Source organism: Falco rusticolus, chromosome 1 (genome assembly GCF_015220075.1).
Source record: "Falco rusticolus isolate bFalRus1 chromosome 1, bFalRus1.pri, whole genome shotgun sequence".
Classification (NCBI taxonomy): domain Eukaryota; kingdom Metazoa; phylum Chordata; class Aves; order Falconiformes; family Falconidae; genus Falco; species Falco rusticolus.
In genome coordinates this window covers 59,336,070-59,624,427 of record NC_051187.1, presented here as the reverse complement: position 1 = coordinate 59,624,427, position 288,358 = coordinate 59,336,070, and the positions used below count along the sequence as shown (strand labels likewise).

Below are 288,358 nucleotides of genomic sequence, written 5' to 3'. Positions count from 1 at the left end.
CATACATGGACAGAAGTTATACATAATGCAAAGCCATAAATGCTGACAGACTTTTGCAAGAATTTGCATTTATTTTTCATAGCCCCAAGAGATCAATCTGTAAAGACATCCCATAAGAGACTGCATTTGGCCCTGAAATATTGTCCTGAGAGACAGTGTTTCTCTCTTCCACCTGACACATTTTACAGAGGTTATCAGCATATGGATTTGCACCTCAGCTGTGTCATGAGCAAAGAATTGCTATTGTTCTAATATGCTACGCTGGGACATTTAAACATTGATATTGTCAGGTACTACTTTACAATTCCCATTAGATTTGTTGTAAAGCACACATTTATGAAATAAAATATTGCTGTATTCACCCATAAAACTCCATGTTATAACAGTACTGAGCATCTGGTTTTAATGAGAACTCGGGAAACTTACAGTTCAAGCTGGAACTCTGTTCTTCCCTAAGCTCATTGTGTTTAACTTCTGCATCTCAGATGTGAACAGGTTCTGCAGAAGTCTTATTGCCCCCATGAAAGCTAGGTACAACAGGCATACAGGTTAGCAGTTAGGTGATGTATCAGGGGCAATTCCACTTCCTGACAGAGCAACTTGAACAGTGGTAGTAAAACAGGACAAAGAAACAAGACGAAACAGTCGCTAATGGTGCTAAATGCAAAGTGGTTGAATTAAAGTTGGGCAGTTAGCTATAAATGCAACATTTAATAATTTTCAATTGATCAACTTTGCTAGCAAATAAATGGATTTTAATCTGTGGTGGTTTTATGAGTGTTCTACTATACATTTAGCATTTGCACATTCATTTCAATCTTTTTTTTTTCTTTTTATTTATTTTTCTTCTTTTTCTTCTTTTTTTCTTTTTGAGGCTTTTCTCTTCTCCTACAGCTTAGGCATGCCCTCAGCTAGAAGTCTGGTTAAAAATTAGACCCCAAAACCCTCTCCAAGAAAAAAAATGGAGTTTCAAAGTACAGGAAGAATGTTTAATGAATGCAAACACTCCTAAAATCTAAAAAAAGAAATTTGAAAGTTCTGCAAAACCAGGGGCTCCAGTGGCATTCACCAGACACTTAAAGGAAACCTCAACAGCTTCCTTTCAACTATGGTCCTGCACGTTCACATGACTCTTCTGTGAAGGTTATCCAAATCCTTGTGATCTGCAAAGCTCTACAAGAAAAAACTTTCCAGAAAGTCCTGAAGGAAAAAAAAGGAAAGCTTCAAGTCTCATACTCTGCAGGACTGGAGCTATGACTGGAAATCTTGCATGTGTTTACCTGGCCTCTCAGGTTTTGCAACACTGATTATGGATGTTCAGCAAGTGGGACATGAACCGCAAACTTGCTGTCACTTTCCTATCCAGCAGCCAAAAATACAAATCATGCACTCACAATTATATTTACCTTCTAGAGTTTTAAAGAAAAATGTATCCTACAGCTCAGATACCAGTAGATGGATGCCACTTTCATCTAACGCCTGAAATACTGAAGTAATTCACTGTTGTGTCCCTTCCACCTGGCAGTTGGAAATCGTCAAAGTTATACCTTTCTGGGAATATCTAAAGTTCCTATTTGAGAAAGCACCAATTGATATTGCTTCTTAACCATGGTGGTGAAGAAGACAGATGGTCTTCCTACATAAATCTGTGTGTTTCAATGGGGCGAGGTGGTCACTCAGCAAGATAGACAGTGTATGGTAAGCAGACCACAGTTCAGGTAGGTAACCAACAAAAAGGTGTACAGATTTGATCTACATTCTCTATTAGCTTGAGTGCATCAGTGGGCATGTGTGTAAAGCAGAGTCCAGCATGAACAGAGGCTGCAGCATGGCTGCACCATGGCCCTGCCCAGAGCTACTGACCTGCACCCAACAGTGGCTGCACAGACCGCATTCACCCACAGGCTGGGGCAAGACTGAGACACTGGACCCTTGGGAAGAGCTTAACTCCTCTGAATACTTAACTCCTCTGAAACTCCTCAGCTTTGTCATATTTCTTGGATATATGCATTGTGCGTTAATACAACAACATAATCTGTTCTATTACATCCTTAAACCAATTCACTCTGTGCTGATGTAAAGACAAAACCACATAAACAAGCATACGAAAGAACCTCAAAACATTGCACTAGAAATGGTAGTTTCACATGTGGAAATAATAGGAGAGGTCTATAAAATAGAGTTTACATTAATTTCTGTCATATGAGAGATGATCTATATTTGTCTTCAGGAAGGCCTGTTCTGATGAACCATTGCCTTTAACCACTGTTTCTTCATCCCCTCTCCCTTTTCTAGACCATTTGCAAAATAAATGAACTCCCTATTTCATTCTTATTTTTATAATGATGAGATTTGAAACCTGCCAGCCGTTGTCATGCAAGATGTTTCCTATCCTTCTGGGCATTTGTTTGGCTGTTATGTTTTTGCAGAAGCAGACTGTGGATGCTTGTTATCTATGCACAGCATGCAGGATAAATGCAAATGCTTCATAGTGTACTAAATATGACCCTTTGATTTCACAAATGGGAAGCAGAGGGATACTACCTAGGTTAAAGAGCCATCTAAACGTAGCATTGAATGACCTGTAATAGAACAATGGATGGAGAAAAAAAAGCAGCAAAAATCAAACCAGAAGAGAAAATACACATTAAACTGGAAAAAGGTGAAACGTGAAATCTATCCCTTTTCTATAAACACATGTGGAAAGAATAACACCTAGCCTTTTTATTCTTGGCTTCTTCCTGCCCCCTGCCCCCCCACCCCCCAACCCCCTTTACATTCCAAGAGAAGATCTGCCAACTTTTGGCCGTATCCGTTTCTCTTCTGTTGTTTGCCAGTATTAGTGCTCTCTAGCACACATTCTTTCCTAAGACTTCAAAACGAGTCATTTGTTAGGTCTAACTGTTTAAAGAACCCAGCCACCCTTCCCTCCTTCGCTTATAGCAAGCTGGGTGGTATACAGCACATTCTCACACCCCAGCTTACACACTACAGGATTGGTTGAAATCTTTAATTGAAAAGACTCTTGAACCAGAATTCACACTGCATGCCTTGTGTTATTGTAGATCAGAAGACCTCGCACCGGTATATTCGAATGCTTCTAAATCGCCCTTCATCCTAAAATATACACCGAGGCAAACATACCTGTGCTTTGCTTATTGAAGCCTCCTGATACAGAGATTCAGTACTTTTGTTCTGTAATGCATTTCTAAAATCTTAGATCTGGATCTGCTTATCATTACACATATAAACAAAGGGTGAATTCACCTCTACACAAAAAGTTAGCACAATTTAACTGTTTTAGGATTTAAGTTGAACTCTATGGTGAACTTAGCTCTAGACAAAGGGCTGAGTTTTACCAAAAAAGATCATTTAACATCACACAAAAATAAAATATTGAGTAAGTTAAGGTGTACAGAGCCCAGTCTTTGCATATAGTAATGTGAAAATGGGATTTGATTCAGATTTGGTGTAAAACAAGTCAATGGTAACAACTGTGCTAAAGGTGCATCCACTGCAAATGAGCCTTAATCTGTCTCTGAAGCAGCAAGAAACTTAGATCTCAATCAGCTTGATTCCAAGTCTGCCAATGTTAATGTTAGCTTTATTTATAAGGATAGCTTTTCTGTGGGAATTTCTTTCAAAGATCAAAAAACACACCACACTGAGAGCTATTAGAATATAGGTAATAATTCTTGTGTTCTCTCTCTCTCTTTCTTTCCATTCCTTTTTTTTCAAGTGGGGAGGAAGCTTGCAAGGACCTGCTGAGTTATTTGCCTGACACCACCGCACGAGCAGTGGAGCGAGGAGCAGAACCAAGAGCTCCTGGTTGCTCACTACCACTGTCTAACGTAGCAGCATCCTCAGCCACAAAGCTCTGAATTCACATTATGAGGGAATGTCATACGGGATGCAGAAGAGTAGGGAACCACTGGATGGATGAAGACTTTGGGTTTATTATTACATCCAGCCACAAGGTAGATCAGATCCAGATCCCACTGCCTTGACATTTGGCAGTAGCCATTTCTGGGGCCATGGCTCACTTGCTATTAGGAAAATGGGCTCATAGTGTGTTTTGATGTACTTGATAGCGATAATTAGGTATGAGAAAGGAGAAAAGAACTGTTACAATTACAACATATAATAAGCAGTAGGGAGTGCCTCATTAAATACCTCCTGGAGGTGGTATTTAGCAAATTCCTGCATTTAGGCAAAAAACCCCACCTCTTAGAGGTCAGAAATCATTGTATAGTGATTAAGCATAGTGACAAAGCCAAAGAATGGGCAGTTAATACCATGTTTAGGCTTTCATTCAGGAGTTTTTGCAGAGAAGAGTGTTACTTAAAACTAACTGCTCTTGACCATTGGAGAACTGAGAAAAGATACTATAATCTTATGCAATCCCAGTTTTGGTCTGTTCCCTTGACCTGGATTAACCTTTTTCCTTTTATCTGTATTTTAATTCCAAACACCTCACTTGAATGTGACTGTATCCAGGTCTCTGCTAAAACCTTTAATGAGGAACACTAAGGTCAGTGGAAATAAGTTTGAAATCTATTATTATTTCATACAAATACTGTAGGGATCCTTGAATGTCCCATAATTATTACTGATTTTGGTCTCCAGTGAGATGTTTAGCATCTGGCTGTATTTAGTTTACTGATTTCTTTTTTCTTTTTCTTTTTTCTTTTTTAAATGGTTACCTTTCAAGAGCTGTTTAAGATGTTTCTTCTTCTAAACCCACTATTTGCAGGCGCACACACTGCACAAAGGCTGCACAGAACTGAATTCGTGCAGACAAGAATTGAACAGCAAAATGGCCATTAAAATCTTAGTCTAAATATTTCTATTTCTCTCTTGGGTGAGAAAAGGATAAATTTATATATTGCACACTTTCACTACTCTTGCATTATGATGAATTACTATTAATAGACTAATGAAATATCAACTGTGCATTCTCTCAAGTTGTTACATCAAACTCAAATGTATTGTTTTGTGCAATTAGTATTAACAATCATGTCCATTAAAATGTGTACACTGTTCCGTAGACTGAATATGGCACATAAAACTTGTTGGCTTTAATCAATAAAAAGCCCAGAGCTGCACAAAAATTGCTGGATCTTGAGACTAAGAAGCTATTAAACAGGTTTTGTGGTTTTTTTTTTTTAATAATAAATCTCTTTTTTTTAATGTGGGCATGAGTAGCTAATTCTTATATAAACTATTAAGTATTCTTTTCATTTTTTGCATCATATTAACACCTAGGGGACTTATTAATGGACCAGAACTCCAGCTGCTCTGTTTCCACTAACTGCTCACATAAAAGTGAGAAATTATCCTACATGTTGTCTTTGACTTACTTTCAAAACCATTCCAAACTGGTTTGGATAAAGGCCATGCAGGTATGGCCAATACAGCTACATGGACTCAAACCTGGCTGGCAGGCAGGATCCCATAAGCTGTAATGAGTGTACAGTGAGGGTCAGACTGACGGGGCCAGATCAGGGGTAAGGTGGACAAAACTGTCCATGAACCGAAGCTCCAGGAAGGCATGTGGCATAAAGCTGGATGCTTGGATAGATAACGATGTCATGCAGCAGTGAGTGCGAGCACAAAGGTGGGTCTAGAACACCAATGTTCTTAAAATTAATTTTGGAAACATAGACTAACTTCTTACCTGGAAAAAAAGGCAGCTGCCAGGCTACAGGGTCTTGATCTATGAAGTGTAGAAATTCCTTCTAGACTTTAGTTTAGCTCCTGCTTGCGCCTAATAGAACAAAAGTGTTAGAATCATCCCCTCCAAAAACTAGGCAGGGAGAAGACCTTTTGGTTGTAACACCTGGGCTTGAGAAGGAAGACATGATAGTGGCCATGGTCCCAATGCAAAAGGGCTTCTGCATCTTTATAGCTGATTATTGCAGCAGTTGCCTCAAAACTCGAGTTCCAAAGCCTTGAAATTGCAGGATATCGAATAAGGCTGGTTAGAAGGGACTAAGGCTTTTCACTGGTCTGAACCTAGTCCACCTCAGTACTGAGGGGTGCCTGTAGATTAATCCCATGATGAATAGTCTTCACAAAGTTGGCTGTTCCTGGTCCACATCAAAACTGGCACTAAACAGCAGTCTCAATAAAAGATCAGAGGAACGTGAGCCAACTTAGGCTATCACCCTTGCAGATTGCGTTTGGGGGTGCATTCCTGGGGCTCTGGGGGAGGCTTCTAATGCCACTAACATCTTTCCTTTTCACATGCACAGAGATAAAGATGGCAAGTTATCAGGGAGTAAAGTAATAACACCAAGTGTGTCTTGAAGACTGAAGGAACAGTGTCGGCATCACCCTGAAATAACATGAGATAAAATTACTCCCAGTAAGACAAAACCACAATATATGTTAACAAGGCAGAGGTTTCTCTTAATACCATTCCGAATATTTTTTTACTTTTTCCCTAGATTTTTTAAAAAAATATTTTCATCCCGAAAGAGATTACGGCAATGGATAACTTTTTGTCTGAACAGTTAAACCTCTGCAAAGCTGCAAAGGACTGCAAAAGGGACTCAAAATGAGATGTGTCATGCATTCCTATGACACAGAACCATCACACTGCCTATGTCCATTATGAATGAGCATGAATCATTCCTCACTTGTTTATGATGAAAATATGGCTTTAGAGAATTGAAATGTCCATTTCAAGAAACTCAGGTTTTACTGAACTAAATAAACTAATTTTCTCCCTTGCTCTTTAGAATTGCCTAGTAGTTTTCTCACTTCTGATTTGTCAAGCTTTACCCCCCCTATCTTGCTAATTTCTTCTTTTACAGTTTAATATAACACATTAATTTCATTTTTAAGAGTCAGAGTATACCAGTAGGACTTGAGATCAATACTAAGTCAGCTACTTACCCAGAAAGTCTAATAATTTTAAATTTGGGGGATTTTTTTTTGCATACCTGAACAAATTTTAGCCAAAAAAAATGAGGAATATCCACAATATAACCATTTCAATTCAACTGATCTACAGACCAGTAAAGTCTGAGAATAACATCTTGGAAATCAGTCTGAAAAAATATTGTGAAGCCATGGATAATAGTTCTAGGCAAACAAATAGCAACATTCATAACAGTCATTAAAATGTGCAGAAAAAGGAGTGCATGGCTTTTACTGGTTTATGGGAAGGTAAAACTGAAAAAAATAAATAAAACTTACCATATTCAAGCTGGCGTCTACCTGTGAGCTGCAGAAGATAATCCTTATTAGTGCAGATTTTCTAGGAGTGAACAATCCCCCCATGATATCTGCATGTGCTGCACCGACACATTAGCACACTGTGGCTATATGAAACAAATGGAGCTATCAAGAAACATGACATGGGTTAACTGAAACCATATTTTTGCAATCTTTTAAAACAAAAGGAATACAAGGGATCATTTTTTATTTTATTTTACAAATCAATAGCTTTATAAACATACAAATAAACCAAATATATTATATTTGTGTTGAAACACCATTTCAAGATTTTACACTAAAGATTATTTTGTTTACAGCTGAGTTTAGGAAACATTTAAAACTCAAAACACCCTAATTACAAAAATGTATCAGCTTGATTTTCCTATCTTATTCTGTAAAGAATGCTATAAAATTTAAGATTACCTCCTTAGACTGAAGGAAAGCAAAGTAAACAAAACATAGGGTAGAATATGAAACTAATTTGTAAGGAGTCTGAAACACCTCGGTTTAGACAACATTCAAAGTTACAAATCTTTGTTTGATTGGGGAAGCTTCCAACTAAATGTTGACTGTCAGTCAACACAACACTTTTATTTTAAGCACACAAACATATTTAACTAGAGATAATCAAAGTGCAGGGATCAAAGTCATTTTACCGTCTAGCTCTCATGGAAATAAAATGCTTTATTGAATCAGGGCCTTTTTACCTGGACTTTCTTCCCATCAAAATACATCAGATCAGTAATGAACTGTGAAAGACCAAGGAATCCAAACTAAATGCTTTTAATAATGTTAATGAAATTAAACTATACTGAACTTAAAGTAAAATCTACCAAATACAGTTGGTTCAAGCCAGTGGTTGCCCTCGCCTGAATACGGTTTAGTGTGCCAACTCTCCTCAGCTATTATTCTTTCCATGGAAGTACCCATGCTATCATTCACACAAGAGAATGTGTCTTCATTGCTACTAGTTTTAACTAATCTCTGGAAATGCCCATTGTACAAGTTTATTCTCAATTCAGAACTGATGTGATTAGAAAACAGACTCCACAATTCAAAACTACCAGCAAAAATCACTTTAGAAGATAAACAAATGAGTGACAACTCTCTACACAACAAAGCATTACAATTTTTGTAATTCAGACATCTTGGGCTCAATGTTCTTACTGTTTACATCAACATAAATCAGAACTGACTCCAAAAAGTTACTCAAGTGTGTAATTGTTTTGGAAAAGGGGTAAGAGCCTTTCAATACTCTTTTCCCATCATTGGCCTACAGAGCCTGTAAGCAAATTGCAACATCCTATAACTTACTAAAAACCAAAAAGCAGGATGGTAAACAAACAACTTTTGCCACTATAATCCAGCTAATGAATTACAAGGATCACTAGTGGTGGACACTGTAGTGATATTTAAAGAAGGTGCCTGACAGTTACAGTAGCAGGCTTCAATGACACAGGACTGAGAGATCCCCTGCAAGGAAAAATTATTACTAATGTAGCTGATTTCCAGATACCTTCTGGAAGTTGTGAAAATGACCTTAGGAAGTCAAGACCACTGGTGAGAATCACTTGATATGATAAACAAGTAAGCTACCATGCTGTATATACCAGAGATAAATAAGTGAGTTAGTTCTTAGTAAATAACTGGAAGGGAACTGTAGCTGTTAGAAAGCCAGACGTGAGGAAAACCGGTGTTGTTTTCCAATTGTTCCCATGGATTTTATCAAGCAGCACAAATCAGTTATGTGGAAGTCAGTCAAAACTGAGGAGTTTTTTTGTTTCATTGTCCCACTCCTCTGTTCTTTTGGAGCAGCAACTGGCTGGACTTCTTTTCCCACATTAAGTTCTATATAACGTATAACAAACCAGGGTTTGCTGCCAGACACACTTGTGTGGGGCAAGGACAGCTCCAGCACATGCTTCCCCACAGGACTGAAAGCAGACTCAGCCCCACTACCTCAGTCCAGAAACAATTCTGTAATGCTCTGAAGGACCAGCGTAGACTGGAAAATTTAATGGAAGCATCACCTTTCCTCTCAAATGTTACTCTCACTTCATAGATGTGACCATTATTAATGCCATATGCTCACAAACAACCCTCCAGTCCACCAAACCTGAGAAATGCAAGAGCTCATTCAGTGCTTACTGACAGAAGCAGATACAAGAATAATTCTAGTGGAGTCTAAGAAGTTACACTGGCCTGACAGGAGTGCCAGGGAGAGGCTTGAAATGTCCATGAAAATATTTTAATAAAAAGATTAATTTTTAACTAACTTTCCTGCATCATCTTCCATTCCAGTTTCTCTGAAGTTGTCCTTGTGGAGCATTTTCCAGGCAGTTCCTAGACTCGGTGTATGTGTAAAGACCACTAGCAACAAACTCCATTAGAAAATAACTCTCTCTGACAAGTCACCCACTCGTCTGTTTTCCCCTCGGTGTCCTTTTAGCAGGCAATTAATGAAGTTAGCAGCAGTGACCCTTAAAGTGATACTTATAGAGTACTAATAGATTGCTCACAGTAATTCCTCCAAGCAGAGGTGACAGAGAAGGACTTCTCTGTTCTGTTTTGATTTGTGGGGGGGGGTTTCTAAAGAAGATTTTAATGGAAAAATGAGGGTTGCTTCAGTGTTTCATGAGTTCCCATTCTCTACTGACTTCCTCCTTCCTCCTTTTCCCACTCAAACCCAGGCTGCTTCTAGTCTGGCTGCATCAGCAGGCTGGCTGGGGCAAGCTCGCAGGGCTCCCTTTCCAGCAGGGGCTTGGGGCAGATGCTCCAGGGAGCCTGGGGAGGGCCCTTCGCTGCTCCCATGGGCTGATGCGATTTCTCACCAACAGGAACCTGTTGTTGACAGCCTTGTTCTTTCTCCTCTTCTGCCAAAGTCTCTGCTGCTTTGTCGTATGTTATAGGCTGTTCTTCCACTGGAGAAAACAGATATGTATTACTGATAGCCATTTGAGAAGCTTCACAGCAACTAAGCTGAATGAAAGCTAATGACAGCTATAGGAGAGCACAGAATCGAGTTTGGAAGATTACAAAAACAGTTCCCGTCAAAAGAACTAGAGAAGCAGGCAAAGTCAAGAACTTCCTTTAGATTTTAAGTAATTACTTGTCCTAGAAAAATTTAATGGTTTTCTGTTTTAATACATATGAACAAGAAAAAGCATGCCCGTGACAGGAAGACTGGGCAAAATTAAAGGCCTGGCAAAATTAAAGCCTCTGCTCCACAGTAAAAAGATCTTAGAATTATTCACTGGCATGGTACAAGATTATTTACCAATCTTGTCTAAAATGGTTGAACTACTTTTGCTAAGATTTTAAACTACAAAAACCCCAGACACCTGTCATGGGAAACTTCTGTTCCAATAGCTACATCTGTTAAAACTATAAATGAAAACAGAGCCTCCTAATGGGAAACATCAGGCTTCCTTTGCTGGACAATACAGTTGTACACATGCTCACAAAATTAGTCCAACCAAGTAAATGTGAGGCATATTTTCTACTGATGAATAAAGTGACTTCCCAACATGCATCTAAGGAAAGGATGGGCAATTTTGAAAATCTTGCAAGATGCCTGCCCATTCAAGTATCCTCAAATTATTTCTCTTTGCATATTTCTAAATGACTGATGCAAACTGGGTCCTCTAGTAACTTCTGTAGTTAGGAGCTATATATGATAAATAAGACAAATGGTTAAGGATACCAGTCTTTCTCCATCAGTTCTCACTGTCTGAGCAATTAGGAGGTTCAGTTGCCATCTATAAGGCAGCATTTCTTCAAACTTGGAGGGGTCCAGCTGGTAACCTGGGGGCCATGGAAGCCTGTTGTGTGCTTCTGTGCTGCCTGCTGCCCTTGCACCAGGAATGAGAAGCACATCTCCTTCACTCATCTCACCTTTGTTTAAGCACCAAACATGCCCCAAGCAGTCATACACCTTGTTTAACACAAAAAGCAGAACTGCAGTTGCTGCCACAAGGCAAAAGTTTTCTGGGTGCAGCGGGTTGACCTTGGCTGGATGCTAGATGCCCACCAAGCCGCTATAACACTCCTCTCTTCAGCAAAATGGCAGTGCAGGATGGGGTGGGGACCAAGATGGAAAAAAAAACCACTTGTGGGTCAAGATAAAGGCAGTTTAATGACACAATAGCAAAAGCCGCCCATGTGGAAGCAAAGGAAAACAAAAGATGTTTTTCTCAACTTCCCATCAGCAGGCAATGTTCAGCCACTTCCCAGGAAGCAGGGCTTTGGTATGTGTAGCAGTTGCTCCAGAAGACAAGCACCATAAATAATAAATGCCCCCCCCCCTTCCTCTTCCTTTCCCTTAGCTTTTACATCTGAGCAGGCATCATACGGTATGGAATGTCCCTTTGGTCAGTTTGGGTCAGCTGTCCTGGCTGTGTCCCCTCCCAAGATCTTGCCCACCCCCACCCTACTGGAGAGGCGAGGGGCATGTTGGAGAGCCAGCCTTGATGCTGCAGCGCTGCTCAGCAGTGGCCAGAGCACTGGTGTGTTATCACCACATTTCCAGCTACCAACACCAGCACAGTGCTGGGAGGGCTGCTGTGGGGCTCAGCCGGGCCCAATACACTGGGAAGACCTGGCCTCCTTACACCATTTCAGTAATCCTGCCTGAATGGATGAGGACTGTTAAAGTGTATCGTTCCATGGATATACATTCCCCATCAGTATGATGGGCATAACTTCATTTGCTATGAAACAAACCTGTGAAGTTCTACGTAAATGCAATATTATTACTATCACAAGAAGCATCTGGCTTCTGAGTGTAAAAGCACCGTTGTAGTGCAATTTCTTATGAACAATCTGCAAAGCGAAGGACTGAACCGTCTCTTCACAGCAATACAAGCATGGCTTCTGTTGTGCACAGCAGCTTTAAACAGGCCAGAAATACAATTTTGATTTCCCTGTCTCCTTTATCAGCCACTGCTCCTGCTGGTACCATGGTGAGGAGAGATCTAATAAGGAAGGAAATCCTACTCACCGTATTCTGAAGGACAGGCAGGATGAGGATCTGCTGTCTCACACTCAATTAGATCAACCACTTTAGTCTCCAGAGAACTGTTACACTCCTTAACAACCACAAACTGCAAATACATACAATATGCACAAAACATACAGAGCCCAAATTAATATAAAAATGAACTGATTTTCTGAAACCCAAGAGGCAAACTAGAAAGGCCGCAGTCCAACCACAGCAGGGGGGAAAAGGTCATCCTGGCTTCTGGGATGACCCTTCCCCTGCAGGTAATTAAACATTTGAGCTGATGACAGCCCCACCTTTCTTTGAAAAGTGTGCAGTCCCAGTCTAGTAAAAAACTGCCCGTTCTCCTGCCTTGCAGATCAGCCCTTTCCAGATGCAAGAACAAAAGTTCATGAAAATCAACCCCCTCCATAATAATGAGGGCCACTTTTAAAATGTTGAAAAGACCCACAAACAGACAGCAGGAAACCCTATCAGACACAGGGAAGGAAGCAAGCCTCCATTTTCTGGCTCTTAGCACCACTCAAGGGGTGCAGTTCCATGATGACAGTGGAAGTGACACCTTGGAAGCAGAAGATGGGACCCTCTGGGGGAACGTGCTGAAGAGACCAGGGGACAAAAGAAAAACCAGGGGTATATGAAACAGTGTTGAAATGGTGCAGAGGGAAATTCAGTCAAGGGGCGAATGTTTAAAGAGTAGAGACAGGGAAGAAAGGAAGAAGTCTGTAAATAAGATATTCCAACAGAAGGCCTGACAGATTCATTGGTCCAGGTGGATAATTGGTGGATTTATGTGGATAGATCACAGATGTAGCAGGTGTAACTATTTAGGCATCAGTTAATTTACATAAAATCTGCAGACTTACAGCTGCTAACCCACATGTGACAGACCCCCCAGGAGGAGATTCAGCTACACACAGTTCTGCAAAATATCTTTGCCTGCACAAAGCAGAACGCTTGCTGGATGAAAAGTCTCAGAACAGCATCAAAATCCAGGCATGTGCAGAAGTTTACCAAGGCTTACATATCCCTAGAACAAATCTAGCCTGGCTTATAGACCTCTTAATAAGAATGTGAAAAAATACCCAGGCATGTCCTCAGCTAAACATAGCCTCACCTGGTAGAACAGAAGGGAAAATGAATGACATTTGGACAATTTATAGATACACTTGCAGTATCATGATATCTAGCATTGATACATGTGATAGCATAAAAACTAATTGTCTTCTACATTACCTAGGTTGGCAAGAAAAGGAAAGTCTTTGCACTCCCTCTTCCCAGCCTTATAAATAAGCAGTAGCACTGCGGGCTACAAAAGGTGTGAGTTTCATGAGCTCTTTACATTTAATGCATACACATCATCCAGTCTCCATACAAAGTCCTTCATTAGTATTATTAATATTGTGTAATCAGTGGCCCCCAAAAACCTATGTCAGTATCTTAAGAGTTGAGGAGCTATAGAGCTTTCTGTCTCCATTGTAGTATAGTCTCTTTTTTTACATAAAGCTCCTCAATGACCCACTTTAAGTGAACAGTAGAGATGGACATCTTCCTCCTGCTTTTTGGCAATTCTACACCTGAATGCAGGCATGCATGAAGCCCCACTGAATTTAACCTTCAATGGCTACATCAGCACAGAGATTATCACATGCATGAAACCACAGGAATCCATTAACAGTAATTATGTGTGTATGCTGTGTAAGCAGCCATAATTAGCAAAGGGTCAGTGACTTCCTCTTCCAGCATGCAACAAGCCATTTGCAATAAATTACTTCAACTTTTTTGATGTCTCCCAGTGCAAGAATGCACGGCGAAATTTAACATGAATGTGTAATAGATGAGTAGGTTGGATTTATTTTTGTTGATTCAGTCCATTGCTTAGCTGCCTAATTACTCCTATATTCAGCAAAAATGTCATTGACCACTAGCATTAACTGTGGGGACAACAGCAGGTGGGGACAGAGCCGATGAGCTGCAGGCCTGCTAGAGCACTGCTCCCAGGCAACGAGCTGTTCTCAGTCTCAACAAATGTTTCTGATTTTCCCAGCCTCAGATATTTTGCAAGCTGTGGGTTTTGTGTCTGCTGTGAACAAATGATGGCATTGCCGTGATTCAGCACATTTGCTGTCCAGTAGCTGGAGGAACAAAGTGCTGGTAATAAAAGGTCCACAAGAGTATGCAGTTGACCAGCTAAGGAACAGTATGTCGTAACCAGGGTTAAGCGAATTCGGTACTCCCAACATATGTTTGATAGCACATTTCAGTGGCTACCCACTCACAAATCCTGCCAGATACTCAATCTAAACCATTTGTGAGGCCTTCTTCAGGCTGATTAAAAATCCTTGGATTTGCACTATAAATATTCCATGATATTCGATCCCTCAAAGAGATTCTCAAGTAGAACAAACTCATCTCTTTCTGGACTCAAAGATCTGGAGCAAAGTCAAACTTCAGGCCACTTAAAGTCAAATGCTGTTGTGACCCTGAATACTATGCAGACAGTTCTTGCACCTTTCCAGCTACAGTTGGGTGCAAAAGGCTTGAAAATTTTGCAGTAATACCTGCACCAGAGAAGTACATGTGTAGTTACATGTGTAGTATAAAGGTAGGTGCTTTGCTAGAGTTTATCACCAATGCCATACAAGTACAAACTCTTCCAGTAGTCTTTTCCACTGGCATAACTGTGCTTGTTTTGAAGCGTGTGCTGCTTAGCTCTCAGGCTTAGTCATGCCATTCTGAGAAAGGAGTCTCGGACTGTGCACAAAAGTATCCACAGATGCCATTTATGTCACTTTTGCTAACTTCAAGTTTCAATTGCAATCACCCAACAGTGTAATGTCATTTTAATGCCAGTGAGAATCAGGTCTTTAGATCAGATCCTATGGAGTCCAATTCTCTGATACAAGTCTAAAAATGACAACAGAAACAGGCTAGTACAACCAGATCATGATGGCATTTCTACCTACACCAGTGTAGAACTGGTATTACATATTCCCTCCCAAATTCTCGATAACATCCTTGTTTTTCTTTACAGGGCAGCAGCCTCTAATACAAAGACATTTAATTTCATCAAACCCCAAAATAAAGTTCAACATCTCATGTAGCACACAGAATACTTGGCTTCCAAGAAGCCTTTCTTATGGAGGGCATACTTTCCTGTGAAAATAACTCTGTGATATGCCATGTCATCACATTGCCATTTCCTTAATTTAGAACACAGTTCCCCAACTGTTGTGTTCAAAGCTAACAATAACACAGGCTAATGGTTGCAATACAGCCCGGCAGCTGTGAACTTTGAGGGATAACAATGAGGTAAGATGAACTAGGGTTCACAGCAAAGCACTTGATGACTCTAGCAGTTATTTAATATGTTTAAGATGTGAATTATTTGATGGATAATCTCAAGTGGATCCCTAACACACTTTGATCCTTCCTGTTTCTCTCCCCACTCCACGTCAATATAGTTACCTGAGATTTGTTGCTAGTAGGTGTCACGTTCTCGTCAGTGTGGCTGCTGTCATCCCTTATCGCTTCTGCATAGAGATTCTTCTTATACAAGTTCTGACTTCTGCAACAGAACAAAAGATTAAACAAATTAGTTTTCTTTGGGAGGAACAGATGCTACTTCCTTTCACACATTATTCTATAGGCATTTAGATAAGGGACGTATATTTTGTTTTCTTTCATTGGTTTGAAAGGGCGCATTGCTGTCAATTACTGCACTGTGGTTAAAACAGCTTGTCCGAAAAATTCAGTAAGGAGTGAACAAATGTTTGTTCTAATGTGTCATCTGTGAAGGGTAATTCATTAGAAAAAAACCAATAGGCCTCATAATTTTAACTACCCCCTTCCATTTCCTTATGTTATTCTATTTATAATACATTCATTCCTCTTACCAAGATTTAGGTTTCAGCCAACACTAGAAACAGTGTTTGTGGGTGAAGCTGAGAAATAAAAATCTGACCATATTTTCATACACCATTTATACTTAGAGTTATTAAAGTTGCTTCTGTATTCACCTGAATAATTCAGGAAAAACAACCGTTTCCAAAATTACTATGAAATAAACAGACTGAAAGCCTCAAAAAGCTTGGAACTAAGGTATTTCCAGGAAAAAGCATGACTAACAGAATTAGCTCAAGAGGACAAAAAAGCCAAGAGTACAACCTGGAGTTGGAAAAGAATACAAATAAATCAGCTCTAAGTGGCTAGTTCCAAAAATTCAAAATCTGTTATTTTTGCAGTTAAACAGCAACCACCAATGAGGCAGTATTAAAAGCCCATATAAGCCCCCACATAGAAAACACGGTCATAAGAAAAAGAGTTCATTGACACTGCTGGAGATACGAATTAGTACATCTTTACTGACTTTACATACATGTTTTTTCTCTTCCTAGACATCAGCTAATGAAATTAATATTACACTCTTCAAATTCTGGAATTCTCAAGTTGTAACATCCTTTTACTTGATCTATTTTAAAATGAAATTTAATAGACATGTGCCAAAGAAAACAGGAATTTTCCTTTTCTATTTACATTGCATTCATATACTAACTGGGAAAATACATCTACCATAATTATACATTGCTCCATTCATGAAAATTGGATATAAATAAAATTTGCTTTTTGCTAGAAACAAGACAGACCTGTCTCCACCATGGATTTTCTCCCCAGATTCTCTATAACATGTTCCTGTGTATTCAACCATTACAAAAATAAAAAATAATATATAAAAAAATTGTCTTCATTAGAGGATAAGACTAGGACTGCTAATACAAAATCAAATAGGTGTCAGATCTGAGGGTATATCCACAGAGCAGAATGCTGAGAAATAAGGTAAATTAGTCCATTTTGACTTTTCCTGACACTGTGGCAAGGCCGCTGTTCATGTTTTGTCACCTGGATGTGCCCATTCTGCACTGCAGCTCATAGCGCTGACAAAACTGAAGTTACTCAAAATTCAAGTTACAAACCCATTGCACAGACCCCACTCAGACGCAGGCATGGTCCTCAGCGGGACACCCTGCTCAAAAGGGTCACAAATTCTACATCTTACTTTACAGCATGCAGAGTAACAGATGCCGGATGGACTCGGTGGGCACAGGGGTCTTTGCGTGTGACTCCGCACAGGCAGACGAGGCAGTGAGACCTAGTTGACTGAGCATGGCCAAGAGGCCAAAAATTTCTCAATCCTAATCCCAGTCCTACTGCTGATTTTTGCATAGCCTTGGCCAATTGTGGTGGAGGGATTCGAGGTGTTAAAGCTGTGCTTTAGATTTTTTTGTAGGTGGGAAAGAGTTTTTTCTTTCCTCCCCAAGGAAGATAGGAAATTTGGCATACTATACAGTCGGACTACATAAACCTAACATTAATAACACAATGCTCTTCAGCAGACTACAGCCATTGAACAAACCAACACAATACTTTGGTATTCTTGGCCTACAGTTCACACATTTTTCAGATTGGCAGGTGTAGATCTCCATCTTAATTTGCTCTAATTAAAAGGATATAGGCATCTCCATTTTACAGAGAAAGGAACAGACTACTACAGACATAACTGGTACATTTCAAAATACAGCAGATTACATGAAAAAGCAGTATAGCAATTTCAACCCAAATACTGGTTTCCAAACTCCGGTTAAATAGGGATTTTAGGTCAGTGGTTTCATTTTGATCTAGTTATGCCAGTAATAGCTGTGGTACAAATTCAATCAAGCATGTAATTGAAAACTTGTTGTTGAGGTAAATAGTTCTATTGATCAAAAGCATTTGGCAAGAAAGGTAAATCAGGGAGAAATGACAGGAGAGAGAGGAAGGGAAGAGGTTGAATATCTTCACACCTTAAACCCAGCCGTATTCTGGCTATTTTTTCATGATAGCTTATGTGACATATATGGGAAATACAAGAATGTCACAATTTGTCTATTCTGTATGTATCATTCCACTGATTAGCTTCTGAATCCCAGGTCATGAGAACAAGTCAGGCTGTGCTTAGCTTTAATTCTGGACTTCTACCATTAGTTAATAGAAAATAAGAAATGTGGCTGCTTCACTACTTTTATGGACTAAATATGCTAGGAACCATTAAATAAGAATGAAAAATATTAGCTTCCATGGTTAACTTCTTCTGCAGCTTAACTTTTTATGCCTAGGAAAGTCTAATTTTAAAATTAACCTAAACCACAAACAAACCCTCTGCACACAGAGTACAGGTCAACATGCAGCAGGAGACTTTTGATTTGCTGCTGTCTGGCTTTTTGTTTGTTTGCTTTTAGATATAACTATGCATTTAGACAAGAGCCTGTGAGAACAGTTATCTGCCAAGGTCATGGCCAAAAGACTCTAACTTATTAAATGCTGAATACTTTCCAGTCCAAGAGACATCGATGACATTTAATTTCACATCAGACTGGGTTCTTAAATAGTGACTGTAGGCATTCTTTTTGCCATGAGAAGAATCCCAGACCTGCACAATCCATTACAGCCATGGAAAATGCCAGGCAGTATTTTTACAACAGATGTGCCTTAGGCTCCCATCCCTGATTTTACTCTTCCTACTGCCAGGAAAACTTCTTTCACATTCGTTGCTGGAGGTCACTGTGGAGGTTTGCTGTTGGAAGGTTAGTACGCTGCTTTTCTCTATGGTAAGGAAGCTTTCAGGTGCCATTCCACGCTGAAAGGGAAGCAAAAGCAAACTAATGGGATAGCTAGCAAAGAAGAGCCAAACCCTAACATGACAGTTTTAGACATCTAGAACTTTTAAGGAAAACCAAGGAAGAAGCAAATAGCATGCTCCTGAACTCTCTTGTCAATACAAATTATAGCTCTTCTTCAAACCTAAGAAGATCTATTCTTCCCCCCAACACATATCACTCATTAACACCGATGTGAGTACTGCCAGAACTTTCTGAATTGTTCGTAGATGCAATTACTGAAGAGCAAGAGTAGCAAGGATAATAAAGCAATTTCCACAAGGTGAGGAACAGCTCACATTCTTCGCTATAAGCCCTCTCTGAAAGTGAGCAACGCCTTGGTCCCTGTGCCATATGTTCACAGCACATGTTTGGAAGCACTACCTGTGGCAGTAGGCAGCTAGGAACCCCAGCAGAAGCAGGAGGACCAGCACTGCTACACACACGGCGATGGTGATATTCCGTATCTTCACCCGTTCGGCATGCTGCTGCTCCCACCACTCCAGATCGCTGAACTGGCACCGCTCCCCGACATATCCCGTCACACAGCTGCCAAAAGGAAGGGAGCACGCTTTGTAATTGGCGGCAGCGGAAAAAACCCAGATCATCATTTCAGCCGCCTTGCATACTGATTTACCACTGGCACCCACTACAGAAATATCTGGTTGAATTTAGATATGAAGACAAAATGACCTTAAAGGAATGGCTGTCAGAACCTGTAGAATTCAATACTAAAAGACTTTTTTTTACTGTAAAGCTACTGAGTCAGCTATAGAATTATACAGAGATGTTATAATTTCCAGCTTCCAGCAGGTAAAGAATAGAAAAAATAATTTTCTCTAAAATCCTGCTGTGTGATTAGTGTTTCCGTTAGATTTTCCATGTAACTGTTTCCAGCAGCAAGCTTTCCTTTCTTTGAAATATGCAATATAAGACTTACTTTTATTTTCAGAATGATTTGATTAAGGGAATCAAATTTTAATCTGAATCCTTAGTTTAATATAAAAGATGAATGAAAGTGTTTAAAAAAAATTGTGTGGATTAGAAAGATCTTCATAACTTAGTTTTAATACAAGCTTCTTCTGTACAGAGTTTTTGTTTATTTGTTCATTTTTACCACTGTAAAACCCAACGCAGAAATATCTTACCAGGGTATGAAACCCTCAAATCAAAATTCCTAGAAAGCAAGTAATACATCAAAGAATCTCAGCCTAGCTTTACTGTCCGAGGCAAGAGACATAAAAAAGGAAATAATAATAAATGTAAAAAATGAAAAGTCTACTCAGTTCAAAACAGTCTCTCAGCAATGTAGGCTCAAATCCTTCTCCCAATTCTTATTGGTCTAGTTTTCCTAAGTCAAAAGAAGGAGGATTTGACCTGAAGCAGCTTTTACCTAATGTCCTGAAAATGTTATATCAGCATTCACTATTAAGTCTGGCACTCTCATTCTGTCACAAATTAGAATGCATATATGTTGAAAGGCAGAAAAAGGCTAATTTTTCAGTGTAAGATCACAACAAATTCCAAACAAACTAAAAGATCTACTTCCTAGTGTAAAAGCTTTTATTAACTAAAATACAAATCACGTTTGTTAGGTGATTTTTGCTAGATAACATTTTTCCATTACTTCCTTTCGGTATTTAATATATTAGAGCCTACATGAATAAATGCTGCCATCTAGTGAGAGTTCATCAATGTGAGAAATTGGCACAAACAAACCCTGGCCCCCAAGAACATGGCTAAGCATGGTTGCTCCTTAATCTGTCAAATGGCTTCCACTTCCAGAACTGAAGAATACATACATTTGGATTCTTATTATGCACTAGCACCTAACAAATAAAAGAAAAAAAGATGCGATCCAATCTGAAAGTTCTGCAGTTGTAGGCTCTTCAGTTTCAATAGGAGAAACTCAATGAGGTGAAAAAAAAGATCGTTTTCAATGCCTCTAAAATTTACATTAAAAATTCATAACAAATACCAGAGATGACCATGAGTCCATCTCCTGTAATGGCTTTGCCCAAGGGTTTTGCTGAACTTAAGAAATCCATGGCACAGAGCATCCACTTCATTTCCATGTATGCACATAAGAGACATTCTTTTCATATTCCTGTAGGTACAGAGGTCTGTAGGCAGGGGAGAACACTCTATTTAATAATTAGAAAGCCTAGGATTTGACAGTGCTTGCAGGAATGGCCTGAATCTCGTACAGAGGTTCCTGCATGCAGTACAAGGATCTGGGGGAATGGTGGGTCAAAGGAATGCTTCAGCACAAAGCTTGCTCTCCTCACTCCAGGGTTGTACCAGGACCATCTGAGTTACTCAGACACAGAGGGAGATTTGCCCACTACAGAACAGCATCCATCCCCTGCACAGGTCCTCATGTACCAGGTGAGACCCGAGAGGAGAAGGCGGGCATTGGATTTGTCCCATGGTAAACACTTTCATGTTTGAATTTGAAGAAACATAGAACACAGATTCAAATATAAACAAGTTACACAAACTCCAGCACTGATGGTTTTGAAGAAATTATTACCCCATGGGACTAGGCTGTCACATAGACCAGGCCAAGGCTGACTTCTGGAGATATGAGATTCTGTTTGCTTTTATCGGTAACTGCATTTGGGGAATGAGGAATTAGGCTTCACAAAAATATCAACGGGAGGAAGGAGGTCTTGGTTTTGAGGTTTCATGTCTCCCTGTCTTTAGGAGGACCACAATGTTGGGACCAAGACTCTTCAAACTGTAAGGGAAGATGCTGACACCAGACTTCTACCTGGTCACCATAAGAGAAGACAAGACAGAGGTGTCCTCTTCCATCCCGGTGAGTGCTACACATGAACAGCAAGGCCAACAGGGAGGTACAAGTCAGCACGGTATGTACAGGAGAGACAGCAAGCACCTCTTTCATAAAGCCATTTAACAACTTATCTTACATTTCCAAAGCAAAGAACGTAGTGCTCAGGGAACAAACCCAATCCTATTATTATTTGCAGTTGGGGTGAATGGAGTGACCCCTTTCAGAAACATACAGAAAAGAGCTGAGTCTAATGATAATTGCGCTAACATGAGTGATGAACAGATAATGTGTGGACAAACACTTCACTGTCTGCACTCAGATGGGCCCTAAGGATACCGTTCACCAGCGCAGACAATGCAAATTTCTGCACTTACTTGCAGGCATAGTCTTGTAGATCAGAAACATAGTTGCACACTCCACCATGGAGGCAGTATGACTCATATGAAGGAGGGCACCCTACAAAACCACCTTGCACAGGGTGTGTAGAGTATTCATGGCTCACAACAGTAGAGGGGACAGTAGATTCTGAAACACAGGATTTCACAAGGACATCTTAAACTTTCGGATGCATTAGCAATGTGATCTTACAAAATACCAGAACTTCAAGACAGGAAAATAGGTTAAAATCTCTGATTTCAACCAATTACTTGTATTTTAACTATTTGCTTATGTTGCTTATCAAATTTAGGTACACAGAACTTCATATCAAAATACTAAATACACTTGATTCTAGATTTGCAATGAAAGACCCACAGAGGTAAGCTGCGTTCTATCTATTTAGATGAAAGAGTACATCGCCAAATAAAAACTGCACTGGTTGTTTAGTTACTTACATGTAAATGATTTTTGCAACTTATGCAGCTTTAGGGTATGGTAAATCTCTACCATGCATAATGTACAGGTGACGGGTAAGTGTATTTCGTGCCTTCGGATCTCAGACCGAGAAGTTTTCACATGCCACCTGTTGTTCTTACGCGGATTATTTTTACTTTTGCTGTCATCCACTTGATCGCATCTGCGTGTGACTGTTACTGTTTCAAGCTACCTCAGGTACAGATAACAGCATCACTGGGGAAGGAGGGAACTCTCTTGACCCAGTTCTTCAAAGGGTTCTGTAGTCTGCTCTGAATTGCACAGTCACCTACACAGATAGCCCAACTAGCTAGATTTAAAGGTAGCTTTAAAATCTCTGCACAGCATGACCTATAGTGCAGACATGCCCTTACAGAAAAGGGGTGCTTCCTTGCCTGCTTTGATGCTACAGCAAATGTATAGGTCAGAACCAAACATCTACATGGCAAAGAATTTCTAGCAGTATGGCTTAGCAGAAATGCACCTAATTGCTCTCACACATTTATGGAATCACTTTCATGACTCACACCAGTTTTATTGCAACATGACCTTCAATAACATTTGATTTTTAAAATTTCATTTGCAGGAGAACTGCCATGGTAAAGAGCCTGAATGGAAAGGGATGAGTGATTTTAGTGAACCCCAGGTGTGACTGCATTCTGCAAAGAAAATTTCAGCTTGCTGAAAGAGCTCGTTAGGCAAATAATTAGAACAGTGCTTTAACACCCATGAAGACATAGGATCAGACTTACAGCTAAGAGACCAGAAGGCATTACTTCCAAGTCATGCATCATTTAAAATCATCATTTCCCTGAGTGACACTTGAAACTACTGAAAGCTTAAGTAACTGAAAAGGGAGTGGGGATCCTAATAGGTGTTCTACTTAAAAAACCATCATTTCCTTCTGATTTTCTGCAGAAACAGATCTGTAACAATCACAGTGTCCCTCCATCATCGGACAGTCATTTCATCTGGAGTAAAATTCATTCTGATGAAGAGGGCTGACACAGAGTAAGATGATGAATGAAAGGTCTGGAGCACAAGTCTTATGAGGAGCAGCTGAGGGAACTGGTGTTGTTTAGTCTGGAGAGGAGACTCAAGGAGGACCTTATTGCTCCCTGCAACTCCGTGAAAGGAGGCTGTAGGCAGGTGGGAGTAGGTCTTCCTCTCCCAGATATCAAGCAACAGGACAAGAGGAAACAGCCTCAAGCTGTATCAGGGAAGGTTTAGACTGGATATTAGGAAAAAAAAAATTCACTGAAAGGGTGGTGAAGCATTGGAACAGGCTGCCCAGGGAGGTGGTGGAATCAATTCCTGGAGGTGTTTAAAAAATGTGTAGATGTGGTACTTAAAAGCATGGTTTAATGAAGGACTTGGCAGTCCTGGGTTAATGGTTAAACCTGATGATCTTAAAGGTCTTTTCCAGTCTAAATGATTATATGAGTCACCCAGTTCCACATTTTGAAAGAACACTGCTGTCTCATTGAGAAACTGAAATGAGGGTCAGATAGTCACTAGCGCTGAACCTTCAGCAGCTCCCTTCATTACATTGGTAACCAGATTTTCTAAAGAGTTGCAGAGCTCTTTTGAAAAATTAGCCACCGAATTTGAAAGACTAGCTTATTCTGAAGAATTAAATGGGAGTTAAATTATGTGCATTTCTTGTGCTAGCCTTCTGCAGAGAGAAAAAAGGCACAGGGAGTTTGCAAATTGACACAGGCTGAAACCACTTCCAAAAATGTTGCCTCCAAGGAGCATTTACTTCTGCTGCTGGTTGTAAAGGCCATTAGATAGAAGTGTCATTGCATTTAGACAGTAAAAATTAGCATTGAACTGTAACGTAGATATTCCCAAACTAAACTCGGATCTGGTCTCCTTAGCTCACCTCAAAACAGCCTTCTAAAGCAATACTGCTAAATGGATCCACAAGCTGCCTAGTATGTCACTATACAGAGTTTCCTTAATTCCCAGGTATAACAGTTTATACAAGAGCACAGTTTTTCATTAAGGGCCACTTCATTTTAATTGCTCGCTCCATTTACTCACTGCAACCGATGCCAGTTCCAGAAGCATCATCAGCACATGAGCAAGTGAAGTTTCCTTCTGTATTTGTGCAGGTTACGTTCTCTCCACAGGTGTGGGACCCCGTCTTGCACTCATCAATATCTGTCACCCAAACAGTCTGCAGTTAGAAGAACGAAATGCCTCAGAGCATCAGTTAAAAGGGCAGCAGTTGCAGCATTGCAGTCTCCTCACAATGAGGAAAAACACCAAAGAGCTTCCCTGTGCAAATATGCCTTTGTGGAAAACGTAACGGAAGAGCAACCAGCATATTTCTATGCCAAGTAATCAGAGCCTCCCCAGCCTCTCAGAGCATGCTACGCTGCTGCAGAAGACCTCCACAGGAAGAAGGAAAGAAAGGCTTCCCCAAGAAATGTAATGAGTACAGTAGAGTTGAAGAGAAGACTTATTTGTACTAGATACCTTGGCAATGCCAGTTGCACCCTGGATGAGTACTGGAGTGCTGTTAGTTGCCCTTTCTGCACTAAGACAGCAGGAGGGTTTGGGAGCAGGGAGTTGCCCACCCCCTGCACCACCCATCTGGTCCCAGAAAGAAAGGGTCTAGAAACCTACAGGTTTATCCAGTTTGTGTAAACGCTTCAGTGAAGCGAACCTCTGAATTATTACAAAGAGCCTCCCTGATGACAAGAGTCTCCAGGCTCAGAGCCGGTGTTAGGCTGGTATCTGCCTCTCGCCCCCACCCCGCTGCACACCCCCACCCTGCCTCCACACCTTCTCCCACACAGCCCACGGCAGCAGCTACTGCCGGGCTGGCATTCACCCCAGGACTGATACCCACATGGTGCTGAGTGCCTGAGCACCCCACCTCAAGGGTGGGACCTCTGAAAGAGTTCACACACCAGGGTTTGGGAGCCTCCTATTCATTTTATGAACTGTCAGCAGAATACATGTGCCAGATCTACTCAGGGGAAACAAAATCACAGATGTGCTATCCCATTTTGTGTGAAATTACTGCTTAAACCACTGGAACTTTTTCTACAGTAAAATTAGCAGGATCTGGCCTAAAAGAGTACAGAAAATTCAGAGCACTTTTAAAAGTAAAAATACAGGAACAAAACTGTTGCAACATATTCCATGAAATGTGATTTCAACAACACAACATGAACTCATCTTGTACCATCTCTGGATGTACTGACACATTTCTGGACACTGTGCATGCACGCACACATCTAAAACCGAAGTACAGAATCACTTACCAGTTTCTGGTTCTTACAGTACATTGTAAGTTATCAAACCCGAAAGAAGTTTCAATTCCATTTACATTATTACAACATTGCATCATTTATAAAATGCTGTGAACACATATCTTACCATACTCTGGACTTAAAGACTTCAGGAAGATAATGGATTGTTTTTCAGTCATAGTGATAGGTACCACAATCATTCTAGCTGAGCGACTGTACCATGGAGAGCGAGAGCCCAGGGCTGCCAGGGGCCATGCCTTGTAGGTGATACTGGGGTAGCAAGAGGAACTTGTCACTTCTGCCTGCACTTCCAAACATCCTCAAAGACGTGAGTTCTGGATCTCTGAACAATGTAGGCAGAAGGCCTTCTCGAACCTCCTGCCTCTGATACTTTCCATGCCCTACCCATAATAATGATACTGTTCTTAATTTTTCAGTCCTCCTTATCTGTGTCAAAGAATCAAATTCCAGTAAAGGCTATGTAAGATTTGAAACAAATTTAATGGGCTTTGAATTAGGCTATAAAGGAAAAAGAAAAGGACGAAGGAGAAGCCAAGCCTCTCATAAAGCTCTGAACAAACTGTGTGCTAGTCAAATACTGGGGGGGGGAAAGCTTCCTGTTCTTTCATTTTTACTGCTAAAATGGATTAAAAAATTAAAAAATGTAGGGAATGAACTAAACACTGGCATTAGAGCTGGATGGGAAAATCAGTGGGTCTGATTATTAACAAGACTCTAAATGTACTCAAGTTGTCAGTGTCAACACCTTGAACCTCATGACTATTAAACAGACCTGGAATTATTTGATGAGTATTATGACACACTCAATACCTGCTTTCGTTTATATTCATGGCAACGATTTCCAATAAAGCTCTATTGCTTCACCTCCGCTTCCCTCCTCCCCCCTTCACTCTTCCTCTGTCTCCTGCTGTAGCTACTAAAAAGAGTGCAAACATTGAGAGGAGGCATCCACTGACAGCTACAGGCTTTGCATATTGATCGCTTTCTGAGCTTGCCACACTTCAAACAGGAAGGAAAGAATCAAAAAGGAAGAAATTATAAATGTCACCAGATTTTTCAAAAAGGAGCAGAACAGCTCATCTGACAGATTCACAGCTTGATGGAAGCCTAGCCCGAATCATAAGACATGTCTCTGTTCATTCATCCTCCAGACACAGCACAGCCCTCACACACGCACCGTAGCAATGGACTCCATCTCCGGTGTAGCCCTCCAGGCACTTACAGACGTAGCCCCCTTCCGTATTGATACACCCTGACACATTTCGATTACAGCGGTCCATATTTACAGCACACTCGTCAACATCTGTGAGGCAAAACAAGGAGATGGGACACGCGGGTCATGAAAACATCAAGTAAATCAATAAAAAGAAATGTCTACATCATGAATCTCCCTCAGACTATGCTGTCACTTGTCATTTGTGCATCTGAAGCAAATGAGAAGGGCTTTGTGGTCTTTTCTTGGTATGAAATTTGATGAGGATGTTCTAAAAAGCCTAAGATAGTCAACCAGTTACTTTCAACTGGAGGTCTAGAGGTATTAAAAAAACCCTGTTTGGAGGGAATGATCCTCTTCAAAACTAGCCTTAGCTCTTAAACCCTGCCCAAAAATAAACTTTGTTTTAAGAAAAAAAACCACATAAGCTTAAAAAAAAAAAAGAAATACCACAATAAAAAGAAAAATTTACACCCATTTAATCTTCCACTTTTTTTCTTCCTTTCCATAGCATCTTAGACTTCTGTGAGTCTTCATGCTTAGCCATCAAATGGTAAATTGTTCTGTTTCTAATGCCTTCTTGTCTTGGCTTTTATGAGAGAAGAAAGTGATTCCATTTATGTTGTATGCAAGTCCAAAAACTTAAAGACCACTCTGAGTAATGTATTGTTTGAACGTTAGTGCCTCTTTCTAGTGCTAGAAAGAAACTAGAGCAGCAATTTTATATGAACATTACATCAGGAATACTAATTTTTAAGAGATTCCGTAATAAATACTTCTAAATTATACATCAACTGTCATGTATACGAACCGAGCTTTTATAATGAGACAGTTTTTACAAATAAATACATTATGCTTTTATTCCTATTATCCCTTTGATTGCTTGTTAATATTAATAGAATTAACACTCATGACTCAAGGGAAAATAAGGCATGTGTTAATTAGTCATTTCATCTCACATGTTCTCTGCTCATCATCCTTTTTGAAACAAGCACCTTTCTGTGATGGCTCATGGAGCAGAGCTGCCAATGTGAGAAAAGATAGATTTTCTTCCTTTCCCCCAATCTACAGTTTTCCAGAAGGTCGCACTAATGTCTTTTATTACCATAACACGATTTCCCCTTCCTGGTAAATCCTTTCAAACACTGGCATATAGCACCATCTTCCAGCATAACACACTCTGCATTGACATAACATTCTAGTGCAGTGCAGTCATCTTGATCTATAGCATAAACAAAAACCAAATAAAATACTAGATGCAGTTGGACAGATCAAAGGAGATACTGTATATTAAAAAAACCCACAAACCAGCCAAAAAAATAACAAGAAAATCAGAACATACAGTCAAAGTTTGAAACATAGCTCTCCAGGGTTAATGATGACAAGCCAGTACAATCATTAGGGCTATTGCCTTTGTCTAGATGGAGTTGAAGTGTCATTTAGTATCAGGATTTCTGAACATGGTATGCAAAACCTATTGTAAAATTTAATGAACTGCTGTCATCGAACATAAATATAATGCGATGGTTTTACCGCAATTTCATTCAGAGAAACTTAATATACTTATAAAATCTAAGGGAGAGACTTTCACAGGTGTTCCAAATTAGAAATGTTTAGACCTGAATAACGTTATCAAGTTTTGTTGACATAGCAAAAGAACATGGAGACAAACAAACAAAAAAGCAGTCCCACCTGGCATAATAGCATAGACCCAACTTCATGTAGGAGGGTTAAGAGCACGGATGCCACCAGTGTTGACATTGAGCGTTTCTTCCTTTAAGGCCTATGATTTCTTTCCGTTCTATAAACCTGTTCAAAGCCTCACATTAAATACAAGGAAGACAATCATCGGACTCTACCTGATACCATGATTTCAGCCATCAACAAAATGCTGCTTTTCTGCTTTTCCCCACTGTGTGTATCCTTCAACATCCCACTGCTTTGTGTGCTCTGGAGCAAGGTCTCTGGCACTGGCATCGGCACTACCTCCTCGTGCACAGAGACGCTTTCTGGAAAAGACAGGAAAAAAGTGACACAGACTATTTAGATCTACTGAACTAACTTTCTGATCTTCTATCACTTGTCTACATTCCAATAATCCTGATGGTTTCCTTTTAAAATAAACATCAGTGTCCTCCCAGATTAGCCTGTTCCCGACCTCAAATTATTCCTAAATCCACTCACTAGTAGGTTTTCTCAAAGGCAAAAGACAAGGAATGCAAGTCATTGCTCACAATATTTGCCAGCACTGCACACATCATACGCACGGCTAATACATCAAGGGGAAAATTAGAATGGTCAGACAACATGTTATTGTCCCAGGACACCACCAGTGTTTTCATTCTTCAGAGAAACCATCATTCATTACGTAAAGCAAGGTGAATATTTTCCATTGCTATCTGTCAGGATCCTCAAGGGGTTTGGGGAGGCTCTTTTTTGGAAATGAAGGACTGTACCTGCTGTTGTGTTGGAAGCATCCAGACCATGACAGGTTTTTCCATCTTGGTTTTTCCAAAATCCTGGATGACACATGCAATGGGCAACTCCAAAATTGTTTTCACAGATCTGATCACAGCCTCCATTCTCATAAAGGCAAGGATTTGCCCCTAATGCAGAAAAACAGGCAACTTAACAAGCTGCTTCTTCAGTCAACATCTCCCTTTAGCTGTGCAGAGCTGAAGCAGTTGGGAAAAGAGTAAGGACTGAAAAAAATTAGAACATCCCCCCCCCCCCCCCTTTATTTTTTAATTAAAAACAGATGCATATAGTAAAGTGTATATATTATCACCTAGCCTCTGGCGGGAAAGCAGATTCACATACTAAAAGTATGTGAATACTTTTTAGTACTTCACTACTAAAAGTATCACTTTTTTTTAAATTTCCTTTATTATTTCTTCTTTAATATTTACAGTCCTAACATTCCCTAAAAGAACATTACAAGGGCATTGGAAACCTGTGATTACCTTCTCTCAGTCCTGGTCTATTGAATTACTTTTTTCTGCTTACAAGGAGATTGTTCCCAAGAGAAAATCAAATTATTTGATCCAAAACGAATAAATCTTACAAAATCTTTCTCCATGTAATTTGTTATCATTTGTGTGTGTGTGAGGGGTGCTAATAAACTAGGATAAATAGGAATTAAGAAACTATGATAGCCTTGTGGCAATTGATCGGCATCTATTCTTGGGCACAATCATAAATATACAAAACCTGTTAGCATTCCTGGGACACGTGCCCAGATGATGCTTTCAATAAATGCCAGCCTGACTATGCAAGGCCTTTTAAAGAGCCTGTTTCCGAGAAGATAATCTGCTCCCCAAGGACATCTATTCTACCGACGTCAGTGAACAAGAGGAGGCTGGAAGGGAATAACTGCTTAATTTTTGCAGTATACCTGGTTTCGCCAAAGGATGAACTACAACCATTGATGAGGGTCTCAGCATGCTGCCTCGAAGACGTACCCTGTTTTGGCCGGTCTTCTTGTCCACCCTCATTACTGACGGCCTAGCCCAATCAGAAAACCAAAGATGATCCTCAAACACTGCTACATCGAAAGGGTGGCCTACAAAGAAATTAGATTTCTCATTTCCACTTCTGTAGAACATAGACAAGAAGCCATGTAGACAAAAGCAGTATCTGCATACAGGTCTATTCCTAACACAGGGGCATAGCTGTAGCCACTTCTTCACTTTGTTGTCTCATGGGGAGGGATAACTGTCCATGAGTGATGGACCATGGGCACATGGTACTCACGCTCTTAGCAAAGGAGACTATGACACTTGCCTGGCTCAGTACAGTCTCTGTACTGCTGGTGACCTCCAACCAGATCCAGTTCACAAGATGCTACTACCTCAGGCATCATCATTTCTTGAAGCAGCATTGGGACCAGCCTTTCAGAAGTGGAGTGCCTTTCTCCTCTGCCAGTAAGTGGCCCAGCACAGAGCTGCTGAGGTACGCAGCTCCTTGTGCAGTCTTCACATAACAGGGAGGAGAGTAGCTTAGGACATGTGTCATCCTGTCTAGGTGTACCTGCACAGGGCAGCCTGGGAGCTACAGACACTATAGCCACTGACTCATGGTAGGACCCCAAAGCCAGTGTGTGGTCTCTGCAACTGCCAAAAGTACACACAAGTGCAATATAGTGGTCCACAGGTACATACTAGTGATGTGAATGCACATTCACTAGCCAGTTCATCACACTGCAAAAGTCAGGAAGGGAATTTATTTTCCTTGCTTCAACTAAGTAGCAGCAGTAGGCTGTGACTAGTTAGTCACTGTTTGTTAGCCAGCTAACTAACAGTAACAGCTAACAGAAACCCCAGGATGCCATAGATCATCCAGGTAGCTTCCTCTCTTTTCACTGATAACAACAGGAACATAGACACCAGCTTAGACCAGGCACCTAACACTTACATGACTAACAGTACATGAGAGAAATTCCACCCCAAGTTCAGAGTACAGCAATTTTTCCTTGGTAGCACAACATCATCCACACTAGGAAAACTCAGATCCTTCATTTAACTTCCAGAGAAGGTAAGGAATTCAGAATCCAAAGGAAACTTTCATATATAAGGACATACATACTTATAAAGATCTTTGCTAAACGATCCTGACTCTTTAATATCTCTGTCATGATAGAAAATTGGCGCTTGTCCATATGAGACTATGCATTCTTTCTACACATTTAGAAATCTGCTTTCAGGATAGCCTTTGGGCAAGCTTTTTGCAGTGGAAGGTGAGAACACATACTGTTCTTCCATGGATATCCACCTGGTTTCAGAGTGGGTACTTCCTGACTGAAGCAGGTTTGCTTTCTCCTGGTCCTTACGCACAGTCTGAACATGCACCTCACTTTGTACCACTGCACTCTGAGCCCCTCTGAAACGTGTATTTTGTAGGCACATGATTTTATGATCTGTGGTTTTGTTTTTTGATGTAGACCTCAACTAGGTGATGTTCAATTTCAGTAATGAAATTGGGAACCCAAAAGTTATTAGGGTAAAAAATAAAAATTAAAAATAATAATAAAAAAAAAATCAAAGCCAAGCAAACAAGCAGACAAACAAAACAACAGATAAATTAGAACCTTGGAGAAGGAGTATGTGTTGGTATATCTTAAATACACATCACAAACTGCAAAAAAACTCTTCTTATCTAAGACAAATTCTAAGACATTGTTCAAGTGTTTTGAAGTGTTAAATTGAAGAGCATATTGTTATTCTGATAGCACTTCACTACCTCTACTGAGTCATGTTTAATTTCTGGGTGTGAGTCTTGTGGGGTTTTTTCATGCAATTTGAACAGAAAGCCCCAGATCTAGATCCTGTCCCCATCCAAACATTTACTCACAATTTTAGGCTCTATAACTTCCACCATCAACAAACAATACCACGCTTTGACCACCAATTCCTTAACCTTTTAACTCATAAACATATTAAGGATTAAAAAGAGAACCGTAGTGTCATCAATGGAGGTAGCAGGAACAGAAAAATGAATAACCACATGAATCTTTTCCACAGCAATGCAAAGCTGGCCAATTGCATAAACAAAACACAATGGTTGTGTTGTTCACTGCCTTGGGTGGGTGCTTACAGGCTGTTTTACTTACAGCTGAAAGCAGGGTTAGCAGAAGAGTGGAAATAATTTTACCTATTTTGCATGCAGCTGTACTGAATGACTTCTCAGTACAGGGGCACTAGAGGGAGCTGCCGTAATAAAAATTCCAGTTGTAGCAGAGACCTATGAAGAGAAGCCACCTTCCCGTCCTCCGGCGTACAGCTGTCCGAGAACAGAAGCCGAATGCTGGTCTCACTAACAGCATTAGCAAAACATCAGGATATCTCTGCCTCGCCTCTCTAAATTCCTAACCCTACAGGTCTGCACTTCATCTCTTTTGCTTCTTTCCATACAGGTGTCGATGTCCTTTCTCCCAGCTCTGAACAGCTATATCAATGCTCCAAGCCTGCCTCCTTTCCACTACCCTGTGTTTCTCTAGTGCTCCTAGTTCTCTGTTTTCTCCCCGTAAGACACTGTCTCATTCCTTGTGACAAACGAAGTGAAACTTTCAACAAGCTTCAAGGTTCTTCTTTGCAGCTCAGTTGCAAGCTGGAGTGTACAACAGAATATGTGCAGCAGGGGAAAAGAGAGGGGTGCTGGGAAGTCACTCTGCTCAGGGCTTTTGATGACTTATGAACTGGAGAAGACTGCTCCCTCCAAGACCTCACTCTGCTCACCTTCAAACAAGGGGGAGGGCATCTGGCTTAGGAGATGAACACAAGCCTTCCCAGAGCACAGACTAGAACAGAAACTGCTTAACTGAGTAACTGTGAAGCCTTTACCCATGGCTGTCATGGTACTGAGCCAAGAGTCCTCCCTCGTTCTGCCCATGTTTTGTATGCACACCTACAAAATGGTCCCCAGAGAGATATCATGCACAAAGGGAGTTGTCCTATCCAGAAACTAATTTGGCATGTACAAGATTCTTAAACATACGCTTTACTTTAGATGTAATACAACATCAGTTTTTCATTTCTAATACTTCTGTCCTCTTGCTTCAGAACAATAGCTACGTGTCAAACAATAGAAATTTCAGCCATAACAACTATCAATGTATTGCATAAATCATTTTTCCATTCAGTGTCTATTGTGTATTTAGAATCAACCCAGTGTTCAACACTGTGCAGATGCAGGTTCATTGCTCAAGGACCTTTACTGGCCAAGACTAATCCTCTTCCAGCTTACGTCAATATAACTCAGTGGTGGAATAAACACAGCAAAACCTGAATTACACATGGAACAAGCAAGCCACTTTTTTAACTGTGTCCTTTTTTTTAATTTTTCTGTGAAGGCAGAGAAGTTCTCTATACAGTGCAAAGTTGCTGGTAATTAAAAACAGAGATTGTTAGAAAGGTGTTCTTTTGTTAAAATGAATAAAAGTCAGCTGTAACAGAATGAAGAATGATGTCATTAACCTCAGCGTAGAGTTGTACGGACAGCCACTGGCTGGTAACTCACAAGCACATATGCAGATACACACACACATTGACAAGCAGCAGTAGGTAATTATCAACCCCAAAGCCTCACCTACATCGCTCTGTGCCAGAATTCTTCGACCAGAACCATCCAGGTTTGCACTCTCAAGCACTGACTGCTTAGCATCACACCAGTACACCTTGTCGGCTAAGTAGTCGAGAGCTATTCCGCTGGGCCACACCAGACCACTGCTGGCTATAACTTGGCGATCAATGCCTTCTAATGAAGAGCTGTCAATCCGGGGATTGACCCCCATGTCAGTCCAGAATAATCTCCTTTAGAAAATGAAATGCATACAGGCAGTCGGTAAGTAAATGTTTATCCTCCTCTCTGTGGAATTCTTTCAAAGCAGCTCAGAGCAACACAGGCCTGAGGCACATAAGAAAAAGCGCACACTTCCAGCAGGTATATTGGCTGTTGATCTTTTCACACTTGCCATAAGGCTCCAGGTGATTAGAGTGGGACTTACAAAGAATCCCCGTTCTGTTCGTTGGCACAAAACCTTGGAGAAACAACTCCCACCTATGCTAACTGCATACTCTTCATATATGTTTTTTTGCATTTTCCATGTGACTGCTGAGAGTGGTTTAGCGAGCCCAGAAAACAGAAGATAATGCATTTGCCAGCCCCTTGTCTAAACAAGGGTGTAACAACACACAACTGGAACCAAAATTACCCACTGCCCATGGAAAGCAAGCAAGAGTCCTCAGGCTATTTTGCTTTTAAAACAGTATCAAGCCAGCCTTCTTTCTTCTTTTAATAAAATTATGATTCTTGGGGTCTCCCTCTAGAGTCTTGAGTGCTACTCACTGAGTGCTTACTGCTTTTTCAATGAACAGACAGTGCTAGATGGCAGCTTAAAATGGGGATAGCCAAAACCACAAATAACTTCTGACGTTTAGACTCCAATCTTCCCAGGGATCAGCTGCCTCTGTCAGGTTTACTGAAATAATCCACAGATTCACTTTGCTTTACTTATGTGAGCACTTTTGCTGTAGCCAATGCAGGGATCTGTATTTTCAATAGCCTTAATTGTGTCTCAGATCCCTCTTTAATACTGACTTTATAATTATGGGCATTGCTATAATGCCTGTTGCTCCTCTCACCATTAACTTTCTAATAAGGAAGGTTTTTTGTGATGTTTTCTTCTCCCTTTCCCCTTGTAGCCTTTGCCCCTACCAACAATTTAATAAAAAAACTCCCTGAACCTACCTGTCCTTCAAAGCTTTCCTGCAAAATATTTCTATTGCATTCAACCTCTACTGAAAGAGTCTTATATGTTCAGAATAAAGCTAACAAAACGCCCGCCCCTCCCAACTTGGCTTCATTCCCTCATTCATCAGTACTTGATTATAGCAGGATATGAGCATTTAAAAAAAAAAATAATAAAAAATCAACAGTTTTAAAATTGTCCTACTACAGGCATATTGATTGAAATCCATGGGGCTTTGACATTGATTAAAATGGCCAGGATTTCATCAAGAGTTTACACATTCCAAACTCCTGTGGTCATCTCAGGACTAGATAAGAAGAAATAAGGTGCATTTAAGTCCATGAATCTCCACAACATTAGATCTGGTTTAGTTTCCTCAGAAACTGAAACACAGGCAAAAAAACCCCTTTGTAAGTATCACTGGTTAAAAGTATAACTACCTTCTTCACACCAATAGGTATGGAACCATCAAAGTTTGTAGTGTGGTGCTTACAGCTGTGAGGGTGACTTCAGTTCCTTGTGCCTTTCTTTAGCTTAAACTACTTATGGTATCTTTAACGCTTCTGGTATTTTAAAAATTCTATATATCATTCTATAAATTAGATTAATTTCAATTATTTATTTATTTTATATTATGTATAAATATAATTATTAAATTATATATATAATATTTTAAAATTTTATTTATGAGAAATAAACGCATCCCAACTCACAAAAGAAACCCAGCAATAAAACATCGCAGTTCACACAACTCTGCAAGGCAGTGACTACCTCAACATGAGACGAACGCACTTTTTACTGCCAAAAGGGCAAGGCTGGCATGCTCATTTTTAAAATGCCTCCCCAAGTATTATACAATTAACTGCATTTATCAGTCCTTACTTAGCAAATGGGTGAATGGCAATCCCACGGGGCTGGGAGATATCCTCCCAGATGACCATTTTTCTTTGCATTCCATTCAGATTGCTCCTTTCGATGGATGCCTTCCTGCAACACACAGGGCACTGTTAGGTCCTCCCTTCTCAGGCAGAACATACTGAGGTTTTTTGTTGCTTTAGTTCAGCACAAAACTGTAATAAATAACTTTACAATGACAGGAAATAATCCCGCTGATGTAGGATGTCTCATTGTTTTATCAACAAGAAATTCGTGTTGCAGCCTCATTATCTGGTCCAGGACATGATGATAAAATACCTGCTGCTCTGCAGGAGACGTGAAGTTCTCCTTTTTTGGGTAAATAAGGAGTTGGAAGTACAATAATAGATAAATGTTAGCTTTGAAGAGAGTCAGGAGGAAAACAAGCTCCTAACTGAATGGCATTATCAAATGTGTAAAGTATTTTTTTAAACAATACTTTTACATAGCATTTTTCATCTGGAAATCATCAAGCATTTTATATATTCTATATCTACATATACTAGAATGAAGCTAAGGTCCTTATGATGACTCATAAAATCTATGGCAGGCATGTATAGAATCTACATTGCCAGCCTCCCAATGCAATTTTTTCCAGAAAACTGTACTTATTGCTACAAACTTTGTCTTGCCAAACAAACATCAGCCTCTCACCGAAAGCAAGCCTACAGCCTTCCATGCCTACCTGAACCTGCAAAGAAAGGCCACACAAAGACGGAAGGAGAAATATATTTGAAAAATTTCTGAAATATATGGAATACAAACAGGTAAATGCCGTGAGTGAGGAGGAAGTGGCAAATTCACAGCTTCACCTTTGACTCTTGTCTTACAGAGATGAGCACAATTTCACATTTCACAAGAAACACTGGCATATTTATACAGGAGCACAATCATGTAGACGAAGTTGTACCTAATAGGAAGGAAGTGAACTAGTAGCATATTTAAAAGGGAAAAGGGAGGTGATCTGGACATTCAAAACCACTTTTTATTGACTAATAAATTATGGGTCACACTTGAAACCTCATGACTGCTCTTCAAGGAGTCTTTATTATGTGTTCTGATCTGACACTGCCTTTTCATCAAAGGACGGGTTTGTTTCTCTTTGCGTGTAAGGTTAGGTATCAACTGAAAGGTGAAATCTTATTAGCTTCCAGTAGTCACTCCTCTTTTACCAGAGATAACTGACAAAGACCTTCCATTAGCTTAAAGGGGCACGATTCTAGCTGTCAACAATGCTGACTTCTGTCCAAGGTGTACTTGGTGCAGTAATACTCATTATTTTCTTATATATATAAAAAGATATAAAGATAGACCTATATATACAGACATGAAGTGCATGTATATAAATACGAGTGTATACCTATATATTCACATGCACGTGTGCACATACATATACGTATATATGCAGTACATGCTTTAGATTCCTTGCAACTGAGTCGAAACCCTTGCTTCTTGGAAAGACGAAGATAAAAATACAATAGCAGACTCAAAGTGAACTTCCAACATTTCTGTTTTAAAGAACCTTCCAACAGTATATACTTGAGATTACAGCTACCCAATCAGAATGTGAAGCGTTACTGAATTTAGAGTGATATCTGAGCTATTTCTGTATCACCCGTTATTTATTCCAAATATTTTACGGCATGCTTCAACATAAATTCACTGTGGAGCACGTACCCTCTGTCTGTCCAATACAATTTACGGTTAATCCAGTCCACAGCAAGGCCTTCGGGTATATCTATAGCTTCCTGAATAACTTTTTCACGATTTGAGCCATCCAGATTAGCTCGTTCTATCCATTTCAAGGCAGTGTGGGCAAAATAAATCTGTGAAAAAAATAACAGATGAGGTGCTATTAGTTCCCATCTAACTTTCTGTTCTATTTGCCTTGTCTAATAGTTCCATTTCTAAAATAACTTTTTCATCTTGAAAGTTCCCTGAACTGCTTACTCACAAAAAGCTGCTCAGGTAACCTGTGATCCCTGATCAAATAACAAGGCACTTATCCTTCAACCAGGATGACTCCTACAGGCAGCTTGTGCTTAGCTGTAAATCCCGATTGCCCTATATACAGCCCTTTGAATATCCTGTTGTGTTTCAGCGAGTAGCTACCTCACATCAGGCACAGCTGAGGAAGCAAAAGTAGGAGCAGGCAAAAAGCAGCATGTTACCATTTCACTGCCTGCTCATTTTAAAGAGGGAGGAGCAGGAAGAAGACAATAGTACTCTATGTGTGCCAAAGAGCTGGGAAGGGAGAAGGAGCTATATAATTTGCTTCTATTTTTTTCTTTTTTTTAGCTCTTTCAGCCTGCACTTATCTGAATTTTTTACCAGGTGTCTATTCTGTAAGGTGCTAGCATTTCCAGAAGAGGCTTCTCAGTTTTGGGTCAAAATAAAAGTTCTCTGACTGTGGGGAAACTAGGTTTGTGTTTTCCAAGGATAAGGGGGAAAAAACCCATATTGTCTTGTATTTGATATCCAGAGGGAGCCAAAAACTCTAAAGCAGAATCATATGCAAAGCAATGCTGAGGCTTTCTTTGCAAATGGTAACAACAAAACCAATAACTTTGTTTGGCCTCATGGTTAGCATCAAAACAAAGCAGGAGGGAGGCCTCCAGCATTAAACCAGTGAATTTGGTTACTGTGGGAGCACAGAGCAATGCTGCGTTAATTTACCTTGCGCCTCAGTTCTGTGCCACCAGGACCAGGCTGCTGCAGCCTAGCCGGCGCTGCGTGCCACCTCCCCTCGCACCGTGCACCCACCCTACAAACGTGGAACAAGACTGCACACCTAGTGTCACCGGCACGTCTGATTTACACTCAGCACAGCACAGAACAACTGCTAGATCCTCAGCAGGACCCTATTTCAGGAGCAAGTGGCGATGTACCAACAGTGCCTGACGTGATCTTCCTGTAACACAGACCTGGAAACATTCTCATTTGTTCAGTGGTGTCCATCCAGGCCTTGAGAAGTTTCCAGCAACTTAACTGAGCCCCTCATCAGCTTCTACTGGACATCCAGTATCTTTTTGTAACACTTTTACAGTGTAAATAAGTCTCACTATGGGAGATCAGTGTGTGGCATCCTGTACCAGTTGTGCTCCTGGACAGGCAACAGAACAACGAGCAGCACAACGTGTAATCTGGATCACTGACAGCAGAAAGGTTAATGCACATGAAAGCCCAATCCATTTGTCCTTGCAACACTTCAAAATCCTCTCATTTTTAATGCCTTACCTTACTTTCCACTGGGTCAGAGTCCAGTGCTAAGACTATTCCCATCTGCCAGTCAAGTAAACTTGCATAATCTGTTCCATCAAAACTGATCTGGCGGATATCTTGGCCATTTGCAAATAACAAAAAAGGCTTAGGACCTGTTGATGAAAATTTGCACATACGTTGATTCCACTAAGTTCGAAGTGATCTCTAGCCTGCATTACTACCTAGCTAACATTTTAAGTAACAGTAGAAGGCAAAATGACGAACAGATGCACAAAGAAATGAAGACCCTTGTTTTACATTCCATTTGCCTCAGAAATCAAAGATAAAAGTTAATATAGGTTTTCAGCATCAGTGCCTTACCCAAGACCAGCTGCAAAATTTGTGATAAAGGCAGTCACTGGCCCTGCTGCATTTCACACTGAGTGACCTAGCCTCAAGGCATCACCATAAATGACAGAACATTCAATTTCTGCACGAGAAGCCTTTCACAGTAAATGCAAGAAAAATGCCGTCCTCCAAAAAATAAAGGTTTTCCCTTATTTTTCCACAAACTTACTTTTCCTTCTCTCTCTGAGGCTGGAGGGGAGAAATATCCTTGTAGGAAGGGTCCTTCAACAGACTGTTTCCAGCCTTCTCGTTCAGATGTGGACACCTCAACCCCAATTCTGTACCACTGGGCAGAAACTACATCCACATTTATGTGAAGGCACAGAAACCTGAATACTACACGTAGACCTCTGCAGTACAGCAGCCCAGGAGACTGAAGCATATACTGGTGCTTATTCTGGTGTATTTCCAAAATAGGACATATTTTCCAAACTAATACTTCCCTAGTTTCACAAAGTAACCTAAAACCAGTGCAAAAATGGATCCCAGTTATGCAATCCACTTTAAAGGACTCTACAAAATATTTTTGCTTTTATTGGCAGAAATATGCAGGCACAGTGATACTGACCTATAGCAGTGCAGTGTTTTCTGTCTTGCTGAAGCTTATATCCAGGAAAACAAGCACACTCCCAGGAGGATGGGCTTAAAGAAGAACATATCTGACTGCAGCCACCATTATCTGGAGATGTACATCCTTAAACAGAACATTTGAAAAATTTAACATTGCCATTATAAGAAAAAAAAATCCACAACAACATCAGAGGTATAAGCAAAAGAGCAATTCACTTTGCTTAGGATGTCTACAGTGCAAAGCATTACAGTGACTGATAGATATACTGAAAGGCCTCCTGCTGAAAGCAGAAGTCTAGTGAAGTGAAAGGAAATCAGTAGTAACTTCATCCAGAGTTTTTCCTGAAAATTCACAACACAAGATGGGAGATGGGATGGAGGGGTAGGCTGTCAGGGTTTAACCCCAGCCAGCAATTAAGTACCACAGAGCTGCTCACTCACTCCACCACACCCCCAGTGGGATAGGGAGTGGGACTGGAAAAAGGTAAAATTTGTGGGTTGAGATAAAAAATATTTAATGATTGAAATAAAGTAAAATATAATTGAAATAATAACAACAAAACAAGAATTGTAATGAAGAGAGAAAGAGAGAGAGAAGGACTAAACCCAAGGGAAAAAAAGGGAGGGAAAATCCCAACAAAACAAAACAAACAAAAAAAGCCCCAAAAAAGGCCCTCAAACCAAAACAAGTGATACACAATACAATTGCTCACTACCCACTGACAGATGTCCAGTCAGTCTCTGAGCAGCCATCGGTGGCCCCCAGCCAACTCCCCCCAGTTTACATACTGAGCATGACATTCTGTGGTATGGAATATCCCTTTGGCCAGTTTGGGTCAGCTGTCCTGGCTCTGCTCCCTCCCGGCTTCTTGTGCACCTCCTCACTGACTGAGCATATGAATCTTCAAAAGTCCTTGACTTAGGGTAAGCACTACTTAGCAACAACTAAAATATCAGTGTAATATCAACATTATTCTCATACTAGATCCAAAACACAGCACCATAACACCTACTAGGAAGAAAATTAACTCTGTCCCAGCCAAAACCAGGACAGTGGGGTATATTTCACAAAACTGTTTCTCCCATGCAAACCTCATCCCATCTACAATACACTAACAAGTTTTATCAGACTTTGAACTCCATGCAAAGAAACACCCAATTAACACCATTCTCTTTGCAGAAGTTAATTAGGCTAGGAGGATGAATTGATACTTTCTAATACAACAAACCAAGATTTCATACAAAAAGAAACTATTCTTTCTTCTTGGGGCTGTACAATGGTTACAGCCTCAATGCCAACATGAGCTTACTCAGTGGAGTGTCCCTAGTAAAACAGCACCACTAAATCTACATATACAGCACGGTCCACAATATGCAAGGGATGTAAAAGGCGAAGGGGATTTTTCAAGGTGTAAGGACGGCATTAACAGAGCTATCTTGATCCCTAAGACTGAAAAGCTGTATACAGTGCCCTGAATTTGGAAAGCTTGCTGAATAGGGAATGACAGATTAGTGTGTGTAGTAGCTTCTAATTTTCTGACTGCAAAAATTCCATTTGTGGGTAATTAGATGAAATTGCTGTAAATTAGAGCGTCTCTGAACCTGGATGCATGATGTCAATAAAGCCATCTTCAGATTTCACTCAAGCTCTAATTTTGTATGTATATTCCCTCTGAAATATAAATTTTAGATGTCTCCTGCAACAAACATCTGGGAGATGCCTTGATCTGTGCTGACAACAAAAGAATTTGACCTGCAAACATTGGATGCTGTTGCTAAGAAACATCTATTAAAACCTGAAGATGAATATTGCTCAAAGTGCCTGACCTTCCATTGCCTCCTTTCTTGTACAATCATTTACAGCTGTGCAAAATGAGTGCAAAATGCCTTCATTCACTTCTGGCTCTCAATGCCAAGAACAAACAGTTTGGCAGTCAATACAGCTAGAAAAAAATGTTACTTACCCGTGCATGCTTTGCCATCCACTGTGAGTACAGATCCTTCAGGACAAAAGCAAACAGGCCCTTCAGATGTTTGAAGGCAACCATGGCTGCATTCAGTGTTGTTACTTGTACAGGAAATTAGCTCTACAGCAATTTAAAGAGGAAAAAAAATCTTAAAGAACGATAAAAAGTTTTACTAAGCCCCCCCAGAAGAGATGATAACACTTTCTTAAATAACAAAAGAAAAAGAAAGAAAAAAGAAAAAAAGAAAAACCAAACATGTGATGCTGAGAGTACATTTCTGTGGTCTTTCTGGGGTTTGTTTCGGCTTTGTTTCATTTTTTCTTTTTTTTTTCCAAAACTCCTTTTTTTCCCCACCATCTCCTAATTATAGCAAAGGAGAAAGCCTAAACTGCTGGGTCCTAAAGCCATTATGCTGATCGGCTTTAATTTTTCCAAAATTGTATGAAGATGTGTTATCAAAATAGAAATAATTTAAAAAGCTCTCTTTTTTACATCTCATCAAAAATATATCAGGTTTTGAAAACTACAAGGAAATTATACTGAAAGAACAACTATAAAACACAAAGAGAATGAGGAAAAACTACTTTGCTACTACTCCAAGGGTAACAGAGATAGAATCAATGAAAACAGGAGACGAACCTTCCAGAAATAAAGCTATGTTCCTTAGCAGCAACTTTGAAGTTGTAAGGGCAAAACCATCTGAGGAGCTGGCAATAGCTTTCCTTTACTTTCCATTATGGTTGCTGGGGTGCCAACATTATTTTGAGTATTTCTTTAGTGCAATTTCACAGGATATGCTTCTTCCACCTTCCGTATTACACTGCTGCATCTCTTTATGCCAATTCTAGTGCCATATGGCAACACCTGCTGGAAGGTTGGAACTAATGCAAATTTCCCACAGCTGCTTCTTTGAATCAGCTGGATACACTGGCTTACATGGTGCATAGCTGTTGCAAATATTGCTTCTCCAGGGCAACTGTACTCTGGACTGGACTGTTCTAACCCCTTAAGCACAGTGAAGAGGGTCAAGAAACTGATCTCATGTTTCCTTCTGACCACAGCTTGTGGCATTGGATGAAAAGCTTCGTAAAGGACTTGGAGGACAAAGCATCAAAATGTCTGGTCAGCATGTGGGCTTCTCACCTTGCATCTCTCTCTCTTTCTCTCAAGTTGCGTAGTTGGTGACATATCTGCCTTGTGCTGCAGTAGTTAAGGAGTTATACTGTCCATGCTGTATCCCTAGCCTGTGTTAGAAAAACATTATTTTCTACCTAATTTGAGCCATGCAAAAAGCAGGCATCAAGCTAGTCATCCAGAGCAGGACTGAGTCGCACAGTGCCCGAGTGTTGTTTTGGACACAAAAGGATATCCCACCTCCTGGTAGCCTCTGGTTGCAGGTCTCCCATAGATCTTCTGTCACATCTGGCTGCCATCTGCAGCTGGCACACACACCCCGCACCCCCACGGCGGGGTCACTGTATCCTGCTCCTGGCTCTCTCTTAATAGAGAGGGAGAAGTGACTCTTGGAAGTCTAAAATAGATAGACTGACTCTCTAGTAGCGATATTAAATATACCCTAGGTCTTGAGCCTGCCATGACCCAGACTGAACTCGCTGGTGTGCACTGGCACTTCTACCTGGGGCATATGCCAATGTTTTATTTCCATGGAAACAATGTAGAAGGATCTTTGTCTATGCCTAATTTTCACTTCATTATGGAATAGAAAAGTGACTGGGAATATCCTAAGACCTCAAAACTTGGATGCATTTCACATTTTATGTTCTAGACTTACTTTAGAAAGGCTTAATTCATTTGTAGGCTGAATATACACAGTGCTGCATCAAGGGAGAAAAAAAAACCCTTCACCTCTGACTCTTACTGTGACTAAAATATGGTCTTTGAAGCTTACTGACAGACAGATCTTTGTTTTTTCCCTCCACTTCTGTGGTCTCTGCATTTAGTTTATTCACATTTATCCAGCTTCAGAGCGCTTCCTGCATTACATACCTATGTTATATGGATGCGATCTCTCAGGCATACTTCTTATATAGAATTTAATTGACAAAAGAAAAACAAATAACAAATGCCCAGGTGCAGCAGATCCCCATAATAAACAACTTTATAAGCACTTCTGTGTATCTTACATGTTGTAAACAGATGCACGTGCACTTAATTTCATTAATGTCATGCACATCAGCAACACTACCAACCTTGGCCTGAAGAGAAAAAAGATGATGCTGTAAGCTGTGCAAATTCTTATGCAGGATAGCCAGAGTAAGCCAAATTCAGAGACCACATTTAAAAAGATATAACTGCTTATCCACCTGAAATGTGTCACAGAGCCTAGTCTGAACAAAGAGGTCTCTCTGGAAACCCGACTTTTTTTTTTTTTTTTTTTTTTTCTTTTTTCTCCTGAGGAGGCTCACGCTTGATTACTCATGTGTAACTTGTGTAACTTACACTTCCTTAAACATGACATCAGGATTTCGTTCACACAGTTCTAAGCTGATCCTACATGCATAATCAGGGATTGGAAGTGAGCAATGCAACACAAACACAAAAAAAACCAACTTCCAGCAGTTCCAGTGTTAAATGAAGACTCTCTCCAATATGATACTCGATACTCGAAGTGTTTACATACTCGATACTCGAAGTGTTTACCTATTACTGCTACTTACCATGACATGTTTTCCTGTCAGGCAGCAGAACAAAACCTGTCGGGCAGGTGCAGTAATAGGAACCGGGGATGTTCACACAGCCCAAAGTACAGCCATGATTCCAGAAGCCACATTCATTGATATCTGCCAAAAGAAGCACTTGCTGTGTCAGAGTAACGCCATCAGCCAGTGTCAGGGAACAGCTTCATGAAACAAACTAACAGTCTTCAAGAAGTACTTCTTTTTCCCTTTTGTTTTACAAAAATGTGTTTGTCCTAAAAAATGATAAAAAAGCAAGTCTGCAGGTTTGCAGGCCTTATTCAAAAAAACTTTAAAAACCTTCTAGCAAAACCTGCTCAGGCTGCATGTGTCCAGCCTAGATGCCTAGAGGACTTTCAAAGTATGCCTTCCCATACAGATCCCAGTGCCCGTCAAATCCTGTGTGCACCAAAAAAAAAAAAAACAAAAAAAAAACGGCATTAGACACTTTCTTCAGACAAAAATTCTTCTAAAAAATTTGGCTCCAACATGACTTAAGTAAATTTCTCAAAGCACAGAATTGGTTTAGAAGCTGAAATTCAGATAGCAGTCCTGGTGAATTTCTGAGAGCTAGATGGCTGCTGCTCAGGCAGGTCTGTAAATCTTGTAAGCTAGAAATGTTGATGCCTTTACGTCTTTTCAAATCTGGTTGTGTAGTGAAAGAGATGCTTTTATAAGTTATTTTAAAAGACGTTTTAAAAGTTTTAAAAGATACGTTGACTATTTTTAATAGTAATGTTAGATTTTTATTAAAACAATCTAGATGAAAACATTTAGAAGCATGTATAATTTGTGTCCTTTAAAAAAGTGGGACTTAAGACAGCCATTTTGTTGCAGGATTTTTCAGTGTTTCACCTTTGGTGATATATCTGTTTTAATTTTTGTTTAAAAATTAAATAAGTACCCATAAGCATGTCTGTTTATCTGAAGCTCCTTTAACTACTCAGGCTAAGACCAAAACTTCTCATAAGAATAGCACCTGGGACATTTTCATAGATCTCCTTTTAGATTATTTCAGAACCTTGAAGGATACAAAACTGAAATGGCACAACTGGAATTTTTAAGACCTCAGAGTGTTTTTTCATACTCAAGATACGAGTAAAGTGAAAGAACAGGAGATTTTTTTTTTTCATCTGATGGATAAAAGGTTGTATTACCTTCACAAAACTGTTTATTTTGACTTAAAATAAAGCCACTAGAACATTTACACCGATAAGTCCTTGAGTCTGGCCTGCAGATTCTTCTTCTGCACTTTTCTTTGTTGAAATCACAGGTTCCTTTTTCTGGAAGAACAAATACAGTATAATGTAATGGCCTTTTTACCATATCAACCTTCAAAGAAAAACTATTTTTGAGCAAAAACGCTCAGTGATGTGTCTTCTCAACAGCTACTTGCTCAACACAGGGAACTTCTTATTAATAGAAAATAACTTCTATTAAATTATTTCCTATTAGTAAAATCAGGCCAAAAAGTCACTATAAAAATGAAAGTACTTTGAAGACTAAGAGTAGGTCTGTGCAAACGATCATTTCTAGCTCCCTGTCAGCACAAGCAGACCTAGAGAGAGCCTGCAGCAGGGGATGGTTTGGTTTGGGTGCACACCTATAGTGACTGTGTAAGGGAAAACCCTGTGGAGTAGGTGTCATACGCTGCATATTAACATACGCTGTATGTTACCAAGCTCTGTAAAACACTCAGAAGAGAGTGACAGAAAGAGCACAAGCACACACAAGCAAAAAGAGAGAGGAGAAGGATTTTTAAAAGAGAGCATAAGACTGGAAATTCTTAGCAGTGCTCATATCTCACATTACTTAACAAAAAAATAGCTGGACAGACCATGATGACCGTACATTTAATTTGGACAAAAAGTATTAGTACAGTCTAGAGAATCTTTGTATTGGAGTGGATCCTGGTTTCTGACTGAGAAATACAAGCGTTGGATACCTTGAACTCAGATTTAAAACTCAGAATGTTTCTGATGTCCAACAAGATAGGCTCAAAGTTTCTTCAAAGGAAGCAGAAAAAAATTACCTAGCAGATCCCCAGAAGCCTTCCTGCTTCTCCCACTTCACAGAAAAAGGGAAACAGGTATTCAAGTATCCCTTTTCATGGGAAGGATTTGCAGAGCTTTGTGTCTGTGCTCAGCTATTTTTTAGAGCTGGTGCTTTCACAGATATGCAATATTCATGGTTTTATTTTTGTCCCCCAAACTATTATTCTTGTTTTAATCTTCCTAATCTTCTTCTGGGGTTGCTTGCCCCTTTCCCAAGCTAAAAATATCTGAACTGCTGTTACTGAATGCGGATATGCAGCCACCCCCACACACCACTGCCTTTGCCCTGTGCTGTCTGTATAACATACAAGCCATTGTGGGCTCATATGGGCAAAGAAATTTGTATGTGAACAGTTTTTTGTGCTATTTCCAATTCACCTTCTAAATTCCAAGAGATGGAAAGCAGCACAATATTTACATTTGACATTTAGTCTTCTGCTAGCCACAACGGAGAAAATCCTGGCCATTTGGCGGAATGACAGATCATGTATATAAAATATTGAAATAATTTCCCATATATTTCAGCTTGGCTGAAACCATCAACATTACACTTGTTTGCATCAAATTGATTAATGTTTCTCTAGCAAAAGTTGTATCACTAAAGAAAAAATGATGAATGGATGACTAGATGGATGTTATCTATGTTAATAAGCATGTTATCTTTTGAGAGACTTGAATTTTACGTAGTTTTAGCTGAGCCTCTCTTTTTATAGAACTAGTTTTGAATTAGACCCTTAATTGTTGTCCCTACTGCAAATGAATCAGGAACATACAGTAGTGGGGTGTCTAATCTTCCAATACAGAACCCATTAAAATGACAAATGTGCAAGTACAAGCAATCACAAAACAAAAAACAGAAACAAGACTACACTGAGGGCTGCATCTTGTGCTTATCAGTGGTGCTGGGTTTTTACCCCTTGCTTGTATCATTACTGGTCTAATGAGACCTAAGATACCCAGGAATTACAGGAGAAATAACAGAAGCAGCAATTTTTCCATCTGGTCAGTCTTGAGAAGATAATATTTTTTAACTGAATAATTATTAAAATTTAATATTGCCAAATCAATATGTAAAAAAATAGTCACATTTCAAAACAGAGTGAATGGTGACTAAATTATGAATCACAAAAGTTTTAAGGTAATCTTTTCAGGAAGAGCAACCATTATGAACTATACTTTCTAGCTATTTTTTGGTTGTTTAGTGTGTGTGTGTGTTCCCCTCCCATCACCTCTCTTATACAGAAATGGGCATTCTCAGATAATAGCCTGGTGTTAGTATCTTGCACTGGAAAGAAACACTACATAATTACTCCCCAAAAATATCTTGAGTGTATGGAGTATCATTAATCTGTCAGAGGAGATACTTTAAAAAAATTCCAGAGGCAGTCTCTGAGATTTTAAGGTAATTAAGATTTTTATGAATCATTAATAAGTGCAAAGAACATTCCAGCAGGCATTTATAAATACACATACTGTCATCAAATCTAGGGTTAGCTGTCAAAGAGAGCTGAGGTAAATTAGTGGCCATCTTCCAGATACTGCTGTACTAAAGTTATAGCAAACCTATAGCTGAATTAATGCTCTTCTCCGTACTTATTGACCTTGACCAATCCAGGAAAGTCTTTTGAAAGAGAAAGGAAAGAGAAGACATGAGGAATTTTAGTAAAGTAAATAATCTGAATTCCAGTAAAAAAGTCAAATCAAGTCAGTTAGGCATTTCTTGTCACTTTTCATCTGAAGAAACTCACTTGCTATCAGTTTTAAAGAAGGCCTAATAATTCACAGCTGACACTACCTTGCAACATACACTTTCTTAGCTTGTACAGAGCATCCAATTAATCTAGGTATGCCTTTATCTCCAGATTTCTCTGTTGTAAGATCAGCTATAAATCTCACTTGTACTGCAGGCTCATTAGTCCTCCTTTCATCCCAGTACTGGATAAATCAAGCAACCTACATGCAAAGTCCAAAAGGTTCATCTGGATTCAGCCTGTTAAGCTTCTTTCTACTCCACCACTTCCCAGACATTTTTACAAGAAGATATTTGGAATAAAAAACAAGGCCTACTGCTGACGACGTTTACTGTCATACAAAATGTACTGAACATGTTGGAAATATAGGGGTATATACTACAAGGCATTTAAAAACACTGGTAGTTTATGTATTAGTAAAGCTGGGGAAACCCTCTTTCCAGTGAAAAGAGGAGCACTGGAAAGCAGCATGTTCTGGCGTAAGAAGTAGAGTTAATCTTCTGATAGAAGAATAAAAGTTAAGTGCCCATAGTCAATGAAATTATGCTACACACTTTTGTGGAGAGGACATACGTAACACAGCCAATAGCCCCTGAAATTCAAGAGACCACTGTTGCGAACTACCTTTCTTGGTCATCGTTTCTTCCTCTCTGTCTTCATGCGTGTGCAGACATGGTGACAGGCACCCAAGGAGGCCACACAAGACCTTCCAAATATTGTAACAGCCCTGAGATGTGTGGGCATGCCACCTCCTGCACCATGAACTTATCCTTCCCTAGCTACTCGTGTGAGAGCACCAGACGTGTCAGTGGAGAAGAGCACTTCCATTTGCCAGAATGAGTGTTTTCCTCAAAGGAAACACAGAAACAGGTATTGTCTCTGAATGGAGGCTCCCTGGGTTTACAAGTATAAGCTTGATTTCCAGGAACACTTTCTCTTCTGCACCTCTACTATTCTTTGCACTGCAAACAAAGCATTTGAAAGGGAAAGTTCCCTTGAAGATTTTGATTTCCCCACTCAGACCAGGCTTCAGGAAGGAGAGAAAGCATGGCACCGTATAAAGTTGTTTGTTGGCATTAAGAAAGACGAAGCCTATTTTGTAGTAAATATTTAGAAATGGTTCAAGAGAGATATTTACAGTTTCATTTTTACTCATACAAACAAACACTACTTTCTTCTCATGTCTTTATATCACCTATACCTCTGGGAACCCATAGCTGTCTTCCCTTGGGAGTTCTGCAACCATTGCTCAACAAACAAATGCCTGTCTGCTGTTTGCTCAGTTGGTCGTATCCAAGCGAAATTGGTGACAAAAGCTATTCCATTAAAGCAAGAATACTCTGTGTCTTCTAAGAGATCAGAGAACAAGATATCATCTCCCCTGGACACCCCTACTTCCTACTGCCTCAGCAGAAATACTCCAGAACAGTAAGCTATCCATAGCCAACTAACTTCATTTTCTGATCCACAGTGAAATGCAGTGACATGACCACCTCATACAGTGGGATGCAATATATATAAATTAAAAATACCCAAGGTTCTTATTTAATAGTTATTATGGCAACTTCAAGTCTGTCTAAAACAGGCTGACTCAATCCAGACATTTCACAGCAAAGCTGAGATATGCACAGTATCACCTGTAGGACACACATACATTTAAAATCTTTCAGTGCCGTAATAATCGGCGGTGTTTAGATGCAAATTAGAGTAAAACTTCCATAAGGGAGGAAACATTTGATGAAGACAATCTACATAGAGGATTTAAAAGCTGTATGCTTTGTGCATTTAGCAGGAAAGCATAAAAACATCTTTGTGCAAAGAAAGGGAGGAGGAGGAGAAAATCACATTTATCTGCATGCTTTAATCTGTATTCAAATTAATGAAACAAGCAGTTCATGCTCAGCACACTTCCAGCCTGACAGTCCAGCTAGAGTTACACACACCAAGTGGGACTGTGGGTCACTGAAGTTAAAGGAAACTTTTTTCTTGACTTCACTGAGGCCTGAAATTTTACTAAAGAAAATTATTACTGGGAAAAATGACATTATTGTTCTCACACATACAACCGTATCATTACAGTTCACTTACCCAAATCCTGAGAATCTGTTCTTGCACCTGGTTGTTTAAATGGATGTACCACTTTTATCTCCACTGGTGGAAAAAATGATGGTTTCAGGCTAATTGTGACTATAACTTTTCCAGTATACTTATTGGCTCTCCATATCATACCAGATTTCAACTCTGAATAGTACAGGTGCTCAGCAAAGAGAGACAGACCAAGCAATTGACGTCTACAACAAAGAGGAGAAAACACAAGGTGGCACATTACCTGATCCCTATATATTTGCTCATAAATTTTCCAAGCATCTAGTTCAGCTAAGTTCATTGTAAATAACTTCTCTTTGTATTCTGATATATCTCTTATATTATTTTATATACATAAGAATCAGATGAGGTGCCAGAGACATTCCCAAATAATTCAGCACCCAGAACCCTGTAGATTTGCAAGAAATAGATGCAAAATGGATAACCTGCATTTCTCACATGTCATATGAGCTGTTGTTCAGGACTAACACAACTGACAGAGAAAGCCAAGGTACCACTCTGCTTCTGGTGAACCCAGCAACTAAAACCAGACCCTTGCTTTGTTGAAGGATGTGGGCCAGATAAATTCCCCCGTTTCCCAACTTCCAGTTCCTGCTCTGATGCTTCTAACTGTGCCAGGAAATCAGAACAGAGGGGTAGGAACAGGGTGTTCCTAAAATCCATCTTGCTGCTTCTCCTATCACAGGAGTTTAGTTTCCATTCGCTGGTCGGTTATAGCAGCCAGCATGAACCACAAAAGGGTCCAGTTTTAAAGAAGAGGGAAAGCAGAAGAATATTGGAAAAGGGATTTTTGACCTCCACTTTCCAGTACATTCTACAGGTATTAAAAAAGAGAATCCCTATCATCCAGGCTCAAAGGGAAAGTGCTGATGCCCTGGTGAACACCAGCCAACTCAAGCAGGAAAGGGGAAAAGGATAAGGAAAAATCCAACATGACAGTTGGCAAAGTAGGGAGAAACTAGCTTTGTATTTGTCATATGCAAGTGGCGCGCTGCGTATTTAAATCAGCAGGCCAGTGAAACCATTGTTTTTCTCATTTTGCTCTTGGTAATCCCTCTATTATGCATATGCCAATCCGGCCATACTGACAGAAACTGCATTGATATAGGGTAACCTTTTCCCGAGTACTTCACCAAAAACATGCCCACCGTGGAGCATCTGTACTGCTGCAAAGCACGAGGGCCCCAAAGGCCCCAAAAGCACATGGGCGTAACAGCCCCCCCAGTCATGCTTAGCCCCCCGCACGGGGGAGCTGAGGAGGAAGAGTCTGTCATGTAGGACAGTTGTGACCACATCTGCTGATACTTGCTGGAGAGCCTGAGCACAGGCCTGAGCCTCCCTGCCCAGCAGCTAAGGAGGACAACAGGCTTAGAGGAGGATAGGAAATACCTGATCTAGCTCAGTCTCTTCAGCACAGCTCAGACACATGAGCTCACCCACTGTGACCTTGAACAAATCATTTAATCCCCACTTCGCTATCTGCAGAAAAAGGCCACTAATAAGCACTCAGAGACAATTTGCAAGGATTAAGTAGTTATCATTTGCTAAAAGTTTGTAAAATGGCAAGTACTGAGTGGCAGTATTATCCTTACAACAGTGACTTTTTTCCATTTTCCTATCAGTAGTTTTAGATTTGCAGTTACCGGCCATTTGCACTACACTTTATACTCCTTATTGGGTTAAGAACTGATAAAATAAAAGGGATAGTGAGGAAGAGAGCTTATCTACATCCCTGGGAAATGAGTGGGGTTTTTTTCTGACAAGCTCAGGAAAACTCACCGGACAGAATTTTTGAGCAAATGAACAGCTCTGCCATCATAGTCACATGATCCAATATGGGAAATCTCTTTCCCATGGTCATGTTGGATCCAGTAGAGCCTTGTGTCAACCAAATCTAGTGAGATGGCCTTTATTTTTTCTGTGGTTCTTAAAATATTTCTCACACCACTTCCACTGAGGAATACTCGGTGTATGCTGGAAACTGTACCATCAGAAGACCAAAATAATAGCCTGCAGGCAAGAGAGGCATGTTTTGAATAAGTTAATAAATAAAATAATTTTTTTAAAAAAAATTCCACATTTGCAAGATAACATCACTGTTACACACTACTTTAGTTGCTCCTGTATATGGAATTTTTCAGTCTTATCACAGTGCTTTCAGAGCCAAAACTAATAATAAAGCAAGGGACTTCCTTAATATGTACTCATTTATTTCAGGAAGGCCCCATATGCATCTCCCTTTAACATAGCTCTATTAAGAATGGAAATAATTTTTGACAACAAAGCATCGTCTATATCAGAAGACATGTTAGTGCTAAAGTTTTGTTACTGTTGTTTTCTTCTTTTAATAAATATGTTTCTATGACTGTTCAGGAAGCAATAGGATACTACAAATTTTTCTCATGCAGACCAAGCAGAATTTGGCCCAGCTTAACCACAAAGCGCCGTTGTCTGTCCCTGCTTTGTTTGACCATGCAGTCAGAGAAGGAAACTGAAATTACCTCTCAAATCTACAGAAAGCTCCTGCAAACTTGGGGAAAGCACATTTTTAAGGCAGATCCACATTGCCCTCTGCCTCTGGGCAGGGATCTGCCTCCAGAAACTCTAGCTGAATTAAGTGCTTAACTTAACAATACCATTTCTGTTGTAGTTCTCATTTCTTTCTGCTTTCTTGCAGATTGTAGCCAGATTATACTGTTATTAAATTAAGACACAGTCAAAATACAGCTCCAATACTCAAAAGACTTATGCACTGAAGCTACTTATATGTCAAGTTATTCATGGATCAGAACCCAGGTTTACTAATGTGACTAAGGTTAACAACAGTTCTCCCAAAATAGCAAGTTATTCCCTCATTCATATATATTTTATTTTGTTAATGTTTGGGTTTAGATTCTTTACTTGGATTTCTTATCATAAAAATTCCAAGAAGCATCATCATTTTACCTTGTCTTCATAAAATTGCAGAATTTATATGTACAAAACAATGTAGCATAAAGGCAGCTTTATTATGTTTATGTTAATAATTTGTTAAAGGCCCCATAACAGATTAGATCTCACTGGCAAGGGGCTGTAGTAAACCAGTAGGAAGAATCAGTCCCTGCCTCACAGCTTTTCCTGACTGTTACATGGTCAACAGTTATCACAGGTTATTAACATATAAGTGAAAACATCTTTCCAGAAGGACAGCCCAATTTTATTCTGCCATTTTAAAACACTTCATTATTATCTGTCTATATTTTTATAGCACCTGTTATTTAAGAAATGTCACTACTCTGGAATTTAGAACAAATGCTAGGGTTCACTTTTTACAAATAAGGAAACAAAGGTGTGTATAGCCTCTACGCGCAACTTTTGCAAATCAGTGTAGGGACAGGATATTATGTGAACAAACAGGAAGGCAGAAGAACAATGAAAATTAGAAACCATCTGCAGTAATTGCCAGCCTTCTCTGTGTTTGCCCTCTGTTTTTCTTCAGTTTTAATCCTTATTTTTTGGCATTTCTAGAAACAAAATTAAATCAATCTTACAGCAGTAGTTATATTATTAGTACTAAAATAATCCTATCACTGCTAATATCCAGACACATCTTTTGAGAAAATATTTTTTATTAGGGTGTCACATTGTCCTTCATTACTTAAGAGTTGCACACATTTGAAGGAAAATATTGTTAATATCAGATTTAGTTCATGTTTATGCCTATGCACATAAACATAATGGGGGGTTTAATTCACTTCCCATTAAAAATAGAGCCTTCAGAGTTTTCATACAAGCAAATTGCCACAGGGCATAAAAACGATGTTAAACTTCTTGGAGAATACTTTATTTGGCTTATTACTGCTTATTGGCCTCCCTGTAAGCATACATGTACAGCTTTTATGCATGGTGAGACACAACTACATACATACACACATGTGAGTCTTCCCGCACTTTTGTCTAAGCTCAGCAAATATTTCCCTGTAATATCATTTGTAACGTGTTTCAGTAGGATTTGACAGTGGGCATGAGGATATGTGAATATTTCTTATATTGGCAAATAGTACATTCAAAAGCAAATCAGAAAAAAAACTATTTAGGCCAATGTTCAGGCTTTAAATCCTACCCAAATGACAAGACTCCAAAGAATACTAGTAATGCTACTAGCATCAGAAGATTGGTTTATGTATAAGTGTACTAGGAAAGGACATGTAAGCCTTACTATTAAAATAGTTCCACACACTGTAGAACAACTTTACTGCCAGTCAAAAGTAGCAACAAAAACATGTTTTTGCTGGACAAAACAGAAGCATCTCAAAGGCTCCTTAAGCTTTTGGGTTTTGCAGGTTTAATGGAAGAGTTTTATGTGGAAAGAGAAATTAGCACGGAGAGACCACTGTGACAATTCATGTTGATAACTCTCAAGGCCAGATCTCTTATGTGAACAAGGTTCTTGGTGTACATGGCTTGAAGTGGGAAGAAGCATCTTTGTGAAGGCCAAATTACTAGTGACACAAGTAGCAACAGTAGATTCAGAACCAATATTCAGAGCAACTGTCAGAGAGACAAGGAAAACAGGAGCAAAACTGTAAGTTTAGACCTTTTCTTCAGAAAACATACTGATTTGTATTCTAAGTGTGCCAGGTTTGGAGCGCGAGGAATTCCCAGCATTTGCAGGCATCATTCCCCTTGATGCTCCAGTCCTGCTTTCTGTGGCTCTGAAACTTTCCTGTCTTTGAGAAAGCACCAGTAATGCCTCTTTTCCCTCAGCTCTCTTTCCTAGCAAAATTTTCCCTGATGACCGAGAGGTACAGGTTCTGCATTAGACTTCAGCAGGCTTTCTTCATATCCTTCTCTTTTGATCTCTTAGATGCTTATTCATCTTTTATCCTTTTTTCTCACAGTTCAGGGAGGTATTGGACTATAGACACTGTGCACAGACTAGCCCAGCAGCCTATAAACTGCAGTCATAGTAGTTTGTATATGTTGAGTCCATTTCAATGAAATTACTAACCTAGTTAAAATTACCTTTGCTCAGCATCAATGGTAATCCTTGTGGGATGACCAACACCTCTTAGAAGAACTCGGCGTTTTTTCCCACGCATGTCTGTTGCTTCTATGGTTGCTTTCTGTCTGTTAGCCCAGAGAATGTCCTGATTTATCCAGTCAATAGCAAATCCTGAAATGCCTTTGTCTATGTAACATAGTCTCTGTAAACAAAAAAAAGTTGATAAAAAGAAGCATCCTAATGATTACCCTAAACGCGACTTTCAATATAGGGAATAAAGTGCCAGACCGAAGCTTCCCATTTCATCCCTTCACCTGCTTCATTTTCTCTCAGACCTGTAGATATTTCTCTTTCCTAATCACTTTCATGAGGTCTTTGTACTTACACATACCTCTTCCGAACTGAGTGACCCTCTGTGAAAGGGGAAAGTGTTCTCCACAAGGAACACACTGGACTGATCTTTTAGCTACAACTTCTTGCATTTGGCACGCTATGAAGCAACCGGACCTCTACTGATAGAGATGGAAAACTTCCTAACATGCTGTTGGTAGCCTCTGATCCTTAAAAATCAGTGTAAAATGCATCAGTGAAGACTCCACATGGGTACACAAACCCTGGCAATCTCTCTCAAACAAAAGCAGGCTCTCACAGCATTGAAGTTCAGCCACAACAGCCTGTCTGCCCTTCTTAATCAGCCAGATGCAATGAACTGCACAGCTTTTTCTGAACAAAGGATGAAGTGCTAAAAGAAGCATTTATGCAACCATAGAAACCAATAAAAGGTTTGAGAAAAAATGAGTAGGAATTCAAGCACATCCTTTTCATACCATCTGTGCCAGTTTGAACTGCAGTGATCTGGAAGGCAAACTTCCATAACATCAGGGATTAATTTAAAACTGATAGAAACATTGCCTTCAAAGCTTTAATTTGTCCGAATTCTCTCTCCTTCATTTTTAACCCCCTTCACTTGATCCACAGAAAATACTAAATGTACTATGAATGCCAGAAGGCAGCCTAGACTCAGGACCATAATTATTATGACAGCAAAAGGTCTAAAGTGCTAATTAATGAACAGGAATGGCAGAACCGTACCTAAAGAGCAGGTGGTTTCCATAAAGAGTTTATGACCATTAACTTGGAGAATTCCAGAGAACTGATTACTTTACCTCTTGTTTCGTGCCATTCAGGTGAATTCTTTGAAGCAGTCTCCTTTCAGAGTCCACCCAATACACTTTCTCTTCTGTATAATGAAAATCCATAAACGTGGACTGACCAGTATCGGCCACCAGTCTTTCATGATTGGTCCCTTCAGTGTCAATTCTAAAGATGGCATTACCATGGCTAAAAAGTAGGAATGGTGCAGGGTCTGGTGTGAAGAAAGCAAAAAGAGACCAGTTAATAGATAAGCATCACTTTTTTGCTGCATTAAGGTCTCATTGGTATTATACTAGCCAAAGAGAAAGTTCAGGATCCAACTGTCTCTCTCATATCTAAATGATAACTTTCTAGGCATATCACAGAGAAACAGTAAGATATAACTGTAATGGTCCTTTCATGTTTAATGTTGAAAGTTAGGTAAAAAATCTGAGTCAAGAAACTGAGGCTGCAGTGGTTCTTGCCAGTAATTCCAAATCCTACAGCCTAGTTGGAGGTCAGAAGAACTATTGCATGCATGCCAACAGAGGTTGGAAGAAGCGTACCATGGATGCATCTCCAAGTTAAAGACTACTTCCAACTATTGCGCTATAACAAGAATTTATCACAGAGAGGTGGTATGAAGTCTCATTTTAACTACACAAACAGGGAAAATGAAGAACCCAAGACAGGGAAAAGGGAAAAGCTAAAGACTTTAGAGATTTCTTGTGATGCGGAGGGATGAAGGAAACCAAAAGACCTGTGCTTAAACTCCTACGGCTCAACAGCAGACAAAATCTATATTCATACTGAGAGGTAAGAGCGTTAACAGTACCTTAAATAAAATATGTTAAAATGAAATGCATTCCAATTATGCCCCAAACTCTAGAAATCCATTTAATGTTGAAAGTTATGAGCCACCAGGATGGTCCAAATAGCTTAATACAGCCTTGAAAGTAGATTATAAGTATGGGACTACAATTAGTAGGACATAGTGGTTGGGGCTGCAGATTACACTAGCCCAGTTTTATCAAGTCCTCTCTGCTACTTTTAGGGTATCACCACAGGGCAGGGTTAAGATTGCCTAAGGAACCTCAGCTGCATTTTCAAACCACAAGGGTTTTCATTTAGGCAATTTGAATATTATTGGATGTCTGTCAAGTGTGTAGCAGAAGAAAGGAGTTTTTATGTAACCAGTCATATTTTAGCCTTAATTTAAAAAAACCCACAACAACAACTAAACAAAAAACAAACCACAGATTTGTTTTCCCTAATTAAAAAAAAAAAAAGAGGGGTATACAACTTTAATTTACCACTGAACTTACTTTATTATTTATTTTACTACTCTTTAATTTACCACTGAACTTACTTTATTATTTAATTTACTACTCTTAAATTTACCACTGAAACAAGATTCAAAGAAGAAAGCATGTTGTGGTGGTGATGGTGGGGATTTATAATGTCTGAAACAAAAGATCGCGGCACACAAGTAATGCTTTAACCAAGTGACTTTGAAATGCAATTATTGATACAAATCCAACAGAGTGACAGCTTTCAAGCCTGTCTAATCAGTTGCTGAATTGATCTTCCTGCAATGCAGAAGCAACTCGCCATTTATCAGGGTTGGATGTCATCAAAGATGCACTATCATCAGTTTTCTTGCACATGTATATTTTAATTTTGAAAATTAAACTGGTTTTATTGACCAGCTTTTCAACCTTTTAACTTAATATCTTTACTACTAGCATGAAACCTGAAGCTTTAAACTCAACAGACATCACTTTACAAATTTTAGCCAGATGCTCCACCTTCATCATGTTTTCAAGGTTGTTTGATTCAACCCCTTTGACAGCAGAGGAATGAGACCAATTTTGATTTCTCCAAGTGAAGAAAGTTGTGACAAGCACCCAAGATGTAATTTTCTTCTTCTGTTCACACGGAAGATGATCAGCACTATTGCTATACTAATGATCTGTTTTACAACTCAAGTTTTCAAGCTACTACCCAGTTACAAAAGCTGCTTCTAGGATTTTAGTGACTCTTTTCCTGCAGCTATTTGCACTGAGCAGCCCCCTGTGAGACTATGAAGACTTGCTTTACGTAAATGGCAAATGAATGGTGAAGCGTAGCAAGGCTGACTTATCTCAGGAATTTGATAGCTGTACTGCCTGCGTTTTTGCCAATTAGTTGACCAAGAGCATTTATATACTATGCTTTTGTCCCTTCCACTCTCTGAATTTCCCATCAGGTGCCTGTGAATGAGGGCTGTAGATGGAACAAATCTAACTGCACAGGCAGCAGTCAGATTTGGGGCTTAATTTTATCAGGGGCTTAATGAACAGGTAAACAACACCTGCATCAAAGAGCTTTCTGTCTTTAAAACATGAGGGTATTTCACTTGGTGTACCCCCTACAGAAAGGTTTATACCTAGCATAAGGGCTCCTTATCCATCACAGTAGCTGCTGAACCGTCAGTCACTTTCTACCAGTGCTATAAATGTTAGTAATAACAATTTAAAAAGTTGAAGTCCTCCAAAATTAAGGTAGGATTGTTCTTCGAAAGATATCTGTGGACAAATATCACTGTGAGGTAACATTTGTTTTCACTTCTCTTTACCTCAGAAGTGAAGAGTTTACAAAACATTTGATTTTAAAAAAAAATAGAATTCTATTTAAGGGGCTAGAGATGTTTAGGCAGGACTGCCAAATATCCAGATTGGATCTTTGTGAGTCACGTGTTGCTGCCAAATAATGATGATCCTAGGGAGCTACACAGAATGCTTTTGGTTATGTTCATGATCCCAAAGGCTACATGCACAGGGACTCAAATACATCTATACTTCTTGGGTCAGAAATATGCCCTGTCACATCACAACTCTGCATTAGCAAGAGTCCCAGGTAAGGAGTAGTCAGAAAGAGAAACCCTGAGCTCCTGGATCAGAAAGGAGCTGTAGCATATCCTAGACAGTAAACAAAACCAGACATTCAGGAAACCAAGGTGGAGAGGTGAGAGGTGAATTTCAAAGCACTCTTACCTCATACTCTAAATGCAATATAGGGTTAAACTGATCAATAAAATCCAACTAGACCTTTTTTTCCTTGGTTGCATCTATTGAGGACAAAACGAAGGTTATTCAAAGGCCATACCTGTGGATATTTTCCTCTTAGAAGGGCTAAACCCGCTTAAAATTTAAATGCACCTTACCCATTCAAAACCCAGTTTATACACTCAGGGCAGAACAAGGGAGAGAAAGACCTCACGGTAGAACTCAGGCTTATTAAGAAACTGACAACAGACCAAACCAAAATACGGGCTTCCTGCTCACGATTTCACAGCACTATCCCTAGAAATTAAGCACACTGGAAAGATATCAACCCTAACAGATTGAAAGAGGCAAAGGGAGCAAAATCTTGTGTATTTTCTGGGAAGCAGTAAGGACAAGATAAGAGAGTTTACAGTTCCGAGCACACAAACAGAATATGTCTGCTAAACAGGAAGTAATTGTTTAATTTGTTTGCTTTCATTTGTTCATTCATCTTCCCACCACCATACTTCCCATTCTTCACCACCACTCTTCTGTGGCACCCACTTTCAGCTTTGCCTCTTACTCACCAGTAGACGCAGCAGTTTTTCCAGCAGCAAACAAGAGCACACCAGTCACTGCCTAGTAGGGACCAGCTGGCCATGGTTCACTTTGAAACATAATGCTAACTAAATCTCTCAAGCTCTTTTTTAGTCTTCAGAAAAGAAAATGACCTTACCGTTCACATAGCAAGACCATTTGTCAATATCCAAAGTGTAGCCGGGCAAACAGGAGCAGATGTACGACCCTGGAACATTGATACAGGTTTGGCCACAGGTTCCCAAACCGCCTTCAAGGCATTCATCAATATCTGAAACATGGTTTTGTACAGATCAGGAAAATTCAGCTAGCAAAAGTAGCAAAGTGAAAGAATACCCAGACATAGTTATCTAATAATAAATTGGTCACAAAATGTAATATCCCATAATTTTAAAAAGGAGAGGAGGATGGCCATGCATTGGTTTCAGAATTACTGTTTTGTCTGTTGTCACATGCACAGTATTTTTATTTTTTCTTTTATAGAAGACTGTCCAGGGAAATCACCGTTCTGCCTGGTGTCTGGGCACTCAGGTCTCTGATTGCCCAAATGCAGGGAACAGACCTGTTTCATGCTCCATTCCTGTGATTTGCGTTATCATTTGCTATGCAAAAGCTGCCTGCAGCTGCTTCATTCTATCTTTATTTCTCTTTCCACAGTAATAATTTTGCCACCAAATTAACAAACTTTGTAAAACACCAAAGCAGCAAACAGACTGCCACATTGAGCTGATTTTGGTTTCAGTCAAATCTCAAAAACACATACACTAAAACCCCCAGTATATTCTGACAGCTACAAATCCAAGCCAAGACAACAAGCAAACTGATTAGAAAGTGGGCTTTTAACTGTTAGATCAGGCTAGAGCCTTTAGAAATTAAAAGATATTTGATGTATATATGGTGTTTTATCAGGGCTTGAGGCAGTAACTATTAATTAAGTCCTAAATTAAGGACTTTATTTTTAAAAAAAAAGCTCACCACTGAGGGCATATTTATATTAAGAGAGAAAGAATTAACTCCTTTGACAGTATCAGGATGATTGTGCCAGAAATTTAGATAAACTTCAGTTCTTACTGAAAATAAATGCATCTGATAGTAACGTCCCAAGGTGACTGACATCTGGCAGTACCATAACCTGGTATAATTCCTGTATAACCACTGTGAGAGTTGCTCTAAGGAGCAGCTTTTTCCTTACCCAAGATCTATTTGATGTCATTAACTTTTGTTCTGGGTTTTATCGTCTGACTTTGCATATGCAGGAAAAAAGAAATCAAAACAAATATTTTAGAGAGACACATTTGTGTCTAACTTACCTTAGATGATAATTTGAATTGAGTGCAAATTACCAGTGTTTCAGGAGGTCTGTGAGTGTTAGGTGAGGATTCCCCTAGTTCAAAGAAGGTCAGAAATAGCACCTCATGATAACTACGAGGGACTGCAATTTAACCAGCTCACACCAGCACTTTGAAAGGAATTTTCTCTCTCAGTAACCTAGGGAGAGCTAAGCAACCAGATCTCTGACAACCCATGGATCTGGGAACCCATCTCCATTAACTGTTTCAAAAAACTATGCACAGCAGAAGTGTTTAGGCATTTCTTCTGTGTCAGGTATCAAAATTGTTCAGAAGAATGCCAATGCTTTACAGCCACATAACACGTCTGTACAAACTAGGGAATGTTTCCATATTGTTTTCAGTTTTCCCACAACATTACGTTCCGCGTAGCAGATGAACTAATTTGGTAACGTAGGAAATTTAGTCAGAGCACATGCAACTGATTTCTGTTAAACAGATTATGAAGGTAAAGCAGAAGCATTTTCAGCAACTTCATTCCATAAGGCCTTAATTCTAACCCACAATCTTCTCCAAGCAATCAGCTTTCAGGAGCATATTTTCCCACACATACTAGGGACGTACATGCCATTCTCCACAGCATTAAAGGGGTAACTCCTCCAAATCCCCTCTAGAAAGGTTTGACTGGCTTAGAAGTTTGTTAGTGGGCTACAGAAACTGCGAGCCCCAGGTTGCCCGTTTAAAATGAGCTACTCCTGGCTAACATTGCCTGGATGTCATGAAAACGAAAGGGCTCTTTGATAGCCTGTACCAGAGGACTTTGGGGACCTCAACTCATTGTCACAGGCTGCTGTCAGTGTTAGCAGAGATATGAAAGAGTCTTCCGGGTTGGACACTGTGTCTCTCCCCCATGCACTGGTTTTCATGTGGAGTAACTGGCTGGCTAAGCCAGGCCATTAACCTGATCTAGTCACCAGCACCAAAGCAAGACTCCCTTGACAAAGGCTATGATGTGGTCCGTTAGTCAATACACTTTTATGACAACAGTGGTTTGTTAAATGAACCTGATGTTGTGATTTCTCTGAGGAAATCAGAAGTTTCATGGGTGATGAAGGCAACTATATAGACGTAAGATCGCTAAAGACAGAGGTTGCTTGACCAGTGTGAAACACTGATGAAAGAGCTATTATTCCCTCACAATAAAGAGCACATTAAATAAGAATAAGTGAGATAGGCCTGACCTACAGATTGTATCTGGAAGATTGCTTACTCTGAAAAGGATTTGTGTTCATACTGGACAGAAAGCTGACCTCTTAGCATGTTGCTGGGCAAATTCAAATCAGAACACATATAAACACAGGAGAACTATAGACTATATTGGCATGCTGCTAGTATTTCTCAGATATAGGTTGTTAAAGCGTCTTGAAAAATTAGAAAGTTTGCAACAAGGATAAAAAGCCTGATTCAAGGGTAAGGGAAAGTGTCTTTCTTTGACTCCCTCAAAGAGCTCGCTCTGCTTAGGTTATCAGAAAGAAGATCGAGAAAAGGATTGATCACGGTATAGAAATACCTTCACAAAGAAAAAGTACCAGATTTTCTAAAGGGCACCATAATCTTTTGCAGGAAAGATTTAACAAGGACTGATGGCTGAGAACTGAAGCCAGGGAAATCAAAGTAAGCATTAAATTCACATTTTAACAGGAAGCGTGATTCACTAAGGGAACTACCCACCAAGAAAAACTGTGATGGTGTGAAAAACATCAATGGATATTCTTAAGTCAAGATCAGACCAGGAAGACACATTACTATGTGCCAAGGTAACTGGACAATGACCTGTTATTTACAGAATGGATTTTCCAGCTTTATATGGGTGTACAAAACTGATTCTCCAAGAAAAAGCATGCTGATTGATCAGGCTACAAGAATTTACACTGCCTCCCCAGCAATTGTACTGCAAGAAAGGATTTCAGGGTTACCAGCCTGTCCATTTTCATCACCACCAAAGTTCACAAAAGAAAGCAAATCACGCACATACTGAAAAGCAAGCCATCGCCCCAGCTGAAGAAAGGCTATAGTGGAAGAATAACTGCCCAGTAAAAGACAAGGGGCACAGTGGTGACGGGTGGCTCGGCCACTGCGGAGTGCCCCTTCCAGCAGTAAACAGGAAGCGCCAACAGACACAGCACCATTGTAAAACACGCTGCAGAGCTCTGAACTTCCAGTTTTTATGGCACTAACAATGGAAGAGGGTCCTATGATTAACATGTGCTCTTCTTTGCTTAAAGTACAAAAAACCCCAACAACCAAACCAAACCAACCAACCAACCAAAGCTGTTTCTTAAGGTTTAAGAGAGCTTGATCATAAAACCATCAGGTGTAACTAGCATTGCCTTAACCTGCACTCAGGACCAAAGCAAAGCACAGATTTGCATCCTGCTGTAGCTGTTTTATGTGTCCTGGCAACCACAGCCCCCAGTGGGAACTTTACCCTGTGAAAGAAATCGGCTTAGTGAACACAAAAGCTGTCTGCAGTGCCCTGACAGCCAGCCCTGAAAGGAAGAATGAGGTTCTGCTCAGTTCTCAAAGGCTTCTTTATGCAAAAAAATGCCTTGAGAATCAGCAAAAACGATGAATCATGTCATCATGATGTTGGCAGCTCTCAATGACTTTGCATACAAATATGCTACTTTATTGAGAGTCCTGAGAAACGCTCTGATTGCAGAAGGTGAAGCATTAGTATGCCTGGCAGGGATACAGAGAAACCATAGTGAGCTAGAACTTGCATTTCATTATAGCCCCAAATACATACATTCATAAAATATACATGTGCAGATACACATATTCAAATAACCTCAACTCAGATTTGGTTCCTGTAGTGTTGGACTGGCGATTAATTCAATCCACTATGTCTAGTCACCACCATAACCTTTTCAACAAGGTTGAACATAAAATTTCATCCTGGTTACAAAGAAAGTAGCCCATTCCTTTTATCTGTTTTGTTAAAAACATACAGCTCAAAGAACAGAAGGTAGCCAGAAATGGAAAGATGTATCGATCTATCAGCAAGTCACAATAAAACAGGTGAGGCACAGCTCAGTATCTTTAAAGTACAACCTCATCACTCACAATTTCTGAGAGGACAGACGTTGTGAAGTGCACAAATACTATAGTAAGAAATATAATGTGAATACAATAAGGTGGTTACCAACCCTGGACTCTTCGAGTCCAGAGCTACAGAGGTGATCATATCACAGATAAGACACCAAGAGCAATCATGTGATCTAGTCAAGTATAACACATAATCAAATGTAGAACTGAAATAAAATTCAGAAACCACTTGTAGACATCTTGAAGAGAAATGGAAAAAAAAGTTCTCAAGGGACTACCTATCTTAATTTTCTGCCTTTTCTGGATTCAGATCTCAAGTGTTTGAGCACTAGAAAGGGAAAAAAATATGTTTTGGGTTGGTCTTCGAAATAAACTCTACATATAAATTAGTAACTACAAAATGGACCTCTACTTCCCGATCATGCATCTTCAACATACTGTTATTCGCTTGCCTTTCAAAGATTAGGTTCATGAGGCTATCATCTGCCCTCTTTGAAAGGCATCAGCAAATACGTCATCCAGCTCCCTGTAAAAAACAAGTTCCAAATTAGAACACTAGAAAGTAGTTAGTTTGTTTAAAACAGAACACAAAATTAATATCTGCTATTTTCCACTGAGCAAACCAATGATGAGTCATGCAGTATTAGTCCTTGGTCCTGGAGTCTGCCCCTTGGTCCTCTTCAGGCTTAAGCTTCATATGATGCATGACACCATTTCTGTTATTTCTTGTAACATATTTGCCTTCTTCCTATTTTGATCTAGGTTTTTTACAGCTAAAGATAGCCCTATCCACATTCAGTCTGGTTCCAATTTCCAGAAAATTCAATGCAAATCTTCTCATTAATTGGCCCATGGATTCAGACCTATGTTCAAGAATTCTTGACTACTAATTGGTAACAATGTTTTCAAGAATCTTTCCCCAGGGCAGTATAATACAAAGTAATCTAGCTGAAGACAGGGTACTGAAAATAAGGAAGTAAGCACGCCTCAACTGCAGCTCTTCTGAAACCCAAAGGGATACAGGGAGGTCTCCGCAGGTTTATCCCCATGTCATGACAGGGGCAGACAACACAGTTGCCTATTTCATTGGCTCTTAACACTCCTTTGCAATGCTTGCAAAGGAAAGATAGCTGTGAGTTAGTAAGGTTTTGGCATGTCATATTTTTCAGAATAGAACATTAAGACATTTTAACAGTGTCTTCAGAAGCCTGTATGGACCAAAGTGAAGCCAGAATTTAGCTGATTGAGTGAATTTAAAGATGTAATACAAAAAAAATAACTTCTTATTCTGCATCACCTGTGCTCCATGGCAGGAGAGTGGTGAACAGTAAAAAAGAAATGAGGAAAGCTTGAGAAAGGAGTATCTGATCAAAAGAGCTGACCTAGATAGCTGCAGTTGTCACCTTCAATTGCAGGCTGTAGCCCTGTAGGAACGTGCAGAATGTTACCCCTGAAGAATTGACAAGGTCTGATCAGCTAATGTCAGAAGTTAGTAGAGATGTGCAGAATTTAAGAACCTATAATTAGGTAAAACTCCAAAAATGAGGGTTATGTTTTGCCTTCTTCAAGAACTTTTTTGCAGTACCGTTTTAGTTTTTGTTTGGTGGTTGGTTTTTTTTAATAGCCATCTTCCTTCACTTTTAAAATTTACAAAGTATTCAAAGTCATCCCTGAAGCCAAAGTACACCTCCAGTCTTGCAATATCCAGAACATAATATATTTACCTAGGGTAGCCCAAGACTAACAGGCACTAGTATCTAGTCCTAGAACCTGATAATTCAAGGAGCTGCTCTATGGGCTTCTTCAGATAAAACAGTGCCATGTGGGAAACTTTTTGTTCTCTAGCGGGGAAAGCATCTATAGACCACAAGAGAATAAAAACCAGTGTTGTTAAGAGGACTTCGGGAGGGTGCAGGCACTGATTCCAAACAGGCATAGGGCCCATCCCTGGTGTCCAATGTATGCTTACACAGTTGAATAGGTTAGAAATCAAAGCTCTCCAAGGGCCAATCATGTACTGAAATAACTCCTCAGTAGTCCAGATCATTTTTCCTTAAAGGTAGAAGGTTCTATGTTTTCATTGAGGTCTAAGAAAGATGAGTTATCAAAAGGTAACTGAGTCCCCAGGCCCGACATCAGCTTAAAATAAATCATTAAATCAAGATGGCAATGTAAAAAATTGCAGAAATGCTTCCAATTCTATCACTACTTGCCGATAAATTAGTACGTTAATTCACCACGCTAGTCTTGTTCTGACCTCACTGTCTGTTCTCCCATACTTGCTTACAAACCCTGCTGTTGTGGGACACGTGGCCCCTCTAAAAGGCCTCTCCTCTCTTGGCATACCAAGTCAGGATTCAAATAATCTCTCTTAAAATAACTGTATAAAATTATGTGAGACATTTAGGGTTAGATTTCATTATCCTTCACAGGATGAAGAGGTCTTTGATCTTTGAATATCCCTAGAAATAAAAGGAACTCATTAAGAAGCAAGCTATTTAGCAATGTAAGAAGAGCACGACTCAGACCTTCATCTGTAGTGGCAGCATGGAAAACACATCTAGAAAAGCCTACACACTTTCCAGTAAGTGTCACTTGTAACAGCTTACTAACAGAAAGCAGACACCTTCTCAGTTCAGGGTAGTCCTTATGGCTGGCATGATGCCACCATGGTCACAGAGGATAAAGAACATTTTTAAATTTGTATATTTGTTACAGCTGACCAAGAATTGTTGCCAAGCTTTAGCTTGCGTTCAGCTTGCTGTCATTGCTCACAGTTCAGTGGTATGAGCCATGTCTCCCACTCACCGCTTTTATCCCCACTATAACCTTCAAAGCCTGCCTCCAGCTTCCTACCACTTGCTTCCACTGCACCCTCTATCTCACATCATTAATGAACTAGAATATCATAGATCCGGTCTTCTGGACAGAACACGACTTGTGTACCCAGCACATGGAGGAAAGAACAGGGGAAATCCACTCCACTAAAGCATCCTTCAGTCTTACATTTCATCTCAAAATTTCACCTTTGCTTAATCCCCTGTAATCCAGTGGTCTCTAATTAAAAAGATACCCTAGCACATCTCGTTTTTCATTTGTTCTGGGTTACATGGAATTGCTCAGAGTATGTCATAGTAATGTTAGCTCTTATGCAAGGCTTTTACTACTACTTCTTGTAGAGTTTATTGAGCTACCAGCCACTCTATTTTGGTGCCCTGCCTAGAGTCCCCACATTCATACAGTAGCTGAATGGATCTAATTTTCAGCAGAAAAGACATAATCCAGGGCAGGTTATGTCTCCATTAATGGAAGAGTGATGTACATCAATATGCAAAATAAAAAATAATACATCTTTGCAGCCTTTTGAACGTCAATATTTAGAGCGCTTTTTGACTCATTAAATGATAACCTTCATGTCAGTAGGATTCTGTTTTTATCTGTGAGCTCTTAATTGGGCAACCCAGTAATATAGAAGTGATAACTAATGTACATCCTCATTAGCTTATGAAAGCTACGTGTTAGCAAACAGTGTGGACCTATTGGAGAGGCTGTGTGAAGCTCAATATTTGATGATAATATGACATACAGACTGCACATATTTCAGGTTGAGGTTATGGCTAACCAGGTCTAGTCTAGTCCCATGGACCAAATCGCCATCAACAGCAGAGGATAGATGCTCTCCTATGGGAATACCTTCTGGTTTAGGTTGGCCTAAAGAGAATCCAGCTTGTGCACTTTGAGAGTACTCCACAATGCAAAACCACGCAGAGTAAGAGGCAGCACTATGGAGATTAATTTCAGAAGTGTGCTTCTCATTCGAATTCAAGCATCAGTATGGAAGCACCCTAGGTGTGGTAAGCTCTCAGATGAAGTTTCAGTCAGGTTTATCATTCGTACACAAAAAATGCCTAGCTCCTCCTCTCTCAATATGAGAGCGTTTAAGATGTATACTTCTATTTTCTGCCTACAAAATGGTATTTCTTGGCAGAATGCACAGAGGAGACACCTGTTATTAAATCACTGGAATCATGTCAAGAACTGAGTCAGAGCCTCTGAAGCCCAAGCAATCTAAGGCAAAAGCATTAACTCCAAGTATTAGGTCTGTTTGCTTAAATCCTTACAGAGTGTTTCCTCATCTCCTTACTGCAAACTCCATGACTTCATTGGTTCTGGGTTACTAAAAAACATTGGACTTCAAGGTAGCAGGGTAGGGAGGAGGGTTCTGGCATTCTTCGTCTTACACTTTGTAAAAAATAGGAACCTGCATTTCACATGTTCCAAATCACTGGACATGATTATACTAATATTAGCATCATACATTTCACACAGAATTTAGTACTACAGTATCATGTATTGTATAAGATGTATTATTACACTAAGCACACATATCTACATGCACCAATAAACACAGAAAGAGTAGTTTTTAAGGTTATCTGGCCCACCTCTAAGTATATACTAACAAATGATCATTAGAATACTCTTTCTATATGCATACAGAAATACAAAAATACTGTTATACACAAATGTTACATATACAGAAGCACAAATATGTGCATGCACATGTATTGAAAATACGAAAACACTAAAGCTATGACAAGGAATTTTGGTAACTAGGGAACAGTTTGGATCTCTTAATATCATATAAAAGTTTATCCTGCTTTCTGATAGCTAAACTGACAGACAAGTGGCTGGTTTTTGAAAAACAAACTAAATAAATGAGTTCTGTTCATTATGAGAAGCAAAGGATATCGAGAACCTGATTTACCAATTCTGCCAGTACAACACACAAGTAATCTGTAAAAAACCTCTGAAAATTATGAAGCTTAATTAAGAGAATAGAAATGCAGTTTTCTTAATCTGTGAATGGTCAAGCAACTTACCTATACAAGCAGAGTTTTCAGTCTTTAATCTGTATCCATTAGGACAGTTCCAGTGCTGCAGAGCTGAGAGGCTGACAAAACCAATTTTAAAAGCCACTGGCAAAAAAGCAACAAGGAAGAGAAACATAATCTTGAAGGTTTTTTGAAACGTCACTAGAGAAAAACCAGTTTGTGTTCAGTCATATCCAGGACAAGATGAGCATGTGTAATCCCAAAAGGTTTCTGCAATCTCCCACTTTACACTCAGACATTTTATCACTATACCAAGTTTTATCTTTGCCTTGCTTTTCTTGTCACTTCAGCCCTTACTGTGTCTGACTACAACCTTGAAGAAACTCCTGGGAGATTTTTTCCCCACACACATCGGATTTTTTTTTTTTCTCTCCTTCCCCTCTCTCTCTCTCTCTCTCTCTTTTGTTTCTTGTTTCTTTTTTGGAAGCCAAGTATGAAATGCCTGACACTCTTGCCACAAATTTAACACAGCTTAAAAGCGCTGCTCGCAAGGATCACTGTGAATTCCTCACAACAAGAAAAAGCTGCTGTTTAAATCTTTAAAGCAGAAAATTTGGAAAATTGTTCGCTGCAGCCCTCAGTGGAGTACAGGGAGCGAGATCTCCAGGTACCGTCCTTCTCCAAAACGCAGCTGCTTTTTACATACAAACTGGGACGGACTCCTCTTTTCTTTTTAAAGCTCTGCTTGCCCCACCTCTTCTCTTTTTAGTACCACTTGAGTGAACCCTGTGTTTGCAAATAGTAATGTGGTCAGTTCCTTACTACAGGGAACTGAGCCAGAATGCAGATATCAGCCACCCATAATAAATAGTCTACTTAGAAAAGCAGCCCCTCCTGCATGAGAAGTACCTGCGGCATGCTAGCTAGGCTTTATTTCTCAGAGAGTATAGGCAGGTTTATACCATGCCTGTTCCATCATGATTAGTTGCATTCATTTTAATATTTTCATGTGTTTTACCACCAGAAACTAACTTTATCATCAAAACATTTCAAGTAAAAAAAAAAGGGGGGGGGGGGGGGGGAGGGGATCTCTCCGATTTCTCCAATATATTTCAACTGGAAATACAAATTAGCTTAAGGTAAAGTTCAGATATAGGGTATGTGTTTGTCATTCTGATTTCAAAGAAGTTGCAACCATCTCTCTCAGGTCTGAATTTGGCCCTTCTGTACTTCCAGGAAAATACTTGCTGTCAGAGACCAAGGCAACGTGTTCCGAGTCTGCATCTCTCACACATTTCATTCATTTTCATGCACATACAAGTGCCGTACCAGCCTACTGTTGTGACGCGGTGCTCTGTGACACCTGTTTTGCTGAGATGTATAAACTAGAGAAATTCCAGGTGCATCAAGTTCATAATTCTTCCAGCAATGAAAAAAAATATCCTTTTCCCCAGTCCTTCGTCCCTGACCAGCAAAGCTCTAGAGCACAAGCATAAGTGATTTGCTGAATTTTGGGTGTGCTGAGATTTAAGCAAGTGTTTAAATGGCTGACCCCATGGCAGGCTTTGTTGAGCTAACTACTGTGAGTTATTCTGGTTCTATTGCTTTTTCCTTTCCTTTCCTTTTTTTTTTTTTTTTTTCCCTGCACTGTTGTGCTAGAATAAACACTAATACAACAACTGGATACAGCAGCAGTAGCAGATGGTAACCTACGGCTGTAGGAGTTCCCTCTGAATCGATAAGAGTCCAGACTTGCACCGTCAGAAAATAAAAAGCATGACACCTGATTATAGGTTGGGCCCTCGCAGTTAAAAGCAACTGTTTCTTGATGTTTCTGCCTGTGTGCAGGCACATTCTGCTCACTAGATCTTCACTGCTACAGCTAATGCAACTAATTAAATCCGGACTGACAAATGGCAGCCATATTTCCATGTACTCTCTTCAGAACCAAGTCTCTATTCTGCATGCTATAAAATACAATAACAGTAATGTAAATTATGCAGGGCCAGACTCATGCCAAACAGCATTTGCTTCTCCAAATAGTCCTGCGGAACACAAAAGGGCAGCCAATGTGAAAGCACAGCATAATGCCATCCCATCTAGGATTACAGGTTCCTGCCCAGGAACTGTGGTAAGTTCCACATGAACCTCTTTTACTAATTCTGCAGTCACCAGTTCCTCCTCACACAATTTTCTTCAGTGTTCAAGCTGGGAGCACACAACCTAAACAACTCAAAAGGAATGTGTCACTTCTTTGTGAGCCACCACCAACAGAATGTTTGCTAGACCGTGAGGGTGGCTGTTCCAGCACGGCCCTGACCTCTTCCAGGGCAGACTCAGATAAACTCAGCGATGGAAACAAAATGAATAAGCTCTCTCTTTCCTATTAAAACCCAGAAGCAACTTTTGTCTTTCTTACATTCTTTTAGTCTCTTTTACACACATTGTCTTTTCTGAACATCTCCCTCAATCTCCCCCCGCACCATTTCCTCCTTTTGCCTTTAGTCAGAACACAGTCAAATGCATACCCCAGAATTTATCTTTATTCTCTAAAGTAAAAGTGAAGACAGAACTGACACACCAATAACACAATGATCTTTTCTGGAAGAAGAGATCTCTTCATTGCAGTCAGGTAAAGAGTGATTAATAAAGCCATTAATTGTATCATCCTAGAAGTACGGGAATGGTTTAAAAACAGAAAGAAAAATATCTTAATAGTGGGATTACTTTTTTTTTTCCCCCCTCAAAAACCAGCTATAGCTCAGACCAGAACTAACCCCCAGACCTACAATATGATATGTTATGATCTAAGTGTAAGGATGTAAATAAGTTACTCAAAAGTGGACAGGACTAATCACCTCCCCTCAGACCAAAGCAGAAAGTTCTCAATAAAGTATGAAATGCATCAGGATGTGCCACTCCTAAACTTTTCAAACACACAATTATTCACCAAGTGGTTCAGCATACCGCTCACAATAATTCCTTCACGCCTAAAGTCATTTAGCATTTAAGAAGTTGTACAGTCTTTCTACAAAGCAAACTATTGTGCTCACCTACAGATATTAAGTACAGCAATTTACTTTAGTCTAGTACTCATATGATAAATTAGACTAAAATAGCACAGTAGTCTCTTTTGTAGGGCTCACCACAGAACGAGTCTAAATGATCTTAAAAATCTGTCCCAGTACGTCAAATGCAAAGAACTGACTTAATTTGACCTACTGACTCAAGAGACTGATGAACTATCATTTAATAAATATTTAATTCCTTTCTTTTGGACTTCTCACTATCTATCTCAGCTAGCTTTGGAACACTTACTCTGGCAAAGCTGGTACAGACCACCTAGCAACTCAAATGGAGAGGGTCTTCTCTCCTACCTTGACAAAGAGCTGCTGTTATCTAGCTCAAGGACAGTATGTTCTGGCTGTTTCTAAACTAAGAAGGAAACAGAGTCCTTTCTCAGCTTCCCAGGGCTCTCAGGATCTATATTGTATTAATTAGCACATAGTTTAAATCATATATTGATTTTTATTCTTGTTTACTACACATTACGCTAGCTTGTCAGCACTTCCACTTCTCTTCCTGTCAGCCTCTGAAAGTTTGATTCTGACCTTAGGCATATTCTAATCTGGGTAAAATTATATTTTATAGTCATCACAATCCCAGTTACAGCCAACACAAGCTAATGATTAAACGCAAGAGTTCACTGAATTAGCGTAGCAAATGTGTAGTGGCTATCTCTAATGCAAATAGCACAGAGCAGTGAGGAACACTCAGATCCCACAAAACCACTTCCAGATCCTCCACGATAGCCCCAGGGAACCTGCCAGCTCCTGGGTCAGCATGCTCATTTCTCTGTCATTCTGTCAGAAAAGCTATTGCCACATGAGCAGTAGCTGATTGACACAACTTTTAGGATGATACTGGGGATTTCTGACAGCCTTCAGGCAAAATACACAACGTTTTTGTAAGCCATGCCTTACACCTACGTACTGCAGCCTGATCTCAGGGTCAGTGTGGGGAAGGATGACTCTGATCACCACCCTTTCTCTGGCATGAGAGTGCTTGATTCATGACTGCTAACGTCATTTCAGCAGGTTGAGCCTGCATCGTGTGTGATTCTGACAAAAGGGACATTATGTGACATTAAATTGCCTGTCAGACAGAGCAGGGGACGGCAGAGTGTGAGAATGGCATATTCCAGCGATCTCTAAAAGCCAGGAATGCCTGAAATCTCCTCCCAAGGTACGACAGACATTCTGGTTTTGTCCTCAGGCATGTCACTCATTGTTCTCTTCAACAATTTGGGCATTATATTTGGCTGGATGGATGTTGTAATTTAATTTACTAGTAAAATTAATTAAAGAACAGGGCTTTGAATCATGAAAGCTTTGTGAAATCCAAGTGTTATGGTAGGTATTCTGTTTCCAGTTGTCTCAATTGGTTTCACAGCAGCAATTATAACAAATGCCCACTGGATTTTTTTTGGTAGTTTGAGTCCTATGACTTTTTCTGCTAAGGTTACAATTTTTCCTACTGCAATCTGATCTTAAGGAAAAGAAAAAGACAAAATATACCGTGTTAAAACCATACGATTAATTATAACCAATATTATCTTTTTAAAGCAGTTTTATGTTTAGCATTTTGACAGGCACCTTTCACCAGTTGCTGTACAGTAAAAACTTATTTCATCAGTTAGACCACACTGGAATCCACCGAAGGATCCAGAAAGAAAGTTAAATATGGTCTCTTTTGTATCCAGACAGTCAGAACAAGAGTGAAACAGTCTGGGGAAGCCACACAGCACATCAGTGACTTACATTTATCAATGTTAGCTGACTACATTAGGCTTCTACGTTAGCAGACATAAAGGAGTAGCTAAACTGGCATATTGAAATGGTCTTTTGGGTCTCTGAAGTGGAGGGGATAAAACTGAAGATAAAGCAAGTAATTTGTTACCATGCATAAGGGCTATGCAGCTTGCTATGTGAGAATGTTTAAGTATCTTAGTAACAGGTGTGACGTTGCTTCATCATCAGGGTCAAAAAATGCATCCTCCCCATGGGGTTTTTTTGCTGTGTTTCCATCCCAGGGACAGCTCCGTTTCACCCACAGCAAAATGATTTCTAGTGCAGGTACTGGAACAGCCACGCTAGCAGATCTCTCAGAACAAAGGCATTGGCTGAAACCTGATTTCACTGATTTTCAGAGTTGCTGAGCACTCACTGTTTCCACTGACACCAGTAAGGGATCAGGATTTTCAGTATCAGTGCATAAGTTCTTACTTGGAGTCCATCTATCACATGTTTTGACATATTAACTCTTTTTATCCCATGAGTTCCGGGCTGGGAAGATGAATAATTAAAATCACTTTTTCAGTCAACTTTTGTTTCTGCATCACAGACCTTTTCAGATGGTTCGTTCTCCTTGTGACCCTGACAGTCTTCAGAAAATAAACACCAGGGAACATTTTATGGTTTTGTTTTACAGCTGCCTCGCTGGCTATGTGGAACAGAATCACTGCGTTTACCAATCTAATTCACTTTGTCAGGTTAACCCCATCTCACCAGGTGTGTCTATTACACCAGCTTGGCATACCCACACAGACACGCACCTGCATAACCTTACATCTGTGTATCACACCTCAAAGGTAGAATCAAACAAGGTGGACAATCAACAGGAGCAGCAGAAGAAACCAGCATTGTCATAGTTGGCTTTCCACAGCAAAAGCACCTGAGATGAACTCAAAAGACTGGAATTCCCGGAGATGCTGTCAGTGCCTGGTACTGAGCTCCTGTGCGCAGACTGCAGGGCACTCCCCGGTGCTGCCAGACTCCAATGCTCTGAAGGAGGTGATGGCTTCCTGAGCCGCTGCAAGCCACATTCTCTTCATGGAAATTTAACATTTTCCTGTACATGGCCATGCAGCTGGTGCCAGAGGGATTCATCAGTGAATTGGTGGGCAGCCAAGAGCAGGTGTAATAAATACATTGCTAACGGCTGGGAATGTTAGTTTCCCTACAATTTGTAGTATAGATACAAGAGATGTCCAGAAACAAGTATGTCCTAATTAATAAATACCTGAGCATTGAGAATCTCCTGAAGAATTTGCCCAGAGCCTGCTGGAAGTAAGATTGCACTGGAAATGCAAGTTTTTTACGTGATGTCATTTACTGTGTGAGATAATTTTACAGGCACAGTACAGATCTAAAGCTAAACAATATATGGTTGTCAGAGCCTACCCACAGTGGCCATAAAAGTGCTGCATGTGGCTTTCTTACACCATATCAGGAAGCAGTTGGTACAGAAGGTAGCAACTGATCAGCAAGGCACCCTGCCATGGAGAAGGCAGCTTGACCCAACAGCACCCCAGAGAGCCTCGCAGCTGCAGGCAGTGCAATGCCAGAGCCTATCGCAGACCCAAATGCCGCTGTGAGTGTGATATCCCAGAACTTGGCATCCAAATCCTTCAGCTACCAAACACACCCTGCTTGAGGCCACAGCTGTCAATTCTCCATCTAGACAGGGAGGAGAGAAGAGCGGTGGGGAAAGAGGCAGGCGTACCAAGTACAAGCAATAGCACACATTATATTTAAATCTTAGATAATGGTTCTACATATTCCAAAGCTTCAGACAGATCCTGCATTGCTGGTAGCCACATGAACACAGAGACTCCGGTTCAGACTCAAGCGACAGAGGTGACTTCAAAAAGGGGAGAAACATCTTTTTGCAGTAGTCCTTTTGCCTCTGAAGCCCTGTAAAACACTACTGCACTACAGGAATCCCCCGAGATTACCTGTAGGAGTCAGAAATAGTATTATTCCCACTGCAGTTTTGAAGAAAATGAAACAATCTAACAAAAGCTTGGTCTCAGGGACTGATCAAGCCAGTACTAAGCACTGGGTTAAGCATTAAGCACCAGGGAAAATAATTTTGCAATAGAGCAGTGTACGAGTATTTGAATAACCAAAAAACAGCAAGAAAAGCGACCATCAACAGTCAGGTACATTCTTACAAAATGTCTACTTGGCTGCATGGCAATGAGCAATGTCTGCCTAGCTGAAGAGTAAACAAACAGATTCCTGAAAGATATAGCTATCACCTTTATAGTTACCAGTATGTATTGGCATAGCTTTTGCCTTACACTAGGCTGTCAACTTGCAAACCAGAAAAAGCAACAGTGAAATCAGGCACAGTTAGACTTTGTAAATTAAAGTGTCTATGGATGCACAGACAAATTCTGTGAATGCTATAACCATTTGCACAGCGGATTAAGAGATTCCTTCGTTCCATCTACATCCCTGCCACAGGCTTCCTGCCTGATTGTGGCAAACTGTGCAAGATCTGTGCATGTCACTATTCACCTTTTTACAATAAAAAGGATCAATACTTCCTTCTTGCATGAAGGAGGGTTACTTAATAACCGTATAAAGTGCACTGAGATCCTCGTATGTAAGGTAGTATTCAAAATTACAAAGTAATTGTTAATTTATTACTGCTAAGATTGCATAGAAAGAACAAATCAGGCCACAAAATAGAAGGAAAAAGAGAACATTAATTTGGGTTTGTACATTAGTTGCTTCAGAAATAAACCCCAATCTTCTTGCCAAGTGGTGTATCAAAGCACTGAAAACTTCTGAATATCATTTATTACTCTCAGAATACAATACAAGTCTACTTCTATACAGAAAAGCACAGTAAAAATACACTTCCTTCAAAGGAGATATCTTAATGTTTATACTGCATTTCTACCAAAAATCATTAGACTATATTGTAGAAACTTTTATTTCTTCAAGTGCAAACTCAGTTTATTACAATAAAATTCCTATTACTGCTATGAGATAAAATACACAGAAGCCTTCTGTGACTCTACTAGAACTAACACACAGCAGCAGCAGGAGTACACCAGCTAGCTAAAAGTAATGAGAGCATTTCTGAGACTCACTGCCTTATACACTATATAAAAAAAATTCTTCTCACTCTCAAGTCACTTCACAAGACACCAAACTAAGCCACAATAACAACGAACACAGTAGCTAACCCAAAATCACCATCTATAAGATACACTCCAACCTATTATAGCATCTTCATTAAAAACCAGAATAGTTCAGGGTAATTCAGTATAATGTTATAATCTTATTGCACTTAAGATCAGCTGGGCATTAGGACAAAATTATAAAAAGGAGTACCCACCCAAATCCTTCTCAGGAATGCCTGTGGGAGAGGGTTGGTGTACTCCTTGGGCAGTGCTTTGAAAATTAGCCATAGGTGCCCAGTTTTCCAAAATGAAACAAGACTCTAGTAAGGGGAGAGGGGCATGGGAAATCTATGCTGAGAGTATGCATGTGTTTCCCAACGCTAAAGAAACCTGCCCATTTGCATGTTTGCGTTTGCCTGCCTTGTTTAGAGCTGGGCTGACAGGCAAAGAAGAACATGTCATAAGAAGAAACCTAAACACCTAAAATATCTGGGCCAAACAGTAAAATTCTAATAACATCTATATATCTCTAGAGAGACTTACAGAAGGACCTACCTTATGTATGTTGGCACAGAAGTTAAAGACACTCATTCCTGCTACATTCTCAGTGCTCCCAGCCACTCATCGCTGCAAAACATGTGGACCAAGGGCGGGGACTCTCCTCAAATGTTGCTGGATCACAGGCTCATCTTCACATTCCAGGAAGAAATACCCAGAGTGACAGCTCTATGCTTCCAGACATGAAGGAGAAACTGATCCCAAGCTCACTGAAGTTAATATCAAACTCCCATTGACAGCATTAAAAATACTGGACTAGGCCTAGCTCATGGAAGGGCAGGATTCTTGGCTTAACTGGCAACGGAGCTCTAAATAAGTACATTTCTTTTTCCTCCCACAGAAATCGAAAGAAATCAGGTCTTCAGGTAAGAGAATCTCTCTAACATATGCTCTTCAGGGGTTACTTAATTTTTTTTAAAAAAAATCTGTATCATTTAACTTAGGCTTGATACTGGGAAATAAGATAAATATTGAAAAGTATTTCTAATATTTTAGAAAACATGAGTGAAAATAAAGGTAAAATAAGAAGAAAATCTGATTAAGGCTTCAGGATATGGTTTTCATGCTATGCACTTCTACACCTGTTCCAAACACAAGTTGCCACTGCGTGAGCATACAAAATGGACGTTTCTTTTCTCATTCTTAAATCTGAGAGGTTCCAGCAGCAAACATGAACTAGCAACTGACTATCAACATTCGTTTTCCTCTCTTGCCAATAACCAGCACAACAAAGCAATTGTACCTTCAGAAATGATCAGTTACTAAAAATTCTTCAAGTCATACTGTTCTGTGGATCAGCTATCCAGCTACTACTAATGCTTTTGTCATAAGATGAAGAAGAAAGATCTGTTAAGCACAGAACAATTAAAAAGGGGAGAGCACTGTAAGTATTTAAGGCTGAGTGGTTTGCCTGTACTGCTGCATGGCTGTTGAGAACTCCTGCTACGGCTGCACCCACAATGAATAAATGACAACAGTAATTCTTCACATCACTTTGCTTTTACCAGGACCCATCAGATGAAGCATCTTGTTCATTTCAGACATGTACAGACAGGAAAAGGCTGCCATAAACACAGCTTCATGTGTTTCATACAGGATCAATTTAAATGAGAATTTACCTCCAACGTTGTCAGGATTTCTCCTGTCTAACCAACTATACTATTCCTAGAAGCAATACCATCACTATTCAGTAGCTTAGAAGAAAAAAAAAAAAACACAAGTCTTTTTGATGCAGCAGAGCTCTTGTCAATCAGTGCTCAGGCAAAGTGGTTAGAGCTTGAAGTAATAATCTTGAGTGCTGAACCCAAAGGAATTGCTTTTCTGTGACAAGCTGAATTGCAGAGTTATGGAGAAGCAGCATTTTCCACAAAACTAGAAAAAGTAGTCAGCCAACACCAAAGTAGGAAATGGTATGCTACATTGTGAATGGCAGTCACTTTACCTCATTACCACTACCTTCTGCAGCCTCGCTACTTAAGCAGTGGATGTGTTACGTGCCGAGTGGCAACTTTAGGGCAGCTGCCAGGGCTGTTTCTCATAAACTGCTGACCTTTGAGGGTGGTGGAACTGCTATGAAACTGCTGCTGCAAACAAACAAAAAGCTCCCCCATCTTGTGCAAAAGTGCCCGATGACCACAGGTCCCTAATGGCTATTGAGGCTAACTGAAAAAAGCACAGATAGTTTTCATCTGTGGTCATCAGTGGTTACTTATACACAGCCAGGTTCGTACAGTGATGAAACCAGGACGCTCATTTGCATCTCCTTTATCATGCTGAAAATCTCACCCATCTCCTTAACAGTCAGTCATTCTCTGTTTCTTTGAGGTAGGATTGAAACACATTAGTAAGGGGCGCTTGGTCTGACTGTTACTATTTTATCAATACTGCAAGGGGCTTATGATCTACCTGTCACATTGCTGAGATTATTGAGATGTGGGAGCATCTCTCCCATGGCCCAGCCGCTCTTGCTATTTGGGCATACTTATTCTTGGTGATCGAAAGCTGCCTGAAGCAATGGGTGACAGGATTCATCTCACTGTAACTGGAGTACCACTCTGCTAAGTCTTGAGCTACTGGCATTTGCTGAAATAGCTGTGGATTCAGGAACATTGACAAATGCCAGTTCTCAGGATGTGGTCAATAAATTATTTAGAGCATCTTTTCAGAACCCATTCCTATGTTTTACCTCCAGCCCACACAAGGTCAGTATCACGCAGTTCAGAAAGAGCATGGCCTTTTGTGGCATTTACTCCATATATTCATCAGAGGAAGAAACTTCATCATTTCAGATATATTTTTAGGTGGTGACATTTGATTTCAACTTCCTCCAGGCCTGTCCCCCTGCCCTTTTGATGAATCACAAGTTATTTGTACTGTAATGGGCTTTCTATAGTTAAAGTTTTGTCAATTCATTTTGCCCAGAACTTCCTATAACTGCGAAGGATCAGAAAGTTATGCAAGGATATGTTTTGACTATAACAGATCTTACAAAAGTGCATCATCTTCATAGTTTCTTTCTTCTGTTTCAGTATTCTTCTCAGTAGGGCTGAAATCATTCAGGCAGTGCTGTCCAAGTTCACTCCAGCTGTCTTTCTAACTGGCAGCTGTCATCAAATTCTATCCTAACGTGTGGCCTATCTCATTTGTACAGTTCAGTTAGACTCCTTTGATGGCAAAGGTGTCAATCGCACAGCTCCTTGGCTATGTAGCCTTATCAGACTCAGAAAGCCAATCTTTTCTTCAGCTGAAGTCTACGGCTTTTCCTTCCACAAGTCTTGTTACAAAGCAGTTACCTCAACTCCTGAATTAATATTAAATATAATGAACAACTATAAAAGAATACTGTCTTTTGTACTTCAGACCACATTTCTCTCAACTCTACTGAAGATCTTTCCGGGATCCATTATTGGAACTGGTGAATTCTCACTATTCTTCCTCCTTGTAGTTCTTTCCCATGATTTTATAAACCAAAAGATTGGTGAATGAGGCCTTTCCACTCAGGGAACTGAGTACTCTTCAGCAGGGTGTTTATATTCTTTACTTAATCATTCTTCTGTGTTTCCTGATGGAATTTCTTCTTTGCTACCCATGCATCCCTCTTCACCACAGCCTTTTTTGTTCATTCAGAATCTGTGTTTGATCAGGTTGCCAATTTCATGCTCTCTTCCAAGGCAGACTTGCACATAAAGAGTTATACTAAAAATTCTTGTTTCATGTCCCAGTCACCAAGCTACCATTTCTGTGTTCTGCTTGTACTGAGTGCCTTTCCAAATGTCTATCTGCTGATTCTGGGCCTTTCTGGTCTTTTATTATTGGGGGGGGGAAAAAAAAAAAAAAAAAAAAGGCAATCGTTCAATCCTTTAACCATTATTCCTTTTTTTGGCATCATTTTTGGCTGATCAACCCTTAAAAGAATTTGCATGACCATTCTTATTTCTTTATAAAGGTCAATGAGCTTTAAGAATCACCATTTTTTTCTCTCATATCATTTGATCCTGACTTCATTTCTACATGAATCTTCAGTGGTAAGAAACTGAAAACTTAATCATCTTGTGACAGGCTGAACTTTTGTCTGTACCAGTTCACATTCAGGCAATCTCTAGAGCTAAGTCATTGTTAGACACACAAGAAAATGTCACTTTTTTCTATCAATAAACAAGGAACTTCATTAGTTACCTCTCCTCATGAAGTCCCTGTAACAGTTTCAAAGAAATAGTTCATATAGATATTTGACATAATATCTATTCAATCATTGTGTCTGACCAGAACAAAGACTGTTATTTTTCTGGCTTGTGAAAAACGTGACTTGCATTGTTTCTGCTGCTGATTCTATCCAAAGGGAATGTCAGCTCCTCTGTCAAAGAGTGAAGAATGCTCCAGCATGCTAAGGAACAAATAAGCAGCACTTTTGTGCATGAAAATGTGCCTCTGCCATCCTAGAGAGATTCTTTCCTAACGGCTGAGAAATAACTTGGAGCAATCTTCTACTAAGAAATGTCATGCTCAGATTTTAGGCTCAACTCAGAGTGACCGGCACAGAACTCCAGGAATTGGGTGTGTTGTGGGTATTGATGCAACGCAGACATGATGGCAAACACTACGATTGCAAGGTGTAAGTGATCCTCAGTTATGAAGCCTGAGTCCCAGAACAAGCAGGAGTGTTATGATTCCTGTTTTCACACTTCTGCTTCAGCAGGAAGGAAATTACTCCACCATGTCACTTCTATGCTATAGAACAAGAAATAGTTTAAAAAAAGGAAAATATTTGGTAATCAGTGAAAAACCAGAACAGGTTGCTCAAGTTTTGAGAGCATGCTCTGGAAAAATACCCGTGGATAATGTCATTCACATGTAATCTGAAGCTAGCAGTACACTGCAGGATTAGTCTAACATAGAAGAAGCCTCTATCCAAAGTCAAGTAAGGTTAAAATTTAAAAGACAAAGAAAAAAGAAAAGTAACATCAAAAGAGAAAGTAATACTACTCTGAATTAGTTTTCCATGCTCTATAGGTGGCTGCTTACCATACTCTTATATTGTCCTCTTTCTCCCTCTGTGATTTAACTTCCACATGATCTTAAACACAAGAGACTGGGCTACAAAACAAACAAACAAACAAAAAATATAATTGCTGTGCATTATTTTAGAGGCTCAAACGTCTGGCCAAATCTTAGCAGCATCAAATTCAAGACACATGACCAGAAGTTGATCCGATCAGCACATTGCATTAGACTTCAGCATCATTAATTAAATCAGGTTCTTACAAAAAAGGTACTTATGAATATTGGACTTGATTTCCTTTTTCTTCAACAAAGGTGTAATTGTTTTAAAGACTGGAAAACATTACAAAGCAGACTTCATATGTTGTTTTGTTCCTGTTTTCCAAAAATGGAAAGAATAAGTAGGAAAGAGTTAAGCAAGGAACATGATCTAAAGATTTGTTTACGAATTTACTTTTTGAAGGATTAGAGAAATAGCTGTTTGAAGACACTAAAAGTTTCCTACAACTGTATGTCTACATGAATGAAAAGACTAAAAATACATTAACAAATCATTTGTTTAATTGACTGAACAAGCAACCCATTGAATTTAAATTATATCTGCACTGAATCTACTAGTAATTGTCATTTTGGATTGTTCTTGCTTTCCATCTAGTCCAGTAGCATGCCAAGTACGAGCAGCCTGTACCAGAGGCCTCGGAAGAAAATACCTGAACTCTGCCTGAGGCAACACTGGCATACTGTATTCCTGCCCTCAGTACACATGTACATAAAGCTCCTTTCTTCTGAGAAAAGAAAACACATTCCTTTTCAGCCTTCCCTGGACACGAGGCATTTCACCAAGTCCTCTCTCAGCCACCCTAGTTCCATCAAAAACAAAACAAAACAAAACCCCTGCAACATTATCAAATTCCTTTGACTCCTCCTTAAAAAGATGTGTCAAGCATTTGATTACTGATTGTGTTTTAGAATAAAGTACTTTCTTGTCAGAGTATCTTCTGCAAAACTAAGAAATTCACACAATGTTGGTAAACCAGTATTCCACTATTATGAGAGGTTAAAGTTACAGTTCTTTGTACAATCAGCTCCTTTCATAACACTCTTAATTTAAGACAATCAAGTGTCTTTCAAAAGTATCAGACTTTAAGTTAGACTAAATATACTTAAAATACATAACTGACAGGTGCTACTGAACTTGCTACAATAACTGTAGGGATTTCACATTCTTTTCTAAATATAGGGTTAGGATGTTATTTCATAAAAAATAGAAACTCAGAAAAAAGTGGATTTTTTTTTTAATTTGGTCTTGGGAAAGACGATATCCTTTTTGTTCATAATTGCTTTCTGCCTTACTGATTGAAAAGATTCCCATCCTGAACACTGAAGAATAACGTACACAGCTTTGCAAAAAGAATTCTCTCCTTACTATAGGTTGTTTCAGACTGATATTTCGGCTTGGTTTTGCTTTTGTTTAGCAAGGGAGCTTTTCAGATTTATAAAGAATAGTCTATAAAAACAACACATTCATCATGCCTCCAGTCTGATGTGAATTTTCTTTTTCTTAAATTCGAAGGAAAATTTTTCAGTGATTTAAAAAGAGAAGCAAAAGCACCTATTTTATTGAAAACTTCACATTTTCAACAAAGGAAAGTGGCAATGTTAGCCTGGAGCTATAACACCTAGAACAATGCAATGAATTCTGTGAGTAAAGGCATCTAGGTCAGCATGTTTCCAGTCTGTACCCAGTTAGATAATTTAAAAAAGGTTAATTTTGAAATCTCATCTGTGCTTTTGAAAGAAAATCAGGTTGGTATACCTCCCTGCCACAAATCTAACAAACCGGTTGGCTTTAAAAGAGAAATCATAGTTTATAAAGGACTACTATAGTATATTATGTCTAGGATTCACACTCCAGCCAGAATTGCTACTGATGCATACCCTTCTTTCTTGCAATAAATGCATAAATTATTCTCCCTTTTTCAATTTATAAATAATGTTTGTCAAAAAGCGCTCACAACTGTCACTGGAACACAGGCAGGATTTAAGACCAGTTTCAAGTACCTTCTTCAGATTACCATAGTGTCATTTTTCCACCCTTTGATTTTATAGCTGCCCCCACCTTCTCAAAACCAGGCATGTACAGAGTTCCACGCATTGCATTAAACTGGCAGTATCTTCATCCATCCTTTTATAGCTACCTGTCTGCAGGCACCCCCGCACCCTTGCCATGTACATAGCAGAACTGCAAGGAAAAGGCTCTGTGGCACCAGTCTCAACATTCTCTAGGATATTACCCTTCCACTGTTTCTCAGCCTTCTTTTTGTATTTTCTCTCATTTCTTCTCAGATTTCCTCTTGTCCTCACAGCTACACTCATCACATATTTTCTAAAGTTAGAAAAGGGTCAGACAAACACTTTGTCATGTATAAAACAATCTTTTATTTTCACATCAAAACAACTGCTATGTTAAATACTTCTTTGAAAACATAATGACTTTGAAATGTTCTTTGTTTAGCCTCTTAGATACAGCCCAAGTCTGCATGTTTTCACTATTATAGACATTTTTATGGTATGGTACACACAAAAGAGTTTTCTCTCTTAATCACCACCTGAGAAAAGTATGAGAATCTGATGACAGTGCAAGGAATACAAAGTCCACTGTCAGCAATGCCAAGGACTAAAATAGATGTGTGGATGCCTACAGTTTGGCTTAGTAAGTGCACATTGAAGCCAGGATTGCGGTTAACTACAAGTGCTGAGGCCCACTAAAGCTTTAAGTAAAAATGAGGTCTATTTGGGATTCAGCTGTCATTACTCCATTATTTCATTAACCGTTCAATTTTGACACACACAATTGTAGGTAATGTATGTTGAACCTTCCTGGTGAAATGCAGGATGAATCGAGCTAACAAAGTGCAAAATACGTGAAAGGCAATGCACAAACACTGGTTAAATCCTCTCCAAATTCTCCTACCAGGCAAGCATAGGTTATAGTCATCACTGTTTATAGTGCGGATTGATTCAGTATTGCATTTCAGAAGACATTATACAAATTGATTACAGGTGACAAAAATCTCTCTCATAATGATTTCATCATTAATATTAACAATTTACAGTATTAAAATACGCATCTGTAACCAGAAGTATTTTTTCAGCTCTTGAATTAAACCAGTCTTGGGTGATACAGAGCACGTCTTCATTGTGTGATTTGGCCTTTGTATCAAATTCCTATAGAAGTTCCCCAACAAATTTGCTGTTTTGACATGAGGTACAGAAGTGTGTCTGGGTTGTAGAACTGTTGTCTCAAGAACTATGGAAAAAAATAATGTAGCTCATGTTTTATTGGAAGAATACACCCTTTATAATACACTCCATCTTTGACAGACTGATAGCGCTCATGGTCATAGAGATTAATTTCTAACTTTAGGTCATGCTAATTCCACAAGGATTAATCAAACCAAAAGATTTCACATTTGCAAGTGAGCTCCCTCAAGCAAGCTCTGTACCACCTCAGTCCAATATATTGATGTATCATCTACAAGTCACATGATAGCACTTTTGACCTCCAGAATTAGATTAAAATTTCTTGCAAAAAGCTGAAGTCAAATATTGTCCAGGAATTAAAAAACAAATGTTAAAACAATTGCTGTCATTAATAACAAGCGCAGTGTTTCAGCAGCAACTAGTGGCTACACTATCTATACAGAATTGGAAGGCAAATACCGTAACACTTCAGGTCTTGTTAAACATTTAGTTTATCATAAACTGCTTGTCAGATGAACCTTGGTTTTGACACAAAAAAGAATCTGATTTCCCTAAAAAAAATCCTGAATTAAAAAAAAAATGCCAAAGTAAAAATATTCCACTCAGAAAACTAAAACCATTTTCACTGCACTCATGGAAAAAGAAGAAACATTGGGTTTTAACCACACATACTAGTAATACAGCAAGGAACACCAAGGTTACCTCTAAAAGTATATTAAGGTAAGCTAATTTTGCACTTTTGAACATCTCAACTGCTTTGTTACTACAGCTCCCATGGTCTCAAAGACTTATTCTATTATGCCTGGCCATCAAGCACCATCATGTAAATACCATGGAGATTTTTTCAACATCTTCATTTTCTGCTGTGATTTCATGTTGGAGGTTTTTTGACAAAGTGTTTTCCTCTCTCCAACCTACGCCTTACAAAATAAGCTCTCTAGCATTCCAGCAGGCAAAATTTAATCCTACACTAGCGACACCAAGAAATGCCACTATTATAAAGTTAACTACCTAAGCTGTGGTTTGTAGCTTTGGGTAATATTTCTCCCTCTGGAATGAAAAGATTCCCAGCTTCCTAACAAAACAAACAGTTTTTCTAGACATAGAAAAGTCCAAGAAAACAATGCAGTTGTAACTTTTAGGAAAAGCTGTGGTTCTCAATTCATACGTACTCCTAACCACAATATCTAAACCTACAACAATAAACACTGTTATTTACTTCAGGCAATAAAAAAGCAGCCTTAGAATAGACAATTCATTATTATCATTAATAGGCAATTCTGCATTCATCGTTACTATTAATACCTGATTTTTTTAAACATTGGGAAGCATGTTCACAATTAACTTTCACTATGCTCATCAAACTTCATTACACATCCAACATGACCTGAGGACAAGACCTCCTCATACTGTATCTCGAAATGTATTATATTACTACACTGTAGTACATAATATTGTGCAAAATCTATGTAATATGAGTGTGTGTTGTATTACACAGTGCCACGAAATTTTCTGTACAGATTTCTGGAATTGAGGTATATAGACAAATGCATCCAAGTAAATTCTAAGGCTGAGATTTCGCAATAAGATCATTTGATGTAAGTTAACATTATTAATATCTAGTATCTCTCACAGAGTTACTCATAATTATATCTTACCTGAGCTTCAGAACACTACAGAAGCACCTTTGCCACAGCATCTGCAAAATGACGATATGTGTATTGTACCTCTCAAGAGTCCATAAGCTATGGCTACCTAGCTTCAGCCTTGATTGGCCCGAAAATAACTCCAGTCCAAGATACTGTACAAACAGAGCTGAATGACATCTCAAAGCTGATGTCAGAAGAAAACTCAAATTTTTAAATAAAATGTTGACCTCAATAGATGTAAACCGTTTTCCTATTATTTTTAAGTACGTAAGTTTTCACGAAAGTTGTGATTAATGTTTGATACATGCAACTAGCACATCATACAGTAAAATGAGAGAAGAGAAAACAGAATGATGTTTTAATGAAAACAAAGTATAGAAGATCTTTAACCCGGCAACCATTTCATGATGTATTTATCTTTTGAAGAACATCATTCCTTCACATGCAAAGTCACAAACATAAAAAAAGAAAATGAAGAGGCAACATCTCTCTTCTATTCTCCCTCCCACCCACCACCCTACCCGTCCAGTAGACTGTATTACATCAGATAACATATTGTGACCACCACCTAGCACCAACCTGCTTCCAGGTGCAGTATCATCATTCTGGATTAATTTTACCTATTGTATATGCCATCTCCTCCACCGTCACCCATGTTCAACACAGATACTCAGACCTAGAACCCTCACTTTTGAAGGTCATTTGAGAATCCATGCTTGACCTAGAACAAAGGAGAAGTCTTTCCGACTCATCTGTGTACCTTCGTGCCCAGAGCTGCTCTCCTGTATTTACTGTTCGAGGCTTCAGAGATAGTGTTTCAAATTTCACATAGGTCTCTTTTGCAAGTTCAGCTTCCTTGGCAGTTTTTGGTTTCACATGAAGTTTTAAAACTTTGTAGAGTAAGAAAAGTATCAAAGGTAAAACAACCACACATGCTGCACTGCTGGCCAATATCAGAATTGAAAACTGAGAGCTCTCTTCATTGTTTAACCCATCAGTGGAGAAAATAATGCACTGCTCTTCTGTAGGTGGCACTCCTTTGGGCGAGACACATGCCATATATTGAGTACTTGGTTGCAAACCATCAATCGTGACTTTGTTTTTGCTAGAATCAGTGCTCAGAGGCAACATATCTTTCTCACCATACTTTGAGTATAACACAGTCACTGCAGAGTTGCTTGTGGCATTGACAGTTTTCCAAGTTAAGGTCACTCTTTCATCAGTTTCACTGATCACCCTTAGGTTTTTTACAGTAACATTCTGCTCATCCATACCTGCTGTATTCAATGAAGTTTCCTCACCTTTCTTGCTCACCTCCCCAGTCTGTTTCGTCTCCTCACCCTTCTTGCTTACCTCCCCAGCCTGCTTTTTGTTTCCATTTGTCACTGCCTTTGGATTTTTCTTTCCATCTATCACAGGCCTGGATTGCTTCTTGTCAGTAAGCCTGATGCTCGTTGATCTTTCAGTGCTAACCAGTGCTGTGGTGGTGGCTGTGGTGAGAAGAGGTATGGTTGTCTGCTCAGGTTCCTGCTTGGATTCCTCCTGAGTTGTATTCTGTCCCTCTGCCTCTTGCTTCCTTACATACTTCTGTGGGGACACAGTTGTAGTAATTACACCAACCACTGTGACAGCAACAGCAGCTTCTGACATTCCTGCTAAGTTCTTGGCTTTACATCTGTATTCTCCTGCGTCCTTGTATGAAATCCCTGTCAAGCTTATTATGGACCACCTGACACCCTCTCCGGGTGTTTCTTGAATTACTACAAGAAAATGCAAAGAGTAAAACATTATAAGAGGGAGCTAAAGAGAAAGTAAACATTATTAGACTACTTCTTCCCTTATTTCTGCCCGAAGGAATCACATGTATTAGACTTAGTTTAAAGGAAAAAAAAAAAAAGGCACACACAAAAAGAAATCAAAAAACCAAATCAAACCACACCAGCTATGGAACTCCCTGCCATATTATATTATTGCAGAAAAAGTGCTCAGTGCTCAAAATGGAATTGGATGTCTGGAGGAATTACAATATAATTTGCAATTTCCCTAAGTAGAACAAAACCACATAAAGAGAAATCAAATATCTTAAAGCTGTTAAGTGACTAGGAAATAAAAGTCTCACTACTTCAAGTGACACTGAACACATTAGCCATTTAAAACATTTTTGGAAATTACCTTTGTCTTAAGATATTTCAGTACTTTGGACTACTACCTTCTTCAGATGTATGATTTAAGATAACTGCTGACTACTTGGTAGTTGTATGTTATGAATGAAATGAAAATGAAAAAAACACGAAACATTTTTTACATGTAAGTTACTGCATAAATATCTATCATAGCAGCCAAAATGACATCAGGCAATCACAGCCACTTTAGCATTCAAGACAGATGTTGCAAATAGACAAGAAACATTTGCAAATAACATAGAAAATGTGATTTTGGAAAATCCTGTTTACAATGTTGAGTTTTAAGTGGCTCAGTTATGGCCTCACTAGCTTTTTTAATATGAACTTTTTGAACCAAAACGGCGATTCCAGTTAACAAATTTTCCTTCCCGTTTTTCACCTTCTGAGTTAAGGCCCCACTATCCCAGCCTCCATTTTCCTTTATCCTTCCTCCGCTTCATCCACTTCCCCCCTCCACACACCGTTCTTATCACAGACCGCATCCAGACTAGAACAACCTGTTGGACCTGTTCAGACCAAGACCTAGAGAATGAATTTCGTAACAGCTGTTGCACAGGCACAATTGCCAGCTTGGTGCAGTACCTGGTCCATTGTTACTCATTGTAATGATCTCAAAGCACAAGCAACCCAACAATTTCAGGCTCTCCCATTTCCTATAAAAGAGCAACTATACCTGTATAGTTCACCGGTATATTGTCTGACCTAGTCCAAGTAAGCTGCGGTGTTGGGTACCCAGTCGCATCACAGCGCAGCAGAACGTTGCTTCCCAGTGGGGAAGTGATTTTTGTTGCTGATGTCATCACGGATGGTTTAAGACACTGCTCTAACTCAGCTCTCTGGAACAAGATTCCTGCCAGACTCTCAGGTCCGCTACATGAAACCAATGGATCAAGAAGTACAACCGAGTTGTCCACAATTTTGGAAAATTCAATTAGCTTCGAAATGCGACAGTCACAAAACCATGGGTTGTCCTGCAAACCTGAAACAGAGAGGGAATCGGAGAAAGAAGAACAAATTATAAAGCTGTCAGGCAATATATTGTGATTATATTATGACACATGACTGCAACTAAGTACATTCAAGGGGGGCCATGGACCTATTCTGAGTTAAACTTTTCTCGTTCAATTTGTCTTTTTTGTTCATCTGATGGTGGGGGATCTAATGGTTTTTGCAGAGGTGAGGAAGAACAGTATGAATGTTTATTAAGCTAAAATTTTTCTTCACAGAAATTTACAGGAGCATAGTAATATACTGGCACTACCTTTGCTTAGCTTTGCCGTTTATCTAGGAAAAAACACTTTGAAAAGATGTCTTAAGACTGATGATACATTTTCACCTGCCTGTGCCTTCTGGAAAGATAGCTTCTCAGGGCTATTGCATCCTGTCACTCTGCTCTGCTCTTAGTCTTTCTTTGGGCTTTTACAGTTTGATCTTTACAGAGCCTGTTTTCAACGTTTGTAGGGAACATGATGATTTAAGAGTTGAGATCTTACACCAGCATCTCTACCCCTTGAAAAAAGGATAAAGGCTAAGGAGAAAAAGCTTTAGACCAGTAAAATTCTTATCTAGCTCTGAACTATACCAGTATTCCTAGAAATATGGCTTCAATTTAGGACAACCTCTGAAACACATTCAAAAAGAATAGCAGAAGAGTAGAAAATAGGAAGGACCCTGAAACCCCCCCAATGGCTACAATGTCTTTATGATGGCACACAAGAACACTATCTCTCCTCCTCTGTTAGAGGCTATAACATTTGTTTCTTGATTCCAAAGTCTTTGAATGAAAGGCTTCTCCCTCTTGGTGAACTTGCTATGGTGAAAGAGAGAAGCCACTTCAGAGCAATATAAGCCTAAATCCTCAGCTGGTATCGATTACTCGGCTATGCTGACCTTCATAGAGCAACAGCGGCTTCACCAGGCAAAACACCACACAGCATATCATCCATGAGTTGAAATATTTTCTCATTTGACTTATATACTTTTGGGCATACCATTGTTTTTTTGGGGGGTGGGTGGGAGTGTTAAGAACAAACAGAATTTATAGGCTGAAACAAGTGATGGTATGTAAAAACCCTTCACTGTAACCAAAATGAAAGCAAAAAAAAAACCCCAAACCACCTAACCTACTAATATTATTCAGTTTGTATTTTTGGGAAATGTCAAAATAACTGATGGAAAAACTCTGCTTTTTGTTCTGGAAGAAACCTGTAGATGAAAGAACACATGAATAATTAATTACTGCGTTGTTTTATCGCCTGACCAAGATTAGGTTATTTTAAGCACAATGGCAGTGATTGGTTAAAACTGTGGTAAACTCCAATTAATCCCTGCTCTTTAAAACAAGACTTGACCTGAAGAGATTCCACGACTTTGACATCACAATCCAATTTCACCCCCTCCAGACATAAGAGATTTTACATCTATTCACTACTTATTGTCTGCTGGAACAGAGAAGGAGAAACCAAGGAAAGTCTATCAGCAACTGCTTTAAGAGATTATTAAAAAAATATTTAAAATTTCCTGTGAACCTCACATGTATTCATAAGCAAAAGAGACACCATTTGAATGTTTTCCATTTATGTCTAGGCACATCAACTGTTTGTGCTCATAAAAATTCAGCCCAATCAAGCACATGTATGTAACTATTTGTGCTCATCTTCTAAATTAGGGAAGCTTTAGTTTGTAGTTAGAACAAGTTGAGAAGATACTCCTGTAGTATTTTTTTTTTCCTTTCTCACTTGTTTATAAGGGGTCAGTTTTCCTCACTACACTAAGAAAGAGACTATATAAGCATTTGAAAATTAAACTCCGCTAAGGTATAAAAGGGAAGACAGAATTCCCTTGAACCAAGGCTCAACTGCCAGAGATCCTCTGTAATAAAAGTTGCTAAAATGCATGTGAACTCCCAGTGTGGCCCCTGTGCTATCTAGAGGACAGAAGCATGGGGCAGCTGTGCTACAAGCCAGCAGCAGGGCAGGAACTTTGGGTCCACAGCATTAATCAGAACAGATCTGCAGCATCAGTAGGGCTCCCATCCCACATACCAGGCAGCAGATCCTCCCTTACACCGAACACTACCAAAAATATTTCTTCTGTGACCTTCTGCACCCTGCAAGCTTTACTGCAGGAAAGCATGGGGTTTATTATTGTTTCTAATACTACTAGCAGCGCTTAAGGCCTTTCAAACTGAACCATAGAATCATTTAGGTTGGAAGATACCCTTAAAATTATCAAGTCCAACTGTGAACATAGCACTGCCAAGTCCATCACTAAACTATGTCCTTAAGTGCCACACCTACATGTCTTTTAAATACCTCCAAGGATGGTGACTCAATCACTTCCCTGAGCAGCCTGTTCCAGTTCCTGAAAACCCTTTTTGTGAAGAAATTTCTCCTTTTATATATATATATATAAATAAATACATGGTCTTCATATTCTCCCAGTGTCCCAACGAAGACCCAAAGTTTTTACAGTAAGTATCAGAAATTGACAAAATAGGAAGAACAATGAAGAAGAGATTAATAGCCCTTAGACTGGATGGTTGTTTAGTCCAGTCTGGGACACAGGTTTGACCATCTCAGACCATTCTGATGGCCTGGTTCCAGCTTTAGAAGAAAGCTGTAGTCCCAGAAGACTCTGCACTTCCATGCTCTGGTGCATAGAAAGTGCATTATTTCTGCTAGTCACTTCATCTTCCCCATCCATCGCACTTCGCAGTCAAACTGGCTAAAGAAACAGAGCTTACATATAAATACATATAATGTATATAGCTGCAGGAGTTCCTTCCTTGCCTTTATCTGTGTCTTGCCAATATCTGACAGTAGTCACATTATTTTTAGCAAAGATGCACAGCCATTGTAAGTCATCAAGTCACATGGATCCCCAAAATGAAAAAATGCAAATAATATTGAGTTGGAAGCAAGGATAAAACATTGAATTTGATTATGCTTCAGTTAGCTATTGAAGAGAATGGAAATGGGAACACAAACTTAGTTTCCAAACTACAAAGGGTATTCCAAAATTTAACAGCTTGTGTTTACAACATGGTAAAAAAGTGAGAACAAATATAGGAAAGAATTTTAAAAGGGTTAAAAAAGGGGGGAATACTAAGAAACTGGAGAAAAACCTGAGAGCTTTAATAAAGGAATGAGATGGAATCCCCTCAGGACAAGAATTTCCTAAGAAGAGAAAAGAAAAATAATTCTAAGTCTCCAACAGCCTGTGTATCTGATGGAACACTGAGTCTTTATAAATGCTGGATTCTTTTGCAGAAATATTAAGGCAGCTTGTTGACCTGAGAAAGAAATACTAACCAAAGCAAAACAAACATTGATAAATATTCACACTTTGCAATATACTAATGCAGTGTATTTTAACATTAAATATGGATTATAAATTGCTCTAAAAACCTTGATTCTATATTTAGCATGTTTTAAATTTACTCTCATACCTTTTTATGTATGCTTGCATGTACAATGGCAAATATATGTATGTGTGTGTCTGTGGATGCACATTTTTGCAGTCTTGTCAGTAAGCAAGGTTTCCCCATACTGTGTCAATATGGACTTTAGCATTCTAAATAGCTACGAGTGAAATTTCCTTTGTAAATCAGTAACCAGTCTCAGACCATAACTTGTATAATATACTGCTTTTCAGTTGCTGTAAAATGGCAGTATGTGAAATATTCAAGTTTTGGGCCAATGGAAATATTCACCACAGCTTGGGCCAACCTACCCAAGGCTCTCCCCCAACTGAAGTCCCTACAATGTGTCCCAGCATTTCCTGCACACGGTAATTGCTAGGAAGTAGTTTCAGGAAAAGCAGCATATACCCAATGACCCAGCATAACGGCTGGGAGCCTGATGGACCTGCAGCATTTCAAATTTATGGCACCTCTACATGCAATAGAGACAAGATCTCATCTAATTCCCACTCTATCAAATACTGGATTCCTCTGTTCCTCTCAGTGACTCACTAGAGGTAATTTTCCATATGGAAAATGCTACTGCCACCATTCACGCCAGAAATTTCAATCTCTGTACAGCAGCCAATGCTGAAACTTAGCTGTGCCTTGGATCAAAGTATTAGGCTATAGCTCCAGAGGTAACCAAGAGAGGGCCAGGTGAACTCACACACTGGTCTCTCGATCATTTCCACTGCTTAACTGTCAGCTCACTCTACAGCTTTGTTTTGAACTGTTCCAAAGGGCACTCTCCAAGACAAAGACAGAAATGGCTCCAGGGACAGTTTGCACTCCAGGAATTGCTCCCTGAAATGCTTGTGGATGAGAACACACCAAGGACTGCTCGCTCTACCCTGTTCTTGCCCCCAGTGTAAATGCAGCAGGCTTTGCACCTCCAAACTACCCTGCATGCCTATCAGCCCATCAGGCATACAACATACCCTTGCTATTTCATATGACAAAAGCACAGTTCTATGGGTTGCAATGCAACCCTCACATTACTTCAGGCAGTCTGAAGAAAAAACACAGCCCCACACCCAGTTACATTTTAGAGTCACTGCAGCATCCCATAGAGCCCACAGAAAACCAGGGGCTAAATCTTAGAAAGTGTGGAATTCAGTGAGCTTTAAGGAGAGCTGGCCATAAACTTTGCGGATGACAGCCAGTGAGCCACCTAGCCATAAGGTCAGGAATCATTCCCTGACCCTCTTTCATTTAGCGTAGTGTTCACACAGAGGAATATCATTCACTGGGAGGTAATAAAAACATCCCAAACCCCTAAGTACAGACACTATTAATTGGAATAAGGAAATACTAATCTGCCACTCCCCTGGCAAAAGCAATCCATGGCTCCTCCAAGAGTCCTTGAAGTAAACATGGGGAACCTGAACCTTTTCTTACATGAAACCTTCTTGATGCTCAGTCAAGACACCAAAGATAGAATTTCCTCCTGGTGTTAAGAAATACATATGTACAAACATTTGAGTCTGGGGCACTGATGTTGCTGGTCTTGTTAATTAAATACAAATGACAATCTTGTTTTGCCAGAACTAAGAGAGAAGCCAGCCTAAGCCCTAACTGCTTACACTAAGTAGAATCTGACTGCCATTTTCCTGACTAGACAAAACCAGCATTTATTTGCTCTGGGTTCTAGCATCTAGCAAAGCTCGGGCTGCAGTTACCATTCCGTGTAGGCACATAGATCAGTCAGCCTGAATGCTCCCACAGAGAACAGCTGGAACACATAGGACACTCTTGAGCATTGAAGCATGCTATTGTGGCCATCACATTTTAAAAGAAACTTTTTTAAAAAAAAAAAAAACAAAAAACCCAAAGGAGTCCAAAAGTAACGTACAACTATGGCAGAAAATGTGAAAAAAGCAAAACCAAAACCCTCACAGTCAATAAGAAACCAGTGAAAGGCATGGTATGGTTAGTTAAGGCAGCGAACAGGGAAGGAAAATATATGACCGGTTACTATAAGAGATGGTAATTATTTTTTCTATATGTCTATCTTGTGAAGGACAAGAGGTAACCAGCTTAGTTTGCAGTAAGGGAGATTGAGGTTAGATATTAAGAGAAACTTTCTCACTACCCTGATGGATAAGCACTGGAGAAGGTTACCAGAGAAGACTCTGGCTGCAGACTTCAAGAACAGCGCTGACTTAACTGGAACAGTTCAGTTCACCTGGATCTGCATCCCAGCAGGCTAGAGGCCTTTTCAAAATCCTTCCTGATCACATACCTCTGTGATACTTCTCTCCATATCAGAGGAGGAGCACAGTACCTATGGGCTATGCTTCTCCCCAGGCTCCAGCAATCCCAGCAGATAGGAGGGGTGTCAAAGTAGAAAATATGCCACAGCGCACATCTTGCTCCTGTTGTTCTAAGCTGACATCTCCTCTGGTTGGAGCATTATAGAGACATCTCAACATCTAGGTCACCCTTCTGGCCTAATAGTTTCTATCAGCCATTAATTCCTGAAAAACAACTGCTTTGTAACAGTCCATCAACAGCAGCCTAAGGATGAGCCTCCAGCAGTGAGTGTGCGTGGTATAACTACTACTTTGCAGACTCCAGTAATATGGATAATAAAACTTAACACTTAGTGGAGACTAAGTAAGCTTGTGAAAATAAGCCATGACATAAAGAGCATTGCTCTTTGTAATCTCCAGAGGACAGGGATGGTTTCTCATTCACTATAGAGTTTCTTATGTTGCTGTCTGCATTGGGATATACTCATCAGAAGGCTACGGTGTCAATGAAAGAAAATTCAGCCAATTATTCCACAGCTCACCTAAGACAGATTTACTGAACACAACACAATGAAAATACTACCTGGCATTTTGCATTCTCAGATCCAAATCCATACTGACTGCACAGAGCCTCCCTCAGCACCTAACAAGCAAGACAAGCGAGGCGCTGTTTGAACCCAGCGTGTGTTCCCCTTTGGAGATCTGTGTTCTAATCCAGTCCGTAGCTCATAAATGAAAATAATCCAAAGGTCTCTAGAGAACCCAATGCTGGCACCAGAGAGTTTGCCAGGACTAGAGGAGGCTGGCAAAGTGCCTGCACCAGCAAAGCCTGCAGAGAGTTGACAGGGGGAAGGGGAGAAGAGTATGTGTGGTCAGGGTTTTTTTTTAGTGTTTGTTTTCTGGGTTGGTTTTTTTGTTTGCTTCTTTTTTTTTGTTTTTTTAAGCGGTGAGGGCTATGTAAGACAAGAAAACCAAATAACCTCTGGGAATCCCACAAGATCATCAGGAGGATTATATCTAGCACAGTCAGCTCCTACTTTACTGCCTCCTTTAGCCTTCTGTGTGGGGACAGGGAAAGGGGTACTGAGCTTAACTTAACAGCTTTTTCTTTTTTTTTAATCCCAAATAAACAAAGATCCTATTAAGGCTGCAAGCCTACAGTTACCACGCAAGCAACCTATTCAGCCTACTTGATCTATGAAGTTACGTGTTACACCTCATCTGAGTAAGAATTTCAGATTGCAGCTTTTGCTGTGAAACAAAGCAGCTGAAAAATGAACTCTGAATAGTGGAGATGTAGACCAAGGAATTGAAAATACTGGGCAGTACAATGCAGGGCAGATCTTTACCAGCGGGTATAGAACTACTGCAGCAGAGAGCCAGCTGGTTTTCCTCCCTTCCACCTGCTACACTACACTACAACAGCGTCAAAACGTGCATTGAAACAGCAGCAGAAGAGAACACAATTGATAGAGCTGTTCCAGCCATGCTCTGAGACTGCAGAAGAGAAAGGGGTTACTTGCAAGACTAGGAAGTGGAGAGAAAGTGGAAGATAAAGAACAAAGTCTAGTATATTATCACATCTGTTCTGTTTGTGAAAGTTGAAAAAAAATGATGAAAAAAAATCAGGTTCTGGTCAAACTATTCTTAAATACTTACCTTAAATATTATAAAAAATACTGTGAAGTTGTAGGGATCAGATCCCAATTCTCTCTCATATTCAACATGTAAAAAGGGAAAAAATTCAGGATCATCAGTCAGCTTTAGAGCAATACAAGGTTAACAGGAGTCATGGGGGGAGCAGAGCTGCCCTCTTTTGGGGCACTAACACTACCTGCAGCGCTGTATCTCAGGGCAGGCTTCATATGAACATCAGGAGCCACTAGAGAAAAAAGTTGCAAATGGACATGCTTGCAGCTGCAGCCACATACAGTGATGAGGGAAATGTCATGAGAAACACAATTTTTGGAAGTCCTACATTTGTATGGATATTGAGTATTCCGTATGGCCTGCATTCCTGCATACTGAAATCTCACAGAATTTACTTGGTGTATTACCTTAAGATAACAACATACATGGAGATCACTATCTCCGCTTATAGTTTTCTGTCACCAACTGAAAATAAATAAGTAAATAATCATAGAACAAACCAGAAGACTGACCTGGATAAGATACACTCTCCTGAATCCCAGGGCTGGTCCTCTACCTGCTCTCACTTGCAACTTAACATTTAGGTGTATTTTAATAGGGAATGAGACAGGCTGTTTAACATACCCAAAATGACTCTCTGGGTCACCAGAACATCTGTGTTCTTGGGCAGGAGAGCTTCTGAGAAGGGGGGCCAAATGTCCATCAAGTCTGACGGCAAGGTGGTTAGCTTGTTGCTGGATATGTCCAGGTAGGTGAGGTTTCTCAGGTACCGGCCAGCATCAGCAGGAATGCTGGTCACTTTATTGTTGTGTAAATCAAGAATCCTTAGGTTGGGCATCTCTGCCAGCGACTCCCAAGGGAAAGTCGAAAGCAGATTACCATCCAGCCGTAGCTCATGTAGTTGTTTCAAGTTATAGAAACTGCTGATATCAATGTTGGCTACACAGTTGTAAGTTACCCACAGGTATTTGAGATCTACTAGGTAGTAAAAGGCTTCAGTTGGAATCCTTCGTATGACAGTTTTCTCTATACGAAGTTTTACAGTGTCCACAGGAACATTCACAGGGATTTCATACATGTCAGGATCGTTACAGAGCACAGACCTACCATTAAAAAAAAAAAAAAAAACAACCAAAAAACCACACACATAGCATTTCTTAATTTCTTTGAGAAATTTATATTTCAGATTTAATGCAAATGCTATTACTTTCTGCAACACTACCAGCAGAATAAAAAACGCCAAATCAAGGACAGTTCTCTGCATTTAAAAATTGAAGAGACAAATAAAGTTTCTATACAAAATAGCAATGATACTTTCCTAAAACATTTAGACTTGCTTTATTCTAAAGCAGGTAACCACCATCCTCTGCCCATCATTCCATTGACAACTGAAAAACAGAAGCTATTGTGTAAGGAATAATATGTGCATGTATCTCAAGTAGGAACTGCATGTCATCTGTTTTACTAAAATTCAGAATATTGGATTACTAATTTTAATTTTTCTGCATGACCAAGATTCAATAGTATTTGTCTATATTTACCTTTCAGAATAGACTGAAAATTAAAAATGTTAGCATATTTCTCTAAAGGAGAGGTTTCTAGCCCTCTTTCTGGTGTCTGTGTGGAAATGACCTGCTTTTTAGAGATGCTAAGAATTTTTTGCTCCCATTCAGTTCAGTAAAACAGCATTTCTCAGCATTTTCAAGAACCAGTATGTTTCCGTTTCTTTGGGGTACATCGTTTGCACATATTAGCTTGAAGATCCCCCTCCCCACAATAAGCCTATCTTTGATTTTTTTCCCCTTTTCTCTATATTCTTCCTCTATTTTACTTTCTTCTCCTGCAGCTTTATACTAGATACTTCGCGACAATAAATAGCAATGACAAACAGTATCTCCCAAAATTGACATGGCAATATCCAGATCATCAAATTTCAAATAAACCTCTTTATTACCAAAAATTATGAGATTTTCCTGCAGATTAAAAAAGAAGAAAATACTGTGTTATTTAAACCAGAATCACCTTACAGTAGACAACTAGATTATAGAAATAGAAAGGACATTACAATAGCAGGAAAATCATGGAGCAGAAAGAAATTGTTTTCTGCAGAAACCAAAGATTTGGAGTAGCTATTTGCTAAGTACAAAGCTATAATCACCATCTGCTCCTATTCAGGAATGTTGCTAGCCATGTAACACCAGTGTAAAATATGCCTTTATTTCAACTATGCTAGAACTAGTTTGCAACGTATAAGAATGCAATTCCTTCAACCCTTTCCCTTATAAATTGCCTTGTATAACAAATAATAAAATATATACCTTGTTCCAGTGCCATCACTTCTGCCATGGTAAACGCAAGTGCATTGTGAAGGACAAAACCCATGCACTTCTTCTAAAAAGTTCATTAGGAGGTAGAAGTAAATAAACAGATACATGGCTTCCTCCCAGCAGAACTGACACGACAAAAATTGAAAACTTTATTCCTAGGCACTCATGTGCAGTGTGCTACAAATGTGAATGTAGACATCCATTTAGTAACAGCAGATTACATCAGATTAGCCGAGATCTGTAGTTGCTTAACCTTCAAATGTATCCTGAAAGGGATCAGTTAAACCACCTCATTCTTTATTCTGTCAGAACACACTCTGTTTCAAATCATATCCAGCATGTTTCAAGACTGTTTTAATAAAATATCTCTTTACTCCTTCTAAGAGACAACGCATTAGTTACCATCCATAAAGTGTTCCAAAGTTCCTCAAGGAAATCTATATAAGGATATCGCATGGCACTTTCTTTAATACTAAAAATTAATAGGAAGCCTAGATTCCAGAGCTTTTAAAAAATGCTGTAAAAACAATTTTTTACAAAAAAAACCCACCATATATTTTAAATAAGTTACACGCTACAAAGCCAAACTTCAGATGCATACATACACAACAGAAGACATTTATTCTCAAAATCTGAGAATGATCAAGAGTGCACATACTACCATTCATAAATAGATGTATACACAGTCATCTTTTCCATCCTGAATAAATCTATTGCTCACATCACTGAAGTATTTTTTGAAAGTTATACAACAGACCTATATAGCCATGAGATTGACTTAGAAATTATGAGAAATGACCACAAATATTTAGTCAGTTTTACGTGCCTCCCAAGTGTCAAGCTTCAGGGTGCATTTTATCTCATTTTCAGGATTTGCTGCGTGGTCACAAGCACTAGAAACATACTACTACTAAAACAAAAGCTGTCTTTCCTACAAATTCATTTGATTGTGAGAACCAAAACTTTAAAAATACATAAAATATCCTGAAACTCCTTCAAAATCCTAAAAGCTGATAACAAAGTTCTATAGGGTTTGGCTAGATATTCTGATATCTTAACATCTTCACAGAAACATAACTTTGCAAAGCATATCAACACCAGACACTTGGTACAGAAACATATTCACACAGGGAAAATCCAGAATATCTCAAGTCTGGAAAACTTTCAAGGGAAATCGAGGGAGAGTAATTCATGAAAGAAATTACAAGTGCAAAAATCCTACTGAATCTCAGCATTTCTTGCTTCAGTCTCTCCCTGCCCCTGCGTTACCTTGTCCAACCCTGTAACAGTCACAGTGACCGCTTCACTGGCCTTTTTTGTTTGGGAAAGACTGGGTCAATAAAGCTCACACTCAAAAACTAAAGTCTTAGTGGGTTTTTTCATCTTAACCTATCTAAAAAGATTACCATGATTAACAGAAAACAGCTGGCTGGCTAAGGCAGATTATTATTCCAAAAGATTAATTAACTTTAACCCAGATTTCATTCCTTTCCATGTAATTTATGCAGGCAAATGACAAGAGTTCTATGATGTTAGTGCTCTTTGAGATACGCTCATGGGCAAGGCATTGTTTATAGTTATCTCTTGTCTTGTCTGACATCGCACCATTGCCAGGATTGCCCTCCTAAACCTGCAAAGGACAAAAAAAGGAAAGCAGAAAGATTGTTAGATGGAGAACCAAGTACAAAGAAAAATTGGGTAAGCTGGCATGAAGAATTACAACAAATTTCAATTTTAGTAAAACTTTATAAAAAAAAAGGGGTATTTGGAATTCAAAAGGACCCGAGTCTTTTTCACTTCCAGGTACAGGAATAACTCAGTTAAGTTCAGTGTTTCTTCTGCAACATGGGTCACAGCAGCTTTTGCTTATCCCAGGACAGGGTATAGCCATGACAGATGAACTTACAGAATGGGGGAAAATGAGAAGGTTTTTCATTGACTCAGCAGGATCAGTCAGACAAGTTCACCTAGAGAGAGATCACAGGTTCTGCTTCTAGGCTGGTAGCAGAGAAAGGAAGGAAGCCTCTTTGCAAAACCCAGTTCTCAGTCAGAGGCACTGGCTTGGTTAGAGCATTTGATAAGCTCGCTCAAAACAGAAGGCTTAGCTTATTTACTTTAACAAAAAGTGTCAATCCATCCTAGTCAGTCAGAATATGACTCATCCCAAATGAAGCAAGGACACCTACAGAAGTTACATGTCACTAAGCCACCACACATTTTTGCCACAGTCCTTAAAACCAAATTACTGCTGATGCAACCCCAATTCTGTAATGAGTCCCTCTGAGAAATGACAAAGGGACTTTCAAAACTGTCTTACAAAAGCTTTGTTAAACATCTTTATCAAGTCAGTATGTTTTGATGATGAATTCCTGTCCAAAAGGTCATCTTTGGTAAATCAACAGTGGCTTACCCTTTGATCTCTTTGCTAATCAGTTTGTCATATTTTACAGATGATCCTTCTATAGCTAGATGATACACTAAAATCATGAAGTAGACCGGTACCAAATTAGGAACACTTACTTTTTGTTTGCAATGACATAAATGCAGGGATTATAGAATGTGGAAGATTTTGCAAATAGAGGAGCTATGATGGCCATTGCAGGAGAAATTTTCTTTGGGTCTCCAAAGGAAGACCATAAACACACAATAGAGTATGGAGACCATGCCATCAAGAACATCACAATCATCACAACAGACATCTGTAAAACAAGAGGAACAGACATATAACCAGTATTACATGAAGATGGAGACATCAGATATTTAATAAGGCTGTTAAACAAAAATGTTTCGTAAGGCTTAACTATGGTACAGTTAAATAAAAGAAAGTAAATGTTTTAGGACACAAAGGCTCAGTCCATGTACTTAAGGAACCCGTAAGTGTCTGATTGGGTATCTCCTCAGTACGATGCTTGAACATGGCTATCATGCTTCATTAAACCAAACAGTCATGTCTTTTCTGCCTGCCTGTCAGAGAGAACAATCTGGGCATGTTGGGGCTCACACCCCAGAACACACCATGCTGCAGCTAGAACTGAACAGCAACAAGCCGGGGGTAGTGGGAGGGTTGGGGAGGAATCAACATATATTTTATATATATATATATATATATATATATATAAGACAGACTTTTCTGGCTTTTGCCAGGGCCATGAATCAGTAATGGAAATCTCAAATTAATCAAGAGGACAACACAAATCACAAGAAAACCAAACAAAACTGCAGGGTTCTTCGTATGTACAAGATTCCCTAGTGACGTTTACTTATATCCTTTTTCAGTCTTTCAGTGATGAAAAAGATAAGAAACAAGTAGTAAATGGCTACTTTGTATGAGCTGTTCTAGAGCACAACCAATAAACAAACTGTGACTGTCTCCACAGAATAGGGTAAATAATAATAATAATAATGTAATTCTAATAATAAATTATAGTAATGATAATAATGTAAAGAAAAAGTCCTTTCCTTTAGAAGCTTGTTCGGTGTGTAGAAAGCTTAGAAAATGTTGATTTGTGGAAAAGCAAGCACTCCATCTCTAAAGAAGGACACTGCTTAACACCAAAGCTTTGATCTTTTTCTTTCGTTTTTGGGGGTTTGGTGTTTGGTTTTGGTTTGTTTGTGTTTGGGTTGTTTGGTTTTTTTTTTCAAAATTAACTCAGTGTCTTCAACTGCAAAACAGGAAAAATTTCTTCACATTTTCTTCACAAATGTGAGTTTAAATTTATAACTGAAACCTCAATTTCAAACATTCCAAGAGCTCTTTAGAAGAAGAAAATACTCAAATTATTCTTTTTGGGTAAAACTACCATTTTCCAGGATTCAGTGATGAAAAAATTTTACAAGGCATGTTAAGCTTGCATTAATAAGTAATTCAAAAGAGTAGGTACATACTCTTCTGTCCAATTGTCTCTCACTTTTTTTATCATGCCCAACCATAAATCATGTTGTCACACAAAAATCAAAGGAGCTAGTGATCTTCAAGCTTTCTCAAGGACTTTTATACATTAAAAGAATGTCAACCTTCCAGGCAGAATATATAATTTTATACCATAACACATATTTGCTACTGTTTACATAAGAAAGAGATAAGCTCAACAGACTGAAAAGAACAAGGGGGTGGGAATCACATCGCTCGGGAGCTTGGAAATGCACTTTCACTTCTAGGCCATGATTTCAAATCAGAGTTGACCAATCCATTTCAGATCAGATACACCTGTGAACCTAGCAGAAAGCCTAAGGACTCTGCAGGCACAAAAAGTAGAAGCCCTCCTAGGACACCTCTGAGGTTTATTTCTGTGTCATGACACAGGGCAGAGGCAAGGAAAATTCATTGTTGCTCCCAGCCCTCAAAGTAGCCATTCAGATGGAAAGAGCATTAGGCCAAGAGTAAAGAATCTAATGTAAGTCAAGCCAAGAGTTTTCACCAAGGCTAGATTTCAGTTAATATTTAGTACTAAAGGAAAAGGGGGCATGTAGGAAACAGAAATGCTTAAAAGGCAGCGCTGTTCCTTTGCCCCCAAGACTTTAACACAAAAGAACATGTTTAAAAAAAAACACGCCCTCATTTGCCATACCTTTGTCACATCTACTTGGTCAGACCAATCTACGTTGATGCTCTCCAGACAGTTACTGCTCGCATATTGTTTCATTGTCCGGGAAACATTGTAATAACAGTAAAACATGACTGTTAAGGGTACAACAAAATTAACAGCAATTACACTCATTGTGTAGGAAACAAAGGACCTGATAAGACAGAAAAACAAAACACAGTAACTTACAAATAGCCATCAAGGAAAAGTTAAAGAATTTGATATTTTGATTTGATTATTTTACAATTGAAATTTTACAAAAAGGTTTTAAATAATCAGGAAAATTTTCTTTAGCTTTAATTTTTTTATTAGCAACTACAAGTCTTGCAGTTTCCAAGCACGGCTCAGTGCCTACGTTTTTTTCTAGACTTGTTCTATATTATTTCTGTTGTTTTAAAATTATTTTTATATATTAGGCTTCATACTTCACAAAGAAGTTAGGCTCACATAGTGGTGAATTAAATGTTAGCCTTCAATGAGACAGCATATTTAAAAGAAAGGATGAAGAGGAATCTTACACATCATTTTTCCTCCAATTTACTGTGCACGTTGCTCCAGTTGGATCCGGAGCGTAGCTAGCCCAGCCTACAGTAGGCATGGAAGCCCAAAAGACTGCATTTATCCAAGCAGCAAGGATTAGGGTGGCATAGCTACGGCTAGTCATTCTTCTTCCTGTGGCCAAGCACATACAGTCACAAGCCATTGTCAACTTTTGCTTCTTCCCATTGTTGAACAAGTGGCTTCCATTAAGCACATACCAGGTTTAATAGTGATTCTTTCAAAGGCCTACATTCCCAAACACCATAGCATACCTGTTTCATACTACTGAATGACATCTCAAGCTTTCCAGCCTTTAACACCACTTAAATACTGACACATGCTCCAACTCACCGCATACAGGCAATACCTGATCCTAATCCCATGCCAAAAAGCTTATTATGCAACAGTGCATTCAAGTACATTATTGCATGATTGCAGGGGGAGGAATTAACCGTTACAATACAGCTGTAACAGAGAGGAGAGAAAAACATCCAGTACAGTGTTAACACACTAGAGGCACGCATTTGCTTGACAGAGGTCAAAGCCTCCCACAACTAGAGGCTTTTCATGTGCTTCTGTATATGGATGAAATATATATATTTCCCTCTAAAGCCTGAAAACAGCCATGAAAATACAACATATAAACAGAACAACAGCTTAAATGTGAAATTTTCACTTTCACCAGCAGTACCATGCATGCCAACTAGGTAACTGTGAAATTTTCACTTTCACCAGCAGTACCATGCATGCCAACTAGGTAACATACTCAAGCAAGTACTGCAGGATCACACCCTAAATTCAAGTTATGCCCAGCACTGTAATCATGAGAAACATATTAATGAGAAAACAATACAATTAGACTCTTCTTTCACAGAAACCCAACAGTGAACAATTTTTGACCACAAGTACAGTACCTATATCAGGCCTGCAGATCGTCAGATAACGGTCAACTGCAACAACAGTGAGCAAACCAATACTCGCCATCCCAAAAAAGATATTTAAGGCAGCATAGATCTGAAATTAAAACAGACAGACAAAAAACCTTCCCAAGAAATCTTTCAAAGGTACAAGCATAAATTTGTGGACTGAATCCAAAGCACTACAATACATTGCATTCAGCCAGCATTCTCTTCCATCAGCAAGGTACTGAAGCAACTAATTCAATGCAGGCAGTTTGGAGATGGCTTATTTAAAATTAAACATTTCAAAAGCAACCTGCTTATGTGCACATCAGAAATCCTGAAGACAGTAGTCAAAAAAACCCAAACACACACTGTATTTCAAGAAAGTAAATTTTGACATTTGAAGATAAGAGTTTGGAGGTTGGGGGGTGGCTCAATTCATGTTTTCTATGTATGTTAAAGAAGCCTGAAGAGCATTTGATTCATAAAAAAAGTTACTGTTATAGCAAGTGTGAGGTCCTGAATTGTCACTCTTTCCTCTATTGTATAGCTACACTTATTTCACGGATATGGTACACTGACTTTCCCCATCAGCCCCCATACCTACATGTCAAATCTACTGCACAGAGTGACATACGCTGCAATCCCAACATGCTCCAAATTCATCTGCCCAGTCATCCCAGGGGCAGCCTGACCAGGAAGGATGACTGCAGGGGCTGTGTTACCACTGACACCCCAGAAACAGAGCCCTGTGCCAGACCACATGCCACCAGCAGTTATAATAGAACCACATGACATTCAGCCATCTCAGTTCACAGGATTCATTTGGCTTAGATTGACGTAAGTTGTGCTTCAAGCGATCTTAACTCCCAAAGCACCGGTAGTGAGATTTCACATCAACTTCAATGCACTACAAGTCAGTCTAGATCCAAAGGTGAGGCTTCTTGTCAAACAGTGACTGAATTTTGAGCTTGAAATAACTTTGTACTCGGGCAAGCGATGTCAGATTGTTATAAACATCCATTATATAAAGGTCCAAAATGTATAGTGATGCTAATATTTGAGTCACATTTCAGCGTATGCCTTCACATTACCATTAATTTTCCTGAACACTTAAGCCTAACAGTCTTTTAAAAAGGTAGATTAAATCAAAGTAAACAGCCAGCAAAGGGCACCAACTCTCTGCTATAGAAGTATGTTTTCCAGTCAGTCTATTTTTTAAAATAGCTATTAAAACAAGACTAAATCTTTAATGAAGACCAAGAGCCTTGCAAACCTTCATTTTAAATATCCCAGCAGTCCCATCCAAAAGAACATGTATTTGCCAAGCAGAACTAATTAAGATCTGTCAAGCTCATCATCAAAACATCAGCCAGATTCAAAGTTTTTAACTATCAAATAAATCACCAAATGTGCATGTGCTACTATAACCATCTTCATTTGGGGATTTCATTTCCTAAGCCTTCTTAAAGCTACTTTAAAATATCTCTTGTTAATAAATATAAGGTTACACTTTAATGCTTTCAGATTATAAATATAAATTTGGAATGAAATTCACACAAAATCCTATATCCAGAAATTGTTGACATTATAGAACATCAGCTTCAGGTCTAGAGTGAAGTTTTGCATCTCCATCTTATCTCTTAGAAGCACTAGTTTCAGGTAGAGCTACTACTTATTTCTGTTTGCTTTTCAGTGCTCAAAAATTTCTCTGACTGAATTGCAATACCTGGCATCCAGTATATCCAAATTTCCAGCTTCCATGCAGATCTGAGGCAGCAGACATGGGGTAACCAATGCCACTAACACCAATGTCAGTAAAAGCCAAGTTGATAATAATTGCATTGGTTGCTGTCCGAAGCTCTTTGTACTTAACAAAGATGCCTAGCACAACAATGTTACTGAAAATGCTTACCACTCCTGTAAAAAAAGAAAAAGGGAAACTTTACAAAAAGATAGACACCAGTCAGCAACACACCTGCAGAAGAAAAAGCAGCCTATTGTAATATCTAAGTCCTAAACAAGTTTTATTCTCAGTCAAACATAATTTTGCAAAGGGGATAGACACCTGACAAGGAGTGAAAAGCTTTTCCAATTAGGTTACTTTCACTTGGATTCAGTAAGGTCCAAAAGTGGAGCATTTTGCCAAACCTGGAACTTCCAATGCAATGACAACAAGCAAAGCAGAGATGTAAAATCATCTAGGATTACAATTCAAACACTCCAGCAACCAAGTACAGTACTGTCTTCCATGGCAAAAAAGAATGCAGGTCGGTGACTGGCAAAAAAAAGCTGGGGTTATGATGCCCTTGATACAGCAGAAGGCCCCTGCCGCCACCCGCAATCCTCATTTTTCAGCGGTTTCCACTGTGCATTCAGACAATAACCCTGGGCTAAAGGAACATAGAAGCTTTGATTTTGCTGCCACTGTCCCAGCCAGACTGAATCCCTTTCTCTGCTCATGAGGTCCCAATTCTTTGCAAGCATCAGAGATGGCTCAGGTTGCTGCAAACTGAATTTTCTAAGCCTTGTCAAGCAGCCTGGATGATCTGCACAGCCTACCGCAGTGGCATGGCTGGGCCAGCACCAGAGCCATTTTCTCCAACTAACAAGCTCTAGGGCTGTTATAGCCATGGTAAAAGTCCAACTCTGCACCAAACTGGCTCCCACCTCGCTAACCTGTGTATTTTTTAAACCTCTTTGGTCTGGCTTGACTCAAACTGTGTCTGAAGTCTGTTATTAGGCAACACAATAAATGGCCAGTAGGCAGAGAGTTGTAATAAATACAGTACTAAAGCTAAGATGTACATTCTCCTCTCTTGATGTCCAATCCCTCTGAAATTTGTTTTGGACTTAATGCTCCTCGAGGTGCTCAGGACACTCTTCAGGACCCTGTACATCAGCAAGCTTTTTCTGATTCTAGTGACCTATATCAAAACCTACAGGTCCTCCTTTTCTCCTGCTATTCCTCCTCCCTAGCCAAATCCTACTGCATGGCTCTTGGAGTGAGTTTATATGGCACTCCCACAAAACAGTATTATTTTTGGGGTGGTTTTATTCTCTTCAGACTCTAGCCTGTTGCAGAGATATCCAGAGCAAACTCTCATCCTCTAAACTTTTACTAACCCACTACTAATACAAGTTACTAATAAACAGTTAATAAGGTTAAAAACTCCCCCTTGCACCTCTGCAGAGAGGACGAAATCAAACATGAGTAAGAAATCAAGCAAAGGGGGCAGGAGGCCTGCATGGGTGAACAAGGAGCTTCTGGCAAACCTCAAACAGAAGGAGGAGGTTTACAGGGTGCAGAAAAAGGGGCAGGGCACTTGGGAGGCATATATGGATGTTGTCAGAACATGCAGGGAGGTGATGAGGAAGGCTAAGGTCCATTTGGAATTAAATCTGGTGAGGGAGATCAAGGACAATAAGAGCTTCTTCATATACATCAGCAGGAAAAGGATGACTAGGGAACATGTGGGCCCGCTGCTGAATGAGGTGGGTGCCCTGGTGACGAAGGACACAGAGAAGGAGTTACTGAATGCTGCCTCTGCTTCAGTCTTCACTGCCAGGGCCAGCCCTCAAGAACGCCAGACCCTGGAGGCAAGAGAGGAAGTCTGGGGAAAGGAAGACTTTCCCTTGGCCGAGGAGGACCACGTTAGGGATCACTTAAGCAAACTTGACACCCACAGATCTGTGGGCCCCAAGGGGATGCGACCCCGAGTGGTGAGGGAGCTGGCAGATGTTACTGCTAAGTCACTCTCCACATCTTTGAAAGGTCATGGAGGACAGGAGAGGTGCCTGAGGACTGGAGGAAGCCAATGTCACTCCAGTTTTCAACAAGGGCAAGAAGGAGGGCCCAGGAAACTACAGGCCAGCCAGCCTCACCTCCATCCCAGAAAGGTGATAGAACAGCTCATCCTGGAGGTCATCTTGAAGCATTTGGAGTAAAAGAAGGTCATCAAGAGTAATCAACATGGATTTACCAAGGGGAAATCATGCCTGACTAACCTGATAGTCTTCTATGATGGAATGGCTGGCTGGGTAGATGAGGGGAGAGCAGTGGATGTTGTCTACCTTGACCTCAGCAAGGCTTTTGGCACCATCTGCCATAACATCCTCATAGGTAAGCTCAGGAGGTGTGGGTTAGAGGAGCGGACAGTGAGGTGGATTGAGAACGGGCTGAATGGCAGAGCTCAGAGGTTGTGATCAGCAGCACAGAGTCTGGCTGGAGGCCTGTAGCTACTGGTGTTCCCAGGGGTCAGTGCTGGGTCCAGTCCTGTTCAACTTGTTCATCAATGACCTGGATGAGGGGACTGAGTGCACCCTCAGCAAGTTTGCTGATGATACAAAACTGGGGGAGTGGCTGACACACCAGAGGGCTGCGCTGCTATTCAGTGAGACCTGGACAGGCCAGAGAGCTGGGTGGAGGGGAACCTCATGAAGTTCAACAGAGGCAAGTGTAGGGTCCTGCACCTGGGGAGGAACAACCCCCTGCACCAGTACAGGCAAGGGGTTGACCTACTGGAAGGCAGCTCTGCGGAGAAGGACCTGGCAGTTCTGGTGTTGCCCAGTTCAAGTTGCCCGAGAGCCAGCAGTGTGCCCTTGTGACCAAGAAGGTCAATGGTACCATCCTGGGGTGCATTAGGAGGAGTGTGGCCAGCAGGTTGAGGGAGGTTGTCCTCCCCCTCTGCTCTGCCCTGGTGAGGCCACATCTGGAGTGCTGTGTCCAGCTCTGGGCTCCCCAGCTCGAGAGACAGGGAACTACTGGAGAGGGTACAGCAGAGGGCTCCAGAGATGATCAGGGGATTGGAACACCTCCCTTATGAGGAAATGCTGAGAGAGCTGAGCATTTTTAGCCTAGAGAAGAGAAGACAGAGGGGATCTTATCAATATCTACAAATATCTTAAAGGCAAGTGCCAAGAGGATGGGGCCAGGCTCCTTTCAGTGGTGCCCACTGACAGCACAAGGGGCAACCTGCACCATAGGAAGTTCCACCTGAATATGAGGAAGAACATCTTTACCTTGAGGGTGACAGAGCACTGGGACAGGCTGCCCAGAGAAGCTGTGGAGTCTCCTTCTGCAGAGACATTCAAAATCCACCTGGACGTGATTCTGTGCAACCTGCTGTAGGTGAACCTGCATTAGCAGGGGGCTGGACTAGAGGATCTCCAGAGGTCCCTTCCAACCCCGACCATTCTGTGACTCCCAACCCTTACCAATAAAATGGAAAATTCCACCATGTTCAAGGCAAACACAGCCATTAAAAAATAACTTGTAAGTAGTAACAGGAATTTGTGAGCTGTTCACAGATTCCCTAGTCTAGCACAGCTGCTACAGTATAACTGAACAAATCCTAAACTTAAAAACATTTCTATAGCGTGGGCACCTTAAATTACAAGTGCATAGTGGAATGTTATTTTGGTAAAAGTCTGACAACAGACAAGCAGACCCATCTCCCTTCACAGTTACTGCCCATCCTGCTCCAGTTCCCTGGCAATCCATCACTTTCACTGATGGGATTTTTGCTTCTCTATTGGCTCCACCTAAAACCTGACACACACAGCTTAGCTTTTGCTGACATGCCTCTGTGGAAAGGGCAATAAGGTTTTTAAGTATTACACAATGTTCTTTCATTTCTGTCACCATCAATGCTGCAGCACAGAGTTAAAAATCTCCCAAATATGTTCACAGTCAGACTACAAACACTGCAGCTAAAACAATAACCTCAGATCAGCAGGGTTAGAAAACCCAAGGGCAAGAATCAGTTTCAAGAACTTCAGCTCTACGGTTGAATTTTGAAGACTTCAACTGGTATCAGTATGGAAATTCCTTCAAATCACAGAAACTCCTGCGGGCTCCACCATTAGCAGTCCACAGGAACACAGTCCATAGATTTATAACCACCAGCACACACCTCAGTGCATCGAACTGTGGCAGACATTTCTAGAGTCAAATACACATCAGATGTACCATCTGAACCACTATGCTCAGCGAGACCTATGTTAGTACCATGACAGGTTTGAAAAAGGGCAGAAGGAAAGCTAGTGCAATCATAACAACATACATAAAAATATAACAAAGATGATACTTTGGATAACAGACATGGGGGACAACACCAATCCATCAGCTTTTACGTCAAGTTTCTCCATTTCATTTGGTACCTTTTTTATTATACCTGAAGCTCACATAAGAAGTTTCACCGCAATATTTTATTAATCGGTACCAATTTCCTACATTACAGAAATTCTCTCAACCAATTCAGTAATTTTAAAATCAAATGAGGCAAAATGGTAATTCATTGTTGGTTGCCTCTTTTTCCATTCTCTTTTTAATACCATCAAGCATGTCTGTTCTCAGGTGCAAGTCTCCTGCTTAGTACATAAAAACTATATTACAGATGATGTTGGGGGTGCACAGCCCCACAGATGCCATCAGCTATCTTATTCATACATTCACACATTTCAGGAATGACATTGTGATGCTACGAGCCCCTAAAATGAACAAAAGCAGGGAGCTGGGGATCTGATTCAAAACCAGCACGTAGTAAAGCACTGACAGTGCCAGTTCTGTCAGCTCTCCTGTTGACAAGTAGTGTGACATCTCTTGGGAGAGAGGAAGCAAAACAGAATTAAAGGTTTAGAAAACAGTACAGGCTTCTTATGAGGCATACTTTAACAGATGAAATCAGAAATACAACAGGACTGTAAACTCATATCCTCAGGGCGAAGGAAGGATCCTGCTAGACACACTTAAAACTTAGTGCTTCAGAGCCCAATTGTAAAATGAAGGGGGAGGTGAGGAAGGGAATCAAACCAAACCAGGGAAAAAAAAGTGGAAATCAGCAAGCCTATATTCATTAAAGATTTCAGAACTACTAAAATTAATAGAGCGAAAATAAACATTCTGGGGAGAAAAATGTAGGAAGGTGGATTCCATCTTGAACAAAGTGAGAAAAAAACCCATAGATTCAAAAAACACTCTTCCCTGTTTCCGAGAATCAGGTCAAGTAGAAGAACAAGGTCTCTCCAGGCAGCAGTAAAGCAGTGCCCACTAGAAGAGCAATGAAGCTGGTGAAGGGTCTAGAGAACGAGTCTTAAGAGGAGCAGCTGAGGGAACTGGAGCTGTTTAGCCTGGAGAAAAGGTAGCTGAGGAGGAAGACCTTATTGCTCTCTACAATTACCTGAAAGGAGGTTGTAGCAAGGTGTGGGTTGGTAGCGTCTCCCAATTAACAAGTGATGGGATGAAAAAAAACAGCCTCAGGTTGCACCAGGGGAGGTTTATATCGGCTATTAAGAAGAATTTCTTCACTGAAAGTGTTATTAAGCATTGGAACAGGCTGCCCAGGGAAGCGGCTGAGTCACCATTTCTGGAGGTATTTAAGAAACATGTAGACGTGGCACTTAGGGACATGGTTTAGTGGTGGACTGGGCTGTGCTACATTAACAATTGGACCAATGACCTTAAAGGTCTTTTCCAACCTAAACAATTCTATGATTTCTTAGAGGGCTGGGCATGCCGACCAAGCCCAAGCCCTTTCGTAAGCTGATATCATCAGCTAGGATGAACTTACTTGACTCAGAAAAAGCACATGGGATGCTGCCACTTGGCCTGTGAAACATCATACTGTTAGAACAACTATTCCCATATTTCTTTTAATTAAACCTTACAGCTTTGTGAAGATGAGGATAAACACGTCATGAACTGATTAAGAGCAGAAGAATTTCCTATTTTCCTTCTTTCCATGAATGAAATGAAGCAATGAAAACAAAATGCAGATCAAATGCAAATACAAGCCCTAACAGAATTAAGCAAAATCTGTGGGTACCAGCATCAAAACAATGAAGGTCAGGTCTGCCTATAACACAGAATTTACTTTTCCAGTTAGCATTTTAACATTATACTACAGCATTTCACCACTGCAAGCTGAAGAACATCCATGAGGCGATACTGCAGCCTGCATACCCCTGTTGTAATCACTAAAATCAATGCAATGACTACTGTTAAGACTGCAATAGTTAACAATACCTCCTTCTCAGAAAACAAAGCAATTATCTGCAAGAGAGAGAAGCATTCAAACCTTTTAAAAAGCAGCATAATGATGAACACCATACCTGTACTTCATTCTTATTCTTAGACATCTGCTTATTAGCACAGCTTAAATTTTCCAGATTTGCTGTGGTAAGGCATTTGCAAAGCAATCAGTCATATTTTCAAAGATGTTATAGACCTTACTATCAAAAGCATTCCTCATTAAGAAAGCAAAGTCCAAGCTACAGGTGAAAGATTTACTAGACCCCCCCAAAACATAATGAGAAAAAAAAAAAAGAAAAAAAAACCACCCACAAAATAGTCCCTTTTTTTTAAAAAAAAAGACATTTGATTTCTATGCAATATTAATAAAGAAAAACTGGGCTGATTCTGGCTAATCCCATTGATCATTTATGATAGCCTTGATCCCTAACACCAGGTGTTCAAACTATTTCAAACTATCTGAAAAGACCACCTTGTTACACACTATGTAATCAATTTTAATAAAAATATAAGTAGTATTATACATATTTGCAGCACCTAATAGATCCAGTTTCCTGCAAATAGTGTGGTAGTAATGCAGAGTGTATCCAGCCTTCTAATATTTGACCATAATACATCTCTACAACTTCATAACAAGTCTACTGATCTGTGTAGTGTTCTACCAATTTCTCCAAAAACCTGAAACAGATTTTTGCTTTTGCATTCAAACGTACCCTCTTTACCAAAACAGCAATTTGATACTTACCACTTCAAATAGATATGCTAAATAAAACACAACCATTAGCAATACTATTTCATATAAGCTAATTATAACACAGAAAATATATGTTACAGTCTGTGAATAAAATATTTATAAACTGATTTAATTTTCCATAATAAAGGTATAGAAGGCCTATTTTTAAACACCGTAGGTTTCAGGTTTTGGTGAGGTTGGTATTTCATAGCTCTAGCACTCACTGCTTCAGAAAAACATTACTGAAGCAGTTGTGGTTATAACTGAGAAAGCTGTCTAAGGAAACAAAATACTAATTCCATAACTACAGTTTAGCTAAAGGCCATTGCAGTTACAGGGAAGAAAGACCATGTCAAGTCTTCCAGCGTGCTTTTTCTAACTTGTGTCATCGGTGAAAAATACAGCTGCAACTGGAGTCTGTTCTTCTCTGATTAATGACCAGCTCCCTCCCTCTAAGTCACATTCCAACCCTTCCCCTTACATCCCCCTAACAGACACCCGCTCACATGCTCAGACTACACATATATTACTATGAACATGTGCCCAGAGAAATCTCAAGATAGCTTCGAGCACATCACAGAAAAATGCAAGATGTGACAGCTATGCCCTATTTTTATCTCTTTTGCAAGCTGGCAGAAATTAATTCTCACTCTCTTCTATAATTACATATCAACAAAATATATTTTCGAGACACAATGCTGCCTTCAAATATAGAGCAGAAAACTTAGATGTTTCTGCACACTTCGGTCAGCCTGCTAATAGCTAACCTGTCAGTAAACTATGGAGAAAAACCATCAGTCATCTGTGTAATACAAAATGAAATACCATCACTGTTACTACACAAAATGAGCATTCAGATCTACAGTTCCATTTTAAAAACTTACACAACTATTTGCCAATGCCCATACCTGCTGTTATTAAGTAAGCTGCAACTATGTTGTGCTCAGTCTGCGTAAAGGCTGAATGAGCTTCACTGTCACTTTCTGAGGAATTGGATGAATCATTCCAATGCATTTTGGACAAAAGAGACTGTCGCCTATTCTCCGCAATAATTCATCAAGACGATGAAACAGTACAAAACCCTGTCAGGCAAATTCTTTCTTTATTCCACAGACTCACTGAACAACTGAAAAAAAGGGGGGTAGGGGGGAGTTCCCCGCACCACTGACAACCTCCAAGCATGATTTAATTGGACTAAAGTGCAAAGAAGTTTACACTCCCAATCTATGCAGGAGATTGTTAATTAAAACAAAGAGCAGCACAGAACTGAGTACAACATTTCCAACAGCATGCTTAAACTTCATTCTTACTGCTAAAGAGATTAATCATCACATGCCCCCAAACTTTCTCCTTCAAACCTCTTGTGCAACACTTCAAAAACCTCAAAAAAAGTTGAATCAGGTCAGTTGGTCATCAGCCTGGCTTGGAATTAATTCCCACCATCACAGCAAACACACAAAACCGCAGCACAACATGAAGACACAAATGTCTATTTCTTTAAAATGCAGGATAAGCTTAAAGTCCATCCCTTCAAATTCTTAAAGACCTATTCACCAAGATTCTTAGTCTGATTTAAACTCTCAAGTTGACACAAACACAGAAAGAACACAGCCCACTATTTTCTAAAGTGAAGCATGATTTTCAGGAAACTTAATTGCTACATTTATTAAATAGCCTAGTCTGCAGAAAATGGGTTTTGAATACGTTTTACAAGTCTGAACATCCTCCCTCTCCCAAACACGTACACAAGCTTGCTTCACGCAAATTTTCCAAAGCATGCTACCGGGCAGAAAATTATTTCCCAAAGCCTTGAACAGCAGAATCTCATTCTCTTCAGTGATGAGGTAGCTGCACACCAAAATAAAGACCTTTCACAAAATCCTGCATAAGTATTAGCTGCAATAAACCCTTGTCCAAAGAGCAGTATCAGTATAAGCAACCAAAGAAGGTGTTTTCCACCAGTTCCCCTTCACACAGTTTTTGCCTCCAGTTCTGTACTCAGTATACTAGGTATCAAAGTGACAAGGATGAGCCACCAGTGGTTCTTCAGTTGTATGTGGTTCGCAGGCAGCTCAAGCAGGCTCCCACCCCAGGGCTGTGACTTCTGAACAGTAAGAGGGTGTAGTGCCACAGGCAGTATTGAGGAACATAGCCATCCCCTAGAAAAGGCTACCTGAAGAGCTCTCCCCTCTCTGACCCGTGAAACACTCAGAGCATTCCCTCCCACCCCTCAGCTTTGCAAAACAGACATCCTGCATCCTTCACCCATTTGAATCTAAAGGTAACAAAGTTTGTTATCAAACTTCTGCAGTCACAAAATTCAGTCGTCACTACTACAGACGATGGTTACCACAGCTCTACCAGCAAACAGTTCCACCATCAAAAAAAACCAGGACCCTAGAGGTCTCAGAGTACTTGCATTATGGTATTTTTCCTGTTAGAAGAGGATTAGGCAGGAACAGGGTGGGAAGGTTCTGAAAGGAAAGATGATCTGTTTGGCAACGAAGCCACTTCCCTAGTGCCCCAGAGCCCTGCCTCAAAAGATAAAAGCATAGTGATAATTTGATCTCTTTGCTTTCCTCCCCTAAAACTTTGTCAAGATTTACAAGAGCACCTCAGATTTTGCAGTTTCCCTACAAATCAGAGCTTGTAAAGCTGATTGACTCAGAAAAGCAAAGCATTACTATTTTTACTCAGATAGGACTCCAGACTTTGAGACCATACAGATTTTATGTGTACTTGTTGGTTAAAGCACAAGTTTCTAGTATGTGCTGTCCATCCTATGTACATTGTCTCCATCTCTTCATCTCTTAAACTTGGGTAATTTTACAGCAACAGGAATTGAGAGAAAAAAGCAAAAGTTAAAGGCAGACATTACTTATCATTAACCTAAAAGTCATTTTTTTTAGAACACTGCAGTTCATAAAACAAAGCCAAAAAGATAAAGCAAGGAATTAAATAACAAAGTATACAAATAATTCAGAAAGTTGGAACTACAGTTTCCTAAGCCAGATAAAATATGGTTTACCACATTGCTTTTTTAATACTGGCATAAGAAAAAAAAAAATCCAAACCCTCAGGCCATTTTTATCTTCCAAAAATAGGTAGTATCACTAGTGTCAGAGGGGCATTTTACAACCTCCAGTGACACTTTCCCTTCCCACTTGTCCCAGATCAGTAGCAACAAAACAGAATTTCTATTTAAGTCCATTCTTCAATTTGTAGGTATCCGTATAGATATGGGGCAATGTAAAACTCATTACAGGGCTTAGCAAGTTGCTTTCAATTACATACAAAGTATATTTCAATCCACAAATGATTAAGAGTAGAGAAACTTACATTTGCATTAAAGCAGTAAAAAAAAGCAAAACCAAAACAAAACCTCTGTCCTATTTTCAGTGGTAACCAGACTATAAATCAACAACCCCCAACCCCAACCCCTCCCCCGTTTATTAAGCCCATCACCACGAGAGGGCTCTACAGGGCGGAACTTCCCTTTCACCCGATTTTCCGAACAGATGCAAACGGTTCAAACCCAATGAAAAACAAATTAATAAAGTATTTTTTTTCCTCCCTCACAGAGACCTTCACTAGCTTTAAACTGTTGATAAAAAAGTTTGACTCTAAACGAAAGAGATTTTCAGCTGACTGAAGAAAGCACCCTGAAAAATGTGACTCTAAAGGTTTTTTACTTGCCATACTTGAGGCAGTAGCAGTGGTTTTTTTTTAAATAACAGTTTCTTGTCAGGACAATGTTTTGCACAACTGCAAAAAACTCTGCACCAGTATGTATGCGACCACCCAGCATTGTTTCACGCAAATATCCACAACTTCACATGCTAGAGAATCCTTTGCTCTGCAACAGCCAGTGCTGCATACGTACATTAACGTAGCCCAATTATTTTCTTCATCAAATTTCTCTGTCAAAGTAACATAGCAAATCTATGAACTATATTGAACTACCCTATCCGAACAACTACAGAAAACAAAAGGTAAAAAAAAAAATCCCTCCAGGAAGGAATGCAGGGACACTGAAACAATTCTCAATGGGAAACAGCTTAAGCTTTACAATACACCTCCATGTTTTTACCCTCAGTTTAGCAAGGATTTAGATTCCACACAGAAAAAATATAAACCCAGAATTTTAGTGTGGCAAGGACAAAAGGCTCAGAGTCTTCCAAATACCTTTAAGCAATCTGATTCTAGTGATTTACCAGATGTCATTTTCAAAATCAGCTGAAAGTCAGACCTTATGTCAGGGTCAAATATTGCAGTGGCTAACACGTTCACTTGAAACCTTTTGAAAACGGGACTTGGTCACTCTGCCTCTGCCACAACAGCGAGCATGCTGCTGTGTCCCGGGTGGGAAGCCAAACACTGTGGGGTATTCACTGTGTGAACTCCTGAGCTTCAGAGGAATACTGCAGGACAGCAACCCCCTTTGCACTGCTGGAGCAGGTGGCAGGTGAGAAGTTCTTTAGGTGGCCCAGCCTTTTGCCTCAAATGCTGCCAGCGAGGGGAAATCCGGAGAACACCAAACTCTCACCGACAGCCTATACTACAACACCTTTCCCCCACCCTCCTCATTTCACAGTGCACTGACTTTTTCCCCTGACACTACAGCTACTTGAAATTTTCTGCCAACATACTATTTCTGTCAGGGTACTGGCGAACCCACCTTTCCTATTCTCTGCAGAAAAAGCCTAGAATATTTGTAAGCACATATATAAAACTTCAACACTTCACTTAGATCAGGAGCACAGTGACAGAATCACAGGTAGGATCTGAATGAAAAGTTCACAACAGAGAGGAGGGTGTCATAAAATTACAGAACCTGTATTTTTAGCTAATTGCAGCACTACACTGCAGACAAGACGTCATCTTAGGGGTTTTTTAAGACACTGAATTTTCATCTATTACTGCTAGCAACTACTTGTATTAGGAGGGCTGGGTTATGCCATGACACAGAGAAGACAAGGCAGAACAGGGCCTGGATGGACCTTGCCACAGAAAAAAAAAAAAAAAAAAAAAAAAAAAAAAGAAAAAATGGAAAAAGGCATCACCACATGTCAGACTTGTCCAGACACTGCTTCCTCATACAGCAGCTCATTTCACACTCAACCACTAAGGACGTTCTTCCATAAGTGATATCCTACAACCTCCACAAAGATTCACAATATAAATTTCCTCTGGATATTTGTGTTAATTCCATCTGACGCTGTATGCGAAGGACATGGCGTCATGCTCCTCATGCATTTCTCAGCTGGGACTGCAATCCAGCTCCCTACAATCAAGAGACTGATCTTCCCTCTAAAGCTGCAAGAGATATTTTTCTTTAACCCTTCCACACACAGACTTAAGTCTTTGCTTTGGTCTCTCAAGAGCTTCAGGCTGACTCACTGCTCCACCTGCTGTGAGATTCAAAGCATAGGCCTGTTGTCCTGGGCTGCAAGATGGTACTCTACAACTGAAACATCAGCTGTCGCATCATACAATTTAAAGGTGATGGCAGCAGTACAGTCTTCCGATGTCCTGGGCAGAAGGATATCCCTAAAGCATGCAGTGAGAATAGCAAAGCAGAACATGTATAGCAGAGCATGAATTTGCGTGTTACAGTGAGGACTGTGTTAAGTCTTCCAAAGCCAGAATAAGGAAAGATCTAAGTCAGCTACCCACAACCAGCCACTGATGCATCCGTGAAGAATATAGCATAACAGAGGATGCAATTACAAATATGACAAAAGTAATGACAATTCCAGCTTCACTGCAGGTTGGTATTGTTCAGCTGCAATGTGATATGCCAGAAACATAATGACTTGCATAGGATTTTGTTTAAAGGGCAATTCTACAATGCCTCCAGTCTGAGCCCTAAGTCACTCAGGCCTAGCAATACACAGCATCAAAAATCTAAACACTTTCAGAGGTCTGGATTTAACTGACCTGGTTAAAGTTAAGTCTGTAGCAATACCAGAAAAATAATCGGTATCCCTCAATTTCTGAGTGTGCATGGTTAAGAATAGACTCGGCTTCTTCTCACAAAAGCAGATCTAGCAGAATTTCCAACGCTTTGTGGTTTGTCCTTTTTAAACTGAGGAACATTTATATCTATTATCCTATGAGCATCTGTTCAGACTTAATTGAATTCTTGAACATTTGTTTTGCTACCTCATTTCAAGTTTTGTTCCAGAGATTATTCAAACAGTCATGTTTGTTAAAATGACCAGTAACTGTCTGGTGCTGACAAATTACCTGTTTCTTTTTGTTAAGCAGAAGGCTAATAGAACTCATTTGCCTATTACACTTTTTAATTAATGAATGCAGTAACAGTATGATCAAGTCTAAATATACTTCTTTTGACATTGAACAAGATGTTCAAAATACTTTCACACAGATCACTACAGTTCCGTTTTCAAAATGCTTCGTGTGAGAGTCTGTGAATGGATTCCTGCCTCCAGATGAAATCCTGCAAGAATCTGCTTTTGTATTCTATTTTCAAAGAGAGGCACCCTGTTCTCCTGCATCCTTAAGAAAAAGCAGTTAATAGGTTTTCAACAATCCTCCTAATGCATCCATTTAAAGACTTCAAACAGTTGTGCCATTTTTTTCATGCCCTTTTTAAGCAATACTTCCCTGAAAGTCCTGTGTGCAGAGGAGCCCAGTGGAGCCCTATGATGGGCTATCTGATCTTAGCCCTACACAAGCTCAGAGCACCACAGAGGTACAGTGCCAGGACATAAAAACCTCAAGAGAAACAGGCTAAGGGGGACATGGGGACATTTAAAAATGCTTTGCAATTTTAGTATCAGTCTAATTAGAAACAATTAGGTGACTTAAGAATAGTATTAACCTTGTCGTATCCATCAGATACCAGCTTCTAAGATGTCTCAATACCTTTGGCCTTCACTGATATTTAGACAGAAAAAGCCACAAAATATCCTTTGCTATCTTCCTTTCCCTGTATGTGTTATTATAATAAAAAAATACATCTCTCAACATAAAATTTTGGGAGTTTAGTTTGTTAAAAAAAGGTTCACAAAGGTTGTTTAAACAGCACGTCTGCTTTAAAGCAATCCAGAAGATTATTCAATATAAAAAGAGGATGACAACGAGGATTCAGTCACACATAGGTAACAGATTCATAACAACGAATGTGCAGGTAGTGAACCCGTAGGGTTTTTTTGAAAAACATTTCAATCGATTGGTTACTCCAAACTCCAACATGAAGTCAAGTATTGACTACGTCACTTGTCAGGAACAGTTTAAGAAAACCACTGAATCCTGGTTAGTTAAAGTTCAAGTATATTCTGAGCATCTTCAGTTCTTCACCTGGGGCTATGCTCTCCTCATGTGTTGATCAACAGTCATTAAGTGTAAAAATAATTGCTATTTTACAGCTTCAAGTTCGTTTTACAAAAAGAACTTTTTCATGGTCCTTGACAGATATTTTTCCTTGTTCTTCACTTCTGCAGATGATATGGTAAGACAGTGGGCAGATACTCGTGGCTCCATTTTTAATGTCCTCTTCCTATTTTAAGAGGGAAGAAAAATACACTGAACAATTACATCTTAGATGCATTTAAAGCAAATAAATTACAAAAATTACATACATAACACTAAATGAGTTGATAGAATAATTTATCATCACAGTCTTTTCTGGATGCAAAAAACTAGCATGGCCTTAACACAAGTGTCAAAAAAACACAGAATGCTGTGCTTCAGTTTAAGCTAGCTACTGTGATGCACAGAAACTTTTTGCACAAAACCATAAACATCTGTAGGTGAATAAAGGATACAACATTCTGTTTAGTATTTAACAGCTTTAGAAACCAGGAGCCATTCTTATTACTAAATGTAAAACCACACACTCACCACGAAAGCCACCTCCTCCACCTCTTCCTCCTCTGAAACCTCCTCCTCCACCTCTTCCTCCTCTGAAACCTCCTCCTCCTCCACCTCTTCCTCCACCTCTTCCTCCTCCAAATCCTCCTAAACATAGGAAAGAAACTACACTTTCAGGAGCATATACATTCTCTGTTAGGCATAACAAGTTATTTCACTGACAGCTTCTGAAAGGAAAAGAACATCATCAATCGATGGACAACTAGGTCAACTACTAAGTCCCTAGAAGAGACAATGTACACCTGCAGCAACTTAAGTGTTGCTTAATATCGAATATACAATGTCAAAAATACTGAAGACACTAACAAAACTCCATGATACACTTATTTCATGAGAGCAAAAAATTGATTACAACTATTAATAATTAATTACAGCTCAAGAGAGCATTAAAACAAATTAAACAAAGAACTCTGGAACACTTGTGCCTCACTGCAAAGGGGCTGGGTAGGGAGAAGAGGCAAGAAACTGCGATGTGAGGAAAAATTAAATTCCGCATTAACTGAGGAGTATATCGCAGATGATGTTCAAAAAACAAAGAAGGATGAGATGTACCAGGTCACTCACCCCTCTCTCAAACACTGCATTTCAAATATTTTGTCTAAACAAGAACATACTAAAAATACAGCTTTCACTTACACTTTTGAGTGTGTAATATCTACAACCTTTTACCACAAGTTTGCTTAGTAGTCATGCTTTCTGTCTTTGTTACAAATCAGCATACTCTCCTCCCTGTGCTTTGGAGCTGTTACTACAGAAGCCTAGGTTTTGCAATTGGAAAGGTATCACTACCTCTCTTCCATTGAGTCATCAAACAGAAATATGCATAACATTTTTCTTACTGTTGATATTCAAGTACTCAGCTACAGCTTCAACAAAACAACAAAAACCCACCAAAAAACACCAAACAAAAAACCCAAACAACCCACGCCACACCAAAAAACCTCAACGTTCTGCAGCTTCCATTCTTGGGATCTTACCTCTACCACCACCTCTTCCTCCTCCACGTCCACCGCCACGCCCTCCTCTACCACCTCCTCTAGGAGCACCTTTTTCTCCAGGTGGCCTTGGCAAAAATCTCTGAAGGGGAAGCAGCTTTGCTGGATCAATGTAAAACTGTAGGAAGAGAGTTCCATTGGGGCCGAAAACACCAAAGCTAAACAGCAGATTAATTTCTACCTTTACAAATATCCACAATTTGATCTTAAGCCTTTATGTCAAATTGTCCTCTGCAAATAGCCAAGTAAAAACAGCATACAAGAAATAAATCACAGTGTTACAAGGTTTCTAAAACATAGATGGCATCTGCACAAGTTACATCTTTTTTTGCAGGGGAGGGAGAAGGAAGAATGTGACAGATATGAAAGTGAAAAGTATGAGGAAATTAATATTTATGTTTACAAAGGACAACTAGCTTTTAAAGTTAAAAACTTAATAAAGGTTTTATCTGATGACAGATTTATCTAACTGATGACACAGTAGAATTCTCTTACTGAGAGTGGCTAACCTTTTGCATTTTTTTAAATGACGAGGCTTTCATGTTCTCACACAGTTTCACTGAAAAATACTGTTAGTTTCATTAAGGAACTTAGCACGTATAAAAACATTAGAAAATGTGATTTTTTATTATTATATGAAAGGCACAATCAGATATTTTCTATTTTATAAATTTTATATTTTATATATATATAAATTTCTATTATATAATATATATACAATAAAAATATATAAATTCCTATTTTATAAATGAAGATAACATCATCACCACAAATGAAAAATTAAAATTAAAAGATCAGGAGAAACTATTTCCACATTTTCCTTGGGTTTTTTTTCATACTTACAACATTTTGTGGCAAAATAATTTTTCCCTTCCATGTATTAAGGCATAAGGAAGAGTATATTAGTGGAAAGAGTACATAAAAACATAACTATAAAGAAACATTTGTATAGGAAGTGACAATCCCTTTAGCTCCAGGGTGACCTCAAGGCTTATCTGGAACAACTCACAGGCTTCAAGAGCTCTGCTAGTGCTGCTGGGTGGTACAACTGCCCAGCTGTGGAAAGCTATGAGCCAGCAGCGGCTGCGGGACCAAGCACATGCCCAGCCTCATCCTACAGTAAGGTGGCAAATGCTCTCTATAACCCCACGTGCAGTCTTGTAGGAATCCTTTGGCTCTCCAGTATGCAAGGACTTTGGTATGCCGCTCCTAAGATCAAAAAGAGCTGCTGGCCAACTCTGCCTAATTAAAAGTTTAAGTTTAAATGAGGAAGCAAGGAGCTGCAAAATCTATTAACATATTTTCCCACAATTTTACTGTAGGAGAAAACAAGTTTCTGAAATTCAAATAATTCCAATACGAAAAGTAAATACATTCAGAGCATGAGAGTGATTTAAACCTTCACACTGATGTGGGGAGAGGAAAATGCATGCAGCTAGTTACTGATGCTCAACCAACCAACACAGGCTAGGTCTTACTGCCACGTTACAGGGCTGTTCACCAGGTGACCTGCTTCTGTCATGCATTTTGTCTGTCTGGCAGTGACAACAGAATGGACCCAGTGCCTCTGCCTCAACAAGATTGCTTTGCAAGAGGACATCCTAGCACAAGCCCACTTTTATTAGCAGTTTAAATAGTAGTAAGCTGGACAATGCACAATAGGACATCCGAGCACAAACTTACCTTTGTAATTAAGTAATAAGCTGGAACATGATTAAAGTCCCCTAATGCACAAAAAAAACCCCAAACTGTTCGCTTGAACTAACTGTGTTATAGGTGAGTAACCTATAGCAGAAAATTTGGTCAGGTACCTAGAAAAAGTAACACCTACAACCACCATGGATCCAAAAGAAACCTGCCAGTACTGAAAACCTCTGCCTGACATGAGGTACTCTGTCATATTCAAAAAGCTTTAAGACAGGCACTTAACGTGGTTGAGGCACCTACTGACACCAAAAGTCGCAGCTAGACTTGTGGCTGTTCACATCTAACTGGCAGCCAAGCCAGAACTATTTTAAAACCCTAGAGAAATTCCATTTTATAACCAACCAGTCTTTAAAAAACAAATATTGTACGTCACACGTTTTTTTTGAAGGATACAAAATCTCTCAGCTGTCCGAAGATTTCATCCACTTTGCCAATCTGTTCCTTATTATCCAAGTACACTGGGGCATTGAAATAAGGCACCTTGTTTTCTTCTGTTTTACATTTACAAACAATGTCATCTTCACATGGATGCATGAACTCTCCCAATACTGAAACAAAGAACGAATAAGCTAAAGATCTGGAGCAATCATTCTAAATTAAGTAAATATAACCTTTTTATGTAACTTACAGACTACCCTTTCTGGAGGCCCCTGGTCATATCCGCCTCTGTTGAAGCCTCCTCGTCCGCCTCCCCGTCCAAAGCCACCTCGTCCACCGCGATTAAAGCCACCTCTGTCACCACCACCTCCTCCACGATTGAAGCCACCTCTTCCTCCTCCTCCTCCTCGTCCTCCCCCTCCACCTCCTCTTCCACGAAAAGACATTCTCTGCTACTTCCTAAATTGTGGACAAAAATCAGTTTAGACGTAAAAGATTTCACATTTGATTTCCTGCACAAATTAAAGTCTCATGACAGCCTTGTTAATTTAATGGTTAGCCGTTTCAGGCCTCACTAGAAACACGCAATCACGTGTAAAACCCGGTTACACCTCAGATGCCATCCGCTGCACGGCCTGCCCGTAACACGCCAGCGACGAGCAGCGACGGCTGGTTCCCAGCCACAGGTATGAGCGGTGAACGTGACACTGCAGCCCCAGCCCCGGCCCCGGCAAGGAGCGGTGCAAAGCCGTAACATACCGGTCGCACACCCACAGCGCCGGTCCCGAGCACCCCGCGGGGCCCAGGGACACCGCCCGCCGCCCGAACGGGGCTCCCCGCGGAGGGCGACCTGTCCCCCGGCCCCCGTGGCCCTCCCGCAGGGCTGCCGCCGGCCCTCGGGGCTGCGGGGCAGGAGAGCCGCCAGCCCCGATGCCACGGGACACCGGGGGACACCCGCCGGCCACTCGCAGCCCCGTCCCCTTCCCGCGGGCCCCCACGCGCGCCCCGAGCCCGACCTCCACGTGCACGCCGTCCCCGCCGCCCGCGTCTGCAGCGCGCACCGCGCCGGGAAACCGCCCGCGCCGCCGGAAAGCGGGCCGCCTGCCGTAAATGAGGCGGCACCTCCGCCCGGCACCGTCGCAAAAGGAGTCCAGAGTGAGGCATCCTGCGGTCGCGGCGTAGCCTATAGCGCTTTAAGCCGCCGCCGGGGTGGGCAGCTGGCTCGCTCGGCCGCAAGCAAGCACCGAGGGCTACCGGAGGGAGCCTGCGGCGCTCAGAGCCGCGGGGCTGGGCTTCCCCGCTCTGGGCACGGCACGCCCCGGGGCCGGCGGCGCTCTCCCGCCCCGCCTCCGCACCGTGTGCCGGGGAGGCCGGGGCCGGTGGGGGCGGCCTGGGGGCTGGGGTCGGGCCGCGGGACGGGGTCGGGCCGGGGGCCGTGGGCCGCGCAGCGGCCGCCCGTGACAACAGCGCGGCACGGCTGCCCTGGCCTCGCGCTCCAGGCCCCTCCCGGTGGGCACGTGTCAGCGCTCGCGCCCGTGCCCGTGGCCTCGGCGCGCCCCCGGTCCCCGCTGGCAGGAGCGAGCGCCGCTGCCCCGGCGGGGGGGGGGGGGGGGGGGGGGGGGGGTTGCGGCCAGGCTGCCCGGGGGGGCTGCTGGGGGCTGCTGGGCGGAGCTGGTGACGGGCGCCCCCCAAGCCGGCCCCGCGGGGCACCTCCCGCACTTGTCACGTACCTGGGAGCGCTCAGTGCAAAACGCTGTGCCACAAGCCTGCGCTGCATCGGGGGGTGTCATGGACGCGCTGTGGGTGCGAGTGTTTCTCTCCCCCCCCCATATAGGAAGACATAAATATCCCTTTATATAAAACACGTGCATCTTTTACAATAATCTGGCAAAGATAAATGCCCGCGACCCGGAGAGCCAGCGTGATGATTCCTGTCTCCTCAGAAAAGAAAGGAAATGCGCATCCTTAGTAACTGCTTCCTTTAATCATTTAAGGCTTTACTTTTGTTGTCTCATCTTGGGCTTAACAATAAAACCAGTTAAACTGAGGCGGGATCCTTTTACAGAGATCGGGCTGATCAGCTGAGGCTCCTGTACTTTATTTCTAAACATACTTCAAAAGACTAGAAAAAGTTAAAAATTAAACACAAATCTAACAACTGACATTCAAAAGAATTGCAGCCAGATCAATTTTGTCTACACAGAGAGATAAAATTTCATCATGCGAATGATCCCAGTTTTCTTGTCTCTCTTTTGTTTTTGCGGATCAGAGGTAAGAATTTGTTTTATTGTGGTAGCAGTAACTTTTTTTTAACATTAAAAAGCAGCTTATTGTTATAAAAGCAAAACTAGTTGATTTCTTCGTTTCCTTTCATAGTATTTGTGTTTCATACATTTGTTTTAGCCCAACTTGAATGTTTGAAGCTCGCTATTTCTCTTTCATGTGTTGATTCTATTTGGGGTGTACACAAACAGGCTTCTCGAAAATATTTTAATCGCGTTCCTATCCTAAACCTAATTTGCAAGCGTGGTTGACCACAGAAAGGTGCAATTTTCCCTGCCCACTGTTTTTGAGAAATGAGGTTACAGTCTTCTAGTGTGGCACCATGGTCTGTCGTACTGCCTGAAGGTTTGCTGTGGAATCTTTTCTGGCAGAAGTGTCCCAGAAAGCCCATCTGGGCTGAGTGTTCAGCATGCCCTGAGTCTTTTAGCCAAATCCTCAGAGAAAATTCGGCACCTTTTGTTCCTATTCGGGAGAGACACCTGATATAATATGGGAGTTATGCTAAGCCAGATCTGGCTCACAGTTTGGATTCTACTGACCTGAGAACAGCAGGAAGAATTTAGTAAGATTATACAAACGTTAAAAGGGGCTTTGCTGGATTAAATTCTGCCCCCAAAACATGCCCACTGACTTTACTATGGCCAGGATTTGTTCGTAAGAACTTCAAACTTCAGCTCTATTGATTCAGCTGACAAAGGTGATAAATCACATCTGAGGACTAATTTTTCTCTCCCATTTTTACACAAAGTCCATCCATATGTATTTTTCCTGTTTCAACATTCTTCCTACCCATAGATCTTAGTAAGCAAAAGCATTTAGCCAGTAACAAAGTCACCAGAGAGCTGCACAAATGCAGGTGCAGAGTGACTCACGTAGAGGCAGTTGGATGGAAGGTCCGAATCTGTACTTGCAGTCCAAAAATGACCAGCAACCACACTGCAAATCCACCGCTGTGCAAGATACACGAGAAGAGCTGATAAGGAAGGCTACTTAATTTTCAGATTTCTTTAAGATACTTGCTACTTCAGCAGTCACACGGTGGAACAGTCATTAATTTTAGATTTTTTTATTTGCTTCTGTGTAGTTCATAAATATATACAGGTGATATTTAAACCTAAAACCAACTAAGGCAATAAAAAAAAACCTCAGACAAAACCAAGTTGCTATTTTTTTTATTTTTCTGGTATTTAAGTCCCCTTATATTTTGATTTGCTTACAATCCCATTGCTGTGGTGTGTTATAAACCATCAGCTTAAAAAATGTTTATGATCCGCTGTGCACTCCAGCTGTTTCAAGAGTGAAGAGTGTAAGTTTGTGGGAGACCAGTAAGAGTGAAGATCACACCAGGTGAATGATCCAAAAAGAAAAAAAAAAGTTCAGAAAAACTGGAAAGATTAGGTGGCCAAAGACAAGGGAATAAACCCTACGAATGATATTTAGCACCTTTGTGCTTGTAGGATAAGAAAAAGCTTATGAATAAACACTTTGTTGAAACTACTAAAGGGATCTGCAGAACTCTTGATGCAGGTCCTAGTCTTACTCCCTTCTTTTATTTTATTTTGTGCCTTGTAGAATGCGGCGTCTAATGCTGAAGAAAACCAGTTTCATCACGTTGAGCCTGCCCAGCCAGCTAAGCAAGAGATGTACCTCATAGAAGAATGCTTAAGCAACCAATACACACACAAGTCCTGTGAGAAAGTTTTTTGTAACCCATGGGAACGATGTGTGGAGGGAAAATGCCTCTGTAAGCTTCCCTACCAATGCCCAAAGAATGGCTCTTCAGTTTGTTCTACCAATGGAAAGTACTTCTATACTTACTGTCACCTAAAAAGCTATGAGTGTCAACATCCCAAAGCCAAGTTTCTGCACAAGGGAAAATGCATGCCTGAAGGTATCAACACCTCCTTTTCCAAAATATATCAGTCAGTCATTTGTGGCCAAGGAGACGCTTACAATTTACAGCTCAGAAAGTGTGTTAAATACATTTCCTTAGACTAGTAAGAACATGAAACAGAAAATGAAACTTGATTGAAAATGGGCAGTATTTGTTGATTTTCATAAAAATAAAGTGATTGACAGGCCCAGGTCACCCTGCTGCCGGTAGGTTGCTCAAATCATCAGGTAGAAAGAGAAGAAATAGACATGGGAAAGAGCTCAAAGGTTTCCAAGCAGAATGTTGAGTATGGTGGGAGGCACAGCAGGAGAGGGTATCTTTTGGAGAGGGACAGACCTCACAGGAGCAAGAGTCCAAGGAACGGAGTCAAGCTGCTGAGGTGTGTGTGGGAGTGCATGGGGAGAAGGTAAGCCATGTTCACCTCAGTCATCTAAACACTGGGTTTCATCAAAATAGAAAGCTATTGCCCTGCAAACCAGTGATGCTTTGTACACTGACAAGCTGGTGTTGTTCTCACCTGCTTTTTAGGCTACACCAGGCTGCTTTTTAGCTCAACTTCCACCTGAGTGCAAAGGATAAATGGCACCAGCTAACTAGGCATCTGGCCTCTTTTAGCAGTAGCAGTTGCTGTTGCTACCTGTCCTCCAGCCCACCTCCACTGAACGCAGCAGGAGGGGCAAGCCAAGCCCAGGGCTCTCCTGCCCAGACTGTCCCAGTGCCATCACTCCCCTTTCCCCACAGAAGCAGCAGCTCAGCACGTCACCTTCAGGGTGGCAAAATTCAGTTCTGCCTATTCCACTGAAAAGGCCTGGAGAGCTGCTGTACGTTCCTGGTGCACTGTCTATACGGCTTCACGAAGTTAGCTCAGGACCTTAGTTCTACTGCAAACAGAGGAGGTTTTGCTACACAGGTAACACAAGTAGGATCTGGCCATCCCACTTGGAAGTGTTACTGATTGGTTATCGAAAGTCCTCTAATGAAAGTCATTATACTAAGGATGCAACCTTTCCTCGGTAGACCTCCAGGTACTCTCACAGGGTAGGAACCATTACCCTCATTTGTCTTTAAACTGGTATATTTCGAAAAAGTGGCAGGCTCAAAGCCACAAAGTCAGTCCTCAGAAAAAACAGGAATAGTACCTAAAGCGTCTTGATTCCCAATCTACTGTTCTTTCTATATGGACTTTGGCTGCCAATATAAAATTAGTCCTGATTTGTTTCTGTGCTGTCTTTCCACTACATACATCTATATAATATAATTTTATTGAGGGATTTTTTTTTATTTCTCTTTTTGTTTTAGAAACATTTTCAGTCTCTGTGGACCATGGAGATTCAAGTTTGCTTCGGGTAAAACCTGTGAATCAAAAGAACGAATTTTTTGTATGTGATAGTGAGTGGACTATGAATGAAGCAAATGTGGCTTGCAAGCACCTTGGCTTTGATTTGTAAGTTTGGGGAATTTATGTCTGGATAACTGCAAGGTATCTGAAAAAGTAGCAATGTTTATCTAAGTGTCAGTCACAGTCAGCCAACAGTTAAGACAGAAAACTCATCAACAGTGTATCAGCTACAATAGTATGACACAGCTGCTTAAACTGACATCTGAGAGTCAAAGCCAAAACATAGATTTTTGTGTTCTCTTGCGGATTACAACTATACAAACCATAGTTGGTTTACTTTTAAAATAAAGCTGAAGACCAATGCAGAGGTTTTCTCTCAGGTCTGTGTAAGGCAAAATACATAGATGGACCATCCCCAGGTAGCTCTGAGCAATAACCTGTACGCAGAGGAATGTTTCTTACACTAGCTGACAACACAGCATAGCTCTGTTTTGCCACTTGCACCAGCCAGACTAACAAGAACCAGAACATGTTTTTCTTCTTTACGCCTTGCCCCCAATGCCATTGCTTGCTTTGCCCCCAGGGATGGCTGAAGCCACACAGAGCTTGTTCTTTTTCCTGTGACCACACTGATGACCTGAATTGCACATTCAGCTCCTCATAAAAAATCAACTCTATATCCTGTACATAATAATAACAATTTTACACATATACATCTAATTTAACTTACAGGGCTGCCTCTCCAACCCTGCCTGGAGAGTGAGCATGCTATTGCACTGCCCTAAATTGTCCCCTCTAGGTGAGAAGCAAATATTTCCTAGTTCTGATCAGTCTCTCTTTAGATAGCAGAGAAGCATTTGTCCTGGGATGGAGTATTCAGCCCTGGAGTCCCATTGTAAGCCTCTAGTTACCCATTTACTTCATATTCCTTTAAGATAGGGGACACATACATTGTTAGGAGGAATCAACAGAGATAAAATTTATTAATCCCAGCCTTGCAGTGGCCTGAGCTTCCTCGGTCAGCATTGGTTTTGATGACATCAAGGATACTTGACCCCATGCAGGATGGTTTCAAAATTATATCTCATCTGTGTCTGCAGACCCTAGATGCTTCCATAGGAAGTCTGCTCTTTTTCTTAGCCATGACCAAAATTCTTTAACACTGAGGAAAATCATATAAATTCTAAACAATAAAAACAGTGGACAATCCATTGTGAAATTATATAATGTGTTATTACTATTTGTATCTTCACAGAGGTGCTGAATATTACCAAGCCAATCCCAGCATCACAGAATCTGCCCTAAATTCACTGCACTGTCTGCAAATAACTTGCAGGGGCCTAGAGACAAGTCTTGCTGAATGTCACATAAAGATGAAATCAAGAGACAGTAATGAGGGATTTGTTAGCCTCCAGTGCCATGAAAATCTCAGAGGTTAGTAGTTTTTTAATTTTATATCTATTTGGAGTTCTTACATTTTACTTTTATTTTAAATAATTAGGACCTAGCTTGCTGAATTCTCAGCCACAGCAAACCTGCACTGAAACCCTTTGATTTTTTAAAATAATAATTTTGTAGGCTTTAAGACAATTGAAGGGTCTTGCATCAAGACAAATCTTGAGTTTGGAAAATCACTGTTGCTCTTGAAGTATTTTTACAGGTATTTCCAAGAAGTAAATGTATTTCACCCATGGTTCTGTTTGTTCCCCCGTCCCTTCCCAAGGGTACCAAGGTATATGGTACCCCACAAGTCTTATCTCTCCAGGGTTAACTGGTGAGGAGACAGGTGACAACCTCCTACTCACTGCTTTGTCTGTGAGGGAGATTAATTAGGACACTAGTAGCATTCTAGCCAGACAAGCGTTACTGTAGCAGAACTGCTCATGTTTCTGGGGAGTCTTGGTACTCCTCAGGTTTTTGTCAATGTAAGAGGAATCAAATCCTCCTCTTGACTTCTAGCAGCTTCCTGTTCTTTGTAGTGGCTTCTTTGGCACCGATAAGCATCAGCCTGAGATGCTGCTAGTTAGGACAGCTATGAATCATCTCAGTTTTTTCTTATGCCACAAAATAGGAGTTCACAGACTCTTGACAACTTCCTTGTAGAGGAGGAACATCAATCATCTTAATCACTTGAATCATTTACAGTGGGTTTGAACTGATCATTTCTGGTTTAGTCGTTGTCTAGAAGAAATGAAGTTCCCTTTTGCCAGGCTACTGCAAGTTGGAGGAGGAAAATCCGGTCACATTTAATCTTGATGAGAAGGTGATTAAAACAATAAGGGATTCCTATTTACATTACTGGGGCCATACTGTTGATAGGTCAAACTGATAGGATAAAATGCACAAGCAGAATATTTCTGTAGGGGCAGTTGTGACCCTATAGGCATTTCCACGCTAACTTCACTTTCATTGTGCTGCAGTTTGTTCAAATGGTGAGTTTCATTGTGTCAACAAGAAGTGCATTCCTCTGAATAAAACCTGTGATGGAATCAATGACTGTGGAGACCTAAGTGACGAACTGTGCTGTAGAGGTAATTATTTCCTTTCTCAGCTGTTTCAAAATCATTTCAGCAGAAAATCACCCCCAAATAATTTTTACAGTCATGTAACAGCTGAAGTCTTTTTTCCGATAAGTCACTACAGTAAAGCAATCTAACCATAGTTTATGTATACGCAAGTGCAAAAAAAGTAGGCATAATATATTTTTTTGAGGCAGGCAAGTGATCTGTGAGAATCTGGATTTCCTCAGAGGATGAGGAAATATAATGAGATTATTTAGGAGACTGTTAAACATTGATACAAAAAAATAAGCTGTGTTAGAATGAAATGTATTTTTAGTTGGGAAAAATCAATAGTAATTAAACAAAGACACTGTTTTTCCAATGAACTGTCTTTAAACCAAAGTAAGATCTCTCTTAAATTTATTACTAATGCAAGATTATGCATAGAGTATCTGTGAACAGTTCCCATCACATTGCTTGTTCATGAGCAGTCACTCTTTCAACATCTGCAATTACAGCTATAACAGTTTTTATTAGAAACAAGGAATGGATCTAGCATGACCTGAATGCAGGAGAATACTTTCAGAAGTTGAGTTTCAGGTGCCAAATGGTAATGTGGGTTACAAATCCCATCACTATCCCTAAATAACCTGAATTTTGTAGTTTTACAACTGTCAGTAAACTTAATCTAATAATCATGGAAATGCAGTCACAGCATTTTAGAAAAAGAAATAAATAGAGAACTATGGCTTCACATATTTAGAGGACATTTATTCAGATTCCACTTGACCAAACAGCTGAAAACTGGTTCCTGGAATCAAAAGACTTGTTTCAACTGAGTTCAGTGCTCTCTGCATCATACTTTTATCTGATATAAATCTGGATACTTTTAGAGAACTATCTTATTTTCTGTTAAAGACATATATCCTTAAATAGTAGATTCACATAAGATTATAAAGTAGCTCAAGAAACCCTGCCATAAGTTCAGGTACTGCTTTGCTTTTGAGAACATACAAAGTGATCACTAGAATTAAAAAGAAGGGAGTTCGCAGTAGAAGTTACAGTAACGTTTCATATATTCAGGAATTTTAGAAGAAAGACGTTATTAAATCTAGTATCTTCAAAACAGGAGTCTTGATTCCTAACCCTGCATTTAGGCATTTAGCTCAGTCAACCAAAAGCCAGCTTGGACTCTAATTTTGGAGGGGAAATTTGACCCAAGCACCATAAATTCCTCATTTGAAATGATCGATATTGCTGGCAAAACTGGAGGTCCTTCGGCTAAGGTTGAGCATGGGCATGTGTCGTGGATGAAACTGATAAGGAGTGGTACCACTCCAGAAGCACAGTACTGAACTGGTAACTGGTAAGAGATCCACATCTCTATATCTTAAACTTGAAGACTGTGAAGTGAGGAGAGCCAAATATTTATTTAATTTTACACTTACAGAGCCTGCTTTTGTTACCTATTTATGAACAGCCAAGTTCCCCATAACAGGAATACTATATTGTGTTTATATTTTAAAAAGCTCTCTAACTACGTGAAGTTGCTGAACCATATGATCCTGTGATTTACAGATGTAGTTCTCTTGTGTTACAGAGTGCAGAGACAACAGTTTCCACTGTCGGTCAAATATCTGTATTCCAAATAAGAATGTCTGTAACAAGGAAATTGACTGCCTCACAGGAGAGGATGAAGCTCGAATTCTTTGTGCAGGTTTGCTTCTGAAAGATGTTATTTGTTTCATTCCTTTCATTATGCTCAGTTATAACTAGAGACTACACAATGCATATTATTACATTATTTAACAGATTAGCAAAACCAAAATGGATGCAAGTTCTAGTCTTCATGATGTTTTGTTATGTGCAGTAGGAAGAAAAGGTTATGTAATTTTCCTCCCTTCTAGAAAAGAATAGCAAGAAATATAAAGGAAGGAAGAAACAGATAACGTTTCGGGAGGCTTAAACCAGATTATGTCTTTTGCTTACGTGACCATCTATCACGCTGCTATCCCCAATTTGTGAAGAAAGTATAGACAGAGCAGGCAGGAATATTTTCCTCACAGATGAAAGATTCAGCTAGCTTGTAAATATAATAATTCCTCTGTGATGTTTCCCTCACTGTTGAAAAGACTTTGTTTTGTTTTGAAATTAGAACATTTTTCATTGCTCTGATAAGAGACAAAGTCTAAAGCCAAAAAGTAAACACTATTGGTAAGGGTAAACTGAACTCTAAATGTAAACATTACTGGCAGTAACATGAGAGCAGACCCAACCCTCCCTTTAGGAACTGAGTTCAATGGGCATTTTGTTTGAATAAAAGCTGACAAACCAGATTCAGGAAACATCCAATTTACCTCTCATGTTGAATACCCTCCCTTACCCTGTTAAAGGAGGCACACAGTATACAACAGCATCACCTAAACTGGAAAAAAAAAATCCTGTTACCTAATGATCCTTTGGGCTTTAGAAAGTGCCAACAGGTTGATGGGGCAGCAGGAAGAATTTCTGCCGTTTCCTTCTGGAGGAGAATGGGATTACCACTTTAGAGATTGAAAACCAACAAAACAAAAAGGCCGTCTCTCGGGGTTTCTTTGCAGGAGGGCTCCCTATGCCTGGAAAGCAGGGTGGATGTCATCTTGTAACGAATGGGTATCTGCTGGAAATAGGTCATTTGTAGGCTGAGGCAGCCAAACAGTGCCTAGTAGGAGAGGAAACAGCAGGCATCAGATGGAGAGAGTCTTGCTGTCCATGTGAAATGGTGTGCCCTTATGTATTTCAAATGTGTACCACAATTTTGGCACACACACTTATATTCAAGCAGCAGAAGACATTTAAACGTTTATCAATATTTTTAGTATTTTATTATTCTGCTACAGGCAAAGACAAAGGTGCTGAAAATCACAGTATGGATGAAGGTAAGTGTAACTAATCGTCCAAAAACAGCAACATACAGCTGCTTAGGGCTACAAAGATGATGAGGGGACTGGAGCATCTCCCTTGTGAGGAAAGGCTGAGGGAGCTGGGCCTGTTTAGCCAAGGGAAGACTGAGAGGGGATCTTGTCAATGCATACAAATCTTAAGGGCGAGTGTCAAGAGGATGGGGCCAGGCTCCTTTCAGCGGTGCCCACTGACAGGAGAAGGGGCAATGTGCACAAAGTGAAACACGGGAGGTTCCACCTGAATATGAGGAAGAACGTCTTTACCTTGAGGGTGATGGAGCACTGACACAGGCTGCCCAGAGAGGCTGTGAAGTCTCCTTCTCTGGAGACATTCAAACCCCACCTGGACGCGATTCTGTGCAACCTGCTGTAGGTGAACCTGCTTTAGCAGGGGGTTGGACTAGATGATCTCCAGAGGTCCCTTCCAACCCCAACCATTCTGTGGTGTGATACTCTCTTATTAGTGGCTTTCCAGCTACCAGCCAGCTGGCGGGATCCAGAACTCAGATGTTTGGACTTTGTGATTTAGTAATATACACTCTGGGGCTTACTATTTGTCTTGCTTTCCACTAATTTCAAGAATGCCGTAACAATTCATCCTGGCTGAGGATCCACATCTGCATGTTTTAGCAACTGGTGGAGGTAAATGCTCAGGAAATCTGGGGGGACTGATTTAAAATTATTTGCCTGAATGCAAGCAGAAGTGGAAAATGGAGAGAAGTAATGTGATGCTAAGACACAAGCAATTTTTAAAGCAAAAGCAGATGCCAAAATTTTTGGTCTTTGCTTTCCTGCTACTTCAGCTGTGGCATATTCACAGCACTCAAATTTTCAAGATAAAGATAAACCTGTCTCCAGATAAAGAGAATGGATGCCTGAGTTCTGAGACACATTTTTCCTTTATGTTAAAGAAAGAAAAATGATAAAGTCACTTCTTCCCCAAGTACACTGCGGTCTTACAAACTATACATCATCTCGACGGAAAAGAATCATAGGTGGAAAGACTGCAAGAAAGGTAAAAAATACTAACCTTACCACATATGAGTCCATTCAGCATCAATGTGAATGGGTATTTTTGTCCTTCTGTTAAAATGTACAGAAATAACAAAATCAGCTACAATGCTAATTTCAGGTTTTGCAGCAGTAGTGGCATTACACTGAATGAAAGTAAAGAGAAACACAGTTTATAAAGTAAAATATGGAGTTACAAAATTAAGACATTACAGTACAAGTACACATTGGAAATGATTCAGCAAAATACTTAATACTATAGCTAGTACTAACAGTTCTGACAAAATGGAATTTAAATTTGTGCATTTGAAAGAGAATACAGTAAAAAATGCTATACTCAGTCCTACCAGGTTGGATTCTATATCTGTTTCTCTGGCTACAAAAGCTTTTCATGACAGAAAGCTGGAAGGAACAAGGCATCACATGAAGTCAGAATATTGAACAAAATTAATGCGTTTTAGAATATATATCCTTTAAATTAGATGGAGCCCAATTCACAATTTCTGGAATGCAGATTTTTTATTTACAATCAGATACGGTCAAGGAGATGAGGTGATACCAAGAAGTGTGTTTTCCTTCATGCACTAAAAATAGTACAATTATTATGATTTCACATTATTTGGATGTTTGTTGCTTGAACAGGGTGAATTCCCTTGGCAAGTGGCAATTAAAGAAACCGGCAGTGAAGGTGCAACAGTGTACTGTGGAGGCATTTATATTGGTGGCTGTTGGATTCTGACTGCTGCGCACTGCGTCAGGTAAAAACAACAAACTGGGAACTTATTTCCTTCTTGCAATGCAGAAAGATGATTTGGATATTATTGCCCTTCTCAGCTACCTCTTTGCTAATTGCTATTTGCCTATGGAATAAAACAATTTGAAACACTTACTCAGCCACATTGATGGGGAAGATTCAGAGAAAGTACAACATTTTGGCAGTGAATAGAAAGATGAAAAAGTAACGATGAGTTTGAAGAGACATGGCATTGTTCAGTCATATAGTAGGCAGGCAGGAAAGATTCACTGTAACCACTTTGCCTGAAAGGGAGATCCAAGGGACTGGCTTCCTCCTCTTTTCCCCATCTCCACCTGAGGGAAGTCCAGAATCTGTCCTCTGACAATGTCACATATTCCCCAGAACAAGCAAGAGCAGACAGGGAATATTTGCCACTCCTAGCATCCCACCCACATCTGCTCACTCTTCTTTCACCTGAGATCAGAGAAGCATAAATGCCCGTTTTCTCCATGTCACAGCACTAAACACAGAGGCTGGCCTTTAATATTTTTTTCTGTATTAGTTGCAGTACTTAGCAGTAAGTGTCAGCTGCCTTGCATTTGCTACGCTTCAGAAAAACCTGGACGTCAAGTCCAGAAAGAAACTATATGTATACAATATGATTTTTTATTCTAGAGAAACTTTGATAGAATGCAAAGGTTTACAGCTAGTTGAAATGTACAGTGCTTGTGTTAAGTATCAAAACATATTTTATTTTACTGGGTTTTTTTCTAGAGCAAATCGAGTTCATCTATACCGCATCTGGATTGGACTATTGGATACAATAATGTATGACAAAGAGACAAACACTTTAAGACTAAACCAAGTGATAATCCATGAAAAATATAATGCATCAACTTATGAAAATGACATTGCTCTGCTGGAGCTGAAAGGTTTTGGGAAAGGAAGATGCTCCCTGGAAAACATCATACCTGCCTGTATCCCCTGGTCAGAGTATATGTTCAAGACTGGTGACACATGCAAGGTTTCTGGATGGGGACTAGAGAAAGGTATTTGCTTTAGTGCTTACTACAGGAATATCTTTGTGTATAAACCAGTGTTTTCCAGTTGCAGTGAGCTTTTGTTTTGAAAAGGCTGAAGCGTAGTTGTGCACAAAGCACTCAGTACAGAAAACATAGGCTGTGGTTTGACATTCGGCTGTCCTGTTGGTTCTTTTTTCTGTACTGCTTCCTCTGCTGTTTCAGCCACTTTGTAAATTGATCTGGAGGACACCCCTGGTTGAAAACTACCCTGATAATAAGAAATGTTCCTTCTGCCAATCTAAGATGTATATTAGCTGTGGAGACCCAATAGCAATATTTACAAGTGGCAGTTAGTAGCTCACGGTGGCCCATAGCCGCAGCCCATCCACTGCCCCCTGCCCAAGAGGATCTGAGCTGCAGCCAACAGTTACAAAACTTGGCAGATCTTGTCTCAGCCGTGTTTGCGTTCAGCTCAGAGAAGGTTGCACAGAGACAGAGAAGCTAAATGTAATCAAGCTTTCAAAGATTTGGAAAGCGTTTGTTTTGTATCACAGTGATTATAGCTTGGCGTTGGAGCTACCGCATGCTGCTTGTGAGGGTTCTCCTGTCCATACTCAGTAGCAGTCCATAAAGTAAATGCAAAGTTGGGAATTACTAGCAAACGGACAGAGTGTGAAACAGAGAACCTCCTTAAACTTGTGAATACATAGTTCATCTGTATCTGCAATATTTGGTCCACTCATCCCCAAAAGACATTAGAAAAAAGGTAACAAGGATGATCAGAGCCACATCTCAGTGTCATAGAAAACAATATACCAGTTTCCCAGTGTCTGAAAACCTTGATATGGAAAACACAGGAAAAAACTGAGGAAGACAAGGAAAGGAAAGGGTGAAAATGATACAAAATGAAAGTACCGTATTTAACACTCCAATTAAACCACTCTGCTTTTATTTTGAAATATATGGCCTATGTACTGCAATTCATATGGGGTGTTAGTAGCAGTTCAAGGTATCTGGTTTATAATATTGAAGATTATATTCTGTAGATAAGCCAACATATAACTTTCAATTTATGATATTTAAAGTGTCTGTCATGTACTTAGCATTTTTAATTTAGAAAAGTTTATTCTTTTCTTTTCTAGGTTATACCAAACAATATGTCCTCAAGTGGGGCAATGTTAATTTATTTCAGAATTGTTCTGAATTGTATCCAGGACGATTTTTTAAACGAATGGCATGTGCAGGCAAGCATTAATTTTCTTACTATAATTTCTCTATCATCAAACTCACTGCTTATAAGGTCAGACATACTGGCTGGAAATCTTTTAGACTTGGGAAAGACAATAAACCGATTGCCACAGTATCAGCATTAGCAAAATGCTAGCCATTGGAGCGTATCCACCTTTATACATCTATTATAAAAAGAATTAAGTTGACAGTATGCCAAGTTTCTATGATTATGTGGGCAAATTTCAGCATGCATTCCGCGTTATGTTTTCTAAATACACAAGCACTTTACAGCCCACTGAACTTCCTACCTTGACTATATTTGATTCTGATTCAGCAATATATTTAAGCAAATGGCTGTCTTAGAGCCCATTAGTAGTCCCATTGACTAGAACGTGACTGTTCATCTGCTTAGACATTTGCTACTACCACACAGCACCCCAGGAAAAACATGATTAACTTTTCAAACTAAGATTAGTCTGGCCAGGAAACTAGTTGTCACTCCTAGCACTAAAATAAGGATCCTGAATACACATTTTTTGCTTCTCAAGTAATGAAAGGTATTGCCAAATACATGACTAAAAGAGCAATGGGTATTCACCTTACAGGCAGATAGTTTCAACTGTTCTTTAAAACAAAAAGCAAAGGCAATGTTTAAACAAACTACTTAACAAAAAAAGCCAACACCAAACAAACAAATCTACAAGCCGACTGATTTGTGATAAATTCAGCATGACTTTTGTAAGATATTGGGTTTGTCTACTGTGCAAGTTCCATAATTAAACTCCTTGACCTTCAATGTATTTTAAGTGATCACACTTTATGAGGAAGGAACAAAGACAGCATCACATGGGACTTCATCAGAAAAGGGGTATCTGGGGTCAGTTTTCCTTCCCTGATGCAAATACAAACTTCCAAATTAGGAGCTAGTATCCACAGGAGTTTGTTATACAAGCAAATATTAATTAAACTGAGTAAAGGCAATAAAATCTTGTTTTATAGGATTAGTAATTCCAACTCTGAGAAGTTCACAAAACTATCAGTAATGTAGCGATTCAAGAAAGAGGTTACATTTTTAAAAACATGGAGACTCATGCTTAGTATGGGTTCCTTCATACTGCATCAAACAACCAAGCAGAAAATTATAGTAAGGGTGTTAGAAATTAATAAACTTTTATGAGTATATAGGACAAAACATAAATCATACTCTAGCTCTGCAGCAGTTTCTATCACATCCTTCACTCAGTTCATTTTTTCATGAGCATAATATTGCGAACAAGTAGTTCCATAAGCACTGAAACTTATAGAGAGCACTGAATCCTACATACTTGTGCCTGTGGCGTTGCGAAAGGTCCACACTGTGACCAAGACCTTGCAGCAAGGACACTTACAGACAGTTGCTCTCCCTCCCATCCCAGCATTCACATGCTCTCTTTTTGGTACTTGCCCACCTCTTTTCATAAAGCTGGTAGAGAAAATAATTTTGAGGCCTCTGCCTCTGTACAGATGAAACCGGACAATGAATTACTGGGTAGAAAGGACACCAAAGGCAGACACATAGGCATACTCATATTATGATAGCTTTGTTTCCAGAGGAATCAGCCTACAAATCTTTTTACCATTTTTCCTTCTGCTTTTGTTCACTTTTTATGAACTACTTCTAATGCTATAACAGGCAATATGGATGAATTCTTCTCTATTGCACAGGGTAAAACAAGACTCACATCACTGACTTCAAAGCAAATGAGGAGATTTCTGGCCAGGCACAAATGTAAAGAGAGGCCCTGGACTTAAAAATAAATGAGAAGTAACAGACCAAAGAGATTAGGAACCTCCTTTAGTGCTGACCATTTTGCAAACCTATGTCAATAAGTGGCATGGACCTGCAAAACCTCCTGGAGCTCCGTTTTGCGTGCCAAATCATGTTTTGTATATGAACTTATTTTTGCTTTTTATTTCCTCTTTTGCTTCAGGTACTTATGATGGCTCCACAGACAGCTGCAAAGGTGATTCAGGAGGACCTCTGGTCTGTTTTGATGCAGCAAATGTGGCATATGTCTGGGGTATTGTGAGTTGGGGTGAAAACTGTGGGGAGGCTGGTCACCCTGGAGTGTATACAAAAGTTGCCAGCTATTATGATTGGATTAGCCATCATGTGACAAGGAGTCTCATTTCCCGGTATAATGTGTGAAGCTTGGAAAATTAAATACTTCCTTCTTATCATGCATGCAAAAATGAACACCCATCCTTTTTTACAATCAGCAGTTGTGTAACTCAGCAACAATCAGTACAAATCTTTGCAGAATATTTTGAAAATTCTTATCACTCTATGAATACCACAATTTTGCAGAAGTCCGTAGGAAGATAATTGTACAGTCATTTAAGCCCACAGCAAAAAATCTCTAATAAAAGCAGTGACATTAAAATATTTTCTTCTTGATGTTTCTTTTTTCCCCCCATATTTCACATTGCATTCCAATTGTGGTTGCTTATTTACTGAAAACGAACAACCGTACTGAAAGCAGTGGTTGGAAAATGACTGCACTGGCAATATATGAACTTCACAGAAAGGACAGCAACCAGAGTACCTCAAAGAACTTCCATCATCTCAGTGTCTAGGTCACAAGAAACCCTCAGGTCACTGCCTCTTGCTTGGCAGCTGATTCTTTAGGCTTACTGTGAAAGTAGACTTAAGACCATACGATCATGAGATTTGTTGTAATGCAACAACTCCCCAAATAATAACTCTGGCGGTAGTTTTTTCAGCTACAAACTCAGTTTTTATCTAGCTAATATACTTCATCTGATCATCTAGCATGGGGCAAATTTTATAGTTCTAAGTTTTATTAACTTAACCACAGCCAGTCACAAACAACAAAAGAGTTTTAAAACTTGAATCTTCAACTTAAATAAAAAGAATCTTTACTACCTTACATTCCCTGCGATTGCATTTATTTATTTATTTATTTATGGTATCCAACAAACTCTTGATATCAAGTAGGGTTTTACCATGTGCCTATATATAGATATTATTTTTAAATATATATGTACACACACACGTTATATAACAATATAAATATATAGATTTTTTATTTTTATGTATTATACATGTAGACTTAACTCTACAAAACCGTTACAAACCTAAAGTTAAAAATTAATACTCTCAGTCATAAAAAATTAGATCAAGCTTCCTGCACCAATATACAGTAGCGTGAAACACTAATGTCAACAAAGAACATTCAGGGTCTGATCCTGCAGTGTGCAGTCAGGGGGAGTTTCCCTACTGCCTTAACTGTCCAGAACTGGGCAACAACAAGGGGCCATCAACAAAACTGGAACCATTAAGCTGCTTTCACAAACCCTTATTGGGAAGTTCTGCCCACGTGATAATCTGAAAGCACAGCCCAAAGGACCTGTGTAAGCTACACATTAAATTTAGACAGCAGTAATGGTCCCACTATAGGAAAACATCAGCCCATACATAATACATACATGTAATACATAATTTGGCAAGAGTTATGCACAGAATGTGTGCACAAAAAATTTTAAAAGTAATAGAATTTGGTTTGTGGATCTTGACACAAAGCTGTCAAACAGCTTCAGGACCATCTCGGTCAGTTCTATCAAACTGCTCAATGGTTTTAGAACATACTTCACTGTATTTTACTTTACAAATGTTTTTAATATGTATTTTGCTTTATTCCTCTTGATTAATTATCCTGCTGAATAAATGGCATATATTCACACAACATTGCTGTTGTGTTGGTGTTTTTTCTATAATTAACCAGTGTGCTTCAGACAACATTTTTACATTTTCATTGACTTTTCTTTATCTTCCAGTCTTGTAAAAAACCCACATCAGCATGAATTTGTCATGTAAAGACACTGCCAATCAGCAATAACTAAAGTAAGGGCATTACTTGCTTCTCTTACACTCCCCACCCCCCAACAAGGCTCGTTATTTAGGAAAACATTTAAGTATATCCCTACACAGGAATTATTCTGCTGAATCAGCGCCTTTGTAAAGTAATGGTAGGGAAAAGCTGGGCAGGCGTAGGAAGAGCTCCCTCTTTTGTTTGACTTGATTAACTTCTGTGAAGTTCTTTATTTCTTTTCTGTTTCTTCAGTTAACTACAAAGAACTTAAAACGCTGCAGCTGAAAAGAAAAAAACAATAGAATATTTACCACTATCTTTCTGCTCTGCCTGTTGCTCTGGAAGCATCTGTTTTCTTTCCCTGTCCTGTTCTTCTTCACAGTTAACGTTGTTCTGAGGAATCCCACACATCTTTAAATAGAGCTTTCGTTACAGAAATTAAAACAATTTCCAGATGGTTCTGCTCTAGCTCATCTGTGAAGCATCTAGAATATAAATATAAAATTAATAAAAAATTATAATTAAAGAAAAAAACACATCAAACCAAACATGTTTAGGAAGCAAGTTCATTTCGGTCAGTTTTCTTTTCAGCACATCAAGACCGGACTTTGAACGTTGTAGTGGTTTAACCCCAGCCAGAAGGACACATATTTAACAGATAAACTTTAATTTCACCCTCGTTTACAACCTGGTCCTGCACATTGGATGATGTTACCTGAAACTACATCACTCACACGTGTAAAGGTCACTGGACCAATTTCCTTCGCATTAACATCATCATAAAACTAGGTCAAAATTTTAACACTTCAAATACATATCCCCTTACTGCATATTTTTGGTTGGTTGGTTGGTTTTGTTGACGAGCGCTTTTCCCAACACGCCGCCGGGGTTTGCAGGTTGTGCTGGTACCAGCCCTGCTCCGCCCGCACCGGAGGGGCCCGGCCCGCCCGGGGCCACCCGCCCGCCCCCACTCCAGCCTCACAGCCGCTTTTCCAAACAAAGACGCCCTGGGGTCTCGCGTTACCGGATAGCGCCGGTACCCCCGGGCCCTGCTCAGCCGGCGCCGCCGCGCCACACGAGCCGGCAGCCGCAGCCACCGCCGCTCTCCGGTTGCGCACGCGGGCGGGCTTGGGAATGGCGCCCCACGGAGCACGGGACACCGCGACCGGACGGAGGCGGCACCGGCCCGCCCGGTGGCACAGCCCGTGCTGCAACGGGGCAAGGCGCCAGGCCGCCTCCCGCAGCGCCGCCGCTTGCCACCCGCGGGCGGGGGGTACGGGCTGTGCGCGACAGCCCCCCTCAGCGCCGCCGCTAACCGCCACCCGCCGGCGGCCGCCCAGGTAAAGCCGTTTCGGCCGTGACTGATGACCCCGCCCCCTCGCACGACCCCGCCCCCTCCTCTCCGGGCCGGGGCCGCGCTCCCTCAGGCGCGGCGGCTGCAGGCCCCTCCCTGCCGGGCGGGCGGGGGCGGTGCCCGTGCGGACGATGGCGGCGGCGGGCCGGGCCGGGCCCGTGGCGGAGGCTTAGCGGGCGCCGACGGGGCGCCGCTCGGCATGGCCCGCGCCCCGCTGCTGGTGCTGGTGCTGGCGGCCTGCGCCTGGCTGGGCCCGCGGCCGGCGCGCTGCCAGGAGGCGCCGCAGACCCCCGACTGGCGGATGACGCTGAAAACCATCCGCAACGGGGTGCACAAGATCGACGTGTACCTCAACGCGGCCCTCGACCTGCTGGGCGGCGAGGACGGCCTCTGCCAGTACAAGTGCGGCGACGGTGAGGCGGAGGCCGGGGCGGGGCGGAACGGGGCGGGCGGGACCCCCGCGGCGACCCTTGCCCTCCCGCCCGCCGCTCACTCCAGGCGGCCCGGCTCGGTCTGGCCCGGCTCAGTCTGGCCGACCGGGGCTGTGCGGGCTGGTGGCGGCGCTCCTGCCGCTCCCGAGCGCCGCTTCCAGGGGAACGGGGCGCAGTAGTAATAAGTAATAATAACCTCAGTAATAAGTTCTTGTACCCCCGTGTATATGTGTAGATGTATAAGTATAACCTGCCCGGCGGCCTCTCCCCGGCCGCCCCCGTGGCCGGGCGCCAGGCGGGCGGTGCGGGCGGGGGGTTCACGCCTGTCCCGCCGGCGCTGAGGGGCGCCCCGCAGCGGGGTCCCACCGCCCGGGTGGGCGCCTCGGTCCGCCCCGGCCGCGTCGGGTGGGCCTGCCCCCCGCTGGGCTGCGCTGGGCTGTGTTGGGGGGGCTGGGGGGCTGGGGTGCGCGTTGGTTAAGCCAGGGGATGGGTTCGGTGGTGGCACCCTGAGGGGCTCCGCCGGCGTGGCCGGGACACCCTGACGTTTCCTCACTGTACCAGAATATGCGCTTTGCAGATACGTTTTTTCTTCATTGTTACTTTTAATTTTGGCCTTAGTTTGTTTCTAATACCAAAACAAGGTGGAGGGTCACTTTTCAAATGAACCCCAGAACCTTCCTTAGCTTGGGATGCAGAACTCCCCATCTGGCTGCGCTAGCGAGTGCTCAGGGAGACACGGCTTTAGCAGTCTCTACCAATTTAAATTTTATTAACCTTATAGTTGTAGAAATAAAAAAGATGTTTAATTCCAGTGTAAAAGGTTAAGCTAAAAAAATCAGCACTACTGTTGTTTGCATACAAGGCATAGAAGTATTGATGAACTTGCTCTAAAGTACTCTTTAATGTAATCCTACATATTGTACACTTAACTGACACATCAATTTCAGTAACTCAAGCTCTTTTTTTTTTTTTCACTTGGGAAGGTAACCTTAACACTTACTTGCTCAGGTGTCTTGTCCCCTTTTTTTTTAAAAAAAAAAAAAAAGTTTAGCACCCCTAAGCTGTGATTTGGTAAGGAATGTAGACTTTCACAGATGCCTGAATATATGTTTAAGTTAAAAATAGAACTGTCTTAAGCCAAAAAAAATGCCTGTGGTGAGTTTGAATAGATTTTTTTGCACATAATTTTAGTACTATATTTGAGACATGACAAATTACCTTTTTCAGGATCAAAGCCCTTTCCTCGCTACGGATATAAACCATCACCACCAAATGGTTGTGGATCCCCTCTATTTGGAGTTCAGGTAAGTATTTCCATTTTGGGGCTTGTTTTTGTTTCTTTCATACATCAGCTTTCTTCATCGTAGGGGTATTTTTCCCTCCCCCATTCTAAGGATGAGACAGCATCCATGTACAACTCCCTGCTTTTATCAGCTCCAACACATGTATTGGTAACAACCTACGGAAAATGTATTATAAACGAATATGACGTAAACATTTTCATCACCGACATAAAATATTATAGGGATAAAATGGAATGTTGATGATTAATTTGTAATTTTTTAAATGTTTGGTGTAGCATTTTGTTCTCACGCTCTTGAAAGTGTTGAATGACCCCAGCGGTTGCCCTGTGAGAGCAGAGGGTTTGGCTCTTGACTCTTGCTGTCCTTGCTGACACTAATCCATTTTCCTTAATGTTAGAAAGAAAACATAGGTTAGCTTATGTACTGAGGCTGGCTGGGATGGAGTTAACTTTCTTCATAACAGGCTGCATGGTGCAATCTGTGTTTGGGATTCTGGGCTAAAACTGTGTTGATGGTTTCGGCTATTGCTGAACAGTGATTGCACAGCTTTGGGTCTTTTTCTTTTTTCCCCACTCTGCCCATCCACCACTCCAGAGCATAGGCTGGGCAAGACGTTGGGAGGGCACACAGCTGGGGCAGCTGACCTGAACTGGCCAGAGAGATATTCTGTACAATGTAGCGTCATGCTTGGCTACAGAAACTGGAGTAGTGGAAGGAGGGAGGCGGGTAGGGGGGTAGTGTATGTGCTTGGCTTCCAGGGTGGCTGTAGCTCAGAGACTGGCAGGGCATCCAGCTGCTTGTGGGATGTGGTTGAACGATTGCTTTTGCACTGCTTATTTTGGGGCATTTTTTTCATTTTTCATTCATCTGTTAACCAGTCTCTATCTCGACCAGAAGTTTTCTTGCTTTTGTTCTTCCTATTGTCTCTTCCATTTGGGGGGAGAGGGAAGCAACTCTGTGAGTGCTTGGGTGCTGGCTGAGGCAAAACCACCAGTTTACTAGAGGTGAACAAAAAAATACAGAGATAAGCGAATGACAGCTGCATTGATTGCATTAGCTTTTAATTTCTAACTGTTACAGTCTGTTCATAGGCTTTATCTTTCTTGGCTGAAATACTGATGGAATCAGGGGCGGGGGGGGTTGGGGATTTCTTTACAGTTTGACATTGGTATCCCTTCGATGACAAAGTGCTGCAATCACCACGACAGATGCTATGATACTTGTGGCAACAAAAAAAATGATTGTGATGAGCAGTTTCAGTCCTGCCTCTCCAAAATTTGCAGAGATGTGCAGAAAACACTTGGAATCTCAGAGAGTGTCCAGGGTAAGTGTGAAAAAGCCTTTCTTTTTTTTTCAATTTTAACCAAGCTTATTTGGCAAAGAATTTTTGTGCAGTGCAGTAATGCCGTATTTTCATAAACTGATGCCATTGCCTTGTGCCTCTGTCGTGCCACCCAGACACTTGTAGAGCAGAGCAATGACACAGTGTAGGAAAATGATGAGGGTTAAAACTAACCTTGAGGGGGAAAAAATAATACTTCCCATTTAGGAGTATGAATATGGGAATACAACTTGATCAAAATGCTTGTATAGTTCTTGCATTTACTGTATTTACTGCAGTATGGTAGCGTAGCTGAATATTCAGTTCTGCTGGGTAATTTCTAAATGCCTACTATGTGTGATTGCTACTAAACTGTAGAAAATACTGAATTGTTTCCTTTTATGAAATAATCTATTGTAATATTACATTGTCATAGTGGAAGTAGTTAATGCTGTCCCTTCGTAAATAAATTTTCGGGGGTTTAGTAACAGACCATATGGTAACTCCTTCTGTTTGTTGGCCTGCATCTGATGAATACATGTATATAACCACGCTTTTTAACTTGGACAATATCACTTCTATGTAAGTAGTCCCACTGAGAGCAATAAGTTTTTAGAACAAGCCTGTATTTGAACGTCTCAGATTAATTTTACTGCAAATACGTCATTGCATTAGCATTTAGTGCCAGAATTAGTGAATCTCTGCAATTCTGTTGAGCTGCTGTTAAAATAGCAACCTCTGCATAAACTGGGATGCAAAAAGTGAGAGGGGCTTGTCCTGCCAGCTGAAACCAGGACACAGCTCTTCCATCTTTCCAAGGCTAAGTGATGTTTCTAACACTGATTTCATATGCAGTGAATGTTCTCGTTTGCTTTGTTTGGCACATAAAAAAAATCTTTTAACAACTTAAAATGATTCTGTATTAGTTCAGTCTTTCATTTGACAATCTCTTTGCTATGCTTAGAGAAGATTGCTTCTTTTTTAGAATCATTCTCAGTTTGCCTGAGTAATTTCTGTTATTTTCATATTCCATTCAAAGAGTACTTTTAACTGAACTTCTCTTTGCTTGCAGCTTGTGAATCAGCTGTTCAGCTGTTGTTTGATGCAGTTATACATTTAGGATGTAAACCATATCTGGACAGCCAGCGAGCTGCATGTATGTGTCGTTACGAGGATAAAACAGATCTCTGAAAGAAGATTCTGAGATCTCATGGTGTAGAAGAAAGTCAAAAGACTCAGCTGGAACGAAGCAAGTGTTTGGTTACAAAGCTTTATGCTTTTCAGACAGTAATATATTAAACACTGACATTAATATACTGGTTTGAAAGTCACTGTGATATTCTTCCTCATGTAAAAAAATAAACAAGTCTTCCTTCTCTTCTATGTCCCTTTATGCCAGAAGCCTGAAAACTAAAATAAGTTTCCTTTGGTGTATGTCCACTCAGGGTATGCTATTGTAAAACACTAGTGCCATTTTAAAGTTTTTTAAGAAAACTCCATAATGAGGAAATCGGAGGCACAGAAGACTAGTATTGACTTCTCAGATGATTTTTTAATATAGGTCAAATTTTATGTTTACTAGCAGTCAGTGCATCCAATAGATCCAACAGGAAAGAGCGTTTTGTGTGCGTTAATATGGCATCTTAAACAGTCTGTACTTTCATGCTTGTGGTAGAATTGCCTTCAGTTCTCTTTGATGTATGCTCCTGTGGGTTTGTTTTTAACAAAAACCAAACCAAAAAAAAAAAACAACACAAAACAAACCAAACAAAAACCTCCAAACCGTCAGCAAGGGTATACATCTGCACTACTATTTCTAGCTGGTTCTAAATCAATCTTACTTCTGCAGCACTTTCCAGATCAAATATGTTGATCCTCCTAAGGCCTGACCACTAAAATGAACAGTTTGCAACCTAAGGATATACTTTTGATTTGACAAAATGGTGGAATGTCATTGCTATGTTATTTTAAAAATTAATCAAATGTTTATTTTTTAAATAAAACATTTTGTGATGTGTATTATATGCTTAGAAAGGATATATTGTTCGAGATTATTGATTTATATTTGTCTTGTTGCACAACTTGGTTACTGTATTCATCTTTGCTTTCATTAGTCCATTCTGATGAAAACTAGAGGAAAGTTCCACGGTTGGGTCAGTATGCCCAACAAACCTTTTTATTTAAAATGCCCTCTGTGAGGCAGACAAATATCTGAGCCTGTATTTCAGTCATCTGTTCTGACTCTGACTTCTCTAGCTGAAACCACCTGATGTCTGAATTACTTGGCATTTGTTCTCTGTACTGATCTTTCACTGCTTGTCTCCAGTTATCAGTCCTCAGTTAACTTTTGCCTTAGGTCCTCTGTCATAAAGATTTTCATTTGATCTCCTGCTGCCCTGATTCTGCCTTAGAAATCCACAGGAAGAGGGGACTGAAAATTAACATATTGCATCTGTGAACAGGGCATGGCAACCATGCTAAAAGCCTGAAATTTACTAGACTCGTGGACTATACTGTGATTTCTCTTCTGGAAGTACTTTTATATGTTTTTTCTTTACCAGTTGTTTGTGGTATTTTTGTTCTTTACTAGAGCTTACTGTACATGACAGTGAATGTAAGTGCCTCATAGAATAAAGTTCCTGCTAAAGTTCTTTGGCCATGTTGCATGGTTTATTTTCATATTTGCAGACATGAAGTAGCACTGCAAGAGAAGTAGTATTACAGTTTTACAAAACTGTGCCTGAAGAACTTGTGGTTCCTCTAAATTTGGGGATGTTTATTTTCTGCCATAGAATTGAAACAACTCTGAATTACTGTGGAATTCCATGGTTGGAACCCTAAAAGGCTTTTAGCACCAAAGCAGGGAATGGTAATGGCATTGCTTGTTTAAAATAAAGTACCACAGTGAATCCAGAACAGTCAAATTCAAGTAGATAGCTGTTGAGTTCGGTGTAAACAAGCTTAAACTAGATGCTTGAATGAACACAGAAAATTTTCACTGTTGGAAGGAGCTGGGTTTTGTTCCCTTCTGTAATGACCTGTAATTATACCGCAGAGCCTTCCAGAGTTTCCTTCAAGCCATTTATAATACTAAAAAGAGCTCTAACACTGCTGGATAGCACTTTGATAGTTCTGTTTGCAAACCAGAGGAAGCATCTGACTTCTTCTAGGGAGCCTTTGCTTTGTGTAAGCTTTTCCTGTAGCAGAAATCATTGATTATAGTTACCTGCAAACTATACAAAATGCATTTTACAGGCCACAGCCCCACAATGAAGGCTAGCTATCATCCCCAGGATTAATCATACCATTATTGACTTAAGCTATTTATACATATATATATATGTTAAAAAAATATAATACTTGTCCTGGTTTTGGCTAGGACAGAGTAGCTGGTACAGTGCTGGGTTTTGGATTTAGGAGGAGAATAGTGTTGATAACACACGGATGTAGCTGTTGCTGAGCAGTGCCTGCACCAGGTCAGGGACTTTCCAGGTTCTCACACTGCCATGCCAGCGAGGAGGCTGGGGGAAGCACAAGAAGCTGGGAGGGGACACAGCCAGGACAGCTGACCCCAACTGGCCAAAGGGATATTCCATACCATATGGCATCATGCCCAACAGTAAAATGAGGGAGATGGCCGGGTGGTGGTGGCCCACTGCTCAGGGACTGGCCGGGCATTGGAAAGCGGGTGGTGAGCAACTGCATTCTGCATCATTTGTTTTGTATATTTTTCTGTCATTACTTTGATTTCCCCTTCCTTTTCTGTCCTACTAAACCACCTTTATTTTACCTTTTTTCTGATTCTCTCCCCCGTCCCAGTGGTGGGGGAGTGAGTGAATGGCTGAGTAGTGGTTAGCTGCCTGCTGGGTTAAACTGCAACAATACTGCATGCAGCAGCTCTTGGCATTTGACTCAATACTGCATGCTTTTATGTAGTCAGTAATGCTTTTCAAATATTGCAGTGATTTTTATTTTTTTTCAGGTTAAAGTCCTAATACGTTTACCTTCCTCAGGCTATTTTTCTTTTCTGGATGATCTGAGCAACAGCAGTGTGTCTACATTCAAACTTTCTCCTTCAAACTGCAGTTCTGATTACACCCATAGTGCTTTTTCCAAAAACACCCACTTATGGTGGAGCTACCGCAACAATCTGAAAGTGTTTCAAAACATCTACATCCATGTGTAACAAAACCTTTCATATATTAAAATCAGCTGGAAATGCACACCAAACGCTACCTTAGGCTTCATACGTGGTGATCAAGTTACTGGTGACTCATCTGAACGCAGTGAGCAAGCTCTTAGCCTCCTGCAAAAAGAAGTGTGATTGTCTTAACAGGTTCTAAGCAAACCGTTGGACTGAGGAACATGGCTGATACAAGCTCAAACTGCTGAACAGAAGAAGGCTTGTTACAGAGTTCTGGATTTACATTGTACAGCTCCTGCTTCACACAGGATTCTTGCTACCAGTGCGTTCAGGTGCAGCTCTAGTGTGAGCTGACAGATCTGGCATCTGCAGTTTGCAAAAAAATGAACCTGCTCGATAAGAGTCTAAATGTTTCACAGTGGTAGACATTACGCTCTTACAATAGCATCATGTTCTAACTGAAGTATACACAAAGACAATTTAAACAACAGTTTTGTCTTGAACTAGCTGCCTGCTGACAGTCTGAGGATAACAGGTCCAAACAAGGAGAGGACAAGCAATAGTAATTAGAAGTATCCATAGCTCCTTTAACCAAAAGGGAGACATCTTGCATAAAAGATTTAGTTATGCAAGAAACTTGTGTAAAAAAAGACCAAAGAGACTGGGTTAAAATACCTCAAATCCCACTCTAAATCCACCTCATGTTGTGCTTGTAGCAGCAATCTCTAAGAGTGTATTCACACCCGAGTTTATCCTAAAGCCTACCTACAAATGGGCCTGATAGGAAATTTAGATCCACCCATGGTACAAATCTGCAAAGCTCTTATACAGAAGGATTTTTTTGTCATTAGTTTTGGTTTCTTACGTTTCTTGTTTCTTATGCAACCAATCAGTGAACACTAAGTGCCATTTAACGGAAAGGTTGGGAATATCATAGAACTGGAAGGGACCTTAAAGACCATCTAGTTCCAGCCCCCCTGCCATGGGCAGGGACACCTTCCACTAGACCAGGTTGCGCAGAGCCCCATCCAGCCTGGCCCTGAGCACGGCCAGGGATGGGGCATCCACAGCTGCTCTGGGCAGCCTGTGCCAGCGCCTCACCACTCTCATAGTGAAGAATTTTTTCCTTTTATCTAATTTAAATTTACCCTCCTTCAGTTTAAAGCCATTTCCCTTTGCCCTATCACTACATGCCCTTGTAGAAAGTCCCTCTCCAGCTTTCTTGTAGGCCCTGTTTAGGTACTGGAAGGCTGCTGCAAGGTCCCCCCGGAGCCTTCTCTTCTCCAGGCTGAACAGCCCCAACTCTCTCACAGCCGGTCTTCACAGGAGAGGTGTTGCAGCCCTCTGATCATCTTTATGGCCCTCCTCTGGATGCGCTCCAACATGTCCATGTTCTTGTTATGTTGGGGGCCCCAGAGCTGAACGCAGAACTCCAGGTGGGGTCTCATGAGAGCCAAGCGGAGGGAGAATTGCCTCTCTCTGCCTGCTGGCCACACTTCTTTTGATGCAGCTCTGGATATGTTTGGCTTTCTGGGCTGCAAGCACATACTGCTGGGTCACATTAGGCTTCTTGTCCACCAGTGCCCCCAGGCCCTTCTTGTCAGGGCTGCTCTCAATCCATGCTCTGCCCAGCCTGTTATTTGTGCTTGGGATTGCCCAGACCCACGTGCAGGACCTTGCACTTGCCCTGCAGCAGGCCACTGTAACGTCACCTGTCCCTGCCCTGCCTTTAACCGTGACCCATAAGCTCTCAGTTTGGTTGGCTCTTCATCCCATCCCCAGATGGGATGGTACTCCACACACTCCAGCTGGTCATTGACATAGAGGGTGACACGTCCGCCTCATCTCCCCTGCCTGTCTTGTCTTTCCATTCCAACACTGCAGTCACAGAAGCCACCTCACCATGTCTCTGTGATGCCAACGAGATTGTAGCCCTGCAGGTGTGCGCACGCAGGTAACTCTTCTTCTTTATTCCCCACACTAGGTGCTGATGCTGGCTGAAATTCCTTTGTGCTGCTCCAGGTGCTCTTCTCCTGACCTGTGATAGAAGCAGTAGTTGTTACAATGCCTTGGCACCCTCCTCACTCAGTACCTTGGTGCTCTCCTCACATCATCAAAGAGGACTGACGCAAGAGTAGAGCAAAGCTGCAAAAGCTACATCTGAACCTCTCAAGGGCTTATGTGTGGGTGCCCGAGGAAAAATATATTTTGAGTAACAGTCTTAAAGGAAAGGAAACAGTATGTGCCTTTAAAGGGAATTCTAGTTCAGTTTTGAAAAAAAAAAATAATCTCAATTTAGTAAACACAGTAGCTTCCACCGTACCTTCGGATGTTGCCTTTGTACATGACAGCACAGTTCACGAAACACGGTCAATGAAGTACACACCGCAGGAACCCAGGTAACGCACAACCTTCACAAGCAACCGAGGGCGCTTTAACCCATCGCACCCCGTTTTCCCGGCTGAGTTTCGACCTACGGAGCCGGCCCTCGCAAGCCCCGAGCGGGAGCCGCCGCTCCGAGTCATCACGGACCGACCTGCCGGGCGCGGCGCCCCCCCGCAGCAGCCCCCCGCCTCCCGCCCCGCCACCGGGACCCCCGCGGCACCCGCCCCGGCTCTCACAGCGGCGGCGGAGGAAAGGGCGACACAGGCCCTGCCCCCGGGAGGGAGCCCGGGCCGGGAGGCGGGCCAGCCCCGCCCCGGGAAGGCGAGGCGCGCAGGCACGGCGGGGCCCGGCGCCTTTGTCCGGGGCGATGTCGGGCGGGGAGCGGCGGCGGCCGGCAGGTGGGTGGGCGGCGGGTAATGGCGGCCGCCGCGCGGCTGGGGGCGGGAGGGGCGGCGGCGGCTGGGCGCCAGCGCGGCCCCCGGACCCGTTAGCGTGCGTAGGCGTTCGCGGTGCCGGCGGCCCCCGGCCCCGCGACTCCCGGCGACGGGGGCTTCGTGGCTTGTGGCTCCCGGGGCGGACACGGTGCCCATCGCCCCCCGCGGAGGAGGAGCGGGAGGGGCTGTGGGGAAAGCAGCCTCCCCCCTCGGCTGAGCCGGGGCCGTGGGCCAGGGCCCGTGGTGCGGGGGTCGCTGCCGACGTTCGTGGCGAGCGGGGCTTCGCTCCCTCCCCGGGGAGGCCGGGGGGCGGGCAGGGTCCCGGCGGGGAGCGGGGCTTCGCTCCCGTCCCGGGGGGCGGGCAGGGTGCCGGCGGGGAGCGGCCGGCGGCGAAGGCGGAAGCGGGCTCTCGCGTGCCGGTCGCGCCCCGCGCTGAGGGGAAGGGGCGCTCGCGCTCCCGCTCCCCGCCCCCCCCGACCGCCACCGCGGCGGGGTCTCACGGCGCAGCCCGGCCGGGGGACGGGGCCGCGCTGCCGGCACCGGAGGAAACCAGCCGGCCTGATGGAGGGGGGAGAGCGGCGGGGCCAGTCGGGCGCGGCGGGTAACGGGCGGGCGGGAGCAGCGGTGACACCGTGAGTTCGGCTTACAGACGCGGTGTGCCGTGCCATGTGGTTACCGGTATTTTCTAAATACCGTGTCTTTTGGCCCAAATGGTAGACCTGTTGAGATTTAAACCTACCCAGGCAGAGATACTACCAGCTCCCAGTGTAACCCTGTGCATACCTGATTTTTGACTCCTTGGAAACAGTCCATCTTGAGGAGACAACGAGAAGGCCGTAGTCCCGCTGAGAGCGGTCAGTTTTTGGAACAAGTCTTTGCTAGGCAAGCACAAAACTTGCTCTGAAATCTTGCTGCAGTATGGCAGTGGCAATGAAAAGCTAAAGACTGGGAACTGACTGCACAAGAGTGAACAAACAGGAAAACCACCTTCCCCTCGTTTCCTTTGGCCCAGGAATTCTCTTCTTTCAGCGTCTGCAGCCTGTGCAGGAGCCCTGGCTGGCTGTGACAGCATTTTCTGTCTAAAAGTTTGATGACTTTAACATCTGGTCTGTTGTCTTTTTGGGGGTGGATCACCCCCCCCCCCCCCCCCCTCCAAGCTGAGGCAATAGCATCAGCCAGATCTTAGGTACACAAGCGAAAATACGGTGTAAATTTAAAGATAGAGATGCACTTTTAAAAGGTCTCTGGCTTCCTATTCCAACAGAGTCACAGACACGGGTCGTGTTGCTATATTCTATCTACACTCACTTCTCAGCATTGTTTTTTTTCATTTGTCTGACCTACATGTTACATTGTAAGCAAACTGAAATTATTTTTTTTTGTGTGCTTTCAGGTTACTAGCGATAACTGTAAGACTCCGCACCTGAATGCACGATCAATATTTGCCAGTGGAAAATTTACATGTAGTAAATAGTAACACTTAGAAGCGTGTGACTGACTCTGAGCCACCCCCCTACTCTCCTGTGCTATGGTGTTCAATAGAAATGCTTCTAAAGCCAAGTCTAGATTTCTGCAAGTTTATTTTGATGTCTTTATAAACTTTTCTCCTCTATCAATACATAGCTATGTTTGTTTTGCAGAAGGTTTTAATCATAAGTGAAAAACTGGTATGAAAAGGTAGTATTGTATATACAAAGTAGTTTGTAAAATACATGTGACCCATCTTCTCATATTATTGTAGGCCACGTCCGGTTGGATAGCAGACCTGCATTATCCACCACAGGTACAGTACAGTATAGTTTTCATAATGCGGTATTTGGTTTCCACCAGTTGTCGTACAAGCTGTGATTTTATAGCCCACTGAGATGTTTTAGCGAAAGGAGTAAATACTGTGGCCTGACCATCTGCAAGTCTTTAGTTCTATGCGTTCCCAAGATGTGCACGTTCCCTGTTGTTCCCACAATGTTACCTTTATGTGCATTCTGTTACTGAAGATACTTATGTCTGTATAGTTTAGCAGAAGAAAAGGTACAAATCTTGCATCTTCTCAGTTGTCATTAGCTATATATACTGTTATGCTACCTACTCTGACTTGTGTGCTGCATCCAACCTTTAGGAGAACGCTCAGCTTTGCATTAGCAGCATTACTGAAATAAAATAAACACCAGTGTTTTTAGGTTATGTAAAATCGTAACTATTGAGTTAGAGACTCTGTTTAAATAAATACAGCCAGCTAGTTATATGAAATTATCTCAGAATATGTCTGTGTAGATACAAATAGACAGATACAAAATATGCATGTCTTGACCATCTAAAATTCAGACTGTTGGACTCAGAACTTTTAAGAACAGCCTGTAAAAGCTGTGGGTGCAGACAAATGTTAATGAAGCTGTTTAACTGCACCCCTAGTCACCTGACGTGTGAATGAGCTTTTGGTTCACATTAACAGCTACACTTTAAGGCTGGATGCACAAGTTCAAATTGTTTCTTTTTAATGAGTGATTTAGTGGCTAAATCACTTTTTGATCTCTCTAACAGATGGAAATCAGAACATCACAGAAGTAGATGCACTTGATATAAGGTAAAGTTCTGATGGTGGTGACAGAGAGATGGCCCATGCCCTTGAGGTTAGTGCAGGGTTTTCTGATTTTTGTTAAGAATGTGACTGGATTATTCAACTCAACTCCACCCACTTACAGAACACATTTCTAGCTTTAACTACACCAGATGTAGAACCACCCTTATCATGAAGGCATGCAGAAGGGACTCTTAGGAGTGGACTCCTTTTATGTTAGGCAATGTGCAGAGACTGTGGGAAAAACACCATCACAGTCTAAGGAACAGTTGGGCAGACTAAGTGATAGAGTGTAGCACAGGAGTATATTCCTCCAGAAGGAGGGTAAAGGGATCACAGGATAGTGATTCCATTAATTTTTCCTACTCCAACTTACAACATCAGCTAGCCCTGGAAAAGGTAACCTACCTGCCTGATAACTTCCTTTGCCTCACCCACTCAGTAAATACAGCTGAGCAGAAGAACTATTTAGGGAATCATCTTTTAGCGGTCATTCACAGAATCCAGGGACCTAACTGTCCAGAATCCCTGCTAGCCTCACATCTAGCCAAATCGTAAGGAAGATAAATTGTCAAAATCTGAATAGTACTAGTACAGGTGAAATATCATTCATAATTAAAAGTCTAAAGTTAATGATCTTTGCATTTTATCATGTTAAGTACTCAAATTGGGGAAAGTGTGATAAAGCACCTCACAAATTTTCTTATTAGTGATCCAGCCAACATTGTAGAAACCACCAGACTCTGAATACGTCATCCAGAGTGCCTGTTCCCTGTTTGAATTCTTACTTAGACATTACAAAAAGATGTTTCATTAAGGGGCTGCTTGTAATAAAGTGGAGAAGCATAAACAGTTTATTGGGAACTCTGGCCATTTTGTAGTGAAACAAAGGTATTTTGCTGATGAAACTGAAATCTTTAAGTGACATCTGCAGGCAAGTATTCTAGGCAACTTCTTCCACCAACTGCATCAAAAGTGAACATTCTGTAGCAGGAAAAAAAAAAAAAGTAACATGCCAAAAATGCCAGCTCTGACTGAAGCTAATCCTAGGGCAGCGTGACCTGGACTGTCATCCTGTGCACCTGTAACACTGGCCTTCTCTGTTGCCAGGGCTATTGCCAGAAGTGTTTTAGTTTGTTTTCTGCATCGATACCTGTGTCTACAAAAGCAGTAAGATTGTCTGCTTTGTAAGTACAGCCATGCTAACACTTTGAAATGACTTTCTGGGTCCAAGTGTACAGTCCATGGCGTGCTATCACAGACTTCTATGTTGTTTTGCTCATAAAACAATAAAATTGCTGAATGCTACTCCAAACACACGGGTGCTCCGTACATTTGTCACTGTGATAAAGTCCTCCACTTAGAGGCTGGGCAGGTCATTTGTTCTGTCCTTCAGAACAACACTGTCCCTCTTCAGCTTTAGGATTTTGTTGGCTGGTTGCTAAAAACTTAAACCAACAGTTGCATTTTCATAGCTTTCATTTTGTTGGGGTACGTAATACCAATTTTTTCTCCTCTTGCAAGATACACTATGTGAACTACCTCATCGCCAGTTTTTAGTGCATTGCTTTTGATGCAGTGCTCTATTTAGTTAGAAGAATCTGAAGCAAATCTCGGACAGCTACAGTCCCAAATAGGTACAAATGCACTATCAAATTGTGTTGAAGTAATATTTAGACAAACACATAACGTGGAGGATTGGAACCAAGTCTATAACCTGCACTGTTAACATGCTTTAACCATGTTACTAATGAGACAGCTTCCTGACAAAAGGAAACATAAATACCTTGTAGAGAAATTGTTCGGCCTACCTGATAGATCCTTCTACACACCCAACACTTATTTTTACTCAATTAACGTATCCAAGCTTTTCAAAAAGACCTAGCAATTTATGCTCTTCTGAAAATATTGCACATTTTGAGGTCTTGTCTTTTGAAATCTGATACTCCAAGTCTCTAGTCAATTAAAAAATCTCAGCTAGCAGGAATACAGGAAAGTAATTCAATTAGCCATTAACTCATTTATCAAGAATGTTTTCCATCTCTGGCAATAGACAAACACTTGATCCTGCAGTGCAATACAGAATGAACCATCAAAGAAGAGGAATTGCGTTAATCTTCAATCATGAGCACTTTTTTTGGCATTTAAGGCTGCCTGACAGACGTGGGACTCTTGCAGACAGAAACAATCTGAAACGCAGGTAAGAAACTTGGTTGCTCTACTAAAGCTTCAAAAGCTAAACTTCACAAGTCATGGTCAACTAAGCAGTTACCTAAATCTTGCGTTTACTTACAGAACAAAGGCTTTTGCAGACATAAGCACCTACGTAACCTTGGCAAAGCAAGCCGTAATAGAAAAGCTTAAAGGCACGTTCCTTTAAGTCACAGAAACTGCTGGCACAAGTCCTGTGATTTCAGTGCCTCCAGGGCTCTCTTAGGACAAACTCTTTTAAGTAACTTTAGGTATTACACCTGTACTTTACACTGGTTTGAGTTCGAAATCAACTTTACTATTTCTCTTTAAATAACGCATCAACATGAATATTCATTCTCTCACAGGGAAAGCAATTAAGTTGGTAGCAACTGACATACAATTTGAGCAAGATTTTTACTAATACTGATGTTTTTTAACAATAGTTTGACAGACCTTGGGTTTGAAGTCAGACTTTTTGATGATCTGAAAGCGGAAGATGTGCTGCAGAAAATTTATGAAGGTAGGAGACTATACATCGCTTATGTCTATTTGTAGCAGAATTTCTAGATATCTTTTCTTCTGTTCTCTCTGTTCATCTAACTTCAATAATTTTTGTGCACAAGGAGGTTGTTTAATATTAGAAAGACTTAAGGATTAGACTACAGATTATTTTATTGCAATGTAAGTGAAGCTTCTGTGGAGAGAACTAATGAAGTTGCAAAGAGCTGAAAGTACATACTTGCAGCTGAGATAAATTAGTAGCATTCTACTTTTTACTTTCAGTGGCCCTTACCTTCACCCACGTTGAATCATTGCACCTTCAAATCTCTGCAGTATTACGCTATCTGAAAATAGGATTTATTTGAAAAAGGTCTGAACAGAGATTAAATTATATGATACAAATGTATGTTGTTTTTTAAACCCGAGGATCACTGTTTAGTCATCTAAACACCACTTGACAATTTCAGCCTCGAAGGATGACCACAGTAATGCTGACTGCTTTGTTTGTGTCTTCCTGAGTCATGGTGAGAACGATCATGTTTATGCATATGATGCTCAAATCAAAATTGAGGCAATCACAGACATGTTTAGAGGAGACAAGTGCCAGAGTCTGGTAGGAAAACCGAAGATATTTATCATTCAGGTAAGATGTCTGTTTCTGAATTCAGTGGAGTTAACACTGACCTATGTTTTCTTGTAATATAAAAGTCAGTTTTCCTGATACAGTCTTTCCACAAGTGAAAGATTTTGCATCATAAGGAAAGAAGGTATGGAAAACTGTTCCTTAAAGACATTTAAAACATATGTAGTATTGCGATTCTAGCTGTATTGAATAAGAAGCAATTTTATGAAGAGCAACCCAAATTAAGCCCATGTTGGATTGACTGTCAGTGTGTAATGGCTGAGAAGACAGGATCATTTTTTTGAGAAAGTTGTGTGCAGCCTCAACTCAGTTCCTACTGTTTACACCTCACAGCCCTAGGCTAGGCTGCAGCAGGCTATCAAATCTCCTTACCTTCACTGTTCCCTTCCAGGCACGTCCCTTTACTTTACTTGACAGAAGTTGTTCTTTGTGGGATTTTTTTGTGGGTTTTTGGTTTGGTTGGTTGTGGTGGTGGCGGTGATGGTTTTTTTGGTTTTGTTTCATTTCTGTCCATGACCAATACTTGCCATCTCTGTAGAATTTTAAAAAATCAATTTAAGGCTTTATTGTCCCAGAAATACTGTTTGTGCTAGGTGGTCAAATAAAGCCCGTATGTAACTTCCTGGTTTACTCCGTGGTTCACAGGATAATGCAAGTTGGGAGGGACCTCAGGAGGTCTGTGGTCCAGCCTCCTGTTCTAGCAGAGGCAGTTATGGGGTCAAACCAGGTTACACAGAACTTTATCCAGATTACAGTTAGCAAACTCAAGCGAGACCCTGGCCTTCCACAGATTGTAATTGTAGTAGTTTACAGAGTAATTCTGAAAATAACCTTTTTTTTTTTTTCCCAAATGAAAGCTTCTTTAGGCACAATGCTGCTGCAAGAATCAGCACATTGTTAATTTACCTTTCATCAGGACTTACTCAGCTTTGATTATTTTTTTTTTTTGGTAACCAGGTGCCAAAGATGGAAAAATATTTACATAGTTCAGTTTTAAGTTATAAATAATGCTTTGAAACATTTGTGATATATACTCATCAAAAAGCAAATTCACTTCAGTTCAAAAACCAAGTTCTTTTACAGCACAACTGGTGTAGCATTTACCTGTGTAAATCAGAGGAAACAGCAAGGATGGAACTTCATCACCGTAAATGAAAAGCTTTTATGTTTCTCTCTTTAGTGATAGTAGTTTCTTACTTACTTTGTATCTTTCGACTGTTCTTACCTTCTTACCCACCATGTATAGCCTTTCTGCAATGCTGGGCTCACTTACTGGCTTCTCACAAAAAATCCTCTCCCTTAACTCACATTTGAGACTGATCTAAGAGCAGAAGTGTTAACGACGTATAATGAGGGCTGTGCTTCAGAGCACTTACTCAACACTGCCTTGCCAGCAGGTCTGAGGGAGGCCATTCTTCCTCTCTACTCCACGCGAATGAGGCTACATCTGAAGTATTGTGTCCAGTTCTGGGTTCCCCAGTACAAGAAAAGTATGGGCTTACTGGAGTGAGTCCTGCAAAGGTGTTTAAGGGACTGGAGCATCTGCCATGTGAGGAGCGGCTGAGTGAACTGGGACTGTTCAGCTTGGAGGAGCTGGCTCAGGGGAATCTTATCGATGTTAAAAACACCGTATGGGAGGGAATAAAGAAGAGGGAGCCAGGCTCTTTTCAGTGGTGCCCAGTGACAGGACAAGAAGCAACAGGCACAAATTAAGACACATTAAATTCCATCTCAACACAGGAATTTTTTTTACTTACTTTTTTATTATGAGGGTGGTCATTGGAAGAGGTCACCCAAATTGATTCTGGAGTCTCCATCTATGAAGATACTAAATAGCTGACTGGCATAGTCCTGGAAAACCTGCTTTAGCTAATCGTGCTTGAGGTGACTGCACTAGGTGATCTCAAGAGGTCCTTTCCAATCCTGGCTATTCTGTGATCATCTCAGAGCTTTCACTGGTCTTTGTCACCAAGATTTTAACTGACAGAGAAGTAAATGGATGTTTATGAATCCAGACTAATGGTAACGTGGAACACTTAACAGAAGTCCTCTCTGGTTAGTGTCAGAAGTATCATACTAATATAGGTGAGCTTGGCAGTGGTGGAAGCATAACAATACTTCTCACCAACAGGCGTGTCGAGGTGATAAACATGATGATCCAGTTATTGCTCAGGATTCAATAGACAGCAGTGATGAATCCATTGTCAATGAGACTGAAGTGGATGCAGCTGGTGTCTATACCCTGCCTGCTGGTGCAGACTTTATCATGTGCTACTCTGTGGCGCAAGGTAAGTTCTAATATTTTACATCTGATGTCTGATACTTCACTGTAACAAGCTTGAACCACTTCTTCATTTTGCAGTCAAAGTGAGTACAGTTCCAGGTTATCGGTTTTAGATGTCTGATAAGTGACATCTCATCTGGGAAAGAGCCTCACATGTTAAGGAAAAAATGAAAATAAACTATCAAGGTTGCAGTTAATTTGCCAAGCAGAAACATTCTCATCAGTCTTGCTGCTGAGCTGTCTGCTGACAGCAAACATTCCCCTCTTTTCCAGGATTGTAAGATTCTGGTGGCTTATAAATTTCCCTGCACTACATGGCTGTCCTCTCTGGTCCTCCATGTATCTTGTCCTCAGTCCTGCCTGCTCTCTTGTAATGTGCAGATATGTAACCTACCTGCCCCTGAACCATGCTCCTCTTGGCTGAACACTAAGTAATCTCAAAGCTCTTTCCCATGTACAACTTCCAGTGAAATTGCATAATCGCTGAAGTAAGATTATATCCATTAGTAATCCCTTATGGATGCAGCCAGTGAGCAGTAACTCATAAATATTTTTCAAGTGGCATCACTACTTACACTTGGATATCATTTTATGTACCTGTTCTACAATAGGTTACTTTTCTCATCGTGAAACTGTAAATGGCTCCTGGTACATTCAAGATTTGTGTGAGGCGCTTAGGAAGCATGGCTCTTCCTTGGAGTTCACAGAACTTCTTACTGTTGTTAACAGGAAAGTATCTCATCGCAAAGTGGATGTGTGCAGAGACATTAATGCTATAGGAAAAAAACAGATTCCTTGTTTTGCCTCAATGTTAACTAAAAAATTGTATTTTCATCCAAAATCTAAGTAGATTGTTATTTAGTAATGACAACCATTAACTAGTACTCACTGCAGAACTGAAAAATGCATCATTTTAGTTCAGAAGGCTAATAATCTACAAGACTGTTTGCAAAAACACTGGGATCAAACATTACAGTTTGTATATCTAATAGCTTAAAGCAATTTTAAGGCTAGTATTGTATCACTGTTCATCTCAGGGAATTTGGGAAAAGTTCAGTGGTGTAGAACTATTAAATGCTCAGATTTTATTGAAAACGGTACTCTAGACTACTTTTTTTCTTAAAAGTTTTTTGCTTGATTGCCATGTAACTGTGGCAGATTTTACTATTTCTAAAACATCTTAGATGTTGAATTAGATTAGCTTGTCTTGCTCCAAGAGCACAGTTTCCGGGGAATATATCTGTAGGGCATCTTTTTAAATCTGTGGACGATGGTATCTACCTTCCAATTTTTGTGGATTTATTGAGCTTTTTAGACCTTTTTTTGGTTGGGTTTTTTTTTTCTGAAAACTAAAAAGGAACTTAATTCCTTGAATATAACTGTAGCATTAATATAGATAGAGAGCTTCTTTTAGCTTGCACATAATTTACGTTTTGGGGCACAATTACAGCTTGTTGGTGCATTGCATCCTCAGGAGAAAAGCAAGCAGTAGTGAAATGAGCTTGCTTAGCGTGACTTCGGGTAAGCATGCCTTGTACGCATCTCTAAAGCTAAAAGCAAATCATTTCAAGGTTCCAGGCTCGCTGCTGGGCATGTCTAGGCAGCTCTGTAAAATACTACATATGCAAACCTTCATGCTTCAGGCCTTGGTGTTGCATCAGCCTCTCCCTCCCTTTGGCCCCAGAGGAGGTCAGCCATACTTTGTTATTGTGTACATAAAAGCGATAATGCATTTGTCACCATAGGATTGTTACTACTGCAGCATCAGTAATTTCAATAATGCTGACTAGAACCGAATAGTTCTTTTATTATTTTTTATATTATTAGTACATATGCTTAATTCTGGGGGACAATGGGGCTGAGAAAAGTGTCTTAATCCACTTTTTTGGTATAAAAGAATTGATTTACTGGCTCTGCATTAGTTAAATCTTTCCATAATACTATGTTCAGAGTCATAGATGTTAAATGTCACTATGGCTACTTTTAAGCTTTGTATAAACCATGTATGTTTGAATGTTTTGATAAATTCTTTCAATAAAATGCAACAGTGAAACATAAATGCATTTTATAGTAAATGAGTTTGATGTATCTTACTTTTCCAGCAATATTTACTAAAAAAGCTTACTTGTGATGCAAGTCTAACCTCTGCCAATGGTATTGCACCCACACAGTCAATGCACTGAGCTAGGGAAAAGGAAACGGTAAGTTCAGAAAGAAAATCCTTAACGCAGAAGTTAATTATTCTATGAGCTAGTGCTGTGCTATAGTGAATGGTACTAAAAAGGCAACCATGTTCTATAAAGCGTCCCTATAATTTTACCATCAGGCAGAATGTCCCCATTTTACTAATGAGCTTTAACAAATATGTTGAAGAACTTTGCTTCAGCAGCTTCTTCATAGGCTTCAAAAAAAAAAACCCCAAACCATCAAGTGACCAAATAATTTTTATAGATATTTATTGCAACTTTCAAAAGTATAGTGGTCAAAAATACCCAGTTTCTATAAAGTAACTAAATGCTCATATCAGCTTTGAAAGGATGATTCTAATATATACAAAACCAAAGTCAGTCCTTGTTATTGATTTCCTGGATTGGAAGCCTCAGATGCAGAGGTTGGCGGAGACGCTTCAAGGATTCTTCTGCCTGCCAGTGCAAGAAAGAGTGAGAGTTCATCTTCTGCAGCCCTCTGTTTTCTCCTCTTTCACACATGCAGTATCTTTCCTTTCTCAGAAGGGACTGGTCTTACGCAAGAAATCAAACTAATCAAATGGAGGATGCTGAACATTTTCAGACCTGCTCAGGTTATTCAGCCTGTCACCAGAGAGAAGCATGTGCCCTGCTCGTCCACCCACTCGCCCACACCCCAAAGTATTATTTTCCTGAAAGCATAATTACATGATTTATACAAGCTACTGAAAAAGCATCAAACTCTAGCCTGATGTCAAGTGTGGCTCACGAAGTGATACCCTAAACCCACAGGTCTTGGACTACAATCAGGGGTAGTTTCAATTTCCTTTTATGAGGCATTGAACAGAGGGCTGGTGAGATGGGATGCGGGAGTAAGAACTGAGGAGAGAGAGATCTGCTACAGTTTTTCATGAAGACTACAAAGTTTCTCCTAGGTGCCCACACCACCTTTTCCATCCTGTCACCCATACTCTGTAAATCTAAGCCTTTTACCTAAGGGATAGGATGAAGATGTCAAATGCTAAACTCTGCAAGACAGGCTCCTGCGCAGGAAGGGTGAAGACTGTGCTACTACAGCAGCGCAGCAAACATACTGTCTCCAAAAGCAACAGAGCTGTTCTATTAAAATGGCCAAAAATGCAACATTTGAAGAGTATGCAAAAAAATGGATGTGTAGGGCTGATAAACGGATTTATTTGTTTTAAATTAAATTCATGAAGGTCTCCCTTTCTGGTGACTTAATGAAGTAGCTTATACGTCAATGGCAAACACTGTATGGTTATCTGAATAGCTGAAACTGGCTGATCAGCAACACAGTTTTGAGTGTAAGTAGCAAACCTTGAGGTCAGTTTTCCGTTAGCTGAGAGTTTACTGAAAAAGTCTTAAGCCAGAGGCTACCTCAGTATTTAAGGACTGTATTTAAATACCTCTGCTAGGTCGTCTTTGAGCTTGTTATATCGTTCCACATTAAAATGCTGGGTTTTGGATTTCCGATAGAAGTAGTGGAGGAACTGCCTGTCTTTAGCATCGGGGTAAATGTAGTCCTGGTGAAGAAAGTAGGGCACATATTTGGGGTTAGCAAGAAAACCGGGTAGAGGTCAGAAGATTATAATTATACATGTAATACATACATACAGTAATTATACATATATTATACAGATAAGTTTTCACTAGAAATTCAGCCTGTTTCAGTTTTATCTTGTTCAACACCTGTATATGTTCTGTTAAGAGGCTACATGTGAAGTTATGCCCTTATAAGACATGGTAGGAGTAATTTCTATCATGTCTAAAGGAATTTTTGATTATAATAAAGACATTATGTAATCTTCATGACTGGAGCCACCTGAGTCAATGGACACTACTTCCAAGGAGAAAGTTCAGCTACTGTTTCTCAAGGACTTACTTGAAAGTCTCAAGCAATGGTGCCATCAGTTGTTCAAAAAAGCCAAGTAGCAATCTCTGCCTACTCATATACAAAAAGTAGGAATGCCTTAGCTGTTCTTAAAAATCAGTGAGAAGGAGTAAAACGTGCATTCAGAGCCAACTCTTCATAAAAACAGACACATTTCCCCTTCTCACTAAAGGAACCCGATGTTTCAGGAGGTCTACAGATCCATTAGTAATTGTGGAAGGAAGAGTTGGTTACTCTTCCATATATCTCCATAGCAAAATGCGTTCTGCATCACAGAAAGTTCAATATCAAAATGTCCACTTTGGGAGTAAAGTACAGAGCTAAAACAGGAAAAACAAACATTTCTGGAAATCTTAACAGGATTTCAGAACAAGTCTGTATTGTGCAGCTCAGTTAAGATCTGGGGGTTTTGTTGCTCGAACTTTTTTTCTTCTCAACAATGCCTGTTTCCTGCCCCATTTCAGGTGTCCTACATTTACTTCCATTCATTCAAAGTTGAGGAAAAGCAGTCAGATTATGCAGATGGATTCTGAAGAACAATGTAATAACTTTTTTTTTCCAGGCACTAAATTAGGTATATTTCAATAATGCAACTGGCAGAGTTCCAAACGGCTCGGTACCCTGTACCGTTTATACATAAACTCCAGCGAATAAAAGCTACAGTTCAGTGATTTGCTTCCACAAGGCAGCGTTCACAAACTGGCACAGCACTACTAGTTGCTCACCCTTCACAGCAATAAGCAAGGTGCTGTTTATTATTCAAAGTGATCTATTAAAAAATAAGAGACTTCTTTCATCACTTTTCATTCCCTAGGTTATGCAATCTTACAGATCGTAGTTATGCTCGGTAGCTGCTCTGCAGTTCATGTGTAACAGTACCTGGCTTGATTTTGCACAATGTAATGCTTGTATCCAGCACTACTGGGGATCAAACAAGTCCCTGTCTGACAGCAAGGCTACTTACAGAACTGTATTTTCATCAGAGCCCAAACACTGTGATTTTCAGAGTCTGTTTTCCCTCTTTACAATACTCCAGACGTTTACAAAACGAGGGCTTACCTGCTTAGTAAGAACAAAGTAGGCATAGAAAGCCATGGCACTCCCATAAGTAATGAAGTATGTGACCGGCTCCATGATGTCCCAGGAATAGACCCACCATGTGAGCCATGCCAGCGCTCCCCCCTGTGTTGACATCAGAGCTAGGCCAACCCACAGAAGCCTGGAGGTCTTTGCATCAGCGCTGCCAGTGATTCTGGCTTTCATCTAAGGAAAAGAAACAGAGAAACCTGTTCAGGCAAACATGAGTACTCTGCTGGTGGGCAGCTCCCCAACTATGTTTTCTGCTGGCCTAGATCCTTTTTCAGGATCTTTTACTGACTTCTTACCGACTTACCCTGCTGAGAAAGAAAAAGACTGAAATCCAAGGGCAACCAGATCTCCTGTCTGTTGTGCACCAAGAAATCCTGCTTTTAATGTCCCCACTACTAGGGATTTATGTCTACTGGATTTCCATTTCAAGGCAGCTCTGTTTAACGCTGAGGCTGGTCCTCACAAAGCAGGTCCGAAGCCAAGGAAAAGTCTGTCCACTTTGCCAGGCTCTTTCTGGCTTCCTCCCCTTATGCTGGGTTAGCTTAGCCTGCCCCGGATCAACTTTCATATCTTCCCTTCTTGGGTTCTGGCAACCATTAATCCAAACAATGTGCCTTGCTGCCTCGGGGACAGAGAAAACCCTAGCCTAAGCTACAGGTGATTTGTACCTCACTATTGTTTTTTCCATAATGGGTATTCAGAACTCATACAGCAACAGGGGACTGAGTGGACTTTCAAGCCCAATACTAGCCACACTGAGGCCTGATCATGACAGCTTTCTCCAGGTGTTGTGGTTTCTTCCCAGGGAATATGTGTATCAGGAAGGAGAAGAACTGAATTGAAAATAATTTGAATTACATTTGAATTGACCATTGTTGACATAACAAACAAAACAGACACACCCTAGCCATTCATGCTGATTTTGTTCTGTCACAGGACTTACTCTTGATGAAAGGAAATGCTTTTGAATTTTTTTAAAAAAGTAACCCCACTTTCCAACCTGTTCAAGAGGCAGCAGCTCTTCTTTCAGATGGTCCACTTTCTGTAGCAATTCTCTCTCTTTCCTGATCTGGTGATCTTCTAAATGTAGAGCCACAAACAATCTGTGGACCAAAGATTTGATATCTTCCATTTCAGTAGCATGCTCACTACTCAGCTTATCTGAAAAGAAAATGTTTGTCATATAAAACACTTCAGGAACCTACTCTTCTTCACTCTCTCCCCACCTCCAATCCCCAAAAGCAGGCCTATCCCATGGTAAAAAAAACCAAAGATAGATGTCTTTCTTTGGATGGGTTCCAGTTTTCTGAGTCTTCCCATGCCTTTCACTGGCTGAAGTGAGATAGTTATTAAGCGTTGCTCTTACCTTTTACAGGAGGTGACACACTGTACGTTGTGTCATTGATAACAAGTTTGAAGTCATTCATCAGTAAGACCTCCATCAAGGCTGCACTCGAAACCTTGCTACCATCTGCAGAAGAAAGATTTAAGTTCTAAATCATTTGTCATAAGGAATCTTAAACATTAGCCAATACCCCTTTGGAAAAGTGCTACAGTTCTTTTTTAATGATGTGTGGAAGGGAACTGTATTTTTAGTAAACCTGGTAACTGACGCTAAACAGTAAGGAGGAACACATCAACACAGTGTGCTTGAATGCCTTCCTAGCAGCGTCATTTGGACTTGCCACTACTACGAGCAGACTCGCATTTTCTTCTGTTACGATTATGACTAGAATTGGCCCACTGCAAAGGGAAGGACAGAAGAAAAAGAAGTCTTGCATAAAACAGCAACAAATTGCAAGGTAAAGATATGCATTTTTGTTTCTCCATCTACACACAAGTTTGCATCTTCACTAGGACAATGGGTTTTGGAAACTTAGAAGACCTTCAAAGACCTCATCTTCAGTTATAGATTTATGTATTTCCTTAAACAGGCTCTTCTAGTCAAAAGGAGCAATTCTTGTCAGTAGTGGTGTTCAGATTTTTTTACTTGTACTTGAAATCTGTTTCACGATCAGTTGTGACTAGGAGTTAAGAAGTAGATAGCTAGACTGTTCAGTACAAGGCAGACCAGGAGCCACAGAAGCATTAGTCTAAAAAGCTCTGGAAACCCCTTTTCTACTTTTCTTTTTAATGCAAAAATATACATTAATGCTACCTCATCAGCAACACAAGAGAACAGACTGAGAAAAAATAAATAAATATCTATTTTCCATGACTTAAATTCAGAGACAAAGGGGTAACTGGGACATTCAATCAGGAAAGCTAGGTGTTGAAGATTTTATCCTGCTTTTATATTTGTTCCTTCTTCTCATTCCCTCTCTACCACTTTTCTTTGCCAAGGGCGCTTTCAGCCAAAAGGCAGTATTTGTGTCTGCCTAGGGCTTAGAAGAGATTTGCCACTAGTGGATGAACCACAACTTCAATATATGAAAAGGCTGATATCCAAAAGCATGGACACACAGCAGCCCTTCCCAGGGCATTCTCAACATAGCAGATCTTGCGAGATCAGTAGTAATCCAGCAACATTTCTGATGTCTTGGTAACAGAAGAAACAACTGCATCCAATGAGAAATGCTTCCCTTCCTATTTTACATTCAATATACAAGGGCAGATGTAATCTAAAACTTCTGTTGAAATGTAAAAGATCTGTTTCGTCCCATCTCTGCTTTTTGTTTCCCTGTTTAAAGGGGCCTGAAGTTTGTAAATAACCTCTTCTCTTTAGTATCTTATTGCTCGTTCTGCCTTCTGGCTTTCATATCTCCTCATTTCACCATCCACTCCACCTCATTCCAGCTAGGAGGCAAAGGAACACATCACATCCCATGGGGAGCTGAAGAAACTGAAAAACAGCTCTTGGAGTCATTAGCAGCAACACATAACAGTGGATCCCTGGAGCTCTCACTGGCCCAAGTCCAGCAGATCCCAGAGCCACCCAATAAAACCAGCCCCCCCGGGACTTCAGATGGCCCAAGAACCCCCGGAGCCACACACCATTGTGGTGGCATGGGGGGGTGGGTTCAAAAGCCACAGAGCAGCTGCTCCATGGTACCCATTTGACCTGGTCTTTATTTGCTGTATATAAAAAGGGCATCTTCTCCTGCCCCCGCCAAGGTGTGGGCAGTGGCGGGAAACGGTGGCTTTACTCCCGAGATGAATAGTGATCAGGCTACAAAATATGAAGATTTTTGTACGTAAATATTTGTCACAGCACATCTGTGCCCATGGGCCCGCTACAGAAAGGCACCATAGACAACCCCACACCTGCAGTTAGGCATTCACTGGAACTCTGTCCTTGGGTCCCCATCTGCTGAGGCTGAGACTACTGGACCCTGGGAGCCAACACACCAGCTGGCGCTCGGGCCACCCTGTCTGGGTGGCAAAGCAAACCTGGAAGGCTATCGCTTCCAGTGCAAAATCAGAAATTTTAATGTGCCCATCCACTCACTGCTTTTATTCCTTCTCCTTTTTTTTTTTTTTTGGTCTTTTTTTTTTTTTTATACAGGGTAATACAACATGAAAGCTCATTTGCATTTAAATTATTAAGGTGACATTTATGAAGTGACATTTAAACAAAAAATGCTTTTCAAAAGATGTGCCAGGCAAGCTGTTTGTTCTGGGTGTGATACAACACTGATTTAATAACCTGTCCAACCTTTTATTAACTGAAAAGCAGAAAAGTCTTGGGGGGAGGTGTTTTATTTTAGAAAATTTTGCACCAGCTTTCAGCAAAAGGCCTATGCACAAGTACAGAAGTTTTGCAGGACCAAAATCAAACCCACAGAAAATGAAAGTGCGTTGTCATACGCAGCCCTAATACTTTCAGTTAAGGTTGGGTTTCATTTAATGGCTAAATGACACAGAAGAAGTGTCTGCACTAAATCGAGTCTTCATAATTCTTCTTTAATAATAAATGCTTAAATTCAACTCTTGGTACTTGACCAACAGTTTCTCTTTACAGTATCAGTTTCCTAATAAATTAAACATCTAAGCTGTTCTCTAAGGTTACAATTGCCTGGCACTTGAAAAATACAGAACAGAGCTTGAAAAATACAGAGCAGAGAATGGTTTAGTGGTCATTGTTTTCATTAAAGCCACAATGTTTCTATTCCAAAATTGGGAGCGGGGGAAAGGACGGCGTTTTTAACAATGATAATAGGTGAAAATGGCCCAAATTCCTTTTCACTTTGGAACCTGCTGCCTGTCCGTACCAAAAATGCCAGACTTGTAGGTTTCTTACAGAAAATATCTTATACTTCAGAAGTGACAGATGCTTGCACTGAAGCAGAACTAGCAGACAGCTTTTGCTGACATACCGCAGAAGAATGCAATTCAGCAGTGAATCAAATACTTCTGTCATGGATGTCTCTGCACAACAGCAGTACCTAGAGGTTAATTGTTTGCCTGTGCATGTTCTGCCTCAGCCCAGTCAGAAATCCTTTTTAGTGAAAACTTCCATGTTAAGGGGAAGGCCAGCTGCTGACAATGACCATTTATTACAGGAGCTTCCAAAGATACAAGAGTCTGTTATGAAATTATCTTTTTCAAGTGAATTTTCTACCTGTGCTGCCTAGTGGATGCAGCATTAAAAAAAAAAAAACAAAACACCAAAAAATGCTGAAGTCCCTGTGCACACGAAGCTCATGCACATACTGGGATCCACACAGATCACATCTCCATTGCTCTAGAGGATATAAATGTATTGCTCTATGGGGTATTTTCCTGGTTTACTAAATGTGCTCCTGAAGGCAACTAAAGCAGCTTCTCCTAGATCTGTGGCTTCCCAATCTTCTAGAAGCATAAATCTATTTTCAGTTCCTTTAAAAGTACTTGCAGAACCTCTGCAATATCAACCACCAAGAAAAGGGAATGTTATGAATGCACCCAGCAATGAAACTTCGGACCAACTTTCCTTGACTCCATCCTTTATTCTGTTTATGTGTTACCTGATGGAAAATCAATCTTTCTATAGGCATATAGATTTTTTTTTCCTTTCCTTTTAGAGGGGTCAGAAGGGAAGGGAGTACATAGATGCTTTTAGTTAGCCAAATTCAAGTACCTATTCTACAAGATCGAGACAAGAAAGCTACCTCTCATTTCTACTTTTGAGAAGTCCTTCTCTAGGATGAGGGCAGGGGTGGCAAGACTCTTCAGAACTGCTGTGGAAAAACTACAAAGCACTGCCAAACCACAAACCAAGTGCCCTGGAAATAAAATGGAAAAGCAGTTTAACTAACTGGATGTTAGCTTTTATCAACAGGCAGACCAAAGAGACAAAACCCATTAAAACAATGAGCAGAGACTGAGAAAATTACCTGAAGACTTGGGACAATGGGATAAACAGTGTGCCACAAGGAGGAAAGACCGTATCGGTATAGCTTCTTCCTTTCAACCCAAGCACCCCAAAGTACTGTACTCCAGCTGATGAATGAAACCTCGCCAATGTCTCAAAAAGCTGCCCTTTATCATTGCCCACGTTATATGATTGCTTAGCTCTCAGTAAGTTTTCCGTATCAGTTCAAGTTTGTAGTAAGGCAAATGGATTCTTCCAGCTCCAGAAAACACTGAACAACTGGCAGAGGCAGATCACATTCAAGAGCTCGACTGGTTGTCTTTAAGAAGGATCATAGAGGAAAAGGAAGAAAAAGATACCAAAGAAACCAGGAGAGACACTTAATTAAAGACAGCATTACAAAGAGAAGCTACCTGGAAAAGATAATAGAGAACACTACTGGGATACAAGGACGATTACAGTAACATGTCCAATTCTGCATTTTTAAACAGCCTATTGAAGAGGACTCATAAGAAATTTGAAACACCAATAAACCTCAGAAGCGTTCAAGAGCTATCCCAACAGCATCAATGCTAAACCTGATGGATGACTGAGCTCATGCTTCAGGAGAGAAGTACAGTCCATTTGAAAAGGCATATATTAATTTTGAGAAATGTAAGATACCTGTTGTAAAGACTTCCAGTCTCTCAATTCCTTTATCTTCTTTTTGCACATCCTGCAGGAATGCCCCTACAGTGGTCATCATTGGCTTAACGGCAAACTGACAGCGTTCACTTCTTGAGGGGAGCGTAAGAGTTATCACAGGAAGACCATGTCTGTAATTAATAGTTACTTCTAGGGGACAAAAATAAAGAAAAATAAGCGTGAAAGTCATATCCTGAGTTGCAGTTTAGTTCAAAAGCTGTTTCTAAACCACAGGATGAATAAAGACACGCACACAAACCATTCTAGATTTCTTTAATGAATATAATACTTATATTTCTGCTATATATATATGTATATATAACCTGGAACTAATGTCATCTCATGCTACTCCCACAAAATAAACGAAAAGCTTGTTGACATTGACGGGAAGGGGGAAAACCTGCTGCGAAGGCTTACCATCAGATGGCACCAGCATGCTGTACGGTGCTCCCGGCCAGCCCCTCCGCGCTCCGGCGTGCCTCCACAGCCGCACCTGCAGCAGGGACACAGGCAGCTGGTTTTAAGAAAGGTTAGGATGCAAGATTTATCTGGTCAAAGGCACTGTCACGGTGATCTGCTTCTGTGTGATCTGGCAGCAGAGCTGTGCGTCTGAAGAAAACCCCCTTGCTTAGCCATTTCTAGGTGAAAGATGGAGCCATCCTTACAGAAAGCACGAACATTGCCAAAGGCATTAAGGTATTGCCCATAGTTACAACTTTTTGTTTATTGGGGTTTAAATAGCTCAAGGAAAAAGGGGAGGGGGAAGGAAAGAAAGGGAAAAAACCTGCAGTGTTTCTGAAGCGCTTCATGCAACTCTTACAATAAGCCCTGTCCTCTCCCACAAAAAACAGCCACTTGAAAAATCTCGACATCGTGGTGCCCGAAGGCAGAAGTGCTCTGCAGCAGTTCAGAGTCCACAGTGTAACTTAAAACAGTGGGCATGGTTTCAGTGAAGTCTTTTACTGCTGAATCATAACCAGAATGGCACTCTTAATAATCTCAAATAAAATATGTGTGACTGAGGTCACTCCTTTGCTTCGTAATTATATACCATATAGCAAAAGTTGACTGTTGACATTCATGTTGTTAAAAGACAGTAACAACAACGCAGCTTGCCCAAGTATGGAAGATTTTTAATTTTTTTTAAACCTGAATGGCTGTTTCAACTCCAGCTGAGACGCTGCTGCAACTGACAGTGCCACCAGCCTCCAGCACCACACTGAAGGCAGTGCACACAGATGCAGTGCGGAATCCCCTGCGCCCTGGGACAGGGATGAACCTGCATGGTTGCACTCCCAAGCTCGTCCTTTCCAGAGACATTGGTGAGAACCATCAAGACACTTCAACACGGCGATGTCAAAACAGAGAAGACAAACAGCTTTGATCAGACCTGCGTACTTCGAGCAGTCCACCCACGCGTGGAAGATGCAATTACTCCCAACACAAAAGTCCTCTGCTTCTACAGCTAGTCCCCTTGCACGAGGAGAGGAACAATTTTATTGAAGCAACTCCCACAAAGCAGGCATTACTGCTATAAACTAAGTGTAACAGGCAGAAGTAGGGAGGGAAATCATGTCCCTGACTAAGCTGGTTACAAAAATTGTGTGTGGGCTGGACTAAGGCCTGGAGTTTGAAATATGATAGTTGGGAGAAGTGGAAAACAATGTGGGGAGAGATGACAAGGACCAATTCTCCCTCTGGTGAGCTTTACAGCTCATCCTCCTAAAGGCCAAAACATTTCAGAGTCTGCAAGCTAATTTCCTTTGACAAGGCAGGAAAGCTACAAATGCAAGAGGCCTCTGCCCATTCAGTACGCCAAGTTCACCAAGTTTCAAGTTCACCACGTTCACATGATTTATTTGTTTTTAAAGAATCACAGGCTTGACTGTTTGGATAGGAATATGCTGTTAGGTTAAATAAAGAATTAATCTGTAAAATGAAACTGCGTGTTTCAAAGATGCTGGTCTTGCCCTAGCTTTCTACCTGGAACAAGCACTTTTCAAGATTTAAAGAAAATAAAATAAATCATTCTGGGAGTTTCCAACACTGAGAAATTTCTGTATTGTAAATCTTCAGGCATCAAAGGCAGTCAGAAACCTAGACTAAATGGCAAAACACCTTGAACACAAGTATTGTTTAAAAAACAGGTAGATACTTGAAGTGCAGGAATGCCGAACAGCCACCTAGAGCTAGGACACACGCAGGAACTTGTCTTGTTTCTTCAGCACAGCAAAGAGACTTTCCCTGGAGCAGAGCAGGACACAGCCCAGCTCACCAGTTCTCACCCCATCTACGTGGGGCACCTACACCTGCAAAACGGGGTAACGCACTGCCTAGCAGCAGGGAGACAACATACAATGTATGATCTGGCTTTCCACAAAAGACCCTGAAACACACCAATTGGAACAGTCCACAGTAATAATCCATAGCCTTGAATATAAAACTGTGTTGTTTCTTCAGAGGGATATATTTAAAGAACTAATCTTTTAGCCACTTGGTATGTAACTTTGCAATCAGTATCTAGATACCTGTCATCCAACACCCCCCAGGTGCTGGCGTGCACCCAGCCTGTATTTGAAGGTTACTTAATTTCTTTTGTTTTGAATTTGGGTATCTGCTTTACTTATGGAGGAAACAATGCGTTCAACAATTAATACATGTTAAAATATTTAGATATATTAAATATATTAAGTTAAAATATGTATTATATTAAATTACATTTATCGGAATAAGATCTTTAAGGTATTTAATTCTATCATGCTTTAGACTTTGATATTACCATTCATGATCCACCAAGAGAATTTCTACATACAGAAGCTTTTTTTTCCTTTTTTAGATTGTCTGTTAATTCAGCCTACCCATTAAAATCACCTGCAAAAATATGTGAAATATAAGAAAAGCAAAAGCCAGTGAGCCATGGAGTTGAACCGAGTTCCAAATAATGAACTCTTTCTATACAAGCTCCAGGTAGATTCATTGGGAAGCATGAAGGGCTGAGTTAACTTTCTTCCTTTGTTTCCAAATTTAAGTCTCCAGTTTCAGCGAAGTTATTAAACACCTAGCTTGTGCCCTACAGCCACATCACTGTGCCCCTTTCAAGGTGCTTGGAAATGACCTCTACCCTACCACTGGAGAAGAAATGAAGTCAGCAACCACTGCAGCTAAAAGCAGGCTTGAACTGTGGGACCAAACCATCGAGACTGCCCTCTCGAACATCAGTGAGAGCTGGAATAGGAGGGATGTCGCCTGAATTAACTGCATCACAACTTTAACTTTGAGACACTGGAAGGAGGACAGCATGCTACTCTTTTATACACCAGTACATGCATCTCTTGGCTAATTAATCTAACCACACAAAAGCTAAAGAAAGCCATTCTACCGATTTCTGCAACTCAAACACACATGCGACAGGACATCTGGCTAAATCACCTCTAATGCAATCACAGCTATGTTTGGGAACTGGGCCAAAGGCTTGTGAACAGCATTTAGCTGTGAAACACCCTTTCTCCCTCAGCTCTATTTGCTTCCTAATGCAAAACACCTGGGAGCAGCAGTTGGCCACAGTGCACTACATCTCTTCGACTCAGTTCAAGGCATGGACTCTGGGAGTGAAAACTCATGAGAATTTAAGACACAGAGTGTTAATTGTGATAAAACCACCAATGTATTCAGTTTTAAAATACCAGTTGGTATAAACCAGAAAATATATATCCAGTTTCAAGAAGTACTTCCTCTGTTAAGTGTACCTCCAGTCTCTAATAGCAGAGAAGTTGCCACTGTTAAGAGTGGAAATTTCAATTACCTGGTTTGCAACACAGCTTTAGGGACCAATGTAGCAGCATAACTGAGCTGGAAAACTAAGCAGCCAGACACGAGGAGTGGGAAAGAGAGACAGGAATAGCAATACCGCATTTTTTACTTTTGAGAGAGGCAAATGACTGAACCTACCTACAGTGCAGTTTCTGGAGTTAGCTGTTACAGATAAGCAATCTCTTGTGATGTTGAGTGACTGTTCCTGCAACTTAAGCTCAAATTTATGTGTGACCGGTTATGTGTAAGGAATTGGTATCATCATCAGTATATGAGGTGACGGGAAAGCATCTGACCTTCCCCAGGGTTGCATATGCAAATGAAAATCTCATCAGGAACCATAACTTCTGTCCTTTGGAAAATTGTAACGTGGGTGGAAAGGGAGAGAGCAAGAAATAAAAATATTTTTCTCATGAAAAAGTAACCCTGAAAAAGGAAATCTACAAAAAGATGTCATTAGGAGACTTCCTGATGCAATTAGTATGCAATTAGTCTTTGACATATAGTTGATTTATTTCATTTTGACTTGCCATACCAAAGTGTTGTAAAAAACCTGAATCAAAATGCAGGTAGCCAAAAATCACGTTTGACACTGCTTTGTCTTCACTTATATACATCTCAGAAGATTTGCTAGTTTTGGTTTGTTATTTCAACAGTAAAAATAATGTAATGCTCCTTCAACATTAAAGTCCCCATTAGTTTGCATTTATTAGTAGAAAGCTATTTATCCCAATCGAGAACATAGCCAGCTCAACTCTGTCTGCCCTCTTCTTGAAGTGCCATGCGCTACTAAAACTGAAGTATTATATTCCTCTGGCACGAGATGCTATTGAAAATTATTCAAGTCAAATTCATAAGCAGTCTTCAAAAAAATTATTGCTGCAGACTGTAACTATGAATGCTGTGGTCTCCCATATTCTCTTTCCTTCTCTCTAAGGCAATGCTAAGAAATATTGTGCTAAAAGAAAGCACAATAATAAAATGCACAGCTCCACTAAGTGTAAGCTTTTTACTCTTAATTACACTGCAGCAAACTACACTCTAATTAAAACATATTTTGCAGTGTGCTTTTCAACAGTAATACAGTGTTACAGTCTTTCCCTCATCAGAAGAGGAGAACTGTTACCTCCTGAAGTCTTCGTTTAACACGTGCTGCAGCTCCCTCCACACAGTTTCTGGGGGAAGGCAACAGGACAAAGAAAAATCATGGGGGAAACCAGTAGCTGCAATGCCTAAAAACGAATTTTGGGGCCTCTCTAAGTATCACTAGATGAGCCAGCATCCCCAGTATGCACAGTTCTCCCCACGTGCTGATCTTACCCAGCCTGTGAAGGAGAGGGCAAGAACAGTTACCTCTCTAGGTGCTGTTTGTCTGGAGTAGCAGGAAAAAGCGAGCAGGTACATGTTTGCTGCTGTTCAGTGAGGACACATACTATAGATAGTTATTTATGTTTTCCATATTGATTTATACGTTTTTCTATCTCTAACAAGCACACCTAGAAGTTCTCTGCATATGAATGATGTCAGCTCCCATCTGATTCTCCAAGGGAAACAAACTGAGCAATTAATTAATTACGGAGTAACAATCTGCAATTTCAGAATAAACTATCTAAGAACATTTAAGAAATGTTTAAAACTGAGGGAAAGCAGGAAAAAAAAAGCAGGGCTTGTCACAGTCTACTGAGTTTGCAGATCTTGCACAACCAAGATTGCCAAAAATGAACCAGTATTCAGACCAAGTTTATAATAACTACACATAAGGTATTTCCCTTTTTAAAGTGAATCACCAAGGCCATTTTGGAAATATCTGCTGTTAAATCTCTGTACTGTTTTTATAAGAAATCCCACACGAGCAGGAAAATAAGACATAAGGAGCCCTAACAACCGCCTACAATCATCTTACAAGTGCCCATTTGAGCTACAGAAACACCTTCTCTCTCAATAATTCAGTAATTTGTCTTTGCTTACACTGAAAGGATTTTCATTGTTTCTCTGCTGGTCCCAGCGCCAATTTAGATTATCATGCAACAACAGGCTTAATACAAAAAGCAGCTTCAAGGCACATGGCTCAGATTTAGCACCATCTTCTGGAAGCCCAAGTTACATTAAACAAACAACCCCTGCAACACATCCATCACCCATTCTGCCATAATATCCCTACACTTAGCAATAGTTTCAGCCAGGGAAGGTACTTCTGACACTTGGGAGAATTCAGGATATATTTAGCTTTTCTGCAGGGAAAAAAAAAAAAAGTAAAAAAAAAAAATTTCTAATTTTCCTGAGACACAGCTTTCCTGTCTCAGTATCTCAATATGGACCATGCAGTGAATACTACCTTATCCCTGCTACTCCATAGGGCACTACAAGAACTGCCCTGCAACACTCACACTTTACCCCTGCAGCTTATTCAAAATCCACAGTGTTTTTAACCCCTTCCTCTGTCCAAATCAAAGTTTAAAAAAGTAACCAAGAGGCCTCTTCTAGCAAAGCAGTAGTTTCAACATTAGTATGCATGTTCTGATGATCTTGAAGAAGCAAGAGCAACACAGCATTCATGCGGCTTTCCTTCAAAACTCACTTGCCTTACAGCACTGTTAAAAAAAAAAAAAAAGAGCCTAAGTAATCAAAAGTTTTGTTTCACATGCCTGTTGTTCTTTCTGTCTTTATCAACCTGATGATCTTTCATTTCCTGCCTCTGCTCAGGGTCCCAGAACAGCTGGCACTGGATCTAAGCAGCCAGACAAACACTACCAATGACCAAGGTGAGAGCTGTGCTGAGAACTGAGGCAAGTGGCTACCAAGAACCTCTTTTATGAGGGCCCAGCTGGTGAAATCCACCACTGCAGCAGGGCTTCACCTGGGAGACCTTCCATCCAGCCTCAGTTGAGCAAGTGCGCATCCTCCACTTGACTGCTGCTCACTACTCCTTTGAAGTCTCTCACCTGAATTCTTCCTCCCCATAGCTCCCCACCTTCCCCTGCTCCTCCATGTGCAGGTAGGAGTGAAGCTGTTATTCAGCCCCTGCAAGTCAGGGATGATCACAGGGGGCAAAGCCCTTCTCACACTGTATGTCACCGAGGTCATCTGACTCTCCACCAGGCAGCTGAGAATGCAGAACTCCACGTATCTAGGGAAGCACCTGGATTTACATCCGTGTTGGTTTTCCGAGCCATAAAAATAGATGCTAAAAATGCTGACATTCAAAGCAGGCTGAAATTAAGCCTTCCCCTCCTCTATCCAAAAGCATGATTTCAGTAAAAGTGACCCCTCGCTGCAAACAAGCAACAGGAAGCGCTGAGGAGATGAGGACGACGAAAAGCAGCGGACCCCTGCCTGCTGCACTTTCTGGGGACTGCTCTGAACATGCAGATAATCCTTGCTTTTCACAGCAAACCTTTGTCAAACCTTCTCCTTCCCCTCCTACAAAGAGAAGCAGATCTAAAAATCTCCTCTGAGTCTAAGGTTTTACGGTATTGTAAATCTCACATTTTAATCCAGTTTCAATGAAGTCTAGTTGTCTGAAAGTTGCTGTTCTGCGCAACCTACTTTATTTTCAGAACGGAAGATGGGATTCAACACCTAGAAGGAAGTCTGCAAACGAAAGAGGTAAGACTTTGATAGGGAGTGATTATAGCATGAAAATGTATTTGTGCTTTATCAAAAGCCAAAGCAGGCCTACATTCAAAAGCTGTGCCATCTGTTCCCCAACAACAGTCTTGGTGAAAAGATTAATTTGTCAGCAGAGACAGGATTTTTAATCTGTCCCACAGAATGGGTATTTCCTCTTGTGCTGTGCCTTCTGGGACAGGCATCTTGCTCTGTGGAATGCTGAAAAAATTTACTTTTAGGATAACAAGAATGAGTTTGCTTTCAAGAATATTCATATAGTATATCTCATTAGATAAGAAAATGGGCTTGCTGCATCTTTTCCTACAAAGGTCTTAGAAAGAGCGTATCTTAATGTACACAGCTGCTTTTGTATCTCTAAAAAAAACCCCAACAACCCTGCTTAAACTCACCTCTAGGAATAACACTGATTCTTCAAATTGTCAGCCAAGAAAAAGCTTGTTTAAATTTCAGCTGAAATGAGGTAACAGAAGAGAGATAAGGATGCAAAGTCAGATGAAGCACTTACAAGTTTACCAAAGTTAGAGCCAACTCTGGCTTTTCTTTTAGAGAGCTTGTCAGATTGAAAGCGCTGGGCCACGCTTGTAGCACGCAGGTAAAAGATGATGCCACCCCAAAACCAGAACTAATTGTCAACATTTTCATTTAAAATGGACATGCCTATTTACAATACAAAGAATGCTATGTCCCCAACACAGTATCAACAGGTTTTTATACACATACAAGGATACACTTTTGTTATTTTTATGAGTATTGTTTTCCCAGCATTTTCTTTACTTAGCTGTGCAGATTTCAAATGCCTTAAGGCATTTACAACTTGGCTAATAGAGAGTTCTTGGGAAATCTGATTGACTCAGGGATTAGAATTAGCATCTGAGAGATGCTTGCAGAAAGGTCAGTCAGAATTATCAGCAGTGGAGAAATTCCCAGTGATGGCTCTCACCTGGCTTTTCAGCTGGTTTTTTAGCAGGTAACACACTGCAGATCCACTCCATCAAACAGACTTTGGAAAACAAACCAGCTGTGCAGCTGCTGAAACGCACCAGGCAGGGAAAGCTGGTTCTTCTCCACAGCATCCCTTCCATCTCCCACTTAGCCACCTCTCTAGCAAACTGTTTCCATCCCCACCCTTCTGGGTGCGTTTCCCAGATAAGACCTCCCTAGGGTCTGACCACAAGCCATGAGGAATTCCAACAACCTGCAAAACTAAAGCAACCATCTCCCCTGTTCCCTTGCCTCACTTTTTTCTTCCCCTCCCTGAAAACTTCACTGCGCTATTCTTATGTACTAGCTGGGCAATTTTGCTCTCTCCTGAAAAGCATTTCCCCGCAGCCAGCAATTTCTGCTACCCAAACACCATCATCCAAAAAGCAGAACGTTTCTTGGCAACGCAGACTGTTAGCTGCAGATCCAGAGCCACCTGCTCCAGCCTCCGGGCAGCTCTGTGGGCCCAGCTTTGAGCCCAGCAGAGCTGTGGGCAGAACCCTTCCCCTTTTGTTTGCTCTCAGACACTGCCCTGGTCACCTCGGCACAGAGGATGCCACCCCAGCAAGAAAACACAGACCAAGAAAAACTGCACTTGACTTCAGCCAGACACAGAGGATTCATTCCATCTGCCTGCCCATACTGAGCAAACAGGCTTTTTAATGAAATAATTATTATATGGAGGTGAAGGAAAATGTTAAGGATCAAATCTAAGGCAACAGAGGACGGTAACAGAGAGTAATTACTTAGTCTTATGTCCATGTCTGGCTTAGTCCCAGTATAATTTAGAGTAAACCTAGGTTTGACTATCTGAATGTTGCAGTATTAGAGAGGTTTCTCCTTGTTCTCCTGCCACAACACTCCCAGGAATAATTTGTCTATATAATTATTTTAACGTAGCAGACCATAAAAAGATATTTTTATAAATAACTCCATAGCTCTGTTCCTTCATTTTTTATTTTTTAGAAGGTCTGCAGTTAGACCACTCCAAACATTTAGGAACCAGTGTTTTGCACAGGAAGCTGTAAACAGGTACTTTTCCAAAGAGAAAACTCAGATTTCTTTCAATTGCTTAAAAAAAAAAAGAAGAAAAAAAAGGTAGGAGCAGAAGAACTGACAAATTAGATCAAATCAAAAGCCCTTCTCTGTTAGTGGTTGGTATTAGTAGGTAGATACAATGATTTACATCCCTTATAATAGATAGTTATAAAGTAATTCCCAAATGGAATTTAGTAGTTAGCTTACATTCCAGCTTTATATGCTGTTACGCTCCTGTGGATGCTCGAATTACTTGCAGGGAGTGCAAAATATATTTTTTAGCCTTGTTAGAAGTAATAAAAGAAAATGAAGGCATAAACAGCCAAGTAAACAGAGAAAGCTAATCCTTTCCCTTTCCACAGCTTCTGATGAATAACATTACAAAAAATTTCTAGGGCAGAAACTATAACAACATCCATAGCCAGTAACCAACAGTAAACTTAAGATCACAATTTAATAGAAGCATCAAATAAAAACTTGAATAAAAACAAAACAGAAATACTGTTTTGTCAGAAACTGTAGAGCTGCCATTTAATAGATCCTGGTAGCAGGAAAATATAAAATAAACTTAAAGATCAGACAGAAGCGAAGTAGGTAAACATTTCTAAGCAACAAGATCAAATGGGCCACTAAAAACGTTATCAGTACCCATATGTTTAAGAGTTTCCAGTGTTTATGCACACTTCACAGAACAGTTACAACAAGCTGGGTTTAGCAACACCATCACAGCAACAGCAGTACTCCACTTGAGAAGACAGCTTTGTTTGAAGCCCCTTACCAGAGGCTGTGGCCTTATGCTTCCCCTCCACTCCTGACCTAACAATGGACGCCTGTATTCAGCTCAGAATGGAGTCTGGGGTCCAACTTGAGCAACGCGTCTATCTTGCAAAGCAGATAACATACGGGGTCTAACAGGCAAACCAACCAAGTGATGTCAGCCTCGTGTTGCTCCAGTGAAGGCCAGGAAGACTCTGGCATATCTGTAATCATAAATCTGCATTTGGACTGAGTCCTCCCTGCTCTGTGCTGAACCATCAGGCCCAACTGACCTTCCCCAATCGGCACCTTGTTAAGGGCCAGTCGGCACACAACAATTCACCTAGTCCCACCTCACCATCAGCATAACATCTGCCATTTTAGAATCTTCTTTTTTTTTTTGAGGATGAGAATTCTAATCACTGGATGGGTCAGCGGGCCTGGACTGCTCTCCTCCTCAAGCAGGGATGCTCTTTGTTAAGATCTGTGCCTCCGACCAAGTCGGATGTTACCCAGGATAAAATTGTTAATTTTGTTCTGAACTTCTAACTCTAGCTCGATTTTTTGCAGTAAGTGTATTTATCAATGGCAATTCTGAACTTGTAATATCTGTTGCCTTAATAAATCACCGATTTTTTCAACTTTGCAAAACTCTTTCAGTGAAAGTCGTTAAAATGGGCTCTGACAGGCAAACATTGACTCTGACGAGTGGCTGTACATACAATCTTTTAGACTCAAAATCACTGACCAAGTCTGAGACTAGGATTGGTTCCAGCTGCACCTGGGCTGCTCTCTGAGGAGGAGTTTAGAAAGCAAGGGGATCCTTTCCAAACCTCGTGACTCAACGGGAGGACTGTCTCCCCCACAGCTGCTCACAGTCAGACTCTTTAACACAAAAAAAGGTCTACATAAATATTTTTTAAATTGTGAAACTCATCTAAGTAGGCAAGCTTCCAACCATCTATTTGTTTTCTTGGAAAAGAACTTTGCTGGGAGAAGTAGCTTCAACAGCATTCCTGCTAAAAGGGTAGCCATAGCAGAGATGTCTAGAAAATCCAACCACTGTTCTGGCACGAAACACAGCTGTGCTGTTGAGCATGCAGAGGCCTCTTGTTAACTCAAGAGTTCAGCAAAGGTCCTGATAAGCGTGTATGTCCTCGTACTTTACGATTTGTGCCTAAGGACCCATGTTGTGGTTTAACCCCGGGCGGCAACTAAGTACCACAGAGCTTGCTCACTCCCCGCCCCTGCCCTGTGGGAGAATCTGAAAAAGGTAAAGCTTGTGGGTTGAGATAACAATTTAATAATTGAAATAAAATAAAATACAGTAACTACAATTGTAATTAAAAGGAGAGAGAAAGAGAAAGGAATAAAAACCAAGGCAGAAAAAAAAGTGATGCACAACACAATCGCTCACCATCTGCTGACCACTGCCCAGCCAGTCCCCAGCAGCGACTGGTGGCCCCCAGCCAACTCCCCCCAGTTTATACACTCAGCATGACATTCTGTGGTATGGAATATCCCTTTGGCCAGTTTGGGTCAGCTGTCCTGGCTCTGCTCCCTCCCGGCTTCTTGTGCACCTTCTCACTGACTGAGCATGTGAATCTTCAAAAGTCCTTGACTTAGGGTAAGCACTACTTAGCAACAACTGAAACATCGGTGTGTTACCAACATTATTCTCATACTAAATCCAAAACACAGCACTGTACCAGTTATTATGAAGAAAATTAGCTCTATCCCAGCTGAAACCAGGACAAAGTATCACTCTCAAATACTTGTGGACAAAGGTCTCAAATGTGGCGTATGAAGGCATGGACTCAGGTTGCGGTGCAACCAGAGACACTTCATTGTGCAAAGAAGGTCATATTTATATCTCTGAGCCCGGATACAAATTCCAGCTGTATGTTCTACCAGGCTCAGGGCAGAAGCTCTTCATGCAGTTACATAGCTATATATGGTTATAAACATGTTATCACCTTTTGGCCAGATAAACATGTTTTTCTTTCTTACTTTCCTTCATAAAACCCAGCTGTCTTTTTACTTCCCGTTGGTAACGATCAGACAGCCTCCATCCTCTTCTCCCACATCAAACATTGCTATCACCTGAAGAGACACACCAAAGTGGTGTCAGATGTCGAGAAAAAAAACTTTTTGCTTTATTTTCTGTTTTTCTTTTGTAAGTCTATCTTCTCCCATTGCTGTTCAAGAAGCTATTTTAATCTAAAAACATCAATGGCTGTGGCTTTGCTGATGCTGCCGACTCCCATGTTTCAGCTGTTGACATCAGCATTTCAAAAACGTACCTTAGCTGAAACATGAATTAATTAACCGTGAATTATTTTGCAACATTCCTTACTGAATCCACCATAGTCTGATTTTCACCTTCTTCCTGTAGAAGTACAAAGTGCACAGACAGCAGTGATATCTGGAAATCAACAACCAATACTGGCTGTGATACACTGAGCTATCACTCTGCCCTTCAGTCCTTACTCCGTATAACAAGCCTATACATTTATACCTTTCTGTAGAGCATACAAAGCAAACAGAAAAACTGAAGATTTCCTGTAGAGGTTTCCAGTGGCTTTTTCTAAAGCTTATTATCATGAGAAAAACTATTAAAACCAGTAGAAGAAGATGAAAGGCTCTGTATGCCCCGGATGGTCCAGCACCTGCGTTCCGATGCACCTGCTGTGCCTCCCAGGGGGTTAGCAAAGCTGCATGTTAGCTGCTCACTTTTCACTACAAAGCCTTTGAGCTCCAGCCAATTAAGAGCTGTTCTATTTCCTCTTCCTCTATTAATTCACTTAGGACATGTATTTATAACACTGATGTGATAGACAAGACAAGAACCTACATTCTCTAAAAGCAGGGTTTACAGAGTGTTTTTAGGAATGCCTTTTAACACCGAAGCAAACAAGAATTTAATCCCAGTCAGAACAAGCAACCAATTGTCAAAAGCTACTGCTCTTTTCCTCCTCAGACCCACAGTAACATCAAGGTGTATTTGATGTAGTCATCTGGTCTTCCAACACAAGCAGATTGCTATAATGCAATGATTATAAGGCAGAACCTCTTACTGAGCTTTGTATTTTGGGATACATTTAAATGAAGCTGCTATCAATGAAAGAGTCCTGTGGACAGCAGAATCTCTAGCCTGCAACACCAACAAAAGTCTAGTTCCACACTGTCAAGTTTTCTGCAAGCTATCTCAAATAAATTCTCTGACCTTGTTAATTAATCAGGTGAAGTTTGCAGTTAACACCCAGTCTGGTCCCCAGACTTGCTCCTAACTGAATGGAAGCATACCACTGGGGGAAAGCGTTACTAGAAGAAAACTCTAAAATAAGGTAAATAAATCCTGCAGAGTGCTCCGTGTGAGGTTGCCGTGTTTATAGCCTGTGCTCCAGAACAAGCTACAACACTAAGAAAATGAATGGCCTGTGGTCATTCTATTCACTCCACCCCCAACATGCACCCAAATTCATACAGGAATTCTATGTAAAGTCAAACTTCAAATAACTTATTATAATTATTATAGCTTTGACATTCTTGTTGTTAATGCTTTACTTCTTAGAGCAAGCAGTGGAAAATACAAACTTCTCATATTCAAAGGACCTGAGAACTGTTTAGTTCTTAATCTTAGAGTTTTTACACAGAATTAATAAAAAATTAAAGTTACTCCTTCCCTCTGTTATGTAAATGTGCATATGCAAACAGATTTCCTACCAGGAAAATATTCTGCCACCAAGTTTTGATATTAAGAATTAAAGAATATCACGTTTGGCTTATTTTTTAAAGCATTATGTATATGCAGTTTGTACAGAAAAAAAACAGGGCAGGGTGGGGAAAGCCAACGGGTATTCTGACACATTGCATCCTATTTCTCTTGAAAACAGCAAAGAAATTCTTCCTTAAAGCACTAACACAAAGTGACAAACTACATTTTTGATACATCAACTAAACCATTTACTGGAAAGCTATTAAGTGTAAAGTGATAGAAGCATATAAAATTGAATTCAAATTACACTGAGCCCTTAAAAATTATGGAACCTGTTTCTTCCTTTTATCAACTTTGATCTGAAGGACTATGTTGAGTACAGGTTGTATCAGCAGCTGCAAAAACTCCTTGCTCTGAAGGAATCTAAAGTGTCTTCACTGCACTTCTATCTTCATAAACTGATTGGCAAGGCAGCTCTGCGTTACATATCTTATTAACTTAACTTTTGAATTTCCAAGTGACCTAGTATTTTCCAGGTGAAGTTTCTCAGTTCATCAGAGCCAATTCAAAGCCCTACTATGCCAACAGAAGGAGAGAGGAAAACACCCATCATTAACATCCCTCCTCAAGTTAGGGCTGTCATGCAGAGTTACGGATGACCTGGATTTTTCTTTCGTTTTGGTAGTGTGATTTCCTATAGGAACAAGACACATAATCACACTACATGTCTGTCTATCACAGTTGGTTTCCACTAAGATTTAAGATTATTTAATAACACAGCCACCAGTCACTCACAGCCAGAAACAGTTAACAAGTGCTCAAAGATCCAACAGCCTACATTCCCTCTACCAGGATGCATAAAACATTAGTGCATTAGCGATACTAATTTTAAATTAAATATGATTACAGAGAGGTTACTCAAAACTGACATCTAACATCTGCTCACTCCTGGCAGCAAGCTTGCCCCTCTGCACCACCAGAACAGCAGGGGAGCAATGCTGTTAAGAAGCAAAGGCGAACTGTTCCCCCTCAGCGTGTTTACCCAGTACCCTTCCAACAACAACTGATTTGTACGTAGAATAGTTTTAACACGTTATTCTGTGCATATGACAAAAGCATCCCCAAACAAACAAAAAAATACTTTCCGCCCGTTTATCTCTAACAATGGAAAGACTGTCATCTGCCATAAAGGTCATCAGTAGCTCTACCCCCAGAGCGAGCACTTGAGCATGACAAATATCGCTGTTCAGAGCCTGTGGTCACCCACAGAGCCTGAAGGCTGGTAAGGTGAGAGAACTGTAGGCACCATCTTCAGACATGTTATTCAGTGCCTTTCTTGGGACAATTGAGTTACGAGGTGTCATCAGAAGTATGGAAAAGATGTACAATCTACAGTGAGAAACCACTGTTCTGTAGGAAAATGGCTTTATAAACTGTGTAATGTATATGCAGGTACTTCATCTTTGATGCACTTTTCAGTCGTTTTTCCCGCAGTCCTATTGCAAGCTCTTCCCAATCTAACCTGCCCTCAGCCAGGGACAGCACAGACTGTTCCAGGAGTCTATTATATTTTGTATTCAGTAAAGGTACCAATTTTAACATCCATAAAAGTGAAAGAACCATGCTGACATATTCCCTGCTGGTTTACAGTACAGCAATTTTCTTCCTGCTAACAATGTACGCAGGTGAGCTGGAAGTCAGACCAGGCGGTAGTTCTTGTTCTGACTCACCGTACAGACTTGGCAAAGTCATTCACATCCAGATTTCCAGGTAGGGCACTAACCTCAAGCTGTTTCACACTTGAGGTGTTTAAACTTGGCATCAAGCACCCAAAAGTTACTACAGACTTCAACCTCAGTTACACTTGCCTTCCAATTGAGCACCCCAAATCTGTGTGCACATCATAAAATGCTGTTTTTTTTCAGTCTCTAAACTTCAGCTTTACAGCTGAAATACAGCTGTAAGACTTTCAGCACGCCGCGAAGCCAACCATAACTTGCCCTAACTTACAACTCACGTTCACCTCCACAGGACAGGAGGATTAGATATAAAGGCACCTGTCTCATGGGTTTTGATCTAGCACAGAGAGAGTTGTAGCAATGAGACCTGGAGACTTCCATATGGACACTTACAAGGATTTGTAATACATTCATCACCTACAATGTTTGTTTCATTAGAGCATGTAGAGCTCATGGGATGAAGAGATTCAGTTGAAGGCATACATTTGTGCATCATGTTTTTATATCAGTGAGACATAACAGTGTAATAACCTCCTTAAAATTGTAGCGGTGTCCTCTTCCAAAACCTTTTCTTTAATCTCAAAATGTGTGTACGTGGAAAAAATACTAACCTCAGTGTTACTCTCAGATATTTGAAGAACTTTCTCCAGAAAATAAAACCAATTGAATTTTGTACTACAGGTCATTACAGCTGTCCAGATTTACACCTCCATTAATAGATATTCTCACTGATAATATCCTGTATATTCAGCTTTGCAGGAATGTATAACTGTTCTGCGTGTATGTGAGAATGTGTATGTAAAACAGGCAAGACAGCATTCCGGGGTTTTAATGAGAAGTAATCAGCCATGTTCAGGTTTTTGGTAATAATGTTATTCAAACTACATACTGATGTTCAAGATTTACTTTTTCAAAAGGATAAAGCAGATAATGTACTCAATACATGGCTAATGGCTAGTTATGGGGAAGAACTGCAGTATGCAAAACAATGAAAAGTCTAGTGATAAATGCCTATCACAAACAAAATGTTGGTGTCTTTAGAAAAGAAACCAGAAAGCAGTGGAGAAATTGCATCAGATCTCTCACCGAAACTGGGAATAACAACACTCCTTAACACCAAGGCAGCATTAAGAAGTAGGCATTCCTTTACTGCAGCGCTGGATGCACAGGGGGTCATTCCACCTAATGCACATGTCGTGTGTTACATTTAGGCAAGATTATGTACACCATACAGATGTTTATGCATTACATTTCTTGGAAGAGTCAAACATATTCATTCATTTCCCAAGAACAGGTGGTACTATGTTAACTAAGCATCACACATGTTCCTTACAGGTATCTAAGAAAACTTCTGGGGGTCTCAAACAACAGTCGACCCTCTGGTTACAGCTGACTGAGAACCGAAATTCAATTATCTTTCCCTGTATGGACTTGTCCTGACCACAGTTCAACCTGTTTTGGAAAATTTGGTTTCAGATCCGGCTTCACAAGAAGATCTTTTGTTTTAGTTCCTTCTTGGAATTATTGATTAACCTTCCCTTAACAATATAATGTTGCACAACTACTGTTTGATGGTAATTATCCATTATACTGAAACAAACAGTACACGGTGACAGATCCACTGCTACCTCTTACTGTGGCTCAGAGTGATAGAACACCACTAACAATATCTGAATTATTTCCCCTACGCATACACATTTAAAATGCCATGAATAAAACTTACTTTTTTAATTGCCATTGAAAGCTCAACAGCCAACAGGTACACAAATTCATTTGTTCAGGTAGTGCCCAAATAATGATATCCTATATATAAAAAAATTAAAGTTCATGTAAACAACCACACCAAAAAAAAAAATCAATCTGTGTCTCTGAAGTAATAAAAAAATATTATAATCAAATATCTAATTTGATGAGCTAAACAACACATGAGGATAGCAGAAAACTCTGGTTGTTGTTAGTTTTTATCTTCCCAAGTTTTTATTAGAAAAATAATTGCATAAAAAGTGTCACAATACATGAGTACTGTTTATGTATTTCCAATACACGTGCAGCCAAGACTGTAACCTTATTTAAACTGTGTTAATACTATTTCAGCTCAGGGACCTTACAAGCAAACAAAGCACAGAAAGGCAGGGACATTTATTTCCACAAAAACGTACTGGTTTGGGGGAGGCAGAACAGAGAAATGCATGAGTATTGCTGCACATCAGAAAGGAGCCAAGCAGATCCCAACCAGCAGAACTAGTGCTCAAATCCCAGGTCTCTGCAGCACACACTGGGGAGTTAAGTTGTAGGGTCCAGGTCTTCCGCACAAGTAAATAACCTACTATTCTCACCAGAAAATACACCTCTGCCATCTACACACAAGCTTAGATTCCAGGGAGTTTTGTCAGTGCTGGCTGTCAAACAAGACAAACACCCTAAATTCTTGCTTTGTTTAGCCCTGTATATATTTCAACACAGAGTGTTTCCATACGTCACTGTTTATTGAACCTTTATATCAGTAATTACATGATATGCAAAAGAGAAGAGGAAGAACCTTAGGTTTTTGGTTTGCCTGGTTTGGGTTTGGGTTCTTTTTGCTATCCTGTTGGTTATTAAAAATAGCTAGGCAATCAAAACAGCAACAGTACAGATCAGAAAATGTGTCCCAAGACATCAAGGTGAAGAGCTATTCCATTATTCTGTCTAGCCAAGGAGGTATTCCATACCATGGCATGTCATGCTCGGTATATAAACAGGGGGGGTTGGCCAGGGCTGCCGATCGTTGCTGGGGGACCGGCTGGGCATCGGTCAGCGGGTGGTGAGCAGTTGTGTTGTGCATCACTTGCTTTCTTTTCTCCCTTCCCTTTGGATTTCATTCCTCTCCCATTCTCGTTCCTTTTAATTATAACTGTTATTGTTGTTCTTCTTATTATTCTTTTGTTTTATTTCAATTATTAAATTGAATTAATTCTTATCTCAACCCTGGAGTTTTACATTCCTTTCCAATTCTCCTCCCCACTCCTCTGGGTAAGGGGGGAGTGAGTGCGTGGCTGTGTGGTACTTTATTACCGGCTGGGGTTAAACGATGGTAAGCAGCTCTTCCCCAAAGCAGCCTCCCAGGTTTCCAAGGTGGTCTTTCAGTGCCTGCCACACCTGCAGAAAATCCTCGCTTTCCCATAATTTGTGTTACCTCCACAATGTATCAAACCATATTGCTTTTTCCTTGGTGTTGATAAATTGTACATTACAGTATATTGTGGTTAAACTTTCTTTAACTCCTGGACATGTGGCATCCAGTTCTCAAAAACTAGCACCGTATTCACACCAACCAAGAATACAAATGCAGGCATTGAGATTGCTTTCACGGAGCTCCCAAAGGACTTTGCTAGTCTAACTAGTCTCTTACACCATTATCAGCATGCTAAACAGATGCATATGGGAAGAGATCCATCACGTATCCCAGCAGTCACCCAAATCCACCTGACCCAAGCCATCAAAATAGTAACAAATAAGTTGACAAAAGGAAGAAAATAATCTAAATATAGAATTACAAAGATTTCTATTTCCCATCTGTTCTGTTTCTCCAGCACACGGCTGCAATGAGAAATAACAAGGACTGTCCTCCTCGCTGCCTGTAAGATTAAAAACAAGCAGAAAACCCTCTGGCTAGTGAATTCTTCTTCATTTCATAAAATCAACACTATTGTACCTCCATGTAAAAAGAAACTGGAAGACAGGCTTGAACGCATGGTTTTAAGGGCACAGAACTGCCAGAAATGAGCCTTTGAAGCACACACACATGCTGAGACATCGCTCTTCCTCCCGTCCCAGCCACCCACCACCTGAGACCACGGAACATCGAACCTCCTCTAGTAGTATTTCTTAGGATAGTTACTCACTTTTTCCACTCATAGCACTGTACCTATGCACCATGATCATAGCACATGTTTGTAAGGAAGCAACGCTTCTGTAAGAGAGTTGTCTATCCTCCTTACCCTTAAGAGCTCCTGAACCTGCTAGCTAATATCAACCCAGTCTTGAGAGATGGTAAAGGGCTCAAGGTTATGATGTTCTTGAATGTTGCATGGAAAAATTGGAGGCTAGATCAAAGAAAGAGATGTAAATTAATACCCCCAGGGAGGAAAAGGCAATGGCTCTCCCACTCCCAGAGGCAGGCATGCACACAGCCCCTGAATTACCAACCAGGGACCCACTGACACTTCTCACTCCCAGTCCAACGTGGCTAGTCCTCTGGGCAAGGACAAGGATGACCACAGGAATATTTGTCACACGTCTGCAGAAAAAGAGGCTCATTAGGTCTATGAGCCATCTAACTATGACAGCTTGCTCTATGCAACCTATAATCACATCACACTACAGGCTACCTGAATATAAACATCAAGAAAGGCTGTTACGGGATCTTTACATCAGCTTTGCAACATACCTCAAATTTACACAGAATGGAGAGTTTCTACAAAGGCAACACTCATATTTCCTGCTACTCCAAAGCAATTCAGCCCAAAACAAAGCAGGTATTTCAGATAAAGCATGATAATCAACAACCTCTCCCATATTATTTTAAATAAGGAAAATCCCACTTTCTCATATTTCACAGAGTGAATCCAAAACACTTACAGGTTTAACAAAACATTCTGCAAAACCCTGTAGACAGAGGAGGGAAGGGGGTTGCTGTAGCCATAAAATCGCTTAAGTTTTCACAGTGTGTTGGAGACCTAAAGGTACCAAACTGAAATGCATTAGCTATAAAGTTGTTTTTAGCAATGATGTTTGCATTTTCTGTTACTGTTTGTTTCTATGACAGAGGAGCTCAGCAGAGCAGACATGATTGGCATCACACCACCATGCTATAGTACCACACCTTCTTGCTGCTTTTCTCTCCACAACTCTTTATGTACCTTTATCTTGCATCCTGCGCCAGTGCCGCCATTCCTATGGTGACAACTCCCTCTGACTCTCAGTTTGCATTTTCATCATCCCTGAGATCTCACCTATATTTTGCTATTACCACCTCAGTTATACAGGTATTAGGTACAGTCTGCACTTTCTCTAAGAGCGTCTGAGATGGCAAATGCCTCCCTACCCCTGCAAATTAAGGGTTTACTATCTTTGTTCCTAGACTTAACATTTGACTATCAAGAGCAATCCAGGGTGCGCAGACCCTTCATAATAAGAATAAACAAGCCTTCTGCTGCAGCTCTGCAGGGCAGGAAGAACAGACTCCTGGGGGAGGAAATGAAAGGCTTCAAGGGATGTGTTGGGAGCACTGCTGTCAATCTCCAATACTTCTGCAACTCCCTCAGCTAGACTGGAGGTGCTTACAATCATTTCTTAGGCTGAGCATTCAGGAACATCAGGACAACTTCATGATCATCTTAAGGAAATATAGAGTGCAGGTCACAGCAAAACGGTTTGTCCCAGCTTCACCACTACAACCAGCTGATCAACCAGAATAGAAAACTCAGCTAACTGAAAACCAGCTAAGAAAGAGATGAAAAACAATGAAAGGGTATAGAGTAGATAGAGGAGAGGCAGGAGAGATTTCAAGTTGATTCACTCTGTGATCTGAGTACAAAAGAACAGGCAGAAAAAAACATAACCAGGGAATAAGTGTTTTGGCCTAAATTAATCTTGAAGAAGTTGTCTACGGGAACCTGGGTATCTTGAACTGGATCAGAAAAAACCCTCAAAACAAACAAACAAACTAAAAAAAAAAACAAGTAGGAAGTCAGTTGTCCTCTGAATGGAAAAAAACTTGTCTCCTAAAAGAGGAGTCATAAGAACTGCTGAATTTTGCTGCAGTGGTAACTATGCTGTATGTATGTATAATAATATATTATATTGAAAGCACTGACTTGTATCTAGAGCAGGGATGCATAAAAGCAATTTAGTTGTCACTAGAAGTGTAACAGCAAAGCTGTGGAACAGCAGCTCACCTGATGAGGGACTGAGGTACCCACACAGCCCAGGCAGGCAGTGCAAGAAGGCCAGGGAATGGCAAGGTACGGAGCTTGTACTCCAGCCTCTGCTTCACCCTTCTTTGCCTGAAATCTTCCTCTGCCACTGATACTGCACATACCCTATAGAAGACACCCCCAGTAACAATAACCCTGCCTGGTGACCAGCTGAATAGCTACCAGTTCCCTGAACACTGAGGCCAAATATCAGACCAGACCAAATGAAGGTTTGCAGACATGGATGTTGAGGGCTGGGACATGCACAAATACAGAAACTTGAGGAATGTCCCAGGGCAGCAAAGCCAACCACAATCTGCACGCCACAGGGAACACTGACTATGTGTTGCTTTCTCACCTGATGCATCTGCTTCCTCAGGAGCTGGGCTTTCTCCCTACTGCCTCTGCCCCTTGCTTCTCTCATCTTTATGGTTTCCATTTGAAGCTACAGAAAAAAAGAGCAGTATGGAAAGAGCAGGCAAAGGAAATTAAAACTATTGCAATGGAAAAAGAAGGGCAGTCAGCAGCTATTTTTGAGGTGGGGACGGCATAGTGGCAGACAAAGACATAGTATCCTTGTCCCTCCTGCAAAGAAGGGTAACGTTCTGTTCACAGCTTTGGCATATTTCTCTAAGTTGCCCTCTTTTTTCAGTCTGCACTTGCTTTCGTAACACTTTCACTTGGATCCCAGATGAGACCATCTCCCCATTCCATTCTTATTATCCTTAGAGCAGAGCATGAAAGGAAGACCTTCCACATGGAGCCAAGCAATTCAGTACAATAGCTCCATTTCCGTTCATTTTCTTCATTGAAAAGCAGAGCTGTGTTTAAGAAATCACAAGGGAAACAGATGACCTGAACTGCTGCGTTTCCACTTGCGGGTACTTAACCAACACTACTATTAATATAACAGTCTCTTTTGAAAACTTTAAACCATTAACATTTAACCACTTGCCTGCAGACAATGTGGTCAGGCAGTTAAGCTGTATAAATTAATCCATCACTGTGTATTTTTTTACAACACGTGGTAAGTCATTCATCGATTTCCTATTTCTTCTTTTGCAAGGAAAAAGAGTCAAAACCAACTAAAAACAGCAGCTAGATGACAAGTTTGGACATTTCAAAATCCTTACAAAAACACAAAGGAGAAAGAATTTTTATTTATGCATTTTTCAGAAATGATACAAAACACAAACGGTGCTGAATTTTCTGAAGTGAAACACTTTAGCCCGGAAGCGGCCTGCCACTTCTCTGACAGCTACTTCTTTATCATTATCAGGTGGGTTGCTTTGACAGCTTCACTTCCAAGCTGACTGTAAATCTGTGAATATTCACAGATGACTGAAGTGGAACAACTACTGACAACATCCACTGGCTTGGAGCATGAAGATTTAGCCAGGCTCCAGTAGCCAATAACATCCCTGTATGAGTCAAAGTTCTGAAAACCTGTATTTACTTTGCACTGTGTAATTCACTGGGATTTTATAAAGTAATTGTTAACTATCTGACTAAATTAACAACGTGTTTCGTGAGTTCAACCCTTCAAGGTACAGCTGCATTTAAACAGTAACAAAACAGCTCAAATCTAGAAAAGAACAAGAGCTTTCTGAAAATTAAACTGGTAACACCAAACATTTTTACAGGGCTGCAGCATTCCTAGGTCTCCAGGAGGTGCTGCTCTTTACGCCGGCCCATTACATTTAGTCCATGTTGCTGTTTAGTCCCTATCATGGAAAGAAAGTCACGCTCCTGTCTCACTAGAGCCGATGCCCGAGAAGAGGCTGCTCTGACAGGTCCTGCATGTTCAACCTGTGACGGTCAGGAGCTGACTGACACCTGCCAAGAAAGGAGAAGGGGATGCCCCAAGACAGCCCTCTGCAGCTCTTCGCTTCACATTTTCAGAAGGCCTCCACTTCAACAGCCTGACCCTACGTCGTAATCACAGGTGGTATCCTAAACAAGAAACAGCATGAACACTTGGCATCTTAATCCCTTCCAGTGTTTTATTTTCATCTGCTGGGTGTTCAGGCACAGAGAGTAAGGAGCACCTCAAATCAGAATGTAACAGCTGTCAGTATTTGCTGCTCAGCAACAAAGCAGTGAGCCTGCCAAAAGATTTTTTTTAAAAAAATTGCTCTGGAGAAGAGGGAAAGGTTGGAAGCAGGAAACATGTTCTTATCTTTTAGAGCACTTAACAGCTAATTTGATTGTAAGTCTCTTCTGCACACTATAATTGAGCATCTCTGTCTCTGATCCTCAGACATCTGCTGCAGGCAGGGAAGTACAATTACTTCTTTATCCAGACTGAAAAAACAACACAATTTAAGTGACTTGCCAAAGGTAACACAAAGGTTATGGTGGAGCAAAGAACAAAACCTGTGTATCAAAGTACCATGTCTGCATCACATTTCAAAGAGTGCTGTGTGATTTCCTGTTCTAGGAAAAAAAACCTCCCAAGATAAACATCATATTTTAAATTACTCACCTACAACTTCTTAATTTTTTATGTGTAATGTCTAAATCCTACTTTTCTTGGTAAGTGCATATTTCCATTGATTCAACTATTTTTTGGTCAGAGGACCTTGGTTTCCTTGGGGCGCTGTCCCATCTGTTGCCTGTATTTTGGGGCCATAGCAGATGAGGTGTCAAGAAGAAAGAACCACACTGAAACCAAGAACTGATCCCCAACCCTACAAATGACCATCATGGTCCAGACAAGAGTCCAGTTTGCTCAGCGTTCCCCCACCCAACTGTGGGTGGGCAGATCCCTTAGGGATGCCCTGGAAGGAAAGAGAACAGCACAAGAATGTTTTCATTCCTTTCCACAGCACATTTTACGTGTCTTCTCTTTGAAAGAGCAGAATACAAGTGCATTTAATGTGGGTTTCACAAGGTATGGCAGCTCGACGTCCTTGTCACACTATGATTCTGCTTTGTCTCACAACTATCACGGCAAAGATCACATGTATTAAAGACACTCAGCAATTTGGTTTTAGGAGATCCAATTTCATAGCCTTCAGCTATTTTGCTAAATGTAGAAAACAGCTGCAACAAGTGCAGCACACAGCAGCTGTACAGCAGCCAACTCTGCTTTGGACTCTGTCCCATTTCAGGTAGACTTCTGTCATGCCTGCATACTTCAGTGACCGTAATGTAGCAGAAAATGCAACTTGGTACATTCTCAGAGAAGAATCCCAAGGAAGAGCAGCAAAAGTCTAAGGAGTCCCTGGCAGAGAAGGAGGACTTGCTACTCCTTCAGCCTGACCATCAGATGGAGAGGCAGGTCTGAGAAAGTCTCTCTTTATCTGTTCACTCAGCTCCTGCTCAGATTTTGGCTGACACGCAGCCCACCCCAAGGCCTGATGTATGCTGGCAGCAGCGCCATCAGGCCAAAGCGAGAGCAATGCACTGGCAGGACACAATGGGCAGGAAGGGCTAAAGGTCATTAGTCAGTGGTTATCACCTGCAGCCATAATCCCTGCATTTCAAATTGGCATTTTTTTCCAGAATCCACTAACCTATGGAAATGTATAGACCCAACTTCTTCAGCTTACCCAAAAAGCTTTTGAATCAGATGCAGCAGCAGCCAGAGTGCTGAGGCTCTCGTGCTTCCCAGTGTGACACAGGGACACCTGCACTGTGCGGGAGCGGGGAAGATAAGCACTCTCACCCTCAGCAAGGTAACTGCTTTGCTGACAGGTGCAGTTTATGAATCAGAGAACTTGGGAGTCAGAACCCTCGTGAATCCAGTGACAAATTAGTGGATTCACATGTTAGGCTGTACAAAAGGGATTAAGCTCATTTGACATATTTGTTTTCTTTCGTAATGAGTTCATTAAATAAACTTTAACATACAGAGTACATTGTCCTGTAAATTTGAAAGATCCAAAAAGACTGTGACACTCTCCTCCCCTCATCCTGATATTCAAGGATGCGAAAAGAGTGAGGAGTTTGTCAGGTTTATAAATCAGCATTTGCCTGTAGGACCCAAGACAGCACGGGTTAACTCTTGTTGCATTGCGTGTCCTTCACGCTAGATTTAAATAACGCTGACAGCTAACATTACTAAAGACACGATGAAGCCAGGCTCAATACATACATCTATCACCCTAAAAGGACGGGATTATTCTTACTGCATATTCATTAGATTTCTGTCTAGCACAGCTCTGTGTAATGAATTCCTCCCTCCTCTCCCCTCTCCCTCTCCCAAAGGAGGGTATTTAAGAGCTCAGACCATTTCACTCTCAGGAAGTCATGCAAAGGATACTCGAAGTTTCCATTTCAGCCTTATCCCTGACTATACACATAGTTCTTTCTTCTGTGCTTGCACCACTCATGCTTGTTAGATTTATGAACCCCTGTAGTCACTGCTTAGTGAAGTTATGCATATTTAATTCTTAAATTTTTCCTCATAAATGAATCTCTACAGTTTCTACCCATTTACGCGGCTTCTGAGTTCCCTTCAATGATCAATATCTTTATGGTAATATAGTATTTCAGGTACTGTCATACCAGTGGTCTCATCCTCTTGTTCCCTGAAACAATTCCTCCCACACATGCAACACAAAATTACACTAGTCTTTCCTACACCCTAGTGTGTTCACATGGTTTCCTCATCATTAAAACCTTTTTTCAGGAGTGCCAAAATTCAGTGGGTTTCCTCCCAGGGAGATGGAGAGAAGCACAACAAAGGTATTATATTTACTCTTTTCCTTTGTCTAGCAATTTTCTGTCTAGCACCGAGATAGTGTCTATCACTATCTCTTGAAGCAAAACTTCAAGTTTGCTTTATTAAAACAAAAATTGCAAAGTAAGTACTATGTCAGTCCCCTTAAAGCTTATCACTTTTACGTTGCTCTTCAGATGCCTTTGAGATTCCCTCTCAACCTCTATGCCACTGGATTTCACTGGGGCACAAGAGCAAATTTACAGTCATTAATCTCTGGTATCAACTGGTTCTACTTTTTCAGTACCAGTGAGACAGCAAGGCCTGGAAGAAGTACACCAGCCACTTCAGAACTTCATCTTGTATTCTACATGTGTGAACGCAGTCTCTGTTCAGCAGCAGCAAGTGCAGGGTGATGTTGGCAGCTGTGTTAAGACACAGCAGGCATTGCCATACTGCCGCTGCTCTGCCCCTTCCGTGTAACACAGATTCTGGGCCTCTGCAGGAGCATGAACGATTTTAGTCCAGAGGGAAAAAACAGGGTGAACATGAAGGGGGCTGTGAAAGAGGTCAACACCAAATCAAGCTGCAGACCTCATGACCATACCTGCAAAAGTGATTTATGATAAGGAGAGAAACCTTGCACAATCACTGCACCCACTGATACAACACTAACACGAATTACCACAGAGACTGCAGGCTTGAAAACTCCTTCCTTTACAAACAGCAGGCTAAAGAGGGGTAAGACTGGCTACTGAACTTCCAGCTGACAAAAAGCAAAATACAACCCCATCAAACCACTAAATTCATGTCCATTTGAACAGCCACCCTATTACAGCCAGCACCCAACCTGACACTTGCAGAAGAGAACTCCAAGGCAGAATACTCCCTTTTGCTGTGCTACACCAACGCTACAGCTCAGGAAGAGACTTTGTTTTCCAGTGACTCTCAACAATATACTCAATATATTCTAGTTTCTTTTTTTAAAAGGAACCAGACATTAGTTGTCCTTGCTCAAGAAGCAGGACCCTTTGCAGTCATTTTCCAGAGAACTATGATCTATGCATGGGTTATTACCTTATTATACTGATAGCTTTAGAAAAATGAGACACTAAGAGCAGTCTGCTTCTGGTAAATATTTAACTATTAGAATCATGCCAACATACTTCTCAGCTTGACTCTCCTCAACTTTACTTCAGCATCATGCTTTCATCTTTCCCTATGGTCTGAAGCTGACAGCGTATCAAACTTAGCAATGTAAGCATACTCCTCCTCTGCAATGTGAATGGATCCTACTAATAGATTACAACAGCATTTAATATGAGATGAACTTCAGTCAATCCTCTTATTAGTTCAGATAAGGAACCATCTGAACGTTTGTTCTACACTTTTTGCTTTATGACCTTCTGCTTCACCGATGAGAAAAACTTGCTCTTTTCTCAACTAATAGCAGAGGAGGAGAATGATTCTTAATCTCTAAAATTATTTGGAGGAGACAGAGGGGTGGCATTTCACAACTATGGATCAACTGTTCTTTACCTGGGTATAGGCTGAGGTGGGGAAGAGCAGATGTGGAAAAAACTGTCATCCAATTCCAGGCCCCAGCAACTACAGGGAAAGGTCAGTAGCAAGAGTGGAGCAGCCCCAATTTACTGCATCCTTCTGAAGATGCAAGATGAGTCCAGACAGAGTGGGTGCCCACAGCTCCACAAGAACTTAGAGCACCTAGGCATCTCTTTCACTGGGAGTTTGAAGGAGATAACGTCTGGAGTTAAAACTATCACTTCTCCCTCTTCTCTTCCTCTTTCCTCATGTCTTGAGCCCATTAAAACCATACTTACAGTATCCAGTATGCTTGGATCTCCCTAAGAAAAAGAGCCACCTGCATCCTCTAATGCTCTGCTCCTCCTGTCAGCATACAAAACTGGAAGGGGATCACTGGAGCAGCTTGCCGAAAAAAACAGGCACTACCTAAAAATCCCAAGAGCTGGAATTACAGGGTCCCAACCTGTAAAGCTATTTGCTAAGAAAATCAACTACATTCATATTGATTAAAATGCTACAAAGGCATCAGATCCAAAGGGCCAATCTGAAGTGCAGTTCTGGACACATCTGTGAGTCTAAGCATCACTGCAATTTCTTTGTATGTCTTTTAAGTGCCACTGCAAAGATAGGGCAAAGCAGCTTTCATTCGTATCTCTGATTTGCAGCAAACCACTCTGGTTAGCCTGTTTTCAGCAGAAGAAATGGTTTTTTTAAATGAAAATGTAGAACATCACTTATTTCTGTAACTCCAGCTCAACTATCACCAGCACCATTACAAGATCAATGCCAGGACTGCACTCCCAAATATACCTTCAGATCCACAGCAAGCAGCAGATCTCATTATTACACTAGCTGTTTCACTTCTGTATTCCACTAAAAAATACTGAGCTCTGCAGGCATTTTATTCGAATGAGTTACATTTACTTCAGCATTAGTAGCAATGAAACAGACAATTATGTTGCATTTGGCAGTGGGTGATAAAAAACAGCTTCCAGTCTGGCCTCTGTCCTTCTACAAAGGAAAAATCAGCATCCCCTAGTGCTGGTGCAAAAAGATGTGCTATGGTTAATTCTGAAGACCATGCTGGCAGGCTGGCACTAGGCTGGCATCCCAGCGTGTTCAGTCATCTGCTCCCTGCTCCCGACTCCAACAGAGCTCTACACTGAACAGAAACTGGAGTCACTGCCTCACTTAGAGGCAAGATACCACCAATTAACTGACTGGCATCATTTCGCTTCTTTGAGAGACAGCACCTCTGGCTTCCACTGAGTACCTACTGGCATGCTTAACCTCTGCTTTAGCAAAGAAAAAGACAATCTGACATGTTATTCTTGATAAGCTGCTCACCTTGATTCACAGCATCACTGGATGTGATCAGTGTCCAGCTGGCTCAATACTGGATTTAGCCCTTGTCTCAGTACAGTTAAGATCTTAAAGATGGAGTTATATATTTTAAAAATGTTTTCATGGTAGCTCTGCTAAGACATTGTCCACATTACAAAGAGCTTATTAATACAGCTATCTTCATGAAATACCTCAAAAAAGACACAGAATATATATCTGCAGGAGTCCTTTAGCTACTATTACTGGCTCTGAAGTGCCTAACAGGAAAAAAAAAAATCCACTCAACTTTTCTTCCCCAGTAATTATCTAAGCTATCAGCCACAATACAGAAAATGATCAATCAATAGTAATATCTAGTGGCAATTACACAGCTAGATATTGAGACCTCCCTGTATGCTTATGAGAGCACCACTCCTCATATTCTTTCATATTTCTTAAGTACCCTTATTCTAAATTAAATGTGTATGTGTATTAATACAGTATGCTATTCTAAGTATTTCAAGTTTAGCACTTTCAAAGTAAACAGGAAACAGCTGACTAGTAACTGCTGGTAAGTTAAACTCAAAAACTGTGCTTATAAATATTATGTCACCTGTTTGTCAAAGTGTCCACAAAAAAGATTTATAGTATAGTCATATGAGCAAAGCCTCTCAGTATAGAAACATCTCATAGATGCAAAACAGGTAAATAATTACACTGATTCTTTTTCCTTCAAAGATCTTAAACTAGGATTAACACCAGTTCCTCGGCTTTCACCGACTCTAGGACTCTGGCTGGAAAAACCCCTGTTCATTACAGGTTTCAAAAGTCAAATTCCTCCCACAAAATTCAAGCAGTCTGTAAATTGTACCAGCAAAACAGTATCTGCTCAAGCTACTTTGTGTTAAATTATGCTAGTACAGATTAACTGACTCTTTTGTTACGTAGCAGAGGCTGAACACTAAAATTTATAAAGTGTTTTTAGTTTTTGAATGAGACCAAAAAATGCTTTGACAGAAAATACCTGAAACGTTATCAAGGCAATAATCAGACTTCCTTTGTTTGGAAAATCAATTTGACACTGAAGCCCATTCCCTTCTGAAACAACACCATTCACATTCAGTCAAGTCGATCTTTAACTTAGGTCAATACTGCTGACCAAGTTAAAAAAACAAATTAAAAAAGTCCAACCCCAGACAGCAAAACATATCCATCAGCTACTCAGAGACATGCACATGCTCCAAACCCTTGTGCTGGTTTTTTTTCCCAGATCTTCTATAATTGCTCGTCTACAACATAAGAGTCTCAGTTTCTATAAAAGAATGTACTATCCTCTTGACTATGAAAGAGCTTGAAAAAAACCCACTATTCAAACTAATCTCAAAGGCTCAAATCCCAATGGAAGGCAAGTACACAGAACCATAATATTTTGTTTAGAAAATAAGTGCTTAATGCTTCTGAGAAATTAAGACATTAAAAAAAATACACATACACAAAATATTCAAGGACTGCTTGCTGTCCAGTCACTAAAGTGGACACAAAGGACATTCATTGCTTGAAATACAGCAGAGAAAAAAAAGTCTTCTATATCCTATAACCTACTTAGGTTAGGGAATTTTTTTGTCTTGTGTTACCTAATGAATTTGCAATTCAGACAGAAAGCTGTGTCCTGAAGCAAGAGCCTGAAACAAGCTCTAGCACCACTGCTCTCTTCCTGACCTGGTGAGAAGGTGCACGTTAGATGCGCACCACACGATACAGAATGGATTTTCGGTCCAGGTGCACGAACACACCGAGCAACTACACGCCGCTTCCAGGATCCCAGCTAGTCTCTCCATATGGACAGTGTTTTCTGGATATAGCAGCCCACTCAGAATGAGCCACAGTGGAAAAGCATAATCATGCCCACAGAGCTCAATCTGCATCCAAGACCATCTGCAATACAAAATGCAGATACACAGGACTATCAGCTCACCATCCTCCTTACCGAAACGGAGAAAACGGGATCAGCCATGCTCTCAGACTGACTGCTGCTTTGTTGTGAGGAAGCCAGACAGTGGGAGTTGAGCTGAGTTCCCCACAAATACATGGTAAAAAGATTCTTGCAAATCTTTCTCACATTATAAAGCTTGAGTCTTCTTGAGAATACTGCAGTTTGGAGAAGCTGCTGTAGTCTATAAAAAACACCTTTAGGACTCAGTAATACTGAGTTTTCCTGGAGTGCAAAACAGTGTCTGAATTTTTTCAGTGACAGCTTATTAAAAGTCCAGCAAATCAGAAAAAATACCTGATTAACAACAAGTGAGCAACAGAGACTCACAACCATGCTTGCAACATGTCATCCTGGAAGAAAGTACATGGGAAAATACAGTCACAATCTCCTTGACACCACCATATTTTCCTGCAATATGCTTTTCCTGTGTGCCAGTTCCATGAGTGAGGATTTGATATGTATTAATAAACATACTGAACAACCTCTTCTCTCACTTGTTCTGTGGCTAGGTAGAGTATAAAGAGAACGATCACTCTCTGTAGGTTGTTTCCCTCGTATCTTTATTTTCTTTCACTCTCAGAATAAGATGGCTCAAGTTCAGTTAAAAACCTACCATCTGCCGTATTTACCTGTTGCAGCTGAAGTCTCTCAAGCAACTTGTAAACTCAAATTTAAACAGAGGCATTAATTAGCACTATAAAAACTGTAACTTAAACCAAAAATGGATAGCCTGAATAGTTCTGCACTGATGAGGGGATATAAACACCACATGGTGCATGTTAGGTCAGGCAAAGCATGCTACAACGAACCAGCAACAATGCAGACAAATTCTCTACTAAATATTGATAGTTCAGGCTAAATATGAGGGTCCATCAATTATGTGCTTTTACCATTGACTTTGAATGAATGTTGTTCAACATTTCCCTCCCTCTGAATATGTACTGTATTCTCCTGAACTCAAGACACTGGATTTTTCTGCCTTCATCAATGAGGGTGACAGGGACACAGCATGAAAGCAGGGAACAAAACCAAACAAGCTCCTCCATCTACAGCTTCCCCCCTGAAGCGGATCCCCTGAGAATGCTGAAAAACACATCACGACCCTGAGAAAGCAGCACTGTAGCAGTGTGACCCTCGCCACCCTGCAGGTAGGTCTTCAGGCTCCACCACAATGTGACCTTTTGAGCGAAAGAGCAGCGAGGGGCCCGGAGCAGCAGCTAGAGAGAGAGAGGGCCAGATGCATTGGGTTGGGCTCTGTGTGGTGTCAGCAACACTGAGATAAACTTGGGTTTTTTTCATTTTAAATGACACACACAAGTCAATTTCTAGCAGCAGCAAGGGAGCCCCTCTGACACCAACAAACACCCAACATAAACAGAATGTGCAACCTGCCATCCCAGTTTTGAGTTTGGCTACAAATGGAATTAAAAAGCAGGAGAAAAGATCGCTCTCCTGTCAGCTCCAGGCCTAGGAGTAGCTGCTGGCTGACTATTCTTTATGATGGCCACTACCTATGCAGCTTTGCATCGCTTGTGCATGTGCGGCATTTCAAATTTGTGTCATGGAAATACATAATTTTTCTCTTGCTTGCAGGTAAGATTAGCCTGTGCCACAGCACCACGCACTGACCTGTGAACCAGCACATTGCTGCTGGCTGCTTCTAGTGGATCTCGCTGGTCTGACTGTTGCCACCATGGTGCCGTCTATCTTTCTGAAAGCTGAAGCCCCTGAGTTGTGGGATTACACTACAGGCTGCCCTGCCATTGCAGAGCCTCATCCAAAATCTAGAAACTATTAAGAACACCACAAAAGCCAACAGCAGTATGTAAGGGTTTAAATTCTAAATATTATACAGAATTCAAAATTTGTAGCCACATATGAATAATCAACACCAGCATTTTTGTTTAAGCCTGTTAGTAACTCTTGATAGCATCTACCTTACTATGTAGTTTTATGCAGTTACTTCTTGCATTAGTTATGAATATTCATAACTTGCACAAAAACTTTTGTAATATCTCAAGAAAGCTATTAACTACTGATAGTTAATGCCAAGTAAGACAAGTTTTGCTATAATTGTTGGCAGTAGAGTACATGGGTGCAAGATCTTACTTGCCAACAACCCAAAACTGTATTTATATTTGAACGCCAATGAGATTACAGCTTTCATCTGCTGGCTCAAGGGAATCCGCAAAGGCAGTTACATCCCTGTTCATGAGAAGAGTAACATGGCCATAGCAGAAGGAAACGTAACCAACTCACAAGGAAGCAAGTTACAGTATGTGCAGCATTACGAAATGCTGAAGCACCACTATGATGGTTTGCCCAGAATACAGTCATATCAGGGTCTGATCTGTAGCAAAATATACTCACTTTACACTTCCAATGCCATGAAGAATAGCTTGGGATCAGTACTGCAAGGAGCACGCATGGTTTAACAGCTACGATTCAGGTTTAGGGCCTGGGCTATTTGATGTCTCTTTAAATTACTCCAGCTCAGTCAGATATCCAGTGTGTTTACAGCCACAGGGCACTGCATGACCAAGCCTGAAACTTCAGCCTTCAAACTGTGATCTTCTAAGCATGCCTGATTTTATCAGACCAGAAAGACTACAAACACCAAGTATACACCTTTGGGTTCTGATTAAAGCACAGAGAGAGACGTAAATACTAACAATGGTTTCATACCCTATAGCATGTCAAACTCTATGGCTTCAGACAAATAATGTTATTTAAAATTACTACAGTAAAGAATACTGGAGAATGCTCTCACAATCAACAGATTAAAATGACAAAAAAGTGGTAGAAAAGTCAGTGTAGAAATTTCAGTGTCTGCCCATTAAATTGGAACTAGCTCCAACTCTGCAAAAAATAGTGTTACCTGCCTTACAAGAAACTGCTTTTGACTGAATGCCACTGCAGCTAGCTGAGAAACTGTAACAGTCAGAACTGACTGCAAAAGATACTGCTGTGGTGCCAGTGACGGGAATACATTCTCGCAGGAATCTTGTCTCAAGATTTTTAATAGATTCTCCTTGGTTTAAATGAGTTGCAACTTAGCCTGCAGCAGGTCATCTCCCAAGTCAACTGAGGGCAAAGACCCCAGGAATGTCCCCATTCTGCACCTTCAGCCTCTTTGTGTTGCACCTTTAGCAAGGCTTACACTTTGGGATACTACAGGGAACACATTATGGCTTCAAAAACTTTTCCAAACCAACAAGCACACTGCCAAAAAATGTGCCACAAACACAAGTAACATGGTGCCAAAATAATTCAGGCCTCATTTAAAAACCGTCTTCAGGAAGGCACTAATAAGAATCCAGGATATCACCAGCAGCACATAAAATTAAAAGGGAATGTGTAAACCAAAAGCAAAGTCCCATCTAACACAGACACAGTGTAGGGCTGAATCATGGCATCTGGTTACTGAACACAAAAGCTCCTCACAAAAGAGCTCCAAGGACTTAATTCAGTTTTCCTGTTTAAACACAGTTCAGGGCTATCCAGCAGTCAAATCAAAGCAGAGGAAGGCAGAAGAGGCACGCTCACCCTTTCACCTCTGGCAGCAGAAAAAACGAGATTGCTCAAGATCTGTAACTGCTGTGTCTCCATTCCCTCCCTCCCTCCCCAAATTCAAGGGACTTCCTGCCTTCAGTTAAAAATACCAGCATGAGTAGTGCTCTGAAAAAACAGCATTATTTACAGAGCTGGGGAATTCATGAGCTCAGTGTAAACTTTAAAAAACGTTGCTGTCTTTTAAGATGCTGGTGACTTGTTAACAACTTTCTGCTAGTTTTGTCCGGAATTTCAAAATTCTGAAAAGCTGCAGGGAAAGGGGGAGGTGGGGAAAGGGCTGCTAAATCCACTGAGAAACTAAGACAAACTCCTAACCTTGCCATTTCACAGGCATCTGTTCCACTTAAAACACGAAGATATGCAAATCAGATACACAGCTTTTATGATATAGTTGTGAAAGATGACTGCCTTTAAGTTTCAACTATTTTATCTGTGTTACCAGCACCAAGTATTTACCTGAGCCACTGATCAAGATCCTTGACTTCCAACGCTCAGCTGATTCAGAATTGCCAGCCTTGGGTACAGTATTCAGGACAAGATGACCATTAATATAAATATTGTGTGAGACGCTGAAGTTATTACAGATGTATTTCTTCCACTGGGCTTGCATTTTTGTTTCAGTTCACTGTTTGCAAACACTTCTTTCAGCTTCTTTCCTTGCCTAGGGCAAAGCAGAGACAGGATCTGCAGAAAAGGAAGCTGAACTACTTTATGGTTATGCAGCAGGTTTGCCATCTTCTCAAATACTTTTAGGCAGCTTAATCCATCTTAATTTATTGCAGTTAACTTAAAACTTGATTATTTGCTAGCACACTTATTCAACTGCATACCCCAGGCTAGCCAAACTCTCTGCCCCACTCCCAGCTGAATCATCACTTGAGCATCCAGCCTCTATCTAGCTGAGCCTGGCGATCAGCCCACCCCTACAGCAAACCTCCCTCTGCCCCGGCACCGCAGCCCTGAGGCACCCCAGCTGCAAACCCACGTTTGTGGTTTGTGCTACCGTGCTCCCTGGACCAGGAACCCTGTCATGACTGTGTCTCACATGAGGGACTCCAGCCTAGCGGGCCGGAGGAGGAGCAGCTGGGGCCACTGAGGTCCCCCGAGTAAATGCTGCCGTGCCTCAGGCGCCTGGCACCTTTGTACTTCTGTTTACTACAAACACGTAAAGGTAAAGGATGTGTTTTATTTAAAAAGTCTTCTTCCACAGACAGCACAATGGGATATGTTCACAGCTGTGCTGTCACTGGCAGAGAGAGGCTGGTTCAAAAAGCAAGTACAGAAGATAAATAAAAAACGGTTCGCATGAGAAGGTACAGATAAGGTCAGGCCCTAGGAAAAAATAAACCTTAAACAAAACCGTAGGAACACTGTCCTGTGAACAGCATGGCATAAGCGCTGCAGGTAAAACAGCCAGCTGCACTGTACGTGGAGAGCGCTCATCTCTTCCCACCATGGCACTGACCAAAGTGATACCCTCATGATACATTCAGTTCAATTTGCCAGGAAGAAGACCAATATAATCTTTCCTCCACTCTGGCAAGCATGCAAGACATTTAAAGATGCTTTTGTGATCTCTGAATCAACTTTGTGGTCTCTTACTACACTTTTAAGTACCAATGGGGAGACACTGGGAAAATGAAATCACTGCCTGCTTTGCAGATAAACAAAACATTTCTTAAAAGAAGGTAATTTCTTTCTCTCCAACTGACTAGAATGCAAAGACTGAAGTAATTTTGATCTAAAATGATCAGACGGTAAATGTGAAGATAACTGCTTCAAAATTGTTTATCTGAAGTTAAAAAAAGGAAATTATATCTTGCCTGTGTAAAATGTACTCAATTTTTCTGTCCTTTTGAAGATGCACCGCCTGTGCTCATCACGATAAATGCAGCTTTTAAAGGTATAAATTTCCCATTTTCACAGTAAACATCTTTTTTCCATTTCAGTCTGAGTAAGTACTGAATGTTTCCTCACCGATAAGGGGAGGTTGTGCTTGCCAATCCTCATCACACAAGCCCAAAGCTATTTGTTTATCCGCACACCGAGGGCTGACACCAGACACTTCTGTACCGAGCAGCAGGCCACTCACCCTGGCCAGAGCCCCTTGGACAAAGAATTAATTTGTGAACTACAAAATCTACCATCTTGAGTAGGCAGGCAGCCAACCAATGTTCATTTTTAACTTCTATTCCTTTCTTCAGCTGTTGTGTTATAGTAAATAGAGTCATTCTAACTTGAGGGACTCATTTTACTAGTGATGGACCTGACCTTCACAGTCTAGATCCGCACCTTCCCAACATTTGGGGATCATGGACTTTGGGTCAAGCATTCCCCTTAAGCCATCTAGCCTCACACCATCACGCCACAGATTCCTCATGTGCTGTATCAGTTACAAACGGGTGTGCAGCAGTACTTTTATAGACCAAGTCACTCTCCACATATCGCAGGAATTAAAGAGCAGCCTGCCTGGCAAACACAAAGTATATTTGGGACAGTGAGTAAGAATACCTGCACTGGATGCGATTTCAACATGATCCAGGACTCATGTGGCAGCCGAGGATGGAAAAAGTCAGAGAACAACTTGCAGACCTGAAAACTGTCATCCTCCCAGCCTCCCTATGGAAGTTGACAGAACAAATAGCTTAATTTTTTGTTGGGCTCCTCAGATTAGCCTGGGATACCAGAAAGGACACAGTGGGCAGCCAGAGGAGTGGCAGAAGTGACCTTACAAAAAGCCACCTCTTCCCCATACAAACCTAATCACCAAGTTATTATATATATTGCATATATATTATGACAGCCAGACAGGACAAGGCAACACAGAAAACCTGTCTCTTCCATTCATCTTTCCAGAAAAGAGCAAAAGAGACAAGAAACCAAACCAGAGCAAAAGCTGGTGTTACATGTCCTTAGGAGGCACTTAATTAACATCATATTTTAACAAGGCCCAGAAGTGAAACACCTTTGGGCTCAGAAGAGCTTGCTGCCTTCTCACCTTGCTGCAGGAACCCGACTCACTGTCAGTGAGTGACCCAATGTGAAGTTCACCTTTGCTGCTGACCTGCAAGGATGCTGTCAGGGTGAAGATGATCCCAGAGAAAGCCAGCCTTTCATTCATTTTCCTTCAGCTCATTTCCCCTCAAGGGGAAGTGAGGAGATAAAGATTTAAACGTTTAACCATGTGTTAAGAACAGATGTACTGTTTGCTTCCTCTCCAATACCAAAAATCTTACTGTGTAAGAAGGACTTCAGAAGGTGAAGTCCTCACCAGGAGAAAACAAAACCCAACCAACCAACACCAAAAATCTATATTTCGCTTTCCTTCCTCTACCACCCCTTCAGAAATTAAGATATTATAATATAAGCTGTAGAATAGGGTCTACGTTTTTGCCCTGTCAGCTTTAAAACATGAAAATGTAAGAAGAAAAAAAAATCAGAAAAAACTCATGCTTAAAACATGCACTGCGTTTGTAAACTGCATTAAGTACTCAGCATTTCAGTGATTTGCAGTAAATCTTCACAGCACCTAAGACACTTGCAAAGCTATTTTCTCAGATATCCTCTAGAGATTTAGTATTAGTCCTTTTACAGGTACATAAAACCTGAACTGAGAGTAAAGGCCTTGCCCAGAGTGCCAGAAAGAACAGTGCCAGATTTGGATGTTCCTGATCTCATGAGCAACAAAAAAAAATTACTCAAACTTACAGCACTGTTTCTATCACATCATCCACTTCAAACAAAATTATAGCATCATTTTCTGTCATCTACTTTATTAACCATAGAGCATCCAATACAGGTATCACTTCATGGTATGACTATTCCTATAACCATTCTAGATTTTAAAAAATATATTAAATAAATAAACAGTGTCGCTATCCTGTTATCGACAAGAAGTTAAATAAATTTTTGTTTTCCTTTATCATAAGCCTGTTGCATATTTTTGGAGTAATGTACTTCCCAGCCTTTGGGAAGCACAGCCTATTTATTACTCCTGCATCACCTATGAGAAAGCTCTTTGGGAAGTTTGTTAAAATATTACACAGATTCTGCTATAGATAGTAAAGGTAGACCAGCATTTCAGTTTTAGGGGTCTCTTTACACTTTCTGCAGTAGCACACTGCTTGTACTTACCACACAAAAGCTCCAACTTCTTTATTGGAAAAGCCTGTGATCCTGAAGAGCACGACTACACTCTTTCCAGCCTTGCAGGAGTGGGTTTTCATTTCCTTTCTTAGGAATTGCCGTATTCACACAAACACCAAAGACACACCTCTGTCGACACTTACTCAACAGTAGGCATAAAAGCATCCTAATATTCTATGCAAGGAGAGATGATTTGATCTACACATCCCAATTTACTGCTTTTCTGTCATCTGCCCTGGTGGAAAAAAACACTGACAATTTGGGGAAGTCACACTGTTGATGCCGATTTCAAACACTGAGTGAGAATGTTCATTAGAAATTTCCTAAGCCTCCAACAAAATAAGTGTTTTGCAGGTAACTATACATGCACGCACAAAAGTATCTCACAACCCACTGAGTCACTACAGAATCTGTACTGGAGAGAGAAAATGCAGAAGAGCAGTATATGAGAGTATGTGCAGAAGCACTAAGGATCACGAATTTCTGTGCTATGTATCACATCCCTCCCCAGAAGTGTATTTATCAGAGAAAACAGCTATCTCAATGCCAGATAAGATTAGACAACAGCAAATGGCTAGCAGCCACTCCCAATGCCTTCCTGTTATTCTGGCATAGACACAGCATCAAAGGCAAATAAAAGAACTTGCTGAGAGAGGCACATTTCTTATGGCAAGTGCCAGAGATCTTCTAAATGGCTTTTTAAAGGCTTTTAGAAATTAGTATTTGTACCAGTGAACAGTACTTCCACAAACAGTTTAGTGGGTTGTATGCTTCTGTTGACATACCCAGTATAAATACAAGGTTTCTGTTTAGAAAACAAGACTTGAATCAACAAACTAACTTTTGTTGTGCAAGGCTTTCAAAGGGAAGAAAGACGGGGGTGGGGGGGGGGGGTGGGGGGTGGGGGGGAACACTGGCCCAGTGGCCACAAATTACTCCCAGTTCCTGGATTCAATTAGATCTGAATTTCCAAAGGACCCCAGTAGGCCGAAAATACAAAGCAGGGACTTAAACCACATTTATGTGAAATATTCAGCTGCATAAGACACACTCAATGATAACTCACTTCTCTGTAGCTGCCTGGGATGTCCTGGGGTTGTTGCTTTGACAGAGTACCCTAGAAACTCCAACAGCAGAGTACGTGCAAAAGAGAAAGGGGCAAAACAAAAAAACCCAAATGAAAGAACACATTTCCAAGTACCCTGTGGCTATCGGGACACATTTAGATTCATGCTTATAAGACTGTATAAAACTGGAGGACAAAGTGGATAGGTATTATGCTGGGAGCATCATGGTATTTTGGGAGTAAGAATAACTATAAAAACTAACAGGAAAGACAGGAAAAAAGTTCAAGTCAGCCTGAGGAACTGAGTAGTCAACAACTTATCAGCTGAAAGCACTAAAAGAAACATTTTTTATAGTTATGGATGACACTGGAACTGACAAAAAAACCACCCCAAAATAAAATACACTCTGCTTTCTGCAGATAAACAAAACCAATGACTCTCCTACTGGCTGCAATTCGCAACTAGGATGAAAAAAACCCTCAGTAACAAGCATATATGATATCCTAAGCAAGGAAGAAACCAAAACCATAACATTTTTTCACAGAAGCCTAGCTTTTGCAATTTGATCTTGCCAGCTTACACACAATTTTTCCCCTCACCCATGTGTTCCAGTGGCACAATTGTAAGAGAACTCTGCACACAAAAATAGAATGCATTCTGAATTAATGATGTTAAATAAACTCACATTTTGAAAAAACTGAAGTTTTCTCATTTTAATTCCCTCACTCATACTTCTTGAAAGCAAGCCCTGCCTTTTGCAGGAGAAATGTCACCACTTTAGCATCTTCATACAGGATAGAAATAGTTTTAGCTAGAATGGGGCTGCACAACCTACTTTTAAGCCAGGAGAAACTGCATAACCCAGGCTTCATTTTCCACAGTTGCCAACCATCCCAAGTGGTGTAAGTATGCTGGTACAGGTGTCCAATGGGAATCTCACATATACAGACGGCCACAAAAAGCAACACAATTTTAGACCATTTGGATTCAGCATTACAGAGAAACTATGATCATCTAAAAAAAATTAAAATAATCCACTCCCTTCAATATTTCCTAGCTTAGAAGGTTTATGGATATACAAAAAATCCCAGCAATTTTAAGCTTTGATTCTCTGTTAACACATCTGTTACCCACTTCGATACGGCAAGGGAAGCTCTTCCTCCTGCAGAGCAGTGCAAGCAGGGCATTTCTCTCAGTGAGAGCTGCAGGAGTTAAAACGTGCAAGTGAAGAGGAAGCGAAAGAACTGGCAACCTTTAGGTTTCGCCCCATGCAAAATAACTGCAGCATTACAAATATGGGACTCTTAACAAAATGAACCACGCCCTTATGGGATCAAAACTACGTGTAAAAAGAAAGCCTGTCCAAAGAACACAATATAACATGCTTTGCTTAGTTTGAAAAACTATGTGTCTGTCTAAGCATTAGCCACTTTAAAAAAAACCACACACACAAAAAACTGCACATAACAAAACTCAACTTTACAAAATAAAAAGGAATTTGTAAAAGCATTGCTCTGAAGGCAAAGACGTTACCCACAGCCATCAGAACAGTGTGGATTTTGTCTAAAATTGAAGATGAAAAGCTAATAATTAAGGATACAGCTCTTTAGGACAGCAATCCCTGCTTTTACAGAAAGATTACAGCAAATTAACCATTGCAATAATGGTTTGTTTATCCCCACAGCAGTGTATTTATCAGTTGAAAACACAGCCCACAAATACAATGCGTACTTACGCACCTGCCCATCAACACAGCAATACCTGAATATCTCACAGCATGTGACAACTAACTACAGTACTACAACCCTGCCCGGCCACTGAAGTATCACCTCCAGCTTTACAAATGGAAACCTACAATCAATGCCCCAGAAGGTTTTTTGGCAAACTGATTCCCATCGCCAAACACGGCATAAAACACGTTGGAGAATGTGGCCAACAATGGCACCAGATGACATCAAGGGCAAAGGCAACAAGTGACCAAGCCCTGCTTTCCTCAGCCCCACACAAGCACGCCAACCTTTCCTTCCAGAGCTAAAGGTAAAATATTTGTTCACCCAAATAGCAATGGCAAGCAGCAGAGCTAGCAACACAAAACAACAATGACAACAAAACAAAAAATACACCAGAAAATACTGGTGAAAAAAATATCAAATAATCACAACAGTGTTTGCAATGGACAAAATGTACATAATCCATAAGCCTGCATTACATCAATATCTAAAGAGGTAAACAACTGCAATAACAATTGGGACATTTTTTTTTATTTTCGCTAGCTTGAAATCACAGCTACAGGCCATTCATTTAATGTTTATGAGAAAAAATATTTTAGCTGCCTGAACTGTTCTGCAGACACAGTCAAAAAATCAAAAGGTACCCGAAGATGAAAACAGGAAGGGGGAAATCAGTAAACATGCTTCGTTATCTGTCATGCTAGCAATTCTGTAGAAAACCTAGAACAACCGATCGCATATATAAAAAGCATTTCATATTAATTCCAAAAATTTCTGCTTAAGAAATCAAAAAAATCTTGCATTAAACACTTTTCCCAAGTAGAATTTTCCTTAAGGTTACAACATCCATCCCCTTAACCTACTCAGTACAGGAATTTAATTCCCGAGTCACATCACTGTTGTGCTCCATCCCACAAAGTAACAGGGCTGATCATTTTTCTACACTTTCTTATAATGGCAGCACTGCCAAAGCGAGAGCTTTCCCTCCTCCTCCTCCTCCACCTCTTCTCTTTTTTGGTCTTTTCTTGAAGCTTTATCAGCTTTCAGTCTCATGTCAGAGCCTCAGAAAAGCACGAAGCTTGCCTGGAAAGCCGTACCCTGGAGAAGTTAGAGGTGACAAACTGAATACGTAGGTAGCATCAGCGTGTGCTGAACGACAGTGTGAACGCTCTGAGTGAGGGGCAAGATGTTTTTAGCACGCCGTGCTTGTCCCTTCGAAGGCTAAAGAGGCTAAGTCAGTATTTCTCTCAACCCCCTTTCTTAAATGTCCTCACATACACGTGTGACAGCGAAGAAGGGCCGTTCGCATTAACAGAGCCGGGGCAAATTAATACCGTGGAATTCTGTAACGCGGTTTTGAACAGTCTGCGCAAAAATCCTCGGCAAACAGCGGAGTTCGCCCCGCACAACTCCCGCGCCCAGCGGCCCCGCAGGCGCCGGCCCCGCTCACCGCCCCCCCTGCCGCCCCGGCGGCGCGGACGGGGCTTTGCCGTGTGGCGACGCCCGCAGGCACACCCAGCACCTCTGATAGGAAAAGCGATACGCGAACACCCAGCCGGGCCCCCCCGGCGGGCAGCGGCGCCGGACCCCACCGATCCGCCGGGTTTTCCCTCGCCCTTCCCGGCCCCAAGACCCCCGGGGCTGCCCAACGCCGCGGGAAGTTCAGAGGCACTCGGACTTCGTTATTTTTACACGTACAAGGCAGCGCCACGACAGCCCATAAGGAAAACTTTTTTTTTTTGGCGCCCCTGTTCCGTTTCTCCCGCTTTCCGGCCGCAGCCCGTGACTCACCCGCTCCCCTCCCGCTCGGAGGCACAACCGCAACGGAACCCCGCACCCACCCGCGGGCAGCAGGCGCCGGTCCCGAGCCCTTCCGAGCCCGCCACCCGCGGCGTGACGCGTTCCCTGCCCGCCACCGGCCGCCCCGGGGCCCGTCCCTCGGCCTCCCGTCTCCCCCGGCCCCGGGTGAGCCCCGGAGCCCCTCCGGCTGCAGCGCGGCCCGGATCACCCCAGCCCCGCGCTGAACTCGCCCAAGTTTTGTGCCGCCGCGCCTGAGGGCGGCCGCGGGGAGGCTGGGGGGGGGCGGCCGGGCGCCCGCCGCCTTGAGGGGCAGTCCCGCCTCGCCCCGTCCCGTCCCGCGGGCAGCGCGCCCGCCCCCCGTCTCACCTGAGGCGCTGAGGCCAGCGGGCAGCCAGCGCGCCCGCCCCGCAGCCCCGGGGGCCGCCGCTCGCAGCCGCTCCGCACGGCCCGCCCCAGCCCCGCCAGCATGGCCCCGCACCGCCGCCGCCTCCGGCGGGTACCGGGCCGCCTCCAGGCGCGCTCCGCCGCGGCTCGGGGCGGGCGGCGCTGGCTGCCGCGCCGGGTGTGGGCGAGCCCAAGGGGAGGGCGGCTCCTCCGGCAGCGGGGGGGGCCGTACGCCTTTCCTCTTCGCCCTCCTGCCAGCCGCCGCGGAGGAACCCGGCCGGGCCGGGCCGCGCCGCTCCCTCCGTCCCGCGGGGCAGGCGCTCGGTGCCGTTACCGCGGTGGCTCCCGGGGCGGCTCCGCTGGGCGCAAGCCACGGCCCTGGGTACGGGGTGGTGGGTACGCCCCTCTTCTGCATCTTTTTGTTCAGAAATCATAAATTTCGCTTTACCTGAACACCTGCCTCTGCCGCCGCAGTTACTGCCTTGTTTGAGGACAATATTAGCTACGCGCTCTGCCTCGGTGCAATAAACACAATCTGGTAACACAGAAACAAACAGCAAAGCACAAAAGAAAAACACTTTGAGAGTTGGTTATTTTACAGGAAACTTCTATCACCAGTGGCAGAGCAATTAGCAAGCCTTAACCCTTTTGTAGTCAGTCATTGGCGTGACAGCACCTTGTCCCACAGAATCTCCATGCCCACAAGCACAGGTGTTCTTGTTCAGAAGGCACACAGCCTTATCACAGCCTAATCATCATCAGCCAGCTACAGGAGTCCAACGACAAAACGAATCAGAAGCCCAATTATAGGATGATGGAAATCATTCAAGGAAACAAGTATGCTTAGATGTTACTTCAGTTGCAATTACAGGGAAGCCAGAGAGCCCTTTTCCTCATCCTCTGTCTTGTTTCTTTTACCAGTTCTTGTAATGCTTCCTTGTTTGTTCACAGATACCTTTCCAGAGGTGGAGGGTAAGGAAGAGAACACTGAAAAAACTTGACAAAACTCAAAAGTTCGCACCTGTGCAACAATACCAAACCCACGGCAGATAGCTTGAAGGTCTGCCCCTAAGGCAGTTCTGTGCTGTCCTTCAGTAAACAGGATTTTTTCCTCCCACTTCCAGCAGCCCCTGGAACAAAACTTTCCAATGTATCTTACTTGAAAACAGACAACTAGAGTTTTTTCTTTTAACTATTGCATACTATAGTTCAAAACAGAAAATATAATGGAATGGAATAAAGTTATGTGCTACATCTTCCAAAAAACCATGTCTACTGAGATTTAACTCACATTTGGTGATGAGAAGCTGCTGCAAAATCTCTTCAGCAGCCAAGCTGAACAAGCCAAAATCTCAAGCCTTGCTTGGAGAACTCCAGGTAAAGCCATTACAGTAATAGTACACAGTAAACAGCCTGAATTTTCCCAAAAGTCACATGGATGAAACGCAAACTCCTATGCTTTCAAGAGGGAAGCACACAAAACTCTTTTGCTCCTTCTGGACACGGTAACAGCAGTGGCCATGCAATGTAAAGACAACACTTTTTCACCAGGGAAAACTGTTTCCTTCCAGCGCGCAGAGCAAAAATCTCTTTTCAAAGTACAAAAGAGCTCACTGTAAAATGTTAGTTCTGCCAGTACTAATATACTAATCCTCCTGCTCTAGTAAAGGAAGAGATCTATTACCAGCTTGCATAGAACATAGACAAAAAGATCTGCATTTTCCATGGAGCAGTGGATCATGCCTGTAAGATATCCTGAACAAACTGCTGGAAGGTGTGATGCCACACGGGAAAAGACTTTGACTCCAATTACAGAGATAAATTCTTACTTAAGGAATTAGAAGTGCTTGGACTAGGCAGAGGATCATAAATTATACTCTTATTACAGATCTGTCAGGCTGTCTAAGTTGCACTGGAGCATTAAGTCAGTACAGCAGAGACCTGAGTCACAACGATAGGGAGGCTGCATCATCCACAATCATCTTTTCCCTCCCTCTAAGACTTTTTACTGTCTCCTTGTTTGCTTAGACTTTCTCGTATGCTTTCTCTTGCTTGTAAATTTATCTTTGATGCATTGTAAGCATAAATTCCTACAAAAATAATTAGCACATTTAGGAACTTGATACAGGAATGACACATCCCATCACCTGATAGGCACAAAAGTCACAAAAAACTATCGCAGCTGAGTTGTAAGCTATTCAGGTGGGGATTGCACACACAAACATGGCTTGCACTGGATGGGAAAATCCATGCACAGAATATGGTTCAGAGCCTATCTCCCATAAAGGTGCAGATGAAGAACAAACTGGCCCGAGAGGGAACGGCTGCAGCTTGACATTTAAATTGTCCCCAGCGTGACAAGAGAGGCCAGCTCGCTAGGAATTAACTTAGAATAGCACCTATTGCAACAACTGTTGTTTGACTACATTAATTAATGTTAAAAGTCACAAGTTCAATGTTAAGTTTGTACTAGTTATGGAAGCAGTGTATCAGTTTTTAATTTCATATTCCCCGTACAATTTTAGCAGCCCATTAGGCCTTTGTGCAGCAGGTACCAACATCAGCGCAACTCTTCAGCGAAGAACCTTCTTTACAACCCCAGGGAATGTAGGGTCCCAAAGAGAAGAGTCCTGCTAGTTTCTAGGTCCCTATCACCAGTGTCTCTTCTGGAGGAGTAAAATGAAGTTTATACTCCCCATCCCTCAAGGTGCTGAGCACTCAGCACCTTGCAAGAACAGCCAGCTGAAACAACAGGAATGGTTCATACAGGGTGGTGTGAATGCCACAGGCATACTTTGAATCTTTGCCAAGAGTTTATTTGGCTGCCCAGTTGTGAGTATGCATCTCTCGGGACAAGCAGCCGCACGATTACTGCCGCTGACACAAGGGAGGCAGTAGGTGTGTGGGGACCAGGCAGAGATTGCCTTTTCGGCACCCCTGTACGGGGAAATCAGCCTCAGCTGCTGCTGCACCCACAGCTCCAGGGACACGCAACACAACACGCACCCCCGAAAAATATGGGTAGAGATCTCCCATTGGGAGTTTCCCAAGTCTGGAGCCATTCCAGACCCAGCTCCTGCTCAAGGCAGGGTCATCAGAGAGCAGTAGCATGATGTAAAAGTTCATCTGTTCCCTCTTCCCTTGATACACCACCCGCAGCGGTCAGAGCTTCAGCCGGTTTCAGGCTCTGGCTCCTTTTGCTCCCTTTGCCACAGAGACTGAGCTCAAGTCTTTACCTTGGCACCTGCAGTATTACCAAGAGCTCAGAAGGTGGGTTTCCTCACTCAGGCACCCTTAATGACCTACGCTACACCTCTGGATGACTCATGGCTTAAACCGTTAAGAACACTGACATTTAGTATCATCGAAGTGTGACAGGAAGCAACGGCTTCAAAACATCGAAACACCAAACCACGGCACAGCGCAACCCTTGTGGCCGGGGCGCTCAGGGAAACCGCAGCGTAAGGACTTGGTGGGGGCAATGGTTATTAGTTATGTTAACGATAGCCATGCATAGCTCGGCACATCTCACTCAAACACACCTAAAAGACCAGGGAATCATGGTGAAAGAGTGGAACTGAAATAAATACTTTACAGTCCAAAACTTGCAAACAACAATAACAAATGACTCCTTAAACAGAAACATTAATTACACCAGAGGAAGCCATGCACACCTAGATGCACAGGTCCTTTTGGGTTTGCTTTTGTCAGTCATTTCATATTTGTCTTTACAAACGAACACCAGAGCCAAGCACAAACTCTGAGTCGCAACTGTATTAATTCTGAGAATCCAGACATCCTGGTTTTTACGCAAATATCCAGGGACCCGATATTCCACTCCAACCCCATTGCCTTCCCAGGAAATTCTACTCTATTCACCTGTTCTGCAGAGCACCTTTGTGCAAGGGTTTGTGGTAATCATCTCTGTCTGGGTAACAGTTCTCCCTCCCTGTGAGGTGATACCATGTTGTCTGCCCTGTTATTGTTTCAGGCTAAGGAAGGAAGACTGCCAGAAGCATGGCACCTTGTTGGAGAAAAGGCAGGCTTCTAAGCCATTTTACATTGATTTCTGTGAAATTCACACATTACAGCCGTAACTCTTGCTTCAGTAAGTCCTGCAGTCCCACCTAGACCTTTTCCACAACACGCACAGTTTCTACAAGATTTTGGTTACTTCCAGTTGTTTTTTTAAGGCAAGTCCTAAACTCTGAAGTAAGGAGCTGAAAGATTCTTCCTGCTGCCTTAGGAAATGCCATTAAGGAAGGATGACCATTCACAGGTTTTGTTTCTATTTTGTTTTTTAAACTTCTCCAGGATGCCATAACACAGGACTTATTTTTTTGTAACACACACTTATTTGAAGACCCAGGTATTACTGTTATCAAAGTTTACTGTAACAAGAAATCAGGACAAAAAGAAAAAAAAAAAAAAAGAAGAGTAGAAAAGGTGGAAGGCTGGTGAAACTCACCTTTATGTAAAATGGTTCATACAATCCCATTTGCAATATCTTGCCTAGTACCCAGGCAGCCTATCTCACATACAGTCCTAGCAGGTGGTGTGGGAAGACAGATGAAGACCGTAAAAAATTTAAACATACTGAGAAACTGAAAGCCTTAGAAAGCAAATTAAGGAGAGAACGTAACAGTGTATCAAAGAAAGTATAGAGCAGCTTGCTCTCTCTTACTCTCCCCAGCGCAGGAAGCTACAGCTTGGCAACTTTCAGAAAGGAGAAAGAAACTATACTTTTCTTCACAGGTGATTAGATGGCAAACATTTTCATTAGAAAAAATTATTCAAACTAAGGTCAACAATACCATTATTTTGATTAGCAAGAATGCCGACAGGTTTTCACATGTCAAGCTGATTTCTAAATACCTAAGGCAGAGATGCAACTGAGGGCAGGACAACCTGCACACTAGGGATTTCTCATGTTCCACCCTGGACTAGCCGATACCAGTCACTGCTAAAGGAGGCAGGATGCCAGAGCAGGTGGGTGAGCAATGCTGCTTGACAATCTAGCTGCAGTTTGACAGTGATGGAGCAACTGAGAGAACCCTCACATGCTGCTTTTCTCAATGGCTGCATTACTCCTGCAGGACCAATCCATCTGCACTGCTAGAGATGCCAGAGTCATGGTTGCAGAGGCACTTTCTACTCTTTCCCCAGGAACTTAAAACTTCCAAAACCCGTTTGGAAGGCTGAAAGATTTTCTGCTTGCACTCCAAGAGTAAGTTACACTTGTGTAAATAAATTTTTGGTAATTAGAAATAAGTTTGGATGGGGGAAAAGGGGAAGCTTGGAAACTCAAATGGCTTTTTATTTTGAATAAACATATAAGGCACTTAGAAATACAGCCACATCACAAAAAATTGCTAAACTTGAACATCTGGACAGACAGTCAAAGCAAAAATTTTTCAGAAGCTATGCACATGCTCAGCAAGCTGGATGAAGCCATCCAGCACACATACCGGTGGTTCCAGTTCTACTTTTACTCCTGGCTTCTCCTAAGCTCTCCTTCGGATAATGAAGGCAGTGTGTTGTTCAGCCATCAAAGCAAAGCAGAAAGAATTCTTTAGCTACAGATGACTGCTACGCGTTTTATTCTCCTTTCTTTGCTTCAGCATTAGGTCATCTGGTAATTTTTAGGAACATTTTGTATTCATAAAAGCTGAGATCCACAGTCTGTAGAACTTTTTGAAAGCATCATATCTACTGAAGTTATTAACAAAAGACAGTATTTTCCTAAACATGATTTTCTTTCCCTCAATGATGTTCTAACATTAAAATATTTTGTTAATTTTTTAAACATTTTTAAACAATTTATGAAAGTAACATTTCCTATGGCTATAGCAGATTATCAAGATGGTTAATTATCACCAACTCTTCCTGATGCTTGAGGATTCTTGTGCCAGTAAACACTTAACCCAAGATCCCACAAAGCCTCAGTGTCTCACAAGGGGAGACTTTCTACTCATGATGATAAACACAAGAAAAGAAATACCATACTACCTGCTAGCCAAACAGTACTTCCACTCCAACAGTCCTGACCTTTTAAAACTGTCACTTTTCTGCTAATGGTAATGTGATTAAGGGTGAAATCAGAGATATGTATTTGCTGATGCCTCTAGGGTTGTGGTCTCTTAACATCTGAAAAAAAATCAAATACAACTCACATATGTAGCTTTCAGGAAATATAAACTAGAAAATCATAAAGGTAAACAAGTACAAGAAGATTAAAAACTCATTCTCCTTTTCCGTTGTTTTTTTTTTTAAACCAGCTCTGAAATATTTCCAGGAGATCTACATCTCCTCTATTTATCTTCTGTAGACGCATGCAACTGCTAAAGTCTTGCGCGTGACTGATATTCCTAATTAGGCAGCTCCATCACTTTTGCTAAGGACCTTCCAAGGGAAGTAAAAAGAAATCCTGTGAAGTATTTGATATTTTCTAGTTATCAAAACTCTAAAGGAATAGACATCAAAAGCCCTGCAAGTAGAAATCAGTAAGAATTCAGGATTGGAGCATAAATTGAAGAAACACCTCTAATGTGGTTACCTGAATTTTCATTGCTCTTGTAATAATATCTTTTACACACAACTAATCACGTAAGAATTTTCTTGCTACACTCAACAGGTAGGACGTGGATTTTTCATGAAAAGTCATCATCGATAGCTTGCAAGGAAAAACAAAATGTTCTCAAGAGAGACTTCAAATCCCAGTTATTTGCAATAATTATAACCACTTTCCGGATTTCTGCATTTGAATATAACAATGTCAGTTGAAGTAAAGGCATGCAATGATGCTAGAAACGTATTCTTCTTAATTCTAGGAACTGAGAGGTAAAGAAATTACATCAATAAATCATTACAGTCTGCCCACTCCCCTTTTAAAGTTCCCAACACATCTGTATCAAAAAAACTATTACTCTAAATCTCAGAACTATCTGGGTCCAACAGGCATTACTATTACATTCTTCTAGTTAGAACTTAACCTTTGTGATTCTGAAAGAATGATTATATTCTACCTCCTTTATGAAATTCTGAGAAGCAACACTAAAAAAAGAGTGGAGGGGTGTCTACATAAAGACTAAACTACCAGAAATAATTATATAAACCATTTAATACATATTAAAAGCTGAAGAACTGCTTTAAACAAAGAGGCACTAAAGTAATTTTTGACATAGTAACTGACCCGTACTTGGGGTATTCCATAGATTCACCATGAGTTAGAGCCTCAGACCTCCAAACTTGCTACTACTGAAGAGCTCTTGACTCTCAGGATTACTAACAACTGGTTTTGGCTTTTTAAAAACAGTAACGACAAAATCATCTGACAAAACATACAGAAAACGAAAGCCAAACAAAATCACCTGCACCTGGTCATCTTTTCTCCATTGCCATGAAGCTTTACATCAAGATTAATAAATAGGCTTATTTCTAATAAGCTTAAGAACAAAATACAGAATCAAACCCAGTAATAATTCCCTGGGAGCTGCACCATGTGTCCCAACGTTGCAAGAGCTTCCTGGACTGTAATTTGTGCAAGAGGAACTCCTGTACTACTTATTAGGGAAAGAGGCACAAGATACTGCTTTTAGAACTAGGACATGGAAAGGGACACCCACCGCATGTACTTAAAATGCTGGAACTTTGAACCGTTCCCCCCCCCCCCCCCCGAGACTTACTTAACTGTGGCTGGGCAATATCTTCCCCAGCAAAACTTAAATTTTTAATGAAATAGGCATGATTTATATTATGCAGCGCTGAAGGTGTTTTGCGAAAAGCTCAATCCCTAAAAATGGCTAGAGATCTTCTTTGGACAGGTCAGCACTTTATTTAAACAGATACAAAAGCACGCCTCTTATGTCTCCTCCAAAACCTTACTCAGTAGGAAAAGCTTGTTAGGGTTCACAATGCATCCCTTGGTAGGGATTAATCTTCTGGCCTGCATCTTCTGGTACAGTGGTGTTGATCCAAACCATCTAAGGAAAACTGTCTTTTAGACACTTTTGCCACGCCTACAGATATTACATTGTTCAAAACACAAAAATCAATACTCTAAATCCTGAGATGTTTCACATTCAAGATATTCTGTAAAACTGTTTTTTTAAAATTTAAACCAAATATCAGTCAAAATAGAGATGTGCTCTACAATTAGTAAAAAAATAACTAGATTCTCTGTGCTATGTAATAATTTTACTGAACAAATAGCTCAAGATCTACTTTTCATTATTTTTATGTACAAAACCCATAGAAGAATAAAGCTTTAAGTAATGGTTTTACACAGTATGTTGCAATTATCATGGCATAGTATGTTCCCAGATATTCAATACCAGGTTCACAAGGCAGAAGCATCTATCATGGGGCATTTAAAATTGTAACGCATCTTTGCAATTACAAATGGTTTTTCAAGATGCCCACTCTTCAGCAGCACTTAGCTTTCACCCAATGCAAATTAATCTACAAACAAGTACCGAAGTCCTGGAGATCTAATTTAGGGACAACATTCAGCATCACCTCAGACATTTATTACGTGTTAAGTTAATTTACTAAATGGAAAGTTTCTCTTAAGTAATCTTTGGGTAATTTAAACACATTTAGTTAAGGACAACACACAAATAATAAGTTTAAGGTATCTTCTCCAAACAATGAGTTTGTGCTAACATGCAGAATAACACCACTTGCAGATTTTAATTAATGTAGCTTTTAAAGCATTTGCAAACTATAGCTAGTACATTTTTTTCTTGACCATTTGATTCAGGGGCTATGGAAGCTAAAATGCAACGTTAGCATCTTCAAGGTTATTCTGAAATAAAACATAATCATACTAATATTAGTAATTTACCTTTTTGTACTTAATTGTTTCATTGTAGTCACATTCCATTAAACCAACCAAAGTTCAGAATACTAACTATGAATGACTGTGCTTCAAGAATTATTTCTAATGTGCCTCTAAAACAACCCCAAACCAAAACCATCCCAACTTTACAAACAAATTTAAAAATCTGGGATAAATCTATCAAAAAGCCAAACCATCAAGCCACCAAAACATTAGCAAGAACAAGGTTTCAGAAAGATGCAACAGTGTGATTACATTTTCAATTGTGACATTTTAAAGCCTTTACTTGTACTGATGTAATTAATTTTTACACCCCATTTTTTTTCCTACAGATTGCAGCAGAAATCTAATCATCAAGTCTGAGTGATTACCAATGCTTACTCTAAATGGCAGCCAACAGAAGTCACAGAAACCTGGACCAAGACTACAGTAGTTTACAAAACATAAAACAAGGTTAACATATATGTCTTCTTTAGGATAACACATAAGAAGAGTTTTAAGAACTTTGTATCAATAGCTCATTTCTGACTATGCAGTGTCTTCTTGCGTAGGTCTGTGAAATGAAGTGGTAAACATGTTCTCTTCAATATTGAGTTCAGTAAGAGTTTAGTTGCAAAATGATTATACTTGCATAAACACACATGATAAAGCAAAATATTTTTAATTAGTAAGCCAATCATAAATAAATTCACCTAAAGTTAACAGAAGAAGCAGCTGTGTTCCTTCTACATGGATACTTTTTTTTAGCATGTTTTAATAGTCAACTTCATTGTCTAGCCTGGGACAAAACAATTCATCATTGAGCACTCAACAATTCTGCACACTGAGCTAAGTCTTTTTTTTTAGTTACATTTTTTACATTTTCTTTACAAATGTAATACTTATGTACATTATATATTTCTACAGCTGATGTACTTTACTGAAACTCTACAACTTTCACAGGGAATTCACTGAAGTCTTTAGTAAATATGAATCATCATTCCTTTTAAAAAGAAATTCATATAAACAACCAACATACATGTCGCTGCCCTTTGACATCTCTTAAGAATTTGGATCTGGAAGGGCTACTATAATAAATGTAAGAAAAAAGGTTTTACCTAATTGTACATTTTTTTAAGAAATATCATCCCACATAGCTACATAAATTCACCAGCTTGCAATAAACAGAGCACCATACCGCTGCACAACTGGAAACGTGTATAAACTAGTGAAACAGCTTCATCACTCCTAGAACTTTTAGACTGAAGTAAATCTGCAAAATTCTTTTGGAAACATACTTCTTCAGTGTAAAGCTTCCAAAACAGTGCTGGTCACTGTATATTGTGAAGAACAAGCACCCACTTTTGTGACTTTCCATATGCTTCACTTGGCCCATGCTTCTATCCGGTCAGGAGTTTTTCTTCTATTTATTCCTTGTTCACTTACAAACCTGTTGTTGAATATTAAGTAAAAATTCATAATATGAGAAAGCTGCTTCTGTCCGATCCTCAATTAAATGCTGAAAAAATTCTGTTTTGGCAGGGTTCTCATCTCTGAAAGAAGAGAGGAAAGTATTTTAGTCCAAACATTGAGCAAAAAGTCCACTATAAATTCAAGCAGAGGCATAAGCTCTAATGGATTGCTTGTTGTCCTTTGAAGTCGACTCAGATAAAAGATACTACAGTTGCAAGCAACCCAAAGTATAGGAAAAAACCAAAAGTTTGTAATACACTAACAAAAGCATCTTTAAGTACTATAAAATGGTAAAAAAAGTGGGTGAAATATAGTGTTTATCTTGTAGAAACACAAAAAAGAAAATACAAAAATTTTGTTTTAGAGGTTAACAAATATGCTGTTGACAATGAATTCTGAAAGGGTTAAATTAAATCCTGATAATTATTTTTAAAAAATAAATAGAAAATTTACATCTCTGGTTACGTGTAATCTCAATCCCCTCCCCACTTTTTCTTATTTGTCAACAGACCAGAGAAGGCAAACATGTCAAAGATCCAAGACTGTTGCCCCAACAAAATTTTGCTGGGACACAGTCCTCTGTACTGGTTTAGTATGACATACTGTAAGCTCTGTTATTTACTGTGGTGTCTCAGCACTACTTGCAGTTCAAGCGGCAGACACAATGACAACAGTTGAAAAGCTTCAGTCCTATGTTTAAACATCATCTGAGTAAAAAAGTCATGCTCTCTAAAATGTGATCTCCCACCTGGCTCAGTAAACTGAGTACTTCTAGAGAAGACAAATGAAATGTAAACTCAAACATAAACATTTTACAGAATTTTAATTTCTTTAAGCAGGTCATGGCTTGAAAAAGCTTTAGAACTTGCCTGATCTGTCATAAATCAACTGCTGTCCTACGGAGCTCAGAAACAAACACATATAATTATTAAGCCATCTACAGATTGTTAACCTGACTTGAATTTTTTTTTATATGTATGTATTGAAATTAAAGAAGCTATACCAGAAATTAACCTGGTTAATCCAATGACCGTAAGAACATCCACTGCTTTAATTTATTCTTTAAAATATATAAATATGCAACTAATTCCTACCAATAGAACTAATAGTAACCGCATTTGCACTAGATTCAATGTTGATGACTTTTGCTGCTAAGGGGTATTAGATAACAGCACTATATCAACTGGAAAGAGGATGTTACTCAGTTTCTTCCAGGCCACATATTCCCACTTTTCATCAGCATCAATTAGAAATTATAAATACAAGTTGCCAGTAATTACTCAGTATCTAACAGAAATACTTACTTTATTACTTGAAGAACTGGACTTAAAGGTCTACTGTCTCTAAGCCAAGATATAAAAGATCGTGTCCTTTCTGAAGAAAGAGCATCTACCTCAGGAAGCTGCGTCTGGTTGAAGGTAATGGAAAGAAGTAATTGTCTTTTATTATCAAAACTATTAAAAAAAATATATCCCGATTTGATAGTCATAATTGTGACCCAAGCCACAATTTCTGTTAAGAAATTACCAACCATGGATTACATATACACATTTTTTTCTTCAGTTTTAAGTACAAAAATTCAGTAATATCTGTTCTGTAGGAAGCAGTACATCTTTAACTTAAACTGCCTTAAGTGCAGAAGACATTAGAAAGCAACCCCATTGAAAGTAATCTTTTCAAAATGCTGCTTTCAGTTTTCTTGGGTGTATCTTCCCCTGTCAATCAAGTTACCACATGTTATATTTTGCATCACTGAAAATATGACCAAACATGAAGATGTGAAATTTGAATTGTAAGCAAATTCCAATGCAAAGATTATACTGGACTATTTGGTGGGGGAATGAGCTGAAAAAAACAGAATTAAAAAACTTAAGCCATTCACTAAGCTAAATGTACCTACTCTTAAGCCAATATAACCTTTTAAGACAATTAATATGACATAAAATAATTTATTACAGATTTAAGAGTAGTTTCATTGCTAACTTTGTAGTAAATGAATGGAGGACATAATTTAACAGCAAAGGTAACTTTTTTATCTTATTTTTATTATAATAGCTGCTATATAACCACTGAAAAAAGTTACCATCCTTCCTTTATCCAACTTCTTCCTGAAAACTGTCAACTAATACTTAGCACCAGCTGATCAGAGGGGACAGTTTTAAATAGCTAAATAAAAAAGCAAAATACAAAACTCTGAACAGAAAGTCCAATTTTATAGTAGTCTTAAATGTCACCACTCTTAAGTTGTTCTTGTAATTACAACTTGTCATTTACTTTCCCCCTTCATACTATGCAAGCTTTCTAAACAGAAAATATCTTCCTATGTGTTTCTGCAATGACTGATATGTTATTGGTACTATCTGAGTATCTAACACAGGCTTCTGAAAACCATGGTATCAATATAATAACACTAGTCTTAATTAACACATCTGAATATGTATTCTTTCTAAGAAATCCCATCCTGTTCTTATGAGTCCACAAGTATTTCCATAAAAATAAAAAAAGCAGAAATGTCATAGAACAGTTTTTTGATGTTATGGAATGCCAAAATTTACATGTTTACATCCTTTCCTTGAAAGCCCTTGACAACTTCTGTCTCCTACGAAGGTGGCAAGAGCGAAGGTACCAAATAAAACCCCCTAATTCATAGTTACATAATAAAAACTTGAATATGCAGAAAACCAGATTAAATATAGATTCCAAATGTAAGCACTATAGAGCACAGCTCATTAAAACGCCTACCATTGTCTGTGGTACTGATGCATAGTTTGGGTATCCAAGGACATCTTTTATGAAGTTGTTATCACAGTTTTTCCCAATCCAAATGTAAAAAATCTGTAAGATATCAGAATCAGTTTTACTAAAGGCCTTGCATAAATTTCAGAGAGAGACAAGTGGCGATGCAATTAGAGGAATACCAGAACAAGAACTTTCATGCAAATGAGTCACTTGACAGCTCCAGCTGCAACTCATATATACATCTCTATATTCATTATTTGTACATTTACTTATTAATACATCAGTAGCATTTGGAATAAGATCATTAAATGTAAAAAAACCAAACCAGGCAGAATGCAAACACTGAAAGAATGGGGATGAGGATGCAGGACACATCTATATTGGAACAGTTAATGCAGTAATGTCCCATGTTACCTCCTAAAATGAAAACCTAAAATTTTATAAAGTCACACTGCTGTGTCAGTTACTGCATATTGACTTCTCAATCTAAACAAGTCATAGTAAAGCATCAATTATCAAAACATATAATGTTAATCATTTCAGACATCTGGAGACAGAAGCTAGTTTTGACATTCACACTCAGCCCCTGAACTCACACAAGTTTTAAAGCACTTTCCAGACTGCCATTAGAGTAGCATAATGCTTTATTCAATAAGTGTGTTCTAGTGACATTTCTATGAAAACCTTAAACTGTATTTATAGGTTGCATTCACTCCCCACAATTCCACCATTCTTGCAATTCTTACACAAGCCACAAATCATAAGACCACTTATATCTGTGTGTAACTGGGAAGGTTCCTGCAACAATGAGAAATGCTTTATCAGAGAGACTGTAGTAGTACACGTAATTTAATAACCATGAAGAGAAATTCTGGAAAATAGAAATCCATTATTTCCAGAAAAAACACACCACCTTGATGTGAACTCTTGGTATATTCTGATCAGTCCAGCATGAAAAAAATTAACCTCTGAAACCTTAATATGCAACCTCAAAGATACTTCTCTGATCAAAATATGAAAGCCTTTCTGTCTGATCAAAATATGAAAGCCTTTCACTGGAACACAGATTACTGCCAGGTTACCTGGAATGCTGATTCACTACACTGTTACTGTTGAGACTGACTGCTTTAAATAATACAGCATGCACTGCAGCAGTTTTTTGTTTGTTTTTAAAAAGGGGATGTGTGAAACCAGTAACTTACTGAACCACAATCCATAAGAAAAGCTCCTTCTCTTGTCAACTTCTCTGCAGACAGCTTCTGAAGAGGTGGCTGAGGAACAACTCTGTCATTTACATGTATTGTACTCTGTAACAAAAACCAATACTCAATCAGAATATAAATAAAACCTATTTTTTATCTTAACCTGGTAAAATAATACAGGAAAAAATATTGTTAATCTCCAGCAAAATGCTGAGGATTCTCATGTAACAAAATACTATGCTAAGCCTAAAAAGATCACGTATATCAAACAATTCTAGAATGTTACTTAACCTAAAGGCTACTTTATTACCTAAAAAAAAAATAATGCAAGTTCATTTAAGTTGTGTACGTAACACTTCTCATGCTATATACGCCAAACTTATAAAGGAATTCTAGTGTTTAAATTTTCTACAAACAACCTCCCATAGATTTTTTTTTCGTTGCATTGAACTTCACTAGAAACGCTGCAAGGGCAGATCACCATCAAATTCTACTCCCTGTAAGGATTCACTGTTTTACTGCATTCAAGTAACAAAAGTTCCTTGATGTAACATCCTGCCTGAAGCAATACATGGGTTTATCCACAGAGCCCTATGACTGATCTTATTAAAACAATCTGGCTCTTAGCAATGACATTATTAAAAATACCGCCTTCCTCCTCCTCAGCAATAAAAACAAACAAAGCCAATAATAAACCCCAACCCCCCAGTATTTTCAGATTAAAGCTCCAGTACAATAATAGGTTTAATATCTACTAAGAATCTGTGAAACATTCTGCAAATAATATATGTAAAACAGTTTTGAAACTAAGAACATTTCTACATGACAAAAAATTATTAAATTATTTCAAAAATCTCATACTATAATGCAGTAGATCAGAAGGTTTTGGGGATTTATACATAGTGATGACAAGCAACCTACTGAATTCCACTTGGGAAAGTTCCAGGCTTTACTCAGTGCTCTCAAGAATCAAATGTTCAAAGAAAACCAACAAAAACATTAAAAAAAATCTGTAATGTGTATCACAGAATTTTCTAAACAAACAAGAAATTTAAGAACAGCCTCTGTCACAAATAGTTTAAACCAAAGTAGTGCTAAATAGCAGATTTGAAAAGTCTTGAAAGGACAACTTGAATCTGGTGAATCAGCAAATGGTTACAGGACTGGTGCCACAGCCAGGGGCTTTGGCTACTTAGACCATGGCACTTGCTTTGAGAAACCTGGTCTGCTGGGGGCTGATGGTGTCCATCTGTCAGAGAAGGGGAAGAGCATCTTGGGTCATATGCTTGCCAGGCTGGAGAAGAGGGCTTTAAACTAATGTGGCAGGGGAGGGGAACCTCAATCCATCCCACTCCTTCCAGTTTCAAGCCAGTGTTGGCCATAGATGCCCAGAGCCTGGACAGGGATCGCAGGACACCTGAAGAGCAGCACAAAGGAATCCCAGCCACTCCGGCCAGTAAGTCACCTCCACTGGGGGCCCAACTTCAATGCCTCTATGCAAATACACATAGCATGGGGAATAAACAAGAGGAGTTAGATGTGCACATGCCTTCAGGGCTATGATCTTACTGGCATCATGGAGATGTGCAGAGATTGCTCCTACAACTGGAGTGTTGGAATGGAAGGATGCAGGCTCTTGGGGAAGGACAGGCAGGGGAGACAAGGAGGGGGTGTCACCCTCTATGTCAATGACCAGCTGGAGTGCACAGAGCTCCACCTGGGGATGGACAAGCAACTGACCAGACAGAGTTTATGGGTCCAGATTAAAGGCAGGGCAGGAACAGGTGACATTATAGTGGGGGTCTGCTACAGGCTGCCTGACCAGAAAGACCAAGCAGATGTGGCCCTCTATAGACAGATAGGAGCCACCTCACATTCATAAGCCCTGGTCCTCATGAAGGACTTCAACCACTCCAATACCTGTTGGAGGGACCACACAGCAGGGTATAAGCAATACAAGAGGTTCCAGGAATGTGTTGGTGATAATGTCCTTTTCCAATGACAGAGGAGCCAAGGAGGAGAGGTGCTGTGCTGGACCTTGTTCTCACCAACAAGGAAGGGCTGGTGTGGAATGTGAAGCTCAAGGGCTGCAGTGACCATGAAATGGTGGGGTTCAAGATCCTTAGGGCAATGAGAAGGGTGCATAAGTAAGCTTGCTACCCTGGGTTTTGGGAGAGCTGACTTTGGCCTCTTCAGGGATCTGCTTGGAAGAGTACCATAGGATAAAGCCCTGTAAAGAAGAAGGACCCAAGAAAGCTGGTTAATATTCAAGGGCCACCTCCTCCAAGCTCAGGAGCGATGAGTCCCAACACAGAGGAAGTCAGGCAAAAATGCCAGGAGGCCTGCATGGATGAACAAGGAGCTCCTGGACAAACTCAGACACAAAAAGGAAGCCTACAGAGGGTGGAAGTAAGGACAGGTAGTGCAGGAGGAATACACAGAAGCTGTCCAAGCAGCCAGGGATCAGGTTAGGAAAGCTAAAGGCCAGATAGAATTAAAACTGGCCAGGGACATCAAGGGCAGCAAGAAAAGCTTCTATACATATGTTGGTGACAAAAGGAAGACTTAGGGAAAACGTGTGCCCTCTCCAGAAGGAAACAGAAGACCTGGTTACCCAGGATATGGAGAAGGCTGAGGTAACTTGATGACTTTTTTGCCTCAGCCTTCACCAGTAAGTGCTCCAGCCACACCACCCAAATCGCAAAAGACAAAGGCAGGGACTGGGAGAATGAAGAACGGCCCAGTGCAAGAGAAGACCAGATCTGAGACCATCTAAGGAACCTAAAGGTGCACAAATCCCTGTGACCTGATGGGATGCATCTGCAGGTCCTGAGGGAACTGGTGGATGAAATGACTAAGCAATTATTCATTGTATTCAAGAAGTAATGGCAGCCTGGTGAAGTTCCAACTGACTGGAAGAGGGGAAACTTACCCTTTTTAAAAATGGAGTTTACAAAGCACACCCAGGAGAATTACAGGAGAGTCACTCTCACCTCTGTGCTCGGCAAGATAATGGAGCAGGTCCTCCTGGAAACTACACTAAGGTGCATGGAAAATAAAGAGGTGATTGCTGACAGCCAACATGGCTTCACTAATTTCTTATCCCTTCTCATGGGGTTACAGCATTGATGAATAAGGTAAAAGCAACTGACATCATCTACCTGGACTTGTGCAAAGCATTTCACGCTGTCCTGCACAACATCTGTCTTCAAACTGCAGAGATGTGGATTTAGGCTACTTGGTGGATAAGGAACTGTCTGGATGGTTGCACTCAAAAGAGCTGTGGTCAATGACTCAATGTCTAAGTGCAGACTGGTGACAAGTGGTGTTCCTCAGGGGTCAGTACTGCATCCCGTGCTGTTCAGTGTCTTTGCTGGCAACATAGACAGTGGGACTGAGTACATCCTCAGCAAGTTTGCTGATGACACCAAGATGCGTGGTATGGACAACACACTGGAGGGAATGGATGCCATCTGGAGGGACCTGACAGGCTCAAGAGGCACACCTATATAAACCTCAGGAAGTTCAGCAAGGCCAAGTGCAATGTCCTGTAGTGGGTTGGGGCAATCTAAAGCACAAATACAGGCTGGGCAGAGCGTGGATTGAAAGCAACCCTGTGGAGGAAGACTTGGGGGTGTTAGTTGACAAGAAGCTCAACATGACCTGGCAATGTGTGTTTGCAGCCCAGAAAGCCAACCATATCCTGCGCTACATCAAAAGAAGTGTGGCCAGCAGGCAGAGAGGTGATTCTCCCACTCTACTTGGCTCTGGGGTCCCCAGCATCAGAAGGACATGGACATATTGGAGTGAGTCCAGTGGAGGGCCACAGAGGTGAGCAAAGGGCTGGAGCACCTCTCCTATGCAGACAGGCTGAGAGAGCTGGGGCTGTTCAGCCTGGAGAAGAGAAGGCTCCAGGGGGGACCTTACAGCAGCCTTCCAGTACTTAAAAGGGGGATTTGTAAGAAAGCTGGAGAGGGACTTTCCACAAGGGCACGTAGTGATAGGACAAGGGGAAACGGCTTTATACCGAAAGAGGGTAAATTTAAATTAGATACAAGGAAAAAATTCTTCACTGTGAGGGTGGTGAGGCGCTGGCACAGGCTGCCCAGAGCAGCTGTGGATGCCCCATCCCTGGCCGTGCTCAGGGCCAGGCTGGATGGGGCTCTGCGCAACCTGGTCTAGTGCAAGGTGTCGCTGCCCATGGCAGGGGGGTTAGAACCAGGTGATCTTTAAAGTCCCCATTCTCTGATTCTACGATTAGCGCTCTGGTATATGATTTAAAAAGTGGTTTGTCAATTAACTTGAGTAGGTCAAATATGCCCTATTTTCTCTATTATTCTACTAGAAATAACTGATCTGAAATCCTTTTCTGTGCTAATGAAACTGGATGTCCCGAAGGCACTGCTGGTTCTTTACAGCACTCGCACACTGAATATAGCATTTCAGCATAAGTTCCACAAAAAACTCAACAAGGTTAGTTGAAGAAGTTGGCTTCCCAAATTCTGGGGGTCGGGGAAGAGTATAAAAAGACTAACTAATCAATTCCACTGAAGAACACTGAGTTTAGACTTGCATATGTGAGTTTATGAAATACCTTAAAAAAATGTTTGAGACTAACTACTCGCATTATCATATGAATTTGTGTGACACTTAAAAACAAACTCCTACATATACTTTTCTGAAGCTAGTGACTAAAACTCATAAAAACTTACTTAAAAAAACCAACGTATTTTTGCCATTATAGCTAACTTTGACCTTAAATAAAAGCCTAACTTACTACTACTTGTTAGAAAAATGCATCCATTTCCTAGGCTACCTCTGTAAAAGGCAAACTAATAAAACCTGGTTTTGTACATGAAGTACTTCCTCAGTCTGATCATGTCCATCTAGAAGTAGAATTCTGTTTCATCCACATCAGTCTGATAAACAACTGGAAGCTTATTATTGCAGGCAACTACATCTTGTTTCAGTACACAAAACCTAGAATCCTCCGGCACATCTACTTCACCCATTTCTCCCTGACAGTTCTAAAACACAAAACCATAAAACTAGAGATGTTTCCAATGCATACTATCTTCTCTGCTTTCTTTGCACAGTAGAAAAACATGTAATTACTGTCACCACTGAAACAAGGTGAAATAAAACCACAGTTCGGCTCATAACACATTACTGTATTTTCAAATTTTGAGTTGAAAATACAGTAATGTTTTTCTTGAATTTTCCTAATTTACAAAAAAAGTTCAGTTTACATTACAGTAACAACTTTAATTATTGCAGCACAACATCAGGTTTAACAGAGCATTAAAACTAGAAAATGTTATAAAACAGGCTTCATACATTACCTCATCAATCAACTTGTCTATTCTGTACAAGTTGGGATGTATCATTTTCATCAAATGAACAAGAGGCTGGCTCTTCATCTGGCACATTGCATAGACGCGATCATCCAAGCGTGTACTTGTGCCTGTTCTAAATGCTTTCTGAAAGAGAGCAGTGGTGTTACAGAAATAAATCCTCTGGTTTATGTTCACGTCTAAACAGTGTATTTCCAGTTTTTGAAAGTGTCAGGCAAAGAAGGCAAAGCTTTTGTAAAAAAAAATATGTATCTTATTGAGATACATTAGAATCTTAATCAAACACAACCTGAATACAATACCTTTTAAAACTTTCTAAAAATGTATTATTATAATAATACAGTAGCACTGTTAGAAAGCCACAAACCTATAATCCATTCTCCCTTCTTATTGATGAAGGAGAATAAATTTTCCCTCCACTTTGTATAAAATTTTATGTGATTGGGCCAGCATTTCTCATTTTTATTCTTGACAAATGTTACTGGCCTGTGAAACTCACTAATGCAAGATGTCATGGGAAGATATGAGCCTAACAAAATTGAAAAAAGATAATTCTGTGGATAAGATTAACTGATCTACTATTAGTAAGAATTAAGTGTTAAGAAAAAGCTTTGGAAGGGAAATATACTTTCATGTTTTATAGCAGGAACTAGGCGCTCTCAGGATAAAATTTCCTTTTAACTCTCTCCTCTACTGGACTTCTCAGATCTCCTTTAGAAGCAATCTGTAAACAACCACTGTGAAAAGCAACACGATGGAATAAGCACCATATTCTGATTCAGTGGAGAATATTCCTATAATCAAAGTTTATATTCACTTTTACAACAAAGCTATGTACATCAGTGCTCTTCTCCTCAGCTGCCACAGCATTTTGGGTTTGGTTTCTCTATATCCCAGGGTTTTTTGTTATTACTAACAAAGATAATTAAAAAAACTACCTCAGCAACTTATTTTCTCGGCCACTCTTCCTTATTTTTTACACAGATCCTCTTGAAAATAAATGGTCTGGTCTTTTCTCCACCATTAACTGCATTACTTATGCAACTACCAAAGAAGTTCTAATCAGTATATTAGAGACTGAAATTAATCACTAAGCCAAAGAAAATGAGTTAATATAACTGGATTTCTTACTAAACTTATATAAAGGTTTATAACAAAGAACGTCAGACATGAAAATCTTTAAACTATGCGATTTACTAATAACAAAAGCCTGCAGGAAGTTCTCTTTTTAAATATGACGTTTGGTAACACAAAGTTATTGAAAAATTAAAGGGTAAAAGTAGTAACCAATTCTATATGAACTTTTAAACTACATCACTTTAGTTTCTGTAATAGGTTTCATTGTATCTCCATGGAAACCCACTGTCCTTCTTGGTACTTTAAAATACGAAGTGTATGTACCGAAAAATATTTGACTTGTTTTTTCTTCATAAAATAAAACTGAAGAAGTACTAATAAACAGCTTCCAACAATCTTTGGGGGCAACACCAATTAGCTGCCAAAATCTAAGAAATGCTAATTGTTACCATATGTAATTTTAAAAAAATTATATATTTATTTATTTTCATCATAAAACCAAGTAAGACAAAATAAAAAAAAATTGAAATCAAGTAAACCAGTAAACCATTCAGGTACTAATCATTTAAAATAAGCTAACATAGTGATCTTCTACGTGAAAGTCCTGTAAGCTCAAAGAGGATAACTCAATTTTCATATTTTTAGAGAAGTGCAGACACTGCTTGACCTAGAGCTGAAGAATTCCTCATATGGACCAACGAATTAAACATTTATTCACTAGATTATACATACCTGTTTGAGAAGGGCCAAAATATACAGTGGGAACAGCTTGAGGGAATTTGGTGCTATCAGCATGGACTGCTGTAGATTTGAGGCAGTTGACATGTATGCTGCCAAGGAGTCTACCACAGCATTAACTAAGGCATCTCTTGCATCCGCAAGACTAGATGAAACTGAGCGATCCACAGCTGTTGGGTTAGAAGGACACAAGAAGTTACTAGAGTTAGCCTCACTCATTTCCTTAAGCTGAACATATTAAGTCATGCTTTTGGGTGATTACTTTAAGATTTAAAAAAACCCCAAACCACCAAAAATCCAATCCAAACCAAAACAAAAACCCCACCAAAACACCACCTGTGGTCCCAGCTTTTTTTAGAAGTAAATAAAATGACTGTCCACACAGAAACTTAACTTTTCCAATGCTTAAGAAATACACAGTGGCTGATCTCTGTTCCCTAGTTCCTACTGCTGAAGTATTAAAAAAATTGTTTAAAGACGTGGTATGTACTTGAGACTAAATATAAATCTTTTTAACCTTATGCAAATAGCTTAGCTGATGAAACTCTGCTGTCCTATCTCCAAGATAAGATTTGCAGCAATTATTTTATTCTGCTGAGAAAGGGCTGCAAATCCTTTGGTTGGAGGAAGCCACCTGCTGGACTGAATGCACATACAGGATGAGATACAGACATACTATTTATTCCTAATTTTTTCAACTATTAATATACAATGCAGCACATGCTAAAATGCTGCACAGAGCCATCCACATTCAATAGCAGAGATCAGTCTATGAAACAGCTACCTACAATCCACAAGAAGGGGATAAGCAAGAATTTTCAACCTAGTAATAGCAGGATAAAAGCATAGATAACTAATGCATATCCTGGATACACTGTTGTCAGAAATTGCCTTTTAGTCTCCAGCAATGGACTAAACCGAATCACTCTGCTTCTTAAGTAATCCTAGAATGCTAAACTTTCAAGATAACAACCATGATGATACAAAAAAATGAGTGTTTTGATCAAAGTCTATTATGGTTCTTTGCCCTTTAATAAACACTAGAGAACAGTATAAGCAGTTCCCTTTAAAAGATTAAAGTCAACTAAATATTCAGACTAGGAATATTTCTGTTAATGGTTTAGGTGTAACTGATTTTGTCGTCTTTTATATTCTCAGGCTTCAGTGTGCTCCACTCCAACCTTTTACTACAACACCCAGGCTCCATTCACTGCTTCATTTAAACAGCTAGCAAAATTAAGAACATACAAAAGGATATTTCAATCTTCCTGGTCTGTACTCACCCATGTTTGCTAAGAGGCATACAACTGCTTGTACATCTGCTCCTGCATATACCTCAGCCAGTGAACTTACTACAGGCAAGCAAAGCGTGTGCACTCGAATTCGACGTTCACCTAATAAAAATAAGTAGAAATTACTATGCAATATCTCCTGGTAGAGGTATACAAGTTCAGTCATTACAGCGTATCTCCTCTCATCCACAATGCACTTGTTCTGTAAAAATGTGCTAGTCAGCAAATTGCTGTAACACTCTCCCACTCCTGTCTCTTGACCTGTTCAAATTCTGCAGTGCTCTAAACCATTCAACTTAAAAATCAGCACAGGTTCATAACACAAACCAGCTTGTAACACCCACAATAAATGTCTTGATGCTACAAATGAAGTACATTGATTTCCATCCCAAAATTCTGTGGCATTATCCACAACAGAAAGTGGCTGCTATTCTTTATGCCCACCCAATGTACTAGCAACTTACTCCAATCCATCACAGGTCTGGGATTCTGGACAAAGTGTGCGCCTAACAGGTTACTATTCATAACCACAACACGCCTTTTAAGTAAAGGAATCTTGCTGAATCCGCTTTATACAAGAGGGATATAAATTACATTTTCCCATCAAAACATCTTTATAAAGATTTACATTATGTGATCAACTGCCAAGTAGTCTCACTAGCTTTGACAAGATTCTCTTAGGGTACAGAGAACAACAAAAGGCTGTGGAACTAACTATACAAACATCATATTAGAAAAAACCAAAAAGCCCAGTGGTCAATCCATTTGAATTTACTTACCTTTGCTGGAAGTATACAAAAGAGCTGTTTGAAAACAAACTAAAGATGTGTCAGTCAGACTTTCCTCAATGGACATTTGTACTGCAAATCCAGCATCAGGATTGACATTGGCAAGGGACAATAAATCAGTAGATCGTACAAAAAAGTTACCATGGAAAGTGTGTATTGAAAGACCTAGAAGCAGATTAATTAGAGTGAGATTAAAACAGCATGAAAAACTATCAATAATTAAAACTCACAGCCATCAAGCTATGTTTAAGAAAACAGTAAAAATACTTATTCTATCACACAGAACCAATTACATGAATCATTAGACATTTCAGCATGATCCTGTAGAGTTCATGTTCCAATTCTGAAGACTCCAAACTGAATGATGCCCTTACACTACACGTCAACTCAGCTGAAATGAGATAGTGCCATCTTAAATTTAAAAAAAAAAAAAAGAAAAAAAAAGGGAAAAGCTAATGTAACACATCAAGAAGGCAACTACCTTACTCTTCAGTGGAAAAGAAATAACCTGACTGCTACTAATCGTCTACTGTTGCTAAAGACGAAGCACATCCAAAATAATAGTTAATAAGCTTACACCAACTTTTCCATATATATCTGTATTTAAAACTTACCTTTTGTACACCTTATGCGCATAACTGCTTCAAACCCAATCTTTCTTGTAAGGTATCTTTTAAGGTCTTTTTGCAACTTTTCAGCCTGAGCAGGATTATGGCTATGGTGGAAAGATGGATAGTAATAGATGCATCCAGCAGAATACTTGGACACGCAAGCTGTGAAGGGGGAAAAGATATAGTTAAGAGGTAAAACCGTAACATGATGTCAGGACACAAAAATCATGCCCAATCTTCTGCCAAGTCACATCTATGTTCATCTTTTTCTTGATATGACCTGCATCTCTAAGACAGCAACTGGTCCATACTCAGGCCACTCAAGACAGTGATGAGTCACCCCAATACAAAATTATCTAATTATACACTTACTTCAATAAGCATGCTACCTTTGGCAGCTAAGACAGGAGTGCATGCAGAAATATTTAAAGGTGTAGAGGCAAAATCAAGTGTGCAAGAGACATAAATCTTTGTTCTACTCTTAAGATTAAGCTTTATTAACTCCTTGCCATAAGCTGTTTCCTGTTCTTGAGCAGGAGAGCAGCACCTTGTTTAAAAATGAATTTCCAGAATAAATTGTCTGATACCATCAATCCAAACCTCCTGTTCTTTACTTCAAAGTTAATTCCTTGCAGCATTAGCTGCATTTACAAAAGTACAAAAAGGTCTACGTGATTTAAAAATTCCTTAAGTAACCTGTGCTTCCAAAGACAGACAACAGTATGGAAAGAGCAAAAGCATACGTTAGGTACTCCTTACCAAGAGAAGCTAGATCAGAATATTGTGAACTTAAGAGAAATAAATCCACAGCAGTCTGCTGGCCTGAGCAGTCCAGTGCCAACTTCTTATAAAAATCTGTTGCTGGACCAAGATGCTGGACCACCTTTGGTGAATAAATTATACAGGAAACAGTTAAGACTAAATCATGCTCTCTTAAGACTTCATGAAACAAAAGAATATTATTCAGTAGCAAAGTGTAATAAGGAAGTTTCCTTTAAACAATAATTTATAGGCATTTCCACCTGGAGAAATTATTTTCCTTATGCTCCATGTTATTTTAGTTTGTATTTACAAACACTTATGTTCCTACTTTTAAGAAAGTTTATGTTCTCATACAAATAAACATTCATGTAACTATGTAACACTGGATAGAGGGCATACAAGGCCATAAAAATAAGAAATCATGTTTTAGGTCTACAATAACATAACCATGCTTTAGTTCAAAACCCAGGTTGCTATCAACTCGGTCAGAGATATTTGCAGCTTCTTTTGCTTGCCAAGAAAAGCTATGGACCAAAGGCCCAAAAGAGAGCTCGTGCACTTCGAAACAAGTAATTCCACACACACATACATGCATAAACCAGTGATCTTAAATGCACAAACACAGACTTTAAATCATTACAATTTAGTGAATTGTTATAAAAAAACCCCAGAGTTGATCTGCAGAACTATGCAAGTCAGAAAGACACAGCCACTCCCTAGTCTCATGAGATGAATATTCAAGGAAGTTGTTGTACCTTTGTGCTTGACCTTTGATTGGGGTCTTCTCTGGAATGTAAAAGCCCTGCTCCCAGAGATGGTAACTGAGTTTGAAAGACAGATATCCGGCCACCCGTCGGAGACATCAGTTTAAACGCAGCCTGAAGAGCAGGGCCCAGTGCACTGTGTGTTTCTCTTGTATTGGTGAACATATTTGGTAACGCATTCAGTAGATCTTTTATCAGCTGCAGAACAGATTGAAAGGTGTTTATGGAATTTTTTAAGCTTGAGATTTTCTGCTATTTCTAAAAAAGTAGGGGACTGCCATAACTGAAGTGGAAAAAATCAGTAACAAATATTTCAGCTTTGTTTCAACACACTAAGGAAAACAAAGTTGTAATTTTAAAAACTATGGTGCAAACAAACAAACAGCATGTAATACTTCCATAATTAAAAAGTAGTATTGGAATGACGTATTATGAAGATAGGCTGGAATTCAAAGTTTAGAAGGAATGTCTAATTTTGAGTATTTAACTCCTTAAATTTGATGTCATATTTTGAGCAATCATACCTCTTTGCTTTCATGGAGATTTACAAGTAAACTATCTGGTGTAGGCAGGAAAATATCTGTAGGGAGAATGGAAAAAGCATTTTATTAAAGAAAAAAATAGCGTTAAAATAGAATAAAACTTTTCACTGACCGCTGCTATACATACAATGAAATAGTCTACTTTTCCGATACATATGTTAGAGAGAACAGCACAGTCTATACAAAACTTGTTTTATTCAAAGCCAAATTAACATCTGAATTTCACTTTTTAAACACCACCTGCTCTGTAGTTAAGATTATTTTTCAAATATATATTCCTATATATTCAGTAAAATTGACCTAATATCACAATATTTGAGAGATTCTGATCTTTCTTCTGGGAAAAAAGTAGCTTCTCAAAAATTTAGTTTTAATTTTCTTTTTACTTACCATCAATATCTGAGACAATCAGCATCTGAGGCTGAGATAAACCTTCTTGTAAGTTGTAAAACTGAACAGTGCTGTCAAACGTTATGAACCCTATTCTTGTTCTTGAGTCTCCAGGCAGCCTGAAGCATTAAAAAATAAACTATTAAGCCCTAAATTTCTCTCCCAAGACACATACATATGCACAGCTTCTGCTGATGTTAGCAGAAACTCAGCTCATTGTATACAGGGGTGAAGGGAGAACAAAAGAAAGGAGATCTGGAACATGAATACAAGCAGTATTTTTTCAGCATTTTCTGAAAAGCTGAGATAAAAATAGAATATGGATAAGCACTAACATAATGATGCTTTATTCCAAGACAGAACTTAGTAGGTTCATTTAAATGTTACGCTGACACATGAAAGATGGTAGCCTTCTCAGTTCTCCAACAGAAAACAGTGCATTCTGCTCTTTCATAACTTAAAAAACCCAATTACTAATTTAGTTACACAATACTTACAGCTCTAAACCAAAATTTAATGTCTCTACAATGCAACATACTTGTTTCTCATGTGGACAATATTCTTATGTATGGTATTAAAATTACAAAAAGAAAACTTAAACAGGATTGCTCAAATAAAATACAAAACATCAGCAAGCTCTGAAAACCATGACTGAACAAAAGCAAGAGGCAAATACTGGGTTTACCATCTGGGTATATAAATTAACTGGATGTACTGATTTTCCTATAGACTTCGCATGGAATTTTATGAATCTTCCTATAGGAATTTAGCCTATTTCTGAGAATCTGACAAAATACCTGTAAAGATCTGAACAAAGCCAGACTAAACCAATAAATTTAAATGAAGATTTTTGTTGTACATGTTGATGTCTTTGTCAGAAATTAAAATCAAGCTTCCTAAGAAAAACTTGTAGAAAACAAGTTTTCAGAGTGAGGCCTCCATAGGAGTTTTCTCTCCATAGTTTTCAGAAGACATGAACACGGTGAAGTTTATTAACCCTCCCTCAAAACGCACGACCAAAAATCCCATACATGCCGTTCTGGTACAAAAATGAGAACAGACAGAAAGTGGCACAGGTAGATGTAAGTAACTGTGATCTAAAAAAAAAAATCCCAAACTGACAACGCAATTCACCTAGGCAGTCTCACACTAGAGGTTACAACATTCCAGTACGCAGCACCTTGGCCATTTTAGTGCAAGAACCAGCCAATTTAATCACTGTAATTTACGTAGTTTTGTTGGTCTAGGCAGCAGGGAAGACCACAGTTTACAGGTGTTTGCACAGTCAACACATTATTCCAAGTTACAGATAAATATTCTTTGCAGATGATTAAGTAAATTATTTGCAGATCCACTTTTATAATCATATGCAGGGATAGCTCTCATCATCTAAATTGCTTCAATATGTTTTTTTTGTGGGGGGATTGGTTTTTTTGCTTGGTTGGTGGTTTGGTTTGTTTGGTTTGGTTTGTTTTTTAGACATGTGTCACATTTCAGAATCTCAGGCAACAGAACTTCTGTCCTTTAGGGACAGAATGTTTAAACACTATATGCAAGTTTTCTGCAAAACTGTAGGTTAGTATTGTTCATAATAACATGTTAGATAATTTGAAAAGGTTATTTATGTTCTTACTTGTCTAGGTTTTCCAGCAACGACTGGCAGACTATTGTCAAATATCCAGCCTCCACTGCATTATGAGACACATCTAAAACAAATAAATATACCGCAGGCTGAGGAGGACGAAGCTACAAAGTAAAAAAAAAAAATAAAAAATAATGTTCAAAAATCATATTTAAAGAAATGTTAAAAATTATTAGTCATTAAAAAGGGAAGTCAAAAAAGGGAATACTTAGAAAAATGCAAGGTATACATTATGCAATAAAACTGATCTACTAAGAGTCACGCAGATAGATTTAACCCAGTCCCAGTGGTTATTAATTCCCATTTGCAGTAAGCATACGGTGTTATGCTTCAGAACAGAAAGTGGGTATTTTATTCTCCCCTTCAGTCAACTCAAACGTGACACTGATGCCAGATATGGAATTCACTCTTCAAAACATTTTATTCAGCATGTGAACAATGTGATCTATTAAATGGGGTTAAATTTTCTACCTACATCCTCTTCCCAACCATATAACAAGCTGTATTTACTTATTGCCAAAGGTCTTGGCCACGTTGTTTCAATTCAAAGACAAGAGAACAATTTATTTTTGCTGCTGTTAATAATGGAATTATGAACAGGACCTTTTCCCAGGCCTTGTTTATCTTTCTTGGAGACAAGACTGCTACCACAGCAACTGTAGGTTCACTCCTAGTTAGCATTGTTTCTGTCACAATTACTAACTAAAAATTTGAACCCAATTTAATTCTCTTGTTATTCCATTACTGGTCTTTTAAAACCTCTTCAAAATGAAGGAGAAAACCAGAAACCACACTGCATCGGACTCAAACCAGACTATGCCACACGAAACTGCACTGGACTACACATATTGCAATTGCCTTTAACTGAAAAGCCTCTGCCAACACTCAAAATAAATAGGAATTTTAACTGTTCTTTGGTGTTAAGAGGACCTTCACAGGAAAACTAAATCACACCACTGGAGTAATATGCAATGTTAATTTCAAACACATTTATATTAACATGCAATTGCTATTGAAGTTACCACGAAAACTTTTTTTACCATATAATCTGAGGAAGCAATTAATTCCACTGTAGAATTTTGGACCTCTGGCCGTTTGTGAGGTTCTCCATAAGATCGTGTCAGAGGATTATACATAAATTCTTCAGGAACTAGGAAAAAAAAAAGTTTCCCCCACAAAAAAGTTTATATATTTGTCAACAAATACAAACCATTATGGCAGCTAAAAACAAACTAATGCAGACATATCTCAATTATCACTAACAACAGAAAAAAATTCAGAGTAAGGCTACATAAAACAAACAAACATTTCAAGTATCCCAAGAAACATCAAAGTTAAATAACTGGAAACAAGAGGTTTATTCAAAACAGCAATATAGCCCCAATTTTAAAACACCAATGCAAGTAGAGCATTTCACAACAAGCTTCAATCTGTATTGTTTCTCATAACCTCTGGCCTAGATTACAGACAGTATTAGCTGTCATCATGTGTCCATCTGCATATTGCAACAGCAGTCAGTGGAGTTGAGTTGATTTTGTTACACGAGTGATCAGGATAATACGATCACATTTTCTTCATCTCCCAGAAAATTGCAAAACAACCTCTTGCTTCAGAAAATGCACAGCACATTTGACTTATGATCCACACATTTTAAAAAACATCCTAAAACCACTGCCATTTTCACCTACATTTTAATCTAAAGTATCCCATACTCAAAATACCGCAAATACTCAAAACAGATTCTATAAATGGAAGCATCTCCTGCTGCAGAAACTTACCATCATTCACTCTATAACACAGATTGCATTTCCACCTTCTTTGATCAATGAAAGAAACAAAAGGGTTGATATACGTCCTGCAGGATCTGCACCTCACTATTGTGCTTGTTGTTATTACTGGTAATTGCTAAAAAGAAAAAATGGTACGCTGTAACAAAGGTACATAATACATTTAATGGAAAACATTACTGTGCAGTACAGTGCATAAAAGCTTCATAAAACTAGATACTCTTATCTTTCCTTTTATCTTTTTAGCTTATTTTCACACAGAGTAATTACGATGCCTATTATAAACATCCTCCCATTGAAAGTCAGAAGAAATAACATTTAATCATTGTCTCAATCCAATCTCACAAGTCAAAGATGTAGTAAGATTTTTCATGAAATTACTTTAAATTACACAGTTACAATAGCAGAACTACTATGGTAAAAGGAATTACAAAAGACAGGACAACTCTGAGTGACTAAATATGACAGACAGCAAACCTTACACAAAGAACACACACTGTAAGAAAATAAGTCATATCAGAGTTATTCACCTCTTCACATCAATACAAGTAAGTTAGGTGGAGAGGAGTTGCTTAACAGTTACGAACACAGCTTCGATCTTACATTGTGCTTATCTTCTACTGACAGAAATTATCATGCCATTAAAACATCCAACAAAAGCACCTCAAGACAGGTATCTGCCAGTTCTGAGCCAAACACACAGAGTAGTAATTCACAGCTTCAGAAAACCACAGACAAGCAAACATTCACACAGTATGGAAAAATTTTTGAAGGACATGTCCAAAAATATTTCCCTTACAAATTTCAAAGAGCAGCAGCTGCAAGGCTTTTTCCCTTCTTCCTCTCTAAGACCCAAACAATTTTTTGCTACTTTTGTTAAATTCAGGACTTACAATTCATTGTATTTTATTATTTGAACAAAAGTACAACGAATGCATATATTAAATATAGATACTAAAACCAAAAAAGCTACTTTACCGTTAGGTCTCTGAAAGGATGTAGCAACAAACCCAAAGGAAGCTTAGCTTTGTTTAACAAAGCCTGTGTCTGTGGAATATTTGTCAATGTACATCGAAAGGAGCTGAAAAGAAATAAAAATATTATGTTGCAAATGAAAATTTGGAAGAAATTAAACCCACTGTGTTAACATCTGATTTTGAAGAATTTTGAAATTTAAGAAATCCTGTTTTACAAAGCTTATTTAATAAGCAAAATTAATGCACCACAGAGATTAAAAAAGCTTCCTAAAGAAACAAATACTTTCCTGCCTCCCAATTTAGTAGTTCAGCAACACAAGTATACCAAAACCACTTGCAATAAAGAGATAAAACTGCTTTTGGTACAACACTCTATGTAAAGTGACATCTTTTTTTATTCATTATAAAGAATTTTAGGGTGAAGGAACTAAAGAAGGAATATAGTATTCACTAGTTCTCAGAAAGCAATTCTATAAGGGAATAGTAGAAAATACAAGAAAATAGTAGATCTCAAATACTGGGAGAGTAAAAAAAAATATCTTTTCTTTTGTGTATGTAAAGTAGAGGGTGGACTTAACACTAAAGGGCACTAAAAAATCCCTATGTACGAATAGTGCTGTCCAAAGTGTTCCACACATACAAATGATTTTGAGATCCCCAGTTTTGTTATTCCTATTTTCTGGTAGGATCATGCATTGCCACTAGGGCAGTAAGCTGAGTTAATTTGGGGCAATGTATAAATTTTATTTTGGAATTAGAATAAGTTCTTTGGGGGAGAGCAGTTTCCATCGTACCTAGCTGCCCCTGATGTGGGATAGTAGATACTACTACTTAGCATTAGAGGTGAAAGGATACATCATAATTGCAGGATTACCACAGTAAAATATACTCACAGTTTATTCAGTGTATTTAAACATTACCATTGTAATTTTCTGGGAAAAAAATATCTATGCAATATTACAAAAATATTCTATGTAATGTACTGCATAAAGTGAAGGTGTTTATTAATTATTTTTTTTAGATGCATAAATCAAGGCAAGGATTAAGCAGGTTTCTTCATGTTTTAATAAGCGAGCTACATTCACTGCATATAATGTATTTTGATGGCAGGACAATTTCAACGTTTGTATAAGGATGTAGAGGATAAACTTATTTTCAAGTGAAAGGGAGTATATTAGCTCATCACAAAGATTAAAAATCAGCAGTCAGTTTACATATTTTTTGATGCTTTAAATAATTGTTAGTCACTGAAAAAATGTAAGATGTTGTTCTAGACAGTACACTTACTCTGGACTGCAGTTTAGTTTCCTAAGATCAGAATTCAAGTTAGGCACAGGTGCTGGAACTGAAGATACAGGCAAAATATTTCTATCTTGTGTAAGGTTTACTGGTCTCAAACTTTCTGGCTGCTGAGAATGCTGTAGACTTAACCCCCCTATGGAAGAGGTTAGCTGGTTCACACCTGGATATTGCTGAAAAAAGGAAGAGCATTGCAAATGGGTAAACACACAATCATGTTTAAACCACCACCTTAATCTTGTGATTCCAATTCTTCCAGAGAGATATTTAAAAAAAAGATCCAGCGGTAGTCAGTAACAAACCCAAACAAACAAGAAAAGAGTTGTATGGTAGAAACCTAAAAATTCTAAGACAAATGTGACATACCTTCCAAATATGTATCATTGGACAAAACTGAAATTCATATTAGAAATCAACATTTGAAGCCACACACAATCCTTCAAGATTTCCAAGCATAAGAAAACAAGTTACTAGCAAGGTGACAATTCTTTTCCCCCTTTGAAGACGTTACAATGTAACTTTTCCACGTTAAAGAAACTTTTCGTGTATTTATTTTAAAATCAAAATAAAATGCCATAGAAGAGGAGAAGTTGTTTGTCTGGAAGGCACCTTTGAGGTCTGGCAGTCCAACCCCCTGCTCAAGCAAGGCTAAATTCAAAATGAGGTTGCTCATAGTTTTGTCCAGCTGAGTCTTGAAAATAGCTAAGGATTGACGATTTCATAACATAGTCTGTTCTAGTGCTTCCCCATTCCCATTCTAAAGAATCTTCTCCTATGTTCAGCTGGAATTTCACTTGCTACTTCTAATTGTTGGGTTTTATTCTTTTACTGTACTCCTGAGAAAAGCCTAACTCCATCTCACACTATAGTGAAGATGAAGTCTTTCAAAAAAGATTTAATAAATGAATATATAATTTACATCTCCTCCAAGTAACATTTTACATTACCTCCGCACCAGCAAAAGCATTCCTGGATATTATATGCCAACTTGTGGTACTACACTCAGTTCAGTAAGAAATTCTGATCAACTCCAACACTCATTTGCCATTCAACTCATTTGCCAGCTAGGCCTTATTTCAGAGAGTGGAATTTGTAAATCAGTATGTTCCATTTTCTATACCCCTTCTCACACACTTCACTGCACTGCTTCAGCATTTGTATTTTGCCTCAGTGTCTTGCCTCTTCTTCAGTTTCACTGCTCTTGGGTGACTCCCATGCACACTGGGAGCCAGGTGAGCGTATACAACTTCTTGGGTGTTTGGTGCTCTCTTTACCAGGAAGACAGAGCAGATGCAGGAGGCAGCCTGCTCCACCACACACCCAGCAGAGGCTTTAAGAGCTCTCTCATTTGGACCTTATGCCATACTTGGCCCATAAGGCAACATAATGCTCGAGATCACAGCCCATAGCAGTGCTCTAATCAAACTTACATTTGCTGATCAAGTACTTCATTATGCTTCTGCATGTTTTCCTATCAATAAAGTACAGCTCTTTGAAACATCAGACCTTGAAACTGTGAACGCTGCTAATAACTGATGAAGCAAAATTGTTAAGCTTATTTGGAGATACACTTAAAATTTTAATCCAAAATCTTTCTAGTCAGAAGTTAAGATCCAGAGATATGACATCAATATTATACTTAACATCTGTCTCAGAAATTATAAAAATAAAAGATGAAAATATGTAAAAAGCAATACATAATGCAGAAAAGACTGTTCCCATGATGTTACTTTTAAAATTTAAAATACAAACCTGTGGATAGTGCTGAAGCCCAGGATGGTGTCCTGGATTACTGGGCTGCACAGGAGTAGGTGCTGCTGCATTTTGGTAGCCAGGCTGCAGTGTTGGATATCCATAACCAAAGGGCTTGGAAGCTTTTGATGTTTGGGGGACTGATGGAGCAGGAACTGGACTGCTGGTCACAGAGCGCGTCTCTGGAAGGACAAAATAAATCCCACAGGTATTGAATACACTTACTATTTCTTCATTTTAAACGTAAACTCCTAAATACTTAAAACAACACTTCCATTTAAGTTTTTGCATTATCCACCAGGTTGTTTATCTGCACTGACCAAATAAATTAGCTGCGCAGATTACTGCAAAGGGGACATAGACATGGGAAGAAGACTACAGACTTATGTAACTACTAGCAAAATGCTATTTTACCCATGCAACTTAGGAAAAAAAGAAGCATTTCAACTGAATGAAAAAAAACCCCAACCTTAGAACATTTTATTCCAAGATTTTTACTTGACATAAACCACAGAAGAGACCATTCATGCCTAGTCTCTCCTCTATCACTTATGAATACTGTTAAAACATATGGCTAAGGTGACAGAACTATTTTCTAAACGTAATACTTCAAGAAAAGCTCTGTCTCTACTAGTCGTGCCTGTATATCACTGCAGCACAGTTTAGTTCCACTATTTTTGAAGGCCAAACTGGAAGTAACACATAGACCTAAATTCTTAGAAAACTTAACGGTTCTAAAGAGAAGAAACTACTCTTTAGAAATGTTTATAAACATGGGCTAGGTTTCAGGAGGAAAACAAGTTATTTTTGGAATATGCCTTCAGCAGAACCAAAATGGTTATTAGCTGAGAAATCAGAATTCATAACCCTGCAGCCATACCTCAGCTACCCCTTGTTGCATGAGCTAGACCCTATGTGGACAGCAGTATCAGCTTTTTATTTAACGGAGATTGCACTTTACACAGGAATCCATTAAACTAAGCAAACTACTTTAAGTCTCAGAGGCCAGAGCAATGCAAAAAAGCTAGACGGGGAGGTCCCCCAGATTAATCCAATTATCATTTAAAATATTGGTTAACATACCTACATTGAAGAGCATCTTTTTCACCTGCTCTCAACATGACCACTCTACCAATTTCAAGACTGAGGCAGTTTGCTAGTAGGCTCACTTAGAACAAACCTGACACTCCTGATATTTTTACAGATAAAAATAAGCAAAATAGCAGCCATTTTCTTTAAACAATGAAAAACAGAATAAAATAATCTGATCCAAGCATCTCTGCAAGCTGGTATCGCTTGTCTCAAAACTTCATTGGCATATCAACTATTACGGGCTACTAATGTCAACACAATCAGGTATATAGTATAACCTAGAAAAAGACGCCTGCTTTCACAGACCATACTTCCAGCACTACCATCAATATTACAATGGGAAGTAAGACTTACGATACAGGGAAGATTTATTAAATGGTTACTCCAACTTAACTGTTAAAACCATGAAAACTGATTAAAAAAAGCAAGGTATGCTCTCTAATGATTGCACCCACTCCTTTCATAGACATTTCATTTCGCCTACTTGCTAATTAAAAACAGACACCACCAGAAATAACTTAAAAACCAATCATAAACAGTAGGAATTTAAGTCTTTAAACAAACAATTCATAATTACCATGTGATAAACTGCTTACCTGGATAGCCACCTCCTTCCAGGGCATCATAATTGTTCAGAACAGGAGAGGCACTGCTCGTAGTAGAGGAACTATCAATTGCTGGGGAAGGAAAATTATTTAAGTTAGGTGCTTTAGGAATGGCAAATTTTTGAGAAATAGAGAGACTAAGATTTTTTTCTAAAAACTTTCTTAAGAAACTGTCAAGAAAGATCCTGTGAAAGAACACCAGTTCAGCCCTACAGCTTCAAAGCTATTACCACTACAGAGGAGAGGAAGGAAAAGATAAACAATCAACACGATATTAAAAAACAAATAAAGCAACACACGCCCAAACAGCAAGAGATATCAATGGGAAAAGGACAAAAACAATGAAAAAAGTTGCTTCTTGAAACAGATAAAGTATTTTTCTATTAAACTAAAAGTTCTTTCTAGACTACGTCAACTGAAGCTATGTACAATTTTAAAATAGTCTCTATTGTGACTTCCTTCATAACTGTAAACAAGTGTTCTTCATAGTGATTGTGCACCATCCCCACCTTCAAGCAAAACAAAAAAGTATTTAATTCTTTCCTCCTTTCTGTGCAGCTGTAATTCAGAAGGTTTTTTTGTTTTCAATGTAAAGCTTCTATTTTCCACTGAACAATGACAAGTGGTCTCTGCTTCAGTCATAATGTTTTGGCTGCACCAAAAGTACAAAAATTGTAAAAAGTAACTATGCAAAAGCAAGTAACAGAAGTTAACTAGCCAGAAGTAGAAAAGCACATGGACACACACATAATTAGTTGTTAGTACTGAAGGGACTCCTAATGCTTCATTTTTAGTTCACCCTATGTGTATATCTTGAATATCTTACTGTAAAATACTGGAAACAAAAATATATTTTAAAAAATTTCTTCCAGTGCCATTTCACACACATTTACAAAGAAAAAGGGCCAAGGGGATTAAATGTATCAGCTGCTCCTTAAAACACCCCAAGCCATGAAGTGAGAGGAAAGAGTACCTTTAAGAATTCAATAAAGTCAATTGTGTATGTGTATCTACATATCTATGTATCTATCTAACTTTTGTGGCAGAATAGACTCAAAAGAGATTCACCGATAACTGTTCTACTCAGAAGGGTCAACCATGACCACACATCCCACTGTGAGGCTGAAAGAATTTCTAGGAAGAACTTAAATAGTCACACATTCAGATTTGATCCCCCTTCAACTGAGATTTCCAAGTAAAGAGACTCCTGCATATGGAAACATAACACCACTGACATCTGGAACACATTAATACCATGGCAACATCATGACTGTATAGATTATTTTTGATCATTTTGCCTTTAAAGTGTTCATCTAAGAAACAGAAAAACTATTCCAAAAAACCACAACACTAAGAATAATTTTATTTTTAGAAGTATATAAACACTGTGAAACTCATACAATGTTAGTTTTCAGATTGTTGTAAATTTCCCCTATTTTTTCTTCCTGAAGTTTATAACAGAACATAACTGCATGATTTCTTTTCCTACCAAATTTTACCTTTCTTCCTGTTCTAGAAACTGAAGGAAACAGGATTCATTATTTTGTTCCCCAAGGAGGAGCACAGCTTTTAAAAGTTTGGTAAGTCCTACTACAGGAAAGCCAAAATATACTTTTATTACGTCAACAAGATCAAGATTCAGAATTTTCAAGAAGTATTTTTTGTCTGACCAGAAGTTAATTCTATATTTCAAAGAAATACCAAGAGGATATAAGCAATTGTGAATGTGCAAGACAAGGTTCAAGCTTTCTGATTTAACCACTATGTCACTCTTTGCAGAGCTTCCCCCCACACACACACACAGTAAATTGTATTCGTAAATTTATATCCATCTGTAATAAAATTCCATACAAAATGTGTTTGCTATTTTCACCAGGAAGATATTAATGATACAGTGAGTTGCAAAGAAATATGTACTTCCCAAGCTCTGCTGGAAAAGTTAAGAGCAACTAATTTGACAAATATATGAAAGAAAGTGTTTTAAAATCGTGCTGTAAGTAAAAATAATGCAATTTAGTCATACTTGTACTAGAAAAAAATATTTATGCATCATTTCTGACATACAGAAAAGTTCTAGTCAGAAAGCATAATCTCAGATATTTTGAAACACAAACAAGGTGTCTAACTTAAATAACAACGTGAATACCATTACTGAGAATCCCATATACTTACTGAATACCTTCAACTTAAGGTCTTTGCTTCTAAAGAACTTTCAAATTTTGTAACATATTCTTGAAAAATGTCAGAGTCCCAGTGCCTACAAGAATTATGATGTGTCCTGTTTACTCTCCACTGGAAAACAAACAGTTGACTCAAAAGCAATGAGTTGTACAGCTTCCTGCAGACCAAAAGTAGCTTCAAACTCTACGCTGGTCACAGGTGTCAGGGAAATCTCACAGGTTCTCCATTGATAAAACACACAAGAACTTCCACAAAATTAAACAAGAGTTTTTCTATGTTTAAATTGAGCTACAACAGCTGTCAAAGTTTATAAGCAACAGATGAAAGAACATATTAGGAAGAAAGAAAAAAAGTCTAAAGAATATTAGAAAACACTGCTTAGACAAAAGCAATACTTGTAACATGCTTTTATAGTTAAGCAATTATTTTATCAATGTAACTTTTGCTTTCAGAGTTTTCAAGAACTCTTTGGCAACAGTTAAAGACCTAACTGGTAAGAGTGACAAAAAAATTGATAAGCTATGTTAACACAAGCAACCAGATGTCCAACACCTATTTTTCATAAAACCACTGGCACCACCTGAGCTAGAAATCCGTCTACAGAATTTGTTTAGGATTTACATTAACTCCTCATGACAGGGCATAAAACGGGATGCTTATTAATCAGGTATCCTACACATTGAACATGAGTGCCCTTTCACTCTTTTGCATAAGATAAATTCAATGATAGCTCAAAGGCTTCAGGCTTTTGCAAAGTAGAAAACTTTAGAAAGATGGTAGGTAGTATGAAAACTTTGTTTCTGGTAGGTTTAGGGAACAAAGCAAGGAGACAAAGGTTGCAACTGATAAAAAAAAAAAGTGACACATCATTTGACAGAAAACTTGGCACTGGATTAGGCAATGATAATTATCTGCAGAAAATTCATTAGGTAGCCCTGCAACAAAACCAAAATGCTCCTCTGGCTCTTTTAGCCACTCTTTAGAAAGTGGAGTTCAAACAGCAGCTGCATCACAATAGCCAAAGCAAATTTTATATCCCAAGGCAGAATTGTTTTCTAGCTGGTTAAGTCTAATTGGATTTATCAGAGCTTTAAAAAAAACAAACACCTGGTATCTAAAATTAGGAAGTATCCTTAGATTTAGAAAGAACAGTTTATTCAAGAGTTACTATACATAATTTCATACTAACACTCAAGCCTGTTGAAAGATCAAGAATGTGTTATCACAAAAAGGGTAAGAAAGTAAAGAAACTGAACCAATAATCTGAAATAGCAAGGATTTGCAACAGAATATGCAAAGTATCCTAATATTTGTGCTCCCCTGGAGTGGAGGCAATAATACCACTTGTATTGATATTACCGCACCCTCCAAATATTGTCCTTCTCTGGCTGGAGCAATGACAAATGTCTTTTGCTGAAAACGCCTTCCTCCTTGGAAAAAGAACAACAGCAACTAATTTCTTCTAATGTTCTAATAATTCAACATAACAGTTGAATCACTATTACTCAAACTGGTAATATGAACCCATCATACTGTTCTTGGTTATGACCTGGATGTCGTCATTGTTTTGCTTCATTCTTCACAGTATTACTAAGAGTGCACTAAGCTACTTTCACAGTATTCTAGCTTAACGATTTTATTATTTCATCAAAAAAATCAGAATTATACGGCACTGATTTTTTTCTGCCTAGCTGCAATATGAATTATAAGCCTACAGGAAAAGTTACAAACGTTTGTTATCCCAAGTAAATACTCAAAGCCAACACACACAAATAGCTGTAGTATTTCAGCACAAGGTATATGTGCTATTACTTCCAGCTATCAACAAGGCTGGAAGTCTAATGTTTAATCTCAAAAAGCTTTTTACGCTCTTACCACTCATATATAGACTGTAAAGACTTTTCTTTAAGTTAGAAGAAAAGGGCTACCATCCAAGAAACTAAGATAGTGAGAAACATCAAACTTGCAAACCCAGGCCATTTGGACAATATAAGCAGAATCCTTGCAACCAAGAATATAGTATTTCAATCAATCAGGATAAACTGCTTCTTAAAAAAAAAAAAAAAGGAAACAAACTTTTTAAGTTCCTATACAAAGCAAACAGGTTAAAACTGAACCTATGTGCCTAATCATAGAGATACACCTTGGAAAGAGAAAAACCAGCACAGATTAATTTACTGTCTTAAAAAGCAACTTACTATCTTTCAGTATTTTACTTTACTAACTTAATTGTAAGAGTTCCCTATATGTAACATGAGAAATACGGTAAACATCGTTTAATGTAAAAATACAAACAGTATCTAGCTGCTTAACATAAGAAATCATCAGTCTGAGTTCTAGAGCTAGTTATCTTCACTTAAGAGTTTAAAACATACTGAAACTCAAAAATATGGGGGTCTTGCAAGTTGTGAATATTTCTGTTAGATACATAAACCATCTGATATTAAAATGACAAAAAAAAGACCGTTTGCTGACCACTACTGAACTCCTTTTTGTTTACTACACTAAAAACAGCTGGGAACTTTATAGTTAACTTGGTACATGATGAGTCAGAGTGACATTTTTGTCTTAAAGGAAAAAAAGTTTCAGAGGATGGAAATACGGAACAAAACTTCAGTAGGAAGAGAACAAGATACTGGTGTAAAGCTAAAGCCAACCTGCTTCCTCATCCTCCTCATCCTCTTCCTCATCATCTGAACTTGATGACAAGGGAGCTGGTGCAGAGCTAGCTTGATTATTAACATATCCACCATACTGCATGCCTGTGAAGTGGAAAGCACAAACATAAGAGTCAGACAGACAGGAAAGATGAGAAATGAAAGTCACAAATCATTGCATTAAAAGTGAGAGAAATTAGCCACTCTAGCGAAAATCCCAACATGCAAAAAGTTAAATCTACAACCCTGGACTACAGAACTGTAGTTCATATATGAACTATATAAGCAATACAATAGAAGCAGGTTTTAGTGGGCTAGTTTAGCAAGTTATTAGTAGCACACGGAAGTTGGCAGGAAATTTTTTGTATATGTGTGTATGCACACGCATATCAGGAAGTTAAACACACACACACAGAGACTTCCTGTATATGTATTTAAAATACATCAGTTTATCCACCAGAATACTTTCATAAGTTAATATATAGAAATAAATTAGCTCCTTCCTAGATAAATTCAAATTGCGTTATGAAAACATTAATACTCAAGTTCTGCTTGGCACACCTGCCCCTTTTAACAAAGGAATAATTCACATGAGAATTCCAAACACTGTCAGAAATCAAGGAAATATAATGCTGCTGCAACATGCCAAAGTACAAACATACACCTCAGCAACACAGTCCGTGAAATTTAAGCTAGTAAACCTGAAAACTTGGTTAGCCTTATTTTTAAAATTAGTGCCTAAATTCAGTCTCATAGACCATATTTAAGCACCTAAATACACTGTCCAACTTTTAAGGTCTGGTAACAACTCAACTATTACCACATACAAACTGTAATCTATGAGGTTCTTTTAGTAGTAGGTGGGTTTTTTTAACAAAATCTATTCTAAACATATGTGAACAAATATACCCCAAAAGCAAAACATATATATACAATTTTAAAATAGAGTAAAGCACGCAGCAATGGCTTATAATTAGTTTCCTATGTTACTCATGATAGATGCAATTTCAGCTCCTCCAAGAAATCTAAGTTTCTCTTGTCACGGGGGCAGGGTTAGCAAGGATTTTAAGTATGCTTGTAGTCAGGCAGAAACATCCTATGTAAATGCATCTGATGACTGTTTTTCTTAGTGTGAAAATATCCTAATTCTTCAAAACTCTTCAGAATTTGGAATTTTTTCCCTGTAGAGCACTATGGCACCATCAGGTAGTGCTCTTTATTTAACACTGTAAAGCACTATAGTGTTTATGTTACACGTATCTGAAACTATCATGGTAATCAATAATCGCCCCCATTCACAACTTCAAGTAAAATAAAGATTGATGTAGTTACATTTAACTAAGGACTAAAAATGCTGTTAGTTTCATGGCTTTTTAAAAAAGGGTTAGCAAATGAACCTAGGAGGACCACTTCAATTTCACTTAAGAAAAACCAACGAAATCAAGGTGAAGAGCATCTATTCAAATAGTGGAAGTAAAAAGAAAACAGAGCAAAACCGTATCACAACATTATTGAGAAGCTGAACTTTCATACAGAGGTTAGTGCAAGGACAGACATTATTTCACTTTATCTAGTGCATTAATACTCATACAATTCCAATTAAGTTTCTCCACAATACAGGTAGTCACAATGACAACGGCAAAAATCAACCCAAGTGCAACTGAGGTACATTGCATTGCCTCAGTTTCTCTATACTGCTAAAATACAGGACTACCTCAAGGGATTCATAGTCCCATCTTTTATGAAGGCTACTGGATGTACTTGATAAGGAGGATACAAGAAAACCACTCTGTGCAAAACCAGACTACAGCCAAGGAGACTACGTCTTTTCTCAGGCCTAGGAGAGCTACCAAGAGTAAGACAGAACAACTGTGTTACTGGAAGGAGAAAACCCAAAATAATTAGCATGCAAGTAGAAGGGGGGGGGAAAGGATGACAAGAATAGATGCACTGTAACACTGAGAGCCAAAGTAAAAGAAGATGGGCACAGTGTGAGTGCGCAAAGACAAACCTCTAATAAATACCTCTAACAAATAACACAGATAAGAAGAAAGAAAGTAAATGTACCTGGGAAAGGGCATGCCAATGCAAAAATTCCAAGTATGGGCAGATGAGAGAAAAAGACTGAATTAGTCATTCTACTAACACTACTTCGGAGTCTTTGGAATGTTCTTTAGAATAACAAACTTCTGCTAAAACTCCCCCTTTTCCAGTCACTGGTCACATACATAAAGGATACATGTACTCAGAAAGAATATACAGAGATTAAAAAATATATTAGTGACACAGAAGTTTAGGAATCATAACCTATGTCACCACGAATCCTCTGGAGGCAGGGCTGGATTGACTTACCAGCCTTATGAGTTTGCATAGATGTTTTTTATTTTCATTGACAGCAGTACTACAAATTCCTACCTTTAGGCCACTCCAGCGCTGTGCTAGCACAACTGTCGGGCTACAAAATATCTGAGAACTGATGTGGCTGAAAAATAACCTAGTTTACCAAGTCATTCTTGGGTGGAGAAGCCTCCTATTTTGGTTCACTGACCAGCAATACCTAGCATAGGGGAAAAAGCAACTGATGGGCAGAAGTGAGTGGCTGAAGACAACAGTTCCAAGTGCCACCATGTGCCTAATCATGATTTCTGTTGTGACAACCCAGTTCTGCTTAGTATCTTTTACAGAGTTGATAATAATGTTAAAATATCTCACTCTTAAAACCATAAAAGCGGTTTTGAAATTATTCTTATTTTGAGTGAGATTACTTCATAGGTCTGGCTTAAAATGCAACCACATAATTTAAATCAGCACAGGCTTCTTGGACTGGAAATTTCTAACCCTTGCCACCAGCATACCTGTGATGTAATAATATCCCATTTTAAGGCTTTATCCAATTATCTGTTACAGACATCTGGAAATGTAGGCAGGAGGACACAAAAAGTTAAGAACTCATTTGCCTATGAAATAAACCAACTATTTAGGTATTTTAAGTACAACTACCCATACCATGAAAGACTTTAAAACGTAAAGCATACATTTTATGTGGCTTAAGTTTCATAATGGAGGCCCCACCAAAAAATGAAAATTAACCACATGCAGAAACATTCTGAAGTTCTTCAACTGGCTCTCTATCCATAACCCTCATATTTTCAACAAATTTTACAGCATTAAGATCTTAATACAAAATAGCAGTTCTCACAAAACGAACCCTCCTTTTCTCAATTCTTAAGCTCTTTGCTTTAAGTTATTTTCATTTACCCATCAGTTCCTCTCATCGACATAAAACCTAAGGGAGTCCACAAGTAACATTCAGACAGGACACACATTCTCAAAGTCATCTCTAGGATGCCATTTTCAGGTAAATTATTGTTTATCTGCATTATTGTGTAATAGATGCCTATGTAAGATTAATAGGCTTTAATACCTAGGTTTTTTGGTCCTGTTAGAACTTAGCCCAGTAAACAATTATAGTATTTAATTCTGTACAGGAATGCCATACAGGAGCTTAAAACAATGAAATCCACTTAAAAATTAAGTCCAACTGGTTTTCCAGAATGCTTTCACGTAGACACGCTACTCTATAATAAGAAAATAAGGGCATTTGATCTCTATATGGGAAACACACTTTGAATTCTAACAACTCAGACAAATATTCAGTAGATGTATTCTATTTTTTCAGTAGGTTAATTTCTACAAATAAATTTATCACACTTAGTTGGTGATAAAAAGTTATTGCAAGCATACATTATGTATTTCAGACTCAAATGAAACTACATGAAGAATTTCAAGTCTTCTAATGCTCATAAAAATACCATCTAAACATAGAAATTGTGATGACATGTACATGGATTTATTATTGATTATATCAACATAAATACAACTAAATCAATGCAAACTCCTAACATCTTTATATTCCTGACATAGGTATATTGCTGGTTTTAAAGTGTGCTCATTCAGCTACGTATTGCATTAATGTTCACTTATATGGAAGTATTTGAATTTAGAGAAGAGTTCAGCAGCAACTGCAGTGGTTTCTATTTAATGCACCAAATGTTCACACATTATACAGGAATCACTGCAAGAACATATATATTGCATATCAAGGCAAGCACAGTTCAACAGCTAAAATCCTTTTTCTCATTAGAAACACGGTTATGCAATTTCTTTGTCAGATGAAGCAATAGGTTTCTTTCTAGCAAGCACATCTACAGTACAAATTCTAACCAGTACCAAAGTCAACTATAAAACTGTGCAAGAACCAAGCACAGTTTCATAAACTGATTTATCATTTTCCTTAAAATGGTAGACCATGCATAGCATGGTTTATAGCATTTATAGCAATGAAGAATTATCTTTTTGCCTGTAAGATCTACAGAGTTGATTCACAAACAAGTTACTTCTTTATATTTTCCACTTCACCAGAAAAAGGACAAAATGGAGAAAAAGGGGAAATTTAGACATTTATGTCAGAGGATTTTGGAATTTAAGAACAAAAAGACATGCTGTGACAGTCATAACCCATGCTTTCTACAATTATTTTGAACACCAAACATGTCACATTTTCTGGACAAAATTAACACCTACTTCCACCTCACGCACTGAGTTCTTTCTCTGTAAGAATTTTAAATTCTGAAATTACCAAGAGAAAACACAGTCAAAAAAAATAATCAATGCAGTAAATTACATTTGGAATACTAGATACAGCAACATTTAACAGTCAAGAGGCAGGTCAAAACATCAGGGTAGAATTAGCATGGCCAAAGAAGGCTCAAGACCCACTGATTCTTTGTCAGGAGGCTACCAACATCAGAATAAAGAAGGAGCTTATAGAAGAACGCCTCTGTTCTCCCACAAGGACTCTTGTAGCAGCTTTCCACAGGAGCTTACAGCTAGGGAGTAAGAAAACAATTCTATCAGTTTGAATTTAATACTCAAACTTGCTCTGTTTCCCAGTGCAAGTTTCATTTACACCTGACTTTTCAATACAGACCGATCACAATAGTGAGCGAGCAGCTGTGTGGCATTTAGCTGCCTGCCAGATTAAACCACAACAGTCGTCCTTCCAAGATATTAAAAATGAGCAGCTTTTTAGAAGACTAAAGGGAACTAGGAAGAAGGGCTTTTTGAGGAACAGACATGTAAGACTGCTAACAAAACAAACAAGCAAAAGATGACATATGGCCAAAGGAAATCAAACAGAAGAGCTAAGAGAAGCTAGAACCAGGTGGTATAAAACAAGAATGCTAAGGGAGCCTGATGAGATGCAAGAGACAGTCTTTAGTCAGACAAACGCAACAGCAATAAAGCTTCCAGCATTCATGTACGCATGTGGAACAGGGCAGAAGCCTGTATTGTAACTTCATCCCATTCTCTTTTAGTACCTTCCTGAAGGGCCAGCTCTGGTGACTGTGGAACAGAGGGTGAAGATCGCGGCTGTGAAGAAAGGCTTGGAGCAGGTGTCCTTACTGAGGAGATCACAGCAGAGGAAGCAGATGTTCCAGCCCCAGGCTTGGTAAATGAAACACTCTGGCTCTCAGAGTGCACAGGCTGTGAAGAATCAATGCCACCTAAAAACAAAAGCAGAAAGCAGGAACACTTTGTATTTGCACACACAATTACACAATGCAAGCAATCACATTTGTTTTCACAATAGCTACAAAAACAATACAGTACTTCAGAGACATGTCTTCAAACAAGTATACATGGAAAAGTTGGAAGATTTTTATAAAAAAACACCTATAATATTAAAACTCCATTAAAATGAACAAATTGCTCTGACAACTAACAACAAAATGGAAAGCATGATGTAGTAAAGTTAAGATCAAGCAGAAGCTAAACTGATCTATTTTTGATCCATCCCTGCACATCCATACTTTCACAGGTTCCTCTTCCCAGTTAAGAGGAACAGTCCATGTGGGATAGCTCCCTCTCAATATTCCTCCTACACACAGGAAACCCGAGAGTCAGCTGTGTAGCAAACCAGTATTCTGCCTCCCTCACAGGGCTGGCAATTTGCAATTTTGGTACTCTGTTGTGAGACCCACATTCCAAGCAACTTGTTTCAATCAATCCTGCGTATTCCACAGAACTTCTGATGTGTTTTAAACATCTGGAATAGATATGATCTTCTTTAAAAAGTTAGATTAGTGCTTTGAGAGATTTAACCCAGTCCACAGAGAAGGACAATAAAACCTCAATTAAGTTAGCTTTAAGAGGGTTGGTCTGTGTTTATAAATAGAAAAATTTACACATTTTTCAATTTATAAATCGTCATTGTGCTAGGATTCTTTCTAAAAAAAACCTAACAGAGCAAGCTGTTAAAAATAATAGAAATAGTTTGACCAATATTAGTCAGTAAACACATAGAAAATAAGAAGAACAAAATTTACTGTTTGTAGAGCACTCATTTAAGCTACAGAATTCATTAAAGGATGCACATGTAATATTAACTTTGTTTTATAGCAGTGCAGTTTATCCAGTCCCTGACTTTTATTTAAATAATGGAGCTGATATCTGAAGGACTTTAGGGGGAAGCTGAGGCTTCCTTTAGAAGGGGAAAAGAAGAAAAGGTGGCTTAAAATGATCCTTCTGTTTTTCTAGTTTACCATCAAAATTGACAGTATACATTGTCACCACCTTCATGGAACTTTTTATTATGCAGTTTTCAAATATAATGTTGAGCATACATATGGCTTTTTCACGTGTTACCAAAATTTTTATTTCTCCAAAGTACACATACACAGTACTTTCTATTGAAATGCACTTGCTATAACCTCTGGTTCTACACATTATGTCTTGTAGACTCCCCACAGAAGTATCAGCACCTGTCAGCAGAAATCTTGCTAGGGTAGCTAAAAAGCTTCCTCAAGCAAGGTATGCAAGACAACAAGGCAAGTTCTTTGTTACATTAGCGTGCTTACCCAGGTTTTGTAGCAGAGTTGTTTATGGGGTTATGGTATTTTCCACACTTCAAGTCAATACAGCAATGCTTACAGCACCAAGTACTGCTGTAGAGCATGCTAAATGCTATAATGTCACAGTGTCACATGTTCAAAGCCAAAACCAATTTAAGGTCAGATTAGCTGAAGATTAAATACCTTCCTGCCAAGTACTACTGTGTATTCCCAAACAAAAATAATCTAAAATACCCTACAAAATTACATGGATCCTTTACATGTATTGTAAGAAAACATTTTTAGACTCTGAAGAAAAACATAACAAAACTAGTAAATAACATAACCCCCCCATATTTAATACAAAAATCCAACTGGCAAAACTTCATGTTAAACTATTTGGTGAGTATGGAAAGTTTTCAAAAGCTGTAAGTAACCAAGATCAAAGGAAACATTTGGACAAAGTTGATTTAAAAACTACAGAGTTAGTAACTGTCATCACATGAGACAATCTATGGTTGTGGTAATTATACCATCTTTTTTTTTTTTTATCTCTGGCCAATAAGAGGATGGTACCCTGTCATGTAAGTACTGATGAATTTAGGATGGTGTATTTCAGCTCTATTTCAGCTCAAGACACAGCTGGACTGAACACGAGTTTAGAGTACAAGTTCCCCATCAGCTTATCCAGGACAAACCCAATCAGGCCATACAACGTTCCCACCAACAGATACCACGAGAAGCCAGCAGCTTTGTCAGGCTGCAGTAAATTACACAACCCAAACTCAATGACACAGTATTTTCTGGTTTTTACCTCCCACTCCTCTCACATTTAATGTGCACTGAAGTTTTCCCTCATGCCTTTCAACCATGAATGCCTTTTGCACTAAAAATGACCAGGTACACCACTTGGTTACAAAAACCATGTACTAATAAAGACCTAAGCTAAAAGGTATGTTACAGAAAGAATCCACAGAGCTGTGCAAATGAGGCAGTGTGATTCATTAATTTTTCCTATACACTATCACTTACAGGTTTTTTTATTTCCAACTTGAGACCTACAGGAAGCTGTTAAGAAGTGTATCACCACAGTACCTTCACAGATTTTCAGGAGAGTTCAAGAACCACCCCTTTTGAGTTGCTACAGCTACAGTCTTGATTTCCTGTCCTCCTGCCCCCTTGCCCCCCCATCACAACATGTAGTTTCTGCCGAGAGGTTTACCACCTCTCTGCAGCTTCCTCTTCAACATCTTATCTCCCCAACTTCCTGTATCTTGTCTGCAGTCCCTCCCCTGTTTCCAGCCACACCTATATTAGCAGATTTACAGGATTAGAGCCTACATTCCTATGGAACTGGGGCAGCAAGGACTTTAGATAGATCTGACATAAGGGGAAGTATGTGCATGAGATAAAGAAATTAAAGCGTCTCCTGCTCAAGCAGGCTGCCTACAATTACAGGACAGTAGACAAGATCCAGGAAGCAACGAAACCCATACCATCTACCTGCAACAGGAGTTCTCTATCTCCCTCTCCTCAGGGATAAGTCCAGTAAAATTTGGGCATCCTTGCTGATACCCACACTGACTGGAAAGCACCAAGAAAAATCAGAGTGCACCAGTTTCAGCTGAAATAACCTAGAAAAAACATTAAGGAAAGCCGTTGACCTAGAAAGACAAAAAGCCTAAATAATAACAAGTGAGTTATTTACACAGCACAACACCATTTCTGCACAGGTTTATACCAACACTGTTCCAATGAAATACAGAATTTAAAACTAGAAGATGGCATTTTTGCTAGATGAAAGTAGTTTAAACCAGCAAGCAGAAAAATATCAAATATTCCTTTATTTATTTATACTTTGTTTATACTTCCTAAAGCAAACAAAATCAATCTCACTGGCTGCTATTCATCAACACAAGTCAACTTCCAGAAACAGATTCCTCTTAAAATAAATTTTTCTTTTTCTAGTGAAATCTCAGCAAGCTTCACTGAAAATACTTCAGTGATTTCAGACAGTGGCTGCCAAACTTTTAGAAAAAGGTTGTGTTGCAGTTCTAAGTCCTTAGTACGAGACGTACAGCAGCTCAGGAGTTTGATCATAATAGATGCAAAATTTTGGGGGCTTTCCAAGGCCTACACAATTGGATTTTTAAAGAAATCAATTTGTAACTCCAATGCTTAGAACTCTTCTGGTTCAAGCAGAAAACAATTCATACATCACCAAACTTCTGAAAGGCTTAGGCCAGCCTAAGTTTCCTGAGCAAGTCCTGTTTAAACATACAGATTTTATTAAAAAAATGTCATTCTTTCACATAAAGAATGTTTGTTTTTCATCAGAGAGCTTTCAGTGTTCACTGACTGCACAAAACTGCTGCTGGAAAATACAATACAACAGCATCGTGACAGTCTTTTTAAGATTTGCTTATTTATATTTTAAGGATTGTAAGGGGTCTTCTTTCACAGCACAGCAGCAATGACTGCAAACTGTCTTACTAGCACAATGACTAATAGTAGGATACTGTATCAAAATTTCTTTACATGAACAGTCCCAGAAAACACGCTTAGGAATTTCAGTGTATCTTAAAATTTTCCAAGCAATTTTGCAAAAAATCTCTACACAGAACAAACTGCAACTGTTTTCAATCATTTTTTCCTTCCTGCAGAACAGCAGAGAGGATGAAATATTCAGAAAAATTCCTTCTTATAAATCACTCATTTCCTTAAATTCCTTTTGTGTTGTACTCAGAAACTTTCCAAGGACATGAAACAACTGGTAAACAATTTTCAGTAAATTTGCAGTAAGACTGCACTGGGAAATTCAGAAAGCGTATCAGTGTCCCAAAAAGTTAATAAATTATGCCAGGACCAAACAATCTATTATTATTTTATTAGTTATACTCATTGTATATTTATAATATATTTTTAATTACATATATTATTATTTTATTAGCCAGGTGTTGTAGTAATCTAATTTTAAATAATCTTAGCCAAAGATGTTGAGTTCTAGCCTAAAAAAAAAAAGAAAAAAAAAATGTCTGATATTGTTGGAGACAGTCTGTTTAGCCCCAGACTTAAAAAATGGTATGTCTTCAGAATTTTGTAATAAAACAGCCCAGCTTCTCCTTCAGCCTAGCTACTGGTTGCTATCTTTATTTGCTCTTTCCCCGTCAGTAAATACAAAATCATGTATTTGTGTGCTGAGGTTGAACCAGGATTCAGATGAAAGAGAAAAAAAGTTACATCTCCAGATAAATCAGTTCCACAATCCAGTCCACTGTGCAATGAAGCACGGGGGTGCTTATTTCCGCAGCTTTACAAGCTCAGAAAGAATCTGAATGCGGTTTAAGTAGTTATGCCTACAGTCTGGCAAACAAACCAAGTACTGCAATATTAATCAAGTCTAACAGAAACAGTGGATCAGTGATTATTTTTGTAACTGCAAAGTATACACCTGTTACACACCACTACCACAGCCAGTTCTGTCAAGAGCTCTTTGAAATTCAAATGTGATATTACAACTTTATTACTTTTTCTTGAGGACATGTATTAACTCGATCACTCCCTCAAGACCACCACTGAATGGTTTAGAAATAAGACTATCCTCATATTGCTCTTCATGGTTTGGTCAGCTCCACCGTTTTACCTTTAAAACAGCTTTTCCTTAAAAAAAACTACCATAATGCACAAATCATAGATTTCAAGACACCTCCAAAGAAGTAAAATTAACAGGCATTTAAATTAAAACGTCTGTAAATAAAACACTAACAGTCTGAACAAACAATGAGTTATTTTCACACTACTGTGAATCTTACTATTCTGGAATGATACCTGCATTCTGTCAAGTTCAGCTGTAGAGTCTGCACTCAGCAGAATCAATTTTTTTGGCCAGAATTTTAAACCTTTAGTCCTTGAAAGAATTCATTTTTATGCTCAACAATGAAATGCCATTAACTTCAAAAGCTTTTTAAAGAGCTCCCCTACTTTTTCTTTTTTAAATAGTGTTTTGCTTCATGGTTTTGAAATATTACAGAAAAATCTCACTGAGCACCTTATAAACAGAATTCAAATCTACTAATATTCAAAGTACTAAAACTGAGCTGAATGATGACACTCTACATCCTACTCTTAAGGGGAGAAAAAGCAGTACTGAAACCAATTTCAACCTTGGTATGGATTGCATGAGCTTGATTTAGGCGTAGCATTTTTTCCCAGACAAAGCTTTATCATCAGTAAATCATTAGTCTTACAAAACCTCGGCTACAAGGACTCCTAAAACAATTCCAATGCTAAACTATAATCTGAAATATCTGGCATAAAAAAGGAAACATTATGTAATTCTCTAATCTCTCTCTCAGCAGAAGAGAAAACCATTAGTCTTGCACAGCTTACAAGTCAAAACTGCATGAAGTTAGAAAATTACCATTATAGAAAGAAAATTAGAATTTTTCTGTACGGACTATTGCTCTCTCAGAGGGACAGCAAGATGTTTCAATGTGGAAGCACTCCCACATCTCTAACCTCTTTCATTCTTAACAAGTACTGCCTACCCTATAAGCTTTTACTCAGTTTTCCCATGAACCAGAAGCTGCAACTACCAGCAAGGACTAAGCATACTTGCCCTCAACTGGCACCTTCACAACTTCAGTCTCTACAGCTACATCCATACTAAACATCAAGTTGTTGCTATAAAAATCAGTTAAAACCACTGAACCTGCTCTCATTCAAATGCTTATAAAAAATATTAAACAAAACCACAATTTCCTCCAAACTCATGCCAGGTTCCACTTTTTCTGAACTTTCTGAAGAGTGCATGCATGTTCACTTAGGTAAAATTTAAAGAATCAACTTAGATCTTGACTTAAAAAAATCCTCTAGCCAAGAAAGGAAAAAAGTATCTTTGTGATTAACAGGCATTTCAGAAATTACACATTCCTTCAAACCTGCATGAAAAAAAAATCCCTTCCAAGGCCACTCACATTAAAAAAAAAACCCAATAAACTCAAACCACCCCCCAAATAGTGTCTTTTTCTGTATCTCTCAAAGAGAAACATGTCAGTGATACCATTTGCTGCTATTGTGAGGACTTGGTAACCAATGAGAAAAACCTCAAAAAGGAGCAAGGACCAAATTCAAAATTACAACATACAATGTCACGTAGTGAACAAGTACAAGCCAACAAAAGCACATGATTTCTGATGTTTCCCAGACGCATCTGGAAGTTCACTATCCTTCAAATACTACCATACCTGTGTTTATTTGGTTGTTTACTTTAGCAACCGATCTAGTGAGATTGCTGCAGAGGTTGTCTTGAACAGACTGAGCAGATGAAGTAGTTGATAATGTTGTGTTATATCCCACAGGAACATGCTGTTGAAGTGAATGAGGTACTGATGTACTCTGGCTAGAAAACTTGTTTGTCTCTTTCACTTGTCCAACGACAGGTAGACTCTGAGAGGTAAATGCCTGCCCATACACACTGCCAGGAGCCGCAGGAGGATAGGAAACATTAGGATACACGGCACTGGAAACCACAGGCATGGCGTAGTGATCAGAATTAAGGGGAAATCCCTGAGATGCAACTGAAGAACTGACAGAAGTGCTGTAGTGATTACCAAATGCTGAGTATGACTGCTGAGCACTCGTATGCAAGTAGGATGCAGATGATATTGCTCCTTGAACAGGTCCTTCAGCTGACCCCACTGTATGAGGAGTTTTGTTGTACAACTGCTGTGATTCCTGTGTATTCAACACACTGGTACCCACAGAAGGTGTCATCACATTTTGTGCTGGTGATGAATAGTAAGTACGGTAGTAACTGGCTCTGTACTGATTATCCAGATGTGAAGCAGCAGCTTTATTGGGCACTTGGGAATAGTGTCCTGAGGGTGCACTGTAGTTGGGAGGATGTGAGCCATAGCCAGAGGGAAACTGCATCCAATTCTGCACAGGACCTGAAATGAAGAGAAAATGTCACATGTATTAAAGGTGTATCTGCTAGTAGTGCCAATGGACTCTGTACTTACTCTAACAAACAACTGGCTGCTTCTTGTTTTCTGTCACTATTTTTGAGGTCGCTGTCCATCAGCAGAAAGAGAATAAACCAAGCATTACACACACAAAATACAATATTTGAAGCAATTTGCAAATATACACAGAAGTAATAGAAAAATTCATTGTTTCCATTATCAAAAGAGGTCTCCATGCCAGGACTGTATGCCTCACATTTGTTGTACTTTGAGTATTTTTAAGAGGTTAATATTTAAACAAATAGTGAGCAATGGTAAGCACCAAATTGATGCTTCTGAGTGTCTGAATATGCCTACGGAAAATGAAAAGCTGTAGTCAAACCAATATGTCAATATACAAAAATGTAGGTATTCTTCACAAATCCTCCATACAGTGACCAAGATAAAGTGCCACAGGGCAGCTATTTTTGTCTTCTGTGTTTTGTGTTATGCTTTTATGAAAACAAACATTTTTATGAAACTATTGAGTATCTTACAAGGCACTTCATTTCTGTTTAGTGCCTGAAACTTACATCAATTTTAAGAGATGTTGATATCTGAGAACTTGACCTCTGCTGTCACCAAAACTGGCTCTGTAACACTAGAGGTTAATTACATACAGGTCCATCAAGGGCCAGTTGAGTAGTTGTTTGCTGAATGTTAACTATGTCCAGGCTGTTTTTTTTCACTGCCAACTGATCAATGGTAAATCTGAAAGTTCTTCCTCAAGTTCTTTTCCCAAACCCTATTTTTTGTTTTCTAGAGAATGAAAAATGCATTTCCTTAGATAACCTCCTTTCTTAAAATTACCACACCCTACTGCTTAGGTCATGCTCAATGACTATGGTGTTATTCCCAGCCCTTGGCAAATACAAATGCACAGCACTGGGCCACTTGCAAACTAAACAGCAACTGCTATAATAATTAATTTTTCATTTCCCCCTTATACTTACAATGATTATAAAATTCATGTATCCCTTTTCTTGTCTTCAAATTCTGAAAAGTCATTGCTCTCCAAATAACACCCAGATAGTCTATGATTAACTTGCTTATGGGATTCTGTTAACGAATTCATTATTAAAACTGCTTTGCAATGAACATACTGTCTAAAATTGCTTTCTGATAAAATTAAAAACATATTTTTATAATTGACAACCCAGAAAGCTGAGCAGAAGAGGAAGAAACTAAAAAATAAACAACAGTAACTTGGACTGCTGGGTCAAAAGACAGAAAGGCACTTTGGGAGAAAGCATAAGGAAGCTTAAAAAATATATATACTCTCCTCAAGACTCCGAATGTAGCTATGCTGCTGATTCACCATTTTCTTGAAAAAGTGGGAGCTGCTTCATAGAGCTCTGTAGTTTATTCTCCTTTAAAGGAAAATGATTTTGAGTTAGCAAGTCATTAGCAGCTACGTGAACTGTGGCAGACTTTCAACTCACTTTTTTGAAATCTGAAAGAGCAAACTCAAAAAATACACCAAAAACCTATATCTGTCAAGGCTTATTGCTTTAAGCAGTTACGCCACTTAAGATGGCAAGAAAAGATGCTTCCTCTGAAGAGTCTGCACATTTGTTCTACTAAAATATGTGGAATAAACTAACTGAGCAGGTGTAATTTAGTAACTGGTTTAGGAGCACCTAACTCAAAAGGTTGCATGTCAAACCATCTAATGTAGTATCCAGCTTTGGTTTGAAAAGCACACACCACAAATAAAGGCAGATTAAATTACCAATACAAGATATCAGTCTCTACATCACAGGATGCCAGAGTCACCTTTATCAACATCTTTAAGTAGAAACATCTGTAAGTTTAAAACTACACATGAGCACACAAAACTATAAACCCATTAAAACCTCACTAAGACAGACACATCTGACATTTTAAAAATTGTATTTTTTATTTCAAACTCCTGTTTTTTTAAAACAAGTTTTACAATTACAGATGAAAGATTATTCCCATTATCTGAAGTGAGGGTTTTGTCCATTTGGTTATAAAGAATGTGAGTAGAAAGTAATTTTACTGCAATTAGTAGCTGAAGCTACTAATGATGACTAGATAATTGGACTGTTTTCAATACTGGAAATCTGGGTACATCTTCAGTGTCATTTTGATATCTGGTTAATTGCACAATCTGTCCCAATGTCTCAAGTGCTCCACCTTCCTCTCAAACCACTTGACAAATAGCTCAAAAAAAACCCCCAAACCTCCATGGGAGGAGCTGAAAACCTTGGCTGCACACAGGTGTACTGCTAAAACACCACCTCTGTAATGAAAGCAGTGAACCTCTCCTTCTACAGACAAATTAATGCTTTATAATGTATTACTATACAAACATTAACAGGCAAACCCCCAAAGCCTTATCACTTTTTAAGGGGGGGAAAAAGCAACCACTAAAAAAACCAAACCCACTGCTGTGGCTATAGCACTACATGAATTAGTAAAGCTTTGCTTGCTAGTTTCATGTTTCTTTGGGTTTTATGTCCATGCATTCTCTCACCTGAATAATTTAGCCATCTGCAATATACCCTGCCCACATGTAGTCTATGTACATAAACTACAACATCAACTTCCTTTCCAGCCAAAAACATGTTACGTCTTCTTTAACTTTTAACATCCCTTTACTGACCTCCAGAGACTCACCACAGCTCCCGCACATGTCCCTTATGGGATGGACAGAGAGCAGCATTACTGTGCCTCGTTAACTGCCAGCAAACAAGCCAGCACATCAAGCCACTGCTGAGCTCTCACAACAGCTCAGTCATGCAATTAATGTCTGGCTCCTTCGTTCACCCAGCTTCCCATTTCGCAAAATATTCAGGAATTTCGTATCTTTCAGATCTCTACCTCTTTATCACATTTAATGAAACTATCCAGAAGACCCAAAATCCGAGCAGGGATGGAAAACGGAGCTAAATAACGCCACAATGAAAATTACGGTCCCAAAATGCTAGTAGAGATAACAATGGTAAACTCACAAACCATTTGTAGACACCACTAGACAAATCTTCTGAAGAACCATGAGGATTCAGTATAATTAGCTTCTCAGTGTTACATTTCAATACTTTAAATTGTTAGCACTGAAATCCTCCATGCTACTGAAAAATACACCATCTTTTAGTAGTGATTTAACAAGCAACATTTTATTATGCTGAAGTCAGAAAACTGGTCACTTTCCACTTACATACAAAGTCACCTGTAAGACTACTACAATAAAAGCTTCTCAAACTTGCAAGACTGTATTCAGAAGAACTACATTTCAAAGTCCCAAACTCATGAACACCCCCTCAAAGGCGCTTTTTTTTTTTTAACACATTATTTGAGTACAGGATCAAACTAAGACCACCGTAACAGAAATGGGAAAAAACCCCAAACACAAACAGAATTTTTTAAAAACCTATGTTATAATAAAACTGAAGTTTTCATGGGTCTCAAATGGACTTAGTCATTGGAGCAAGCAAAACTTATTAAAAAACAAAGCTGAACATCCTTTTTAATATCCTGTATGTGCAACAGGTTGCTTGCTTTCTGCAAAAAAAACAGTCTCTCTTTTATCTGATCCCTGGAACTTCAAGGTTTTACCTGAAAAATCCATGGTTTATGAAATTAAAACATAGAGCACTCTAAACATCTGAAAGGATGCACTAGTGTTTTCTTTCAGCCAATACAGAAATAGCTGTATTCACTTAAGTATCTTACACTTACACTCCACTGTACCGACGTAAAATGAAATTTCAAAAGTGATGTCAATCTTTGTGAAATTTAGTTTCTATCAGAGAGAATGGAAATTTCCAGTAGTTTTTTTCCTGTTACTATTCCCCCTCTTCTCCCCCTCCTATCACAATTTAAAAAAGACTCAAATCCTGTGTTATAACTCCAGAAGATTAGTACTAAAAGAAGACAGATACACTAATCTAAAAATTCTGTAATGCTATTGCTAAATGACACAAAATGACAAATTCAGAGTTCTTGCCTGCAAATGATCAAATACACATTACTGTAAGATATCTTAAGGAACACAGAAGCCAAAGTTAACTTGAGTAGTCTGCAAGTTATACAACAAAAATTCAAGACTATTACTGAACAGTGTACAAATTTCCCAGAACTGAGGAAAAACTTCTGAAGAAATTAAGTGGTCTACTACAAGGTTTTAAACAAGCTATTTTTGAGGATATTAGCAAAAACATAGAGTTAATTAAAGAAACAAACTGTAATGATGGCTCTTTACAGTTTCATTCTGTTAAAAACACGAAAAGAACATGTGTCAGTTTCTCTTTCTATGATATTTGCAGGTTATTGATGCAGTAGTAGCTGTGTCCTGATGACATGTGTTTTTATTAAAAGCCACGTAAGCTGGCATTTTTTGAGTAACTTTAATATTGTAATGCTGAGTTTTGTCAAAGTTTGGACACATCTAAGGCATTAGTATCTCCCTAAAATCTACCATTTAATTACTTTTGTTTTCTTACACTTCAGTGACTTTTGCATTATCTGCAAACTGACTCAACCTACTTTATAGACACGTAAGTGCTTAACTACCACTTTGGACACAAGAAATATTCATGAGTAAAAAATATTGTAGGTTGTTAGCCTGCGTACTGATCTGTACAGAAAACACACCTGTGCACAAAACAGCTCGACTACAAAAAACAGCTTCACAGCAGAAGCCAAAACTCTATGCAAGAGGCCCCATTTAGATACCAAACCATCATTAGGTGGGGACAAAGACCATACAGGCATTCTTTAAAGTTAACGAGGTGTATTAATAAAGAACTAATTTTATAGCGCACCAATTTAAAAACGAGGAACTGCACGGTAATTATTTTAATTCGCGTACTGTTAAAGGCTCAGCACCTCTTCAACTGAAAAGCAAGTCAGTATTTTGTGACTCTGAACCGTTTTACCACCGTTTTTCAGTGGCCCACATTTCACCGGTCCAATCTTGCTTATTCAACTCAAAATCCAAGAACCAGTTGCGGGAACGCCTACCCACCTACTACTGTTAAGTTCATGAACAGTTGCGAAGTAAGCACTCCCGTCTGCAATACGTGGTTCGCTGCCCGCGCTCGGGCACGGCTGCCAGCGCCGAGGCCTGGAGGCGCCCCGGCACCCGGAGCGCTCCCGGGAGGCCGCGACGCGGGCGCCGCAGCAGCGAGCGGGTCCCAACCGGCGCGCAGGGAGGCGGGTGCCCCCCGCCGGGGCTGACAGAGCCCGCGCCCCGGGGGAGTTAGCTCCGCACGCCGCGCCGGGCCGGGCCTTTCCCCAGCGCCTCCGCCGCCCTGCAGAGAAAGGACTCCGCCGCGGCCCGCGGGGCCCTCCGCCGGACCGGCGCCCACGCCGCCCCCCTCAGCGGCTGCCGCGGCGCCCCGCACCTCCCGCCACCCCAGGAGGAGGGGAAGGCGAGCAGGGCCCCCCCGGCCCGCGGAACCCGCCGGGCCCCCCGCGGGGCAGCCGCGCAGATGGCCCCACGAACCGTCTCTCCCCGCCGCCGCGACCGCCAGTGCTAGGCCGCGCCCAGGCCGCCCGCCCCTCACCGTTCTGGTAGCCGGGCGCGCCGCTCGGAGGGGCCGCGGCCTCCCGGGAGGCACCAGGCCCGCCCGGGTAAACGGCGGCGGCGGCTGCACCGGCGGGCCGCGGTGGCAGCCCGGCAGGCGCGGACATGGCTTCTCGCTGCGCTTCCTCACTCCGGCCCACTCCTCTTCCTCCTGCTTCTCCGCCCCGGCCGCAGCCGGGCGTAGAGAGTCGCCGACGGGCCGGGATGCCGCGGCCGCCCCTGGGGAGCGGAGAGGGCAGGAGCGCGCAGGCGGGCCCGAGCGCCGCTCCCGCCACCGCGGCCCTGCGGCCGTTAACGCCGCCGCCCGCAGCGCCCCCTGGCGGCGCCTCCGCGGCACCGCCCTGCCCGGCGTGAGGTAGGCCGGGCGCCCCTCCCGCCGCCGCCGTGCCGGGCTTCGGTCCCTGCGGGGGTGGGTGCTGCAGCCTGACCTGCCCCGCTCCCTGCGGGGCGCGGCCTGTGCGGCTGAGAGGCCCGGCCCGGCCCGCTTGGCCTGCGGGTGGTGGGGGCCGCCTGCCCCGCCTGCAACCCTGAGGGTGCGGGTGGACAGGCCCGGGGAAGGGGAAGCTTCACCGCCCCTGCCACGACGCACAGACATACCGTACAAACCCCTGCCATCGTTCTGCCCGGCTGAGGCTTTTCTGTCTCTATAGACAGGTAATAGATAAAGAACACATAGAGGTAATGTGAGTGCTCTGCACGGCGGAAAAGGCCTCACAAGGTGAGGTGAGGTGAAGCAACAACTGTAATTCTGTATACACCCTGGGAGGCAGGGTGAGGTGAGGGAAGGCTTTTATTTCTGTATTAGTAGGAGTGCACACTCCATAAGAGCATGTGTATACTGTCTATTTAGGCAGAAAGGCCTTGACAAGGAGGAGTGAGGCGAGATGAGGCAAGGCTTTTTAGTCTTTGTACAGAACATACACTTTATATTCTCTGAACAGAAAGTGTTGGTGAGCCTCCCGTGTTGGCTGCTGTTGGCAAAGGGTTGCCATTCAGCTTAGCACTTTCCACTGTCAATCACACACTAAACCGTATTAATTTTGACTGTGTGTTTGTCTCTACCACCTATCAGCTGTCGTTCACTCAGATGCTGTTCAATAGTGAATTCATTGCTCAGGTTCTTTTATTAATTATGTCCAGAAGTTGAAAGCACAGTAACATCTACTGGTGATCGTATTGTCAAGACCAAGCCCAGCAACACTGCGTCACCTTGTTATATGTATTTGACCAGTTCCTTCCCTGTCTGTACACTTTTAACTGTTTCTGGTTATTACATGTGTCTGTCATTAAATACTTCAATACTTTTTTAATTACTTTGCTTGCACTCTTAAGTATATGGTCCTGCTCTGTTTCTGTTATTATGAAGCATGCAGGGCATCTTTAAATGTGGCAGGAACTGACTGTATTTTAAAGTTTCTCTGCCTTCACATCCTATCAAACTCTGTACAGGTGTCTTGCACAGGCCTCCATTAGTCCTTTGATAGACTATAGATCTGTATCTGAAAGAAATTATTTCTTTTCCATATCCTAATAAGCTAGGGCAAGAAATAATGGGCTCAAAATGCAGCAAAGTTCGGGTAAGCTATTAAGAAAAATACATTACCTTAAGATACTAAAGGAGCAGATGACATGGGAATGGTGTGATGTTGCCATAACTGAAGGACTCTTAACAGGGGTTACACAAATATATTGAGATTCAGATCGTTATCCAGCTTTGGTGCAAGTGAATTCTTGAAGTCCCTCTTAGGGCTATATTGTGGTGATATGGCTAACAAATTCTGCTGTTAAAGTTGTTATTCTTTCTTCATAACCCATCCTCTATTTCACAGAAAGTACTTGTGTGAAATGAATGCGTGACAGCAAAATATTTCAGAAATATGGGCAACCAGTTGGTTTGTCTTTTCACTCCCAGTGACATTTTAGAAGGTGTATAACTGTTTCCTTGTACTATAACTATATTTTGTCACAGCATGCAACACATGTGAACCTGTGTTTTCACAAAGGTGTTCCCTTTCCAAAATCTTGTTTCTCTAACTCCTGTACTGTGAGATTGTAAATATATCCTATATCACAATCTGTGAAAATTATGCATCAATTTACGAATTTATGATTAAGCACAAGGGGTTATATATCATCATGCTAAAAGCAAGCAGAGGCAACTGGGAATTTTCCCATTGCTTTGAATGCTTTTACAAAACCTCTTACATGGCTTAATTAATGATTTTCTATGAACAACTGTTACACTGTGGTTAAACCCATTCACTCCTAGGAAATCCAGATGTATTGGCAGCTAGAACACAAGCCCCTAATGGAAATCCACTGTGAACTCAAATCCATTAATTTTGTTTTCCTCTTTTATAATGAATCTGAATGCATTAGCAAGAAATGAGTATTAATGTCCGCTGTTTATGATATCATGCAACAAATAACACAAGAGCTGGTTCACCTAGGCCATTGCTTCCACTTAGTCTGGTAACAAGCTTACAGGAGTAAGAAAGTCTTTGGCCAGTTGGTGCGGCTTAATTACTAACAGATTTATTTTGACCTTTGGTGCAGGAAATTTTGCAATGACACAAAAAGGTCCCTCTGTCATTTGGGGCTGGGTGAGCAGAACATGAAAGTGTATCTCATTACCTGTAATCTGGTAAAAAGGGCATTAAATGCCCAAACCTAGAGAGCAAAAGTTATTTTTGCAAAAAGGAAAATCTGGAAACAAAATCATTATAAACTGAGTTAGAAATAATTTTGAACAAAACTAAATCAAGTCTCTTCCACTTTGCCATACATTTCAGAAGGAGAATGCCAAAATTAAGTGCTTTTATAATCTCCATCAACAAAATACAGCTGTGAGTCACCTTAGCTCACTAAAAAATTCCTAATTATTCTCCTGCTTTTCTTACAGGACGTGGGCCACTTCAGTGCAAAGTAATAAAGCTTCATGTTTTCACAACCAGAAGTCCCAAATTGTGTTAACATCGTTGTATTTGGGTAAGTTGACTGTAGTCACTGTAGTGCAATTGCTTTCCAGAATGAGAGGTTGCAAATCAAGACTCTTGGTGTCACTGTAAAACGTGCCTCTGCTTGAGTGACCTCTGCATCTGACTGAAGGATAAATCCCTGCATCTGTTGGGTGAGATCTGTGCTGTACTTCATTTGTAGCTGGCTAATGAGTAGAAGAGGCCCCAGCATAGTCATGTTCCACTTTAAATAAAAATCTTTCAAAGATCTAAAACCTACCAGAGAAATGTGATGCAGCTCAGCTTTCTTACATATGTACAAATTTACTTTCCATGTAGTTTATTTTATTTATTACCCAGGTAACTCCACAGAAGTTCTGTGTCTCAGCAGCGAGCAGACCTTTTTGTCTGCCTGAAGTGCTTGGCACCTATTCAGGTTGGGTACACAAGACTGAACTGTGCTTAATTTCAATGGGTTTTCTTCTTTCCTTTTCCTTTTTTTCTGAGGTATGTATACCTGTAATGGAAAAGGCTCAGAAAGCAGCAGGATCTGCCTGGCTGTGGTTTTACCAGCTCTAAGGAGAGCCTTATGCATGCACATTCTATAAGACATCATTTTTACCAGTCTCTATGCAGATTATAGGATAAAATGAACTGTCACTGCGACTACCAAGGTAATTGTGGTGATCCAGCCACCTTTGACTACCTTGACATCAGCAACGGTCTAATAGTCATCATCCTAGGGTGGCTGTAATGATGTAAGAGACTGACTTAGCTTTTCAAATCTTCTAGATTTGAAGGGGGAAGGGACTAAAACTAAGATCATTAGAGATGAGCCTGGGGCAACATGCCAGGATTTGAACTGAGATCGATAGCACAGCTGAAGTGCATCTATGCCAGTGCCTGAAGCATGGGCAACAAATAGGAGGAGCTGGAAGCCATCGTGCAGCAGGAAGACTGTGACATACTTGCCAGCGCAGAAACATGGTGGGTTAACTGTCATGACTGGCGTGCTCCAATGGGTGGCTACAAACTCTTCAGAAGGGATAGGCAAGGAAGGAGAGGCGGTGGGGTAGCTCTGTATGTCAGGGAGTGTTTCGACTGCCTAGAGCTGGATGATGGTGACAGTAGGGTTGGGTGTTTATGGGTGAGAATCAGGGGAAGGACCAACAAGGCAGATATCCTGGTGGGAGTGTGTTATGGACCACCCAGCCAGGATGAAGAGGCAGGTGAAACATTCTACAAGCAGATCCTACAAGTCTCATGATCGCCAGCCCTTGTTCTTGTGGGGGACTTCAACCTACCAGATGTCAGCTGGAAATACAACACAGCGAAGAGGAAACAATCCAGGAGGTTACTGGAGTGTGTGAAAGACTTTCTGACACAGCTGGTCAGTGAGCAAACCAGGGGAAATGGCCTGCTGGACCTGCTGTTTACAAACAGGAAAGGACTGGTGGGTGATGTGGTGGTCAGAGAACATGTTGGACATAGCGATCATGAGATGACAGTTTTCAATTCTCAGAGAAGTAAGGAGGGGGGTCATCAGAACCACTACCTTGGATTTCCAGGGGGCTGGCTTTGGCGTGTTTAAGAGGCTGGTTGACAGAGACCCTTGCTAGACAGTTCTGAAGGGCCAAGGGGTCCAGGACAACTGCACATTCTTCAAGAAGGAAATCTTAAAGGGGCAGGAGCATGTCCCCATGTGCTGGAAGATGAGCTGGTGGGGAAGACCAACCTGGCTGAACAGAGAGCTTTGGCTGGAACTCAGGGAAAAATGGAGACATTACCACCTTTGGAAGAAGGGGCAGGCAACTCTACAGGACTATAAGATGTCACGAGGTTATGCAGGGCAAAAATTAAGAGGCGAAGCCCAGCTAGAACTCTGGCTGGCCACTGCCTTAAAAGATAACAAAAGATGTTTTTACAAATACATTAGAAACAAAAGGAGGGCCAAGGATGATCATCCTTCATTGGATGTGGCAGGGAACATTGCCACAAAAGATGAGGAAAAGGCTGAGGTACTTAACACTTTCTTTGCCTCACTCTTTAACAGCAAGACTAGTTACCCTCAGGTAACTCAGCCCCCTGAGCTGGAAGACAGGGATGAGGAGGAGCAGAATGAAATCCCTGCAGCCCAGGAGGAAGCGGTTAGTGACCTGCTGCTCCACTTAGACACGAACAAGTCTAGGGAGCTGGGTGGGACCCACCCGAGGGTACTGAGGGAGCTGGTGGAGGAGCTCACCAAGCCACTCTCCATCATTTATCAGCAGTCCTGGCTAACTGGAGAGGTCCCAGGAGACTGGAGGTTAGCCAGTGTGACAGCCATCTACAGCAAGGGCAGGAAGGAGGATCCAGGGAGCTACAGGCCTGTCAGCCTGGCCTCAGTGCCGGGGAAGGTTATGGAGCAGACCAGCCTGAGTGCCATCATGCGGTACATACAGAGCAACCAGGGGATCAGGCCCAGCCAGCGCGGGGTTATGAAGGTCAGGTCCTGCTTGACGAACCTGATCTTCTATGACAAGATGACCCCCCCAGTGGGCAAGAGAAAGGCTGTGGATGTTGTCTACCTGGATCTTAGTAAAGCCTTTAACACTGTCTCCCACAGCATTCTCCTGGAGAAACTGGCTGCTCATGGCTTGGACAGGGGTACTCTACACTGGGTTAAAAGCTGGCTGGATGACCAAGCCCAAAGAGTGGTTGTAAATGGAGTTACACCCAGCCCGTGGCCGGTCACAAGTGGTGTTCCCCAGGGCTCAGTACTGGGGCCAGTTCTGTTTAATATCTTTATCGATGACCTGGATGAGGGTATTGAATGCACCTTCAGTAAGTTTGCAGACAATACCAAGTTGGGGTGTTGATCTGCTGGAGAGCAGGAAGGTTCTACAGAGGGATCTGGACAGGCTGGACCGATGGGCCGAGGCCAATGAGGTTCAACAAGGAGAAGTGCCGGGTCCTGCACTTGGGTCACACCAACCCCACACAGCGCTACAGGCTTGGGGCAGAGCGGCTGGAAAGCTGCCTGGGGGAAAAGGACCTGGGGGTGCTGGCTGACAGCCGGCTGAACATGAGCCAGCAGTGTGCCCAGGTGGCCAAGAAGGCCAACAGCATCCTGGCTTGTATCCGAAACAGCATGGCCAGCAGGACTTGGGAAGTGTTTGTCCCCCTGTACTCGACACTGGTGAGGCTGCACCTTGAATCCTGTGTTCAGTTTTGGGCCACTCACTACCAGAAAGACATTGAGGTGCTGGAGTGTGTCCAGAGAAGGGCAATGAAACTGGTGAAGGGTTTGGAGCATCAATCTTATGAGGAGTGGCTGAGGGAACTGGGGTTGTTTAGTCTGGAGAGGAGGAGACTCTGTGCAACTATCTGAAAGGAGGTTCTAGGCAGGTGAAGGAAGTCTGTCCTCCCAGATAACTAGCAGCAGGGTAAGAGGAAATGGCCTCAAGTTATGCCAGGGGAGGTTTAGACTGGATATTAGGAAAATTTTTTTCACTGAAATGGTGGTGAAGGATTGGAACAGGCTGCCCAGGGAAGTGGTTGAGTCACCATCCCTGGAGGTATTTAAAAAACATGTAGATGTGGTGCTTAGCTACATGGCTTAGTGATGGCTTGGCAGTCCTGGGCTGATGGTTAGGCTTGATGATCTCAAAGGTCTTTTTGAACCTAAATGATTCTATTATTCTGTGATTCTCTAGACCAAGGTGATGAGCTCTGCTGACTGCTATGCTAGAGTTGATGGCTGCTGAATGTAGCTAATTATTATGGCCTCAGTGTCTGTGACTGAAAGTCAGAATAGTTGTTCCATTTTGTAACCCCTAATGATTTGTGTCATCCCTGTTAACAATCTAGTCTATAGTTTCTGTGATACCTCTTCAAATCTGGAAATATGACATAATTTCTTACTTAAATTGATACTCCTGACTGGCAATTATGCCTGGTAAGCCTCTTGAGTATGCAGTGCAGATAAACATATATATATCCAGACTTGTAACACTCCTGGGTGGTTTCATCAGCTGCAAAATTCAGTCTACAGGATTAGTACTTAGAAATTGCCAGGCAAGCTATGAATAAGGAAGAGCCTCAGCTATATCCAGAGATCTAAGTATTTTCATGAAAGGGGAACTCTAGCCACAAGCTTTCACGTGACCTTGGAGGACAGCTAAACAAAAGTGAGAGAGTCTGGGGAATTTTTGCAGCTGGTGTGCCACATGCCAGCTGTAGAAGTGTAGTGATGCCGTGATCCAAACAGGCTGAGCCTAAGCTCATGAAACCTTTTCACTTTTCAGCTATTAAAGTTATATGTTTTTCCAGTAATTTTTATAAGACCTGTAAAACTAATAAACCCCTGAAAGATCTATTACTCTCTGGCAGTTTGATATTTTATAGGTTTTCCATTAAGATGGAACAATGACTCATCTAAACCACTGGAGCTCCCTTCTTCCTCCTTGGCTCCAGATGTGCCGTTTGCCCCCAAAGCAAAGCTTGTTGTTCTGAAAAAGAAACGTGCTGCAAACATGGGAACTTGCATCCAAAAATAGTTTCTCAGTTTTTCCGGATGTCTGCATCACTGGTCTCCACTGTATCTTCACATGGGCAGTAAGAAACCCACAGACACAAACCAAAAGACACAGTTCCTCCCCCACATTATAGGACTGTGCAGGCTCCACTTACATGCACACCAGAGGTCCTGAGGAGCTCAGTCACATGGTAAACCCCTTGGCTTCAAAGGTTTTTCATATGAACGATGGCAATGAGATAGGCTCATATGAACTGTAGATCAAACCATCCAAAACTAAAATAGACGATAATTAAACTATCGAAGCACAATTAAAACTTAAAAGTACCATGTTGTGGATTAGCAGCTTAATGCCATAAACTTCAAGGACTTTGCAGTGATTGGTGCTTTAGAAACTCTGTTTTTCTGTGTACATTTGAAACAACTTCAGAAGTTGAAATTGCCTCTATCCTTATCTGAAGAGACTGCTGCCCTCTGAAACTAATTGAAAAATTCCTCTCACAAGATGTTTTGGCAATATTTGGGAAGCTTGTCATGCCAATTAAATATTATGGACACTGGCTGGTCAGGGCCTGATTCTGTACTGACTGCCTTGCTCTCTTCAGTGGGACTAACTCTGGAGGATACCCAGGAAGCTCCATGCCGGTAGGAAAAATATTACTCAAAAGCATCATGTAAAGGCACATATTCTTACTTTACAGCCATATAGTTGTAGTACCCCTTCCAGTACTACTTATTTAAGGTCAGATTTTTTTCATGAGTAGCAGTGCATTGTTTTCAGCCAAGGGAGCCCACAGAGTGCTTTTCACTTCAGAGAATAAATAAATGTAATTAATAAAGAGTTTACAGATTGAGTCATATGATGTTATATGCATGAAAAAAATTAAACAGTAATTCTCAGTTTCATTTCCAGGCACAAGCTAAATAATAGCATTCATGGAGAATTCGTGGAGAGAGACCTGAAAGAAGCAGAGGACAGTGAGCACTTTGGATGTAGGAGAGATAAGGAGGGGCCCTGGGAGAGCCAGGGGGCCTGGATGAGGAGAGGCTGGATGGGAGAGGAGCTGGAGAAGAAAAAAATTTGGAAGCAGCAGAGACAAGGAAGCAGGGTGGACTGGCCTGAAAAGGATGAAGAAACAGCACGGACAGCAGATGAACTTTTGAAACCTTGTGGGGGATTGGTGGCTGTGCCTGGGCAAGGTGCAGGAACTACTTATTGAAGTTAACCTGGTATGGGGTGGTAAAAGCCTTGGTGCAGCTGGCTAGTTTGGATAGTGCTGTGACACATAACGAGAGGCATCTGTTTTTTTCTTCCCCTTTGATGTCTACCTAACTGCTTCAATTGTAACTGAGATCCCAGTTTGGGATTGGTTCTAGAAATAGATGAACATTGGCTGACAAAATATTTACTACCTGCGGAAAAAGCAGCTCTGGCCTGACACCATTTGGAAATGTGGCTGAATATTTTCAGTTTCAGAAGTACTTTCTTTAGCATTTTTGACTGCTGTAGAATGCAAAATGAGGAAAGGTGATGAAATGACTAGTAGCAACTGAAATGCAACTAAATGATTGATACTAAGTTCAGCTCCCATCTACCTCCTTTTTCTCCTTGATATCAAAAAGCCTTTTGTTTTCATATCAGGCTGACCCAAAAGATCTGTTCATTTATTTTCATTTTGGCCAGAAGATCAAAACCAGCATTGTCTTGTATTCCTTTTAGTACTTAAACAAGTCTTCTGCTTCACAAACATGTGCCCGAAGTTAATCATGTGTTTAAGTGCTTTCCAGATTAAGGGTGTTAAGCATGTGTCTGAATGTGTTCCTGTGTAGTTTCCAAGGGCAAAATACTGCCAGAAAAATCGACTGGACAGGCCCCATTCCCCTAGTTTGCTTGTCCCTAAGAGTGGGGATTATGTTTATAGGACATAAATTA

General features: G+C 40.3%; 9 protein-coding genes and 1 long non-coding RNA gene across 16 annotated transcripts; 4 read left to right on the top strand and 6 right to left on the bottom strand.

The window, feature by feature from the left end:
• Window positions 1-9,810: 9,810 nt before the first annotated feature.
• Window positions 9,811-70,636, bottom strand: EGF (epidermal growth factor). Its single transcript, XM_037381133.1, has 25 exons — window positions 69,996-70,636; window positions 60,858-60,989; window positions 57,128-57,327; window positions 55,982-56,163; window positions 52,757-52,987; window positions 50,960-51,162; window positions 46,224-46,349; window positions 45,049-45,171; window positions 42,368-42,490; window positions 40,402-40,527; window positions 39,462-39,598; window positions 37,902-38,050; window positions 36,192-36,296; window positions 34,148-34,371; window positions 30,459-30,626; window positions 29,521-29,670; window positions 28,924-29,073; window positions 28,170-28,286; window positions 27,029-27,154; window positions 24,611-24,730; window positions 22,087-22,237; window positions 19,300-19,464; window positions 15,692-15,791; window positions 12,224-12,326; window positions 9,811-10,145 (listed from the first exon to the last, which is right to left on the bottom strand). Exons 1-25 carry the CDS (start codon window positions 70,120-70,122, stop codon window positions 9,922-9,924), a joined length of 3,762 nt encoding a protein of 1,253 aa, XP_037237030.1. The 5' UTR covers window positions 70,123-70,636; the 3' UTR covers window positions 9,811-9,921.
• Window positions 70,637-88,231: 17,595 nt separating this feature from the next.
• LRIT3 (leucine rich repeat, Ig-like and transmembrane domains 3) lies at window positions 88,232-101,237 on the bottom strand. The gene is made up of 4 exons (XM_037381086.1): window positions 100,762-101,237; window positions 99,068-99,546; window positions 90,750-91,055; window positions 88,232-89,653 (listed from the first exon to the last, which is right to left on the bottom strand). Exons 1-4 carry the CDS (start codon window positions 100,875-100,877, stop codon window positions 88,551-88,553), a joined length of 2,004 nt encoding a protein of 667 aa, XP_037236983.1. The 5' UTR covers window positions 100,878-101,237; the 3' UTR covers window positions 88,232-88,550.
• A 924-nt stretch (window positions 101,238-102,161) lies between these two features.
• RRH (retinal pigment epithelium-derived rhodopsin homolog) lies at window positions 102,162-122,449 on the bottom strand. Its single transcript, XM_037381102.1, has 7 exons — window positions 116,469-122,449; window positions 108,525-108,715; window positions 106,808-106,907; window positions 105,872-106,025; window positions 105,339-105,507; window positions 103,291-103,469; window positions 102,162-102,400 (listed from the first exon to the last, which is right to left on the bottom strand). The coding sequence occupies exons 1-7, from the start codon at window positions 116,572-116,574 to the stop codon at window positions 102,295-102,297; spliced, it is 1,005 nt and encodes a 334-aa protein (XP_037236999.1). The 5' UTR covers window positions 116,575-122,449; the 3' UTR covers window positions 102,162-102,294.
• Window positions 122,450-122,555: 106 nt separating this feature from the next.
• Window positions 122,556-127,673, bottom strand: GAR1 (GAR1 ribonucleoprotein). The gene is made up of 7 exons (XM_037381118.1): window positions 127,556-127,673; window positions 126,790-126,998; window positions 126,555-126,709; window positions 124,964-125,023; window positions 124,443-124,572; window positions 123,430-123,534; window positions 122,556-123,085 (listed from the first exon to the last, which is right to left on the bottom strand). Exons 2-7 carry the CDS (start codon window positions 126,983-126,985, stop codon window positions 123,072-123,074), a joined length of 660 nt encoding a protein of 219 aa, XP_037237015.1. The 5' UTR covers window positions 126,986-126,998; window positions 127,556-127,673; the 3' UTR covers window positions 122,556-123,071.
• Window positions 127,674-128,704: 1,031 nt separating this feature from the next.
• Window positions 128,705-143,922, top strand: CFI (complement factor I). 3 transcript variants are annotated; one of them, XM_037381063.1, is made up of 12 exons: window positions 128,705-128,810; window positions 130,395-130,713; window positions 132,016-132,160; window positions 133,311-133,489; window positions 134,476-134,586; window positions 136,157-136,273; window positions 137,436-137,474; window positions 138,410-138,513; window positions 139,152-139,267; window positions 140,020-140,294; window positions 141,410-141,511; window positions 143,468-143,922. In XM_037381063.1, exons 1-12 carry the CDS (start codon window positions 128,760-128,762, stop codon window positions 143,683-143,685), a joined length of 1,776 nt encoding a protein of 591 aa, XP_037236960.1. In that variant the 5' UTR covers window positions 128,705-128,759; the 3' UTR covers window positions 143,686-143,922. The 3 variants fall into 3 exon arrangements, with proteins under 3 accessions (XP_037236960.1, XP_037236951.1, XP_037236968.1); XM_037381054.1 differs by having other exon boundaries at window positions 136,157-136,288; XM_037381071.1 differs by lacking the exon at window positions 137,436-137,474.
• A 2,923-nt stretch (window positions 143,923-146,845) lies between these two features.
• Window positions 146,846-152,430, top strand: PLA2G12A (phospholipase A2 group XIIA). The gene is made up of 4 exons (XM_037381042.1): window positions 146,846-147,136; window positions 148,382-148,458; window positions 149,617-149,782; window positions 150,852-152,430. Exons 1-4 carry the CDS (start codon window positions 146,923-146,925, stop codon window positions 150,968-150,970), a joined length of 576 nt encoding a protein of 191 aa, XP_037236939.1. The 5' UTR covers window positions 146,846-146,922; the 3' UTR covers window positions 150,971-152,430.
• A 4,180-nt stretch (window positions 152,431-156,610) lies between these two features.
• CASP6 (caspase 6) lies at window positions 156,611-166,997 on the top strand. Its single transcript, XM_037381033.1, has 8 exons — window positions 156,611-156,706; window positions 158,484-158,525; window positions 159,281-159,323; window positions 161,371-161,517; window positions 161,954-162,030; window positions 162,479-162,654; window positions 164,786-164,942; window positions 165,550-166,997. Exons 1-8 carry the CDS (start codon window positions 156,676-156,678, stop codon window positions 165,786-165,788), a joined length of 912 nt encoding a protein of 303 aa, XP_037236930.1. The 5' UTR covers window positions 156,611-156,675; the 3' UTR covers window positions 165,789-166,997.
• A 374-nt stretch (window positions 166,998-167,371) lies between these two features.
• Window positions 167,372-220,057, bottom strand: MCUB (mitochondrial calcium uniporter dominant negative subunit beta). Of its 2 annotated transcripts, XM_037381013.1 has the most exons (9): window positions 219,941-220,057; window positions 213,343-213,450; window positions 176,520-176,595; window positions 176,082-176,252; window positions 171,492-171,596; window positions 171,126-171,286; window positions 170,096-170,299; window positions 168,552-168,668; window positions 167,372-167,580 (listed from the first exon to the last, which is right to left on the bottom strand). In XM_037381013.1, the coding sequence occupies exons 1-9, from the start codon at window positions 220,040-220,042 to the stop codon at window positions 167,503-167,505; spliced, it is 1,122 nt and encodes a 373-aa protein (XP_037236910.1). In that variant the 5' UTR covers window positions 220,043-220,057; the 3' UTR covers window positions 167,372-167,502. The 2 variants fall into 2 exon arrangements, with proteins under 2 accessions (XP_037236910.1, XP_037236917.1); XM_037381020.1 differs by lacking the exon at window positions 213,343-213,450 and having other exon boundaries at window positions 167,378-167,580.
• A 9,386-nt stretch (window positions 220,058-229,443) lies between these two features.
• SEC24B (SEC24 homolog B, COPII coat complex component) lies at window positions 229,444-279,252 on the bottom strand. 4 transcript variants are annotated; one of them, XM_037380987.1, is made up of 24 exons: window positions 278,392-278,453; window positions 272,640-273,344; window positions 265,882-266,067; window positions 260,501-260,605; window positions 255,654-255,734; window positions 253,966-254,147; window positions 252,202-252,386; window positions 250,916-251,018; window positions 249,929-250,055; window positions 249,191-249,300; window positions 248,142-248,254; window positions 246,509-246,627; window positions 246,101-246,156; window positions 245,568-245,774; window positions 244,810-244,933; window positions 244,054-244,212; window positions 243,431-243,604; window positions 242,643-242,753; window positions 241,354-241,529; window positions 239,533-239,670; window positions 234,191-234,295; window positions 232,992-233,084; window positions 231,554-231,657; window positions 229,444-230,329 (listed from the first exon to the last, which is right to left on the bottom strand). In XM_037380987.1, the coding sequence occupies exons 1-24, from the start codon at window positions 278,408-278,410 to the stop codon at window positions 230,215-230,217; spliced, it is 3,597 nt and encodes a 1,198-aa protein (XP_037236884.1). In that variant the 5' UTR covers window positions 278,411-278,453; the 3' UTR covers window positions 229,444-230,214. The 4 variants fall into 4 exon arrangements, with proteins under 4 accessions (XP_037236884.1, XP_037236890.1, XP_037236875.1 ...); XM_037380993.1 differs by lacking the exon at window positions 278,392-278,453 and adding an exon at window positions 273,417-274,727; XM_037380969.1 differs by lacking the exon at window positions 278,392-278,453 and adding an exon at window positions 278,933-279,233 and having other exon boundaries at window positions 229,521-230,329.
• A 113-nt stretch (window positions 279,253-279,365) lies between these two features.
• LOC119145004 lies at window positions 279,366-287,529 on the top strand. The gene is made up of 3 exons (XR_005103272.1): window positions 279,366-279,606; window positions 281,855-281,940; window positions 287,339-287,529. It is a non-coding gene; the product is annotated as an uncharacterized LOC119145004 (long non-coding RNA).
• Window positions 287,530-288,358: the final 829 nt, after the last annotated feature.

Bases quoted from the DNA above. Each gene is read 5' to 3' on its own strand.
- EGF (XM_037381133.1), bottom strand. From the start codon at position 70,122: ATGTTTCTCTTCCTTGTTGCTTTTTTGCCAGTGGCTTTTAAAATTGGT. The intron at 60,990-69,995 runs GTAAGTTGCTTG...ACCATGTTTCAG, and splicing joins TGAAAACTCTGCTTGTATAG to ATATTGATGAATGCCTTGAA. The intron at 34,372-36,191 runs GTAAGGACTGAT...CATTTTCTAAAG, and splicing joins GCCATTCACCCATTTGCTAA to GAGATTATTCTGGACTGACA.
- LRIT3 (XM_037381086.1), bottom strand. From the start codon at position 100,877: ATGTATCTGTTTATTTACTTCTACCTCCTAATGAACTTTTTAGAAGAA. The intron at 99,547-100,761 runs GTATATATTTTA...TTTTAATGGTAG, and splicing joins AGTGATGGCACTGGAACAAG to GTCTGTGCTCTGTAACGATC. The intron at 89,654-90,749 runs GTATAGTTGCTC...ATTTTCTTGTAG, and splicing joins TATACCGGTGAACTATACAG to TAATTCAAGAAACACCCGGA.
- RRH (XM_037381102.1), bottom strand. From the start codon at position 116,574: ATGCATTGGAATGATTCATCCAATTCCTCAGAAAGTGACAGTGAAGCT. The intron at 106,026-106,807 runs GTACTGTACTTG...GCTTGGCCACAG, and splicing joins GATCTGCAGGCCTGATATAG to GAAGAAGAATGACTAGCCGT. The intron at 103,470-105,338 runs GTATGGCAAATG...CTTGTTTTACAG, and splicing joins ACCAAGTAGATGTGACAAAG to ATGTCTGTTGTGATGATTGT.
- GAR1 (XM_037381118.1), bottom strand. From the start codon at position 126,985: ATGTCTTTTCGTGGAAGAGGAGGTGGAGGGGGAGGACGAGGAGGAGGA. The intron at 125,024-126,554 runs GTATCCTTCAAA...TGAAACTAACAG, and splicing joins TCGGACAGCTGAGAGATTTT to TATTTTTCAGTGAAACTGTG. The intron at 123,535-124,442 runs GTAGAGGTAAGA...GAGGATTTGGAG, and splicing joins TGGAGGAGGAAGAGGTGGTG to GAGGAAGAGGTGGAGGAAGA.
- CFI (XM_037381054.1), top strand. From the start codon at position 128,760: ATGCGAATGATCCCAGTTTTCTTGTCTCTCTTTTGTTTTTGCGGATCA. The intron at 136,289-137,435 runs ATGTTATTTGTT...ATTCTGCTACAG, and splicing joins TGCAGGTTTGCTTCTGAAAG to GCAAAGACAAAGGTGCTGAA. The intron at 138,514-139,151 runs GTAAAAAATACT...TTGCTTGAACAG, and splicing joins GTGGAAAGACTGCAAGAAAG to GGTGAATTCCCTTGGCAAGT.
- PLA2G12A (XM_037381042.1), top strand. From the start codon at position 146,923: ATGGCCCGCGCCCCGCTGCTGGTGCTGGTGCTGGCGGCCTGCGCCTGG. The intron at 147,137-148,381 runs GTGAGGCGGAGG...TACCTTTTTCAG, and splicing joins CCAGTACAAGTGCGGCGACG to GATCAAAGCCCTTTCCTCGC. The intron at 148,459-149,616 runs GTAAGTATTTCC...ATTTCTTTACAG, and splicing joins CCCCTCTATTTGGAGTTCAG to TTTGACATTGGTATCCCTTC.
- CASP6 (XM_037381033.1), top strand. From the start codon at position 156,676: ATGTCGGGCGGGGAGCGGCGGCGGCCGGCAG. The intron at 162,031-162,478 runs GTAGGAGACTAT...TGACAATTTCAG, and splicing joins GCTGCAGAAAATTTATGAAG to CCTCGAAGGATGACCACAGT. The intron at 164,943-165,549 runs GTAAGTTCTAAT...GTTCTACAATAG, and splicing joins GTGCTACTCTGTGGCGCAAG to GTTACTTTTCTCATCGTGAA.
- MCUB (XM_037381013.1), bottom strand. From the start codon at position 220,042: ATGCTGGCGGGGCTGGGGCGGGCCGTGCGGAGCGGCTGCGAGCGGCGG. The intron at 213,451-219,940 runs GTGAGACGGGGG...CAACTTCCATAG, and splicing joins CGCTGGCCTCAGCGCCTCAG to GGAGGCTGGGAGGATGACAG. The intron at 176,596-213,342 runs GTATTCTTACTC...TCCCTGCTGCAG, and splicing joins TGAAATCGCATCCAGTGCAG to GTGCGGCTGTGGAGGCACGC.
- SEC24B (XM_037380969.1), bottom strand. From the start codon at position 279,059: ATGTCCGCGCCTGCCGGGCTGCCACCGCGGCCCGCCGGTGCAGCCGCC. The intron at 273,345-278,932 runs GTGAGGGGCGGG...TCTTCATTTCAG, and splicing joins CGCGCCCGGCTACCAGAACG to GTCCTGTGCAGAATTGGATG. The intron at 241,530-242,642 runs GTGAGTACAGAC...CTAACCCAACAG, and splicing joins ATGCCTCTTAGCAAACATGG to CTGTGGATCGCTCAGTTTCA.